Below are 202,486 nucleotides of genomic sequence, written 5' to 3' on the forward strand. Positions count from 1 at the left end.
TATCAGAGATCTCACCGTTAAAGGAGTGGACATCGTCATCGGATTTCAATGGACAACTGAAGAAGAATATTTGAGTAATCTTGTGTATATACTTGATTAAGTGTTCTTGTTTGTTTAAATAATTAATTACAGGTTATGTGTAAAAATATGTTAATTGCATTTGTCATCATGCGACCATAAGACCATAACACATAGGGGCAGAATTAGGCCATCTGGTCCATCGAGTCTGCTCCATCATTCAATCATGGCTGATCCTTTTATCTTCTCCTCCTCAACCCCAGTTCCTGTTCTTCTCCCTGTAACCTTTGATGCCATGTCCAATCAAGAACCTATCAATCTCTGCCTTAAATACACCTAACAATCTGGCCTCCACAGCTGCCTGTGGCAACAAATTCCACAAATTCACCACCCTTTGGCTAAAGAAATTTCTCCATATCTCTGTTTTGAAAGGGCGCCCCTCTATCCTAGGCTGTACCCTCTTGTCCTAGACTCCCCCACCATGGAAAACATCCTTTCCACATCTACTCTGTCTAGACTTTTCAACATTCGAAAGGTTTCAATATACCATGTGATATGTGGCTCTTTGTGTAAAGCAGATGAAGTTATACTCACATCTTGGGCTCCCATGTCTTCATTTGAATTAATTGAAAGTTTTGAAGTTTCAAAACATACATTGGCAACAAGGTATTTTTAAAACGAACCCAAGACAGCTACTGACTGGAGTGCGATGATCAAATGAGAAAAAAGGGTCAAATTTAAAAGAAACAGCCCAGAATGTGCAGAGACATTGAGTTTAAAAAAGGCTGTAAATGGAAGAATTCATACAAAGCCCAGGTAATTGGCTCATGTATACTGAGCTATTGGAATGGTATTTTGAAGTAAGTGAAATCGCCAATGAGAAATAAGTGTCAATTTGTTAAGTGCATTGGGTTAAAAGGCATACAGTTTCTTCAACGTTTGACTCCTCCTATCAAGCCATCAGACGTGAGCTTTGCTGCTATTGTAAAAGTAGTGCAGGATCATTTACAATCAAAGCCATGGGTGAATGCAGAAGGCTTTAAGTTTCACAAGTGGAATCAGAAAGAAGGAGAATTCATTTCAGCGTATGTCTGAGCATTGGCAGTTTGGTAATGGGCTTATTGATGCACCGTGAGATGGTTTAGTTTGTGGGATCTTAAAAGAAAGCATTCAAAAACGGCTTTTACTGAAGCAATGGAAACAGCTGTATCAATGGAAACCGCAGACAGATATGCAACTGAGTTGCGTCAGGAATTAACGTGAGTGTGAAGAAAATTGCACCCTCTAAATGGAAACTGGCCTGGTCAAATAAATTGTGTTACCATTGTGGCAGGGGCCCACTTACCCCAAACAAATATAGATTTAAAGGCAAAACTTGCAGAAAATGCAACAAAGTAGGACACGTACAAAGAGCATGTCAGGCGGACAAAAATAAATCCACTGCACAGAGAAGAGAAAATGCTAAAAAGTCAATTTGCAGTTGCCAAAAGAGCACTAATCTGCGTGCTGTTGAAAAGTCTGATAATGATAAGAGTGACCCACCACTGTGTAGCCTTGAGATTTACAGTGTGAAAATTAACAATAAACAATCAACATGGTTTACATCAAAAGTGAACGGTAATTAAAGTGGAATTGGAGACTGGCTCAGCAGTTTCAGCCATTCCACAAAATTAATTCGAACATCATTTCAAAGATACTAAACTGAAGCCAACAGATATTCAACTAAGAACTTATACTGGATAAAAGATAACTCCTGTGGAAATGACATTAATAACAGTAAAATACAACAACCAACAAGCCACACTGAGCTTGTATGTGGTAAAAACAGGAGGCCCAGCATTGTGGGGATGAGAGTGGCTGAGACAACTACAACTTGATAGGAAATCCATCCACATTTTGCATGCCACATCCCCTGTAATGAAGCAAACGGACAGCGAATTGGGAAAGGTACTAGATGATGTCCAAACTGTCTACATGCTGATAATTTGTCAACATGTTAACCAAACACTTGGTTTTAAGCTGGAAGAGAGGTCAAGGATCTTCAAGAAAGTTGCAACCATTCAGCTTTTGTGAGTATAAAGATCCAGAATTTACTCTGCGTGCATTAAGGTTATTGCATGAACTTCACATGGAAGACAAAAAGTTGCTTGTAAAAGTAGATACAAAGACCAGACCCCAGCTGGATGAATGGAAGGCCAAAAAGAGAGGAGCAGTGGAGATAAGAAAGCAGAGGATTTGTCAGAGGGTGTTGTGAATGAGGAAACTGAGAAGAGAGATCACATCATAAAGGGAGCAATAGAAGGACTAATAAGAGAATACTCTGGCGAACTAAATGGACCTTCTTAAAATCAGGATACACAAGCTTGAAGAAGAAAAAGATGGGAAGAGATGGAGAGAAAGAATGTGAATGAGAAAGAGAATGGTGTGAAAAAAGAGCAAATCAACATGAGAAAGAAAAAGAAAGGGATCCAGGTAGATCTAGAGAGAGAAAAGAAGATAGGTGACAGAACAATTTCCTGCAGTCTCAGAGTCAACTCTTACAACCACCAGAGGCCCCAGAACCTGAGATTGTTTCACAGCCACAAGTCTCACCTGCCAAGTACAGTGACCTCCCTTGTCAGGAAAGAAGTTATCCCACAGGAGTAAGAAATCCTCCACAGTGATTAAATCTTTAGGCCTGAATTGGACAGTTACTAAAAGTTACTATGCTGTGGATGTCTATATACAGTAGTTGTATTATATAATATACTGTGTATATAATTGATGCATCCTCAACTGAGTTGGAGTTTATTGCTAAGCAGAGAGGAGTGTAATGTATTTAATATTTCAATAATTTTTGAGTAATCTCGATTTAGAGATCATCTGGGTGTTTCAGTGCTCTGCAGTCTCCGAGGGGATTTCAGGAGGCAGAGGCAGCGTGGGGAACCTGCGAGCCGATGTTTAACTCCATTTTATACTTTATACTTTATTGTCGCCAAACAATTGGTACTAGAACATACAATCATCACAGCGATATTTGATTCTGCGTTTCCCACTCCCTGGATTACAAATATTAAATATTAAAATATTAAAAATAGTAAAAATTAGTAAATATTAAAAAATTAAATTATAAATCATAAATAGAAAATAGAAAAATGGAAAGTAAGGTAGTGCAAAAAAACCGAGAGGCAGGTCCGGATATTTGGAGGGTACGGCCCAGATACGGGTCAGGATCCGTTCAGCAGTCTTATCACAGTTGGAAAGAAGCTGTTTCCAAATCTGGCTGTACGAGTCTTCAAGCTCCTGAGCCTTCTCCCGGAGGGAAGAGGGATGAAAAGTGTGTTGGCTGGGTGGGTCGTGTCCTTGATTATCCTGGCAGCACAGCACCGACAGCGTGCGGTGTAAAGTGAGTTCAAGGACAGAAGACTGGTTTGTGTGATGTGCTGCGCCGTGTTCACAATCTTCTGCAGCTTCTTTCGGTCTTGGACAGGACAACTTCCATACCAGGCTGTGGTGCACCCTAGAAGAATGTTTTCTACGGTGCATCTATAAAAATTAGTGAGGGTCTTAGGGGGCAGGCCAAATTTCTTTAGTTTTCTCAGGAAGCAGACGCTGGTGGGCCTTCTTGGCAGTGAGCTCTGCTTGGTTGGACCAAGTCAGGTCATTTGTGATATTGACCCCGAGGAACTTAAAGCTTTTGACCTGTTCCACTTGCGCACCACCGATGTAAATGGGGTCGTGTGGTCCGCTACTCCTTCTGAAGTCAACAACCAATTCCTTTGTCTTGCTGACATTCAGGGATAGGTTATTGTCTTTGCAACATGCCACCAGGTTCTTAATATCCTCTCTGTACCCAAACTCGTCATTACCCGAGATACGGCCTACAATTGTTGTGTCATCAGCAAACTTATATATTGAATTTGATGGAAACTTGGCTACACAATCATGGGTGTAGAGTGAGTACAGCAGGGGGCTGAGGACACAGCCTTGTGGGGCACCGGTGCTCAGAGTGATTGTAGAGGAGAGCTTGTCCCCTATTTTTACAGCCTGGGTCCTGTCTGTGAGGAAGTTGAAGATCCAGCTGCAGATCTGAGTGCTAAGGCCTAGGTTCCGGAGTTTAGGAATCAGTTTATTTGGAATGATGGTATTAAAGGCAGAGCTGTAGTCAATGAAAAGGAGCCTTACGTATACGTCTTTATTCTCCAGGATCACTAAGGAAGAATGTAGGGCCAGAGAGATGGCATCTGCCATTGACCTGTTGCTCCGGTAGGTGAATTGCAAAGCGTCGAGGTTGACTGGTAGGCTGTGGTTGATGTGTGTCATAACCAATCTCTCAAAGCACTTCATGGTAATTGATGTCAGAGCCACAGGTCGATAGTCATTCAGGCATGCCATCTTGCTCTTCTTCGGCACTGGGATTATTGTTGCCTTCTTAAAACACGAGGGGATCTTAGACTGAAGCAAGGAGCAGTTGAAGATGTCAGCCAACACTCCAGCTAGCTCGCTTGCACAGGCCAAGAGAATCCGTCTTGGGACACCATCTAGGCCCATCGCCTTCCTGGGATTTATCTTCAGGAAGACCCATCTAACGTCCTCCTCGGTGATGACGAATCTCAATGCCACCAGGTCCGGTTCATCCAGAGAGAGCGGGACGCTCCTCTTCTATTCGAATCTTGCGTAGAGTACGTTAAGTTTGTCAGGAAGAGAAGCACCACAGTTATTGATATTCCCAGCCTTTTTCTTGCACCCAGTGATCTCATTTAGACCCTGCCATAGTCTACTGGCATCCCTTTAGTTAGCCTGGGCTTCCAACTTGGCTTGATATTGCCTCTTGGCACCCTTGATGGCCTGGATTCCGTGTAGTGACTGGTATTCCTGGACCTAAAAGCTGCAGCTCTAGCCTTTAAAAGGGACTTGACCTGATTAAAGCGATGAGGTAGATTGAAATGCCAGCTGCCTGCCCTTTTAAATCACTGCTACGAGAGAGGAGACACCTTTCTATTGCTGGTGAAATCGCTCTGCTATAGACAGGGGAGACTGCCTTTTTAATGCTGGTGAGATCACTCTGCTATGGACGGGGAGACTGCCTTTTTAATGCTGGTGAGATCACTCTGCTATAGACAGGGGAGACTGCCTTTTTAATGCTGGTGAGATCACTCTGCTACAGAGAGGCAGAATGTTGCCCAGGTTTTCTGCATTTTGGATGTGGACTTGGACTGTGGACTTTTTTTTTCAGTGTTACAGCTTTTTTTGCATTCTATGTTTTTCGCCCAATCTTTCTCGTTTTTTGTGTGGAGGGGAGGGAGATTTGGGGGTCAATGTGTCTGTCCGTTATTGTTCGTTTTTTTGTGCGGGGATGAGGGATTCGAGGGTTGATTGTGCTGCCTTTTTTTTCTTTCTTGGTTTCGTGGCTATCTGGAGAAGAACATTTTTAGAGTTGTATACTTTGATTAAAAAAATGAACCTTTGAATCTTGTATATGTAAACCTCTCACCATGCTTATATGCAAAGTCGGATTGATAGCTAACTTAGTTAACAGCCACGATACTCAGTGATAAGAAGGCCATCTTTATAATCAATACAGTATATGTCTACAGTCAGAATGATTTGGGGATCCCTGATTTGAGCAAAAGCTGTGTAAGTACTGACCGTACACAATTATCGATCGGCAAGAAATAACAGATCATATACTGCATAAAATTATAAAGAAAGTATATTTGCCAATTTCAGCTTTATCAAACAGTTAATAGGAAACAAGAAAAGTGCACATTAGTTAAACCAGTCCAATGTGCACAGGACCATTGAGGCTGATACTGGACTATTTGGAGTGTATCTCTTACTCTGGAACAACGGTCTGCATGAAAACAGCTGCCACAGTCTCAAACTCTCCTCCAAGACCATCTTGAGCAACTGGCTCTCTCACTCATGAGTTTCTCTTCCTCTTTGGAGGCATTCATCTGCACAAAGCACTTCTTGCAATGGGGACTCTCCTTCCAACGGCATTCTGTGGCTTCTTTCCTTCTCTCCTGTTCCACAGCTCCTACCAAAAGACCCAAACCAGAGTAGTGTACTTCAGGAAACTCTCTCTAGACACTAGAATACTACAGCACAGTACAGGCCCTTCGGTCCTCGATGTTGTGCCGATCCATAGATTCCTAAAAAAACAGTACTAAACCCACACTACCCCGTAACCCTCTATTTTTCTCTCGTCCATGTGCCTGACCAAGAGGCTGTTAAATATCCCTAATGTTTTAGCCTCCACCACCATCCCTGGCAAGTCATTCCAGGCACCCACAACCCTCTGTGTAGAAAACTTATCCCTGATGTCTCCCCTAAACTTCCCTACCTTAACTTTGTACATATGCCTTCCGGTGTTTGCTATTCATGCCCCGGGAAACAAGTAATGGCTATCCACCCTATCTATACCTCTCATAATCTTGTAGACCTCTATCAAGTTCCCTCTCATCCTTCTACGCTCCAAAGAGAAAAGTCCCAGCTCTGCTAACCTTGCCTCATAAGACTTGTTTTCCAATCCAGGCAACGTCCTGGTAAATCTCCTCTGTACCCTCTCCCCAGCTTCCACATCCTTCCTATAATGCGGTGACCAGAACTGAACACAATACAAGTGTAGTCTCACCAGAGATTAGTAGAGTCGCAACATGACATCTCTACTCTTGAACTGAATCCCCCTATAATTGAAGCCTAGCATCCCATAGGCCTTCTTAACTACCCTATCAACCTGTGCAGCGACCTTGAGGTATGTATGGATTTGAACCCCAAGGTCCCTCTGTTCATCCACGCTCTTAAGTAACCGACCATTAACCCTGTATTCAGCCTTCTGGTTTGTCCTTCCAAAATGCATCACCTCACACCTATCCGGATTGAACTCCATCTGCCACTTTTCTGCCCAACTCTGCATCCTGTCTATATCCTCTTGTAACCTTCGACAACCTACAGCTCCATCCACAACTCCTCCAATCTCCCTGTCATCCGCAAACTCACTCACCCATCCTTCCGCCTCTTCATCCAGGTCATTTATAAAAATCACAAAGAGCAGGGGTCCCAGGACAGATCATTGCAGCACTCCACTCGTCATCGACCTCCAGGCAGAATACTTTCCTTCCACTGCTACCCTCTGCTTTCTTCCTGTAAGCCAATTTTTTATCCAAACAGCCAAGGTTCCACTGATCCCGTGCCTCATGACTTTCTGGATGAGTCTCTCGTGAGGGACCTTGTCAAATGCCTTGCTAAAATCTATGTAGACCACATCTAGCGCCCTACCCGCATCAATTCCTTTTGCTACCTCTTCAAAAAACTCAGTTAGGCTTGTGAGGCACAACCTTACCTTCACAAAGCCATGTTGACTATCCTTGAGTAGAAAGAATCCTTTCCAATAGTTTGCAGACCACCGACGTAAGACTCACCGGTCTATAGTTCCCAGGATTTTTTAAACAAGGGGACTACATTTGCCATTCTCCAATCCTCCGGCACCTCCCCTGCAGCCAAAGAGGATTCAACGACCATAGCTACTGCTCCAGCAATCTCTTCTCTCACTTCCCACAGCAACCTGGGGTATATCACGTCTGGCCCTGGGGATTTATCAATCTTGATGTTTTTAAGAAGATCCAACACTACTTCTTCCTTAATCTCCACATTGTCCAGCACACAGGCCTGTTCTACTTCGACCTCGCCCTGATCAAGGTCCTTTTCACATGTGAATACTGAAGCAAAGTATTCAGTTAGGACCTCCCCAACCTCCTCCGCCTCCAGGCTCATGTTGCCCTCTTTATCCTTTAGTAGCCCCACCTTCATTCTTCTCATCCTTCTGTTCTTCACATATGCATAGAACGCCTTGGGGTTCTCCTTAATCCTACATGCCAAGGCCTTCTCATGCCCCCTTCGAACTCTCCTAAGTCCTTTCTTAAACTTCTTCCTGGCTACCCTACATTTCTCATGAGCCCCTCCTGCTTCCTGCTTCTTATATCTAACATATGCTTCCTTCTTCCTCTTGATGAGTTGCCTCACGTGTTTCATCAGCCACGGTTCACTTTTCCTACTATTTTTTCCTTGTGTCAGTGGGACAAACCTATCCTGAACCCAGCACAAGTGGTCCCTAAACTTCCTCCACATTACTTCTGTGCTTTCACCTTTGAACATCTGTTTCCAGTTTACTCTCGATAGTTCCTGCCTCATCCCTTCATAGTTAGCCTTTCCCCAGTTAAGCACTTTCCCATTTTGTCTGTTTTTATTCTTTTCCATAGCTATGCTGAAGCTAAGGGAGTTGTGGTCACTCTCACCAAAATGCTTCCCCACCAAGAGGTCTGCCACCTGACCAGGTTCATTACCCAGATCTAGATCCAGTATGGCCTCTCCTCTCATTGCCTGGTCCACATACTGTGTCAGGAATCCTTCTTGAACACACCTGACAAATTCAGCCCCATCTATCCCCCTTGCAGTCAGGAGGTGCCAGTCAATATGAGGGAAATTGATATCACCCATAACTACAACCCTGTATTTCCTGCACCATTCTGAAATCTGCCTGCTTACCTGCTCCTCGGTGTCCCGAGGGCTAATTGGGGGCCTATAGACTACTCCCAGCACAGTGATTGATTCCTTCCTATTTCTGACTTCCACCCACACCGACTCAGTGGACACTCCCTCTTCAGCGTCCTCCCTTTCTACAGCCGTGATACTATCCCCGACCAGTAATGCTACTCCCCCACCCCTTTTCTACCTCCCATCCTATTCCTTTTAAAACACCTAAACCCCGGTACCTGCATCAGCCAATCCTGCCCTTCCTCCAGCCAAGTTTCAGTAACGGCCACAAAATTGTAGTTCCACATACTGATCCATGCTCTAAGTTCATCCCCTTTATTCCTCATACTCCTAGCATTGAAATAGACACATTTCAACTCCTCTAACTGGCTACATTGATGTTTTGTCCCCTGCCTGTCCTTCCTCACCAACTCAGAACACATAGCATCATGTCCTTGTCCTTCTACCCTAATCCCTGCACTCACATTCTGATTCCCACCCCCCCACCAAACTAGTTTAAACCTTCCCCAACAGCTCCAGCAAACCTGCCCTCTCTACCTCACTCTCTCCAGAACTTCTCCAGATCCCACCATCCTGATTGGCTGTCACAACACTTCCAAATTGAACAACATAGCTTTAGCCCAACCCAAAACGTTCCACCAGCAGGACACACTGCTTTTGCAGAAAACTGATGTAATGAAATACCTGCAGCATAGCAGTGGAAATATTAACTAGGGTATTACATGAAAAACAGTCACGTCCTCATGACTGTGGAACTTATCAAACCATTATTAATAACACAGTACTGTATTCAAATGAATTTTGTGGTTTCAGGACCATTTGTAAATGGAAGTAGTATATCTCGCATGGGAATGGACATAACACTCTGAGTTTCCTGAATACATCCTCTGCCAATCTAGCTAAGGGTTTCCTGACTCCCTGAGACCCCCTTATCTCATCTTCAGCTTCGGCTACTCCTTGTGATCTTCCCTGTCTACTGGAGGATGCCTCCCCTGTCTATCACTTACAACCTTCAGAGGCCCAGGTCCTCCTGCCCCATAACTGAACTGAGCTTCCTTCAGTTTAAGCAGATGCTGCCAAACATCTTCAACCTCCGCTGGTGCTAATTGCAGAGACCTCTCTCGGAAAGGGATGTCCTCAGTCACTCTATGATGCACCATCAATAACTCCAAAAGACTGGAAGTAGAGCAGATACTGAAAGGCTCTTATTAGCAGTGAAATGTGACCTCCAGCATACTGAGTGTCTGCCCCTGGACTGAGGGAGGAGCAGTGGCATAATCGCCTTTGTTCAGGGGTCTGTGGGAGGAGCCACAGGGGCAGTCAGCAGAGGGGCATGTCCAGACAGGTAACCCAGTTACAACATATAAATATGGTTTACCACACTCTAATAGTGTGACAAGTATTTTTGGAGCAACCAATGTCAGACGTATCAGTAGAAAAGACATCACTCACAACACGCTGGAGGAACTCAGCAGGTCGGGCAGCATCCGTGGAAACGACGTTTCGGGCCGGAACCCTTCGTCAGGACTGTAGAGGGAAGGGGCAGAGGCCCTATAAAGAAGGTGGGGGAGGGTGGGAAGAGGAAAGCTGGTAGGTTCCAGGTGAAAAACCAGTAAAGGGAAAGATAAAGGGGTGGGGAAGGGGAGGCAGGGAGGTGATAGGCAGGAAAGGTGAAGGAGGAATAGGGGAAAACACAATGGGTAGTAGGAGGAGCTGGAACCATGAGGGAAATGATAGGCAGCTGGGGGAGGGGGCAGAGTGAAATAGGGATATGGGAAGGGAAGGGAGGGGGAGGGAATTACCGGAAGCTGGAGAATTCTATGTTCATAGCAAGGGGCTGGAGACTACCTAGATGGTATATGAGGTGTTGCTCCTCCAACTTGAGTTTAGCCTCATCATGGCAGTAGAGGAGGCCATGTATGGACATATCTGAATGGGAATAGGAAGCAGAGTTGAAGTGGGTGGCTACTGGGAGATCCTGTCTGTTGTGGCGGACGGAGCGGAGATGCTCGACAAAGTGTCCCCCAATCTGCGTCGGGTTTCACCAATGTAGAGGAGGCTGCACCTGGAGCACCGGATGCAATAGATGACCCCAACAGACTCACAAGTGAAGTGTTGCCTCACCTGGAAGGACTGTTTGGGGTCCTGAATGGTGGCAAGAGATGAGGTGTAGGGACAGGTGTAGCACTTACGCTTACTCCTTCCCACCCTCCCCCCACCTTCTTTATAGGGCCTCTGCCCCTTCCCCCTACAGTCCTGACGAAGGGTTCCGGCCCGAAACGTCGACTCATCTTTTCCACGGATGCTGCCCGACCTGCTGAGTTCCTCCAGCGTGTTGTGAGTGTAGCTCATCTTCTTCTATCTCTGCCCGCCTCGATGTCGAAGGTCGAGGTTCGTCATCTGCTGTGGCTGATATTGCTTAACTGCTGAGCCTCACGCATTTTTCTATCATACAGTTCTTTGTAAGGACTCCTGCAAATATCCCCTAAACCGACGTACCCTTTCAAAATTAAAGTCGTACTTTATCATTACTCATTAGGTTTTGATTGTTATCTTTTCCTTTTCCAATTGCATCAGCTCTTCATCTATCAGTTCTTGGTCATGGGATGCCAAAACCTCTTCAACATCATCTTCGTCAGCTTCCACAAGCCAAACTCACGTTGTCCTTAACTTCGTTCACCACGGTCAAAACGCTTAATTATGTCTAGTTTTACCGTAAGTGTAACACCCGTGTGAGCTCTTTCAGGCTTTTCTGATACCATAGAACTCATCTTGCTAACGGCTGCTCACAGGCACGCGTTTAAGCAATGCCGGCGAGAGTGCAGTTCCGAATCCGGGGGAGGAGTGGCTGCTCGGGGAGCGCTGCCTTTTATCGCGCGCTGAGTTTTTTATCGCGCGCTGAGTTTTTTATTGCGCTGAGTTTTTTATTGCGCTAAGTTTTTTATCGCGCACTGAGTTTTTTATTGCGCTGAGTTTTTTATCGCGCGCTGAATTTTTTTTTCGTAACAATGAAAACACCTTCTGAAAGCGAAAACAGGGTACTAATGTAGGTCTTTCGTAACAGTGAGATTTTGTAAAGCGAACGTTCGAAAAGCGGGGGACTCCTACTGTAGATAATGGTTAATTCATGGAAATAATTTATCTAGGTTTTCAAAATATGTTGGATATATTAGGGATATTTAAGTAAACGTTAATAGGTGCATTATTTTAAAGAAAAATCAAAGTTCAAAGTAAATTTATTGTCAAAGTACATACATGTCACCATATACAATCCGAAAATTCATTTTCTGCAGGCATTCATAGTAAAAACAAAAATACACAATAGAATCAATGAAAAATTGCACACAAGACTGACAATGTTCAGAAGGCAATGAACTGTACAGATACAAAAAGAATAATAATAATAGTAATAAATAAATAAGAAATAAGTATCGAGAACATGAGATGAAGAGTCCTCGAAAGTGAGTCCATAGGCTGTGGGAACAATTCAGTGATGGGGTGAGTGAAGTTACCCATTCTGGTGATAGAGAGTAAAGGTAGTGGGAGATGGGGGAGGGAAGGGTTAGATTGATCTTAGGGTAGGTTAAGATGTTGGCACAGCATCGTAGGCTGAAGAGCCTGTATTGTGCTATAATATAGAAAACATAGAAACCCTACAGCACAATACAGGCCCTTCGGCCCACAAAGCTGTGCTGAACATGTCCTTACCTTAGAACTACCTAGGCTTACCCATAGCCCTCTATTTTTCTAAGCTCCATGTATCCATCCAGGAGTCTCTTAAAAGACCCTATTGTTTCCGCCTCCACCACCACCACTGGCAGCCCATTCCACGCACTCACCACTCTCTGCGTTTAAAAAAAACTTACCCCTGACATTTCCTCTTTACCTACTTCCAAGCACCTTAAAACTATGCCTCCCATTTTCTTGTACACCTCAATCAGGTCACCTCTCATCCTCCATCGCTCCAAGGAGAAAAGGCCGCATTCACTCACCCTTTCCTCATATGGCATGCTCCCCAATCCAGGCAACATCCTTGTAAATCTCCTCTGCACCCTTTCTATGGTTTTCACATCCTTCCTGTAGTGAGGCGACCAGAACTGAGCACGGTACTCCAAGTGGGGTCTGACCAGGGTCCTATATAGCTGCAACATTACCTCTCGGCTCTTGAACTCAATCTCACGGTTGATGATGGCCAATACACTGTACGTACGCCTTCCTACCACAGAGTCAACCTGCGCAGCTGCTTTGAGTGTCCTATGGACTCGGACCCCAAGATCCCTCTGATCCTCCACACTGCCAAGAGTCTTACCATTAAACTATCCCGATGATAGCGTGCGCGGCCACTTCAGTGATGAATATCTGTATTTGTCGAGTCGGGGGCCGTGCACAACCCTGATTTGATGGAGACAGACGTGAGAGCACAGCTGAACATCTGGGAAACTTCTGAAATTCCTGCTTCGCTACCGCTGCTACTGTGTGGTAACTGGAACCTCCGGAGCTGAAGGCCTCGAAATCCTCGGCTTTGCGTGTTTCAGCGGCCGGGGCTAGGTCGAAGTAGAGGATGGCGCTCGGGAGGCTGTATCGGAGAGGCTGGTCGGAAGCCCAGAGTTTTCGGATGGATGGACTCAGTGTCGGCTGGGGTCAACTACTTCCAAGGTATTGACAAGTTGACGGTGCCTGGAGGTTTATGGCAGGGAGTTTCTCCCTTTTGCCACCTACTATCGGGGACTTGGGAGTCGATCGACTCGGGACTTTGAGAACTTCTTTTTACTGTGCCTATGGTCTGTTCTTTATCAAATTACGGTATTGCTTTGCACTGCTGTAACTATATGTTATAATTATGTGGTTCTGTCAGTGTTAGTCTTTGGTCTGTCCTGTTTTCTGTGATATCACTCCAGAGAAACATTGTATCATTTCTTAATGCATGTATGCATTTCTAAATGACAATAAAAGAGGACTGAGTGTTCTCATAATCTAATACTATATTCTGCCATCATATTTGACTTACCAAAATGAACCACCTCACATTTATCTGGTTTGAGCTCCATCTGTCACTTCTTAGCCCAAGAGATTCTGCAGATGTTGGAAATCTAGAGGTTAAATGTGAGATAATGCATTTCTGTAGGAAAAATTGGGAGCTGTAAGGGCAGGTGATGGAGGAACAAAATGGTCTTGCAGTACAACTCTAATTATGAAAATTTGTACTTCATATTGACAAGGAGACGGGGCATCACAGTGGCATAGTGGTTAGTGTAATGCTATTATAGAGCTAGGGGCCCGGGTTCAATTCCCAGCACTGCCTGTAAGAATCTGTACGCTCTCCATGTGACCACGTGAGGAAATCCATGCATCCACAGGGAGAACGTACAGACAGCGAGTTTCTACTTTCTGTCTTGCTGTCTCATGTAGCACAAACTTGCTGTCAGATCCCATTAATCTTGGAGACTTGAGTCCAAAATCACCCCCATCTGTTGTGGAGAGAAATCATCTGTGTTACATATTCCCATCCCTCAGTCCATGAGGCGATGTGGCCAAATTTATAGTCAACTACAGGGACCCTGTAACTAATGCTCACTCTGGATGCTGAGGGTTAACAATTCTGGAAATGCCTTCTTGTCCCAAGAGCTCCCTCTGTAAAAGTCCAGTTCACAGATCCAGGGAGGTGCGACAGATATTTCACCAAGTAAGTGGCGCGGTGATTGAAATAGGGAATAGGTCCCAATATACTCTTACTTCCCTCTTTGAACCAGTGCTCTTTCATCCCGTTTCCTTGTTCAGCTGGAGTGACTGTACATGAGATAGGTAACATACAATACAGAACACTGCTAAATGGTCTCCCATTGGGCAGAACATACAAAAGCCTGAAAGCGCTCAGCACCAGGCTCAAGGACAACTACTATCCTGCCGTGCAATCAGATGGTCTCTTGGCCTCACAATTTAAGACCTTAAGATATAGGAGCAGAATTAGACCATTTGGGCCAATGAGTCTGCTCTGCCATTTCATCATAGAACCATCGAACATTACAGCACAGAAACAGGCCTTTTGGCCCTTCTTGGCTGTGCTGAACTATTTTTCCCTCTGACCTGCACCTGGACCATATCCCTCCATACACCTCTCATCCACGTACCTGTCCAAGTTTTTCTTAAATGTTAGAAGTGAGCCCGCATTTACCACCTTGTCTAGCAGCTCATTCCATACTCCCACCACTCTCTGTGTGAAGAAGCCCCCCCTAATGTTCCCTTTAAACTTTTCCCCCTTCACCCTTAACCCATGTCCTCTGGTTTTTTTCTCCCCTTGCCTCAGTGGAAAAAGCCTGCTTGCATTCACTCTATCTATACCCATCATAATTTTATATACCTCTATCAAATCTCCCCTCATTCTTCTACGCTCCAGGGAATAAAGTCCTAACCTATTCAACCTTTCTCTGTAACTGAGTTTCTCAAGTCCTGGCAACATCCTTGTAAACCTTCTCTGCACTCTTTCAACCTTATTAATATCCTTCTTGTAATTTGGTGACCAAAACTGCACACAATACTCCAAATTCAGCCTCACCAATGCCTTATACAACCTCACCATAACATTCCAGCTCTTATACTCAATACTTTGATTAATAAAGGCCAATGTATCAAAAGCTCTCTTTACAACCCTATCTACCCATGATGCCACTTTTAGGGAATTTTGTATCTGTATTCCCAGATCCCTCTGTTCTACTGCACTCCTCAGTGCCCTACCATTTACCTTGTATGTTCTACCTTGGTTTGTCCTTCCAAAGTGCAATACCTCACACTTGTCTGTATTAAACTCCATCTGCCATTTTTCAGCCCATTTTTCCAGCTGGTCCAAGTCCCTCTGCAGGCTCTGAAAACCTTCCTCACTGTCCACTACACCTCCAATCTTTCTATCATCAGCAAATTTGCTGATCCAATTTACCACATCATGGCTGATCCCTTTCCCTCTCAGCCCCAATCTGCTGCCTTTTCCCTGTATCGCTTAGTGCCCTAACTAATCAAGAATCTATCAACGCCATCTGCCTTAAATATACCTGAACCCTCGGCCTCCACAGCTGCCTGTGGTAACAAATTCCACAGATTCACCACTCTCTGGCTAAAGAAACTCCTCCTCATTTCCGTTCTATCTCTCTATACTGAGGCAGTGTCCTCTGGTCTTCAGACTCCCCCTCCACCGGAAACATCCTCTCCGCATCCACCCTGTTGAGGCCTTTCAACATTCAATTTGTTTCAGTGAGATACTCCCCCCTCATTCTTCTGAATTCCAGTGAGTCCAGAGCCATCAATCTACCTCGTTATGATCTTGCACTTTTACACAATCTACCTGCACTGCACTTTTTCGTTAACTATTACACATTGTCCTGCATTGTTATTGTTTTAACCTTATTCTTGCTCAGTGCATGGTGCAATGATCTGATCAATATGAAAATGCTTTTCACTGCATCCTGGTATGTGTGACAATAATACTGTAAACCAATTCCAGTTCTGTGCACGTCAGCCCAACAACATCCAAAGCAGCAACGGGGAGTGGTTCTTACTGCTCGACAGAAATCTCCAGCTCCTGGAGATGCTTTCTCAAGACAACTCATTGAAGGAGAGAGCGATGCCCCAGCAGCTAGAGGAACCATAGCAACACTCAGCTGCAGAGGGAAGGCTCTGGTTCATCAGCAAGTGCTGTTGTTGAAAACATGCTCCTTGTTACTCATGTTTCCGTGGTAAGTGTTTCTCATTGTCACAAAACCTGTTCGCACAGTTCTCAAAATAAAAAAATACTCGAGATTCTGCAAATGCTGGAATCCAGAACAGCACACACAGGTCAGGCAACATTTATAGAAATGAATAAAGTCGACATTTTGGGCTGAGAAGTGGGGGATAGGTGAAGCCGGGTGGGTGGGAAAGGTAAAGGGCTGAAGAAGAAGGAATCTGATGGGGGAGGAGAGTGGACTATAGGAGACAGGGAAAATAAAAGTAAAATTCTGTTCACAGTTACCACGGGAACTAAATGAGGTTCCCCTGGGCTCACCTCTCAGGTACAATATCCCCAAGCCTCATTTCGCAACCTCCTTGCCTCTACTGTTACAGCCGTTAGCAGCCGCCACTCAGCACGACCACAACTGATTTACCTTGCGCTTCACCTGTTCTGTACTTTGAGGTTCCAATCTTTCACAGATTTATCTACTTTCTCTTAAAGAGCCCCAGAGACACAGCTGCCAGAACCCACAGTATTAGACAATTCCAGAAGTTTACTATCCTATGTGAGGAAGATTCTGAGACTGTGACCCTTTTTACTCACCAACCCATCCAAGGGAAACATTGTGATAAGCTCTATAAGAATTTGGTATACTTACCATCGTGCTTTATACAGTGCAATCCACTCACCAGAAAAAGTGACCAATCAACTGGAACGAGCACCTCAATAACAACCTCATTCTACAGCAGGGAGGCAGAAGTAAGCTCCTACTGACATTAACCCAAGGGAAGTGTGCTCAGACCAGCTGATCCTCTACCTGTGCAGAGCTCGTCAAGCGCTAACAGGCTAGTTTTCCACTGGGCTCTATACTCAGCATGGGGAGCATTGGGTGACGATTTCTGTGTTCATGTCACAGGCGAACACACACACACACACACACAGTTTGGATGCTTTGAAAACTAGTGCCATGCAACAACAGCACAGAACATTCCAAACACCAGCTAAAATAAACCTATATTTTATAAAGATAGTATATTACTTATACATGTGCAAAATAATCAACAAAATAAACATCATTGCAAGATTGAGAGAGAGAGAGAAAATAATTATGAGTTCCACACCTATAGATCCCTCACAGTTGCCACATGAGTAGATAAGATGGTTGAGAAGATGAATGGTGTGTTGGCCTTTATTAGTCAGGGGATTGAGGTCAAAAGCTGTACTGTTGCAGACCATACTTGGAATATTATATTCACTTTATGTGGGAGCTTTAGAGAGGAAGCAGAGGAGATTTATCAGGAAGCTACCTGAATTAGAGAGCATGTCTTATTGATGCAACACACATAAAAGTTGCTGGTGAACGCAGCAGGCCAGGCAGCATCTCTAGGAAGAGGTACAGTCGACGGTTCGGGCCGAGACCCTTCGTCAGGACTAACTGAAGGAAGAGCTAGTAAGAGATTTGAAAGTGGGAGAGGGAGGGGGAGGGGGAGATCCAAAATGATAGGAGAAGACAGGAGGGGGAGGGATGGAGCCAAGAGCTGGACAGGTGATTGGCAAAGGGGATACGAGAGGATCATGGGACAGGAGGCCCAGGGAGAAGGAAAAGCAGGGGGGGGGGGGAAACCCCAGAGGATGGGCAAGGGGTATAGTGAGAGGGACAGAGGGAGAAAAAGGAGAGAGAGAAAATGAATTTAAATAATGATGGGGTACAAGGGGGAGGTGGGGCATTAGCAGAAGTTAGAGAAGTCAATGTTCATGCCATCAGGCCGGAGGCGACCCAGACGGAATATAAGGTGTTGTTCCTCCAACCTGAGTGTGGCTTCATCTTTACAGTAGAGGAGGCCGTGGATAGACATGTCAGAAAGGGAATGGGATGTGGAATTAAAATGTGTGGTCACTGGGAGATCCTGCTTTCTCTGGCGGACAGAGCGTAGGTGTTCAGCGAAACAATCTCCCAGTCTGCGTCGGGTCTCGCCAATATATAGAAGGCCACATCGGGAGCACCGGACGCGGTATATCACCCCAGCCGACTCACAGGTGAAGTGTCGCCTCACCTGGAAGAACTGTCTGGGGCCCTGAATGGTGGTAAGGGAGGAAGTGTAAGGGCATGTGTAGCACTTGTTCCGCTTACAGGGATAAGTGCCAGGAGGGAGATCAGTGGGGAGGGATGGGGGGGACGAATGGACAAGGGAGTTGCGTAGGGAGCGATCCCTGCGGAAAGCGGGGGGGGGGGGGGGAGGGAAAGATGTGCTTAGTGGTGGGATCCCGTTGGAGGTGGCGGAAGTTACGGAGAATAATATGTTGGACCCGGAGGCTGGTGGTGTGGTAGGTGAGGACCAGGGGAACCCTATTCCTAGTGGGGTGGCGGGAGGATGGAGTGAGAGCAGATGTGCATGAAATGGGGGAGATGCATTTGAGAGCAGAGTTGATGGTGGAGGAAGGGAAGCCCCTTTCTTTAAAAAAGGAGGACATCTCCCTCGTCCTGGAGTGAAAAGCCTCATCCTGAGAGCAGATGCGGCGGAGACAGAGGAATTGCGAGAAGACGATGGCATTTTTGCAAGAGACAGGGTGAGGAGAGGAATAGTCCAGATAGCTGTGAGAGTCAGTAGGCTTATAGTAGACATCAGTGAATAAGCTGTCTCCAGAGACAGAGACAGAAAGATCTAGAAAGGGGAGGAAGGTGTCGGAAATAGACCAGGTAAACTTGAGGGCAGGGTGAAAGTTGGAAGCAAAGTTAATGAAGTCAACGAGCTCAGCATGCGTGCAGGAAGCAGCGTCAATGCAGTCGTCGATGTAGCAAAGGAAAAGTGGGGAAAAGTCTTATTGATGACAGGTTGAGCAAGCTAGAGCTTTTCTTTTTGAAGTAGAGGAGACTGACAGATAATTTGATAGAGGTATATAAAAATGATGAGGCATATATTCAGTGGCCACTTTATTAGGTACACCTGCTTATTAACGCAAATACCTAATCAGCAACTCAATGCAGAAAAGCAGGCAGACATTTGTTGTTCAGACCAAACACCAGAATGGGGAAGAAATGTGATTTAAGTGACTTTGATCATGGAATAACTGTTGGTGCCAGATGGGGTGATTTGAGTATCTCAGAAACTGCTGATCTCCTGGGATTTTCATGCACGTCTCTAGAGTTTACAGAGAATGGAGAAAAAAAATCCAGAGAGTGGCAGATCTGTCGGCAAAAATATCATATTAATGAGAGAAGTCAGAGGAAAATGGCCAGACTGGTTCAAGCTGACAGGAAGGTGACAGTAACTTAAATAACCAAACGTTACGAGAGTAGTGTGCAGAAGAGCATCTGCGAATGCACAACACGTGGAACCTTGATGCAGATGGGCTACAGCAGCAGAAGACCATGAACATACACTCAGTGGCCAGTTTATTAGGGTCATGAGGTATTGGAGATACAAATCTCACTGGCAATGTAAGCATGAGGGGGAGATGGACAGGTAAGTAAATGGGCAAAAACATAGCAGATGGATTATCGTATGGGGAAAATAAGAAAGAATAGAAATGGCGAATACATTTTAGATAATGAGACAGAAAGGTATAGAATGAACATTAATGTACAAAAAGCAAGACGTTAGCAAATAGTACACTGGTCATTATTTGTCAGAGAGATGGCACCAGGACTGTTGTCTACAGGTCTGATTTTCCTGCCCAAAGAAGGAAACACATGATTTGGCCACATGGAATAGATACAGTGTAGAATCAGAATCTGGTTTATTATCATGGACGTTTGCATGACGTACAGTGTAAATTATATATTTATATTAACATATATTTACGCTACATTACGTTTTGGATACTATATTAATCATGAAGACTGTCCGGTTTGGGTTTCTTCAGAAGTTAATTCTGTTAATAAATTTTCTATTATTTCTCCTCTTGGTTGTTTAATTCCTCTACCCTTAAGCAATTTAACTGATAATTATGTAGTTAAACATTCTTTGAGGATTTGGTTACAATTTAGAAAATTCTTTGGGTTATTTGGTTTTTCACTCTCTAGTCCCATTTTTTCTAATTATTTTTTTTAAACCTTCTTTGACTGATGTGGTTTTTAAAAGGGTGGAATAGATTAGGTATTAAAAGTTTTCAGGAGTTGTTTGTTGGAGATAGTCTTTCTTCATTTGATCAACTAAATATTAAATATAATCTTTGTAAAGATCACTTTTTTTAGATACTTACAAATTAAGAGACCTTGTGTTCTCAACTTTATACATTTCCTAAATGTCCAGATAAGAATTTAATTGATACAATTTTTACTTTGAAACCTTTTCATAATAGATCTATTTCTAATATTTATAGTATGCTGTTTGGCATTGAGAAACATTCCATTAGACAAAATTAAAAACCTCCGGGAACAAGACCTACAGACTTCAATTGATGAGGATGCTTGGAATGGAATTTTTAAACTTGCTCACACCTCTCCGTTATGTGCGCGTCACTCTCTTTTACAATTTAAAGTGCTTCATAGAGCCAATATGACTAAAGATAAGCTCTCGTTTTTACTCAGATTTTTCTCCTTACTGTAATAGGTATAATGTCAAAGAGGCCTCTTTAATTCATAAGTTTTGGTCCTGCCCGCGACTTGATAAATTTTGGAAAGAAGTATTTCGAACTTTCTCGGAGCTTTTTAAAATAAACTTTAAACCCAACCCTCTGACTGCCTTGTTTTGCATTGTTGGAGGAAATGATTTTACTCTTAAGCCGAATGATTTGCATATTTTGGCTTTTATTTCTCTTTTAGCCAGAAGGGTTGTGTTGCTTAAATGGAAAGTTGCCGCTCTGCCTACTCGTGCCCATTGGTTGATTGATGTTATGTCATGTTTAAATCTAGAGAAGATTAGGTGTTCTATTTCTATACCTAGACAAGATTTTTTTTCACATTATGGGGACCTTTTTGGAACTGCTTTCACAATTTTCGATTTGTTCAGCAATGATGATGACTATTATATGTTCGAATTTACAACCATATGTCAGAGATTTTTTTTCTTTTCTTTTAACCAAACAGCTGTTTTTTTCCCCTCTTTTTTTCTGTTTTGTTATGGGGTTTTGATTTTGCTTTAGTTTAGAATAAAATATACCTTTTCAATATTATGGTTAATTAACTATACATAGCTATGGGGCATTTCAATCTGGTTTCTGTTGCCATAATATAATGTATTTTGTATTCGTCTATGAGAGTAATTAATAAAAATATTGAAAAAGAAAAGAACATATAAATTAAATAGGTATTGCAGCAACAGCAGCTGAAGGGAGGGTGGCCCTAACCTGTAAACAAGCCCTGTACCTGGAGCCGGGCAACCCGGTGATTTCAACTCCACATCTGTCCCAATTGCTCTGCTTTCCGAAGGTGAAAGGTCTTAGCCCTGTTTCAGTGCCCAACCCCATCGAGCGTCTGTACAACAACCACTAGCGTCTCAACCTCGCCCCTACTCCTCACCTCCTCCCTCACTCATCACGTTTCATGTACTCGGTCTCTCATTCATCCTTCTGCCCTCCCGGGACTCTCACAATCATTGCCTCCTTGTTTAATTGTCCTTCCTTTGTGCATTTTTCACACTCCTTCAAACCATCCCTCACTGATCCTCAATCACCCCTTCAAACCGTCCCTCACTCATCCTCAATCACCCCTTCAAACCGTCCCTCACTCATCCCCACTCACCCCTTCAAACCGTCCCTCACTCATCCTCAATCACCCCTTCAAACTGTCCCTCACTCATCCCCAATCACCCCTTCAAACCGTTCCTCACTAATCCTCAATCACCCCTTCAAACCGTCCCTCACTCATCCTCAATCACCCCTTCAAACTGTCCCTCACTCATCCCCAATCACCCCTTCAAACCGTTCCTCACTAATCCTCAATCACCCCTTCAAACCGTCCCTCACTCATCCTCAATCACCCCTTCAAACTGTCCCTCACTCATCCCCAATCACCCCTTCAAACCGTTCCTCACTAATCCTCAATCACCCCTTCAAACCGTCCCTCACTCACCCCTTCAAACCGTCCCTCACTCACCCCTTCAAACCGTCCCTCACTCATCCTCAATCACCCCTTCAAACCATCCCTCACTCATCCCCACTCACCCCTTCAAACCGTCCCCCACTCACCCCTTCAAACCGTCCCTCACTCATCCTCAATCACCCCTTCAATCCATCCCTCACTCATCCTCAATCACCCCTTCAAACCGTCCCTCACTCACCCCTTCAAACCGTCCCTCAATCATCCTCAATCACCCCTTCAATCCATCCCTCACTCATCCTCAATCACCCCTTCAAACCGTCCCTCACTCATTCCCACTCACCCCTTCAAACCATCCCTCAGTAATCCTGGTTTGGAGAACTGAGGTTACGAAGGTGAGGGATAATGGAGTTGAGCTATGTTTTCACAGAGAGGGAGAGCAGCCCATGGACAGAGAGGCAGATTATTGCTCCCATCTCTAGAAGATAACAGGAGCAGAATTAGACCATTTGCCCCATCAAGTCTGCTCCATCATTTCAATTTTCTTCTCAGCTCCAATCTCCTGCCTCTCCCAATGTCACTTCATGACCTGACCAATCAAGAATCTTATCAACCTCTGCCTTAAATATATAGGAGCACAACTGAGAGCATCCTGACTGGCTGCATCACTGCCTGGTATGGGAACTGTACTTCCCTCAATCGCAGGACACTACAGAGAGTGGTGCAGACAGCCCAGCACATCTGTAGATGTGAACTTCCCCTGATTCAGGACACTTACAAAGACAGGTGTGTAAAAAAAGGCCCAAAGGATCATTGGGGAGCCGAGTCACCCCAACCACAATCTATTCCAGCTGCTGCCATCCGGGAAACAGTACCACAGCATAAAAGCCAGGACCAACAGACTCGGGGACAGCTTCTTCCACCAAGCCACCAGACTGATTAATTCACGCAGATACAATTGTATTTCTATATTATATTGACTGTCCTGTTGTACATACTATTTATTACAAATTGCTATAAATTGCACATTTAGACAGAGATGTAACAAAGATTTTTACTCATGTGAAGGATGCAAGTAATAATGTAAATTCAATAACTACTTGGCCTCCGCAGCTGCCCGTGGCAAAGAATTCCATAGATTCACCACTCTCTGGCTGAAGAAATTCCTCCCCATCTCAGTTCTAGATGGATGCCCTTCCATTCTGAGGCTGTGTCCTCTGGTCTTAGACTCTCCCACCATAGGGAACATCTTCTCCACATCCTCTCTATCAGGACCTTTCACCATTCAATAGGTTTCAATGAGGTCACCCTCATTCTTCTGAATTCGTGAATACAGGCCAGGGCCATCAAACACTCTTCATACGACAAGCAATTCAATCCTGGAAACATTTTTGTGAACCTCCTTTGAACCATCTCCAGTTTCAGCACATCCTTTCTTACATAAGATGCCCAAACCTGCTCACAATACTCCAAGTCAGACCTCAGCAGTGCTTTATAAAGTCTCAACATTACATCCTTGCTTTTATATTCTAGTCCTCTTGAAATGAATGCTAACATCACAGTTGCCTCCCTCATCACAGACTCAACTTGAAAATTAACCTTTAGGGAATCCCGCACAAGGACTCCCAAGTCCCTTTGCACATTTGTGTTTTCTCTCCATTTAGAAAATAGTCAAACCTTTCATTTATTCTACTAAAGTGCCTCATCATACACTTCCTGACACTGTATTCCATCTGCCACTTCTTTGCCCATTCTCCTAATCTGTCCAAGTCCTTCTGCAGTCTCTCTACTTCTTCAAAATTACCTGCCCCTCCACCCATCTTCGTATCATCTACAAACTTTGCAACAAAGCCATTAAATCCATCATAACGCAAAAATAATCTGTCCAAATACAGACCCCCGAGGAAAACCACTAGGCACTGGCAGCCAACCAGAAAAGGCCCCCTATTTCCACTCGCTGCCTCCTGTCTATCAGCCATTCCTCTATCCACGTCTTTATCTTTCCTGTAATGCCAAGCAATTTTATATTGTTAAGCAGTCTCATGTGTGGCACCTTGTCAAAGGCCTTCTGAAAATCCAAGTACACAACATCAACTGATTCTCCTTTGACTATCCTGTTTATTATTTCTTCAAAGAATTCCAACAGACTTGTCAGGCAAGATTTTACCTTGAGGAAACCATGCTGACTATGCCTATTTTATCATGTGCCTTCAAGGACTCTAAAACCATATCCTTAACATTGACTTCAACATATTCTGAACCACTGAGGTTAGACTAACTGGCCTACAGTTAGTCTTTCTTCTGCCTCTCTCTCTTCTTGAAGAGTGGACTGATATTTGTAATTTTCCAGTCTTCTGGAACCATTCCAGAATCAATCTCTTCATATTCTCATTGACAAATTCTAACTCTTAAAAAAAAACTGTATTTTGGAAGTTATTTTTGTAGGAAAAAATGTGGTTTGCTTCCTTTATCCTAGTGGTGCCTTTATTGTTCCCTACCTAGAACTACAGGATGTGGATTACAGTGTGACACATGAATTGATTACTTAGCTCAGTAGGAATCAAATTAAACCATAATGAAATCACAGAGATTGTTGTAAATACACAGACCATCACATCAGTTAACCACTTTGTAAAATATATCTTTACTTGTAACACTGCATGTAAGGTGAACAGGTAGGCTTGCCAAAAATAAATGTAACAAACACTGACATTCTCACATACTCAAGATGAAATATGCAGGTTTAAGCAACAGGGGTTCCACAGATGTAGTAAATTCAAGTAACACTTGTAAGATTTTGAATTACTTTGCCAGAATCAAAAGTTTACCAGGTTTGACAGCTGCATTTTGTGTCAGGTCTGGTGTTTCTGGACCTAGAGTTTCTGCAACTAACAGATTGTTACTAAAGTTGACATTTAAAAACCAATAAGGAAACATTAAACTCAAGGCGGGGCATAATTCCACATTGATTCAATATAAAAGATAACAATATTTTATTCACTAACCAAAAAGCTCAATAATAATTGTAAATTTTCCCCACAGAACCACTTGAAATTCCAAAGTGCCAACACACATTTTCTACATCCAGACTCCTCATGTTAAAAAGGGTGAGATCACAAAGCGGTCATTTTAATTTTTTTTTTACAAAAATACATTGAATTTCATTTACAACAAAAACTAAGAAATGAAATGCATTTCAAATGTACTCAGTTGTCAACATAATCAAAAGTTTAAAAAACACTGAGTTTGGTTATACACTTGCTCATTTTCTGGGCCAGCTGCCCATCAAGTGTTAATTTGTTCTCTGCGATTTAAGCTATACATTTTTGTTTGCATATATGCTCCCTGAAAAAAGTTCTCCTACAACACATTGTTGTGCTGTATCTTTCATTTTCACAGTTTGCCGATATTCCAATTTTTGCAGTGATTATTTGCTGTCCATCAATAGCTTCGGCACAAACACACAGTGGGCTCCCATTTGATCAGTCTGCACACATTAATATGAGTTTCAAGTGCAGTTTCCCACCACACCTTCTCACATTGACAGAAACACAGCCAAGAAAAGCAGTAAACTGACCATTTCCAAATGTCAGACACTTAACAAACAGAACTTGCTCAGCATCAATTGCTAGCCCCAGCACTGTGGGGAAATATAATCCAGTTACAAGTCTAATCATCCTTGAATCAATGCATTGAAGTGGTTTTGTCAAACAGCTGTACACACGGTGTAACATCAAACAGAATCCACCTTAGTTTTAGTGTTGAACAGCTAGTGGTGACTCTTTTGAGTCTCCTAACATTGTCATTTCTCCTTAAAGGCAGTGGCAACTAACAAAGTGCTGTTTTGGTGCTATGAACCAAGGAATGGCAGCATTGACGGACAGGTTTTAGAAGGTTTGCTCAATGCAGGTACTAGCTTTTTACAGGGACATTTGCCATTGAAGACAAATGGAAACCAAATCATTGCCCAAACAGCCCCAAAGCCATACAGAACACCCGGATGTTAAATATAACAAACAAGATACCTATTGAGAGTTTACCTGGTGAAGTATCAGGCTTTATGGCCAATACTTTAGTACCCTTGATAGGACTGGGCGTTTGAGAAAGATGCACTTTGTACCAGATTATATAATCCTGAACTGTTTAACACTCAAGTGTGATGTTAGGCTGTAACCTGCAAACCAGACAAAACCGACACAAGTGTTTAAATGTAATGTTCCCAGTGTAACAGGGATGTAAACAGTAGCCTTAGCACCATTTCCAAAGCGACACCAACAGGGAGGATCAAGTACAAAATAAATGCCATCCCCAAGTTGTATTGTAAATCATTTAGGACAATTCACCACAGTTCATTCCCCTTCAGTTCTGAACTTGCTCAAATCTCACAACATAGTACAGAACCAATACTTCCAGATCAAATTCATTCCAATTGAAAAGCAATTCATTTTCTTTTAGACACTCAACTCCAAGTCTGAATCATCTTTGTCATGTTCTGCACCGTTCTTGCGTTTGATGGGCCTCCTACGAGAGGGCGGCAGCTGTTGCCCAGAGCCTTCAGGTTCTGGTTCATGGCCCAGGTGGAAGCATTGTGTACTACAGGAGGAAGGAGTTGCTTCAATGCGCTCCACTGCAGGAGACAGTCTCGAGATGGATGGTAATGATTGGTGAGGGTCTGACGAGGAGGGGCTTTCGCTGGTCACAGACAAGTACCCTGAGCTGAGCTCCCCCTGCAGATCTTGGGATTCACTCACTTTATGTCTGTGTGACGCTGGCAGTAGCTGGTCATCCATCAGGCTATACTCCGAACTCTCCTCACCTGTTGCTTCATAATTCTCACTGGCTGTAGCTGGGTCCTCCAGTCCAGCAATATCTACAAGAGATTATTAATTGAACATTGTAGACCAGCTGGTTAACTGCTTACAAAGAACATTAAATACAAGGAGAGGAAATATGAAGTGGCAGTGGGTTCTCTCAGCAATAGTGGTGTTAACAGATTTAAATCATGCAGAGTACACACACAGAATCCAAAGTGCCACTGAAACCTTAATTTAGAAACACAGATCAATCAAAAACAGACAGCATGAATTTAACAGAAGGTTCCACTAGGCACAACGACATTCTTTGCAAAGGGCCGAAGATGTCTATGTGTCTGATGTAGTCCATGTGGATTTTAGCAAAGTTTTTGACAAGTCCTCATATGGCGGGCTGGTCTAAGCAAAAGCCCAGTGGAGCCAAAACACTGTGGCAAAGGCAGGATAAAACACATAATGCATGATGACTGCACTGTGGCCTGAACATTTTTACCTGTGGTGTTATTGGGTATCTGCCTGGTCTTTTTCTCTGTAACACAGCAAACAAATTTGACCCAAATCTCAGGGGCTGGGGCACCTTGGAGAACATTGCACACAAACAACATTGTGTGGCTACTGTGACGAAAGAGGGTTACAAAAAGTACACGTAGACTAAGATGTTAACTGTCCTGTGCTGGCACCAGTGGGATCAGCAGTTGATCTGCCACCTGCCTTCAGGAGAGAGAGATAAGTAAGACAACGGAGCAGCATTTGGAAATGTTAATGAAGAGACGGGAGAGCTTAACGGAAGGAGACAGCGGTCTGGGAATTGTCAAGACCGGCTCCACTTTGAACCCTGAACTGTTTGAAGTGATGGACAGGCGATACCCCAACAGGGGGATAAAAAGGGACAGGTTCGCTAAGGCACACACACACACACGACACAACGAGGTAACGAGACCCTGGAAGCGGTGCGCCTCCCACAAGTCGGTGGGAGTTTTGGGAGGGCTGATCGCGAGACCAAGCCATAGACGCACAGGGTGGAAAGGTACGATCGGCGGGAACCTGGCGTGTGTCTGCCCTTGCCTGGGTGCCGGGTTCACTGCAGAGGAACGATCGTATCTGAAACGAAGGGGTCACAGTCGGTGACCTCAGAAGACATTACAAAGGGCTCGCCCGAAAGCTGACTGTGAGGAATATCGAAGGTCTGTTTGGAATCCGACTTGAATATTCATTCGCTTTCGCTCTCTCTCTCTCTCTCTCTCCTTCCCTCCCCGCCCACAGCCACGGCAGTGATTACTGTGAACTGAACTGAGCTGAACTGAACTGAACTGAACTGAACTCCATTGAACTGAACTTTGTGTCACTTTGAAACTGGTCATTTAGCCCTAGACGACGATAGAGCTTGATTGATCCTGTTATCCTAATTCTGTGTACATGTGTGTTTATCATTGCTGAACTGTTGCATTTATTATCCTTTTGGTTAGAGTACTGTGTTGCTTATTTCTTTAATGAAACTTTCTTAATCCAGTAATCCAGACTCCAACTGAGTGATCCATTTCTGCTGGTTTGGCAACCCAGTTATGGGGTACGTAACAGAAGTGGAATTCTCGTCCGCGATTTTGAACGCTAAATTTGGGACGGAGTAAATTGATTGGGTTAAAATTCCTGAAAGAAAGAAAAGACAAACAGAAGAAATGGAGGCTGAGGAATTTATAAAGGTGCCGACCTTGGAGGCAGTAGAGGATGCCAGGAAAGCGGAATTGGCAGCTGTGGCCAAACGGTTGAATCTTGTTAAGGGGAAGTCGACAATGAGGAGAGAGGAGATACACAGAGCTATCGTAGAGCACTATGTATCTAAAGGTGTGTTTCCCCAAGGGGAGCTGGAGGTGGTGTCTATTGAAAAACCTGCTGGAGACGCGGTACAGGTGCAGATTGAAAAACTGAGACTCGAGCACGAGTTCCGGGTACGGCAGCTAGAACACGAAGAGAAACAGTTAGAACGGCGAGAAAGATAGAGGCAATGGGAGCGAGAAGAGAGGCAGAGGGAAAGGGAATTCGAGCTGGAGAGGTTAAAGATAAGGGCCGAGCAGGGGCCCGTGCCGAACCAAGGTGGAGGGTTCAGGGCGACCCAAGAGGTTAGGCTGGTTCCCCCCTTTGACGATACCGATGTGGATTGGTACTTTCTCCATTTCGAAAAAGTTGCTGCAAGTCAGGACTGGCCGAGGGATAAGTGGGCTGCTTTGCTTCAGAGTGTACTTAAAGGAAAAGCCCAAGAAGCTTACTCAGCTTTGTCCGCGGAAGATGCCCAGAGGTATGAGGTGGTGAAAGAGGCCATCCTCAGGATTTATGAGTTGGTCCTGGAGGCATACCGGCAGAGATTCCGGAATGCGAGGAAGCAGTGGGACCGCACGTATTTAGAGTTTGCCCGTGAGATGCAGACATATTGTGAGCGTTGGTGCGCCTCGAAGGGGGTAGATGGGGATTATGACAGACTGCTACAGCTGATTCTGACTGAGCAGTTTGAAGGTTATGTCCCTGAGGGTATGAGACCCTACCCAGATGAGAAAGAGGCAGCCACGTTAGCCGCAACTGCTAAGTTAGCAGATGAGTACGCGTTGACGCATAAAATGAAGTTTGCCCTGAGTAAAGGCTACCAGAAGGGTCGTCAGGACGGCGGGGAGAGTCCGCCAGAAAAGTCAGAAAATAAGCTGGGGTCTAGTGAGAAGGATAAGGTAGACCGGGAGCAGTCTGGTAGGAAGTCTCCTGGGGTCGTCTGTTATAATTGTGGGAAAGTTGGACACTTTGCGTCCAGGTGTTTTGCCCCAAAGAAGGAGACGAGGAAAGGAAAAATGGTGATTTTGACTGGCTGTATCGAGCTGGTAAACGAACCACTAGGAGAGGAAAGGTCTGCCAAAGTTCAGGAAGGGCACGAGAGGTTTATCTTGGCCGGATTGGTGTCAGTGAAGGAGGGGTTAAAACCAGTTCCAGTGCGGATCTGGAGAGACACGGGAGCGTGTCAGTCACTGATACTGAAGAGTGTATTAGAGTTTAGCTCGGAGACCCAGACTGGGGAGGTCAAGGTCAAAGGTATTGGGGAAGGGACAGAGGCAGTCCCTTTGCACCAGATACACCTACAAAGCAACTTGGTCTCTGGACTAGTCACGATCGGGGTGAGGCCCGAATTACCGATGAAAGGCGTGGAAGTCTTGCTCGGTAATGACCTCGCCGGGGGAATTGTGTTCTCGACAGTGAGCTTGACAGGTCAGCCTGCCAGCATTGAGGCCCCGCCCATGGACTCACAGGTTCATACCGGGACTGCCGAAGTAAATTTAGCTGAGACGTTTCTGCCAGCCTTGTACGAGGAGGGGGTAGAAAGTGAAAAGAAGGAACGTAATGAAACAGGAGGAAGTGGGGAAATTAAGGTAGATTTATCGGTAGGAAAGAAGGACTTTATACAGGTACAGGAGCGAGATGAGGAGACAGCTTTCTCTGAAGCAGGATTAAAAAGAGAGCCAGTAGGCTATTGTGTGGAGGAGGAGGTGCTAAGGAAGGAAGGGAGACCAAGTACCGCAGATGAGGAATGGGGGATGGTGCCAAAAATCTCTGGGGATGAGATTTTTAATCTGGCCCACAAGGTACCCCTCGGTGGACATTTTGAGGTGCTGAAGGAAACAGTCAGTGGAACCATGAAAGAGGTTTACTGGCTGCACAGGAGGAAGGATGTTATTGATTATGGCAGACGCGAACTGAGACGGTCACAGGCTTTTGATATGCTAACAAACCTAGTCGGTGTTAGCGCGGAAATCAATGAAACGAGGGTCCCCCTGATAAGGAAAAAAAAAAACCATTTTGAAAAGGTGAGTATGGTATCGACCAGATGGGAGAAGGCTATTGTTTTGGCCAGCTCTGCTGATAAAGTCTCTCCCTTAATCCCCGAACAAAGCGACTCTTTAGGAGAAGTAATTAAACGGCTCACACACGTGTGTTTGATTGTCCCGAGGCGATGCAAACAACTGGGACGTTGGGTGGTGTTTGTCACGCTAGGTCAACCTAGTGAGCAACATCCCTTCAGTGACGAAAGGGCTAACGAACACAGAAGTGTGTATTGGCGATGTGATACGGCTGTCTGAAGCCAGCTTGATAGTGAACCTTGAAAAAAATGAGTTCAGCCACACGAAGGTCACTTATCTGGGAATTGTGGTTACACAGGGGCAGCTGGCAGCGATGCAAGCTGAAGTGCGGGCTATCTCTGACATCCCAACCCCGACAGACAAGAGGGCCCTCAGAAGGCTCTTGGAGATGGTGGGGTACTGTAGGAAGTTTTGCAATAACTCTGCGGTTACTACCCCTCCCCCTCCTACTAAGCCCTTGCGAGAGAAAACTAAGTCGGGATGGGACGACCCTTGTTATCGTGGTCCGGGACGAAACCCAATGAGAGGTTACACTGATCGCAATTCATCAGTGTTTTCGGCCACTATGAAGTTTGCTAAGTTGAAGCCTGGTTTAGGGGATTATTAATAACACATATAAAAGGAACAGAAAATGTAATTGCTGACTGTCCGTCAGGTGGTGACAACTTAAAATTCTCTGTATTAGCCAAATAGCTGATGAAGATGTATATTTGTGTGTATCTAATAATGTATTCATGTTTGTAATTTTTACCCCGATAAAAATCCTTAAAGGGGAGGGGTGTGACGAAAGAGGGTTACAAAAGTACACCTAGACTAAGACGTTAACTGTCCTGTGCTGGCACCAGTGGGATCAGCAGTTGATCTGCCACCTGTCTTCAGGAGAGAGATAAGTAAGACAATGGAGCAGCATTTGGAAATGTTAATGAAGAGACGGGAGAGCTTAACGGAAGGAGACAGTGGTCTGGAATTGTCAAGATCGGCTCCTCTTTGAACCCCGAACTGTTTGAAGTGACGGACAGATGATACCCCAACAGGGGGATAAAAAGGGACAGGTTCACTAAGGCACACACACACGACACAACGAGGTAACGAGACCCTGGAAGCGGTGCGCCTCCCACAAGTCGGTGGAAGTTTTGGAGGGCTGCTCATGGGACCAAGCCATAGACGCACAGAGTGGAAAGGTACGATCGGCAGGAACCTGGCGTGTGTCCGCCCTTGCTTGGGTGCCAGGTTCACTGCAGAGGAACGATCGTATCTGAAACGGAGGGGTCACAGTCGGTTACCTCAGAAGACATTACAAAGGGCTCGCCCGAAAGCTGACTGTGAGGAATATCGAAGGTCTGTTTGGAATCCGACTTGAATATTCATTCGCTTTCGCTCTCTCTCTCCTTCCTCCCCCCGTCCACCGCCACGGCAGTGATTACTGTGAACTGAACTGAACTTTGCATCACTTTGAAACTGGTCATTTACCCCGAGACGATGACAGAGCCTGATTGATCCTGTTATCCAAATTCTGTGTACACGTGTGTTTATCATTGCTGAACTGTTGCATTTATTATCCTTCTGGTTAGAGTACTGTGTTACTTATTTCTTTAATAAAACTTTCTTAGTTCCAGTAATCCAGACTCCAACTGAGTGATCCATTTCTGCTGGTTTGGCAACCCAGTTACGGGGTATGTAACACTACAGAGCAAAAAGGTGACAAATATTGATGATTGGTGAGTTAGGCAAAGAAGAAATTGAAAAGTCGGGAACTGTGTGAGGTGCAACAGGGCAACAAGATGGTCAATAAATGATGTGGAGGCACAGATTGTCTGCAGATTGGTAAAGTTAGCAATAAGGGGTAGGGGTTTACTTTCCCACGCAGAGGAAAAGAATGAAATCAGCTCTCCATACAACACCAACTCCAGCTCAAACACCACCCACAGCTTCCAATACTCCAAATCCAGCTCAAACACCACTCACAGCTCTCCATACAACACCAACTCCAGCTCAAACACCACCCACAGCTCTCCATACAACACCCACTCCAGCTCAAACACCAACCACAGCTCTCCATACAACACCAACTCCAGCTGAAACACCACCCACAGCTCTCCATACAACACCAAATCCAGCTGAAACACCACCCACAGCTCTCCATACACCAACTCCAGCTCAAAGACCACCCACAGCTCTCCATACAACACCAATTCCAGCTCAAACACCACCCACAGCTCTCCATACAACACCAACTCCAGCTCAAACACCACTCACAGCTCTCCATACAACACTAACTCCAGCTCAAACACCACCCACAGCTCTCCATACAACACTAACTCCAGCTCAAACACCACCCACAGCTCTCCAGACACCAACTCCAGCTCAAACACCACCCACAGTTCTCCATACAACAGCAACTCCAGCTCAAACACCACCCACAGCTCTCCATACACCAACTCCAGCTCAAACACCACCCACAGCTCTCCATACAACACCAACTCCAGCTCAAACACCACCCACAGCTCTCAATACAACACCAACTCCAGCTCAAACACCACCCACAGCTCTCCATACAACACCAACTCATGGTCAAACACCACCCACAGTTCGCCATACAACACCAACTACAGCTCAAACACCACCCACAGCTCTCCATACAACACCAACTCCAGCTCAAACACCACCCACAGCTCTCCATCCAACACCAACTCCAGCTCAAACACCACCCACAGTTCGCCATACAACACCAACTCCAGCTCAAACACCACCCACAGCTCTCCATACAACACCAACTCCAGCTCAAAGACCACCCACAGCTCTCCATACAACACCAATTCCAGCTCAAACACCACCCACAGCTCTCCAGACAACACCAACTCCAGCTCAAACACCATCCACAGCTCTCAATACAACACCAACTCCAGCTCAAACACCACGCACAGCTCTCCATACAGCACCAACTCAAACACCACCCACAGCTCTCCATACAACACCAACTCCAGCTCAAACACCACCCACAGCTCTCCATACAACACCAACTCAAACACCACCCACAGCTCTCCAAACAACACCAACTCCAGCTCAAACACCACCCACAGCTCTCCAAACACCAACTCCAACTCAAAGACCACCCACAGCTCTCCATACAACACTAACTCCAGCTCAAACACCACCCACAGCTCTCCATACAACACTAACTACAGCTGAAACACCACCCACAGCTCTCCATACAACACTAACTCCAGCTCAAACACCACCCACAGCTCTCCATACAACACCAGCTCCAGCTGAAACACCACCCACAGCTCTCCATACAACACCAAATCCAGCTCAAACACCACCCACAGCTCTCCATACACCAACTCCAGCTCAAACACCACCCACAGCTCTCCATACAACACCAACTCCAGCTCAAACACCACCCACAGCTCTCCATACAACACCAACTCCAGCTCAAACACCACCCACAGCTCTCCTTACAACACCAACTCCAGCTCAACCACCCACAGCTCTCCATACAACACCAACTCCAGCTCAAACACCACCCACAGCTCTCCATACAACACCAACTCCAGCTCAAACACCACCCACAGCTCTCCATACAACACCAACTCCAGCTCAAACACCACCCACAGCTCTCCATACAACACCAACTCAAACACCACCCACAGCTCTCCATACAACACCAAGTCCAGCTCAAACACCACCCACAGCTCTCCATACAACACCAACTCCAGCTCAAAGACCACCCACAGCTCTCCAGACACCAACTCCAGCTCAAACACCACCCACAGCTCTCCATACAACACCAACTCCAGCTCAAACACCACCCACAGCTCTCCATACAACACCAACTCCAGCTCAAAGACCACCCACAGCTCTCCATACAACACCAACTCCAGCTCAAACACCACCCACACCTCTCCATACAACACCAACTCCAGCTCAAACACCACCCACAGCTCTCCATACAACACCAACTTCAGGTCAAACACCACCCACAGCTCTCCATACACCAACTCAAAGACCACCCACAGTTCTCCATACAACACTAACTACAGCTCAAACACCACCCACAGCTCTCCATACACCAACTCTAGCTGAAACACCACCCACAGCTCTCCATACAACACCAACTCCAGCTCAAACACCACCCACAGCTCTCCATACAACACTAACTCCAGCTCAAACACCACCCACAGCTCTCCAGACAACACCAACTCCAGCTCAAACACCACCCACAGTTCTCCATACAACATCAACTCCAGCTCAAACACCACCCACAGCTCTCCATACACCACCAACTCCAGCTCAAACACCACCCACAGCTCTCCATACAACACCAACTGCAGCTCAAACACCACCCACAGCTCTCCATACAACACCAACTCAAACACCACCCACAGCTCTCCATACAACACCAACTCCAGCTCAAACACAACCCACAGCTCTCCATACACCACCAACTCCAGCTCAAACACCACCCACAGCCCTCCATACACCAACTCCAGCTCAAACACCACCCACAGCACTCCATACAACACCAACTCAAACACCACCCACAGCTCTCCATACAACACCAACTCCAGCTCAAACACCACCCACAGCTCTCCATACAACACCAACTCAAACACCACCCACAGCTCTCCATACACCAACTCCAACTCAAAGACCACCCACAGCTCTCCATACAACACTAACTACAGCTGAAACACCACCCACAGCTCTCCATACAACACTAACTCCAGCTCAAACACCACCCACAGCTCTCCATACAACACCAACTCCAGCTGAAACACCACCCACAGCTCTCCATACACCAACTCCAGCTCAAACACCACCCACAGCTCTCCATACACCAACTCCAGCTCAAACACCACCCACAGCTCTACATACAACACCAACTCCAGCTGAAACACCACCCACAGCTCTCCATACAACACCAACTCCAGCTCAAACACCACCCACAGCTCTCCATACACCAACTCCAGCTCAAACACCACCCACAGCTCTCCATACAACACCAACTCCAGCTCAAACACCACCCACAGCTCTCCATACAACACCAACTCCAGCTCAAACACCACCCACAGCTCTCCATACAACACCAACTCAAACACCACCCACAGCTCTCCATACAACACCAAGTCCAGCTCAAACATCACCCACAGATCTCCATGCAACACCAACTCCAGCTCAAACACCACCCACAGCTCTCCATACACCAACTCCAGCTCAAACACCACCCACAGCTCTCCATACAACACAGACTCAAACACCACCCACAGCTCTCCATACAACACCAACTCCAGCTCAAACACCACCCACAGCTCTCCAAACAACACCAACTCCAGCTCAAATACCACCCACAGCTCTCCAGACACCAACTCCAGCTCAAACACCACCCACAGCTCTCCATACAACACCAACTCCAGCTCAAACACCACCCACAGCTCTCCATACAACACCAACTCCAGCTCAAAGACCACCCACAGCTCTCCATACAACACCAACTCCAGCTCAAACACCATCCACCGCTCTCCATACAACACTAACTCCAGCTCAAACACCACCCACACCTCTCCATACAACGCCAACTCATGGTCAAACACCACCCACAGTTCGCCATACAACACCAACTACAGCTCAAACACCACCCACAGCTCTCCATACAACACCAACTCCAGCTCAAACCCCACCCACAGCTCTCCATACAACAGCAACTCCAGCTCAAACACCATCCACAGCTCTCAATACAACACCAACTCCAGCTCAAACACCACGCACAGCTCTCCATACAACACCAACTCCAGCTCAAACCCCACCCACAGCTCTCCATACAACACCAACTCCAGCTCAAACACCACCCACAGCTCTCCATACAACACCAACTCATGGTCAAACACCACCCACAGTTCGCCATACAACACCAACTACAGCTCAAACACCACCCACAGCTCTCCATACAACACCAACTCCAGCTCAAACACCACCCACAGCTCTCCATCCAACACCAACTCCAGCTCAAACACCACCCACAGCTCTCCATACAACATCAACTCATGGTCAAACACCACCCACAGTTCGCCATACAACACCAACTCCAGCTCAAACACCACCCACAGCTCTCCATACAACACCAACTCCAGCTCAAAGACCACCCACAGCTCTCCATACAACACCAATTCCAGCTCAAACACCACCCACAGCTCTCCATACAACACTAACTCCAGCTCAAACACCACCCACAGCTCTCCATACAACACCAATTCCAGCTCAAACACCACCCACAGCTCTCCATACAACACCAAATCCAGCTGAAACACCACCCACAGCTCTCCATACAACACCAACTCCAGCTCAAACACCACCCACAGCTCTCCATACAACACCAACTCCAGCAGAAACACCACCTGCAGCTCTCCATACAACACCAAATCCAGCTGAAACACCACCCACAGCTCTCCATACACCAACTCCAGCTCAAAGACCACCCACAGTTCTCCATACAACACCAATTCCAGCTCAAACACCACCCACAGCTCTCCATACAACACCAACTCCAGCTCAAACACCACCCACAGCTCTCCATACAACACCAACTCCAGCTCAAACACCACCCACAGCTCTCCATACAACACCAACTCCAGCTCAAACACCACCCACAGCTCTCCATACAACACCAACTCAAACACCACCCACAGCTCTCCATACAACACCAAGTCCAGCTCAAACACCACCCACAGCTCTCCATACAACACCAACTCCAGCTCAAAGACCACCCACAGCTCTCCAGACACCAACTCCAGCTCAAACACCACCCACAGCTCTCCATACAACACCAACTCCAGCTCAAACACCACCCACAGCTCTCCATACAACACCAACTCCAGCTCAAAGACCACCCACAGCTCTCCATACAACACCAACTCCAGCTCAAACACCACCCACACCTCTCCATACAACACCAACTCCAGCTCAAACACCACCCACAGCTCTCCATACAACACCAACTTCAGGTCAAACACCACCCACAGCTCTCCATACACCAACTCAAAGACCACCCACAGTTCTCCATACAACACTAACTACAGCTCAAACACCACCCACAGCTCTCCATACACCAACTCTAGCTGAAACACCACCCACAGCTCTCCATACAACACCAACTCCAGCTCAAACACCACCCACAGCTCTCCATACAACACTAACTCCAGCTCAAACACCACCCACAGCTCTCCAGACAACACCAACTCCAGCTCAAACACCACCCACAGTTCTCCATACAACATCAACTCCAGCTCAAACACCACCCACAGCTCTCCATACACCACCAACTCCAGCTCAAACACCACCCACAGCTCTCCATACAACACCAACTGCAGCTCAAACACCACCCACAGCTCTCCATACAACACCAACTCAAACACCACCCACAGCTCTCCATACAACACCAACTCCAGCTCAAACACAACCCACAGCTCTCCATACACCACCAACTCCAGCTCAAACACCACCCACAGCCCTCCATACACCAACTCCAGCTCAAACACCACCCACAGCACTCCATACAACACCAACTCAAACACCACCCACAGCTCTCCATACAACACCAACTCCAGCTCAAACACCACCCACAGCTCTCCATACAACACCAACTCAAACACCACCCACAGCTCTCCATACACCAACTCCAACTCAAAGACCACCCACAGCTCTCCATACAACACTAACTACAGCTGAAACACCACCCACAGCTCTCCATACAACACTAACTCCAGCTCAAACACCACCCACAGCTCTCCATACAACACCAACTCCAGCTGAAACACCACCCACAGCTCTCCATACACCAACTCCAGCTCAAACACCACCCACAGCTCTCCATACACCAACTCCAGCTCAAACACCACCCACAGCTCTACATACAACACCAACTCCAGCTGAAACACCACCCACAGCTCTCCATACAACACCAACTCCAGCTCAAACACCACCCACAGCTCTCCATACACCAACTCCAGCTCAAACACCACCCACAGCTCTCCATACAACACCAACTCCAGCTCAAACACCACCCACAGCTCTCCATACAACACCAACTCCAGCTCAAACACCACCCACAGCTCTCCATACAACACCAACTCAAACACCACCCACAGCTCTCCATACAACACCAAGTCCAGCTCAAACATCACCCACAGATCTCCATGCAACACCAACTCCAGCTCAAACACCACCCACAGCTCTCCATACACCAACTCCAGCTCAAACACCACCCACAGCTCTCCATACAACACAGACTCAAACACCACCCACAGCTCTCCATACAACACCAACTCCAGCTCAAACACCACCCACAGCTCTCCAAACAACACCAACTCCAGCTCAAATACCACCCACAGCTCTCCAGACACCAACTCCAGCTCAAACACCACCCACAGCTCTCCATACAACACCAACTCCAGCTCAAACACCACCCACAGCTCTCCATACAACACCAACTCCAGCTCAAAGACCACCCACAGCTCTCCATACAACACCAACTCCAGCTCAAACACCATCCACCGCTCTCCATACAACACTAACTCCAGCTCAAACACCACCCACACCTCTCCATACAACGCCAACTCATGGTCAAACACCACCCACAGTTCGCCATACAACACCAACTACAGCTCAAACACCACCCACAGCTCTCCATACAACACCAACTCCAGCTCAAACCCCACCCACAGCTCTCCATACAACAGCAACTCCAGCTCAAACACCATCCACAGCTCTCAATACAACACCAACTCCAGCTCAAACACCACGCACAGCTCTCCATACAACACCAACTCCAGCTCAAACCCCACCCACAGCTCTCCATACAACACCAACTCCAGCTCAAACACCACCCACAGCTCTCCATACAACACCAACTCATGGTCAAACACCACCCACAGTTCGCCATACAACACCAACTACAGCTCAAACACCACCCACAGCTCTCCATACAACACCAACTCCAGCTCAAACACCACCCACAGCTCTCCATCCAACACCAACTCCAGCTCAAACACCACCCACAGCTCTCCATACAACATCAACTCATGGTCAAACACCACCCACAGTTCGCCATACAACACCAACTCCAGCTCAAACACCACCCACAGCTCTCCATACAACACCAACTCCAGCTCAAAGACCACCCACAGCTCTCCATACAACACCAATTCCAGCTCAAACACCACCCACAGCTCTCCATACAACACTAACTCCAGCTCAAACACCACCCACAGCTCTCCATACAACACCAATTCCAGCTCAAACACCACCCACAGCTCTCCATACAACACCAAATCCAGCTGAAACACCACCCACAGCTCTCCATACAACACCAACTCCAGCTCAAACACCACCCACAGCTCTCCATACAACACCAACTCCAGCAGAAACACCACCTGCAGCTCTCCATACAACACCAAATCCAGCTGAAACACCACCCACAGCTCTCCATACACCAACTCCAGCTCAAAGACCACCCACAGTTCTCCATACAACACCAATTCCAGCTCAAACACCACCCACAGCTCTCCATACAACACTAACTCCAGCTCAAACACCACCCACAGCTCTCCATACAACACCAATTCCAGCTCAAACACCACCCACAGCTCTCCATACAACACTAACTCCAGCTCAAACACCACCCACAGCTCTCCATACAACACTAACTGCAGCTCAAACACCACCCACAGCTCTCCATACAACACTAACTCCAGCTCAAACACCACCCACAGCTCTCCATACAACACCAACTCAAACACCACCCACAGCTCTCCATACAACACCAACTCCAGCTCAAACACCACCCACAGCTCTCCATACAACACCAACTCCAGCTCAAACACCACCCACAGCTCTCCATACACCAACTGCAACTCAAAGACCACCCACAGCTCTCCATACAACACTAACTCCAGCTCAAACACCACCCACAGCTCTCCATACAACACCAACTCCAGCTGAAACACCACCCACAGCTCTCCATACAACACCAAATCCAGCTGAAACACCACCCACAGCTCTCCATACAACACCAACTCCAGCTCAAACACCACCCACAGCTCTCCATACAACACTAACTCCAGCTCAAACACCACCCACAGCTCTCCATACAACACTAACTGCAGCTCAAACACCACCCACAGCTCTCCATACAACACTAACTCCAGCTCAAACACCACCCACAGCTCTCCATACAACACCAACTCAAACACCACCCACAGCTCTCCATACAACACCAACTCAAACACCACCCACAGCTCTCCATACAACACCAACTCCAGCTCAAACACCACCCACAGCTCTCCATACAACACCAACTCCAGATCAAACACCACCCACAGCTCTCCATACACCAACTGCAACTCAAAGACCACCCACAGCTCTCCATACAACACTAACTCCAGCTCAAACACCACCCACAGCTCTCCATACAACACCAACTCCAGCTCAAACACCACCCACAGCTCTCCATACAACACCAACTCCAGCTCAAACACCACCCACAGCTCTCCATACACCAACTGCAACTCAAAGACCACCCACAGCTCTCCATACAACACTAACTCCAGCTCAAACACCACCCACAGCTCTCCATACAACACTAACTCCAGCTCAAACACCACCCACAGCTCTCCATACACTAACTCCAGCTCAAACACCACCCACAGCTCTCCATACAACACCAATTCCAGCTCAAACACCACCCACAGCTCTCCATACAACACCAAATCCAGCTGAAACACCACCACAGCTCTCCATACAACACCAACTCCAGCTGAAACACCACCTACAGCTCTCCATACAACACCAAATCCAGCTGAAACACCACCCACAGCTCTCCATACACCAACTCCAGCTCAAAGACCACCCACAGTTCTCCATACAACACCAATTCCAGCTCAAACACCACCCACAGCTCTCCATACAACACTAACTCCAGCTCAAACACCACCCACAGCTCTCCATACAACACCAATTCCAGCTCAAACACCACCCACAGCTCTCCATACAACACTAACTCCAGCTCAAACACCACCCACAGCTCTCCATACAACACTAACTGCAGCTCAAACACCACCCACAGCTCTCCATACAACACTAACTCCAGCTCAAACACCACCCACAGCTCTCCATACAACACCAACTCAAACACCACCCACAGCTCTCCATACAACACCAACTCCAGCTCAAACACCACCCACAGCTCTCCATACAACACCAACTCCAGCTCAAACACCACCCACAGCTCTCCATACACCAACTGCAACTCAAAGACCACCCACAGCTCTCCATACAACACTAACTCCAGCTCAAACACCACCCACAGCTCTCCATACAACACTAACTACAGCTGAAACACCACCCACAGCTCTCCATACAACACTAACTCCAGCTCAAACACCACCCACAGCTCTCCATACAACACCAACTCCAGCTGAAACACCACCCACAGCTCTCCATACAACACCAAATCCAGCTGAAACACCACCCACAGCTCTCCATACAACACCAACTCCAGCTCAAACACCACCCACAGCTCTCCATACAACACTAACTCCAGCTCAAACACCACCCACAGCTCTCCATACAACACTAACTGCAGCTCAAACACCACCCACAGCTCTCCATACAACACTAACTCCAGCTCAAACACCACCCACAGCTCTCCATACAACACCAACTCAAACACCACCCACAGCTCTCCATACAACACCAACTCAAACACCACCCACAGCTCTCCATACAACACCAACTCCAGCTCAAACACCACCCACAGCTCTCCATACAACACCAACTCCAGCTCAAACACCACCCACAGCTCTCCATACACCAACTGCAACTCAAAGACCACCCACAGCTCTCCATACAACACTAACTCCAGCTCAAACACCACCCACAGCTCTCCATACAACACTAACTACAGCTGAAACACCACCCACAGCTCTCCATACAACACTAACTCCAGCTCAAACACCACCCACAGCTCTCCATACAACACCAACTCCAGCTGAAACACCACCCACAGCTCTCCATACAACACCAAATCCAGCTCAAACACCACCCACAGCTCTCCATACAACACCAACTCAAACACCACCCACAGCTCTCCATACAACACCAACTCCAGCTCAAACACCACCCACAGCTCTCCATACAACACCAACTCCAGCTCAAACACCACCCACAGCTCTCCATACACCAACTGCAACTCAAAGACCACCCACAGCTCTCCATACAACACTAACTCCAGCTCAAACACCACCCACAGCTCTCCATACAACACCAACTCCAGCTGAAACACCACCCACAGCTCTCCATACAACACCAAATCCAGCTGAAACACCACCCACAGCTCTCCATACAACACCAACTCCAGCTCAAACACCACCCACAGCTCTCCATACAACACTAACTCCAGCTCAAACACCACCCACAGCTCTCCATACAACACTAACTGCAGCTCAAACACCACCCACAGCTCTCCATACAACACTAACTCCAGCTCAAACACCACCCACAGCTCTCCATACAACACCAACTCAAACACCACCCACAGCTCTCCATACAACACCAACTCAAACACCACCCACAGCTCTCCATACAACACCAACTCCAGCTCAAACACCACCCACAGCTCTCCATACAACACCAACTCCAGATCAAACACCACCCACAGCTCTCCATACACCAACTGCAACTCAAAGACCACCCACAGCTCTCCATACAACACTAACTCCAGCTCAAACACCACCCACAGCTCTCCATACAACACCAACTCCAGCTCAAACACCACCCACAGCTCTCCATACAACACCAACTCCAGCTCAAACACCACCCACAGCTCTCCATACACCAACTGCAACTCAAAGACCACCCACAGCTCTCCATACAACACTAACTCCAGCTCAAACACCACCCACAGCTCTCCATACAACACTAACTCCAGCTCAAACACCACCCACAGCTCTCCATACACTAACTCCAGCTCAAACACCACCCACAGCTCTCCATACAACACCAATTCCAGCTCAAACACCACCCACAGCTCTCCATACAACACCAAATCCAGCTGAAACACCACCACAGCTCTCCATACAACACCAACTCCAGCTGAAACACCACCTACAGCTCTCCATACAACACCAAATCCAGCTGAAACACCACCCACAGCTCTCCATACACCAACTCCAGCTCTAAGACCACCCACAGTTCTCCATACAACACCAATTCCAGCTCAAACACCACCCACAGCTCTCCATACAACACTAACTCCAGCTCAAACACCACCCACAGCTCTCCATACAACACCAATTCCAGCTCAAACACCACCCACAGCTCTCCATACAACACTAACTCCAGCTCAAACACCACCCACAGCTCTCCATACAACACTAACTGCAGCTCAAACACCACCCACAGCTCTCCATACAACACTAACTCCAGCTCAAACACCACCCACAGCTCTCCATACAACACCAACTCAAACACCACCCACAGCTCTCCATACAACACCAACTCCAGCTCAAACACCACCCACAGCTCTCCATACAACACCAACTCCAGCTCAAACACCACCCACAGCTCTCCATACACCAACTGCAACTCAAAGACCACCCACAGCTCTCCATACAACACTAACTCCAGCTCAAACACCACCCACAGCTCTCCATACAACACTAACTACAGCTGAAACACCACCCACAGCTCTCCATACAACACTAACTCCAGCTCAAACACCACCCACAGCTCTCCATACAACACCAACTCCAGCTGAAACACCACCCACAGCTCTCCATACAACACCAAATCCAGCTGAAACACCACCCACAGCTCTCCATACAACACCAACTCCAGCTCAAACACCACCCACAGCTCTCCATACAACACTAACTCCAGCTCAAACACCACCCACAGCTCTCCATACAACACTAACTGCAGCTCAAACACCACCCACAGCTCTCCATACAACACTAACTCCAGCTCAAACACCACCCACAGCTCTCCATACAACACCAACTCAAACACCACCCACAGCTCTCCATACAACACCAACTCAAACACCACCCACAGCTCTCCATACAACACCAACTCCAGCTCAAACACCACCCACAGCTCTCCATACAACACCAACTCCAGCTCAAACACCACCCACAGCTCTCCATACACCAACTGCAACTCAAAGACCACCCACAGCTCTCCATACAACACTAACTCCAGCTCAAACACCACCCACAGCTCTCCATACAACACTAACTACAGCTGAAACACCACCCACAGCTCTCCATACAACACTAACTCCAGCTCAAACACCACCCACAGCTCTCCATACAACACCAACTCCAGCTGAAACACCACCCACAGCTCTCCATACAACACCAAATCCAGCTGAAACACCACCCACAGCTCTCCATACAACACCAACTCCAGCTCAAACACCACCCACAACTCTCCATACCCCAACTCCAGCTCAAACACCACCCACAGCTCTCCATACAACACCAACTCCAGCTGAAACACCACCTACAGCTCTCCATACAACACCAAATCCAGCTGAAACACCACCCACAGCTCTCCATACACCAACTCCAGCTCAAAGACCACCCACAGTTCTCCATACAACACCAATTCCAGCTCAAACACCACCCACAGCTCTCCATACAACACTAACTCCAGCTCAAACACCACCCACAGCTCTCCATACAACACCAATTCCAGCTCAAACACCACCCACAGCTCTCCATACAACACTAACTCCAGCTCAAACACCACCCACAGCTCTCCATACAACACTAACTGCAGCTCAAACACCACCCACAGCTCTCCATACAACACTAACTCCAGCTCAAACACCACCCACAGCTCTCCATACAACACCAACTCAAACACCACCCACAGCTCTCCATACAACACCAACTCCAGCTCAAACACCACCCACAGCTCTCCATACAACACTAACTACAGCTGAAACACCACCCACAGCTCTCCATACAACACTAACTCCAGCTCAAACACCACCCACAGCTCTCCATACAACACCAACTCCAGCTGAACCACCCACAGCTCTCCATACAACACCAAATCCAGCTGAAACACCACCCACAGCTCTCCATACAACACCAACTCCAGCTCAAACACCACCCACAGCTCTCCATACAACACTAACTCCAGCTCAAACACCACCCACAGCTCTCCATACAACACTAACTGCAGCTCAAACACCACCCACAGCTCTCCATACAACACTAACTCCAGCTCAAACACCACCCACAGCTCTCCATACAACACCAACTCAAACACCACCCACAGCTCTCCATACAACACCAACTCAAACACCACCCACAGCTCTCCATACAGCACCAACTCCAGCTCAAACACCACCCACAGCTCTCCATACAACACCAACTCCAGCTCAAACACCACCCACAGCTCTCCATACACCAACTGCAACTCAAAGACCACCCACAGCTCTCCATACAACACTAACTCCAGCTCAAACACCACCCACAGCTCTCCATACAACACTAACTACAGCTGAAACACCACCCACAGCTCTCCATACAACACTAACTCCAGCTCAAACACCACCCACAGCTCTCCATACAACACCAACTCCAGCTGAAACACCACCCACAGCTCTCCATACAACGCCAAATCCAGCTGAAACACCACCCACAGCTCTCCATACAACACCAACTCCAGCTCAAACACCACCCACAGCTCTCCATACAACACCAACTCCAGCTCAAACACCACCCACAGCTCTCCATACAACACCAACTCCAGCTCAAACACCACCCACAGCTCTCCATACAACACCAACTCAAACACCACCCACAGCTCTCCATACAACACCAAGTCCAGCTCAAACACCACCCACAGCTCTCCATACAACACCAACTCCAGCTCAAAGACCACCCACAGCTCTCCAGACACCAACTCCAGCTCAAACACCACCCACAGCTCTCCATACAACACCAACTCCAGCTCAAACACCACCCACAGCTCTCCATACAACACCAACTCCAGCTCAAAGACCACCCACAGCTCTCCATACAACACCAACTCCAGCTCAAACACCATCCACCGCTCTCCATACAACACTAACTCCAGCTCAAACACCACCCACACCTCTCCATACAACGCCAACTCATGGTCAAACACCACCCACAGTTCGCCATACAACACCAACTCCAGCTCAAACACCACCCACAGCTCTCCATACAACACCAACTCCAGCTCAAACACCACCCACAGCTCTCCATACAACAGCAACTCCAGCTCAAACACCATCCACAGCTCTCAATACAACACCAACTCCAGCTCAAACACCACGCACAGCTCTCCATACAACACCAACTCCAGCTCAAACACCACCCACAGCTCTCCATACAACACCAACTCCAGCTCAAACACCACCCACAGCTCTCCATACAACACCAACTCATGGTCAAACACCACCCACAGTTCGCCATACAACACCAACTACAGCTCAAACACCACCCACAGCTCTCCATACAACACCAACTCCAGCTCAAACACCACCCACAGCTCTCCATCCAACACCAACTCCAGCTCAAACACCACCCACAGCTCTCCATACAACATCAACTCATGGTCAAACACCACCCACAGTTCGCCATACAACACCAACTCCAGCTCAAACACCACCCACAGCTCTCCATACAACACCAACTCCAGCTCAAAGACCACCCACAGCTCTCCATACAACACCAATTCCAGCTCAAACACCACCCACAGCTCTCCATACAACACTAACTCCAGCTCAAACACCACCCACAGCTCTCCATACACTAACTCCAGCTCAAACACCACCCACAGCTCTCCATACAACACCAATTCCAGCTCAAACACCACCCACAGCTCTCCATACAACACCAAATCCAGCTGAAACACCACCCACAGCTCTCCATACAACACCAACTCCAGCTCAAACACCACCCACAGCTCTCCATACAACACCAACTCCAGCTGAAACACCACCTGCAGCTCTCCATACAACACCAAATCCAGCTGAAACACCACCCACAGCTCTCCATACACCAACTCCAGCTCAAAGACCACCCACAGTTCTCCATACAACACCAATTCCAGCCCAAACACCACCCACAGCTCTCCATACAACACTAACTCCAGCTCAAACACCACCCACAGCTCTCCATACAACACTAACTGCAGCTCAAACACCACCCACAGCTCTCCATACAACACCAACTCCAGCTGAAACACCACCCACAGCTCTCCATACAACGCCAAATCCAGCTGAAACACCACCCACAGCTCTCCATACAACACCAACTCCAGCTCAAACACCACCCACAGCTCTCCATACAACACCAACTCCAGCTCAAACACCACCCACAGCTCTCCATACAACACCAACTCCAGCTCAAACACCACCCACAGCTCTCCATACAACACCAACTCAAACACCACCCACAGCTCTCCATACAACACCAAGTCCAGCTCAAACACCACCCACAGCTCTCCATACAACACCAACTCCAGCTCAAAGACCACCCACAGCTCTCCAGACACCAACTCCAGCTCAAACACCACCCACAGCTCTCCATACAACACCAACTCCAGCTCAAACACCACCCACAGCTCTCCATACAACACCAACTCCAGCTCAAAGACCACCCACAGCTCTCCATACAACACCAACTCCAGCTCAAACACCATCCACCGCTCTCCATACAACACTAACTCCAGCTCAAACACCACCCACACCTCTCCATACAACGCCAACTCATGGTCAAACACCACCCACAGTTCGCCATACAACACCAACTACAGCTCAAACACCACCCACAGCTCTCCATACAACACCAACTCCAGCTCAAACACCACCCACAGCTCTCCATACAACAGCAACTCCAGCTCAAACACCATCCACAGCTCTCAATACAACACCAACTCCAGCTCAAACACCACGCACAGCTCTCCATACAACACCAACTCCAGCTCAAACACCACCCACAGCTCTCCATACAACACCAACTCCAGCTCAAACACCACCCACAGCTCTCCATACAACACCAACTCATGGTCAAACACCACCCACAGTTCGCCATACAACACCAACTACAGCTCAAACACCACCCACAGCTCTCCATACAACACCAACTCCAGCTCAAACACCACCCACAGCTCTCCATCCAACACCAACTCCAGCTCAAACACCACCCACAGCTCTCCATACAACATCAACTCATGGTCAAACACCACCCACAGTTCGCCATACAACACCAACTCCAGCTCAAACACCACCCACAGCTCTCCATACAACACCAACTCCAGCTCAAAGACCACCCACAGCTCTCCATACAACACCAATTCCAGCTCAAACACCACCCACAGCTCTCCATACAACACTAACTCCAGCTCAAACACCACCCACAGCTCTCCATACACTAACTCCAGCTCAAACACCACCCACAGCTCTCCATACAACACCAATTCCAGCTCAAACACCACCCACAGCTCTCCATACAACACCAAATCCAGCTGAAACACCACCCACAGCTCTCCATACAACACCAACTCCAGCTCAAACACCACCCACAGCTCTCCATACAACACCAACTCCAGCTGAAACACCACCTGCAGCTCTCCATACAACACCAAATCCAGCTGAAACACCACCCACAGCTCTCCATACACCAACTCCAGCTCAAAGACCACCCACAGTTCTCCATACAACACCAATTCCAGCTCAAACACCACCCACAGCTCTCCATACAACACTAACTGCAGCTCAAACACCACCCACAGCTCTCCATACAACACTAACTCCAGCTCAAACACCACCCACAGCTCTCCATACAACACCAACTCAAACACCACCCACAGCTCTCCATACAACACCAACTCCAGCTCAAACACCACCCACAGCTCTCCATACAACACCAACTCCAGCTCAAACACCACCCACAGCTCTCCATACACCAACTGCAACTCAAAGACCACCCACAGCTCTCCATACAACACTAACTCCAGCTCAAACACCACCCACAGCTCTCCATACAACACCAACTCCAGCTGAAACACCACCCACAGCTCTCCATACAACACCAAATCCAGCTGAAACACCACCCACAGCTCTCCATACAACACCAACTCCAGCTCAAACACCACCCACAGCTCTCCATACAACACTAACTCCAGCTCAAACACCACCCACAGCTCTCCATACAACACTAACTGCAGCTCAAACACCACCCACAGCTCTCCATACAACACTAACTCCAGCTCAAACACCACCCACAGCTCTCCATACAACACCAACTCAAACACCACCCACAGCTCTCCATACAACACCAACTCAAACACCACCCACAGCTCTCCATACAACACCAACTCCAGCTCAAACACCACCCACAGCTCTCCATACAACACCAACTCCAGCTCAAACACCACCCACAGCTCTCCATACACCAACTGCAACTCAAAGACCACCCACAGCTCTCCATACAACACTAACTCCAGCTCAAACACCACCCACAGCTCTCCATACAACACCAACTCCAGCTCAAACACCACCCACAGCTCTCCATACAACACCAACTCCAGCTCAAACACCACCCACAGCTCTCCATACACCAACTGCAACTCAAAGACCACCCACAGCTCTCCATACAACACTAACTCCAGCTCAAACACCACCCACAGCTCTCCATACAACACTAACTCCAGCTCAAACACCACCCACAGCTCTCCATACACTAACTCCAGCTCAAACACCACCCACAGCTCTCCATACAACACCAATTCCAGCTCAAACACCACCCACAGCTCTCCATACAACACCAAATCCAGCTGAAACACCACCCACAGCTCTCCATACAACACCAACTCCAGCTCAAACACCACCCACAGCTCTCCATACAACACCAACTCCAGCTGAAACACCACCTACAGCTCTCCATACAACACCAAATCCAGCTGAAACACCACCCACAGCTCTCCATACACCAACTCCAGCTCAAAGACCACCCACAGTTCTCCATACAACACCAATTCCAGCTCAAACACCACCCACAGCTCTCCATACAACACTAACTCCAGCTCAAACACCACCCACAGCTCTCCATACAACACCAATTCCAGCTCAAACACCACCCACAGCTCTCCATACAACACTAACTCCAGCTCAAACACCACCCACAGCTCTCCATACAACACTAACTGCAGCTCAAACACCACCCACAGCTCTCCATACAACACTAACTCCAGCTCAAACACCACCCACAGCTCTCCATACAACACCAACTCAAACACCACCCACAGCTCTCCATACAACACCAACTCCAGCTCAAACACCACCCACAGCTCTCCATACAACACCAACTCCAGCTCAAACACCACCCACAGCTCTCCATACACCAACTGCAACTCAAAGACCACCCACAGCTCTCCATACAACACTAACTCCAGCTCAAACACCACCCACAGCTCTCCATACAACACTAACTACAGCTGAAACACCACCCACAGCTCTCCATACAACACTAACTCCAGCTCAAACACCACCCACAGCTCTCCATACAACACCAACTCCAGCTCAAACACCACCCACAGCTCTCCATACAACACCAAATCCAGCTGAAACACCACCCACAGCTCTCCATACAACACCAACTCCAGCTCAAACACCACCCACAGCTCTCCATACAACACTAACTCCAGCTCAAACACCACCCACAGCTCTCCATACAACACTAACTGCAGCTCAAACACCACCCACAGCTCTCCATACAACACTAACTCCAGCTCAAACACCACCCACAGCTCTCCATACAACACTAACTGCAGCTCAAACACCACCCACAGCTCTCCATACAACACCAACTCAAACACCACCCACAGCTCTCCATACAACACCAACTCCAGCTCAAACACCACCCACAGCTCTCCATACAACACCAACTCCAGCTCAAACACCACCCACAGCTCTCCATACACCAACTGCAACTCAAAGACCACCCACAGCTCTCCATACAACACTAACTCCAGCTCAAACACCACCCACAGCTCTCCATACAACACTAACTACAGCTGAAACACCACCCACAGCTCTCCATACAACACTAACTCCAGCTCAAACACCACCCACAGCTCTCCATACAACACCAATTCCAGCTGAAACACCACCCACAGCTCTCCATACAACACCAAATCCAGCTGAAACACCACCCACAGCTCTCCATACAACACCAACTCCAGCTCAAACACCACCCACAACTCTCCATACCCCAACTCCAGCTCAAACACCACCCACAGCTCTCCATACAACACTAACTCCAGCTCAAACACCACCCACAGCTCTCCATACAACACCAACTCCAGCTGAAACACCACCCACAGCTCTCCATACAACACCAACTCCAGCTCAAACACCACCCACAGCTCTCCATACAACACCAACTCCAGCTCAAACACCACCCACAGCTCTCCATACAACAACTGCAACTCAAAGACCACCCACAGCTCTCCATACAACACTAACTCCAGCTCAAACACCACCCACAGCTCTCCATACAAAACCAACTCCAGCTCAAACACCACCCACAGCTCTCCATACAACACCAACTCCAGCTCAAACACCACCCACAGCTCTCCATACACCAACTGCAACTCAAAGACCACCCACAGCTCTCCATACAACACTAACTCCAGCTCAAACACCACCCACAGCTCTCCATACAACACTAACTCCAGCTCAAACACCACCCACAGCTCTCCATACACTAACTCCAGCTCAAACACCACCAACAGCTCTGCATACAACACCAATTCCAGCTCAAACACCACCCACAGCTCTCCATACAACACCAAATCCAGCTGAAACACCACCCACAGCTCTCCATACAACACCAACTCCAGCTCAAACACCACCCACAGCTCTCCATACAACACCAATTCCAGCTCAAACACCACCCACAGCTCTCCATACAACACCAAATCCAGCTGAAACACCACCCACAGCTCTCCATACAACACCAACTCCAGCTCAAACACCACCCACAGCTCTCCATACAACACCAACTCCAGCTGAAACACCACCTACAGCTCTCCATACAACACCAAATCCAGCTGAAACACCACCCACAGCTCTCCATACACCAACTCCAGCTCAAAGACCACCCACAGTTCTCCATACAACACCAATTCCAGCTCAAACACCACCCACAGCTCTCCATACAACACTAACTCCAGCTCAAACACCACCCACAGCTCTCCATACAACACCAATTCCAGCTCAAACACCACCCACAGCTCTCCATACAACACTAACTCCAGCTCAAACACCACCCACAGCTCTCCATACAACACTAACTGCAGCTCAAACACCACCCACAGCTCTCCATACAACACTAACTCCAGCTCAAACACCACCCACAGCTCTCCATACAACACCAACTCAAACACCACCCACAGCTCTCCATACAACACCAACTCCAGCTCAAACACCACCCACAGCTCTCCATACAACACCAACTCCAGCTCAAACACCACCCACAGCTCTCCATACACCAACTGCAACTCAAAGACCACCCACAGCTCTCCATACAACACTAACTCCAGCTCAAACACCACCCACAGCTCTCCATACAACACTAACTACAGCTGAAACACCACCCACAGCTCTCCATACAACACTAACTCCAGCTCAAACACCACCCACAGCTCTCCATACAACACCAACTCCAGCTGAAACACCACCCACAGCTCTCCATACAACACCAAATCCAGCTGAAACACCACCCACAGCTCTCCATACAACACCAACTCCAGCTCAAACACCACCCACAGCTCTCCATACAACACTAACTCCAGCTCAAACACCACCCACCGCTCTCCATACAACACTAACTGCAGCTCAAACACCACCCACAGCTCTCCATACAACACTAACTCCAGCTCAAACACCACCCACAGCTCTCCATACAACACCAACTCAAACACCACCCACAGCTCTCCATACAACACCAACTCAAACACCACCCACAGCTCTCCATACAACACCAATTCCAGCTCAAACACCACCCACAGCTCTCCATACAACACTAACTCCAGCTCAAACACCACCCACAGCTCTCCATACAACACTAACTGCAGCTCAAACACCACCCACAGCTCTCCATACAACACTAACTCCAGCTCAAACACCACCCACAGCTCTCCATACAACACCAACTCAAACACCACCCACAGCTCTCCATACAACACCAACTCCAGCTCAAACACCACCCACAGCTCTCCATACAACACCAACTCCAGCTCAAACACCACCCACAGCTCTCCATACACCAACTGCAACTCAAAGACCACCCACAGCTCTCCATACAACACTAACTCCAGCTCAAACACCACCCACAGCTCTCCATACAACACTAACTACAGCTGAAACACCACCCACAGCTCTCCATACAACACTAACTCCAGCTCAAACACCACCCACAGCTCTCCATACAACACCAACTCCAGCTGAAACACCACCCACAGCTCTCCATACAACACCAAATCCAGCTGAAACACCACCCACAGCTCTCCATACAACACCAACTCCAGCTCAAACACCACCCACAGCTCTCCATACAACACTAACTCCAGCTCAAACACCACCCACAGCTCTCCATACAACACTAACTGCAGCTCAAACACCACCCACAGCTCTCCATACAACACTAACTCCAGCTCAAACACCACCCACAGCTCTCCATACAACACCAACTCAAACACCACCCACAGCTCTCCATACAACACCAACTCAAACACCACCCACAGCTCTCCATACAACACCAACTCCAGCTCAAACACCACCCACAGCTCTCCATACAACACCAACTCCAGCTCAAACACCACCCACAACTCTCCATACCCCAACTCCAGCTCAAACACCACCCACAGCTCTCCATACAACACTAACTCCAGCTCAAACACCACCCACAGCTCTCCATACAACACCAACTCCAGCTGAAACACCACCCACAGCTCTCCATACAACACCAACTCCAGCTCAAACACCACCCACAGCTCTCCATACAACACCAACTCCAGCTCAAACACCACCCACAGCTCTCCATACAAAACCAACTCCAGCTCAAACACCACCCACAGCTCTCCATACAACACCAACTCCAGCTCAAACACCACCCACAGCTCTCCATACACCAACTGCAACTCAAAGACCACCCACAGCTCTCCATACAACACTAACTCCAGCTCAAACACCACCCACAGCTCTCCATACAACACTAACTCCAGCTCAAACACCACCCACAGCTCTCCATACACTAACTCCAGCTCAAACACCACCCACAGCTCTCCATACAACACCAATTCCAGCTCAAACACCACCCACAGCTCTCCATACAACACCAAATCCAGCTGAAACACCACCCACAGCTCTCCATACAACACCAACTCCAGCTCAAACACCACCCACAGCTCTCCATACAACACCAACTCCAGCTGAAACACCACCTACAGCTCTCCATACAACACCAAATCCAGCTGAAACACCACCCACAGCTCTCCATACACCAACTCCAGCTCAAAGACCACCCACAGTTCTCCATACAACACCAATTCCAGCTCAAACACCACCCACAGCTCTCCATACAACACTAATTCCAGCTCAAACACCACCCACAGCTCTCCATACAACACCAATTCCAGCTCAAACACCACCCACAGCTCTCCATACAACACTAACTCCAGCTCAAACACCACCCACAGCTCTCCATACAACACTAACTGCAGCTCAAACACCACCCACAGCTCTCCATACAACACTAACTCCAGCTCAAACACCACCCACAGCTCTCCATACAACACCAACTCAAACACCACCCACAGCTCTCCATACAACACCAACTCCAGCTCAAACACCACCCACAGCTCTCCATACAACACCAACTCCAGCTCAAACACCACCCACAGCTCTCCATACACCAACTGCAACTCAAAGACCACCCACAGCTCTCCATACAACACTAACTCCAGCTCAAACACCACCCACAGCTCTCCATACAACACTAACTACAGCTGAAACACCACCCACAGCTCTCCATACAACACTAACTCCAGCTCAAACACCACCCACAGCTCTCCATACAACACCAACTCCAGCTGAAACACCACCCACAGCTCTCCATACAACACCAAATCCAGCTGAAACACCACCCACAGCTCTCCATACAACACCAACTCCAGCTCAAACACCACCCACAGCTCTCCATACAACACTAACTCCAGCTCAAACACCACCCACAGCTCTCCATACAACACTAACTGCAGCTCAAACACCACCCACAGCTCTCCATACAACACTAACTCCAGCTCAAACACCACCCACAGCTCTCCATACAACACCAACTCAAACACCACCCACAGCTCTCCATACAACACCAACTCAACCACCCACAGCTCTCCATACAACACCAACTCCAGCTCAAACACCACCCACAGCTCTCCATACACCAACTGCAACTCAAAGACCACCCACAGCTCTCCATACAACACTAACTCCAGCTCAAACACCACCCACAGCTCTCCATACAACACTAACTACAGCTGAAACACCACCCACAGCTCTCCATACAACACTAACTCCAGCTCAAACACCACCCACAGCTCTCCATACAACACCAACTCCAGCTGAAACACCACCCACAGCTCTCCATACAACACCAAATCCAGCTGAAACACCACCCACAGCTCTCCATACAACACCAACTCCAGCTCAAACACCACCCACAACTCTCCATACCCCAACTCCAGCTCAAACACCACCCACAGCTCTCCATACAACACTAACTCCAGCTCAAACACCACCCACAGCTCTCCATACAACACCAACTCCAGCTGAAACACCACCCACAGCTCTCCATACAACACCAACTCCAGCTCAAACACCACCCACAGCTCTCCATACAACACCAACTCCAGCTCAAACACCACCCACAGCTCTCCATACACCAACTGCAACTCAAAGACCACCCACAGCTCTCCATACAACACTAACTCCAGCTCAAACACCACCCACAGCTCTCCATACAAAACCAACTCCAGCTCAAACACCACCCACAGCTCTCCATACAACACCAACTCCAGCTCAAACACCACCCACAGCTCTCCATACACCAACTGCAACTCAAAGACCACCCACAGCTCTCCATACAACACTAACTCCAGCTCAAACACCACCCACAGCTCTCCATACAACACTAACTCCAGCTCAAACACCACCCACAGCTCTCCATACACTAACTCCAGCTCAAACACCACCCACAGCTCTCCATACAACACTAACTCCAGCTCAAACACCACCCACAGCTCTCCATACAACACCAACTCAAACACCACCCACAGCTCTCCATACAACACCAACTCAAACACCACCCACAGCTCTCCATACAACACCAACTCCAGCTCAAACACCACCCACAGCTCTCCATACAACACCAACTCCAGCTCAAACACCACCCACAGCTCTCCATACACCAACTGCAACTCAAAGACCACCCACAGCTCTCCATACAACACTAACTCCAGCTCAAACACCACCCACAGCTCTCCATACAACACTAACTACAGCTGAAACACCACCCACAGCTCTCCATACAACACTAACTCCAGCTCAAACACCACCCACAGCTCTCCATACAACACCAACTCCAGCTGAAACACCACCCACAGCTCTCCATACAACACCAAATCCAGCTGAAACACCACCCACAGCTCTCCATACAACACCAACTCCAGCTCAAACACCACCCACAACTCTCCATACCCCAACTCCAGCTCAAACACCACCCACAGCTCTCCATACAACACCAACTCCAGCTGAAACACCACCTACAGCTCTCCATACAACACCAAATCCAGCTGAAACACCACCCACAGCTCTCCATACACCAACTCCAGCTCAAAGACCACCCACAGTTCTCCATACAACACCAATTCCAGCTCAAACACCACCCACAGCTCTCCATACAACACTAACTCCAGCTCAAACACCACCCACAGCTCTCCATACAACACCAATTCCAGCTCAAACACCACCCACAGCTCTCCATACAACACTAACTCCAGCTCAAACACCACCCACAGCTCTCCATACAACACCAACTCAAACACCACCCACAGCTCTCCATACAACACCAACTCCAGCTCAAACACCACCCACAGCTCTCCATACAACACTAACTACAGCTGAAACACCACCCACAGCTCTCCATACAACACTAACTCCAGCTCAAACACCACCCACAGCTCTCCATACAACACCAACTCCAGCTGAACCACCCACAGCTCTCCATACAACACCAAATCCAGCTGAAACACCACCCACAGCTCTCCATACAACACCAACTCCAGCTCAAACACCACCCACAGCTCTCCATACAACACTAACTCCAGCTCAAACACCACCCACAGCTCTCCATACAACACTAACTGCAGCTCAAACACCACCCACAGCTCTCCATACAACACTAACTCCAGCTCAAACACCACCCACAGCTCTCCATACAACACCAACTCAAACACCACCCACAGCTCTCCATACAACACCAACTCAAACACCACCCACAGCTCTCCATACAGCACCAACTCCAGCTCAAACACCACCCACAGCTCTCCATACAACACCAACTCCAGCTCAAACACCACCCACAGCTCTCCATACACCAACTGCAACTCAAAGACCACCCACAGCTCTCCATACAACACTAACTCCAGCTCAAACACCACCCACAGCTCTCCATACAACACTAACTCCAGCTCAAACACCACCCACAGCTCTCCATACAACACCAACTCCAGCTGAAACACCACCCACAGCTCTCCATACAACGCCAAATCCAGCTGAAACACCACCCACAGCTCTCCATACAACACCAACTCCAGCTCAAACACCACCCACAGCTCTCCATACAACACCAACTCCAGCTCAAACACCACCCACAGCTCTCCATACAACACCAACTCCAGCTCAAACACCACCCACAGCTCTCCATACAACACCAACTCAAACACCACCCACAGCTCTCCATACAACACCAAGTCCAGCTCAAACACCACCCACAGCTCTCCATACAACACCAACTCCAGCTCAAAGACCACCCACAGCTCTCCAGACACCAACTCCAGCTCAAACACCACCCACAGCTCTCCATACAACACCAACTCCAGCTCAAACACCACCCACAGCTCTCCATACAACACCAACTCCAGCTCAAAGACCACCCACAGCTCTCCATACAACACCAACTCCAGCTCAAACACCATCCACCGCTCTCCATACAACACTAACTCCAGCTCAAACACCACCCACACCTCTCCATACAACGCCAACTCATGGTCAAACACCACCCACAGTTCGCCATACAACACCAACTACAGCTCAAACACCACCCACAGCTCTCCATACAACACCAACTCCAGCTCAAACACCACCCACAGCTCTCCATACAACAGCAACTCCAGCTCAAACACCATCCACAGCTCTCAATACAACACCAACTCCAGCTCAAACACCACGCACAGCTCTCCATACAACACCAACTCCAGCTCAAACACCACCCACAGCTCTCCATACAACACCAACTCCAGCTCAAACACCACCCACAGCTCTCCATACAACACCAACTCATGGTCAAACACCACCCACAGTTCGCCATACAACACCAACTACAGCTCAAACACCACCCACAGCTCTCCATACAACACCAACTCCAGCTCAAACACCACCCACAGCTCTCCATCCAACACCAACTCCAGCTCAAACACCACCCACAGCTCTCCATACAACATCAACTCATGGTCAAACACCACCCACAGTTCGCCATACAACACCAACTCCAGCTCAAACACCACCCACAGCTCTCCATACAACACCAACTCCAGCTCAAAGACCACCCACAGCTCTCCATACAACACCAATTCCAGCTCAAACACCACCCACAGCTCTCCATACAACACTAACTCCAGCTCAAACACCACCCACAGCTCTCCATACACTAACTCCAGCTCAAACACCACCCACAGCTCTCCATACAACACCAATTCCAGCTCAAACACCACCCACAGCTCTCCATACAACACCAAATCCAGCTGAAACACCACCCACAGCTCTCCATACAACACCAACTCCAGCTCAAACACCACCCACAGCTCTCCATACAACACCAACTCCAGCTGAAACACCACCTGCAGCTCTCCATACAACACCAAATCCAGCTGAAACACCACCCACAGCTCTCCATACACCAACTCCAGCTCAAAGACCACCCACAGTTCTCCATACAACACCAATTCCAGCCCAAACACCACCCACAGCTCTCCATACAACACTAACTCCAGCTCAAACACCACCCACAGCTCTCCATACAACACTAACTGCAGCTCAAACACCACCCACAGCTCTCCATACAACACCAACTCCAGCTGAAACACCACCCACAGCTCTCCATACAACGCCAAATCCAGCTGAAACACCACCCACAGCTCTCCATACAACACCAACTCCAGCTCAAACACCACCCACAGCTCTCCATACAACACCAACTCCAGCTCAAACACCACCCACAGCTCTCCATACAACACCAACTCCAGCTCAAACACCACCCACAGCTCTCCATACAACACCAACTCAAACACCACCCACAGCTCTCCATACAACACCAAGTCCAGCTCAAACACCACCCACAGCTCTCCATACAACACCAACTCCAGCTCAAAGACCACCCACAGCTCTCCAGACACCAACTCCAGCTCAAACACCACCCACAGCTCTCCATACAACACCAACTCCAGCTCAAACACCACCCACAGCTCTCCATACAACACCAACTCCAGCTCAAAGACCACCCACAGCTCTCCATACAACACCAACTCCAGCTCAAACACCATCCACCGCTCTCCATACAACACTAACTCCAGCTCAAACACCACCCACACCTCTCCATACAACGCCAACTCCAGCTCAAACACCATCCACAGCTCTCAATACAACACCAACTCCAGCTCAAACACCACGCACAGCTCTCCATACAACACCAACTCCAGCTCAAACACCACCCACAGCTCTCCATACAACACCAACTCCAGCTCAAACACCACCCACAGCTCTCCATACAACACCAACTCATGGTCAAACACCACCCACAGTTCGCCATACAACACCAACTACAGCTCAAACACCACCCACAGCTCTCCATACAACACCAACTCCAGCTCAAACACCACCCACAGCTCTCCATCCAACACCAACTCCAGCTCAAACACCACCCACAGCTCTCCATACAACATCAACTCATGGTCAAACACCACCCACAGCTCTCCATACAACACCAATTCCAGCTCAAACACCACCCACAGCTCTCCATACAACACCAAATCCAGCTGAAACACCACCCACAGCTCTCCATACAACACCAACTCCAGCTCAAACACCACCCACAGCTCTCCATACAACACCAACTCCAGCTGAAACACCACCTGCAGCTCTCCATACAACACCAAATCCAGCTGAAACACCACCCACAGCTCTCCATACACCAACTCCAGCTCAAAGACCACCCACAGTTCTCCATACAACACCAATTCCAGCTCAAACACCACCCACAGCTCTCCATACAACACTAACTCCAGCTCAAACACTACCCACAGCTCTCCATACAACACTAACTCCAGCTCAAACACCACCCACAGCTCTCCATACAACACCAACTCAAACACCACCCACAGCTCTCCATACAACACCAACTCCAGCTCAAACACCACCCACAGCTCTCCATACAACACCAACTCCAGCTCAAACACCACCCACAGCTCTCCATACACCAACTGCAACTCAAAGACCACCCACAGCTCTCCATACAACACTAACTCCAGCTCAAACACCACCCACAGCTCTCCATACAACACCAACTCCAGCTGAAACACCACCCGCAGCTCTCCATACAACACCAAATCCAGCTGAAACACCACCCACAGCTCTCCATACAACACCAACTCCAGCTCAAACACCACCCACAGCTCTCCATACAACACTAACTCCAGCTCAAACACCACCCACAGCTCTCCATACAACACTAACTGCAGCTCAAACACCACCCACAGCTCTCCATACAACACTAACTCCAGCTCAAACACCACCCACAGCTCTCCATACAACACCAACTCAAACACCACCCACAGCTCTCCATACAACACCAACTCAAACACCACCCACAGCTCTCCATACAACACCAACTCCAGCTCAAACACCACCCACAGCTCTCCATACAACACCAACTCCAGCTCAAACACCACCCACAGCTCTCCATACACCAACTGCAACTCAAAGACCACCCACAGCTCTCCATACAACACTAACTCCAGCTCAAACACCACCCACAGCTCTCCATACAACACCAACTCCAGCTCAAACACCACCCACAGCTCTCCATACAACACCAACTCCAGCTCAAACACCACCCACAGCTCTCCATACACCAACTGCAACTCAAAGACCACCCACAGCTCTCCATACAACACTAACTCCAGCTCAAACACCACCCACAGCTCTCCATACAACACTAACTCCAGCTCAAACACCACCCACAGCTCTCCATACACTAACTCCAGCTCAAACACCACCCACAGCTCTCCATACAACACCAATTCCAGCTCAAACACCACCCACAGCTCTCCATACAACACCAAATCCAGCTGAAACACCACCCACAGCTCTCCATACAACACCAACTCCAGCTCAAACACCACCCACAGCTCTCCATACAACACCAACTCCAGCTGAAACACCACCTACAGCTCTCCATACAACACCAAATCCAGCTGAAACACCACCCACAGCTCTCCATACACCAACTCCAGCTCAAAGACCACCCACAGTTCTCCATACAACACCAATTCCAGCTCAAACACCACCCACAGCTCTCCATACAACACTAACTCCAGCTCAAACACCACCCACAGCTCTCCATACAACACCAATTCCAGCTCAAACACCACCCACAGCTCTCCATACAACACTAACTCCAGCTCAAACACCACCCACAGCTCTCCATACAACACTAACTGCAGCTCAAACACCACCCACAGCTCTCCATACAACACTAACTCCAGCTCAAACACCACCCACAGCTCTCCATACAACACCAACTCAAACACCACCCACAGCTCTCCATACAACACCAACTCCAGCTCAAACACCACCCACAGCTCTCCATACAACACCAACTCCAGCTCAAACACCACCCACAGCTCTCCATACACCAACTGCAACTCAAAGACCACCCACAGCTCTCCATACAACACTAACTCCAGCTCAAACACCACCCACAGCTCTCCATACAACACTAACTACAGCTGAAACACCACCCACAGCTCTCCATACAACACTAACTCCAGCTCAAACACCACCCACAGCTCTCCATACAACACCAACTCCAGCTCAAACACCACCCACAGCTCTCCATACAACACCAAATCCAGCTGAAACACCACCCACAGCTCTCCATACAACACCAACTCCAGCTCAAACACCACCCACAGCTCTCCATACAACACTAACTCCAGCTCAAACACCACCCACAGCTCTCCATACAACACTAACTGCAGCTCAAACACCACCCACAGCTCTCCATACAACACTAACTCCAGCTCAAACACCACCCACAGCTCTCCATACAACACTAACTGCAGCTCAAACACCACCCACAGCTCTCCATACAACACCAACTCAAACACCACCCACAGCTCTCCATACAACACCAACTCCAGCTCAAACACCACCCACAGCTCTCCATACAACACCAACTCCAGCTCAAACACCACCCACAGCTCTCCATACACCAACTGCAACTCAAAGACCACCCACAGCTCTCCATACAACACTAACTCCAGCTCAAACACCACCCACAGCTCTCCATACAACACTAACTACAGCTGAAACACCACCCACAGCTCTCCATACAACACTAACTCCAGCTCAAACACCACCCACAGCTCTCCATACAACACCAATTCCAGCTGAAACACCACCCACAGCTCTCCATACAACACCAAATCCAGCTGAAACACCACCCACAGCTCTCCATACAACACCAACTCCAGCTCAAACACCACCCACAACTCTCCATACCCCAACTCCAGCTCAAACACCACCCACAGCTCTCCATACAACACTAACTCCAGCTCAAACACCACCCACAGCTCTCCATACAACACCAACTCCAGCTGAAACACCACCCACAGCTCTCCATACAACACCAACTCCAGCTCAAACACCACCCACAGCTCTCCATACAACACCAACTCCAGCTCAAACACCACCCACAGCTCTCCATACAACAACTGCAACTCAAAGACCACCCACAGCTCTCCATACAACACTAACTCCAGCTCAAACACCACCCACAGCTCTCCATACAAAACCAACTCCAGCTCAAACACCACCCACAGCTCTCCATACAACACCAACTCCAGCTCAAACACCACCCACAGCTCTCCATACACCAACTGCAACTCAAAGACCACCCACAGCTCTCCATACAACACCAACTCCAGCTGAAACACCACCTACAGCTCTCCATACAACACCAAATCCAGCTGAAACACCACCCACAGCTCTCCATACACCAACTCCAGCTCAAAGACCACCCACAGTTCTCCATACAACACCAATTCCAGCTCAAACACCACCCACAGCTCTCCATACAACACTAACTCCAGCTCAAACACCACCCACAGCTCTCCATACAACACCAATTCCAGCTCAAACACCACCCACAGCTCTCCATACAACACTAACTCCAGCTCAAACACCACCCACAGCTCTCCATACAACACTAACTGCAGCTCAAACACCACCCACAGCTCTCCATACAACACTAACTCCAGCTCAAACACCACCCACAGCTCTCCATACAACACCAACTCAAACACCACCCACAGCTCTCCATACAACACCAACTCCAGCTCAAACACCACCCACAGCTCTCCATACAACACCAACTCCAGCTCAAACACCACCCACAGCTCTCCATACACCAACTGCAACTCAAAGACCACCCACAGCTCTCCATACAACACTAACTCCAGCTCAAACACCACCCACAGCTCTCCATACAACACTAACCACAGCTGAAACACCACCCACAGCTCTCCATACAACACTAACTCCAGCTCAAACACCACCCACAGCTCTCCATACAACACCAACTCCAGCTGAAACACCACCCACAGCTCTCCATACAACACCAAATCCAGCTGAAACACCACCCACAGCTCTCCATACAACACCAACTCCAGCTCAAACACCACCCACAGCTCTCCATACAACACTAACTCCAGCTCAAACACCACCCACAGCTCTCCATACAACACTAACTGCAGCTCAAACACCACCCACAGCTCTCCATACAACACTAACTCCAGCTCAAACACCACCCACAGCTCTCCATACAACACCAACTCAAACACCACCCACAGCTCTCCATACAACACCAACTCAAACACCACCCACAGCTCTCCATACAACACCAATTCCAGCTCAAACACCACCCACAGCTCTCCATACAACACTAACTCCAGCTCAAACACCACCCACAGCTCTCCATACAACACTAACTGCAGCTCAAACACCACCCACAGCTCTCCATACAACACTAACTCCAGCTCAAACACCACCCACAGCTCTCCATACAACACCAACTCAAACACCACCCACAGCTCTCCATACAACACCAACTCCAGCTCAAACACCACCCACAGCTCTCCATACAACACCAACTCCAGCTCAAACACCACCCACAGCTCTCCATACACCAACTGCAACTCAAAGACCACCCACAGCTCTCCATACAACACTAACTCCAGCTCAAACACCACCCACAGCTCTCCATACAACACTAACTACAGCTGAAACACCACCCACAGCTCTCCATACAACACTAACTCCAGCTCAAACACCACCCACAGCTCTCCATACAACACCAACTCCAGCTGAAACACCACCCACAGCTCTCCATACAACACCAAATCCAGCTGAAACACCACCCACAGCTCTCCATACAACACCAACTCCAGCTCAAACACCACCCACAGCTCTCCATACAACACTAACTCCAGCTCAAACACCACCCACAGCTCTCCATACAACACTAACTGCAGCTCAAACACCACCCACAGCTCTCCATACAACACTAACTCCAGCTCAAACACCACCCACAGCTCTCCATACAACACCAACTCAAACACCACCCACAGCTCTCCATACAACACCAACTCAAACACCACCCACAGCTCTCCATACAACACCAACTCCAGCTCAAACACCACCCACAGCTCTCCATACAACACCAACTCCAGCTCAAACACCACCCACAGCTCTCCATACACCAACTGCAACTCAAAGACCACCCACAGCTCTCCATACAACACTAAATCCAGCTCAAACACCACCCACAGCTCTCCATACAACACTAACTACAGCTGAAACACCACCCACAGCTCTCCATACAACACTAACTCCAGCTCAAACACCACCCACAGCTCTCCATACAACACCAACTCCAGCTGAAACACCACCCACAGCTCTCCATACAACACCAAATCCAGCTGAAACACCACCCACAGCTCTCCATACAACACCAACTCCAGCTCAAACACCACCCACAACTCTCCATACCCCAACTCCAGCTCAAACACCACCCACAGCTCTCCATACAACACTAACTCCAGCTCAAACACCACCCACAGCTCTCCATACAACACCAACTCCAGCTGAAACACCACCCACAGCTCTCCATACAACACCAACTCCAGCTCAAACACCACCCACAGCTCTCCATACAACACCAACTCCAGCTCAAACACCACCCACAGCTCTCCATACAAAACCAACTCCAGCTCAAACACCACCCACAGCTCTCCATACAACACCAACTCCAGCTCAAACACCACCCACAGCTCTCCATACACCAACTGCAACTCAAAGACCACCCACAGCTCTCCATACAACACTAACTCCAGCTCAAACACCACCCACAGCTCTCCATACAACACTAACTCCAGCTCAAACACCACCCACAGCTCTCCATACACTAACTCCAGCTCAAACACCACCCACAGCTCTCCATACAACACCAATTCCAGCTCAAACACCACCCACAGCTCTCCATACAACACCAAATCCAGCTGAAACACCACCCACAGCTCTCCATACAACACCAACTCCAGCTCAAACACCACCCACAGCTCTCCATACAACACCAACTCCAGCTGAAACACCACCTACAGCTCTCCATACAACACCAAATCCAGCTGAAACACCACCCACAGCTCTCCATACACCAACTCCAGCTCAAAGACCACCCACAGTTCTCCATACAACACCAATTCCAGCTCAAACACCACCCACAGCTCTCCATACAACACTAACTCCAGCTCAAACACCACCCACAGCTCTCCATACAACACCAATTCCAGCTCAAACACCACCCACAGCTCTCCATACAACACTAACTCCAGCTCAAACACCACCCACAGCTCTCCATACAACACTAACTGCAGCTCAAACACCACCCACAGCTCTCCATACAACACTAACTCCAGCTCAAACACCACCCACAGCTCTCCATACAACACCAACTCAAACACCACCCACAGCTCTCCATACAACACCAACTCCAGCTCAAACACCACCCACAGCTCTCCATACAACACCAACTCCAGCTCAAACACCACCCACAGCTCTCCATACACCAACTGCAACTCAAAGACCACCCACAGCTCTCCATACAACACTAACTCCAGCTCAAACACCACCCACAGCTCTCCATACAACACTAACTACAGCTGAAACACCACCCACAGCTCTCCATACAACACTAACTCCAGCTCAAACACCACCCACAGCTCTCCATACAACACCAACTCCAGCTGAAACACCACCCACAGCTCTCCATACAACACCAAATCCAGCTGAAACACCACCCACAGCTCTCCATACAACACCAACTCCAGCTCAAACACCACCCACAGCTCTCCATACAACACTAACTCCAGCTCAAACACCACCCACAGCTCTCCATACAACACTAACTGCAGCTCAAACACCACCCACAGCTCTCCATACAACACTAACTCCAGCTCAAACACCACCCACAGCTCTCCATACAACACCAACTCAAACACCACCCACAGCTCTCCATACAACACCAACTCAAACACCACCCACAGCTCTCCATACAACACCAACTCCAGCTCAAACACCACCCACAGCTCTCCATACACCAACTGCAACTCAAAGACCACCCACAGCTCTCCATACAACACTAACTCCAGCTCAAACACCACCCACAGCTCTCCATACAACACTAACTACAGCTGAAACACCACCCACAGCTCTCCATACAACACTAACTCCAGCTCAAACACCACCCACAGCTCTCCATACAACACCAACTCCAGCTGAAACACCACCCACAGCTCTCCATACAACACCAAATCCAGCTGAAACACCACCCACAGCTCTCCATACAACACCAACTCCAGCTCAAACACCACCCACAACTCTCCATACCCCAACTCCAGCTCAAACACCACCCACAGCTCTCCATACAACACTAACTCCAGCTCAAACACCACCCACAGCTCTCCATACAACACCAACTCCAGCTGAAACACCACCCACAGCTCTCCATACAACACCAACTCCAGCTCAAACACCACCCACAGCTCTCCATACAACACCAACTCCAGCTCAAACACCACCCACAGCTCTCCATACACCAACTGCAACTCAAAGACCACCCACAGCTCTCCATACAACACTAACTCCAGCTCAAACACCACCCACAGCTCTCCATACAAAACCAACTCCAGCTCAAACACCACCCACAGCTCTCCATACAACACCAACTCCAGCTCAAACACCACCCACAGCTCTCCATACACCAACTGCAACTCAAAGACCACCCACAGCTCTCCATACAACACTAACTCCAGCTCAAACACCACCCACAGCTCTCCATACAACACTAACTCCAGCTCAAACACCACCCACAGCTCTCCATACACTAACTCCAGCTCAAACACCACCCACAGCTCTCCATACAACACCAATTCCAGCTCAAACACCACCCACAGCTCTCCATACAACACCAAATCCAGCTGAAACACCACCCACAGCTCTCCATACAACACCAACTCCAGCTCAAACACCACCCACAGCTCTCCATACAACACCAACTCCAGCTGAAACACCACCTACAGCTCTCCATACAACACCAAATCCAGCTGAAACACCACCCACAGCTCTCCATACACCAACTCCAGCTCAAAGACCACCCAGTTCTCCATACAACACCAATTCCAGCTCAAACACCACCCACAGCTCTCCATACAACACTAACTCCAGCTCAAACACCACCCACAGCTCTCCATACAACACCAATTCCAGCTCAAACACCACCCACAGCTCTCCATACAACACTAACTCCAGCTCAAACACCACCCACAGCTCTCCATACAACACTAACTGCAGCTCAAACACCACCCACAGCTCTCCATACAACACTAACTCCAGCTCATACACCACCCACAGCTCTCCATACAACACCAACTCAAACACCACCCACAGCTCTCCATACAACACCAACTCCAGCTCAAACACCACCCACAGCTCTCCATACAACACCAACTCCAGCTCAAACACCACCCACAGCTCTCCATACACCAACTGCAACTCAAAGACCACCCACAGCTCTCCATACAACACTAACTCCAGCTCAAACACCACCCACAGCTCTCCATACAACACTAACTACAGCTGAAACACCACCCACAGCTCTCCATACAACACTAACTCCAGCTCAAACACCACCCACAGCTCTCCATACAACACCAACTCCAGCTGAAACACCACCCACAGCTCTCCATACAACACCAAATCCAGCTGAAACACCACCCACAGCTCTCCATACACCAACTCCAGCTCAAAGACCACCCACAGTTCTCCATACAACACCAATTCCAGCTCAAACACCACCCACAGCTCTCCATACAACACTAACTCCAGCTCAAACACTACCCACAGCTCTCCATACAACACTAACTCCAGCTCAAACACCACCCACAGCTCTCCATACAACACCAACTCAAACACCACCCACAGCTCTCCATACAACACCAACTCCAGCTCAAACACCACCCACAGCTCTCCATACAACACCAACTCCAGCTCAAACACCACCCACAGCTCTCCATACACCAACTGCAACTCAAAGACCACCCACAGCTCTCCATACAACACTAACTCCAGCTCAAACACCACCCACAGCTCTCCATACAACACCAACTCCAGCTGAAACACCACCCACAGCTCTCCATACAACACCAAATCCAGCTGAAACACCACCCACAGCTCTCCATACAACACCAACTCCAGCTCAAACACCACCCACAGCTCTCCATACAACACTAACTCCAGCTCAAACACCACCCACAGCTCTCCATACAACACTAACTGCAGCTCAAACACCACCCACAGCTCTCCATACAACACTAACTCCAGCTCAAACACCACCCACAGCTCTCCATACAACACCAACTCAAACACCACCCACAGCTCTCCATACAACACCAACTCAAACACCACCCACAGCTCTCCATACAACACCAACTCCAGCTCAAACACCACCCACAGCTCTCCATACAACACCAACTCCAGCTCAAACACCACCCACAGCTCTCCATACACCAACTGCAACTCAAAGACCACCCACAGCTCTCCATACAACACTAACTCCAGCTCAAACACCACCCACAGCTCTCCATACAACACCAACTCCAGCTCAAACACCACCCACAGCTCTCCATACAACACCAACTCCAGCTCAAACACCACCCACAGCTCTCCATACACCAACTGCAACTCAAAGACCACCCACAGCTCTCCATACAACACTAACTCCAGCTCAAACACCACCCACAGCTCTCCATACAACACTAACTCCAGCTCAAACACCACCCACAGCTCTCCATACACTAACTCCAGCTCAAACACCACCCACAGCTCTCCATACAACACCAATTCCAGCTCAAACACCACCCACAGCTCTCCATACAACACCAAATCCAGCTGAAACACCACCCACAGCTCTCCATACAACACCAACTCCAGCTCAAACACCACCCACAGCTCTCCATACAACACCAACTCCAGCTGAAACACCACCTACAGCTCTCCATACAACACCAAATCCAGCTGAAACACCACCCACAGCTCTCCATACACCAACTCCAGCTCAAAGACCACCCACAGTTCTCCATACAACACCAATTCCAGCTCAAACACCACCCACAGCTCTCCATACAACACTAACTCCAGCTCAAACACCACCCACAGCTCTCCATACAACACCAATTCCAGCTCAAACACCACCCACAGCTCTCCATACAACACTAACTCCAGCTCAAACACCACCCACAGCTCTCCATACAACACTAACTGCAGCTCAAACACCACCCACAGCTCTCCATACAACACTAACTCCAGCTCAAACACCACCCACAGCTCTCCATACAACACCAACTCAAACACCACCCACAGCTCTCCATACAACACCAACTCCAGCTCAAACACCACCCACAGCTCTCCATACAACACCAACTCCAGCTCAAACACCACCCACAGCTCTCCATACACCAACTGCAACTCAAAGACCACCCACAGCTCTCCATACAACACTAACTCCAGCTCAAACACCACCCACAGCTCTCCATACAACACTAACTACAGCTGAAACACCACCCACAGCTCTCCATACAACACTAACTCCAGCTCAAACACCACCCACAGCTCTCCATACAACACCAACTCCAGCTCAAACACCACCCACAGCTCTCCATACAACACCAAATCCAGCTGAAACACCACCCACAGCTCTCCATACAACACCAACTCCAGCTCAAACACCACCCACAGCTCTCCATACAACACTAACTCCAGCTCAAACACCACCCACAGCTCTCCATACAACACTAACTGCAGCTCAAACACCACCCACAGCTCTCCATACAACACTAACTCCAGCTCAAACACCACCCACAGCTCTCCATACAACACTAACTGCAGCTCAAACACCACCCACAGCTCTCCATACAACACCAACTCAAACACCACCCACAGCTCTCCATACAACACCAACTCCAGCTCAAACACCACCCACAGCTCTCCATACAACACCAACTCCAGCTCAAACACCACCCACAGCTCTCCATACACCAACTGCAACTCAAAGACCACCCACAGCTCTCCATACAACACTAACTCCAGCTCAAACACCACCCACAGCTCTCCATACAACACTAACTACAGCTGAAACACCACCCACAGCTCTCCATACAACACTAACTCCAGCTCAAACACCACCCACAGCTCTCCATACAACACCAATTCCAGCTGAAACACCACCCACAGCTCTCCATACAACACCAAATCCAGCTGAAACACCACCCACAGCTCTCCATACAACACCAACTCCAGCTCAAACACCACCCACAACTCTCCATACCCCAACTCCAGCTCAAACACCACCCACAGCTCTCCATACAACACTAACTCCAGCTCAAACACCACCCACAGCTCTCCATACAACACCAACTCCAGCTGAAACACCACCCACAGCTCTCCATACAACACCAACTCCAGCTCAAACACCACCCACAGCTCTCCATACAACACCAACTCCAGCTCAAACACCACCCACAGCTCTCCATACAACAACTGCAACTCAAAGACCACCCACAGCTCTCCATACAACACTAACTCCAGCTCAAACACCACCCACAGCTCTCCATACAAAACCAACTCCAGCTCAAACACCACCCACAGCTCTCCATACAACACCAACTCCAGCTCAAACACCACCCACAGCTCTCCATACACCAACTGCAACTCAAAGACCACCCACAGCTCTCCATACAACACCAACTCCAGCTGAAACACCACCTACAGCTCTCCATACAACACCAAATCCAGCTGAAACACCACCCACAGCTCTCCATACACCAACTCCAGCTCAAAGACCACCCACAGTTCTCCATACAACACCAATTCCAGCTCAAACACCACCCACAGCTCTCCATACAACACTAACTCCAGCTCAAACACCACCCACAGCTCTCCATACAACACCAATTCCAGCTCAAACACCACCCACAGCTCTCCATACAACACTAACTCCAGCTCAAACACCACCCACAGCTCTCCATACAACACTAACTGCAGCTCAAACACCACCCACAGCTCTCCATACAACACTAACTCCAGCTCAAACACCACCCACAGCTCTCCATACAACACCAACTCAAACACCACCCACAGCTCTCCATACAACACCAACTCCAGCTCAAACACCACCCACAGCTCTCCATACAACACCAACTCCAGCTCAAACACCACCCACAGCTCTCCATACACCAACTGCAACTCAAAGACCACCCACAGCTCTCCATACAACACTAACTCCAGCTCAAACACCACCCACAGCTCTCCATACAACACTAACCACAGCTGAAACACCACCCACAGCTCTCCATACAACACTAACTCCAGCTCAAACACCACCCACAGCTCTCCATACAACACCAACTCCAGCTGAAACACCACCCACAGCTCTCCATACAACACCAAATCCAGCTGAAACACCACCCACAGCTCTCCATACAACACCAACTCCAGCTCAAACACCACCCACAGCTCTCCATACAACACTAACTCCAGCTCAAACACCACCCACAGCTCTCCATACAACACTAACTGCAGCTCAAACACCACCCACAGCTCTCCATACAACACTAACTCCAGCTCAAACACCACCCACAGCTCTCCATACAACACCAACTCAAACACCACCCACAGCTCTCCATACAACACCAACTCAAACACCACCCACAGCTCTCCATACAACACCAATTCCAGCTCAAACACCACCCACAGCTCTCCATACAACACTAACTCCAGCTCAAACACCACCCACAGCTCTCCATACAACACTAACTGCAGCTCAAACACCACCCACAGCTCTCCATACAACACTAACTCCAGCTCAAACACCACCCACAGCTCTCCATACAACACCAACTCAAACACCACCCACAGCTCTCCATACAACACCAACTCCAGCTCAAACACCACCCACAGCTCTCCATACAACACCAACTCCAGCTCAAACACCACCCACAGCTCTCCATACACCAACTGCAACTCAAAGACCACCCACAGCTCTCCATACAACACTAACTCCAGCTCAAACACCACCCACAGCTCTCCATACAACACTAACTACAGCTGAAACACCACCCACAGCTCTCCATACAACACTAACTCCAGCTCAAACACCACCCACAGCTCTCCATACAACACCAACTCCAGCTGAAACACCACCCACAGCTCTCCATACAACACCAAATCCAGCTGAAACACCACCCACAGCTCTCCATACAACACCAACTCCAGCTCAAACACCACCCACAGCTCTCCATACAACACTAACTCCAGCTCAAACACCACCCACAGCTCTCCATACAACACTAACTGCAGCTCAAACACCACCCACAGCTCTCCATACAACACTAACTCCAGCTCAAACACCACCCACAGCTCTCCATACAACACCAACTCAAACACCACCCACAGCTCTCCATACAACACCAACTCAAACACCACCCACAGCTCTCCATACAACACCAACTCCAGCTCAAACACCACCCACAGCTCTCCATACAACACCAACTCCAGCTCAAACACCACCCACAGCTCTCCATACACCAACTGCAACTCAAAGACCACCCACAGCTCTCCATACAACACTAAATCCAGCTCAAACACCACCCACAGCTCTCCATACAACACTAACTACAGCTGAAACACCACCCACAGCTCTCCATACAACACTAACTCCAGCTCAAACACCACCCACAGCTCTCCATACAACACCAACTCCAGCTGAAACACCACCCACAGCTCTCCATACAACACCAAATCCAGCTGAAACACCACCCACAGCTCTCCATACAACACCAACTCCAGCTCAAACACCACCCACAACTCTCCATACCCCAACTCCAGCTCAAACACCACCCACAGCTCTCCATACAACACTAACTCCAGCTCAAACACCACCCACAGCTCTCCATACAACACCAACTCCAGCTGAAACACCACCCACAGCTCTCCATACAACACCAACTCCAGCTCAAACACCACCCACAGCTCTCCATACAACACCAACTCCAGCTCAAACACCACCCACAGCTCTCCATACAAAACCAACTCCAGCTCAAACACCACCCACAGCTCTCCATACAACACCAACTCCAGCTCAAACACCACCCACAGCTCTCCATACACCAACTGCAACTCAAAGACCACCCACAGCTCTCCATACAACACTAACTCCAGCTCAAACACCACCCACAGCTCTCCATACAACACTAACTCCAGCTCAAACACCACCCACAGCTCTCCATACACTAACTCCAGCTCAAACACCACCCACAGCTCTCCATACAACACCAATTCCAGCTCAAACACCACCCACAGCTCTCCATACAACACCAAATCCAGCTGAAACACCACCCACAGCTCTCCATACAACACCAACTCCAGCTCAAACACCACCCACAGCTCTCCATACAACACCAACTCCAGCTGAAACACCACCTACAGCTCTCCATACAACACCAAATCCAGCTGAAACACCACCCACAGCTCTCCATACACCAACTCCAGCTCAAAGACCACCCACAGTTCTCCATACAACACCAATTCCAGCTCAAACACCACCCACAGCTCTCCATACAACACTAACTCCAGCTCAAACACCACCCACAGCTCTCCATACAACACCAATTCCAGCTCAAACACCACCCACAGCTCTCCATACAACACTAACTCCAGCTCAAACACCACCCACAGCTCTCCATACAACACTAACTGCAGCTCAAACACCACCCACAGCTCTCCATACAACACTAACTCCAGCTCAAACACCACCCACAGCTCTCCATACAACACCAACTCAAACACCACCCACAGCTCTCCATACAACACCAACTCCAGCTCAAACACCACCCACAGCTCTCCATACAACACCAACTCCAGCTCAAACACCACCCACAGCTCTCCATACACCAACTGCAACTCAAAGACCACCCACAGCTCTCCATACAACACTAACTCCAGCTCAAACACCACCCACAGCTCTCCATACAACACTAACTACAGCTGAAACACCACCCACAGCTCTCCATACAACACTAACTCCAGCTCAAACACCACCCACAGCTCTCCATACAACACCAACTCCAGCTGAAACACCACCCACAGCTCTCCATACAACACCAAATCCAGCTGAAACACCACCCACAGCTCTCCATACAACACCAACTCCAGCTCAAACACCACCCACAGCTCTCCATACAACACTAACTCCAGCTCAAACACCACCCACAGCTCTCCATACAACACTAACTGCAGCTCAAACACCACCCACAGCTCTCCATACAACACTAACTCCAGCTCAAACACCACCCACAGCTCTCCATACAACACCAACTCAAACACCACCCACAGCTCTCCATACAACACCAACTCAAACACCACCCACAGCTCTCCATACAACACCAACTCCAGCTCAAACACCACCCACAGCTCTCCATACACCAACTGCAACTCAAAGACCACCCACAGCTCTCCATACAACACTAACTCCAGCTCAAACACCACCCACAGCTCTCCATACAACACTAACTACAGCTGAAACACCACCCACAGCTCTCCATACAACACTAACTCCAGCTCAAACACCACCCACAGCTCTCCATACAACACCAACTCCAGCTGAAACACCACCCACAGCTCTCCATACAACACCAAATCCAGCTGAAACACCACCCACAGCTCTCCATACAACACCAACTCCAGCTCAAACACCACCCACAACTCTCCATACCCCAACTCCAGCTCAAACACCACCCACAGCTCTCCATACAACACTAACTCCAGCTCAAACACCACCCACAGCTCTCCATACAACACCAACTCCAGCTGAAACACCACCCACAGCTCTCCATACAACACCAACTCCAGCTCAAACACCACCCACAGCTCTCCATACAACACCAACTCCAGCTCAAACACCACCCACAGCTCTCCATACACCAACTGCAACTCAAAGACCACCCACAGCTCTCCATACAACACTAACTCCAGCTCAAACACCACCCACAGCTCTCCATACAAAACCAACTCCAGCTCAAACACCACCCACAGCTCTCCATACAACACCAACTCCAGCTCAAACACCACCCACAGCTCTCCATACACCAACTGCAACTCAAAGACCACCCACAGCTCTCCATACAACACTAACTCCAGCTCAAACACCACCCACAGCTCTCCATACAACACTAACTCCAGCTCAAACACCACCCACAGCTCTCCATACACTAACTCCAGCTCAAACACCACCCACAGCTCTCCATACAACACCAATTCCAGCTCAAACACCACCCACAGCTCTCCATACAACACCAAATCCAGCTGAAACACCACCCACAGCTCTCCATACAACACCAACTCCAGCTCAAACACCACCCACAGCTCTCCATACAACACCAACTCCAGCTGAAACACCACCTACAGCTCTCCATACAACACCAAATCCAGCTGAAACACCACCCACAGCTCTCCATACACCAACTCCAGCTCAAAGACCACCCAGTTCTCCATACAACACCAATTCCAGCTCAAACACCACCCACAGCTCTCCATACAACACTAACTCCAGCTCAAACACCACCCACAGCTCTCCATACAACACCAATTCCAGCTCAAACACCACCCACAGCTCTCCATACAACACTAACTCCAGCTCAAACACCACCCACAGCTCTCCATACAACACTAACTGCAGCTCAAACACCACCCACAGCTCTCCATACAACACTAACTCCAGCTCATACACCACCCACAGCTCTCCATACAACACCAACTCAAACACCACCCACAGCTCTCCATACAACACCAACTCCAGCTCAAACACCACCCACAGCTCTCCATACAACACCAACTCCAGCTCAAACACCACCCACAGCTCTCCATACACCAACTGCAACTCAAAGACCACCCACAGCTCTCCATACAACACTAACTCCAGCTCAAACACCACCCACAGCTCTCCATACAACACTAACTACAGCTGAAACACCACCCACAGCTCTCCATACAACACTAACTCCAGCTCAAACACCACCCACAGCTCTCCATACAACACCAACTCCAGCTGAAACACCACCCACAGCTCTCCATACAACACCAAATCCAGCTGAAACACCACCCACAGCTCTCCATACAACACCAACTCCAGCTCAAACACCACCCACAGCTCTCCATACAACACTAACTCCAGCTCAAACACCACCCACAGCTCTCCATACAACACTAACTGCAGCTCAAACACCACCCACAGCTCTCCATACAACACTAACTCCAGCTCAAACACCACCCACAGCTCTCCATACAACACGAACTCAAACACCACCCACAGCTCTCCATACAACACCAACTCAAACACCACCCACAGCTCTCCATACAACACCAACTCCAGCTCAAACACCACCCACAGCTCTCCATACACCAACTGCAACTCAAAGACCACCCACAGCTCTCCATACAACACTAACTCCAGCTCAAACACCACCCACAGCTCTCCATACAACACTAACTACAGCTGAAACACCACCCACAGCTCTCCATACAACACTAACTCCAGCTCAAACACCACCCACAGCTCTCCATACAACACCAACTCCAGCTGAAACACCACCCACAGCTCTCCATACAACACCAAATCCAGCTGAAACACCACCCACAGCTCTCCATACAACACCAACTCCAGCTCAAACACCACCCACAACTCTCCATACCCCAACTCCAGCTCAAACACCACCCACAGCTCTCCATACAACACTAACTCCAGCTCAAACACCACCCACAGCTCTCCATACAACACCAACTCCAGCTGAAACACCACCCACAGCTCTCCATACAACACCAACTCCAGCTCAAACACCACCCACAGCTCTCCATACACCAACTCCAGCTCAAACACCACCCACAGCTCTCCATACAACACCAACTCCAGCTCAAACACCACCCACAGCTCTCAATACAACACCAACTCCAGCACAAACACCACCCACAGCTCTCCATACAACACCAACTCATGGTCAAACACCACCCACAGTTCGCCATACAACACCAACTACAGCTCAAACACCACCCACAGCTCTCCATACAACACCAACTCCAGCTCAAACACCACCCACAGCTCTCCATCCAACACCAACTCCAGCTCAAACACCACCCACAGCTCTCCATACAACACCAACTCCAGCTCAAACACCACCCACAGCTCTCCATACAACACCAACTCCAGCTCAAAGACCACCCACAGCTCTCCATACAACACCAATTCCAGCTCAAACACCACCCACAGCTCTCCAGACAACACCAACTCCAGCTCAAACACCACCCACAGTTCTCCATACAACAGCAACTCCAGCTCAAACACCATCCACAGCTCTCAATACAACACCAACTCCAGCTCAAACACCACGCACAGCTCTCCATACAACACCAACTCCAGCTCAAACACCTCCCACAGCTCTCCATACAACACCAACTCCAGCTCAAACACCACCCACAGCTCTCCATACAACACCAACTCAAACACCACCCACAGCTCTCCATACAACACCAACTCCAGCTCAAACACCACCCACAGCTCTCCAAACACCAACTCCAACTCAAAGACCACCCACAGCTCTCCATACAACACTAACTCCAGCTCAAACACCACCCACAGCTCTCCATACAACACCAACTCCAGCTCAAACACCACCCACAGCTCTCCATACAACACCAACTCCAGCTCAAACACCACCCACAGCTCTCCATACAACACCAACTCCAGCTCAAACACCACCCACAGCTCTCCTTACAACACCAACTCCAGCTCAACCACCCACAGCTCTCCATACAACACCAACTCCAGCTCAAACACCACCCACAGCTCTCCATACAACACCAACTCCAGCTCAAACACCACCCACAGCTCTCCATACAACACCAACTCAAACACCACCCACAGCTCTCCATACAACACCAACTCCAGCTCAAACACCACCCACAGCTCTCCATACAACACTAACTCCAGCTCAAACACCACCCACAGCTCTCCATACAACACTAACTCCAGCTCAAACACCACCCACAGCTCTCCATACAACACCAACTCCAGATCAAACACCACCCACAGCTCTCCATACAACACCAACTCCAGCTCAAACACCACCCACAGCTCTCCATACAACACTAACTCCAGCTCAAACACCACCCACAGCTCTCCATACACTAACTCCAGATCAAACACCACCCACAGCTCTCCATACAACACCAATTCCAGCTCAAACACCACCCACAGCTCTCCATACAACACCAAATCCAGCTGAAACACCACCCACAGCTCTCCATACAACACCAACTCCAGCTCAAACACCACCCACAGCTCTCCATACAACACCAACTCCAGCTGAAACACCACCAACAGCTCTCCATACAACACCAAATCCAGCTGAAACACCACCCACAGCTCTCCATACACCAACTCCAGCTCAAAGACCACCCACAGCTCTCCATACAACACCAATTCCAGCTCAAACACCACCCACAGCTCTCCATACAACACTAACTCCAGCTCAAACACCACCCACAGCTCTCCATACAACACCAATTCCAGCTCAAACACCACCCACAGCTCTCCATACAACACTAACTCCAGCTCAAACACCACCCACAGCTCTCCATACAACACTAACTGCAGCTCAAACACCACCCACAGCTCTCCATACAACACTAACTCCAGCTCAAACACCACCCACAGCTCTCCATACAACACCAACTCAAACACCACCCACAGCTCTCCATACAACACCAACTCCAGCTCAAACACCACCCACAGCTCTCCATACAACACCAACTCCAGCTCAAACACCACCCACAGCTCTCCATACACCAACTGCAACTCAAAGACCACCCACAGCTCTCCATACAACACTAACTCCAGCTCAAACACCACCCACAGCTCTCCATACAACACTAACTACAGCTGAAACACCACCCACAGCTCTCCATACAACACCAACTCCAGCTGAAACACCACCCACAGCTCTCCATACAACACCAAATCCAGCTGAAACACCACCCACAGCTCTCCATACAACACCAACTCCAGCTCAAACACAACCCACAGCTCTCCATACCCCAACTCCAGCTCAAACACCACCCACAGCTCTCCATACAACACTAACTCCAGCTCAAACACCACCCACAGCTCTCCATACAACACCAACTCCAGCTCAAACACCACCCACAGCTCTCCATACAACACCAAATCCAGCTGAAACACCACCCACAGCTCTCCATACACCAACTCCAGCTCAAACACCACCCACAGCTCTCCATACAACACCAATTTCAGCTCAAACACCACCCACAGCTCTCCATACAACACTAACTCCAGCTCAAACACCACCCACAGCTCTCCATACAACACCAACTCCAGCTGAAACACCACCCACAGCTCTCCATACAACACCAACTCCAGCTGAAACACCACCCACAGCTCTCCATACAACACCAACTCCAGCTCAAACACCACCCACAGCTCACCATACACCAACTCCAGCTCAAACACCACCCACAGCTCTCCATACAACACCAACTCCAGCTCAAACACCACCCACAGCTCTCAATACAACACCAACTACAGCTCAAACACCACCCACAGCTCTCCATACAACACCAACTCCAGCTCAAACACCACCCACAGCTCTCCATCCAACACCAACTCCAGCTCAAACACCACCCACAGCTCTCCATGCAACACCAACTCCAGCTCAAACACCACCCACAGTTCGCCATACAACACCAACTCCAGCTCAAACACCACCCACAGCTCTCCATACACCAACTCCAGCTCAAAGACCACCCACAGCTCTCCATACAACACCAATTCCAGCTCAAACACCACCCACAGTTCTCCATACAACAGCAACTCCAGCTCAAACACCATCCACAGCTCTCAATACAACACCAACTCCAGCTCAAACACCACGCACAGCTCTCCATACAACACCAACTCCAGCTCAAACACCTCCCACAGCTCTCCATGCAACACCAACTCCAGCTCAAACACCACCCACAGCTCTCCATACAACACCAACTCAAACACCACCCACAGCTCTCCATACAACACCAACTCCAGCTCAAACACCACCCACAGCTCTCCATACAACACTAACTACAGCTGAAACACCACCCACAGCTCTCCATACAACACTAACTCCAGCTCAAACACCACCCACAGCTCTCCATACAACACCAGCTCCAGCTGAAACACCACCCACAGCTCTCCATACAACACCAAATCCAGCTCAAACACCACCCACAGCTCTCCATACACCAACTCCAGCTCAAACACCACCCACAGCTCTCCATACAACACCAACTCAAACACCACCCACAGCTCTGCATACAACACTAACTACAGCTCAAACACCACCCACAGCTCTCCATACACCAACTCTAGCTGAAACACCACCCACAGCTCTCCATACACCAACTCCAGCTCAAAGACCACCCACAGCTCTCCATACAACACCAATTCCAGCTCAAACACCACCCACAGTTCTCCATACAACAGCAACTCCAGCTCAAACACCACCCACAGCTCTCCATACACCAACTCCAGCTCAAAGACCACCCACAGCTCTCCATACAACACCAATTCCAGCTCAAACACCACCCACAGTTCTCCATACAACAGCAACTCCAGCTCAAACACCATCCACAGCTCTCAATACAACACCAACTCCAGCTCAAACACCACGCACAGCTCTCCATACAACACCAACTCCAGCTCAAACACCTCCCACAGCTCTCCATGCAACACCAACTCCAGCTCAAACACCACCCACAGCTCTCCATACAACACCAACTCAAACACCACCCACAGCTCTCCATACAACACCAACTCCAGCTCAAACACCACCCACAGCTCTCCATACAACACTAACTACAGCTGAAACACCACCCACAGCTCTCCATACAACACTAACTCCAGCTCAAACACCACCCACAGCTCTCCATACAACACTAACTGCAGCTCAAACACCACCCACAGCTCTCCATACAACACTAACTCCAGCTCAAACACCACCCACAGCTCTCCATACAACACTAACTGCAGCTCAAACACCACCCACAGCTCTCCATACAACACCAACTCAAACACCACCCACAGCTCTCCATACAACACCAACTCCAGCTCAAACACCACCCACAGCTCTCCATACAACACCAACTCCAGCTCAAACACCACCCACAGCTCTCCATACACCAACTGCAACTCAAAGACCACCCACAGCTCTCCATACAACACTAACTCCAGCTCAAACACCACCCACAGCTCTCCATACAACACTAACTACAGCTGAAACACCACCCACAGCTCTCCATACAACACTAACTCCAGCTCAAACACCACCCACAGCTCTCCATACAACACCAATTCCAGCTGAAACACCACCCACAGCTCTCCATACAACACCAAATCCAGCTGAAACACCACCCACAGCTCTCCATACAACACCAACTCCAGCTCAAACACCACCCACAACTCTCCATACCCCAACTCCAGCTCAAACACCACCCACAGCTCTCCATACAACACTAACTCCAGCTCAAACACCACCCACAGCTCTCCATACAACACCAACTCCAGCTGAAACACCACCCACAGCTCTCCATACAACACCAACTCCAGCTCAAACACCACCCACAGCTCTCCATACAACACCAACTCCAGCTCAAACACCACCCACAGCTCTCCATACAACAACTGCAACTCAAAGACCACCCACAGCTCTCCATACAACACTAACTCCAGCTCAAACACCACCCACAGCTCTCCATACAAAACCAACTCCAGCTCAAACACCACCCACAGCTCTCCATACAACACCAACTCCAGCTCAAACACCACCCACAGCTCTCCATACACCAACTGCAACTCAAAGACCACCCACAGCTCTCCATACAACACCAACTCCAGCTGAAACACCACCTACAGCTCTCCATACAACACCAAATCCAGCTGAAACACCACCCACAGCTCTCCATACACCAACTCCAGCTCAAAGACCACCCACAGTTCTCCATACAACACCAATTCCAGCTCAAACACCACCCACAGCTCTCCATACAACACTAACTCCAGCTCAAACACCACCCACAGCTCTCCATACAACACCAATTCCAGCTCAAACACCACCCACAGCTCTCCATACAACACTAACTCCAGCTCAAACACCACCCACAGCTCTCCATACAACACTAACTGCAGCTCAAACACCACCCACAGCTCTCCATACAACACTAACTCCAGCTCAAACACCACCCACAGCTCTCCATACAACACCAACTCAAACACCACCCACAGCTCTCCATACAACACCAACTCCAGCTCAAACACCACCCACAGCTCTCCATACAACACCAACTCCAGCTCAAACACCACCCACAGCTCTCCATACACCAACTGCAACTCAAAGACCACCCACAGCTCTCCATACAACACTAACTCCAGCTCAAACACCACCCACAGCTCTCCATACAACACTAACCACAGCTGAAACACCACCCACAGCTCTCCATACAACACTAACTCCAGCTCAAACACCACCCACAGCTCTCCATACAACACCAACTCCAGCTGAAACACCACCCACAGCTCTCCATACAACACCAAATCCAGCTGAAACACCACCCACAGCTCTCCATACAACACCAACTCCAGCTCAAACACCACCCACAGCTCTCCATACAACACTAACTCCAGCTCAAACACCACCCACAGCTCTCCATACAACACTAACTGCAGCTCAAACACCACCCACAGCTCTCCATACAACACTAACTCCAGCTCAAACACCACCCACAGCTCTCCATACAACACCAACTCAAACACCACCCACAGCTCTCCATACAACACCAACTCAAACACCACCCACAGCTCTCCATACAACACCAATTCCAGCTCAAACACCACCCACAGCTCTCCATACAACACTAACTCCAGCTCAAACACCACCCACAGCTCTCCATACAACACTAACTGCAGCTCAAACACCACCCACAGCTCTCCATACAACACTAACTCCAGCTCAAACACCACCCACAGCTCTCCATACAACACCAACTCAAACACCACCCACAGCTCTCCATACAACACCAACTCCAGCTCAAACACCACCCACAGCTCTCCATACAACACCAACTCCAGCTCAAACACCACCCACAGCTCTCCATACACCAACTGCAACTCAAAGACCACCCACAGCTCTCCATACAACACTAACTCCAGCTCAAACACCACCCACAGCTCTCCATACAACACTAACTACAGCTGAAACACCACCCACAGCTCTCCATACAACACTAACTCCAGCTCAAACACCACCCACAGCTCTCCATACAACACCAACTCCAGCTGAAACACCACCCACAGCTCTCCATACAACACCAAATCCAGCTGAAACACCACCCACAGCTCTCCATACAACACCAACTCCAGCTCAAACACCACCCACAGCTCTCCATACAACACTAACTCCAGCTCAAACACCACCCACAGCTCTCCATACAACACTAACTGCAGCTCAAACACCACCCACAGCTCTCCATACAACACTAACTCCAGCTCAAACACCACCCACAGCTCTCCATACAACACCAACTCAAACACCACCCACAGCTCTCCATACAACACCAACTCAAACACCACCCACAGCTCTCCATACAACACCAACTCCAGCTCAAACACCACCCACAGCTCTCCATACAACACCAACTCCAGCTCAAACACCACCCACAGCTCTCCATACACCAACTGCAACTCAAAGACCACCCACAGCTCTCCATACAACACTAAATCCAGCTCAAACACCACCCACAGCTCTCCATACAACACTAACTACAGCTGAAACACCACCCACAGCTCTCCATACAACACTAACTCCAGCTCAAACACCACCCACAGCTCTCCATACAACACCAACTCCAGCTGAAACACCACCCACAGCTCTCCATACAACACCAAATCCAGCTGAAACACCACCCACAGCTCTCCATACAACACCAACTCCAGCTCAAACACCACCCACAACTCTCCATACCCCAACTCCAGCTCAAACACCACCCACAGCTCTCCATACAACACTAACTCCAGCTCAAACACCACCCACAGCTCTCCATACAACACCAACTCCAGCTCAAACACCACCCACAGCTCTCCATACAACACCAACTCCAGCTCAAACACCACCCACAGCTCTCCATACAACACCAACTCCAGCTCAAACACCACCCACAGCTCTCCATACAAAACCAACTCCAGCTCAAACACCACCCACAGCTCTCCATACAACACCAACTCCAGCTCAAACACCACCCACAGCTCTCCATACACCAACTGCAACTCAAAGACCACCCACAGCTCTCCATACAACACTAACTCCAGCTCAAACACCACCCACAGCTCTCCATACAACACTAACTCCAGCTCAAACACCACCCACAGCTCTCCATACACTAACTCCAGCTCAAACACCACCCACAGCTCTCCATACAACACCAATTCCAGCTCAAACACCACCCACAGCTCTCCATACAACACCAAATCCAGCTGAAACACCACCCACAGCTCTCCATACAACACCAACTCCAGCTCAAACACCACCCACAGCTCTCCATACAACACCAACTCCAGCTGAAACACCACCTACAGCTCTCCATACAACACCAAATCCAGCTGAAACACCACCCACAGCTCTCCATACACCAACTCCAGCTCAAAGACCACCCACAGTTCTCCATACAACACCAATTCCAGCTCAAACACCACCCACAGCTCTCCATACAACACTAACTCCAGCTCAAACACCACCCACAGCTCTCCATACAACACCAATTCCAGCTCAAACACCACCCACAGCTCTCCATACAACACTAACTCCAGCTCAAACACCACCCACAGCTCTCCATACAACACTAACTGCAGCTCAAACACCACCCACAGCTCTCCATACAACACTAACTCCAGCTCAAACACCACCCACAGCTCTCCATACAACACCAACTCAAACACCACCCACAGCTCTCCATACAACACCAACTCCAGCTCAAACACCACCCACAGCTCTCCATACAACACCAACTCCAGCTCAAACACCACCCACAGCTCTCCATACACCAACTGCAACTCAAAGACCACCCACAGCTCTCCATACAACACTAACTCCAGCTCAAACACCACCCACAGCTCTCCATACAACACTAACTACAGCTGAAACACCACCCACAGCTCTCCATACAACACTAACTCCAGCTCAAACACCACCCACAGCTCTCCATACAACACCAACTCCAGCTGAAACACCACCCACAGCTCTCCATACAACACCAAATCCAGCTGAAACACCACCCACAGCTCTCCATACAACACCAACTCCAGCTCAAACACCACCCACAGCTCTCCATACAACACTAACTCCAGCTCAAACACCACCCACAGCTCTCCATACAACACTAACTGCAGCTCAAACACCACCCACAGCTCTCCATACAACACTAACTCCAGCTCAAACACCACCCACAGCTCTCCATACAACACCAACTCAAACACCACCCACAGCTCTCCATACAACACCAACTCAAACACCACCCACAGCTCTCCATACAACACCAACTCCAGCTCAAACACCACCCACAGCTCTCCATACACCAACTGCAACTCAAAGACCACCCACAGCTCTCCATACAACACTAACTCCAGCTCAAACACCACCCACAGCTCTCCATACAACACTAACTACAGCTGAAACACCACCCACAGCTCTCCATACAACACTAACTCCAGCTCAAACACCACCCACAGCTCTCCATACAACACCAACTCCAGCTGAAACACCACCCACAGCTCTCCATACAACACCAAATCCAGCTGAAACACCACCCACAGCTCTCCATACAACACCAACTCCAGCTCAAACACCACCCACAACTCTCCATACCCCAACTCCAGCTCAAACACCACCCACAGCTCTCCATACAACACTAACTCCAGCTCAAACACCACCCACAGCTCTCCATACAACACCAACTCCAGCTGAAACACCACCCACAGCTCTCCATACAACACCAACTCCAGCTCAAACACCACCCACAGCTCTCCATACAACACCAACTCCAGCTCAAACACCACCCACAGCTCTCCATACACCAACTGCAACTCAAAGACCACCCACAGCTCTCCATACAACACTAACTCCAGCTCAAACACCACCCACAGCTCTCCATACAAAACCAACTCCAGCTCAAACACCACCCACAGCTCTCCATACAACACCAACTCCAGCTCAAACACCACCCACAGCTCTCCATACACCAACTGCAACTCAAAGACCACCCACAGCTCTCCATACAACACTAACTCCAGCTCAAACACCACCCACAGCTCTCCATACAACACTAACTCCAGCTCAAACACCACCCACAGCTCTCCATACACTAACTCCAGCTCAAACACCACCCACAGCTCTCCATACAACACCAATTCCAGCTCAAACACCACCCACAGCTCTCCATACAACACCAAATCCAGCTGAAACACCACCCACAGCTCTCCATACAACACCAACTCCAGCTCAAACACCACCCACAGCTCTCCATACAACACCAACTCCAGCTGAAACACCACCTACAGCTCTCCATACAACACCAAATCCAGCTGAAACACCACCCACAGCTCTCCATACACCAACTCCAGCTCAAAGACCACCCAGTTCTCCATACAACACCAATTCCAGCTCAAACACCACCCACAGCTCTCCATACAACACTAACTCCAGCTCAAACACCACCCACAGCTCTCCATACAACACCAATTCCAGCTCAAACACCACCCACAGCTCTCCATACAACACTAACTCCAGCTCAAACACCACCCACAGCTCTCCATACAACACTAACTGCAGCTCAAACACCACCCACAGCTCTCCATACAACACTAACTCCAGCTCATACACCACCCACAGCTCTCCATACAACACCAACTCAAACACCACCCACAGCTCTCCATACAACACCAACTCCAGCTCAAACACCACCCACAGCTCTCCATACAACACCAACTCCAGCTCAAACACCACCCACAGCTCTCCATACACCAACTGCAACTCAAAGACCACCCACAGCTCTCCATACAACACTAACTCCAGCTCAAACACCACCCACAGCTCTCCATACAACACTAACTACAGCTGAAACACCACCCACAGCTCTCCATACAACACTAACTCCAGCTCAAACACCACCCACAGCTCTCCATACAACACCAACTCCAGCTGAAACACCACCCACAGCTCTCCATACAACACCAAATCCAGCTGAAACACCACCCACAGCTCTCCATACAACACCAACTCCAGCTCAAACACCACCCACAGCTCTCCATACAACACTAACTCCAGCTCAAACACCACCCACAGCTCTCCATACAACACTAACTGCAGCTCAAACACCACCCACAGCTCTCCATACAACACTAACTCCAGCTCAAACACCACCCACAGCTCTCCATACAACACGAACTCAAACACCACCCACAGCTCTCCATACAACACCAACTCAAACACCACCCACAGCTCTCCATACAACACCAACTCCAGCTCAAACACCACCCACAGCTCTCCATACACCAACTGCAACTCAAAGACCACCCACAGCTCTCCATACAACACTAACTCCAGCTCAAACACCACCCACAGCTCTCCATACAACACTAACTACAGCTGAAACACCACCCACAGCTCTCCATACAACACTAACTCCAGCTCAAACACCACCCACAGCTCTCCATACAACACCAACTCCAGCTGAAACACCACCCACAGCTCTCCATACAACACCAAATCCAGCTGAAACACCACCCACAGCTCTCCATACAACACCAACTCCAGCTCAAACACCACCCACAACTCTCCATACCCCAACTCCAGCTCAAACACCACCCACAGCTCTCCATACAACACTAACTCCAGCTCAAACACCACCCACAGCTCTCCATACAACACCAACTCCAGCTGAAACACCACCCACAGCTCTCCATACAACACCAACTCCAGCTCAAACACCACCCACAGCTCTCCATACACCAACTCCAGCTCAAACACCACCCACAGCTCTCCATACAACACCAACTCCAGCTCAAACACCACCCACAGCTCTCAATACAACACCAACTCCAGCACAAACACCACCCACAGCTCTCCATACAACACCAACTCATGGTCAAACACCACCCACAGTTCGCCATACAACACCAACTACAGCTCAAACACCACCCACAGCTCTCCATACAACACCAACTCCAGCTCAAACACCACCCACAGCTCTCCATCCAACACCAACTCCAGCTCAAACACCACCCACAGCTCTCCATACAACACCAACTCCAGCTCAAACACCACCCACAGCTCTCCATACAACACCAACTCCAGCTCAAAGACCACCCACAGCTCTCCATACAACACCAATTCCAGCTCAAACACCACCCACAGCTCTCCAGACAACACCAACTCCAGCTCAAACACCACCCACAGTTCTCCATACAACAGCAACTCCAGCTCAAACACCATCCACAGCTCTCAATACAACACCAACTCCAGCTCAAACACCACGCACAGCTCTCCATACAACACCAACTCCAGCTCAAACACCTCCCACAGCTCTCCATACAACACCAACTCCAGCTCAAACACCACCCACAGCTCTCCATACAACACCAACTCAAACACCACCCACAGCTCTCCATACAACACCAACTCCAGCTCAAACACCACCCACAGCTCTCCAAACACCAACTCCAACTCAAAGACCACCCACAGCTCTCCATACAACACTAACTCCAGCTCAAACACCACCCACAGCTCTCCATACAACACCAACTCCAGCTCAAACACCACCCACAGCTCTCCATACAACACCAACTCCAGCTCAAACACCACCCACAGCTCTCCATACAACACCAACTCCAGCTCAAACACCACCCACAGCTCTCCTTACAACACCAACTCCAGCTCAACCACCCACAGCTCTCCATACAACACCAACTCCAGCTCAAACACCACCCACAGCTCTCCATACAACACCAACTCCAGCTCAAACACCACCCACAGCTCTCCATACAACACCAACTCAAACACCACCCACAGCTCTCCATACAACACCAACTCCAGCTCAAACACCACCCACAGCTCTCCATACAACACTAACTCCAGCTCAAACACCACCCACAGCTCTCCATACAACACTAACTCCAGCTCAAACACCACCCACAGCTCTCCATACAACACCAACTCCAGATCAAACACCACCCACAGCTCTCCATACAACACCAACTCCAGCTCAAACACCACCCACAGCTCTCCATACAACACTAACTCCAGCTCAAACACCACCCACAGCTCTCCATACACTAACTCCAGATCAAACACCACCCACAGCTCTCCATACAACACCAATTCCAGCTCAAACACCACCCACAGCTCTCCATACAACACCAAATCCAGCTGAAACACCACCCACAGCTCTCCATACAACACCAACTCCAGCTCAAACACCACCCACAGCTCTCCATACAACACCAACTCCAGCTGAAACACCACCAACAGCTCTCCATACAACACCAAATCCAGCTGAAACACCACCCACAGCTCTCCATACACCAACTCCAGCTCAAAGACCACCCACAGCTCTCCATACAACACCAATTCCAGCTCAAACACCACCCACAGCTCTCCATACAACACTAACTCCAGCTCAAACACCACCCACAGCTCTCCATACAACACCAATTCCAGCTCAAACACCACCCACAGCTCTCCATACAACACTAACTCCAGCTCAAACACCACCCACAGCTCTCCATACAACACTAACTGCAGCTCAAACACCACCCACAGCTCTCCATACAACACTAACTCCAGCTCAAACACCACCCACAGCTCTCCATACAACACCAACTCAAACACCACCCACAGCTCTCCATACAACACCAACTCCAGCTCAAACACCACCCACAGCTCTCCATACAACACCAACTCCAGCTCAAACACCACCCACAGCTCTCCATACACCAACTGCAACTCAAAGACCACCCACAGCTCTCCATACAACACTAACTCCAGCTCAAACACCACCCACAGCTCTCCATACAACACTAACTACAGCTGAAACACCACCCACAGCTCTCCATACAACACCAACTCCAGCTGAAACACCACCCACAGCTCTCCATACAACACCAAATCCAGCTGAAACACCACCCACAGCTCTCCATACAACACCAACTCCAGCTCAAACACAACCCACAGCTCTCCATACCCCAACTCCAGCTCAAACACCACCCACAGCTCTCCATACAACACTAACTCCAGCTCAAACACCACCCACAGCTCTCCATACAACACCAACTCCAGCTCAAACACCACCCACAGCTCTCCATACAACACCAAATCCAGCTGAAACACCACCCACAGCTCTCCATACACCAACTCCAGCTCAAACACCACCCACAGCTCTCCATACAACACCAATTTCAGCTCAAACACCACCCACAGCTCTCCATACAACACTAACTCCAGCTCAAACACCACCCACAGCTCTCCATACAACACCAACTCCAGCTGAAACACCACCCACAGCTCTCCATACAACACCAACTCCAGCTGAAACACCACCCACAGCTCTCCATACAACACCAACTCCAGCTCAAACACCACCCACAGCTCACCATACACCAACTCCAGCTCAAACACCACCCACAGCTCTCCATACAACACCAACTCCAGCTCAAACACCACCCACAGCTCTCAATACAACACCAACTACAGCTCAAACACCACCCACAGCTCTCCATACAACACCAACTCCAGCTCAAACACCACCCACAGCTCTCCATCCAACACCAACTCCAGCTCAAACACCACCCACAGCTCTCCATGCAACACCAACTCCAGCTCAAACACCACCCACAGTTCGCCATACAACACCAACTCCAGCTCAAACACCACCCACAGCTCTCCATACACCAACTCCAGCTCAAAGACCACCCACAGCTCTCCATACAACACCAATTCCAGCTCAAACACCACCCACAGTTCTCCATACAACAGCAACTCCAGCTCAAACACCATCCACAGCTCTCAATACAACACCAACTCCAGCTCAAACACCACGCACAGCTCTCCATACAACACCAACTCCAGCTCAAACACCTCCCACAGCTCTCCATGCAACACCAACTCCAGCTCAAACACCACCCACAGCTCTCCATACAACACCAACTCAAACACCACCCACAGCTCTCCATACAACACCAACTCCAGCTCAAACACCACCCACAGCTCTCCATACAACACTAACTACAGCTGAAACACCACCCACAGCTCTCCATACAACACTAACTCCAGCTCAAACACCACCCACAGCTCTCCATACAACACCAGCTCCAGCTGAAACACCACCCACAGCTCTCCATACAACACCAAATCCAGCTCAAACACCACCCACAGCTCTCCATACACCAACTCCAGCTCAAACACCACCCACAGCTCTCCATACAACACCAACTCAAACACCACCCACAGCTCTGCATACAACACTAACTACAGCTCAAACACCACCCACAGCTCTCCATACACCAACTCCAGCTCAAACACCACCCACAGCTCTCCATACAACACCAACTCCAGCTCAAACACCACCCACAGCTCTCCATACAACACCAACTCAAACACCACCCACAGCTCTCCATACAACACCAACTCCAGCTCAAACACCACCCACAGCTCTCCATACAACACTAACTCCAGCTCAAACACCACCCACAGCTCTCCATACAACACTAACTCCAGCTCAAACACCACCCACAGCTCTCCATACAACACCAACTCCAGATCAAACACCACCCACAGCTCTCCATACAACACCAACTCCAGCTCAAACACCACCCACAGCTCTCCATACAACACTAACTCCAGCTCAAACACCACCCACAGCTCTCCATACACTAACTCCAGATCAAACACCACCCACAGCTCTCCATACAACACCAATTCCAGCTCAAACACCACCCACAGCTCTCCATACAACACCAAATCCAGCTGAAACACCACCCACAGCTCTCCATACAACACCAACTCCAGCTCAAACACCACCCACAGCTCTCCATACAACACCAACTCCAGCTGAAACACCACCAACAGCTCTCCATACAACACCAAATCCAGCTGAAACACCACCCACAGCTCTCCATACACCAACTCCAGCTCAAAGACCACCCACAGCTCTCCATACAACACCAATTCCAGCTCAAACACCACCCACAGCTCTCCATACAACACTAACTCCAGCTCAAACACCACCCACAGCTCTCCATACAACACCAATTCCAGCTCAAACACCACCCACAGCTCTCCATACAACACTAACTCCAGCTCAAACACCACCCACAGCTCTCCATACAACACTAACTGCAGCTCAAACACCACCCACAGCTCTCCATACAACACTAACTCCAGCTCAAACACCACCCACAGCTCTCCATACAACACCAACTCAAACACCACCCACAGCTCTCCATACAACACCAACTCCAGCTCAAACACCACCCACAGCTCTCCATACAACACCAACTCCAGCTCAAACACCACCCACAGCTCTCCATACACCAACTGCAACTCAAAGACCACCCACAGCTCTCCATACAACACTAACTCCAGCTCAAACACCACCCACAGCTCTCCATACAACACTAACTCCAGCTCAAACACCACCCACAGCTCTCCATACAACACTAACTCCAGCTGAAACACCACCCACAGCTCTCCATACAACACCAAATCCAGCTGAAACACCACCCACAGCTCTCCATACAACACCAACTCCAGCTCAAACACAACCCACAGCTCTCCATACCCCAACTCCAGCTCAAACACCACCCACAGCTCTCCATACAACACCAACTCCAGCTCAAACACCACCCACAGCTCTCCATACAACACCAAATCCAGCTGAAACACCACCCACAGCTCTCCATACCCCAACTCCAGCTCAAACACCACCCACAGCTCTCCATACAACACCAATTTCAGCTCAAACACCACCCACAGCTCTCCATACAACACTAACTCCAGCTCAAACACCACCCACAGCTCTCCATACAACACCAACTCCAGCTGAAACACCACCCACAGCTCTCCATACAACACCAACTCCAGCTCAAACACCACCCACAGCTCTCCATACAACACCAACTCCAGCTCAAACACCACCCACAGCTCACCATACACCAACTCCAGCTCAAACACCACCCACAGCTCTCCATACAACACCAACTCCAGCTCAAACACCACCCACAGCTCTCAATACAACACCAACTACAGCTCAAACACCACCCACAGCTCTCCATACAACACCAACTCCAGCTCAAACACCACCCACAGCTCTCCATCCAACACCAACTCCAGCTCAAACACCACCCACAGCTCTCCATGCAACACCAACTCCAGCTCAAACACCACCCACAGTTCGCCATACAACACCAACTCCAGCTCAAACACCACCCACAGCTCTCCATACACCAACTCCAGCTCAAAGACCACCCACAGCTCTCCATACAACACCAATTCCAGCTCAAACACCACCCACAGTTCTCCATACAACAGCAACTCCAGCTCAAACACCATCCACAGCTCTCAATACAACACCAACTCCAGCTCAAACACCACGCACAGCTCTCCATACAACACCAACTCCAGCTCAAACACCTCCCACAGCTCTCCATGCAACACCAACTCCAGCTCAAACACCACCCACAGCTCTCCATACAACACCAACTCAAACACCACCCACAGCTCTCCATACAACACCAACTCCAGCTCAAACACCACCCACAGCTCTCCATACAACACTAACTACAGCTGAAACACCACCCACAGCTCTCCATACAACACTAACTCCAGCTCAAACACCACCCACAGCTCTCCATACAACACCAGCTCCAGCTGAAACACCACCCACAGCTCTCCATACAACACCAAATCCAGCTCAAACACCACCCACAGCTCTCCATACACCAACTCCAGCTCAAACACCACCCACAGCTCTCCATACAACACCAACTCAAACACCACCCACAGCTCTGCATACAACACTAACTACAGCTCAAACACCACCCACAGCTCTCCATACACCAACTCTAGCTGAAACACCACCCACAGCTCTCCATACAACACCAACTCCAGCTCAAACACCACCCACAGCTCTCCATACAACACTAACTCCAGCTCAAACACCACCCACAGCTCTCCAGACAACACCAACTCCAGCTCAAACACCACCCACAGTTCTCCATACAACAGCAACTCCAGCTCAAACACCACCCACAGCTCTCCATACAACACCAACTCAAACACCACCCACAGCTCTCCATACAACACCAACTCCAGCTCAAACACAACCCACAGCTCTCCATACACCAACTCCAGCTCAAACACCACCCACAGCTCTCCATACACCACCAACTCCAGCTCAAACACCACCCACAGCCCTCCATACAACACTAACTCCAGCTCAAACACCACCCACAGCCCTCCATACACCAACTCCAGCTCAAACACCACCCACAGCACTCCATACAACACCAACTCAAACACCACCCACAGCTCTCCATACAACACCAACTCAAACACCACCCACAGCTCTCCATACAACACCAACTCAAACACCACCCACAGCTCTCCATACAACACCAACTCCAGCTCAAACACCACCCACAGCTCTCCATACACCAACTCAAACACCACCCACAGCTCTCCATACACCAACTCCAACTCAAAGACCACCCACAGCTCTCCATACAACACTAACTACAGCTGAAACACCACCCACAGCTCTCCATACACCAACTCCAGCTCAAACACCACCCACAGCTCTCCATACACCAACTCCAGCTCAAACACCACCCACAGCTCTACATACAACACCAACTCCAGCTGAAACACCACCCACAGCTCTCCATACAACACCAACTCCAGCTCAAACACCACCCACAGCTCTCCATACACCAACTCCAGCTCAAACACCACCCACAGCTCCCCATACAACACCAACTCCAGCTCAAACACCACCCACAGCTCTCCATACAACACCAACTCCAGCTCAAACACCACTCACAGCTCTCCATACAACACCAACTCCAGCTCAAACACCACCCACAGCTCTCCATACAACACCAACTCCAGCTCAAACACCACCCACAGCTCTCCATACAACACCAACTCCAGCTCAAACACCACCCACAGCTCTCCATACAACACCAACTCAAACACCACCTACAGCTCTCCATACAACACCAAGTCCAGCTCAAACACCACCCACAGCTCTCCATGCAACACCAACTCCAGCTCAAACACCACCCACAGCTCTCCATACACCAACTCCAGCTCAAACACCACCCACAGCTCTCCATACACCAACTCCAGCTCAAACACCACCCACAGCTCTCCATACAACACAGACTCAAACACCACCCACAGCTCTCCATACAACACCAACTCCAGCTCAAACACCACCCACAGCTCTCCAAACAACACCAACTCATGGTCAAACACCACCCACAGTTCGCCATACAACACCAACTCCAGCTCAAACACCACCCACAGCTCTCCATACAACACCAACTCCAGCTCAAAGACCACCCACAGCTCTCCATACAACACCAACTCCAGCTCAAACACCACCCACAGCTCTCCATACAACGCCAACTCATGGTCAAACACCACCCACAGTTCGCCATACAACACCAACTACAGCTCAAACACCACCCACAGCTCTCCATACAACACCAACTCCAGCTCAAACACCACGCACAGCTCTCCATACAACACCAACTGCAGCTCAAACACCACCCACAGCTCTCCATACAACACCAACTCCAGCTCAAACACCACCCACAGCTCTCCATAGAACAGCAACTCCAGCTCAAACACCATCCACAGCTCTCAATACAACACCAACTCCAGCTCAAACACCACGCACAGCTCTCCATACAACACCAACTCCAGCTCAAACACCACCCACAGCTCTCCATACAACACCAACTCCAGCTCAAACACCACCCACAGCTCTCCATACAACACCAACTCATGGTCAAACACCACCCACAGTTCGCCATACAACACCAACTACAGCTCAAACACCACCCACAGCTCTCCATACAACACCAACTCCAGCTCAAACACCACCCACAGCTCTCCATCCAACACCAACTCCAGCTCAAACACCACCCACAGTTCTCCATACAACAGCAACTCCAGCTCAAACACCACCCACAGCTCTCCATACATCACCAACTCCAGCTCAAACACCACCCACAGCTCTCCATACACCAACTCCAACTCAAAGACCACCCACAGCTCTCCATACAACACTAACTCCAGCTCAAACACCAGCCACAGCTCTCCATACAACACTAACTACAGCTGAAACACCACCCACAGCTCTCCATACAACACTAACTCCAGCTGAAACACCACCCACAGCTCTCCATACAACACCAACTCCAGCTGAAACACCACCCACAGCTCTCCATACAACACCAAATCCAGCTGAAACACCACCCACAGCTCTCCATACAACACCAACTCCAGCTCAAACACCACCCACAGCTCTCCATACCCCAACTCCAGCTCAAACACCACCCACAGCTCTCCATACAACACCAACTCCAGCTCAAACACCACCCACAGCTCTCCATACAACACCAACTCCAGCTCAAACACCACCCACAGCTCTCCATACACCAACTCCAACTCAAAGACCACCCACAGCTCTCCATACAACACTAACTCCAGCTCAAACACTACCCACAGCTCTCCATACAACACTAACTCCAGCTCAAACACCACCCACAGCTCTCCATACAACACCAACTCCAGCTCAAACACCACCCACAGCTCTCCATACAACACCAAATCCAGCTGAAACACCACCCACAGCTCTCCATACACCAACTCCAGCTCAAACACCACCCACAGCTCTCCATACAACACTAACTACAGCTGAAACACCACCCACAGCTCTCCATACAACACCAACTCCAGCTGAAACACCACCCACAGCTCTCCATACAACACCAAATCTAGCTGAAACACCACCCACAGCTCTCCATACACCAACTCCAGCTCAAACACCACCCACAGCTCTCCATACAACACCAACTCAAAGACCACCCACAGCTCTCCATACAACACCAACTCCAGCTCAAACACTACCCACAGCTCTCCATACAACACCAACTCCAGATCAAACACCACCCACAGCTCTCCATACACCAACTCCAGCTCAAACACCAGCCACAGCTCTCCATACAACACCAACTCCAGCTCAAACACCACCCACAGCTCTCCATACAACACCAACTCCAGCTCAAACACCACCCACAGCTCTCCATACACTAACTCCAGCTCAAACACTACCCACAGCTCTCCATACAACACCAACTCCAGATCAAACACCACCCACAGCTCTCCATACACCAACTCCAGCTCAAACACCACCCACAGCTCTCCATACAACACCAACTCCAGCTCAAACACCACCCACAGCTCTCCATACAACACCAACTCCAGCTCAAACACCACCCACAGCTCTCCATACAACACCAACTCCAGATCAAACACCACCCACAGCTCTCCATACAACACCCACTCCAGCTCAAACACCACCCACAGCTCTCCATACAACACCAACTTCAGGTCAAACACCACCCACAGCTCTCCATACAACACCAACTTCAGGTCAAACACCACCCACAGTTCTCCATACACCAACTCAAACACCACCCACAGCTCTCCATAGAACACGAACTCCAGCTCAAACACCATTCACAGCTCTCCATACACCAACTACAGCTCAAGCACCACCCACAGCTCTCCATACACCAACTCCAACTCCAAGACCACCCACAGTTCTCCATACAACACCAACTCAAACACCACCCACAGCTCTGCATACAACACTAACTACAGCTCAAACACCACCCACAGCTCTCCATACACCAACTCCAGCTCAAACACCACCCACAGCTCTCCATACAACACCAACTCCAGCTCAAACACCACCCACAGCTCTCCATACAACACTAACTCCAGCTCAAACACCACCTACAGCTCTCCATACAACACTAACTCCAGCTCAAACACCACCCACAGCTCTCCAGACAACAGGAACTCCAGCTCAAACACCACCCACAGCTCTCCATACACCACCAACTCCAGCTCAAACACCACCCACAGCTCTCCATACAACACCAACTCCAGCTCAAACACCACCCACAGCTCTGCATACAACACCAACTCAAACACCATCCACAGCTCTCCATACAACACCAACTACAGCTCAAACACCACCCACAGTTCTCCATACAACACCAACTCCAGCTCAAGCACCACCCACAGCTCTCCATACAACACCAACTCCAGCTCAAACACCACCCACAGCTCTCCATACAACACGAACTACAGCTCTGGTTGCCACTCCACATGAAGAGAAAACTGGAGTGAGCGTGTAGAGAGATTTAGGGATTTGCTAGTTCTGAGAAAATAAGTATAGAGTAAGACTTGACTTGCTGTGTTGTTTGTGTTCTTTGGAACAGTGGCATCACAGAGGATTGCAGACAAACACCTCACTGGATTCCACTCAGGAAACGTGAGGGATGTCGAGACTGAAGTCATGGAAAAGGAAGCATCGGTCAGTTACAGGCAAAAGACCATAAAGCATAGGAGCAGCATTAGGCTATTTGGTGTATCGAGTCTGCTCCACCATTCCTTCACAATTGATTTATTATCCCTCACAAACTCATTCTCCTACCTTCTCCCTGTAACCTTTAACACAAGAACCTATCAACCTCCACTTTAAATATACCCAATGACTTCGTCTCCACAGCTGTCCATGGCAATAAATTCCAGATTCACCACCATTTAGCTAAAGAAATTCCTCCTCATCTCTGTTCTAAACGGACGTCCCTCTATTCTGAGGCTGTACCCTCTGGACCTTGACTGCCGCACCATTGGAAACTTCCTCTCCATATTCAATCTATCTAGGTCTTGTTTTAAGTGGGATCAAGTGATCCCAAGTGTACAGGGAATGCAGGAGAGTACTCAGGAAGGAAGTTAGGAGAGGAGAAAGGGGCAGAGAAGATCAAGGAAAATCCAAAGTAAGTTAATGTACACAAGAGAAAAAAGTGAATAGTGAAAGAATAGAGCTCTCAAAGACCTTTGTGTGAAGTACAGGAGATGGGTGAGATCCTCAATAAACGATGAAGCTCATGAAGACTTCAGAGCTTAAGATAGTAAATGGGCAAGTCTACATTCCAGCCTCCTCAGGAGTACTGGATGTCTGAAATCACAAGACGACAGATCTAGGGCCTGATCAAGTATATGCAGAAGCACTGAGAAACGGGAAAGAATTTTTATTTTTTATTTAATGATATAGCACAGAGTCGGCCTTCTGTCCCTTCGAGCCACTCTGCACCAGCAACCCGACAAATACAATTAACCCTAGCCTAATCACCGGACAATTTACAATCACCAATTAACCTACCCGGTATATCCTTGGATTGTGGGAGGAAACCGGAGCACTTGGGAAAAGCCAACATGTTCCACAGGGAGGACGTACAGAGACTCCTTACAGAACGGAGTTCAATTGAACTCTGAACTCCAGAACATTCCAAGCTGTAATATTGTTACACTAACCACTATGCTATCATGGCTTCACTTTCTGTGTAAAGGCACTTCTCAGGGCCCTTTAAGTTGAGGGAGTCCTAGCTGGGATAGGTGCATCATCCTAGTTGTGGGAGCGTTAGGGGCTGGGGCGAGGGTGGAGTCCTAGTTGTGGGAGCGTTAGGGGCTGGGGCGAGGGGTGGAAGTCCTAGTTGTGGGAGTGTTAGGGGCTGGGGCGAGGGTGGAGTCCTAGCTGGGATAGGTGCATCATTATTAATGACAGGTAAAGTACTGGAAGACTGCAGTATGGTCAATGCTGTGTCTTTATTTTAGCGTCACCAAGAAAAAACAGGGAACTTTGAATCAGTAAGTCTAACATGTCAGAATCAGGTTTATTATCACTGGCACGTGTCGTGAAATTTAACTTAGCAGCAGCAGTTCATGATAATATTTAGAGAAAAAAAATCAATTATAGTGAGCACATATATCTATATTAAATAGATTAAAAATAGTTCAGAAACAGAAATAATATGTATTAAAAGTGAGGCAGTGTTCATGGGTTCAATGTCCATTTATGAATCATATGACAGAGGGGAAGAAGTTCTGCCTGAATCACTGATTGTATTCCTTCAGGGTTTCCTGACAGTAACAATGAGAAGAGGGCATGCCCTGGGTGACAGGGTCCTTAATAATGGAAGTTGCCTTTCTGAGGCATCGCTCCTTGAAGATGTCTTGTACTATGGAGGCTGGTACCCAAGATGGAGCTGACTAATTTTACGACTTTCTGTAGCTTCTTTTGGTCCTGAGTGGTAGCAACCCCCCCACCCAAGGACCAGACAGTGATGCAGCCTGTCAGAATGCTCTCCACGGTACATCTATAGAAGTTTGAGTGTTTTAGTTAACAAACCAGATCTCTTCAAACTCCTAATGAAATATAGCTGCTGTCTTGCCTTATAGTTGCAATGATATGTTGGGACCAGGTTAGATCCTCAGAGATCCTGACACCCAGGAACTTGAAACTGCTCACTCTTTCCACTTCTGATCCCTCTATGAGGATTGGTTGGTGTTCCCTCATCTTACCCTACCTGAAGTCCACTACTAACTCTTCCGTCTTACTGATGTTGAGTGCCAGGTTGTTGCTGTGACACCACAGAACTAGCTGGTATATCTTGCTCCTGTATGCCCTCTCATCTCCAGCTGAGATTCTACCAACAATGTCAAGTCAAATTTATTTATATAGCACATTCAAAAAACAACCCACATTGACCAAAGTGCTGTACAGATCAGAGCAAGAAACAAAAACATAACCAACAAGGCAAACAGCTTATAGGCACAAAAGAAACAACACAGGGACCTAGGCACAAGCCAAAAATCAGCCACATCAGGAGGATTCAAACGCTGGTGAATAAAAGTAAGTTTTGAGCCTGGATTTAAAAGAGTCGACGGAGGGGGCAGATCTGATAGGGAGGGGAATGCTGTTCCACAGTCTAGGGGCTATAACAGCAAAGGCGCGGTCACCCCTGAACTGAAGTTTAGATTGCTGGACAGCCAGGAGCCCCAAATCAGTCGACCTGAGGGACCTGGAAGTAGAACAAGGGGTTAGAAGGTCTGTGATATAAGGGGGGGCCAGCCCATTTAGGGCTTTAGAAACAAACAGGAGGATCTTAAAATCAATTCTGAACCGTACTGGCAGCCAGTGGAGGGAGGCCAGGATAGGAGTAATATGGTCCCTCTTTCGGGCACCTGTCAGGAGCCTGGCTGCGGCGTTCTGGACCAGTTGCAGGCGGGACAGGAACGACTGACTAATCCCAGTATACGGGGAGTTGGAGTAGTCCAAGCGGGAGGATATAAGAGCGTGGATGACTTTCTCAAGATCTTTGAGAGAGAGAAACTGCTTGATTTTGGCAATAGTGCGAAGCTGGAAAAAACTGGCTTTTACTACTGCATTAACTTGCTTGTCAAACTTAAAGGTGGAATCAAATATCACATCAAGGGATTTAACAATGGTTGTATTATCACTAAATTTATAGATGGCATTTGAGCTTTACTTAGCCATGCAGTCCTGGGTATAGAGGGAGTAGAGCAGTGGGCTAAGCACACACCCCTGAGGTGCGCCAGTGTTGACCATCAGCGAGGAGGAGATATCATCACCAATCGTCACAGACTGTGGTCTTTCAGTTAGGAAGCTGAGGATCCAGTTGCAGAGGGAGGTACAGAGAACCAGGTTCTGTAACTTATCAATCAGGATTATCGGAGTGATGGTATTAAATGCTGAGCTATAGTCAATGAACAGCATCCTGACGTAGGTGTTTGTATTGTCCAGGTGATGCAAGGCCGTGTGAGGAGCCAGTGAGATTGTGTCTGCTGTAGACCTATTATGGCAATAGGCAAATTACAGGGGACCCAGTCCTTGTTGAGGCAGGAATTCATTCTAGCCATGACAAACCTCTCAAAGCATTTCATCACCATAGATGTGAGCACTACTGGTAAGTAAGGCAAGTTACCAGAAAGGTAAGATATACAAGCATTTGGAAAGACAGGTGTCCATTAGGGATAGCCAGCAGGGCTTTGTACGTGGAAGATCACATCCCAAGAATGAGGCTTTTCATTCCAGGACGAGGGAGATGTCCTCCTTTTTTAAAGGGGCTTCCCTTCCTCCACTATCAACTCTGCTCTCAAACGCATCTCCCCCATTTCACGTACATCTGCTCTCACTCCATCCTCTTGTCACCCCACTAGGAATAGGGTTCCCCTGATCCTCACCTACCACCCCACCTGCCTCTGGGTCCAACATATTATTCTCTGTAACTTCTGCCACCTCCAACGGGATCCCACCACTAAGCACATCTTTCCCTCCCCCCCCCCATCTGCTTTCCGCAGGGATCGCTTCCTACGCGACTCCCTTGTCCATTCGTCCCCCCCATTCCTCCCCACTGATCTCCCTCCTGGGACTTATCCTTATAAGTAACAAGTGCTACACATGCCCTTACACTTCCTCCCTCACCACCATTCAGGGCCCCAGACAGTCCTTCCAGGTGAGGCGACACTTCACCTGTGAGTTGGCTGGGGTGATATACTGCGTCCGGTGCTCCCGATGTGGCCTTCTATATATTGGCGAGACCCGACGCAGACTGGGAGATCGATTTGCTGAAAACTTACGCTCTGTCCGCCAGAGAAAGCAGGATCTCCCAATGGCCACACATTTTAAATTCCACATCCCATTCCAATTCTGATATGTCTATCCACGGCCTCTTCTACTGTAAAGATGAAGCCACACTCAGGTTGGAGGAACAACACCTTATATTCTGTCTGGGTAGCCTCCAACCTGATGGCATGAACATTGGCTTCTCTAACTTCTGCTAATGCCCCACCTCCCCCTCGTACCCCATCCGTTATTTATTTATATACACACATTCTTTCTCTCACTCTCCTTTTTCTCCCTCTGGTCCTCTCACTATACCCCTTGCCCATCCTCTGGGCTTTCCCCCTCCCCCTTTTCCTTCTCCCTGGGCCTTCTGTCCCATGATCCTCTCGTATCCCTTTTGCCAATCACCTGTCCAGCTCTTGGCTCCATCCCTCCCCCTCCTGTTTTCTCCTATCATTTTGGATCTCCCCCTCCCCCTTTCAAATCTCTTACTAACTCTTCCTTCAGTTAGTCCTGACGGAGGGTCTCGGCCCGAAACGTCGACTGTACCTTCTTCCTAGAGATGCTGCACCAGCATCTTGTGTGTGTTGCTTGAATTTCCAGCATCTGCAGATTTCCTCGTGTTTGTGGCTTTTGGCATGCTGAACTTCATTAGTCAGTACACCGAGTACAGAAGCTGGGATGTTATGTTACGGTTGCACAAGACATTGGTGAGGCTGCATTGTGTTCAGTTTTGGAAGGAAGATGCCATTGGACATGAAAGATGGCATTAAGCTGGAAGGAGTACAGAGTAGATTGTTGCTGGGACACGAGGGACTGAGTTATTGAGAGAGGTTGGGCAGGTTGGAACATTTGCCATTGAAACAATTTTTTAAAATATATAGTATATTAAATTATGAGGGGCATAGGTCAATGCACAGTCGTTTTCCCAGGGTTGGGGAATCAAGAACCAGAGCCACAAGTTTATGGTGAAAGGAGAGAGATTTAAAAGGAATCCGAGAGGCAACGTTTTCACCTAGAGGGTGGTCAACATATGAGATGAGCTGCCAGAAGAAGTGGCTGAGGCAGGTACATGATCAAATGGGACTTGATTAGATAGGAATCCTGGATGGTGTGGACTAGATGACTGAAGGGGCTCTTTCCATGTTGCATCACTCTGTCATTGTGGGCAACCTCGTGGCTCAGTCAGACTGAATCCCAGATGTACTGTATAGAAACAACCACTCACAGACTAATGGTAAACATTAGGAAAGATTGTGGTTCTAAAAGTAACTTACTAAAGATTTTGAGGTTTCTGTTGTCAAGGATGTAATATTAATGAACTTACTGTCAACACGTTTCTCCCCTTCGCTCTCCTGGTCTCCCTCGTATCCAGTGCTGGACAAGTCTAAACTCAGATCCAGGAAGTCGCCCAGGAACGTGTCCTCATGATTCGATAATTCTACAATAGGAGTTGCCACAAAGTTGCCTCTGTCTTCTCGAAAGCTATCTTCTCTTCGTCTAAACAAAGGGAAGAAAATTCTCAGGCAAGCCAGCAACAGAAACAAGTTCGAGGCAAACTTCACAGTTACTAAAGGGTCTTCTCATCCGAGAGGTTGAATGGACTGCCACAGAATAATGTAGAAATGGCGAGTTCAAGCATTGCTATAGAAAGACGCGGTTAATCACAGGTTGGAATATTACTTGAGCAACACTCACTACTCGCTGGAGGAACTCAGCAGGTCGGGCAGCATCCGTGGAAACGATCAGTCAATGTTTCCATGGATGCTGCCTGACCTGCTGAGTTCCTCCAGCGAGTAGTGAGTGTTGCTTTGACTCCAGCATCTGCAGAGTATTTTGTGTTTGGAATATTGCCTGACCTCTTCCCACCACCACTCTGAGCACAAGTACAAGCTGGCATGAAAAACTGCCATGCCAAGTGGAAGTCTGACTTAGTGCTGATGTGGGTTAAGGAAATGTGATATTTGAGCAGGTTCTGTCATGAATTTAAAACCTACTGCTCCGCAGTTCCCGCTGCACTGCAAAACAAGAGACAACCTTTGCTGAAGGTGGAGACTTGGACAGTGTATTGCAACAGGGTCCTCTACTCATACAACTCTCCCACAAATGATACAAGGACAGATCCTTGGAATGGATGACAGCAGCAGAGTAACTCGAGGATCAAGGTGCCACAGAACATGAATTCAAGCAGCTAATCTGTGTACGAACACATGGAAGTTAGTCCAAGGTAGTACAAATCTGTGGCAGGTGGACAAGGAGGCTGAAGGGAATGGCAGGGATGACAGACATGTATTCATTGAGTAAGCCAGCAAAAGTGAAAATAGTCTCACATTACTATATTTTTGTATTCTATCTCATCATAACGTAGGACATCATCTAGCTGATTAAGTCATTACCAGTTCTCAGAGAAATTGCAATCTTCCACTTATGCATTTCTCTACAACCTATTCTCTCTTTTGGATGTACTCTAACTTCTCTTTAATTCTCCCGTCATTCGTTACTAATGAATCCAACGGCCAATGTATCCTTGGGAAGGGCGAGAAAACCAGAAGTACACAGGTGCCATGCATTTCTTGCTGGGAGGAACTGCTTGTTAAAGACCAAGCTCTCTAAGTTAAGGCTTACAACAGCGGCCCCCAACCTCTGGGTCGTGGATCGACACATTGCCGCGAAGAATGCAATGGTGCAGCGGTAGCCAGAATGCACCCAGCACATCTTTAAGAAAAAAGCTGAAATAAACAAGCTAATTAATTAGGTGCTGCCGGGCACGTATATGTCGGCCCAGATCAGAGGCAATGCGCGAGGCACCTAATTAATTAGCTTGTTTATTTCGGATTTTTTCTTAAAGATGTGCTGGGTGAGTTCCGACTACCGCTGCACTGCTGTGCTCTTTGCGGCAATGTGTCGGTCCGCGGCCCGGAGGTTGGGGACCACTGGCTTACAACAATACTTACCGTTTAGTTTTGTTGCCTGAAGGAGATGTCAAAAAGGTCTGGATCTCAGGATTGGTGTGAACATTCAGAAGCAAAGGTTCACTTTCCTCTTTAATCCCCAGCAGACTGCACAATTCATTGTAATCCATCACCTACATTGACCACAGATGTCGGGTTAATAGAAAGCATTGCAACAGCCACTCTTCCAAAGTTACAGCCACCCTCAATCTTTACCAGGTTCCTTAAGGCTGTTATAGCTGGGGGTGGTAGTGTGGATAAGCTTCCACTGCCGGTTAAATACTCCCAAGGGCGTGCATCTCAAAAAACCTCCGACAACCAAGTCCAGCTTCTGGCCTTCATGTGTGGCTTAGCTACAAAGTCCAGTGGAACTGTTTCCACTAGTAGGAGAGGTGGCAAAGACGGATTACTGGCACCTAAAAACCAGTCACTTTTGGGCAGATATGGGCTTGTCAGATATGGGTGGCAGCTCATCAATGAGAAAGAAAACTCTAATCTCAAACCTTCACCAGCTTCTGAGTAACCTTCAATTCATTGTCGCAGGTGTTCAGAGGACTTCCTCCAATTATTTTCTGTCCAAAGAGGGACACTCTCTTATACAGAACATTAGGCAAAGATATGTGACCAGTGTTTCATCATCTTTCTCTCAGGAATGGAAAAGGGCAGAGCATCAGACCATCAAAGGTGCCATGCAAGTTGATAAGGTGATTAACAAAGTGCTTGGTGTTTTCTTTACAAGGAGGATTGAGTTCAAGAACTATGAGTTAATGATGCAGCTCTATAAAACACTTGGAATATCGTGTTCAGTTCTGTTCGCCTCATTATAGGATGTGAAAACTTGAGGATACAAAGGAAATTTATCAGGGTACTGTCCGGATTAGAGAGCATGTTCAAAGTAAAATTTATTATCAGAGTACATACACGTCACCACATACAACACTGAGATTCTTTGTTTGCAGGCATACTTAGCAAATATATAGAACAGTAACTGTAAACATCAGAAACTCTAAATTGTAAACAAACTCTGCAAATGCAAATAATAAATAACGACCATGAAATAACAAGATAAAAGAGTCCTTAAAAGAGTGTGGTTATCCCATTTTGTAATAACTGTTCTTGAACCTGGTGGTGTGAGTCCTGAGGCATCATCTTTGATGATGGATGCTACTTTTTGATGGCAATGTTTCATGTAGATGAGCTGGTGCAGAGGTGTGGGAAGTGTTAGAGGCATCAGCAGCAGGTGGAGCACCACCAAACACGGTGAGTTCTATCTCCTTGCGCGGGGGGTTTTCTTATTGTTTTAAACATTAAAGAGAGATTGGGTCTAGCGGAGTGGTCTTTGTCGGAGTGGGGATTAGAGTCAGAGTAGGAACTTAGGGGCTTCCGCAAGAAGAGGCTGAGGCCAATGAAACAGGTAAGAAGGGTAGATTTTTCCTTTCATTATTGCTGATTTGGTCTCGGTTGCCCATTGTACAGTGCAGGCAGGATGGCAGATATGACATGAAATGTTCTTCCTGTAGGATGTGGGAATTCATGGAACCCGATGCTCTCCGTGATGACTACACAGGCGGGAAGTGCAGCCAGCTCCAGTTCCAGAAAGACCGCATTGAGGAGCTGGAGCTGGAGGAACTAAGGATCATCCGGGAGACAGAGCGATTGATAGATAAACCTTTGAACAGGTGGTTACACCCAGAGTGCAGAACTCAGGGAGCAGATAGTGAATACCGAGAGAGGTAAAGGCAGAAAGAAGTCAGTGCAGCGTCTCCCTATGGCCATTCCGCTCAGCAACAGGTTTATCCCTTTGGATACTGATTAGGGTGATGACCTATCTGGGCAAGGCAGCAGCAGTCAGACCAATAGCACTGTGGTTGGCTCTGAGCCTCAGAAGAGTAGGGTGAAGTCAGGCGGAGCAAAAGTCATAGGGGACTCAATAGTTAGGGGGAACAGATAGGAGATCCTGCAGCAGCAAAAGAGACACCAGGATAGCCTCCCAGGTGCTAGGGTCCAGGACGTTTCTGAGCGGTGCCTTTTGAGAATAGGTTGAGTCAACTTGGCCTTTTCTCCTTGGAGCGAAGGATGAGAGGTGACCTGATAGGAGGTGTACAAGATGATGAAAGGCATTGATCATGTGGATAGCCAGAGGCCTTTTCCCAGGGCTCAAATGGCTAACACTAGGGAGCACAGTTTTAAGGTGCTTGGCTAATTTTTTAATCTCCCTCTTGTATGCAAATTCATCACCACTTTTGGTTCTGCCCACAACAGTGGTGTCATCAGCAAACTTGTATATGGTGTTGGATCTGTACCTAGCCACAGAGTCACAGATGTAAAGCAAGTAGAGCAGGGGACTAAGTACACGTCCCTGTGGTGCTCCTGTGCTGATGGAGATTGTGGAGGAGATGTTTTTTCCGATCCAAACTGACTGGGGTCTACAAATGAGGAAATCCAGGACCCAATTGCAGCACAAGGGGTATTGAGGCCCAAGTCTCGGAGTTTATTGATTAGTTTTGAGGGGACGATAGTGTTAAATGCTGAGCTCTAATCAATAAACAGCATGCTGATGTATGCATCTTTGCTGTCCAGGTGTTGCAGGGTTGTGTGAAGAGCCAAGAGATAGCATCTGCTGTAGACCTGTTGCTTCGGGAGGCGAATTGGAGCAGATGCAAGACTTAACCCTGCCACAGCTGTCAAGCATGCCTTGTTAATTCCAGTCTAGTCCATAATCTCCACTTCGCCCAAGAGATGATTTCCAGAGATTGTACTTGCACCTCTTGTAGCATTCTTGATCCCTGGTCTTCAATGTCTCTGATCTGGCTCTCAGCAGATTCCAGATTTCATTGTTCATCCAGGGCTTCTTATTGGGCAAAAACCCTGAACAATTCATCCACAGTTGTTTTAATAAAGTCTGTAATGACCATGGTGTAGTTATTTAGGTCCTCAGATGAATTCTTGAACATGGCCCAGTCCACTGATTTCAGGTAACCTTGGAACCATTTCTCTGCCTCCTGCGACCACCTCTTACTTGTCTTGCTTTTTAGGCATGCCTTATGAGGATAGGTTGAACGAGCTGGGGCTTTTCTCCTTCGAGTGAAGGAGAAGAAGAGGTGAATTGAGGTACAAGATGATAAGAGGCATTGATTGAATGGACAGCAGAGACCTTTTCCCAGGCAGCAGTGGCTAACACGAGAGGGTATAATTTTATGGTAACTAGAGAAAAGTATGGGGGCGCGTGAAGGAATGTCTGTGAGAGAATTTTCTTTTATATACAGAGTGGTTGGTGTATGCAATACAGTGCTGAGGATGGTGGTAGAGGTAGATACATTAGAGATAGTCAAAAGACTCTCAGATATGCACATGGATTAAAGTAAAATGGAGGGCTATGTGGGAGGAAGGGTTAGATTGATTTTACAATGGGTTAAAAAGTTAGCATGACATCGTGGACTGAAGAGTTTATACTGTGCTATATTCTATCTCACAATATGGAATTACAAACGATATTCACAGCCATGATTTGGTTCAAAATGGCACTGGTACTATATAGCAAGTTGAAAATGCTGGTGGGGAGTTGGAGAATAAGAATTAATCTGCCTGGTATGGGGACTGAAGGATTAATGACAACAACACTACAACGGCAGGACACTGACTGCCATTTCATCAACAGCTATGCCACGCAACTCCACAGGTCTCATATATAACACATGCATTTATCACCACAGTGTACAGCATCACCAACCTTTTCCCTGCTTATTTGCTGATGACGTTCATCCTCAAATCTTTGCTTTACAGCAGTCAGAGAAACTTGCCGGTAATCCCTGGGCACTTCATGATGGAAGCTAATTTTTTTTTTTTAAAAATCATACAAAAGTAAGTTCAAGTGTTAGATTGGTGCTTGCAACAAATGTACATGATTAACTTTAAGCTGATTTTTTAAAAATTGACTTGGCTCAAAATTTACTCTAAAACTAGTCATTTACATAAAACAGCTCAGTGCACAATTAAATATCAATGTTCATACAGCCATTATCCTCAGGGAAGTAGAGATGAGCTTAGAAGCAAAGCCCCTTTCCAATTACTACATAGCTCCCAAATACATATCTGCAGATTGTGGAGAGGTATTACAGCAAGCCTTTGAAATTGCACACTCTACGAAGGTTGCCCGGTAAAGGTTATAATATCCCAGGGTTGCAGCACTACTGGCCCTGAAGTTGGAGGCCTGTAAATACATAACCCTCAGACATTAAAAGTTGCTTACACAAGGCAGGAATTCTGCCTGAAAGATGTTGGTCAATTCACATGAACATAGGAAAGAAGCATTTGAGAATTTATACGAGATGTAAGTGGGGTTGCATTTGATAGCTCTTACCATTTTTGATGCAGGGTTAATACACATGGAATTAGATTCTCTAATGTAAATCCAGTGGATTCTGCAAGCAGACTGGACCATGGCAGGGCTAGAAGAGAAAAAAACAATTAGTATTACAGCTCGAGAGAGTCCTGCGCTTTCAACTGGAGAAGTTATTGAACACACTACACTAGTTCTTCTTGCCGGTGCTCAACCAGATACAGAGTCCAATTCAGGAATGGCAAGAGTACATGCGATGGCCTGCAAGGAGCAACAAAGATGGGCTCACACTCTGCCATTTCTCCATCCCTGTGAGATGTCACCGATTCCAGCAACTTATTTCAAAGTTGTGCTAAATACCTGCCTTTCCCCAGCTGCACAGAATCGCTGTACTTGCTAATATAGTACCATAAATATTACTGATTTGAATAGCAGCAAACATTGCACATGACGTAACCTACAATGCAGTGCACTGACCTTGTTTGTGGAGTACTCGAGACAACAGCAATGCGGCAGCAGCTGTCATTGCAGGAGAATAAACAGAGATGTCGGTATAGAGCAGCGAAAGTTCACAGATGTAGTTAAAGAGATGGATGGTGTGCCTTTCGAGTGGAGATATTGCCAGCAGCACTTCTGCATAGTCCAGAATGGTAGGCGTCTGTAAAAGCAAATATCAAAATGTACTACACACTGTAGATTTAAGAGATATTCTCATAAATATTGCCATGATAAGCCACAGGAAAAGTCCGCAACTTTTAGTTGAGGACCTACAATTCTAGTCTCCTTAAGTATACAGCTATCATCTGTTTAGACATTCAGAGAAAATGTTTGGAAAGTAAAAGGAGGCATCATGCGATATTCATTTGACAATTTCCTCTTTATAAAACTCCTGGAATGGAGTGTTTCGATCATGAGGAGAGATCAAAGAGATGAGGTGGAGGTGGAGGAGACCCTGGTGGACATTGATGATGTAGAGTACTGCAAGTATGGTTTATTGGCGAGACCGACAGCAGGGTAGCTTCATGGCTTGGTTGTAGCATGGACTAGGCCTCTTGCAGCTGTCCAGGAGAGAAGCCAGAGGTGTGGTACAGCATCCATGCTGGAGTGGGGGCTGGCCTCTCCTGTCAGTGCTGCTCTCCAGTGTTTGCTCAGTGGAAGGCAAGCTGGATTGCGTGTGTGCATTTTTCTGCAGACTACTGAGGGCTTGGTCTTGCTGACAATCATCCATGCACCATCAATCGGAAGGAGAGGTCACTCAGGAACTTGAGATATATTATAATTTTTTTTTGCATGATTGTATGTTTGCTGCCATCTTATATGTGCCTTGTGCTGTGTATGACCGCTGGTACAGGTGCACATTCCTTTATCCAAAATTCTGAGATCCAAAAAGCTCTGAAAACCAAAGTTTTTCCACCAACAGCAGACGTCACTCAGGTGTGATGTGGCAGCACTAGCAGAGGCTGCCAGACGTCAGTTGTGGCTCAGCGCTCGTACTGGTTACACGTGCATTTGCTGTTCGCTGATATTTTGTGTTCATTGTTGACTTTGTGTTTAATTTCACTGTGAAAATGTCAAAGAGAGCTGCAGATATCCCTATGGGTAACAATGAGAAAAAGAGAAGGAAGCATTTATCAATAACAAAGAAAATGGGAGTTATTGCAGAAGCTTGATAGTGGTGTGTCTGTATGGCGTTTTACTGAAGAAAATAGTGTCAGAACTACCACTGTATATGATTTAAATAAACAGAAAGACAAGTTACTGAAGTTTTATAGTGACAATGACAGTAACGTTTTACATTTATTCCAATAGGTCATTTACCATGTGTTTGATTCGGTTCGTCTGAAGCTGTATATTTTTATATTTTTGTTGGAAATAAAATTTCTTCTTGTCATTATTTCCTAAACAATACAGTATAACAATTATTTACATAGCATTTACATTGTATTAGGTATTGTAAGTAATCTAGAGATGATTTAAAGTATACGGGAGGATGTGCGTAGATTTGGTGTGCCGCTGGGTCTTAAAGTCCACCACACTAAAGGGACTTGAGCATACGTGTTTTTTGGTATGGCGGGGGGGGGGGGGGGTCTGAAATCTGAAAAATTCTGAATTCTGAAATGCAACTGGCCCCAAGGATTTCGGATAAAGGATTTTGGACTTCTACTCTGTTTTATACCTTGGCTCTGTGGAATGTTGTTTCATTTGCCTTTATTCATGGTTATTACATGTTCAAAGTAAATTTGTTATTGAAGTACGTATATGTCACCATATACAACCCTGAGATTCATTTCCTTGTGGGCATACTCAATAAATGCATAATAAATAATCATCATAGAATTAATGAAAGACCACTCCAACTGGGCATTCAACCAGCGTGCAAAAGACAAAATAATGTGAATGCAAAATGTAGCAGTAATAATAATAAACAAACAATATTGAGAACATGAGACGAAGTGTCCTTGAGAGCGAGTTCATAGGTTGTGGTAATATTTCAATGATAGGGCAAGTGCAGGTTGAGTGATGTTATCCACTGTAGTTCAAGTGCCTGATGGTTGAGGGTTAATACCTGTTCCTGAACAGGTGTGGGTCCTGATGCTCCCGTACCTTCTTCCTGATAGCAGCAGCGAGAAACAAAAACATGGTCGGGGTGGATAACGGGGGTCCTTGATGAGGGATGCTGCTCTCCTGTGACAGTGCTCCATGTAGATGTGCTCATTGGAGGGGAGAGCATTACCCATGATGAACAGGGCCACATCCACTACATTTTGTACGATTTTCTGTTCAAGGGCATTGCTGTCTAATGATCATTGATGTTGAATGATAATTAAAGTTGAACTTAAGAGGGGACACAAATGATGTATAGAAAATAAGGACACATTTAGAAAGAGTACACTGCAGAAATGATTTAAATTATCAGAGATGATAAGGTGGAGGACCTTTTATAGTAGAGAGTGGCCAGTACCAGGAATACCGAAATGTGGTGAAAACAGTGCTGCTGACAACACTTGAAGAGACACTGAAGCAAGCACTTGAATTGTGTAGGAATAGAAGGCTATGAATGAAGTGCTAGAAGATGGGATTAATATGGTGGAGCCCTGCTTGTGGTGTGGATAACAGGCTGAATGGCCTGCTTCCCTGATGTTTGGTTGGTTGGTGTATGAAGCCTTGTCTAAAGATTTTTATTGCTATGCTGTGGGTATTTCATTCTAGCATTTCTATAAGAGCAGTTTGTTCTGCTTTCAGCATGCTTGGATAAGGGATTGTGATGTTTATACTTTGGATGACACTACATTCCCATCAGGATGGTGGAATTGGGAGAAGGCTCCAGAGAACGTTGGGCGGAGAGGCTTCTCTGAGGGACTCTGTTGAGGATCGAGGTCATTTTGGCGGGAACTGGGAGAAGACAGGAGGGTAGGTGGCTGAGAATTGCAAAAGATACTTTATGCAGATGAATAGCTTGAAGGAAGAAGGACCAGTACTCGTGGGGGGGAGCCCATTTGTTCAAGATGGATTTCGAGTGACATTCGGAAGGTGGTGCATGCTTTCAAGCAGACCGTGGGTCCAGCATGCGAGTTAAAGACAACTTCGAGATGAGCTCCAACTTGTGTGCACATTTGGACTGGGTTAAATGTAATGGGCCCTTTTTCATTTTTTTCTTTTTCCTACTAACTGTTCAATAAAGCTGAAATTTGTAAATATGGTGGTTGTCTCTCGGGGTGCGAGGAAGACTAAACATTGTGCAGTCATCTGTGGATACGCATGTGGCTTCGGAGCCCGAAGGCCAAAGCAGGCATGAAGTTGCAGGTTGGACGTGGAATGGCGGTTGTTAGAACAGGTGCGTACACAGCTTTGTGGCGTTGGTCTCGTGCTGCTGTGAGGCGTTGATTTCGGTCATCCTCAAAGTCAGACGCAGCTTTTCTGGTCAGGGTGCGCCACGCAGCCCTGTCGGCTGCGAACTCCTCAAGTTGTCGAGGCTGGAGGTCTGCCCATTTGATGTACGATTTCAGATTGTCTTTGAATCTTTTTTTGGGGCGGCCCTGATTGCGACTGCCATGCTCAAGCTCACCGTAGAGCAGCTGCCTGGGGATTCTTGATTTACCCATGCAGATTACATGGCCAGTCCAGCGTAGCTGGGCCTGGAGGATCATTGCCTCAATGCTTGTGCTGTTGGCTCTGTCAAGGACTTCCTGGTTGGTGATTCGGTCCTGCCATCGGCCGCAGAGAGCGCATGTGAAACTGCTCCAGCTGTTGATGTGCTGCGGTACAGGGTCCAGGTTTCGCAGCCGTACAGGAGAGAGGTGAGGACCGCAGCCGTGTACACCTTGAGCTTGGTTGAAAGCTGTATGCCCTTGTGCTCCAGAACTTTGACACGGGATTTCCCGAGTGCCTGGCTGGCTTTCTGGATCCTTGCTATGATCTCTTTGTCAAGGGATCCATCACTGGAGATGGTGTTTCCTAGATACTTGAAGATCTCCACATTCTTCAGGATATAAAGAAATATAGTTTCTTTATAATTGTATGCAGTGTATGATCTGTTATTTCTTACCGATGGACGATTGCATGGGGGGTAGTAATGACACAGTATACACACGGATTGAGGTTTGAGCAGTCCACTGCTGTTCACTCTGCTGACCCAGGACTGTACTGCAACACACAGCTCGAACCACATCATCAAGTTCGCCGATGACACCACCGTGGAGGGTCTCGTCAGCAAGAATGATGAGTCAGCATACAGAGAGGAGGTGCAGCGGCTAACGCACTGGTGCAGAGCCAACAGCCTGTCTCTGAATGTGAACAAAACAAAAGAGATGGTTGTTGACTTCAGGAGGACACGGAGCAACCACTCTCCGCTGAACATCAACGACTCCTCTGTACAGATCGTTAAGAGCACAAAATTTTTGGTGTTCACCTGGCAGAGAATCTCACCTGGTCCCTCAACACCAGCTCCATAGCAAAGAAAGCCCCGCAGTGTCTCTACTTTCTGCGAAGGCTGAGAAAAGTCCATCTCCCACCCCCCCATCCCCACCACATTCTACAGAGGATGTATTGAGAGCATCCTGAGCAGCTGCATCACTGCCTGGTTCAGAAATTGCACCATCTCGGATCGCAAGACCCTGCAAGCGGATAGTGAGGTCAGCTGAGAAGATCATCAGGGTCTCTCTTCCTGCCATTACAGACATTTTACACCACATGCTGCATCCGCAAACAGCATTATGAAAGACCCCACACACCCCTCATACAAATTCTTCTCCCTCCTGCCATCAGGCTAAAGGCACCGAAGCATTCAGGCTCTCACGACCAGACTGTGTAACAGTTTCTTCCCCCAAGCCATCAGACTCCTCAATACCCAGAGCCTGGACTGACACCAACCTACTGCCCTCTACTGTGCCTATTGTCTTGTTTATTATTTATTGTAATGCCTGCACTGTTTTGTGCACTTTATGCAGTCCTGAGTAGGTCTGTAGTCTAGTGTAGTTTTTGTGTTGTTTTACGTAGTTCAGTGTAGTTTTTGTACTGTTCATGTAGCACCACGGTCCTGAAAAACGTTGTTTCGTTTTTACTGTGTACTGTACCAGCAGTTATGGTCGAAATGACAATAAAAAGTGACTTGATTTGGGTGGGTGAGAGATCCCAGCCTTCCTAGTTTGGTGGGACTTGGGTCATTTTTGACCCCAGACGTACAGGGATTGAGAAAAGTGGTTTTCTCACTGCTGAGTCCAGTGGCTGTTAGCAAGGGGCTAACGAGTCGATCTCCAGCGATGCCTGGTGAAAAGGGGTTTCAGGTGCAACCATGCTAATATCAGAGAGGGTTTTACCTCATCGCTGATCAGTCTGTTCATTTTGGTGAAATTGGTTTTCTGTATTTTGCTTCTAAGAAAGCAACAGATGTAATTTAATTCCGACAAGTGTGAAGCGATATGTTTTGTGGGAATAAACAGATGTCAATACAGCAATGAAAGTCTGCAGCTGTAGTTAAAGATATCAATATGTGCCTTTCTAGTGGAGACAAAACTGCCATTCACTGTATGTTCTACTCAAACAGGGACCTGAGGAGTGTCAGTAAAGAGAGACTGAAGAGTCATTGAAAACGGGAACACTAGCAGACAGTGGCAAGGGAGGTATATGACATCCTGATCTTCATTAGCCAAGGTATTGAGTACAAGACCTGGCACTCACATTACAGATGTGCCAAGTGATGGTTAGGCTGCAGCTGAAGTATTGTATGTAGTTCTATTCACCCCACCACAGAAAGGATCTTACTGAGCTCGAGAGATTCACAATGATATTGGCTTGAATTATCAGTGGAAATTGGATAGGCAGGGGCTGGAGCAAGGGAGGTTGAGAAGTGACATAAAGAGGTGGTTAACATTATGAGAGGGTAGAGAGCCAGAGAAAGTTAGAGGATACAGGAGGAGGAGGAGGTTGAGAAGTGACATGACAGAGGTGTATAACATTATGAGAGAAGCAATGACTAGGTAGAGAGCTGGAATGTTTTCCTTGGTAGCGGTGTCTAAAGTTAAAGGATATAGGGTTAAGATGAGAGGAAGGAAATTTGAAGTCCTGAGGGATAAATGTTTTACACAAAGACTAGTTGGTCTCTGGAATGAGCTGCCAGGGGCATCTGGACCGGTGCGTGAATGAGCTGAGCAGAGCAGAGAAGGAGATGGAATTAGTACAGGCAGGAAGGAGTGGTGCAGTTGGGCTGAAAGGCTTGTTTCTGTATTGTATAACTCCATACCTCCAGTGTTCTGAACCAACTCTGCCTGGACCACACACTCCCATTGAAAGGAAGCATGATCTGCTTATGAAAGATTCACATATCAAACATAAAGGAATGTACGTGCGACAGACATAAAATTTGTAGGACATTATGATAAGTTTTAAATTTTTTGCCTTGCATAAGCTCATTTTATTCCAGGTACCATTGTAGTTTTGACTGTAAACTAATGCCCCTTTCTACAGTTCTACATGCATTTGTATTCACTCACTTTAATTTTTCCTCGAAGCGCAGAAATGATCTCTCCCATCATCCGCACTAGGTCTTCATACTTGTAAGTGTTGTCCGTAAGCCATACTGCTTCACGAATTGTTAGGATCTCCTTACTAATAAAGCTACAGAGGAAGAAGTTTAAATAAGGAACCTGTACAGATTTTGCTGCAGTTCTATGAAGGTAGAATGGGTGTTTGTCAACGTTACCGTGTGCAGATAACCATACAGGCTATCCCCAACAACTGGAGCCTGCCCCTGGGTACAGAGCGCAGCATCAGGTACCGATCGACATTCGCCACAGTGATGTGCAGACACGAGCTGGAGAAGTCCTTCATGCTGGTCACTTCCACCAGCCAATCAATTAAAATATACCTGCAGGAAAGGAAAGTCGTTGGTTACACCAGATCAATTTCTAGACAGAATCACTTCGTGTACATTTCAAAACAGGATAAAATGGAAAATGTGCAGGTGAGAGAGCACTATAAACAGAAGAGATTCTACAGATGCTGGAAATTTTGAGCAACTCACACATGTAAAAATGCTGGGGGATTTCAGCAGGTCAGGCAGCAACTGTGGAAATGGATAAGCAGTTGGTGTTTCAGGCCGAGATACTTCATCAGGACTGAAAAGGAAGTGGGCAGAAGCCAGAAGTGTCTCAGCCCAAAATGTTGACTGTTTATTCCCCTCCACAGACGCTGCCTGACCTGCTGAGTTCCTCCAGCACTTTGGGAGACTATTTTCCCTCGGTTAATGATTCAAACAGGTCTCCCAAAGTACCCATTCAGGCTGAACCCCTGCATACAATGGGATATGTTTCTCTTTGCTATCCACAGCTTCTCAATGTCAAGGTACTGAGCAAAAATGGAAGAGCCCAAGCAGTTCGATCACTCATTCCAACAATCAGAGAAAGACAACTCATGCGGAAAGATGAACTAGAAAAACTCATACTCTCTGGAAAGATCGAGGGGAGCAAACCTAGAGGAAGACCTTGGCTTACGTACATCAAAAGCCTAGCCGGGTGGCTACACATAGAGGAAATGGAAGTCATCCAAAGGACGAGGGATAGATCTATATGGAAAACCATGGTCACCAACGTCCGCATCGGGTATGGTACCTAGACAGATCCCTGAAAGTTCAGTCAGCTTGTTTTACTGATCATAAAAGCATCCAATGTGATGCATATAATTTATAACCATATAACAATTACAGCACGGAAACAGGCCATCTCGGCCCTTCTAGTCCATGCCGAACCCTTACTCTCACCTAGTCCCACTGACCTGCACTCAGCCCATAACCTTTCCTTTCCTGTCCAAATAGCTGTTCAGTTTAACTTTAAACAACAACATCAAACCTGCCTCAACCACTTCTGCTGGAAGCTCGTTCCACACAGCTACCACTCTGAGTAAAGAAGTTCCCCCTCATGTTACCCCTAAACTTTTGCCCTTTAACTCTCAACTCATGTCCTCTTGTTTGAATTTCCCCAACTCTCAATGGAAAAAGCCAATACATGTCAACTCTATCAATCCCCCTCATAATTTTAAATACCTCTATCAAGTCCCCTCTCAACGTTCTACGCTCCAAAGAATAAAGACCCAACTTGTTCAACCTTTCTCTGTAACTTAGGTGATGAAACCCAGGTAACATTCTAGTAAATCTTCTCTGTACTCTATTTTATTGACATCTTTCCTATAATTCGGTGACCAGAACTGTACACAATACTCGAAATTTGGCCTCACCAATGCCTTGTACAATTTCAACATTACATCCCAACTCCTATACTCAATGCTCTGATTTATAAAGGCCAGCATACCAAAAGCTTTCTTCACCACCCTATCCACATGAGATTCCACCTTCAGGGAACTATGCACCATTAATTTAATCATTACATAAAGTAAGCTATGTTTTCAGCCACAACACAGGACTGAGAACCCTGCTGAATGTTCTAGCACATGTTATTTCTAATCCACTGATTTAATTATTTACTTAAGAGATACAGCACAGAACAGGCCCTTCTAGCCCAACAAGCCACACCGCTCAGCAACTCTCCTATTTAACACTCGTTTAATCACAGGACTTTTATAGTGACTACAAATATAAATTATAGTGACCCTGTAACTGGCACAACTTTGGACAGTGGGAGGAAACAATGGGTGGACACGCAAGCACTCATGGGAAGAACATACAATCTTCTTACAGACAGCGTTGGAATTGAACTCCATACTCCATTGCCCTGAGCTGTATTAGCATCGTGCTACCCACTACACCCCAAATAATACTATGATACAACTGGACATCAAGTTGCTTTAATGACGTAAGTTAAAAAGGCAAGAGAGAAGTGTCCACAAGAAAAGGAGCAAGCTGAGCAGAATAGGACAAGTAAATCCACCTACTATTGATTTATTTTATCTGAGTATCTTCTCTAGAGAGGCTGTTGATCTCATTTCAATTACCTCTGTAACATACCACTGGTGGGAAAGAGTCTCACAAATCTGTTATTGAAGGTCATGAACCCACTCTTACTCATACTCTAGCTCATATTTTAAGAATGGGCCCTTATTAACTGTTTGAACTTTGCATGGTGGAGCATAAACTTTGGCAGAAATTAACTGGGCAAATGATTTGTGCTGTGAATCAACACTAACCATGCAAAACCAAAAGTACAATTAACAGGCAATTCACCCTTAATTTGCCCTTTTAGCCCAATGAAGCTTCAGTAAATCTACAGGCCTTCCCGACATACAGTGAGAGAAACAGACCACATCGATACCAAATGTTCCTGTTCCTTTATTATTCAATTAACAAAAAATTAACGGACTGAAATAATTACACTTACCTCATTGTGTCATTCATGCCTTTTTGTACTTTGAACATTTTTTGCTTGAAGGATGGACGGGAAGACTGAAAAATTTGGGCTACAAGATCTTGAGGGTTAAACTTTAATCCAAACGGATTGCCATTTCCACAGGCTTTGGCTAACATCAACTGAAACAGAATTATAAAGAGGTGTTAATCAATTCAAAAATTACAGTCTGTTGTAAGATAGAATTCTACTATTTTCCCAGAACAGACCAGTGGTACTCTACAGTGTTGACATGGTTGGCTGCGGATCTGACCAAGTAGAAGAAAACAGCTTGCAAGTAGTTACGTGCAATGAGGAATTAATATTTTGCAGTTCTTAAGAACAGTGACAGGCTGTGACATTTTGCTTAACATTTTCATCACAACGTTCAGATATAATCTTCTTATATCAGTTGCCATCTAATGGTTAAGACCTTCTTTAGTTTGAACAGAGTGACCAGTTCTTCCAACCGAATTCCACCTTGAAATCACCTTTGCACAATGCAACAGGCACAGAACCAGGTTTTGAGAGAGAATCATTTCCAGCAGAAATTCCTCAGGTAGCGGGACATTTCTTTATGAACATTACTTGGATATTTTAATAGAATAATAATATTAAAATCTCTTTGCCCATTGACTTTTGTTGCGTGGTAAAAGAAATACATTTTTTGCTCCTGTAACACTTACCTGTGCTTCCCAGCACCCTTTTGTTGCATAATCTCGCAATTTTCTCAGGCTCTGAAGATACCTCCCAGGATCAGTCACCTAACAAAACAAAAATTATCCATAAATACCCAACGGAAAGTTGCAGGCTGGCACAGGGAGATACGGAAGATCTTCCAGTGTCCTTTTTTAAACAAATCTTATCCAAAAGTGAAAAATAAAGGGGCTGAGTTTAAGGTTCAAAGTATTTGAAGAAATTAGAAATGCATCTACCTCAATTTCAAGCCCAAACCTTAGAACCTAAGTGATTGGCTACATCTCCCATTAATCTTTTTTAAATGAGATTTCCTCACAGTATGGAAGCTGTGAACTCATTCGATGCATTTAAAATCATCATCACCTACAGTACTACCTGTTCAACCAAAGGTTTTTCTGCACTTGTATGTTACCCACAGGCTCAGCTGTGACAGGGAATTGAACCACCTCACTCAATTATGGGCTCATGTTTGAAATATGAATCTCTGCAACTCTGGGAAACATTGACTGTCAGTTTGTGATCTAGCTACTTCTCTGTATCTCATTAACTCTTCTCCATTTTCCTACGATCCACCAACACCCAAGTCTAATTGGCTATTGTACACTAGTGTATCAGCACTCGAAAGTCACCGGGAGAATGAGGTCAGGTCACCGGATCTGTGATGTACATTCATGCGCCTGTTCGTGAAGTGAATCTGCGACTCCCTACCCAGTAACCAATGCCCACTTCACGATCCAGCAGGAACAGTCAGTCAGTTCAGGATGCTCGTGCCAAGGTGCTGAAATGATTGATGCGGTAACATTTAGCTTTTCACTGGATACAAGAGTTCTCAGTGACAGCTGCTGACAGGGCTCAGCCTCTTGAAAGATCAAGCTGTACATTAGCACTTTCTGGATGCTGGAATAAGTGAACTTTCATTTCAGAAAGGAGGAGTTAGAAAAGATGGAGCCAGAGGATTTTTGCAGACCCAGATGACTTCTTCCAGTTCATCCGTGAAACAGATTCTTCTATTCTCATGTCTCTTTTCTTTTCAAGGTGGCTGAAGTACTATTGGGAGTACATGATCAGCAGCTGCAGCTCAAACTACAGTGCTCACGGGTGGTGGCTTCGCATTCTTGGACTCGCTGTGTGGCTTCAGGGGTGTGACCCAGTTCCTTACTGAAGTGTGGCGGGAGATTGAAACATCGAGACAGCAGGCTGTGCGCGCTGCTGTTGGGAGCCCCTTTCACTTGACCAGTCTCTCTCTCTGGATGGAGAGTGAGAACCTGTGTCGAGTTCAAAGACTCAGACAAGTGACATAGCAGATTGTAACATCAAAGCTGCTCGTCTTCCACTCTCTGCGATATCTTTCTCCCTTGCCTGTCTGAGATGGCGAAGTGTTGGGACTGACAGTAGTTTTTTGATGGTCTCTTTGTGGGCTTTGCTGCTTTGGTGAGGGCTGGGATTTCGGTTTCGGGGCTTTTGCTGGAGGAAGTGGGTGAAGGTCGATGCTTTTGCTGGTGTGTGTGTGTGTGTGTGTGGAGGGGGGAGAAGGGGAAGGGGGCTTTGGGGTTCTAAAGTTCCTGTCACTCAACCTTTGTGTTTTTTTTTAATGTTTCGCGGATATCTGTGAAGAGTAAGAATTTCAGGCTGTATACATTCTGATATTAAATTGAAGACGAATATGAACTTACTGCTTCTGTCTGATTCCTCTCCCACAGGTGGAATGAACTCGGTAAACAGCCGTGACTGGCAGACTCCTCAAACAATGACACAGCCTCCTTCTGCTTCTCTTCATCCTACAGAGGAAAAGTTCATTTTACAGCATCCTGCTCAAACATTAACGCGTACTTGATGTGCCATGGTACCAATACAAGGGCAGTAACTGAACAGAGAGTGAGCAGTCTGAGATAGACAACTTCAACTCATACAGGAGAATGGAGTGGTGATAGTTAGGAGCTTCAGGGAGGTAGTCACCCCTAGGTTACGGAGACCGGTAGCTGGGTGACTGTCATTAGAAAGAGGGGAAATGCACAGCCAATGCAGAGTACACCTGCGGCTGTTCCCCTCAATAATTTAAGTTTAGATATTATTGAGGGGGACTATCTACCGCGGGAGTCACAGTGACTGGGTCTCTGGCACCGAGTCTGGTGTTGTGGCTCAGAGAGCAGAGAGGGGAAGAGGACTGCAGTGTTGATAGGAGGTTCCTGTCAGAGGAACAGAGATAAGATTCTGTGGGCACGATAGAGACACCTGGGTGGTATGTTGCCCCCCTGATGCCAGGATCCGGGATAACTTGGATTGGGTCCGTGGCATTCTCAAGGGTGAGGGTAAGCAGCCAGGACTCTTGGTACACATTGGCAACGATGACAGAGGTAAACAAGGTGAGGAGGTCCTGAAGGGATTTTAGGGAGCTACATGAGGTAGAAAGCTGAAAAACAAGATCTCCAGGGTGGTAGTCACAGGATTGCTGCATGTGCCACAGAGGGCAAGAACAGAATGATTCGGTAGGTGAATGCATGGCTGAGCAACTGATGCAGGGAGCAGGGGGCAGGGGTTCAGGTTTATGGATCATTGGGATCTCCTCTGGGGAAGGCATGACCTGTACAAAAGGGATGGGTTACACCTGAGCCCAAGGGGGACCAATATCCTTGCAGGCAGGTGGCTCACGTTGCTCAGGTGGGTTTAAACTAATTTGGTAGGTGGGTGGGAACCGGAGTGATAGTACTGAAGATGAAGTAGTTGGTTTAAAAACAGAGGGAATGTATAGTGAGAGTCCTAACAAGGGGAGGCTGACGATGGGACAAAATTGCAGTGAACAGAGTGAGTTGCAACTTAAAAGGTAACAAAATCAAAACGGTGAATACAGGGTGAAAGGCATTATAATTAAATGTGGAATATGGAATCTGTATATGGAATAAGGTAGATGATCTGTAGTACTGTTACAGTCTGGCATGTATGATGTTGTAGGCATCACTGAATCATGGCTGAAAGAAAATTATACCTGAGAGCTTAACATCTAAGGATACATATTGTATTAAAAGGACAGGCAGGCAGACAGATGGTGTGGTGTTGCTCCATTGGTTAAAAGTGAAATCAAATCATTAGAAAGAGGTGACACAGGGTCAGGAGGTGTTGAATCATTGTGGAGAGAGCTAAGGAACTGTAAGGGTAAAAAGACCCTGATGGAAGTTGTATACAGACTCCCAAACAGGAGTAAGGATGTGGTCTACAAATAGCAACGGGAGATAGAAAATACATGCCAAAAGGCTACAGAATGGCTTAGACAGATTAGGAGAATGTTCAAAGAAATGGCAGGCAGAAGACAATGTTGGGAAGTGTGTGGTCATGCACCTTGGTAGAAGAAATGAAAGGGTTGACTATTTTCTAAAAGCAGAAAAGTACAAAAAAACTGAGGTGAAAAGAGACTTGGGAGTCTTTGTGCAGGATTCCTTAAAGGTTAATTTGCAGGTTGAGTCTGTGGTGAGAAAGGCAAATGTGATGTTAGCATTTATTTCAAGAGGACTAGAATATAAAGGCAAGGATGTAATGTTGAGACTTTATAATGCACTGGTGAGGCCTCACTTGCAGTAGTGTGAACAGGTTTGTGTCCCTCATCTTAGAAAGGATGTGCTGAAACTTGAGAGGGTTCAAATGATGTTCACGACAATGATTGCAGGTTTGAACGGCTTGTCATATGAAGAGCGTTTGATGGCTCTGGCCCCGTGTTCACTAGAATTCAGAAGAATGAGGGGTGACCTCATTGAAACTTACTGAATGGTGAAAGGCCTTGATAGAGTGGATGTGGAGAGGATGTTTCCTATAGTGGGAGAGTCTAAGACCAGAGGACACAGCCTCAGAATAGAGGGGCGTCCTTTCAGAACGGAGATGAGGAGGAATTTCTTTAGCCAGAGAGTGATGAATCTGTGGAATTCTTGCCACAGGCAACTGTGGAGGCCGAGTCTTTATGTATATTAAAGCTGAAGTTGACAGATTCTTGATCGATAACGTCATGAAGGGATACAGGGAGAAGGCAGAAAAATGGATCAGCCATGATGAAAAAGCAGCAGAGACTTGATGGGCCAAATAGCCTCATTCTGCTGTCTCTATGCTCTTAACTGTCAGTGGGGTGCAGGTTAATCAGCAACAAGGCAACAGCTAAATAAGCACAAATACAGGTTTTTACGGGCCTAGTGAAGGTTGATAGGGAAGAAAAGGAGGAATTTGAAAGCATGGGATTCTACAGACTGTAGGATAGAGATTCTGTAACAGCTCCAAAGATAGAGGGTGCAAACCAGAAGGGAGATAGGCCAGAACAGTGTTCAAATCATCAAGCCCAGAAGTAACAAGACCCAAACAAAGGGCTGATGCAAGGTCAGAGAATGATGCCATGCAGAGGACAGTGGAGATCAGGTTTAATTACCACTATACCAACCTCGAAGAGACTCAGGACTTTGGCTAAACAGTAGGTTAGTGATGCCATCTTAGCCTAAAAAACAGACAATAACACAGTATGTAAAAACTTGCCGGATACGTTACAACTCTTGGCACGTGTGGCCAATTAGTTCTGCAAATTCCAACATTCCATAAAGTACGCAGCAAGGAAACAAACCCCTTGACCCAACTTGTCCATGCTGTCTGTGTTGCCCAGCGAGCTCGTGCTGCTTGGCCCATAGCCCTCTCATATCCATGTACTTATATAGATGGACTTTAAATGTTGCTAATGTGCCCACCCAACTGCTGTTTCTGGCAGCTCATTCCAGATATGCTCTGCCCTTTTTGAAAAGCTGGCCCTGATGTCCCTTTTAAACCTCTGCGCTCTTGGGGAAAAGATGGTGTGTTTGCAACTAGTCTCTGCTGCTCATGATCGTACCTGTCTCTGTTAGGTCACCGCTCAGTATCAGGGAATGGAGACCTCTCCTTGCAGCTTAGTCTACTTCCTTCTCTTACAGAATAGTCCACTGGCTGTTTCAAATCCTTCCTCTATATGTGAAAGTTAATCTAACAGCAAGTAACTTCTTTTCTTTCTGTTATCTACCCGTAACTGGGTTGCCAAACCAGTAGAAATGGACCACTCAGTTGGAGCCTGGATTACTGGAACTAAGAAAGTTTTATTAAAGTAATAAGCAACACAGTACTCTAATAGTAAGGATATAAATGCAACAGGTTAGCAATGAATAAACACACATGTACACAGAACAAGGATAATAGGGTCAATCAAGCTCTATCGCAGTCTTCGGGTAAGATAATCAATCACAAGTGACAGAGTTCAGTTTAGTTCAGTTCGCAGAAGCCGCCGTCGTGCCGTTGGAGAGAGAGAGAGAAAACGAATGAATATGCAAATCAGATTCCAAACAGACCTTCGCTATTCCTTGCAGTTAGCTTTCGGGCGAGCCCTTTCGAATGTCTTCTGAGGTCACCGACTGTGACCCCTCCGTTCCAGACACGATCGTTCTTCAGCGGTGAACCCGGCACCCAGGCAAGGGTGGACACACACACCAGGTTCCCGCCGACCGTATCTTTCCACCCTGTGCGTCTATGGCTGGTCCCGCGATCAGACCTCCAAAACTCCCACCGACTTGTGGGGGCGCACCGCTTCCAGGGTCTCGTTACCTCGTGGTGTCGTGTGTGGTGTCTCAGCGAACCTGCACCTTTTTATCCCCCTGCTGGGGTATTGCCTGTCCATCACACTTCAAACAGTTCAGGGTTCAAAAGAAGCCGGTCTTGACAATATTCAGACCGGTGTCTCCTTCCGTTAAACTCTCTCGTCTCTTCATTAACATTTCCAAATGCTGATCCATTGTCTTACTTATCTCTCTCTCCTGAAGACAGGTGGCAGATCAACTGTTGATCCCACTGGTGCCAGCACAGGACAGTTAACATCTTAGTCTAAGTGTACTTTTGTAACCCTCTTTCGTCACATTTCACATCCACTAGGATACTGTGCATTGTTCCCAATTCTTGATAATTGAAAATCAATAACAATAACAAAGATAAAGACAACTAGAAAGCTTGCTGAAGAACTGGAAAGCAACCAAAAAGGAGAAATTCGATCAATTTTCCAGAGATGGGAACTACAAGTTACTGTTTTGTTACACAAACCATAAAGAACGAAATAAGTGGATGAAACAATGCTGTTTGGGTGTCACAGCTGCGTAGGGGGTTAATGCGGCACTATTACACTTTAGGCTATTGGAATTCAGAGTGCAATTCTGCTGCTGCCTGCAAGAAGGTTTGCATGTTCTGCCCGTGTGCACCTGGGTTTTCGCTGGGTGCTCCAATATCCTCCCACAGTCCAAAGACATACTAGTTAGTAGGTTAATTGGTCATGGTAAATTGTCCTGTGATTAGGCCAGGGTTAAATAGGCGGGTTGCTGGGTGATGCGACTCCTTGTTCCGCACTATATCTCTCGATAAAGTAGAAGTATTATGTTGATGAATTTATCAAACTTACTGAGTGTAATCGGCACTTGTTCTTTAAACTATCGTAGACAACGGCCTTACAGCAGCTGCCAGTTAGAGACCACGGCGGCCGAATGAACAGCCAAACAAATGGGCTGGCATCAACATTCAGACTCTCGGCCACACTGAAGAAGTGGGAGGCCTTCAGTCCGTTCACTTCAGCACGGCCTTCATCGGCAACTGAAACTGCAAAATACAAGTGCATTTGATTACTTAACAGACAGCAGCACAGTCCCATTCAGCTGGATTTTATCCACAAGCCTGCTACAATTTAAAAGATTGCTCAGAACACCAAGCTATTTCATTCCATCCATCAAGATGACAGTAGGCTCGCATCAACAATCTGGATACATAGAATAGTGTTGCACAGTACCAACACTTCACCCCGTGATGTTGTGCTGACACTTTAACATATTCCAAGATCAATCAAACTCTTCCCTCCCACATACCCTCCATTTATTTAGATAAATCTCAGTTAGAGAAGCTAATTAGAAGTTAGAGAATTATAAAACCTATCAATTTAATTGTTATGTTTGGTGTTTGGTCATTTTCTAACTAGTTCACAGAGCAAACCACAGTATCTCCACTAGCAACTCAGGAAGTGCAGATTACCCCAGATCCGGCAATATAATAGATTGGCCCAAGTTTTAAGTTCTGCACATTTGAAACAGGCAATCAATTCAAATTAATCCTCAATATACATATGCAATTATCAATTATTGCATGCTAAACCTGATTTTTTATACAACTGACATACTTAAACTACTTGGTCAAAGTAAATTCTTTTGTTAAGATAAGACTACGTACACAAAGGCATGTGGAATTTGTAAAGCACTCCTCAAAACTGACAACTCAAGTTTTGCAGTTCCTCATAATGGGCATGTGCAGGGCAGATATTTGAATACACTTGGGAGTTTTACAGAGACCAGCCACCACTGCGCTATTTAACAGAGATGAAAGGTAACTGGTCAGATTGTAAAGTATGTTTCCTCAGCATAAAGTTAACAGGAGTGCTGCTGTTCTCACAAGAGGAGGTAAAAATCTCTGAGAAATACTTTGAACAGGGCAGCTCTGACTGCTGATAACACAGAAACAGATAATCTGGATACCTTCACATCATTACAAGTGTGGGCTTGGTGTGCACAACGTCAAAACACTGAAGCATTTAATATGAGGGTTGCAGACTGTACCACAGAAATACAAAGTTTCTTGAATTGTTTAGTTAAAATAAATTATTACACAAAATGCCATTGAGTCATGAAGGAAATGCAATGAGATTTCCATTTGAAACAAAAACATTTTGTACTTTTATAAACACCAGCTGATCCTCTAGATTATTATTCATAGTTTGTTCAAATAAAGACAAAAATTGGAGTCTACAACCACAAGACAGAGGATGGCAAGTTGGATTGATTCAACAGGTACAGGTCGACCTTCTATAATCCGGCACCATTGGGACCTGAGGAGTGCTGGATTAGTGAAATGCCAAATTACAGAAGGATCACATTAAGCAATAGCTATCCGCCTCATCATACCTTCAAAATATCAAGGAGTTAAATGATTCAAAGGTTCATTTAACATTAGAGAAATGTATACAATATACATCCTGAAATGCTTTTTCTTCGCAAACATCTATGAAAACAGAGGAGTGCCTCAAAGAACGAACGACAGATGTTAGAACCCCTAAGTTCCCTCCCCACCCCCCCGCGCGTAAGCAGCAGCGAGCAACAATCTCCCTCCCCACCAGCAAAAAGTAAAGCGCACCCACTACCAGCACTCAAGCATGAGCTAAGCGACAACAAAGACACAGACTTGCAGTTACTCCAAAGACTACACTGCACTCGCAGTTACTGAGGGAATCCTCGTTAGTTTCTTTTCCTTCACTTAGTAATATGCTTAAATTCAGTGGGTGACCACATCTGATCTGAGGTCATAAGCAGAAGAGAACGGAGCGCCAGCCGGGCGATGCTGGAGGGCAGTGTGCGACTGCCGGCAGGCGGGCGAGAAGGAGGACCAACCCAGCGCACGCCAGCTCCCCCACCGCTGGTGGGTGCCGGGCGGCCGTGCCTCACGCAGATGATATTAATAAATGCAGGAATCCCGTGTCTGTGTTTACAAGATCGTGCCAACACATGAACAGATCTAGCACAACCAAAACAATACGCAGCAGATTGGTAAAGTGGTCCGGAAAATTTGAAATTACAGTTGCGCAGAAAATTTGAAATCAGTGTGGATTATGGAAGGAACCGGGTTACAGGTAGTTGGATTAGTGAATGTCGACCTGTACAACATTTACGAGAATGTCAAGTGGTCAGTTCACTCAGCACAGCAATAGAACACCATTCAGGTCATGATTCAGTCACACCATCAAATTGCCTGTGGTGGGCGATGGAAAGAGCCGAATATCTCGCTATTGCATTTAACCTAATGAGAATGATTTTGGGAACGAGAGGGGTAATGAATGAGAAGTGTTTGTCGGCTCTGGACCTCAACTCATCGAGTTTAAAAGAATGAGTGGTGATCTCATTGAAACCTATTGAATATTGAAAGACCTTGATAGAGTGGATGTGGAGAGGATATTTCAAATAGTTGGGGAGTCAAGGACCAGAGGGCAATGCCACAGAATAGAAGGATGCACATTTAGAACAAATGAGGAGGAATTTCTTTAGTCAGAGGGTGGTGAATCTGTGGTATGTTTAAAGCAAAGGTTGATAGGTTCTTGATTAGCCAGGGTGTCAAAGGTCAGAGAGAGAAGGCAGGAGAATGGGGTTGAGAAGGATAATAAATCAGCCATGATGGAATAGTAGAGCAGACTCAATGGGCTGAGTGGCCTAATTCTGCTCCCTTATCTTATAGTCTTATAATGCAATATCTTTCCATGCATAGAAACAGAAAATGGAGACTGCACCACGAGACAGTGGAAGTGAATTGGGTTGATTCAACAATAATTAAGAATATTGCCCACCCTGTATCCTTAAAGTTGTAGATTGTTTCTGGCCAGAATGTTATAGAACTGAAATCTGCACTGGAGTTTTCACACTGCACTACCCAAGTTCTCATATCATTTACTCTGTCCTAAACTTAATATCAAATTGCCTTCAAAAGAACTTATGAATTCTGCTTCACAATTCTGTGGAGAGATTTCCAAATACAATCATAGTCCAAGAGTTTCTTTAAACCTTCCATTGGATATTTGTGTCTCATCAGTGGAATGTGAAATAAAGTAGGATTAATACTTACGGCCTTCATTGTAAAGGTACGCTATACCTAGCTTTATAGCAGCCTCAAAGTTTCCACTTTCTGCAGCCCTAGAAAAGAGAGAGTCATGAGGGCCGAGGCAGAGATTTCCCCCTGCCCCCAAGCAGGGGAATTGAACACTTTGGCTTCAACAACAGCACAATCAACAATTAGAAATGTGCATCTCGTACTTCCTCCCTCTGAGCAGAAACAGCCAATGCTGCAACAAACATTGATTGGTTTAGGCAGCTTCTCCAGGACTATCCTGAGAAATGCACCTGGTGATTATACAGGAGAGAGTGTGGTCACAGTCAGGAAAGACTGGGGGCGGGTGGGGGGGGGGGGGGGGGGGAAATAATGGCAAACATCTCAAATCTAAAGGCCATGGACCAAGGAGTAGTTTGAACCATGAATTTAAAGTGTGAATCAACATGGCAGATTTGTTGGTGGTTATTCTCCCATAGGGGAGAGTTGAACGGCAAACAATGATAGAACAAAATATACATGAAACAGAAGTGGAACAGAATAACCGTTATCCAAACAAGATATAATAACAGCTAAGAAATTAGGGTAGCATCACATCAACAGTAGACAAAGAATTGGATTCCAAAGTAGTAGTGGTGTATTTGGAAAATAATGATAGAATTGAACAGTAAGCCTGATCAGATGGGCAACTTGAGACTGAAGGAATGAAGCTAAGGTTCTGGGACAGTAGGCTTTGCTGAGAGACGAGGAAATGTCAAGCCGGTTTCACCAACTCACATCTAGGTGAGGGTCTCAAAATATGGAGTTTACCATTCAGGACACAAATGAGAAGAAATATCTTTACTCAAGCATGGAACAGATGGAACTGATGGACATGGGGAGAGGAGATGGTTAATGGGGAACTGATGGACATGGGGAGAGGAGATGGTTAATGGGGAACTGATGGACATGGGGAGAGGAGATGGTTAATGGGGAACTGATGGACATAGGGAGAGGAGATGGTTAATGGGGAACTGATGGACATGGGGAGAGGAGATGGTTAATGGGGAACTGATGGACATGGGGAGAGGAGATGGTTAATGGGGAACTGATGGACATGGGGAGAGGAGATGGTTAATGGAGAACTGATGGACATGGGGGGGAAGGAGATGGTGAATGGGGAACAGATGGACATGGGGGAGAGGAGATGGTGAATGGGGAACAGTTGGACATGGGGGAGAGGAGATGGTGAATGGAGAACAGATGGACATGGGGGGAGGAGCTGGTGAATGAGGAACAAATAGAGGTGGGGATAGGAGATGGTGAACAGGAACTGGCTGGACATGGGCATGGAGAGAAGATGGTGAACAAGTGGGCAGGAGAGGAATGGCAATCAGGTGGAAGATGGTGAATGCCTACTGCTGCTTCTCTATCTCCTTTGAAAATCAGGCACGGAATCAACAGCACATTTTATAACCATACCTTTCAAAGAGCCACCGATTTATTGGAGATGGCCAAATCTCCTGAAAATTGGCATGAGCCCACACACTAGAGTGATTGTCAACAAGGGATTTAAAGAGAGGATGTACCTGAAAGGCAAGAGTAAGAGGAGTCAACATCTTACACAATTTCTATTAAGATAAAGCATTTTGAAAAATAGTAAAGTGGGCAAGCATTTGAAGACAATCAGGGTCACAGTGTGAGAACTCTTTGCAGCTGTGATTGTGATCCATTGGTCTTTGGAACACTTCATTCCAAGGCTATGCTAGCAGAATGAGCAGAGCCAATCAAACCCTACTCAACCCAACCAGCACCATTCTGAACCATATCTGAAGATCTGGACGGGCTGCTGGGAAGTACACAGGAGATCCACAGTACATCCAACCATCTACCCTGGGCACCATGGTAGCGGAGTGGTTAGTGTAACACGATTATAGCTCAAGGTGTCAGTTCGATGTTCAATCCCAATGCCTTCAGGAAGGGGTTTATATGTTCTCCCCATGGAATGCATGGGTTTATCCGTTTCCTCCCACAGTCCAAATACATACCGGTTAGCTGGTTAATTGGTAATTGTAAATTGTCCCATGATTAGGCTAGGGTTAAATCAGTGGGTTAGTAGCATCTGGAAGGGGCTATTCCATGATGATACTGGTTAAAAGGTGCAGACGGTTGTCGACTCAGCCGGCTCCATCATGGAATAGCCTCCCATGTCCTGCACTGAGGACATCTTCAGAAGATGATGCCTCAAAGTCAGCATCTGTCATGAGTGACCCTCATCACCCAGGACATGCCCTCTTCTCATTACTATCATCAGGGAGAGCTACAGCAACCTGAAGACACACACTCAACATTTTAGGAACAGTGTCTCCCCCTCACCCGATTCCTGAATGGACAATGAACCAAAGAACAATACTTCACTATTTCTGCACTGCTTATTTATATATAAGTTCCTATAAGAAATATATATTTTTTTCACATTCTGCACTGTAGTCCTGTTGTAAAACAACCAACTTCGTAACATATTAGTGATAGTAATGTGATGTTGGCTTGGACATACAACAAAAATATAGATTGTTCTTGTGATACAGGAGGGGAATTCAGAGATTGTCACTCCAATACATAGAAAGAGTAACAAAAACGCCCCAGTGAAGCTCTGTAATTGGTAAATGTCAGATGCTCGGGTCGTGGGTGCATTCATGCCCAGCTGCACTTGCATCTCTCTCTGACACATAGTGAGAGAGCTAACAGAATCTCACTGGCTGCTTTCATACAGGAATTTTTTCAGTCTCTTCACACTGGTTACATAGAGTAAATGACAATTAACTTACCGCTCTGAAATGCAAAATATCCTGAGCCGGGAGACATTCCAAAACACAAAGCAAGATATCAGCTGGAAGACCAAGGAGTGTCAGGGCAGGTGCACTTTTCTTAGTTTTCTGTGTTGCAAGTAGCGAGATGCATTTTACACATTTACAGCGAAACACTGAAAGTGAAAGATTGGAACAGTGAAGAAATTGAGTTTTGTATTTGAATGAGAAATCCAAGCTCCTCAGCACAGTTCCATAACAGACACAGCAGCCAGAGATTTTTTTTAGATACCCGTAAGTTTCCCACAACTCTCACAAGACAGAGCAACCTGCAGCAGGTCAGGGAAAACCTAGAGTAACACTTTGGCTGTATTCAAAAGTATTCATGCATGACAATTAAACTTGAACTTGAGCCAGCTGCTAGAAGGGTATCTGGCTGCACACTGGCACATTCACATAGTCTGAGCAAGTATCATGCTGCCCACTGGCTCAATCTCAACAGGTATCCAAGAGGACACCAAAAGTTTCTTCAGATATATAACGTGTAAAAGAGAGGCAAGAGTACATAATGGTCCACTGGAAAACCAATGCTGGAGAGGTAGTAATGGGGGACAAAGAAATAGCAGACAAGCTAAATAAGTACTGTGCACCAGTCTTCACTGTAGAAGACACTTAGCTGTATGCTGGAAGTTCAAGAGTGTCATCAGGCAGCAGTGAGAGAAATTGCCATAACCAGGGAGAATGTGCTTGGGAAACTGAAAGGTTTGAAGGTAGATAAGTCACCTGGACCAGATGGAATACACCCCAGCTTTCTGAAACAGGTGGCTAAAGAGATTGTGGAGGCAATAGTAATGATCTTTCAAGAGTCAATGGAACCTAACATGGTTCTGGAAGATTGGAAAATTGCAAATGTCACTCCACTCTTCAAGAAGGGAGAGAGGCAGAAGAAAGGAAACTATAGGCCAGTTAGTCTGGCCTCAGTGGTTGGGAAGATGTTGGAGTTGATTAAGGATGTGGTTTTGGTGTACTCAGAGGCACATGATAAAATGGGCCAAACTCAGCATGATTTCTTTAAAGGAAAATCTTGTCTGACAAACCTGTTGGAATTCTTTGAAGAAATAACAAGCAGGATAGACAAAGGAGAATTGGTAGATGCTGTGCCAAGTCCTAATCTGTCCAAGTCCTTCTATACCCTCTCTACTTCCTCAAAAATATCTGCCCCTCCACCTATCTTCATATTGCAACAAAGGCGTCAATTCCATCATCCAAATCATTGACATGTAACGTAAAAAGAATCGGTCCCAACATAGACCTCCTGTAGAACACCACTAGTCACTGGCAGCCAGCCCCCTTTATTCCCACTCTTTACCTCCTGCCAATCAGCCACTGCTTTATCCGTGCTAGAATCTTTCCTGTAATACCATGGGCTTGTAGCTTGTTAAGCAGCCTTGTGTGGCACCTTGTCAAAGGCCTTCTGAAAATCCAAATACACAAAAATCTACCGATTCTCCTTTGTCTATCCAGCTTGTTATTCCTTCAAAGAATTCCAGATTTCCCCTTGAGGAACCATGCTGACTACAGCCTATTTTATCACATGCCTCCCAGTACCCCGAGACCTCAACCGTAATAATCAGCTCCAACATTTTCACAACCTCTGAGGTCATACTAACTGGTCTATAGTTTTTTTTTCTGCCTCTCTCCCTTCTTGAAGGGTGGAGTGACATTTGCAATTTTTCAGTCTTCTGGAACCATTTCAGAATCTAGTGATTCTTGAAAGATCATTACCTATGCCTCCACGATCTCTGTCAGAACTCTGGGCTGTACACCATCTGGTCCAGGTGACTTGTCTACCTTCAGATTTTTCAGTTTCCCCAAGAACCTTCTCTCGAGTTATGGTAACCACACACTTCATGATCGATGGCACCTGGAAGTTCCACCACACTGCTAGTGTCTTCCACAGTGAAGACTGATGCAGAATACTTATTCAGTTTGTCTGCCATTTCATTGTCTCTTCCCCCACGCCCCCCACCACTACCTCTCCAGCATTATTTTACCAGTAGTCTGTTATCTACTCTTGCATCTCTTTTGCACTTAATAAATCTGAAGAAACTTTTGGTATCATCTTTAATATTATTGGTTAGCTTACTTTCTTATTCCATCTTTACCTTCTTAATGACTTTTTATTTACCTTCTATTGGTTTTTAAAAGCTTTCCAATTGTCTAACTTCCCACTAATTTTTGCTCTATGATATATCCTCTCTTTGGCATACAGGCACATTCACACGATCTGAACAGGTATCGTGCCATGCATGGGCATGTTCACACGATCTGAACAGGTATCGTGCCATGCATGGCATGTTCACACAACCTGAACAAGTATCGTGTCGTGCATGGGCACATTCACACGATCTGAACAGGTATCGTGCCATGCATGGGCACATTCACATGATCTGAACAGGTATCGTGCCATGCACGGGCACATTCACACGATCTGAACAAGTATCGTGCCGTGCACATTCACACAATCTGCTTTGCTCATTCTTTGAAAAGATTTGCATTAAAATCATTGAGCACGACCTTCACTACTTCCTCCAGCAGATTTAAATTTAAGTTCTTGGATTTCATAGGCACAATAGTCAACCTAACACACCTACCTAATATAATATTAAAAAATATGCTGTTATCCATTTTGCTGTACAAAACAAAAAAAGAATTATTTTAAAAACAGAACACAAAACATTATAGCCCAGTACAAGACCTTCGGTCACGATGTTTTGCGATTTTTTTTAAACCTACGCCAAGATGAATTGGACATTTCCCTCCCATACAATGTTCCATTTTTCTATCAATCTTGTTCTCATCTAAGAATTTTGTAATAAATGTTCCTAATGTACGCATCTGTATCTACAACTCCTAACAGCACGTTCCACATGCTCATCACTGCGTAAATCGGGTGTAAAAAATGTACCTCTGAAATCCACCCCCCCATACTTTCCTCAAATCACTTTAAAGAATGTCCTCTCACATTAGCCATTGACCTGCGGCAGCTGGGGAGGGGGTAGTAAAGGGAGAAGTCTCTGGCTGTCCACTCCATTGATGCCTCTTATCATCTAGTAAAGCTCTATAAAGTCACTTCTCATTATCTTTTGTTCCAAAGAGAAAGGCTCGAGTTCACTCATCCTGGTAAATCACCTCTTCACCCTCTCTAAAGCACATCCTTCCTATAGTGAAGTGACCAGAACTGAACACAATACTCCACATGTGGTCTAACCAGACCTTCTTGAGCTGCAATATTACCCCGCAACTCTTGAACTCCCAACTACTGAAGGCCTACACACCATACACTTTCTCAACAACCCTATCAACTTGCACAGCAACTTTAAGAGGTCTATGGATGTGGACCCTAAGATCCTTCTGTTCCTCCATAAGAATCCTGCAATTAACCTTGTACGACCTTCCAAAGTCAATCACTTCACATTTTTCAGAATTGAATGCCATCTGCCCAGCACTGTATCCTATCAATGTCCCATTGAAACCTAAGATAACCTTTTACACTATCCACACTACTAACCTTCTGTCATCTGTAAACTTATTAACCCACCCTTCCACTTCCTCATCCAAGTCATTGATAGAAATCGCAGAGGCAGAATATGCTCGACCTACTATCTGCCTCTTGTGGACAAACCAATTCTGAATCTGTGCAGCCAAGTTTCCCTGGACCCCATGCCTCTGACTTTCTGAACGTGCCTACCATGGGGAAAATTTTAGAACACCAACATCCACTTCTTACTTTCGTCAATCTGTTCTGTCACTTCCTTGAAGAATCCAATCAGGCACGACATGCCCTCATAAAGAGAAGAAACTTCTTTGCTGGAATTATGTATGTGGGAGGTCTGTAGGACTTCATTCAAAACTGAATGGTTTTTGTATATTCAATGAATCAAGTGAATAGCAGAAAGGATGAAAATGGAAGATCATTCATGACTAGATCCGTGGTAGACCCCGCAGATAAGCTTTCTGCTGCTTATGTGGAGTGACTTTCCATCTCTAAACTGACAATTAGATCTTGGATCTGTATTTGTTAATACAACATGCCATTGTTTTTCACATCGTTCTGGGAACATGGATACTGCTGGCAAACCCCTCCCTGCTAAGGCAGGTCAGATCTTTTAGCACAGCCTCTCCCACAATGTGGATGGGGAAAAGATTCTGCACAGAAACCTTCCCTCTTCTCACAAAACTGTTAGGAGCCATCTTTCAAACACAGTGGAAGGAATGTCTTGCACCCCACACCAGGGTAAAATATCCTCCCGGCCTGGCTCAGACACAAGATCAGGGGACTCCAGAAGGAATATCTCTGTGAGATGTACCCCTTTGGAACAAATCAATTTCATTGATGGATACTTACCAGGGTGTGAATGGAGGTGAACTTTCACCTCCTCCCCTCCTCAACCTTCAATATCCAAACACATAACTCCACCCCACATCCTCTAACACTCATTTCCAACCTCCTGCCACCCCTAAATCTCAGTCATCACCTCTTTGACTCCCATATTTTTAAACGTCACCCCAACACTCAACCCCACAACACACCCTCTAGCCCTGACCCCCACTCTCAAACTCCAGACATCCCACCTCTCCTGGAATTCTCCTGCATATTGATAGCGGCTCTCTGACACCCACAAATTATATACAATATCTCGGAAATCAATTTTTTCGAGAGTGAGCAAGCGAGAGGAGGGGGAGGGAGAGAATTCTGATTGGTCTCTCTTTGTGCTGAGTAGACCTATCAGTTATCTCTGTGGGCGGGCTTTACAGTCGACCTCTCTCTCTCTTTCATTGTCCATCAGTTCAGTTTAGTGTCCTGCAGCACCATGGTAGAGTGTTCCAAAAAAAAACGTACATCACCCCAGACTACGCTAAAGTGTATCCCTGCCTAATAGGGGTCAAAAATAATGACAGTGTTTCTCGCTGCACTGTTTGCAACAGTGACTTTTCTATTGTCCATGATGGGTTAAAGGACTTTAAAAGACATGTTGAGGTGAGTTTAACAGGTGTAATTTGTTCATTAGCATAGCTAATGTTATTTAAACTACGCAAACATGAGGAAATCTGCAGATTCTGGAATTTTAAGCAACACACGTAAAAGTTGCTGGTGAACACAGCAGGCCAGGCAGCATCTCTAGGAAGAGGTACAATCAATGTTTCGGGCTGAGACCCTTCATCAGGACTAACTGAAAGAAGAGCTAGTAAGAGATTTGAAAGTGGGGGGGGGGGGGGCGGGAGATCCATAATGATAGGAGAAGACAGGAGGGGGAGGGATGGAGCCAAGAGCTGGACAGGTGATTGGCAAAAGGAATATGAGAGGGTCATGGGACAGGAGGCCTAAGGAGAAAGAAAAGGGGGAGGAGGGGAAAACCAGAGGATGGGCAAGGGGTATAGTGAGAGGGACAGAGGGAGAAAAAGGAGAGAGAGAAAAAGAATGTGTGTATATAAATAAATAAAGGATGGGGTACGAGGGGGAGGTGGGGTATTAGCGGAAGTTTGAGAAGTCAATGTTCATGCCATCCGGTTGGAGGCTACCCAGATGGAATATAAGGTGTTGTTCCTCCAACCTGAGTGTGGCTTCATCTTTACAGTAGAGGAGGCCGTGGATAGACATATCAGAATGGGAATGGGACGTGGAATTAAAATGTGTGGCCACTGGGAGATCCTGCTTTCTCTGTTTCTCTGGCGGACAGAGCGTAAGTGTTCAGCGAAACGGTCTCCGTCGCCAATATATAGAAGGCCGCATTGGGAGCACAGTATATCACCCCAGCCGACTCACAGGTGAAGTATCGCCTCACCTGGAAGAACTACTCTGCTCTCAAACGCATCTCCCCCATTTCACACACATCTGCTCTCACTCCATCCTTCCGCCACCCCACCAGGAATAGGGTTCCCCTTGTCCTCACCTACCACCCCACCAGCCTCCGGGTCCAACATATAATTCTCCGTCACTTCTGCTACCTCCAACTGGATCCCACCACTAAGCACATCTTCCCCGGCCCCCACCTCTGCTTTCCGCAGGGATCGCTCCCTACGCGACTCCCTTGTCCGTTCGTTTCCCCATCCCTCCTCACTGATCTCCCTCCTGGCACTTATCCTTGTAAGCAGAAAGTGCTACACATGCCCTTACATTTCCTCCCTCACTACCATCCAGGGCCACAGACAGTCTTTCCAGGTGAGGCGACACTTCGCCTGTGAGTCGGCTGGGGTGATATACTGCGTCTGGTGCTCCCGATGTGGCCTTCTATATATTGGCGAGACCCGACACAGACTGGGAGACTGTTTCGCTGAACACCTACGCTCTGTCCGCCAGAGAAAGCAGGATCTCCCAGTGGCCGCACATTTTAATTCCACGTCCCATTCCCATTCTGATTTTTTTTTTTTTATTTCAAAATATACTTTATTCAAAAATAAATATATACAATAAACCATTCAATAACTTTTCATCCTTTACATACGTTTCCATTATACTCAGTAAAATACCCGTGTTTATAGCCACCCACGTGGCACTCCAGTAGTTCAGCTTAGCATCTCATTGTTGAGGGGTATACTCCCCGCCCACCGACCCCTCCCACTCCCACGGGTGGAGAAACCTATACTGTGGTCCTTCCCCACCGGGCCCTTGCGGTGGCTGCACCAAGTTTCAGTGCGTCCCTCAGCACGTACTCCTGCAGCCGAGAGTGTGCCAGTCGGCAGCATTCTCCCACGGACATCTCCATGTGCTGGTAGATCATCAAGTTTCGGGCTGACCAAATAGCGTCTTTCACCGAGTTGATGATCTGCCAGCAGCACCGGATGTTGGTCTCCGTGTGCATCCCCGGGAACAGCCCGTAGATCAGAGAGTCCTTGGCCTCCTCTACTGTCAAGATGAAGCCACACTCAGGTTGGAGGAAGAACACCTTATATTCTATCTGGGTAGCCTTCAAACTGATGACATGAACATTGACTTCTCTGACTTCCACTAATGCCCCACCTCCCCCTCGTACCTCATCCGTTATTTATTTATATACACATATTCTTTTCCTCTCTCTCCTTTTTCTCTCTCCGTCCCTCTCACTATACCTCTTGCCCATCCTCTGGGCTTCCCCCCCTCCTCCTTTCCTTCTCCCTCAGCCTCCTGCCCAATGATCCTCTCATATCCCTTTTGCCAATCACCTGTCCAGCTCTTGGCTCCATCCCTCCCCCTCTTGTCTTCTCCTATCATTTCGGATCTCCCCCTTCCCCTCCCACTTTCAAATCTCTTACTAGCTCTTCCTTCAGTTGGTCCTGACGAAGGGTCTCAGCCTGAAACGTCGACTGTACCTCTTCCTAGAGATGCTGCCTGGCCTGCTGCATTCACCAGCAACTTTGATGTGTGTTGCCTGTTATCTAAACTAGCTGGCTAGCTGCTAAGGAGCTACTGTATTGATGTCCTACGTGATGAGGCCAAACTCCCTGTAGACTTGCTTAAAGTTGTAATAGAATAAAAAAACTCCATGATAATATAATAGTGAATCTTGTAAATCTGATGTCTTGCAAAATTAACAAATTCATTGACACAGACTGCTATGAGGTTGAGACTTCCAGCAAAATGCTCAAATCTGCCAAGCAAGCCACATCACAGTACAAGGAAAGTTTGCAAAAGAAATAGAAAAGCTATTTGCATTGGTATTTAGCTATTAGCATTGAGACGGGCAACAAAATACTCAACAAGGAATATGTATATGTGTGTGTAAATAGTTTCAATATGTGATCAAATAAATTGTGTTTTCGTTCATATCAAATGTCCTGTCTACATACACCCTTGGAGGTCGACCGGGGAGTGGGGGATATGGAGTTGCAGGGGGTGGGGTAGTGGTGCTACCTCCCTGAAATGAGTTTTTGCAGGGTGGGGTGTCTGAAACCCTCACTCTTCACCACCAACTTTCAACGTCCAAATCCTCAGCCCTTGCCACATCCAACCCTCACACTCAAAATCCTCACCCCAACCCTTCACTCCCAATACTTACCCCTCAACCTCCACACCTAGAAAACCTCACCCTCAACCCCCTCACCACATCCAACCCTCACACTCGAAATCCTCACCCCCAATACTTACCCCTCAACACATCTAGAAAACCCCACCCTCAACCCCTCACCACATCCCAACCCTCGCACTCGAAATCCTCACCCCAACCCTTCACTCCTAATACTTACCCCTCAACCTCCACACCTAGAAAACCTCACCCTCAACCCCCTCACCACATCCAACCCTCGCACTCGAAATCCTCACCCCAACCCTTCACCCCCAATACTTACCCCTCAACCCAGAAAACCTCACACTCAACCTCCTCACCACATCCAACCCTTCACTCCTAACCCCTCAACCTCCACACCTAGAAAACCTCACCCTCAACCCCCTCACCACATCCAACCCCGACCCCTGCGACGCCGATTCATTCCATCTCACCCTCGACCCGCATCTTCACCCGCGGCCGATCCTAGTTCCCGTCCCGTGCTCGCCCTCGCTCTCGGTCTCTCACTCCGTCTCCCGGTCACGGTCCCGGTCTCAGTCTTTCTCCGTCCGAACGGCCCCTCCGCGCACCGACCGTTTCAAACCCGCCGCTCGCAAACCTTTTCAAAATGCCCAGCGCTGATTGGCGTACTTTGGCGGAGACGCGCCACGCCCATTGGACTCCGTCGCGGTCAATCACAAGACCCCGATCCCACTTTCCTCATCGTCATTGGTGGCTTCGATACCGCTTCCGGGTTCTTCGCGTTTCCAATTGGTTGCAAGAGATGCACTTTCGAAACGAATGCCGGCCAGCGGAGCGCCCTCCCCCTCCCCCTGTACGAGGGGTGAGGAGCATCATGGAGTAGCCCCGGGGTGGGGGAGAGGGAGCTCCTCGGGCATGGGTGTGTCCCCTGAGGTACGGTGTGTGTATCCGAGGGTAGGAGAGAGAAACAGGGTTAGCCCCCCGGGGGTGCGGGTGCGGATGTGTCTCCGATGTGGAGGGAGGGGCTGTATTCCCAGAGGGAATGGGTTCTTGGTGTGACCCCGGGGGGTTAGGCAGAGGGAGGGGTGTGACCCCAGGGGGGTTAGGCAGAGGGAGGGGTGTGACCCGGAGGGTTAGGCAGAGGGAGGGGTGTGACCCGAGGGGTTAGGCAGAGGGAGAGGAGTGACCCCGGGGGGTTAGGCAGAGGGAGGGGTGTGACCCCAGGGGGGTTAGGCAGAGGGAGGGGTGTGACCCGGGGGGTTAGGCAGAGGGAGGGGTGTGACCCGGGGGGTTAGGCAGAGGGAGAGGAGTGACCCCGGGGGGTTAGGCAGAGGGAGGGGTGTGACCCCAGGGGGGTTAGGCAGAGGGAGGGGTGTGACCCGGGGGGTTAGGCAGAGGGAGGGGTGTGACCCGGGGGGTTAGGCAGAGGGAGAGGAGTGACCCCGGGGGGTTAGGCAGAGGGAGGGGTGTATCCCCAATCCGGGAAGGCGATAGCAGAGAAGCGGATGAGTTGGTGAGAACCCTGGTTTGGGTGGAATGCTGAGGGTTAACCCCATCGGTAAGGGGAAGGGTGTAGCTGATGGATTATAAGGGACATAAGACATAGAGAGATGGTGGGGGTGACCTTGTTGTGGATAGACGGAGCAGCTGCCCCAAAGATGTAAACATCCACCATCAAAGATCCCCGTCATCTGGGCCATGTCACCTTCCCGCACCTACCTTCGGGTAGGAGGAAGCCTTAAGTCCTACATCTCTACAACCAAATGACAAAATTCTACCTCACTGTGACCACTTCGAACTGAAATAGACTTTGGTTTTAGTTCTAATTGTTTTTTTTGTAAAAGTTGTTTATGTTTACTTCACATTTTCTTGTGAATCTTCAAAACAAGCAGCATCATTAAGGCCCCTCACCACCCGGGATATGCCCTCTTCACTTTGCTACCATCAGGAAGGAGATACACGAGCCTGAATACCTGCACTCAATGCTTTTGTAACAGCTTCTTCCCCTCTGCCAAATTTCTGAGTGGTCCATGAATCCATGTACCCAACCTCACACTTTTTGCACAACTGATTTATCTTATCCTGTCTTTACAGATGGTGTCTAACAAGCCTGATAGAGTTCTTTGAGGAGGTGACCAGGCATATAGATGACGGTAGCGCAGTGGATGTGATCTATATGGATTTTAGTAAGGCATTTGACAAGGTTCCACACGGTAGGCTTATTCAGAAAGTCAGAAGGCATGGGATCCAGGTAAGTTTGGCCAGGTGGATTCTGAATTGGCTTGCCTGCAGAATGCAGAGGGTCATGGTGGAGGGAGTACATTTAGATTGGAGGATTGTGACTAGTGGTGTCCCACAAGGATCTGTTCTGGGACCTCTACTTTTCGTGATTTTTATTAACGACCTGGATGTGGGGGTAGAAGGGTGGGTTGGCAAGTTTGCAGACGACACAAAGGTTGGTGGTGTTGTGGATAGTGTAGAGGATTGTTAAAGATTGCAGAGAGACATTGATAGGATGCAGAAGTGGGCTGAGAAGTGGCAGATGGAGTTCAACCCAGAGAAGTGTGAGGTGGTACACTTTGGAAGGACAAACTCCAAGGCAGAGTACAAAGTAAATGGCAGGATACTTGGTAGTGTGGAAGAGCAGAGGGATCTCGGGGTACATGTCCACAGATCCCTGAAAGTTGCCTCACTGGTGGATAGGGTAGTTAAGAAAGCTTATGGGGTGTTAGCTTTCATAAGTCGAGGGATAGAGTTTAAGAGTCGCGATGTAATGATGCAGCTCTATAAAACTCTGGTTAGGCCACACTTGGAGTACTGTGTCCAGTTCTGGTTGCTTCACTATAGGAAGGATGTGGAAGCATTGGAAAGGGTACAGAGGAGATTTACCAGGATGCTGCCTGGTTTAGAGAGTATGGATTATGATCAGAGATTAAGGGAGCTAGGGCTTTACTCTTTGGAAAGGAGGAGGATGAGAGGAGACATGATAGAGGTGTACAATAAGAGGAACAGATAAGAGTGGATAGCCAGCACCTCTTCCCCAAGGCACCACTGCTCAATACAAGAGGACATGGCTTTAAGGTAAGGGGTGGGAAGTTCAAGGGGGATATTAGAGGAAGGTTTTTTACTCAGAGAGTGGTTGGGGTGTGGAATGCACTACCTGATTCAGTGGTGGAGGCAGATACACTCGTGAAGTTTAAGAGACTACTAGACAGGTATATGGAGGAATTTAAGGTAGGGGGTTATATGGGAGGCATGGTTTGAGGTTTGGCACAACATTGTGGGCCGAAGGGCCTACACTGTGCTGTACTGTTCTATGCTTACAACAGTGTATTGAGGGAAACTAATACAGAATGTAGAATAAAGTGTTACAGTTTCAAAGTGCAGTGCAGGCAGACAAGCAGATGCAAGAGACATTAACAGTGGTATATATAAATAATAAATAAATAAAAACCTGTCCCTCAACACCACCTCTTTGGTTAAGAAAACACAGCAGTGTCTTCTTTCCTGAGGAGATTCTGGCAAAATACACTCAAAAACTTCTATAGATGTAGCATGGAGAGCATTCTGACAGGCTGCATCACTGTCTGGTATGGTGCCGGGGGGGGGGGGGTTGCGCACAGGACCAAAAGAAGCTGCAGAAGGTTGTGAATCTAGTCAGCTCCATCTTGGGCACTAGCCTACAAAATACCCAGGAGATCTTAAGGGAATGGTGTCTCAGGAAGGCAGCGTCCATTATTAAAACCTCCAGCACCCAGGGCATGCCCTTTTCTCACTGTTACCATCAGGCTGGAGGTACAGAAGCCTGAAGGCACACACTCAGCGATTCAGGAACAGCTTCTTCCCTCCTGCCATCCGATTCCTAAATGGACATTGAACACTACCTCACTTTTTAAATATAAATATACTGTATTTCTGTTTTTTGCATGTTTTTTAAAAATCTATTCACAATACACACACAGTACTTGATTTACTTATTTTTTTCTCTCTTCTGTGCAGTATATTGTATTGCATTGAACTGCTGCTGCTAAGTTGACGAATTTCACGTCACATGCCAGTGATGATAAACCTGATCCTAATTCTGAAGTGAGGCTCCTTCCCACCCATCAGAGCTATTTATCAGGAGCAGTGATCTCTCCCATTCATTGAACAATTTCTTTGACCCTTCCATCAGGCAGGTGGTACTGTAACATTAGGACAAGAACTGTTAGCGTGGACAACAGCTTCTTCCCCCAGGCTGTGAGACTACTGAACTCCCTGCCTCCAAGTATGAATCTCATCAGTCTCATCATGTATGAAGTGCCAGACGTGTTATACTGTTTATTTTAGAACTTGTACCGAATATGCACATTATTTGTTAATTTATTTGTGGTAATATTCAAAATTCAAAGTAAATTTTATTATCAAAGTCCATACACATCACCACATACAACCCTGAGATTCTTTTCTGCAGGCATACTTAGCAAATCTATAGAACAGTAACTGTAAACATCAGGAACTAAAATTATTATTTTATGTGTTGTGTGTGAGTTACATATAGGGGTTGTGCATCTTGGTCTGGAGGAATGTTGTTTCGTTCGCAGTGTGTACAGTTGAATGACAATGAATTTGAACTTCAGATTTATATTTCTCAGTTTATAGTAAACTTTACATATTGCAATGTATTGCTGTTGCAAAACAATAAATTTCATGACCTGTCACAACCATGGTTGCAGAGACATATACTCACGCGTAGCACAAATGGAACATGGCTGATTATTAATAAAAGTTGACTGTACAAAAGTGAACTCTGTAAACAGAGTCATTGTTGATTCCTCGTACAAATATTGTGCAGTTACAGTAGTGTGTGGAAATGATTGTGATCTCTGCCTCCGCTGTCACAGAGACATAGTATGTTATTGTGCCAGAAAATCATGCACACCCTCTTGTACCCAGGAAAGCGGAGGCTTACAATGCTCTACACACCAGTAGGGGTGATTTGGCAGGGTGGCAGTGGGTAGGGGTAATCCAGCGGTAATCTCTGGGGGGGGGCGGTTGTCTGTGGGAACATCTCTGCACTCCCTGGTGGTGGTGAATGTGTTGAGTGGGGGTTGGGGTGATTCACCTGTCCTGAGAGGCCAATCTGTCAGTCGTCTTTCTCTCCCCTTGACCAGGAAAAGATGTTTTACAGGGTGGACCATGAGTACCTTTTAGAGAGACTGCATGCATCCAACTGTTATATGCTGCTGCGGAGTGCCTTCTTAAAGTCAGTGGGTCCTTGACAGCACCCTTGAGCTTTGGGAGGGTTGTGTCAGAGTGGCCCCGTGTACTCTGTTTGTGTGGAGCCGTTCCTGTGCCTTCTCTGGAAGAGGTTGATGGGTTTGGTTTTATGCGAACCAGCCATGGAGGTTGTCCTTTCAGTTTACGCTGATGACATCCTCCTCTTGGTCACTGACTCCATTGACTTGCAGAAGATGTGAGACTGCCAGATCTTTTTGGCCACATCCTCTGCAAGGGTCAACTGGGAAAAGTGTGCTGGCCTCTTAGTGGGTCACTGGTAGGCGGACTCTCTGCTGGAGGGGTTAAAACCCTTGGCACGGAGCACCATGCACCTCCTCTACCTCGGGGTGCACTTGAGCTCCACTGAGGAGCCCTGGCCGGTGAACTGGTGGAACTTAAGAGACAAAAGTCTCTGCCCATCTGGGATGCTGGTCAGGCCTACTTCACACAAATTCATACCTGGGAAGGACGCTAGTAATGAATCAGCTGGTTGCCTCCCTGATCTGGCACCAGCTGGTCCCTTTGGTCTCACCCACTGATTTTGTCTCCAGGATCCAAAGAAGGCTGGTGGGTTTCTTTGGGGCAATAGGAGGCATTGGGTTTCTGCTGCAGTCCCGAGTCTTCCAATTGTGGAGGGCGGACAGTCACTGGTGTGCTGTTACGTAGCCATCTGAGAGCACCCAGCAGATACCTGTACACAAAGCACCCTCTGAGACGGCATGTGCTGGCGGCACACTTTCTCCAGCTGCTGCGGGTATGGAGTTTAGTCACATCCAGTCAGGGTGCTTCGGGGCCAGCGGGGCATGGTGCTCTGACTGTGAGGGGGACGGGTCCCCATCCTATCATGATGGTGTTGAGGAAGCTCAGGAGTGGGGAGGGGTTCCGGCTGTGTTAGCACCTGGTCAGCCAGAATTGCTCACCTTTGTATGGGCTGGTCCTGCACACCTTTCACTTCTTTGCCTTTGTCTGCCAACCAGACGCGCTGTGCCAGTCTGTTTTACCATCCGGTGGTAGGGGAGGTCCCCATACTGCAGTCTTTCCCCTGTAAATTGGGGTCTGGGGTGGAAGGTGTTGCATTGGACAGTAATTTCCAACAGGTTTTTCAGCAGGTTCATTGAGAACCCCGTCCACCTGTCCATTCTGTGACTGAGAGCAGTCAGTTTACCATGTATATATGGAATGCGAGAGGTTGCTCGGAGGATCTACTGGTAGGCTTGTTCCTGGGCCTGGCCAAGATGGCCATTCACCAGTCCAAGCAGCAGAAGTCAGGAGCTCTGCCAGAACTGGCTGACTGAATGCCCCCTTTCCAGGGATACATTCCGTAAGACTATAAGACACAGAGCAGAATTAGTCCATTTGGCTCATTTAGTCTACTTCACCATTCAATTATGGCTGATCCGTTTTCCCTCTCTCAGTCTCATTCCCCAGCCTTCTCCCTGTAACCTTTGGTACTGTGTCCAATCAAGAACCGATCAAGCTCTGCCTTAAAAACACCCAATGATCTGGCCTACAGAGCTGCCTGTGGTAACAAATTCCATAAATTCAGCACCCTTTCGCTAAAGAAATTTCTCTGCATCTCTGTTTTAAATGAACACCCCTCTATCCTGAGGCTGTGCCTTCCTGTCCTAGACTCCCCCACCATGGGAAACATCCTTTCCACATCTACTCTGTCTAGACCTTTCAACATTTGAAAGGTTTCAGTGAGATCCCCCTCATCCTTCTAAATTCCAACAAGTACAGACCCAGAGCTACAAAATGTTGCTTGTATGGTAATCCTTTCATTCCCGGAATCATAGATGTGAATATCCTCTGAATCCTCTCCAATACCAGCACATCTTTTCTTAAATGAGGAGCCCAAAACTGTTCATAATACTCAAGGTGAGGCCTCACCAGTGCCTGATAAAGCCTCAGCATCACATCCCTGCTCTTGTAGTCTAGACCTCTTGAAATAAATGCTAACATTGCATTTGCCTTCCTCACCACCAACTCTACCTGCAAGTTAACGGTTAGGGTGTTCTGCACAAGGACTCCTAAGTCCCTTTACATTTGAGAATTTTTGGATTTTCTCCGTTTAGAAAACAGTCTGCACATTTATTTCTACTGCTGAAGTGCATGACTATGCATTTTCCAACATTGTATTTCATTTGCCATTTTCTTGCCCATTCCTAATTCTAAGTTGTTCTGCAGCCTACCTGTTTCTTCAAGACCACCTGCCTCTCCACCAATCCTCATATCATCTGCAAACTGATTCCTGCGGAACACCACTAGACACTGGCAGCCATCAGAAAAGGATCCTTTTATTCCCCCTTGCTGCCTCTTCCAATCAGCCAATGCTCTAACTATGCCAGTAACATTCCTGTAATGCCATTGGCTCTTAACTTGGTAAGCAGCCTGTGTGGTACTTTGTCGAAGGCCTTCTGAAAGTCCAAATATACAAAATCCACTACATTCCCTTCATCCATCCTACTTGTAATCTCCTCAAAGAATTCCAACAGGTTTGTCAGGCAAGATTTTCCCTCAAGGAAAGCATGCTGATCTTGCCCTGTGTCACCAAGTGCTCCATAGACTCAACCTTGACAATTGGCTCTAACATCTTCCTAACCACTGAGGTCAGGCTAACTGGTCTACAATTTCCTTTCTGTTGCCTTCCTCCTTTCTTAAAGAGTGGACTGACGTTTGCAATTTTCCAGTCCTCTGGCACCATGCAAGAGTTCAATAATTTTAGAAAGATTATTGCAAATGCCTCCATAATCTCTACCGCTACCTCTTTCAAAATCTTTGGCTGCAGTTCATCTGGCCCTGGTGATTTATATACCCCTAGGTCTTTCAGCTTTTTGAGCACCTTCTCCCTTGTAATAGTAACTGCCTCACTTCTCTTCCCTCACACCCTTCAACATCTGGCACACTGCTACTGTCTTCCATAGTGAAGACTGATGCAAAATACTTAGTTCATCTGCCATCTCCTTGTCCCCCATTATTATTTCTCCGGCCTTATTTTCTAGTGGTCCTATATCCACTCTCATCTCTCTTACTTTTTTACATACTTGAAAAGCTTTTACTATCCACCTTCATATTGTTTGCTAGCTTGATTCCATATTTCATTCTTTCACTCCTAATGATTCTTTTAGTTGCTCTCTGTAGGGTTTTAAAAGCTTTCCAATCCTCTATCTTCCCACTAATTTTTGCTTTGTTGTATGCTCTCTCTTTTGCTTTTACATTAGCTTTGACTTCCCATGTCAGCTGTGATTGTACTATTTTGCCATTTGAGTATTTCTTCATACTTGGATCTATCCTGTACCTTCCTCATTTTTTCCAGGAACTCACACCATTGCTGCCCTGCTGTCATCCCTGCCAGCATCTCCTTCCAATTTACTTTGGCCAACTCACTCTCACACCAATGTATTACCTTTACTCCACTGAAATACTGTTACATTAGAATTTACTTTCGCCCTATCAAATTTCAAATTGAACTCAATCATATTGTGATCACTGCCTCCTAAGGGTTCTTTTACCTTAAGCTCCCTACTCACTTCCGTTTTAAGTATAGCTGATCCCCTAGTGGCTCAACGACAAACTGCTCTAAATAATCATCTCATATGTATTCAACAAACTCACTCTGAGATCCATTTCCTACCTGATTTTCCCAATTGACCTGCATGCTGAAATCTCCTATGACCATCATAACATTACCCCTTTGACATGTCTTTTCTATTTCCTGTTGCAATCTGTGGTGCCTGTATAACAGCCTTTTACCCTTGCACTTTCTTAACTCAACCCACAAGGATTCAACATCTTCTAATCCCAGGTCACATCTTTCTACTGATCTGATGGTATTCTTTACCAGCAAAGCCTGGGTGTCCTTGGAGAGGGTGCATGTGGTCACAACTGGTACCGGGGGGGGGGGGGGGGAGGTTTCGGTGAACAGTGGGCCTCCCCAGGGAACTGGCTGTTTTACGGACAGTAATAATCAGGTTTTAATTTGAATTTGTTCTCCATCGTGTAAACACTTGATGTTTACATTTCATTTATTTTTGTGTGAATAAACTTTTGTTTGTAAAACAAAGCAAGATGATTCTGTGCGGGTGGGGATGGGGCAAGTAGGAAGGAGAAGGGATGACTCTGTGGGGTACATGGAGCAGGCGAATGGGCTACCTGGAGTGGGGATGATCCAGCAGGATGAGAGCGGTCCAGAAGCCGGTGATTCTGTTGGAGCAACACCCCTCTCTGTGGTGCAGGTGAATCCCGCTGATCCAGGTTCAGGTTGCTGAACATATGACCTCTCTGACACAAGTGACAGGCACAAACCCCTGGCTAGAATCCTCCATCTGTCTGTAAAGTTTCCCACTCCCCTCCCCACGGATGTCGCCTGACCTGCTGCTCACGTCTCCCAGGCTCTGTCCTCCATGAGCTGGCCTTGTCTGCAGGTTAGTCCGTTGGTAGGTCTGTGGGTTGGTGGATCGGCCAGTGACATTCGTTAATCTGTTGGTGGGTCAGTGGGTCCATCCACAGGTTTTTTAGTCAGTTGGTGGATCAGAAATGCCAACTCCGCTGGGAACTGACCAGTGTAGGGTGTTAGTCAGACACATTATCCAACACTAATGCAGGGAAATGCTGTCCCCCCTCACACAGTAGGGAGTAGGCTGCTCGATACAGGTGGGGTGGGGGCTGCTGTGCAGAAATGAGGGGAATCAACTCCTCCATCAGGACCTGTGAGGGAAGGAGAAATAAGTCAGACACTTGCTGTTTACACACTGAACCTGGTCCCACACACACATCTGCACATTGACTTAGCAAGACAGTGAAGTAGAAAGGCTCAGCAGCCCATACCTCACACACTCCTAGGCAAGGGGGGAGAGAGAGCGGAGAGGGGAGCGAGAGTAAGGGGGGGGAGAGGGGAGAGAGTGGAGAGGGGAGAGAGTGGAGGGGAGAGGGGGGAGAGAAAGTAAGGGAGAGAGTGGAGAGGGGAGAGGGGGGAGAGCGCAGAGGGGAAGAGAGAGTAAGGGAAGGGGGAGAGTGCGGGGGGGAGATAGAGTGAGGGGAAGAGAGAGAGTGAGGGGGACACGGGGGAGGCTCGCGCTTTCCCCGTGCGGAATCAATATCAAGAGATTTCAGAAGCACAATTTTTGTCCCGAGGGGCTGCTGGTGATCGATTGTCCCGGCGCCCCCATTCATCACTTTGAAAAATAGATCTAGTTCTAACTGATCCTCACAACCCCATTCAACGTTTGTCTCACGTTTCACCAATAACTTGTACTCTTCGGCCTCTCTCCCACCTTCTCATTTTTGTTCTCCAGTTCTGATGAAAGGTCTTGGCCCGACCTGTCACTGTCATCTTGACAGTTGAGGACACTCAGGTTGGAGGAACACCTTATATTTCGTCTCCAACCTGATGGCATGAACATTGACTTCTAAAACTTACGGTAATGCCCCATCTCCCTTTATTTATTTACTATTTTTTATTGTTTCCCTTTTTTTCTCTCTCTTTTCTCTCTCTCTGTCCCTTTCACTATAACTCCTTACCTGATCCCCATCTTCCTCTGGTGCTCCCCTGCCCCTTTCTTTCTCCCCAGGCCGCCCAGCCCATGATCCTCTCCCTTCTCGAGCCTCGTATCCCTTTTGCCAATCAACTGTCCAGCTCTTGGCTGCATCTCTCCCCCTCCTGCCTTCTCCCATCATTTTGGATCTCCCCCTCCCCCTCTCACTTTCAAATCTCTGACTAGCTCTTCCTTCAGTTAGTCCTGACGAAGGGCCTCGGCCCGAAATGTCGACTGTACCTCTTCCTAGAGATGCTGCCTGGCCTGCTGTGTTCACCAGCAACTTTGATGTGTGTTGGAGAATAGTGAAGGAGGGGTGGGGGCCATTACCAGAAGTTTGAGAAATTGATGTTCATGCCATCAGATTGGAGGCTACTCAAATGGAGTTAAGGTGTTGCTCCTCCAACCACAGTGGACCTCATAGTGACAGTACAGGAGGCCATGGACTGACACGTTGGAATGGGAATGTGAAGTGGAATTAAAATGGGTGGCCATTGGGAGATCCTGCTTTTTCTGGTGGACGGAGCATAGGTGCTTGGCGAAGCAGTCTTCACCGATATGCAAGAGGCCACACCGGGAGCACCAGGCACAGTAGATGACCACAACAGACTCACAGGTGAAGTGACTGTTTGGGGCCTTGAATGGTCGTGAGGGAGAAGGTGTATCAAGGGGCCAACGTTGTCCAGGGATGTGCTGGAGTCTCACCGTGCTTCTCATGCCATCATCGCACGCCCACAACTTATTAATCCTTACGTTCGTATGTCTGAAACCGACATGTCTTTGAAATATGGGAGGAAACTGGAGCACCCAGAGGAAACCCATGCAGTCATGAGGGGAATATAGACAGCAGTGAGAAATGAACCCTTATCAGTGATCGCTGGTGACCCACAGTCACGAACTCTTCACAGGAAGCAGTCAGAATTACAGCTGGGGCTGTCAATGGTTAAGCTAATTGCTGTGCAACTGTAGCACATTGGAAGAGTATTTCTGAGATTCTGGGACGCGGCATTCTCTCTCTTCTTGTTGCTCTGTCTCTCCGTATCTTTCTTTTCCCTTGGATAGGAGAGTCCAAATCTAGGGGGAATAGATTTACTCCAATAACAAACCAGAAAATCTGCAAATGCTGGAAATCCTTACAACACAGACAAAATGTTAGAGGAATTCAGCAGGCCAGGCAGCATCTATGGAAAAGAGTACAGTCAACGTTTCAGGACGAGACCCTTCATCAGGACTGGAGAAAAAAAGATGAGACATCAGAGTAAGAAGGTGGGAGGAGGGGAGGAAGAAACACAAAATGATAGGTGAAACTGGGGTGGGGGTGGAAGAAGTCAAGAGCTGGTAAGTTGGTTGGTGAAAGAGATATAGGGCTGGAGAAGGGGTAATCTGATATAAGAGGACAGAAGGCCGTGGAAGTAAGAAAAGGGGGAGGAGCAGAGAGAGGTGATGGGCAGGTGACGAGATAAGCTGAGAGAGAAAAAGGGGAATGGGGAATGGTGAAGGGCAGGGGCCACCACTGGAAGTTCGAGAAATTGATGTTCATGCCATCAGGTTGGAAGCTACCAAGAGAGAATATAAGGTGTTCTCCTTCAGCTTGAGTGTGGCCTCATCGCAACAGTAGAGGAGACCATGGACTGACATATTGGAATGGGAATGTGAAGTGGAATTAAAATGGGTGCCCACCAGCAGATCCTGCTTTTTCTGGTGGATGGAGCGTAGGTGCTTGGCAAGGCGGTCTTCACCAATATGCAGGAGGCCACACCGGGAGCACCAGATACAGTAGATGACCACAACAGACTCACAAGTGAAAAATCGCCTCACCTGGAAGGACTGTTTGGAGTCCTGAATGGTTGTGAGGGAGGAGGTGAGGGGGTAGATGTAGCACTTGTTCCACTTGCAAGGATAAGTACCACAGGAGGACTCAACTACATCTCTTCCACTTTGTGCACGTCTGCCCTAATCCCATCCTCCCGGCACTCCACCAGGGGTAGGGTTCCTCTTGTCCTCACCCACCACCCCACAAGCCTCGAACGTCCAGCACATAATTCTCCATAACTTCTGCCATCTCCAGCAGGTTCCCACCAGCAAGCACATCTTTCCCTCCCTCTACCTTCTGCTTTCCATGGCGATTGCTTCCATTCAGTTCTCCCCACTGATTCTTCTCCTGACACTTATCCTTGTTAGCGCAACAAGTGCTACACCTGCCCCTACACCTCCTCCCTCGCTGCCATTCAGGTCCCTGAACAGTCACTTCACCTGTGAGTCCGTTGGGGTAATCTACGTGCTGCCAGGGCAAGTGAATGAGGTGGGTATAACAGTACCATTTAAGAAGGGGCGGTGACTGGAGGGATGTGGGTTGAACACAGGTAAGGTGGACGAGCTGCGTGGGCCCAATGGTCGGCACGAACTGGTTAGGCTGGGAGGCCTATATCCATGCCGTACCGCTCTGTGACTGACAAAAGCACAGAAAATCTGTCCCCTATCAGCACCTGACTGAGAGCACAATAATTTGATTTTCCACCACCAGGAGCGGGTGCCCCTGCGCGCTACCTGGGTTAAACTGCAGAAAGTAGCCTGGTAATCAATAGCTAAGAGCGATTCTATCCATGTGTCAGCCAAAGTCTCAGAGCTGTTAATAGCTGCTTTAAGAACTGGAACTGCCCTGATTGGCACACACAGCAACACATTCAACAGGCTGTATGGCACAATGTTTGGCTACTTCCTCAGGAAGATGAACTGCCAGAACTATTTGGGATTATGTACTATTTACTTATTGATACAGGTGGCACGGCAGTGGAGCGGATAGCGTAACGCTTTATAGCGTCAGCGATCAGGGTTCAATTCCTGCCACTGTCTGTTAAGGGAGTTTGTATGTTCTCTGCGTGACCGTACAGGTTTCCTCCGGGCGCTCCGCGGTGTCCGCTCACATTCTAAAGACGTACAGGTTAGGGTTAGTAAGTTGTGAACAGCTATGTTGGCTCGGAAGTGTGGTGACACTTGTGGCTGCCCCCAGCACATTCTCGGCCTGTGTTGGTCACAAACACAAATGACGCATTTCACCGTAAATTTTGATGTACATGTGACAAGCAAAGCTTTAATTTATTTCATGATTGCAAGAGCATAAGGTAAGGTATCTGAATGCAGTGGGAAGAGTACCTCACCGTTTGAATGTGGATCTGCTGTTGGAGAGTCTGCACCTGAAACCTGAGGTACTCCAGCTCCTTCAGCTCCTCTAAACTGGAATACAGCAGCAATGGTGCTCTCTCGCCGCTAGCATTTCCACACGCTCTGAACACCGGTCTCCAGCACATCCCAACTTTCATCCAGGCTCCTGCACCTATGGACAGGATAAAACACAAGATGATGGTGACACAAAACAGTAGAGAATAACCATGTAACCATATAACAATTACAGCACGGAAACAGGCCATCTCGGCCCTTCTAGTCCGTGCCGATCGCTACTCTCACCTAGTCCCACCGACCTGCACTCAGTCCATAACCTTCCATTCATTTCCTGTCCATATAGCTGTCCAATTTATCTTTAAATGACAACATCGAACCTGCCTCAGCCACTTCTGCTGGAAGCTCGTTCCACACAGCTACCACACTCTGAGTAAAGAAGTTCCCCCTCATGTTACCCCTAAACTTTTGCCCTTTAACTCTCAACTCATGTCCTCTTGTTTGAATCTCCCCCACTCTCAATGGAAAAAGCCTATCCACGTCAACTCTATCAATCCTCCTCATAATTTTAAATCCCTCTGTCAAGTCCCCCCTCAACCTTCTACACTCCAAAGAATAAAGACCTAACTTGTTCAACCTTTCTCTGTAACTTAGATGAAACCCAGGCAACATTTTAGTAAACCTCCTCTGTACTCTCTCAATCTTATTGACATCTTTCCTATAATTCAGTGACCAGAACTGTACACAATACTCGAAATTTGGCCTCACCAATGCCTTGTACAATTTCAACATTACATCCCAACTCCTATACTCAATGCTCTGATTTATAAAGGCCAGCATACCAAAAGCTTTCTTCACCACCCTATCCACATGAGATTCCACCTTCAGGGAACTATGCACCATTATTCTTAGATCCCTCTGTTCTACTGCATTCTTCAATGCCCTTCCATTTACCATGTAAGTCCTATTTTGATTACTCCTACCAAAATGTAGCACCTCACATTTTTCAGCATTAAACTCCATCTGCCATCTTTCAGCCCACTCTTCTAACTGGCCTAAATTTCTCTGCAAGCTTTAAAAACCTACTTCATTATACGCAACGCCACCTATCTTAGTATCACCTGCATACTTACTAATCCAATTTACCACCCCTTCATCCAGACCATTAATATATATGACACACAACATTGGACCCAGTACAGATCCCTGAGGCACACCATTGGACACCGGCCTCCAATCTGACAAACAGTTATCCACCACTACTCTCTGGCATCTCCCATCCAGCCACTGCTGAATCCATTTTACTACATCGATATTAATGTCTAACGATTGAACCTTCCTAACTAACCTTCCGTGTAGAACCTTGTCAAAGGTCTTACTGAAGTCCATATAGACAACATCCACCGTTTTACCCTCGTCAACTTTCCTAGTAACCTCATCAAAAAATTCAATAAGATTTGTCAAACATGACCTTCCATGCACAAATCCATGTTGACTGTTCCTAATCAGACCCTGTCTATCCAGATAATTATATATACCATCTCTAAGCACATTTTCCATCAATTTACCCACCACTGACGTCAAACTCACAGGCCGATAATTGCTAGGTTTACTCTTAGAACCCTTTTTAAACAATGGAACCACATGAGCAATACGCCAATCCTCCGGCACCATCCCCATTTCTAATGACATTTGAAATATTTCTGTCAGAGCCCCTGCTATTTCCACACTAACTTCCCTCAAGGTGTCCTAGGGAATATCTTGTCCTAGGGAATATCTTGTCCGGACCCGGAGACTTATTCACTTTTATATCCCTTAAAAGCGCCAGTACTTCCTCTTCTTTAATCCTCATATTTTCCATAACTACCCTTCTTGTTTCCTTTACCTTACACAATTCAATATCCTCCTCCTTAGTGAATACCGAAGAAAAGAAATTGTTCAAAATTTCCCTCATCTCTTTTGGCTCCGCACATAGCCGTCCACTCTGATTCTCTAAGGGACCAATTTTACCCCTCACTATCCTTTTGCTATTTATATAACTGTAGAAACCCTTGGATTTATTTTCACCTTACTTGCTAAAGCTGCCTAAAGAATAAACATAGAAACATAGAAAACCTACAGCACAATACAGGCAACACACATCAAAGTTGCTGGTGAACGCAGCAGGCCAGGCAGCATCTCTAGGAAGAGGTGCAGTCGACGTTTCAGGCCGAGACCCTTCGTCAGGACTAACTGAAGGAAGAGTTAGTAAGAGATTTGAAAGTGGGTGGGGGAGGGGTAGATAGGAGAAGACAGGAGGGGGAAGGATGGAGCCAAGAGCTGGACAGGTGATTGGCAAAGGGGATATGAGAGGATCATGGGACAGGAGGCCCAGGGAGAAAGACAAGGGAACCCAGAGGATGGGCAAGGAGTATAGTCAGAGGGAGAAAAAGGAGAGTGAGAGAAAGAATGTGTGTATAAAAATAAATAACGGATGGGGTACGAGAGGGAGGTGGGGCATTAGTGGAAGTTAGAGAAGTCACTGTTCATGCCATCAGGTTGGAGGCTACCCAGACGGAATATAAGGTGTTGTTCCTCCAACCTGAGTGTGGCTTCATCTTTACAGTAGAGGAGGCCGTGGATAGACATGTCAGAATGCGAATGGGATGTGGAATTAAAATGTGTGGCCACTGGGAGATCCTGCTTTCTCTAACAGACAGAGCGTAGGTGTTCAGCAAAGCGGTCTCCCAGACTGCATCGGGTCTCGCCAATATATAGAAGGCCACATCAGGAGCACCAGACGCAGTATATCACCCCAGCCGACTCACAGGTGAAGTGTCGCCTCACCTGGAAGGACTGTCTGGGGCCCTGAATGGTGGTAAGGGAGGAAGTGTAAGGGCATGTGTAGCACTTGTTCCACTTACAAGGATAAGTGCCAGGAGGGAGATCAGTGGGGAGGGATGGGGGGGGGACAAATGGACAAGGGAGTCACGTAGGGAGCGATCCCTGTGGAAAGCGTGGGGGTGGGGGGGAAGGAAAGATGTGCTTAGTGGTGGGATCCGGTTGGAGGTGGCGGAAGTTACGGAAAATAATATGTTGGACCCGGAGGCTGGTGGGGTGGTAGGTGAGGACCAGGGGAACCCTATTCCTAGTGGGGTGGCAGAAGGATGGAGTGAGAGCAGAAATGCGTGAAATGGGGGAGATACGTTTGAGAGCAGAGTTGATGATGGAGGAAAGGAAGTCCCTTTCTTTAAAAAAGGAGGACATCTCCCTCGTCCTGGAATGAAAAGCCTTATCCTGAGAGCAGATGCGGCGAAGACGGAAGAATTGCGAGAAGGGGATGGCATTTTTGCAAAAGACAGGGTGAGAAGAGGAATAGTCCAGATAGCTGTGAGAGTCAGTAGGCTTATAGCAGACATCAGTGGATAAGCTGTCTCCAGAGATAGAGACAGAAAGATCTAGAAAGGGGAGGGAGGCGTCAGAAATGGACCAGGTAAACTTGAGGGCAGGGTGAAAATTGGAGGCAAAGTTAATAAAGTCAACGAGCTCAGAATGCGTGCAGGAAGCAGCGCCAATGCAGTCGTCGATGTAGCGAAGGAAAAGTGGGGGACAGATACCAGAATAGGTTTGGAACATGGATTGTTCCACAAAGCCAACAAAAAGGCAGGCATAGCTAGGACCCATACGGGTGCCCATAGCTACACCTTTAGTTTGGAGGAAGTGGGAGGAGCCAAAGGAGAAATTATTAAGAGTAAGGACTAATTCCGCTAGACGGAGCAGAGTGGTGGTAGAAGGGAACTGATTAGGTCTGGAATCCAAAAAGAAGCGGAGAGCTTTGAGACCTTCCTGATGGGGGATGGAAGTATATAGGGACATCGATGACTGCATTGGCGCTGCTTCCTGCACGCATGCTGAGCTCGTTGACTTTATTAACTTTGCCTCCAACTTTCACCCTGCCCTCAAGTTTACCTGGTCCATTTCCGACACCTCCCTCCCCTTTCTAGATCTTTCTGTCTCTAACCCTGGAGACAGCTTATCCACTGATGTCTACTATAAGCCTACTGACTCTCACAGCTATCTGGACTATTCCTCTTCTCACCCTGTCTCTTGCAAAAATGCCATCCCCATCTCGCAATTCCTCCGTCTCCGCCGCATCTGCTCTCAGGATGAGGCTTTTCACTCCAGGACGAGGGAGATGTCCCCTTTTTTAAAGAAAGGGGCTTCCCTTCCTCCACCATCAACTCTGCTCTCAAATGCATCTCCCCCATTTCATGCACATCTGCTCTCACTCCATCCTCCTGCCACCCCACTAGGAATAGGGTTCCCCTGGTCCCCACCTGCCTCTGGGTCCAACATATTATTATCCGTAACTTCTGCCACCTCCAACGGGATCCCATCAGTAAGCACATCTTTCCCTCCCCCCCCCCGCCGCTTTCCGCAGGGATCACTCCCTACGCGACTCCCTTGTCCATTCGTTTCCCCATCCCTCCCCACTGATCTCCCTCCTGGCACTTATCCTTGTAAGCAGAACAAGTGCTACACATGCCCTTACACTTCCTCCCTTACCACCATTCAGGGCCCCAGACAGTCCTTCCAGGTGAGGTGACACTTCACCTGTGAGTCGGCTGGGGTGATATCCTGCGTCCGGTGCTCCCGATGTGGCCTTCTATATATTGGTGAGACCCAACGCAGACTGGGAGACCGCTTTGCTGAATACCTACGCTCTGTCCGCCAAAGAAAGCAGGATCTCCCAGTGGCCACACATTTTAATTCCACATCCCATTCGCATTCTGACATGTCTATCCACGGCCTCCTCTACTGTAAAGATGAAGCCACACTCAGGTTGGAGGAACAACACCTTATATTCCATCTGGGTAGCCTCCAACCTGATGGTATGAACATTGACTTCTCTAACTTCTGCTAATGCCCCATCTCCCCCTCATACCCCATCCGTTATTTATTTTTATACACACATTCTTTCTCTCACTCTCCTTTTTCTCCCTCTGTCCCTCTGAATATACCCCTTGCCCATCCTCTGGGTTCCCCCCCACCTTGTCTCTCTCCCCGGACCTCCTGTCCCATGATCCTCTCATATCCCCTTTGCCAATCACCTGTCCAGCTCTTGGCTCCATCCCTCCCCCTCCTGTCTTCTCCTATCATTTCAGATCTCCCCCTCCCCCTCTCAAATCTCTTACTAACTCTTCCTTCAGTTAGTCCTGACGAAGGGTCTCGGCCTGAAACAGTGACTGTACCTCTTCCTAGAGATGCTGCCTGGCCTGCTGTGTTCACCAGCAACTTTGATGTGTGTTGCTTGAATTTCCAGCATCTGCAGAATTCCTGTTGTTAGCACAATACAGGCCCTTCGGTCCACAAAGCTGTGCTGAACATGTCCTTACCTTAGAAATTACCTAGGGTTACCCATAGCCCTCTACTTTTCAAAGCTCCATGTACCTGTCCAAGAGTCTCTTAAAAGACCCTATCATATCCGCCTGCATCACTATCGCCGGCAGCCCATTCCACGCACTCACCACTCTCAGCGTAAAAAAAAACCTACCCCTGTATTTTCCTCTGTACCAACTTCCAAGCACCTTAAACCTGTGCCCTCTCATGCTAGCCACTTCAGCCCTGGGAAAAAGCCTCTGACTATCCACACGATCAATGCCTCTCATCATCTTATACACCTCTATCAGGTCACCTCTCATCCTCTGTCGCTCCAAGGAGAAAAGGCCCAGTTCAATCAACCTATTCTCATAAGGCATGCTCCCCAATCCAGGCAACATCCTTGTAAATCTCCTCTGCACCCTTTCTATGGTTTCCACATCCTTCCTATAGAGAGGTGACCAGAACTGAGCACAGTACTCCAAGTGGGGTCTGACCAGGATCCTATATAGCTGCAACATTACCTCTCGGCTCCTAAACTCCCTCGCCTCCCACAGTAGCCTGGGGTACATCTCGTTCGGTCCCGGAGACTTATCCAACTTGATGCTTTCCAAAAGCTCCAGCACATCCTCTTTCTTAATATTTACATGCTCAAGCTTTTCAGTCCACTGTAAGTCATCCCTACAATCGCCAAGATCCTTTTCCGTAGTGAATACTGAAACAAAGTACTCATTAAGTACCTCTGCGATCTCCTCTGGTTCCATACACACTTTTCCACTATCACACTTGATTGGTCCTATTCTCGCACGTCTCATCCTCTTGCTCTTTACGTACTTGTAGAATGCCTTGGGGTTTTCCTTAATCCCGTCTGCCAAGGCCTTCTCATGGCCCCTTCTGGCTCTCCTAATTTCTTTCTTAAGCTCCTTCCTGCTAGCCTGATAATCTTCTAGATCTCTATCATTACCTAGTTTTTTGAAACTTTCATAAGATCTTCTTTTCTTCTTGACTAGATTTGCAACAGCCTTTGTACACCACGGTTCCTGTAACCTACCATCCATTCCGTCTCACTGAAATGTACCTATGCAGAACTCCACGCAAATATCCCCTGAACATTTGCCACATTTCTTCCATACATTTTCCTGAGAACATCTGTGGCCAATTTATGCTTCCAATTTCCTGCCTGATAGTCTCATATTTCCCCTTACTCTAATTAAACACTTTCCTAACTTGTCTGTTCCTTTCCCTCTCCAATGCTATGGTAAAGGAGATAGAATTGTGATCACTATCTCCAAAATGCTCTCCCACTGAGAGATCTGACACCTAACCAGGTTCATTTCCCAATACCAGATCAAGTACAGCTCTCCTCTTGTAGGCTTATCTATGTATTGTGTCAAGAAACCTTCTTGAACACACCCAACAAACTCCACCCCATCTAAACCCCTCACTCTGGGGACATGCCAATCGATATTTGGGAAATTAAAATCTCCCACCATATCAACCCTGTTATTATTACACCTTTCCAGAATCTGTCTCCCTATCTGCTCCTCGATATCCCTGTTACTATTGGGTGGTCTATAAAAGACACCCAGTAGAGTTATTGACCCCTTCCTGTTCCTACCATCCACCCACAGAGACTCCATAGACAATCCCTCCACGTCTTCCTCCTTTTCTGTAGCCATGACACTATCTCTGATCAACAGTGCCACGCCCCCACCTCTTTTGCCTCCCTCCCGGTCCTTTCTGAAACATCTAAAGCCTGGCACTCAAAGTAACCATTCCTGCCCCTGAGCCAACCAAGTCTCTGTAATGGCCACAACATCATAGCTCCAAGTGCTGATCCACGCTCTAAGCTCATCCGCTTTGTTCATAATACTCCTTGCGTTAAAAGAGACACATCTCAAACTATCAGTCTGAACACATCCCTTCTCATTCATCTGCCTATCCTCCTTTTCGCATTGTCTCCAAGCTCTCTCTATATGTGAGCCAACGGCCTCTTCCTCCATCTCTTCAGTTTGGTTCCCACCTTCCAGCAATTCTAGTTTAAACTCTCCCCAATAGCCTTTACAAACCTCCCTGCCAGGATATTGGTCCCCCTGGGATTCAACTGCAACCTGTCCTTTTTGTACAGGTCACCCCTGCACAAAAGAGGTCCCAATGATCCAGAAATCTGAATCCCTGCCCCTGTTCCAATCCCCCAGCCACGCATTTATCCCCCACCTCATTCTATTCCTATACTCACTGTCATATGGCACAGGCAGTAATCCCGAGACGACTACCTTTGTGGTCCTACTTCTCAACTTCCTTCCTATCTCCATGTGGTCTGCTTTCAGGATCTCCTCCCTCTTCCTGCCTATGTCATTGGTACTAATATGTACCAGCTATTCTCCTTCCCACTTCAGGATATTGTGGACGCGATCAGAAACATCTCAGACCCTGGCACCTGGGAGGCAAACTACCATCCATGCTTCTTTTCTGCGTCCACAGAATCGCCTGTCTGACCCCCTAACTATACAGTCGCTATCACTGCTGCCATCCTCTTCCTTTCCCTACCCTTCTGAATCACAGAGCCAGACTCTCTGCCAGAGGCACGGCCACTGTTGCTTCCTCCAGGTAGGCCACCCCCCTCAACAGTACTTAAAAATAGAATAAGGGAGCAAAATAGGGAACTTAGTCAATATGGAAATGTGAGAGTTGAAAGTCAAACCAGGATGGCTTATACTATGAATGGTAGGGCATTAGGGAGTGCAATGGAACAGAGGAGCTGAGGAGAACAAGTGCCTAGTTTGTATTATAGATTAGGGGAAGAAGGCAAGAGCATGGGGTTGAGGGGGGAAATGGATACAGACATGACAAATGGCAAAGCAGACTCGATGGGCTAAATGGCCTAATTCTGCTCTCATGTCTTATGGTTTACAGCATCACAGATAGACAGAGCAGCAGAAAAGGCATTTAGGATGCTGGCCTTCAATTGCCAGGGCATTTGGGACATTATGTTACAGCTGTACAAGTTCTTGGTGAGGTCGCACTTGGGAGTACTGTGTACCGTTTGGGTCACCCTGTTATACAAAAGAGGTGGTTAAACACAAAAAAGTGCAGGCAAGGTTTAAAAGGACGCGCACCTTATTCTGCATTCTGGTATTGTTTTAGCTTGCACTACTTCAGTGTACTGTGTAATGAACTGACCTGTATGGACAGTCTGCCAGTCAACTGGACTCTCCAAGGATAAAGACCTAACCCGGCCAACCTCTCCTTACAACTCAGGCCTTCTGGTCCTGAAATTGAATACAGCACAGTACAAGCCCTTCAGCTCATGTTATGCTGACCTTTCAACCTACTTCTAAGATCAATCTAACCCCTCCCTCGTCAATGGTCCTCCATTTAATACTGTCACTGTACCTTGGTACAATGCAGAATAAAGTGTAACAGTTACAAAGTGCATTTCAGGTAAACAATAAGGTGCAAAATCATAACCAGGCAGATGAAGTCAAGGGCCAATTTTATCATTGTAGGGACCGTTCAGTAGTCTGATAATGTAGATTTTTGCAAATAGAATGAAGTGAGGCGTTTTACGTTTAAGGAAAACTGTAACACATTTTATTGAGCTCCAATACCCGAACACAAAAGTGCACATTATGTAATTACGTCATCACGTAAAACCAGCCTCTTAAAGTGAAACCCAACTCAATGTCAGTGGGTGTGAATTCTGTACATTTCTCCCAATTACATTACCCTACACAGGCCCCCACAGAATTCACTAAAACTGGCACTGTGAGCCTGTCTGAAGCGTGGACGAGCTGCTCGGCTCAGGAACTATGTTGCATAGCTGGAGGAACAGCAGGCGCCTCTGGCTCGTCTGTGGTGTGTAGACACACTCATGGTCATGTTATGACACCAGGGGCATGGCAACGGAATACTCCAAATCTTGGTGCACCGGTTTAAAGCGATCTACTGAAACACGTTCAGGTTGACCCCCCTTATCATTGATAAAAGTCTTTTCTCTCTCTTCCAAAATGCGGAATGGACCATTGTAAGGGGGCCTAAGGGGATGTTGCTGTGCACCATGGCAGACAGAAACAAACGAACCCAAGAGTGCTGTATGCCATGATGGGAGGTAGGAATAAGCAAAAAGGAATTGAATTTACTGGGGAGGGTGGAATGCTGTTGAGGCCGAGCAGGCGTTGATGGTGTCAGGAATGAAATCACCTGGCACTCGTAACGATTGTCCATATTCCAATTCAACCGCAGACTACTGCAGGTCCTCTTTTGGAGCTGTGCTGAGCTCCAGCAGGGCCCATGGGAGACGATCTCATCATCAGTCAGGGAAGCTCTCAGAGCAGCCTTTAAGGAGTGGTGAAACCGCTCACATGGGCCATTGGACTGTGGGTGATATGCCGTAGTGTGATGTAGCCTAACACCAAGGCTCTGGGCCATCGCAGCCTAGACGTCTGATGTGAACTGGGAGCCACCCTCAGAGAAAATATGAAATGGGGTGCCAAATCAAGCTACCCAGGTGCTGATGAATGTACAAGCCACGTCTGCACTGTTGTCGATACTAGGGGGATGACCTCTGGCCATCTGGTGATACTGTCCACCACAGTAAGGAGGTGCGTGAAACACGGACGGGGGAAGAGGACCAACGAGGTTGACAATGACATAGTCAAACAGCCGCTCACAGACCTCAAAGGATGCTGATGGCTCCTGGACACGATGTTCAACTTTTTGCCCACTGGCACAACTCACTGGCTGCAGTCCAATCGCGCAAGTCCTCTCTAAGGCCATGCCACATAAGCTTTAGTGCAACCAGTTTCTGTGAGGCCTTCCGGCCTGGATGTGAGAGGCCATATATAGAGTTAAAAACATTCCACATCCAGCTATGGGGTGAGGATGTCTGGTTGAGACATAGCATAAGAGAGAAACCCAGCTTCCCCAAACTTAATGTCAGCCAATCGCAGGCCCGTGACTTCTGTTCGGTAAATAGCTAAGTCGGCTGCTATGCCAGCTTAGTCAACCCCTATGTGTATGGCCTCAAGGGCTGGCCATGAGAGGAAATTGGTCACAGCATTATTTTTCCCCTTGATATGTTGTATATCAGTTGTGAAATCTGATATGTAGGCCAGGTGGTGGTGTTGCCCTGCAGGCCAAGGGTCTGATATTTTAGCCATCATGTGCACAAGGGGTTTGTGGTCAACAAACGCTGTGAAATGGTGACCCTCTAGAAGAAAATTAAAATGGCGGACAGGTCATGGTCAAACATGCTGTACTTCGTCTCAGGGGACGGAGGTGCCAGCTGAAGAAGATGAGTGGCTGCCACACGCCTCTGACCCACTGCTCGTGCACAGCACCCACGGCATTGTCTGAGGCACCATTAGTAATGACTACAGGTGCTTTGGGGAGCAGGTGTGCCAGGAGGGTCATGTTGGAAAGAGCTCGTTTGGTCATCAAATGTCCTGGTCTTGTCTGCTGACCAGCCTAGCACGTGATAGGGGTTATTTCCTTTAAGCGCACTATACAGGGAAGCACAAGTTCAGCAGCTTGTGGAATGATAGAAGTTCACCATACCTGTAGCTTTCTTTAGTAGTGTGGGGCAGTGGGAAATCCATAATAGCGACTGCTTTAGATGGGAGGGGTTTTGCAACTTCTGCCGAGATGTGATGGTTGAGAAAGTCAAGGGCTGACAACCCAACCTGGCACTTGGCAGGGTTAATGATCAACCCATGTTGGCTTAAGCATTCAAAAAGTGTGCGGAGATGAGACAAGACTTGGATGTACTGGCAACAAGTATGTCATCTAGGGAAACAAAAAGAAAATCTAGTTCTTTTAACACAGGGTCCATCAGCCATTGGAAGGTCTGTGCTGCATTTTTTAGTGCAAACAGCAAGCATAGAAACTCAGAGACCAAATGGGGTTATCACAGCTACTCTGGGAAGGTCCACCCAGCACACAGGCACCTGATGGCAGCCCCAACTAAATCAACTTTGGGAAATATTAACTTTGCAGCCAAACGTGCCGGAAAATCTTGGATGTGTAGGACCAGGAAATGATCGGCTGGGGGGGTGGTGGCCTCACTAAGGCATTGGTAATCACATGGGTGGCAACCATCATCGGACTTGGGGATTATATGGAGAGGTGAGGCCCAGGGGCTATGACCAGCATAAAATGCCAAGTCTTCCATGTTGGCAAACTCAGCCTTCGTGTTTGCCAGCTTTTCTGGGTCCAGTCTACGCACACAGGCATGGATTGGCGTGCCAGTGCAGAAATGTGGTGCTCCACTCCATTTTTTACGACTGTACTGGAGAATATGGGCTTGGTGAGGTTTAGGAAATTGCACAGCAGTTGAGTAAATTCACATACAGTGGTGCATACACTTGATAAGAGTCGTTGTGGGGAACTGACTGGGGAAGCAGGGTAATGACCCAAAGGCCTTGACCTGAACAAGCTGGCAGTTAAAATTGACGAATAGTCCTTGGGCACACAGGAAACCTGCTCCGAACAGAGGTCTAGCCACTTTAGTCAGGATGAAGTCCCACATGTAACGTTGCCCACTGAAACAGAGCATCACCCGCCGTGTCCTGTAAGTCAGAATCCTGCTACTGTTGGCGGCCTCCAGTGAGGTTTTGTCTCTCTTTGCCTCCTCAATAGGTGATGCTGGCAGCACACTCACCTGAGCACCCCTGTCACACAGGAAGCATTGCCCTGAAAGGGTGTCCGTAATGAACAGATGACCCTGGCAGCTGAAACCCATGGCGTTCAGATCTCTGATGTCCCAATGCGCTGGCACTGTCGAAGCTGCAAGGCCGTTGGCACTTCCTAGCGTTCACACCAAAGCAAATATGGTAAAAACACAGGCCCGGGCATCCGCGGCCTATGTTTTTCAGCCGCGGGCATCCTTATGTTGGGGGTCTTGCTGACCGGGCTTACTGAGGCAGTGAAAAGAAGAGGAATTATACACATCTGCCTGGCCAAATGCAGAAGCTCCCTATAGTCCTTCACAGGTACATTAGCAAGAGCTATGATCTTGAACTAAGAACTTGATCAGGCATTTGCCGCATGAAGAGCTATTTAAAAATAAAACAAGGATGGCAATTTCCCAGGAGAGAAAGCACATGGTCTATTAGCTCCGATGGCTTAGCACTGCTGAGGCTGGGCAAGAGAGCAACTGTTTGGCGTGCTCAGACTCCTTTATTCCAAAGGTCTGTAAAAGGTGATCTGGCCTTTCGAGCCTCCTCCACCATTCAATAAGATCATGACTGATCTGGCCATGGACTCATCTCCACCTATCTGCCTTTCCCCCATAACCTTTAATTTCCCTACTATGCAAAAATCTATCCAACCTTGTCTTAAATATATTTACTGAAGTAGCTTCCACTGTTTCATTGGGCAGAGATCAATTCTCCACAGACAGATCCCTGCTCGGGGCTGAGGTGATGAAATTTCCCATTAACGATGCAATGAATCATCAGAAACTTTGACAAGCTTCTACAGATGTGTGGTGGAGAGTATACTGACTGGTTGCATCACAACCTGGCGTGCCCTTGAACAGAAAACCCTACAAAAACTAGTGGATACATCGCAGCACGTCACGGGTAACGCCCTCCCCAACACTGAGCTCATCTACACGAAGCGCTGTTGCAAGAAAGCAGCATCCATCATCCCGGACCCCCACCAGCCTGCTCATTCTCTCTTCTTGCTCTTGCCATCAGGAAGGTGGTACAGGAGCCTCAGAACCCACACCACCAGGTTCAGGAACAGTTATTACCCCTCAACCATCAGTCTCTTGAACCAGTGGGGATAATTTCACTCCACTTCACTCGCCCCATCACTGAACAGTTCCCACTACATATGGACTCACTTTCAAAGACTTCTTCTCATATTCTCCATGTTTGTTATTTATTTATACAGTATATATTATTTTTTCTCTCTCTCTTTTTGTGTTTGCAGTTTGTTGTCTTTTGCACACTGGTCGTACATCTTGTTATGTGTGGATTGTCACTGATTCTATTGTGTTTCTTTATATTTACTGCAAATGCCTACAAGAAACTGAGTCTCATATATGTACATCGAAAATAAATTTACTGTGAATTTGAACTTTGAACTGACTAAGCATTCGGTGTGGTAAACGGGAGCTCATCCCTGGTGCCTGCGGAGATTGAATTCTCCACAGACAGATCAGAGATGATGAAATTTCACATGGCCAATGCAGAGAACACCCTTATCCGTGGCAGATGCACTTTCAGAATCTATACAATCAGTGAGCTTGCTCCACGTAGTCAGATGTGAAGCATCAAAGGCTTGTGGGCTATAAGGAGAAAATGCTGGCACTCACCATCTCTCAGCTGCTGAATGCAGTGAAGGAGGCTAGATAGAGTCTCCTGGCATCTGTCCAGTGCCTGCTCTCGCTCACGTTCCCGCTGACAACTGAGAGCATCTGTGAATAAAAACAATTCTTATTTACCCTGCATACTCACTGAGGAAGCCAGCCATGAGCACAACCTTGGAATGGAAGGTGGACTGAGGTCAGCCCCCACAGTTCCAATATGAGTGATCTTTTGATTTAATTTGCAGAGGTCTGGATTTAACTCCATTTCCTACATGAGAAAAAGTTCCTTCAAATAGCAATGGATGAGAAGGGTGGCATGACCACGCTGGGAGTAAACAACAATCACAACATGACACACAATACCTGTACTGGAGGACTACCATTAAACAATCTGGAAGGGATGAGAGAAACAGCTTGTCATACAGTTCAACCATCTGAACACGAGTGACATCAACTGTTCATTAGATCTCCAGCAGATGGAAGCTTAATACTGGCAGATAATCTCCAATCAAAACTTTCCAAAGACAGATTGTCAAAATAAGGCCTCATGAGCCAGTTGACCTTTCACAAATGGAATAAAATAATGTATAAATCAGACTGTCAACGGGAAGCAGGAACTGTCAGGGGCACTGCAGTAGCGTATTGATCAACACAACACTATTACACCTTGGAGCGTCGGAATTCAGAGTTCAATTCTGATACTGTATGCAAGGAGTTTGTATGCTCCCCCTGTGACTGCGTGGGTTTCCTCCGGGTGCTCTGGTTTCCTCCCAAAAGCGTACCAGTTAGTATGCTTGGTAATTGGTCATTGTAACTTGTCTCATGATTAGGCTAGAAGGGCCAGCCTGTTCTGCACTGTATGTCTAATCCTCTGAATGGTCTGGTCTGCTGGGCAAGTCTCTCAGTGTTGTGATCAGTAAAACATTACACACAGAAATTTGCTCCTCACTGCCACAGTAAGGAATTTGGTGTCACTCTACCAGAGATATTCCCCTTCGTTCCCCCCATTCTTCCCTACCTTCTCTGCTAATGAAAACGAATGTGTTTTTTCTCTGACTTTGTTCTGACGAAGGTGCACAGAGGTATAGAACACTACAACATAGAAACATGCCCTTCAGCCCATCTAGTCGACACCGAACCATTAATCTGCCTACTCCCATCAACCTGCACCCAGACCATACCCCTCCCATGCATGTATCTATCCAAATTTTTCTTACACTTTGAAATTGAACCCACACCCACCACTTGCTCTGGCAGCTCGTTCCACACTTTCACAACCCTCTGAGTGAAAAAATTCCCCCTCATGTTCCCCTTAAACATTTCACCTTTCAACCTTAACCCATATTAATCGATAGTTTGCATTTACCCTATCTATACCCCTCATAATTTTGTATACCTCTATCAAATCTCTCAATCTTCTATGTTCCAAGGAACAAAGTCTTAATCTTTCTCTAAAACTCAGGTTCTCCAGTCCTGGCAATATCTTTGTAAATTTTCTCTGTACTATTTCAATCTTATTTATGGTAGGTGACCAAAACTGCACACAAAATTCCAAGTTAGACGTCACCAACATCTTATACAATTTCAACGTAACATCCCAACTCCTACAATCAGTAAGGAAGGCCAATGTGCCAAAAGTTTTCTTTATGACCCTATCTACCTGTGACACCACTTTCAATGAATTATGGGCCTGTATTCCTGGATCTCTTTGTTCTACCACACTCCTCAGTGCCCTACCATTCACTGTATAAAACCTACCCTGGTTGGTCCTACTGAAGTGCAGCACCTTGCACATGTCTGCATTAAATTCCATCTGCTATTTTTCAGCCCATTTCACCAGCTGGTCCTGATCCTGTTGCAAGCTTCGGTAGTCTTTCTCACTGTCCACCACACATCCAATCTTGGTGTCATCCGCAAAGTTGCTGATCCGGTTTACCACATTACCGTCCAGATCATTAATATGAGCCCAGCATTGATTTCTGCAGTGCACCACTAGTCACAAGAATCCAGTCAGAGGCAAAAATCTATCACTGCTCTCTGGCTTCTCCCATGAAGCCAATGTCGAATCCAATTGACCACCTCATTCTGAATGCCAAATGGCTGAACCTTCTTGACTAACATCCCATGTGGGACTTTGTCAAAGACTTTGCTAAAGTCTTGGACCTGAAACGTCAGTTCTTTTCCTCCTTCTACTGGTGAGCATTTGCAGCATTGTTTGCTTTTAACGACAATCTGTAAAGAACGTACCGATGGAATTGAGCAGAGAGTCTGTGTACATATACTGGTTGATGCAACGGTACAGATCAGAGATGTGGTCTAATCGCTCTTCAATCTCCGCGTTACTCACAGACGGAAGCTGTGAATGGAACTGCACCATAAGCTGAGGGAAATAGCTGAAAAGGTTGAAATTGCTGCACCTTCCACCTTCACTTCAGCACAATCACAATTTTTGAACCAGGATTTACAATGGCAAAAGTAGCAGTGTTGATATGAAATACAATTCACTGAGAAGAGACTTAGAGGCACAGATTGAGTGGTCAGCCAAAGGCTTTTCCCAAGAGGGCATAATTTACAGGCACAGACTCAGTGCACAACCAGATACTTTTCCCAAATGATTCATACGTCGTCGTCGTCTGAACCCTTAGTGCCTAGGTGGCACATGGGGCCTCAAGTGACTCATATAAGAGGGCATAATTTTATAGTGACCGGAGAAGAACATAGGAAGGATGTCAGAAGTAACTGGGTTTTTTTGCACAGAGAGAATGCAACACACTGCCAGGGATGATGGTAGAGGCAGATACATTTTGGACATTGAAGAGACTCAGACAGATAACATGGAAGACAGAAAAGTGGAAGGCTATGTATGAGGGAAGAGTTAGATTGTTCTTGGAGTGAGTTAGAAGGCCAGTACAGCATTGTTGTGGGCCGAAGGGCCTGCACTGTACTCTTCTGTTTTACAGTGTAGCTGTGCCTGCGGATTGTGAAGAATCGATGGATTCAGTCTTCAAGAATTTAAAACGCATTTAAAAGGTTCATCGATAGGAAAGGTTTGAGAGGGATATAGGCTAAACACAGACAAATAGGACTAGACTAGTTAGGCCTCTCGGTCAGCATGGACGGTGAGGCGAAGGGCCTGTTTCTGAGTTGTGATTCTCTGGTGAAAGGATACGGCTGACTGGATCCTTTCCATGAAGTGGGTCCTCCCCTGAGTGGCAACGGCTTTGCTCTTGGATACTTTGTCCCACAAGCTGGAGAAAAAAAGAAATCGAACAACACCTGAAATAAAAGTCTACTCTGTGGTGTCAGATTCTCTTATAAAAGGAATTAGAGGAGGCTGGTGACAGTGACGTGATTGGGATAAAGGGAAGAGCTTCAGCCCAGAGAAGTGATCCTCTCCCTTCCTTTGCTCATCCATCTATTCACTCACTCACTAGCTAATGGCGCGGGTTGCAAAGTGAAATCCAGCTCTCTATAAAGAGACTATTATTACCAGGGAGGCAACACTGAGAGGGGCATACAACAGGGGAAGTATTTAACAGAGGCACACGGGTGGGAGGGTGGTTATATATTTGACATGGGCACACAAAAGGAGAAGTATTTGATAGTGGAATTAACAAACATTCCTGAAGACGCCAGGGGAGTACTGTTGCGGACAATGTGCTCACCGTGTGCTTCGGATGTGTTGCTTTCTCCATGTTGCAGGAAGCTGCAGTGAAGACCTGTGGAAGTTTAGGAATGCGTTACTTTTCCAATGGTTGTAGTGTAATCGTGCCAAAGGGAACAATCTATTAAATTTTCAAACTAGAAATGAAGCAAATGAGTGAAGCTCACCTCCTCAATTCCCATTGGAACAAAATCCCCCTCACGAGTGAAGCCCAACCCCCCAATTCCCATTGGAACAAAATCCCCCTCACGAGTGAAGCTCACCTCCCCAATTCCCATTGGAACAAAATCCCTGTCACGAGTGAAGCTCACCTCCCCAATTCCCATCGGAACAAAATCCCTGTCACGAGTGAAGCTCACCTCCCCAATTCCCATCGGAACAAAATCCCTGTCACGAGTGAAGGTCACCTCCCCAATTCCCATTGGAACAAAATCCCTGTCACGAGTGAAGCTCACCTCCCCAATTCCCATCGGAACAAAATCCCTGTCACGAGTGAAGCTCACCTCCCCAATTCCCATTGGAACAAAATCCCTGTCATGAGTGAAGCTCACCTCCCCAATTTCCATCCGAACAAAATCCCTGTCACGAGTGAAGGTCACCTCAATTCCCATCGGAACAAAATCCCTGTCACGAGTGAAGGTCACCTCAATTCCCATCGGAACAAAATCCCTGTCACGAGTGAAGGTCACCTCCCCAATTCCCATTGGAACAAAATCCCTGTCACGAGTGAAGGTCACCTCCCCAATTCCCATCAGAACAAAATCCCTGTCACGAGTGAAGGTCACCTCAATTCCCATCGGAACAAAATCCCTGTCACGAGTGAAGGTCACCTCCCCAATTCCCATTGGAACAAAATCCCTGTCACGAGTGAAGCTCACCTCCCCAATTCCCATTGGAACAAAATCCCTGTCACGAGTGAAGCTCACCTCCCCAATTCCCATCGGAACAAAATCCCCCTCACGAGTGAAGGTCACCTCAATTCCCATCGGAACAAAATCCCTGTCACGAGTGAAGGTCACCTCCCCAATTCCCATCGGAACAAAATCCCTGTCACGAGTGAAGGTCACCTCCCCAATTCCCATCGGAACAAAATCCCTGTCACGAGTGAAGCTCACCTCCCCAATTCCCATCGGAACAAAATCCCTGTCACGAGTGAAGCTCACCTCCCCAATTCCCATCGGAACAAAATCCCTGTCACGAGTGAAGCTCACCTCCCCAATTCCCATTGGAACAAAATCCCTGTCACGAGTGAAGCTCACCTCCCCAATTCCCATTGGAACAAAATCCCTGTCACGAGTGAAGCTCACCTCCCCAATTCCCATTGGAACAAAATCCCTGTCACGAGTGAAGGTCACCTCCCCAATTCCCATTGGAACAGAATCCCTCTCACGAGTGAAGCTCACCTCCCCAATTCCCATTGGAACAAAATACCCCTCACGAGTGAAGCTCACCTCCCGAATTCGCATTGGAACAAAATCCCTGTCACTTTTCCCTCTGTTCCCTCCATCACCTCCCAATCCTCTACACTCATTCCTATCCCTCGACTTCGACAGCCACTCAGCCCCTTGAGCCTGCTATCCCACATGACTGATCTTTTTGCTCAGCACCACTTTCAACAGTGACCTCACATACATTCATTCTCTTGGTATCTAAAACTACTGAGCTGCAAAGCTTCCCTACCTTCCATATGGAGAAATTTCTTCTCATCTCTGTCCCGAGAGCGTGTGCTCTTGTTCTCAACACCACATATGGGGCAGCCCAAAGTCTGCCTCTTCCCTGACAAGGTCCTGTGGAATTCTATGTTTCACTTGTACTTGTTAAGTGTAATTTAAAACTTCTTACCTGCTTGTGTGAAGTGTGATTAATGTGGGCATCTCCACAATAGAGGTGTCAGTCTGCAGCTTGTCCCCTTTGCAAACACTTGCCTTCGGTGGCTCTTCAGTTCTTTTCTCAGTTTGCTGCTTAACAAGAGGAAGTGGTGCAGTGGAACCGGCGTCTGGGTCTGCAGGGGTCTGTACGTGGCGTCCGAACGTCCTCAGGGTGGGGTTTACAGAAAGGTTTCTCTCTCCTGCCCTTTGAACTGGATGCTGTGTGGCCATGACTCCCTCTGCTCGTGGTCGTCTTTGCAAAGAGCACTGAGCAGCACGTCCTGCAGTGGACCACACCAACCTCCTCCTCCCTACCTGCTCGGTTTTGTATGGAGCTTTCAACGCAACAGCCACTGGTTTCCTGAAGGAGGCAGAATGAGCTGTAGTCCTCTTCCCACTGAGACCACTCCGTGAAGGTACCACCCGAGTACCCGCCTTGCCCTCCTTTACACTGGCAGCGCCGTGAGTAACACCTGGTGAATGGCTCCTGGCCTCCTTTGTTGAGCTTCTGTCCATCACCTGGGTGCTGCCCGCAGGACTGCCCACTCGCATCAGCTCTGCCTCCAGCATCCTACCGTGTGTCTGTCGTATTCGAAAGGCTTTAGCTAGGGCTTTATTCAACACTTCCAGCTCCTGCAGCTCACCACGACCACAGACCTGTCCTGTAACAGAACATGAAGGGAATGTGAGCTGAGTTCCACATCCAGGCTGTAACCCTGCTTAGATTTTACAGATTCAAATTCATCAGGTAGAGTAGACAGACAGTATCTTTTTCCTAGGGTTGAAATGCCTAATACCAGAGGGCATGCATTTAAGGTGAGAGGGGTAACTTCAAAGGAGATGTGATGGGCAAGCTTTCTTTACACAGACAAAGTGGGTATCTGGAATGCGCTGCCTCGGGTGGTGGTAGAGGCAGAAACCGAGTCGTTTAAGAAACGTTTAAACAGGCACATGAATGCGAGGATAAGGACATTGCGTAGGCAGAGGGATTTGATGACTGATTTATTTTGTTCGCAGAACATTGTGGGCCGAGGGGCTTGTTCCTGTGCTGTACCGTTCTACGGTCTATTTTATTTACCACATGTACAACCAAACATGCAGTGAAATGCATTGTTTACGTTAACAACCAACACTATCTGAGAATTTGCCCACGGGTTGGCCTCACATTCTGGCGCCAACATAGCATGCCCACAATCTGCAGTAGAACAACAATAGTGAAATAGGCTAAAATAGGCCTCTTTCCTCGCACCCACCCAGCCACACAGACAGACCACACAGTCCTCCAACCACAAGACATGCCACCTCTAGGCTTTCACTGGACTTGGAAACTCACAGACTTCAGCCTCCAGTTTTTTCAAAAGCATAAACACAAGAGATTTTACAGATGCTGGATATCCAGAGGATCACACACAGAATATGGAAGAACTCGTCAGGTCAGGCAGCATCTATGGAAACGAAGACAGTTGACATTTTGGGCCGAAAGCCAGAACAAGGTGGGGGAAGAAGGGGACAAGTACAGGCTAGAAGGTGACAGGTGAATCCAGACAGGTGGGGGATTGCATGCTGTGTCCTGTACATCCACAATAATATTGAAGGGAACGGAGGCTTGTTGTCCTCTGAAGCAAGTCTCTGCCCTTAAGGTTGATTTATACTTGTGCTTAGTAGCCGACACCGTAGACTACGCAAGTGGCCTATGCCGTTGTGAGCATTTATACTTGTGCGTTGGTGTGTTTGCGCCGCTCTGCAATTCACCGCCAAAACGCTAGTTGGCGGTGGTTTCTATGCCACTGTGTTGAGTTTCTTTGTGTTGAAACTCAACTCGAAGAAACTCAACTTCAAACAATGGCGACTGAAACTGAAGGAGGGTGAATTTTCTCTGCTTGTCCGGCCACTGAGAGACATGGAGGAGGAAATGCATTTTAAGTATTTTCAGATGTCCGCAGGTAGATTTGACGATTTGGTTCATTGTCTCCAACCATTTATTTTGCATCAGTGTACGCACAGTATACTCAGAGACTGGCAATCACATTCGAATTTTAACAGGCTGTAGCAGCTGGCTACAAACTGGCATCAAGCACAGGGTCCTCTATAATTTCGGAGGTCTGTAAAGCTTTATGGAAAGCATTGCAGCCAGAGTTCTTTCCCTGCCCTTCAGTCGCCCAATGGGAAGCTATTGCAGCGTAAGAGGAAATGCGATGCTACCAAGCAGACCAAACCAATCACAGTTGTTGTGGTCTGCGTCGCCGCAACGTATAGTTATATTTTTGGGGAGGCGCGCGTCAGGCTACGGCGTAGGGTATGGTGCAGAGTACGCGGCTACGCCATACCTACAGCGTAGTTTTGACACAGAAGTATAAATTGGCCTTTAGTCTGGAGGTTTGGTCTGGGGGCTTTTCTGTTACTGTGTAGTTTGGGAAATAACTGCAGGCAGACTAATCTATGCTTAAACACTTCCAGTGTGCAGGAGATCGGGGGTGGGGGGGGGGGGCTGAAGGGAGGGGGAGTGGTGATGATGCAGATAAACCCCTGTTCCCCAGAATCGATTTGACATCTGCTGACGTCCCCTAATCCTGACCTTGGGTGCTGTCTGTGTGGAGTTTGTAGATTCTCCCCGATGACTCTGCTTCTCCCACATCACAAAGATGTGCATGTCAGTGGGTTAACTGGCTGCTGTCAGTTAATTTGCGAGAATAAAACGTGGAATTTAATGTAAGATGAGTGTAAATGGGTGTTGACGGTCAGCATGGCTGCAGTGGGCCGAAGGGCCTGTGCCTCTAGCTGTAAATCAACACAACAGACAGCCACGGTGAGAGTGTCGGTGTGGAGAATGTTAACCGTTATCCCTTCCTGTGAGCATGGGGAATGAAGCCAGAGCAGAGGGAACCTCCAGCCTCGGTGAGAGTGTCGGCGTGGAGAATGTTAACCGTTGTCCCTTCCTGTGAGCGTGGGGAATGGACCCAGAGCAGAGGGAACCTCCAGCCTAGGTGAGAGTGTCGGCGTGGAGAATGTTAACCGTTGTCCCTTCCTGTGAGCGTGGGGAATGGACCCAGAGCAGAGGGAACCTCCAGCCTAGGTGAGAGTGTCGGCGTGGAGAATGTTAACCGTTGTCTCTTCCTGTGAGCGTGGGGAATGGACCCAGAGCAGAGGGAACCTCCAGCCACGGTGAGAGTGTCGGTGTGGAGAATGTTAACCGTTGTCTCTTCCTGTGAGCGTGGGGAATGGACCCAGAGCAGAGGGAACCTCCAGCCTCGGTGAGAGTGTCGGTGTGGAGAATGTTAACCGTTGTCCCTTCCTGTGAGCGTGGGGAATGGACCCAGAGCAGAGGGAACCTCCAGCCACGGTGAGAGTGTCGGTGTGGAGAATGTTAACCGTTGTCCCTTCCTGTGAGCGTGGGGAATGGACCCAGAGCAGAGGGAACCTCCAGCCACGGTGAGAGTGTCGGTGTGGAGAATGTTAACCGTTATCCCTTCCTGTGAGCGTGGGGAATATCCAGAGCAGAGGGAACCTCCAGCCACGGTGAGAGTGTCGGTGTGGAGAATGTTAACCGTTATCCCTTCCTGTGAGCGTGGGGAATGGACCCAGAGCAGAGGGAACCTCCAGCCACGGTGAGAGTGTCGGTGTGGAGAATGTTAACCGTTATCCCTTCCTGTGAGCGTGGGGAATGGACCCAGAGCAGAGGGAACCTCCAGCCTCGGTGAGAGATGTCGGTGTGGAGAATGTTAACCGTTGTCCCTTGCTGTGAGCGTGGGGAATGGACCCAGAGCAGAGGGAACCTCCAGCCTCGGTGAGAGTGTCGGTGTGGAGAATGTTAACCGTTGTCCCTTTCTGTGAGCGTGGGGAACAGACCCAGTGAGAGCAGAGGAAACCCTGGAGGCCATCCCACACACCCACCTACTCTGACCCATGACACAGGCATTTGGTCCAAAACAAGAATCAACTCCTTACAGCACAACATCTGTAAAATTATCAAGCTGATAGAAGTGCTTAACAATCAACCACAGATCAGTTTTCCAATGCAACAGGGGAGAGATTTAATAGGAACCCGAGGGGAACTTTTTCACCCAGAAGGTCAAAATCAGAATCAGGTTTACTATCACAGAACATGTTGTGAAATGTGTTGTTTTGCAGCAGCAGTACATTGCAACACACAATTAAAAACTACAAATTACACTGGGCTGGAAGGGCCCGTCACTGTGCCGTCCCTCTAACCACAGGCCCTTTGTGCTACTCTGAGATCACCTCCCAAGTAACGCTCCAGCTTTCTTTCATCCATGTGCCTATCCAAGAGTTTCTTAATGTCCCTTATGTACCTACCTCTGCCACCACCCCTGCAGCACGTTCATGCACCCACCACTCAGTGCCAGCGACCCCAGTTCAGTTGTCTGTTAGGAATTTGTACTTCCTCCCCGTGATCGTGCAGGTTTTCTCTGGGTGTTCCGGTTTCCTCCGACGTTCCAAACACATACTGGTAATGATTAGTAAGTTGTGGGTTTCCCTCCACACAGCCTCGGACTGTGTTGGTCATTGACACAAATGATGCATTTCATCGTTCATTTCAATACACGTGACAAATAAAGATAATCTTATTTTAATTTTATCTAAAAGATTAATCTTAAACACAAACTTCTGCCCCACCAGAGCTCTCTGAATGTTCCTCTGTCTTGTTGGTGGCAACTCCTTCCTCCTGGAGGATGTCTGCAGCATGGCCCTTCCTGGGAATAAACATGAAGAATCGCTCAGTGACAGGATGCCAATGTACTGGAACTCTGACAACACAGTTTGTGCCACAACACTGGCCAGTCCTTCCAGAGGACTACAATGTGTTGTTGAGGTGTTAGAAGACATTGGTCGGACCACACTTGGGAGTACTGTGAGCAGTTCTGTACTCCTTATTGAAGAAAAGATGTGCTGACATTGGAGAGGGTCCAGAGGAAGTTCAGGAGAATGATCCCAGGAATGAAAGGGTTAACATATGAGGATCCAATCACAAACAAGAGAAAATCTGCAGATGCTGGAAATCCGAGCAACACACACAAAATGCTGGAGGAACTCAGCAGGCCAGGCAGCATCTATGGAAAGAGTACAGTCGACGTTTTGGCCCATAACATTGACTGTACTTATTTCTTAAACACAGTGTGGCCTGCTGAGTTCCTCCAGCATTTTGTGCGTGTTGCAACATGAGGAGTGTTTGCTCTGGGCCGGTACTCACTGGAGTTTAGGTGAATGAGGTGAGATCTCATTGAAACCGATCAAACATTAAAAGGCCTCGATAGATGGATGTGGAGAGGATGTTTCCTGTAGTGGGAGAGTCTAGGACCAGAGGTCATCCGTTTAGAACAGAGATGAAGACCAATTTCTTTTGCCACATCATGATCAATCTGTGGAATTCATGCCACAGACAGCTGTGCAGGCCAAGTCAATGAGTATATTTAAACTGGATGTTGACAGGTTCTTGATTAGTCAGGGTGTTGAAGGTTACAGGAGAAGGCAGGAGAATGGGGTTGAGAGGGATAATCTATCAGCCATAATGGAATGGTGGAGCAGACTCGATGGGCTGAATAGCCTAATTCTGCTCCTCTATCTTGTGACTTTGCATTGGGACTTGTCATTGCATCTGGATTTCAGGGAGCAGTAGTCAGCTGTCAGTCACCTTGAGGGGAGGAGAGAGGGAGGGCAGAGTGGTGGAGGAGGGGGAAGGGGGGAGGGGGGAGGGGGGGAGGAGGGAGAGGGGGAGGAGGGAGAGGGGGAGGAGGGAGAGGGGAGAGGGGGGAGGAGGGAGAGGGGAGAGGGGGGAGGAGGGAGGGGAGAGGGGGGAGGAGGGAGGGGAGAGGGGGGAGGAGGGAGGAGGGAGGGGAGAGCGGGGAGGAGGGAGGGGAGAGGGGGGAGGAGGGAGGGGGGGAGGAGGGAGGAGGGAGGGGGGGGAGGAGGGAGGAGGGAGGGGAGAGGGGGGAGGGGGGAGAGGGAGGAGAGGGAGGGGGGAGGGGGGAGAGGGAGGAGAGGGAGGGGGGAGGGGGGAGAGGGAGGGGGGAGAGGGAGGGAGGGGGAGAGGGGAGAGGGGGAGAGGGGGAGAGGGGGAGAGGGGAAGGGGGGGAGGGGAGAGGGGGGAGGAGGGAGAGGGGAGAGGGGGGAGGAGGGAGAGGGGAGAGGGGGGAGGAGGGAGAGGGGGAGGAGGGAGGAGGGAGAGGGGGAGGAGGGAGGAGGGAGAGGGGGAGGAGGGGAGGGGGAGAGGGGGAGGAGGGGAGGGGGGAGAGGGGGAGGAGGGGAGGGGGGAGGGGGAGGGGGGAGGGGGGAGGGGGGGAGGGGGGAGAGGGGGGGAGGGGGGAGGGGGAGAGGGGGAGGGGGGAGGGGAGGGAGAAGGGGGGGAGGGGGAGGGGGGAGGGGAGAAGGGGGGGAGGGGGGAGGGGAGAAGGGGGGGAGGGGGGAGGGGAGAGGGGGGGAGAGGGGGGGAGAGGGGGGAGAGGGGGGAGAGGGGGGAGAGGGGGAGGAGGGGGGAGAGGGGGAGGAGGGAGGGGAGGGGGAGAGGGGGGAGGGGGGGAGAGGGGGGAGAGGGGGAGGGAGGGGGAGAGAGGGGGAGAGAGGGGGAGAGAGGGGGAGAGGGAGGGGGAGAGAGGGGGGGAGGGGGAGAGAGGGGGGGAGGGGGAGAGAGGGGGGGAGGGGGGGAGGGGAGGGGGAGGGGGGGAGGGGGGAGGGGGAGGGGGGGAGAGGGAGGGGAGGGGAGGGGGGAGAGGGAGGGGAGGGAGGGGAGGGAGGGGGAGAGGGAGGGGAGGGAGGGGGAGAGGGAGGGGAGGGAGGGAGGGGAGGGGAGGGGAGGGGGAGAGGGAGGGGAGGGGAGGGGAGGGGAGGGGGAGAGGGAGGGGAGGGGAGGGGAGAGGGAGGGGAGGGGAGAGGGAGGGGAGGGGGAGGGGGAGGGGAGGGGAGGGGAGGGGGGAGGGGGAGAGGGAGGGGAGGGGAGGGGGGAGGGGGGAGGGGGGAGGGGGGGAGGGGAGGGGGAGGGGGGAGGGGGGAGGGGAGGGGGAGGGGGGAGGGGGAGGGGGAGGGGGGAGGGGAGAGGGGGAGGGAAGAGGGAGAGGGGGAGAGGGGGAGAGGGGGAGAGGGGGGGAGGGGGGGAGAGGGGGAGAGGGGGAGAGGGGGGGAGGGGGGGAGGGGGGGGAGGGGGGGAGGGGGTGAGGGGGGAGAGGGGGGGAGAGGGGGGAGAGGGGGGCAGAGTGATGGGGAGAGGTGAGGTGGAGAGATCAGGGACAGAGATGGGGGTTTAGAGGATGTGCAGATGGAGGGAATGGGGAGAGGATGCGGGCTGGAGTGTAGAGGGTGAGGGGAGGGGTGAAGAGAGAGGGAAAGGAGCGAGGGGGTGAGGGAGAGGACGGGAGGAGTGGAGGGTGTTGACGGGGGTGCAGAAGATGGTTCGCCGTTCGGAGGGGAAGCGGAGGACAGAGAGGTGGGAGGAGGGTGTGTGTGGGGAGGAAGCTCCTGTGGTTACCGAACGACACGGGGGTTGGGTGCTCAGTAACGGACAGGGGGTGTGTTTGTACCGGAGACACTGACCCGGCTTGGACGGTCCCGCTCCGCCGTCCCCGGTCCTCCCGGAGCTGCCGCTCCTCGTCGCCGCATCGCTCCGACGCCTCGGTCAGCGCCCGGCTCAGCCTGTCAACCAGAGAGAGCGTCAGTGCGGGAGGCCGATGAGGGAGCTCGGACAGCGTTCCGGTGATTAATGAGGGAGCGCCGACAGGGAGAGTACAAGGGAGCGCTGGAGCGTTCGGGCGGGTGGGGGGATTAATGAGGGAGCGCCGACGGGGAGAGTACAGGGGAGCGCTGGAGCGTTCGGGCGGGTGGGGGGATTAATGAGGGAGCGCCGACGGGGAGAGTACAGGGGAGCGCTGGAGCGTTCGGGCGGGTGGGGGGATTAATGAGGGAGCGCCCCGTTACCTCAACGCGCTGCCAGCAGGCAACATGGCGGCACCGTATCCCGACGTGCAGCGCGACCGCTGTGGCCCCCGCGCGGTCATTTCTGGTATTGCAGCGAACCCCCGGGGGCCGTGGATCAGCCGGGGGTTCAGTTCGGGATCAGCTCTTCTCAATGATCCAGGTTCCCTGGCCCTCATCATCTTACTTTCACTGTGGATGTCCAGTCCCGTCCCCCAGCAGAAGCCCTCAAAGCTCTCCGTTTCTTTCTGGTCACCAGACCCAACCAGTTCCCCTTCAGAACCACTCTCCTCCGCCTGGCAGAACTTATCCTCACCCTTAATATTTCCTCCATTCGCTCCTCTTTACCTCCTTCAAACTAAAGGTGTAGCCAAGGGCACTCGCATGGGCCCGAGCTATGCCTGCCCTTTTGTCAGCTACGTGGAACAGTCTATGTTCCAAGCCTACGCTGCTCAGCCTTTTGGCGAGGATCAAGTGTAGTATCTGTTCTTATAGAAACATAGAAACATAGAAAATAGGTGCAGGAGTAGGCCAATTGGCCCTTTGAGTCTGCACCGCCATTCAGTATGAAGGTGGAGGAGACGATTTCTCTCTGGCGCAGGGGTGGATCCTAATGCTGATTGGCTCCCAATCTAACACCCCATACCAGCGACGACAGCGGTGAGGAAGATGGCGGCAGAGACCAGCACATCAGCTCGAGGTCCGGGAATCAGGAACACTGTCAGGTCGACAGCGCGAGACTGGAACGGGGGCACCGGCTTCACCCGAGAGACCTTCATCCGGAAGGTCTTGATGGAATGTTGTGGATTTACGCCCGAGGACGTGTACTGCATGCAGGATTTTGCCGGCTTCTTTAATATCACTTTCTGGCAGGCTGCAGGGTGGCAGAGGCTGCACCGGAACTTCCAGCTGAAGAGGAGCGAGGTGCTGCTGTCGCTGCTGAGAGCACAGCCCTTCTTTGCCACCGCCACCCAGCAGGAACGGACTGTCACGGTTCAGATGTTCAATCCATACGTGCCGGTGGTGGACGTCCTCACATTCCTCGCCCAGTATGTGGAGAGCGTAGGAACTTGTGAGGACGTAAAGAACGGCCTGCGGATCTGGACCAGCAAGCGGCAGGCCAAGGTGAAGCTGAGGCTGGACTCCAACGGCTGTGTCATCCACCCCCCTCGGTCTTCGCCATCAGAGGGAACTGAGGCTTCATGGTCTACGCGGGGCAACCCAGGGTGTGCCGAAACTGCAGCAAGGCGGGGCACATCGCAGCCCAGTGCAGGGCGGTGATGTGCAAGAACTGTAAAACAGAGGGCCACCTGACTAAAGAATGCACGCAGGCCAAGTCCCGCAACCTCTGCGGACTGGCTGGCCACCTGTTCAGGGCCTGCCTGAGACGTGGAGGCACCTACGCACAGGCGACCAGGGGAGGTGCTGGCACCGAAGGAGCCCCGGCAGGGTCGGACGTACCCACCACCTCTGCAGAGGAGGCACCCGACACAATGGAAGAGGACACCAGGGAGGAAGGTGCAAGCACCCCGAGGCCCAGCACCCCCTTATAGACCCTCCAGGACCCGCCACAAGACAAGGAGGAGTCCATGGAAGAGGGGAGAGCCGAGGGGGAAGGTGGCTGGAGCATCGTGGGCAAACGCAAAATGGCCCAAAAGGCTATGGCCAAACGACAGAGGGCAGAGAAACTAAAGGAAAGGGCAGTGAACCACACAGCCTCCGGTACCCTGTCCTCTTCAGAGGAGGAAGCAGCTGGGAGAGGCCAGCAGCCCCGGCGGAGGAGGCGGCTGGCAGAACACACGGAGAGGGGGAGAGAGAGTCGAGAAAGTCTGCTGGCCACCCCCCAAGTACAGGAGGTGGAGAGCAGCAGAGACCCCCAGCTCCGGGAATCTGGGAGCAGAGCCATGGCTGGCGCCCAGCAGCCCCGGAAGTCATAGTCATAGTCATACTTTATTGATCCCAGGGGAAATTGGTTTTCGTTACAGTTGCACCATAAATAATTAAGTAGTAATAAAACCATAAATAGTTAAACAGTAATATGTAAATTATGCCAGGAAATAAATCCAGGACCAGCCTATTGGCTCAGGGTGTCTGACCCTCTAGGGGAGGAGTTGTAAAGTTTGATGGCCACAAGCAGGAATGTCTTCCTATGATGCTCTGTGTTGCATCTCGGTGGAATGAGTCTCTGGCTGAATGTACTCCTGTGCCCAACCAGTACATTATGTAGTGGATAGGAGATATTGTCCAAGATGGCATGCAATTTGGACAGCATCCTCTTTTCAGACACCACCGTGAGTGAGTCCAGTTCCATCCCCACAACATCACTGGCCTTATGAATGAGTTTGTTGATCCTGTTGGTGTCTGCTACCCTCAGCCTGCTGCCCCAGCAGACAACAGCAAACATGATAGCACTGGCCACCACAGACTCGTAGACCATCCTCAGCATCGTCCGGCAGATGTAAAGGATCTCCATCTCCTCAGGAAATAGAGACGGCTCTGACCCTTCTTGTAGACAGCCTCAGTGTTCTTTGACCAGTCCAGTTTATTGTCAATTCGTATCCCCAGGTATTTGTAATCCTCCACCATGTCCACACTGACCCCCTGGATGGAAACAGGGGTCACCGGTACCTTAGCTCTCCTCAGGTCTACCACCAGCTCCTTAGTCTTTTTCACATTAAGCTGCAGATAATTCTGCTCACAGCATGTGACAAAGTTTCCTACCGTAGCCCTGTACTCAGCTTCATCTCCCTTGCTGATGCATCCAACTATGGCAGAGTCATCAGAAAGCTTCTGAAGATGACTAGACTCTGTGCGGTAGTTGAAGTCTGAGGTGTAAATGGTGAAGAGAAAGGGAGACAAGACAGTCCCCTGTGGAGCCCCAGTGCTGCTGATCACTCTGTCGGACACACAGTGTTGCAAGCACACGTACTGTGGTCTGCCAGTCAGGTAATCAAGTCAACAACCCCCCAGGCTCAGAACCAGAACTGCCACACCCAGAGGAGGATTACCTGCAGTCCCTGAGCCCACAGAAGGTGAAAGACTTCACAAAGGCGGTGGGCATGAAGGCTCAGGACTGCGAAGGTGAGGACAGCGAGCAGCTGAAATAAGGAACTTTAAAGGATGACAGACCTTAAACTGGCGAGCTTGAACGTGCGCAGTTTGAAGAGTACTGGCCGATGCGTCAGCGCGCTCCAGCACTTGGACACTGTAAAGGCCGATGTGACCTTCCTCCAGGAGTGCGGACTACCACACCTCCGTAACTACCAGAGGTGGTCATGGTGGTGGACCCAGGGTTTGTCTATGTGGTCGGGGGGCAACGATTGTCGCGCTTCTGACCTGGGGATTCTGCTGCGGGGAGGCAACTTCTCAATCACCCAAGTTAAAGAGGTGGTTGCGGGGCGCCTCCTGGTAGCAGCTGTCAAATACCGGGGCACTCCGCTCCGGCTGATCAACATGTACGCCTCCCCCGTGCGGAGCGAGCGGCTGGCCGTCTTCGAGCAGCTCCCACAGCTGCTGGTGACGTCCCAGCCGGTCGTTCTGGCCGGAGACTTCAACTGCACCATTGATGCGGCTGGAGGACCCGGCAGTGCCGACGGCAGGCTGGACAGTACCTCCAGACTCCTGAGGGAAACGGTGAAGACAGCCAAGCTGCGCGACGCCTTCGGCACCCCCACAGGTGGAGCACAGCCACAAGCCACCTGGACACGATCAGACGGCTCAGCCCGCTCCCGTATCGACTTCCTCTTCCTGTCTGAGTCCCTCACGGTCAGGTCCACCGACGTCACGCCGGTGTTCTTCTCTGACCACTGCCTTCTGCGAGCCACCTGTCTCTTGCGGGAGGACCAGAAGGCAGGCAGGGGGACTTGGAAGCTGAACGTAAAGCTGCTGACCCCAGAGAACATCGAGGAACTAGAGAGGGAGTACACAGGTTGGAGAACCTTGAAAGCCTTCTTTGATTCCCCGGTTCACTGATGGGAAGCCACCAAGGAGAACATCAAGAGGTTCTTCATCCGCAAGGGTATCCAGAAAGCAAGGCAGGAGCAGAGGGAACTGTGTTATCTCCAGACAGAGTTGCAGCAACTTCTCCTTCTGCAGTCGAAGGGGGTGGATGTCAGGGAGGAATTGCCAGAGGTGAAGGGCCAGCAAGCCCAGCACCTCGCCGCCGAATCCTCCAAGATCATCTTCTGATCAAGGGTCCAAACCGTGGAGCAGGACGAGACGTGCTCACGCTTCTTCTTCCAAAAGGTGCACAGGGGGAGCTCTGTGATCCACAACCTTAAGGAAGAGGACAGCTCAGTCGCGTGCTCGCAGACTGACATACTGAGGATCTGCAAGTTCTTTTATGCCGGTCTGTATGATGAAAAGGCTACAGAATTCACAGCCTTCCGCAACTTCCTGACGTCTATCACGCAGGTCTTAGACGACGGCAAGCCGGAGAGTCTGGATCAGCCACTGATCCTGGACGAGCTGATAGGCTCCATCCGTTCCTCTGAGTTGAGTAAGACTCCCGGAAGCGACGGCTTACCGGCTGAGTTGTACTCGGCTCTGAGGAACTGGACGGGCCCAGACCTGCTGAAAGTGTACAACGCTATGCTTCTGGCCGGCAGTATGTCTGAGTCCATGAGGAAGGGCATCATCACCCTCATCTACAAGCAGAAGGGGGAAAGGAAGACCATTAGAAATTGGAGGTCCATCTCTCTCCTGAATGTAGATTACAAGATCCTGTCCAAGGCTATCGCCAACAGGGTCAAGTCTGCTCTAGGACAGGTATTGGGGATCTGGTTCGGAGGGGCTGAGGCGTGCAACAAGAACTGGCAGGAGCGGACTGCCAAGGTGAAACAGAAACTGGGACTGTGGGGAGAGCGTTCCCTGTCGATAACGGGCAAGAACCTGGTCATCAGGTGTGAGGTGCTCTCAGGGCTGCTGTACTTGGCGCAGGTCTGGCCCGTTCCCCGTTCCTACAGCTCGGAAATCACCCAAGCCGTCTTCAGATTCGACTGGGGATCCAAGATGGAGCGGGTGAGACGGACCGTCATGCACAAGTCCCTGGACAACGGGGGCAAGAACGTCCCCAATGTCTCCCTGACCCTGATGGCCAGCTTCGTATGTGGCTGCATCAGGTTGTGTGTAGAGCCCAGGTATGTGGGCACCAAGTACCACTATGTGCCCAGGTTCTACCTGTCGCCCTGGCTACGAAGGATGGGTCTGGCCCCACTCCCGCGCAACGCCCCAGTCAGCTGGTCGTTGCCGGCATACCTGTCCTACGTAGCAAAGTTCTTCCAGGAGAACGCCTTTGACCACAGGGCCATCAGGCAGTGGTCGGCACGTAGTGTCCTGCAGGCACTGCAGGAGAAGGACGTGATGGACACAGTGGGGTGGTTCCCTGAGCAGACTGTCCAGTTCATCTGGCAAAATGCCTCATCGCCAGATCTCACCAACAGGCACCAAGACCTCGCCTGGCTGGCGGTGAGAGGGGCCCTCCCAGTCAGAGCCCTCCTGTACGCCCGGAATGTCGTCTCCGCACCCCACTGCCCACGGGAGGACTGCAGTGAGAAGGAGTCTGTGACCCACCTCTTTGCACACTGCCAGTTCGCAAAGAGGGTGTGGAGGAGGATGGACGGGCTAGTGTCACGTTTCATCCCCAGCAGCTGCGTAACAGAGGACTCTCTAATCTACGGGCTGTTCCCGGGGACGCACACGGAGACCAACATCCGGTGCTGCTGGCAGATCATCAACTCGGTGAAAGACGCTCTTTGGTCGGCCCGAAACTTGATGATCTATCAGCACATGGAGACGTCCGTGGGAGAATGCTGCCGACTGGCACATTCTTGGCTGCAGGAGTACGTGCTGAGGGACGCACTGAAACTTGGTGCAGCCACCGCAAGGGCCCGGTGGGGAAGGACCACAGTATAGGTTTTCTCCACCCGTGGGAGTGGGAGGGGTCGGTGGGCGGGGAGTAGACCCCTCAACAATGATATGCTAAGCTGAACTACTGGAGTGCCACGTGGGTGGCCAAAAGTATGGATATGTAGAGACGATAAGGGATACATATGTAAAAGATTGAGAGTCATTGAATGGTTTATTGTATATAATTTTATTTTTGAATAAAGTATATTTTGAAATAAAAAAAACACTTGTCCATCACCCACTTTCCCCCCACCACACCAACGACTGCATTGGTGCTGCTTCCTGCACCTATCAACTTCACCAACTTTGCCTCCAATTTCCACCCTGTCCTCAAAAGCCCCTGGTCCATTTCTGACACCTCCCTCCCCTTTCTCAACTTCACCGTCTCTATCTCTGGAGACAGCTTATCTCGTGATGTCTATTATAAACCCACGGACTCCCACAGCTACCTGGAGTACACCTCATCCCACCATGTTATTTGTAAAAACACCATCCCCTTCTCTCAATTCCTCTGTCTCCTCCGCATTTGCTTTCAGGATGAGGCTTTTCATTCTAGAATGAAGGAGATGTCCTCCTTTTTCAAAGAAAGGGGCTTCCCTTCCTTCACCATCAATGCTGTCCTCAACCTCATCTCTTCCATTTCACGCACGTCTGCTCTTACCCCCATCCTCCCACTACCCTACCAGGGATAGAGTTCCTCTTGTCCTCATCCGCCACCCACCAGCCTCCTTGTCCATCACGTAACTCTCTGCAACTTCCACCATCTCCAACTGGATCCCACCACCAAGCACATCTTTCCCTACTCCCTCCCCACTTTTTCTTTCCACAGGGATTGCTCCCTATACGACCCCCTTGTCCATTTATCCCTCCCCACTGATCTCCTTCCTGGCACTTATCCTTGCAAGCGGAACAAGTGCTACACCTGCCCCTATGCCTCCTCTCACTACCATTAAGGGCCCTAAACAGTCCTTCCAGGTGAGGCGACTTTACCTGTGAGTCTGTAGGGGTCATTTACTGTGTCCAGTATTCCCGGTGTGGCCTCCTCTTTATCAGTGAGACCTGACGTAGATTGGGAGACAGCTTCACCGAGCACCTATGCTCTGTCCACCAGAAGAAGTGGGACCTCCCAGTGGCCACCCATTTTAATTCCATCTCCCATTCCTAATGTCAATCCATGGCCCTTTTCCTTTCTGCCATGGCCTTCTGTCCTCCCCTATTAGCCAACCCCCTTCTCCAGCCCTGTATCTCTTTCACCAATCCACTTCCCAGCTCTTTACTTCATCCCTCCCTCTCCCGGTTTGACTTATCACCTGTGTTTCTCTCTGCCCTCCCCCCAGCTTTTAAATCTACTCCTCATCTTCTTTTCTCCAGTCCTGCTGAGAGGTCTCGGCCCGAAACGCCAACTGGACTCTTTTCCATAGATGCTGCCTGGCCTGCTGAGTTTCTCCAGCATTGTGCGTGTCGCTTCTGCAGACCCTCTCTTGTTTTGGACCGGGGGTGACTAGGGGCAGCCCAGGATAGTCAGTGGGGGGGGATCCTTCCCCCGGGAACAGGTGTTTCACCTGCTCTGGGTGGGGACCGATGATCACACCAGGTTGCAATCCCTACGGAAAGCAGACAGAGAGGGAGAGGAGGGGTGGGGGTCACGCTGCCTCTGTAGAAATAGAAAAGGTCAATACTCCGGATGCATTCTCAGACCCTTGCACCGGGGAGGCAACTCACTGACAGCTACAGTATCACCTGACTGTGCTCCATGACCCTTCAAAAAGTGACGCAGAAGCACTTCAGTCTAAGTGTTTGAGCATTGTTCTGGCTGACGCTGTGTAGCTGTGAGCAGAGACGGGTCCCCACCCCTCGGTAAAGCAGACTGTGTCTTTCCCATGAGTTGGCTGCAGAAGTGAGAGGTGTCAGTTAGCATGGTGGGCACAGTAAACCAGAGGTTTACAGGGACAGAGTAACCCGAAGGTGAGCGTTGTCATAAACAGGGCAGAGTCAGTCAGGTAATGGAAGCAGGCCAAGTCCCTCACCTCCTCCCTCGCCACCATTCAGGGCCCCAAATAATCCTTCCAGGTGAGGCAACACTTGAACTGTGAGTCTGTCGGGGTCATCTACTGTATCCGGTGCTCCTGGTGTGGCCTCCTCTGCATTGGCATGGCCAAACATAGATTGGGGGATCACTTTGTTGAGCGCTTTCACTCTATCGGCCACGAAAGGGGGAATTTCCTGGTGGCCGCCCATTTTAATGTCCTTCCCCATTCCCATTCTGACACGTTGGTCCATGGCCTCCTCTCCTGCCACTCTCAGGTTTGAGGAGCAACACCTCATGTTCCATCAAGGTAGCCCCCAAACTAATGGCAAGGACGTTGATTTCTCCATTGTCTGGTAATTTCTCATTACCTTTTTGCTTTTCCCATTTCCAATTCTGGTTCCCCTCTTACACCTTCACCTGCCCATTTCTTCCCTCTGGTGGCCTCCTCCTCTCTTTCTCCCATCATCCAATCTCCTCTCCTATCAGATTGTCTCTTTCTCAACCCTTTTCCTTTTCCACCCATCACCTCCCAGCTTCCTGTTTCATTTTCAAAAGGCAATACCTCAGAGAGACAGCATCCATCATTAAGGATCCCCATCACCCAGGACCTGCCCCCTTCTCATGACAACCATTACGCAGGAGGCACTGGAGCCTGAGAAAACACACTCACTGGTTCATTCCCTCCACCATCAGAAACAGGTTTGTTATCACCGGCATGAGTCGTGAAATTTGTTAACTTAGCAGCAGCAGTTCAATGCAATACATAATATAGAAGAAAAAAAAAATTAAACCAATTACAGTATAGGTATCACACATCAAAGTTGCTGGTGAACGCAGCAGGCCAGGCAGCATCTGTAGGAAGAGGTGCAGTCGACGTTTCAGGCCGAGACCCTTCGTCAGGACTAACTGAAGGAAGAGTGAGTAAGGGATTTGAAAGTTGGAGGGGGAGGGGGAGATCCAAAATGATAGGAGAAGACAGGAGGGGGAGGGATGGAGCCAAGAGCTGGACAGGTGATTGGCAAAAGGGATACGAGAGGATCATGGGACAGGAGGTCCGGGAAGAAAGACAAGGGGGGGGGGGACCCAGAGGATGGGCAAGAGGTACATTCAGAGGGACAGAGGGAGAAAAAGGAGAATGAGAGAAAGAATGTGTGTATAAAAATAAGTAACAGATGGGGTACGAGGGGGAGGTGGGGCCTTAGCGGAAGTTAGAGAAGTCGATGTTCATGCCATCAGGTTGGAGGCTACCCAGACGGAATATAAGGTGTTGTTCCTCCAACCTGAGTGTGGCTTCATCTTTACAGTAGAGGAGGCCGTGGATAGACATGTCAGAATGGGAATGGGATGTGGAATTAAAATGTGTGGCCACTGGGAGATCCTGCTTTCTCTGGCGGACAGAGCGTAGGTGTTCAGCAAAGCGGTCTCCCAGTCTGCGTCGGGTCTCGCCAATATATAAAAGGCCACATCGGGAGCACCAGACGCAGTATATCACCCCAGTCGACTCACAGGTGAAGTGTTACCTCACCTGGAAGGACTGTTTGGGGCCCTGAATGGTGGTAAGAGAGGAAGTGTAAGGGCATGTGTAGCACTTGTTCTGCTTACACGGATAAGTGCCAGGAGGGAGATCAGTGGGGAGGGATTGGGGGGGACGAATGGACAAGGGAGTTGCGTAGGGAGCGATCCCTGCGGAATGCAGAGAGAGGGGGGGAGGGAAAGATGTGCTTAGTGGTGGGATCCCGTTGGAGGTGGCGGAAGTTACGGAGAATATGTTGGACCCAGAGGCTGGTGGGGTGGTAGGTGAGGACCAGGGGAACCCTATTCCTAGTGGGGTGGTGGGAGGATGGAGTGAGAGCAGATGTACATGAAATAGGGGAGATGCGTTTAAGAGCAGAGTTGATAGTGGAGGAAGGGAAGCCCCTTTCTTTAAAAAAGGAAGACATCTCCCTCGTCCTAGAATGAAAAGCCTCATCCTGAGAGCAGATGCGGCGGAGATGGAGGAATTGCGAGAAGGGGATGGCGTTTTTGCAAGAGACAGGGTGAGAAGAGGAATAGTCCAGATAGCTGTGAGAGTCAGTAGGCTTATAGTAGGCATCAGTGGATAAGCTGTCTCCAGAGATAGAGACAGAAAGATCTAGAAAGGGGAGTGAGGTGTCGGAAATGGACCAGGTAAACTTGAGGGCAGGGTCTCTTCCTACAGATGCTGCCCGGCCTGCTGCGTTCACTAGCAACTTTGATGTGTGTTGCTTGAATTTCCAGCATCTGCAGAATTCCTGCTGTTTACAGTATAGGTATATTGAGTAGTTTAAAAATTGTGCAAAAACAGAAATAATATATATTTAAAAAGTGAGGTAGTGTCCAAGTGTTCAATGTCCATTTAGGAATCGGATGGCAGAGGGGAAGAAGCTGTTCCTGAATCGCTGAGTGTGTGTCTTCAGGCTTCTGTACCTCCTACTGATGGTAACAGTGAGGAAAGGGCGTGCCCTGGGTGCTGGAGGTCCTTAATAATGGACACTGCCTTTCTGAGACACCGCTCCCCGAAGATGTCCTGGGTACTTTGTAGGCTAGTGCCCAAGATGGAACTGACTAGATTTACAACCCTCTGCAGCTTCTTTCGGTCCTGTGCAGTAGCCCCCACCCCCCCCACACCAGACGGTGACACAGCCTGTCAGAATGCTCTCCACAGTATCTGTAGCAGTTTTTGAGCGTATTGTTGACATACTAAGTCTCTTCAAACTCCTAATGAAGTATAGCTGATGTCTTGCCTTCTTTATAACTCCATCGATATGTTGGGACCAGGTTAGATCCTCAGAGATCTTGACATCCAGGAACTTGAATCTGCTCACCCTCTCTACTTCTGATCCCTCTATGAGGATTGGTATGAGTTCCTTCATCTTACCCTTCCTGAAGTCCACAATCAGCTCTTTCGTCTTACTGGCACTGAGTGCCAGGTTGTTGCTGCGGCACCAATCCACTAGTTGGCATATCTCACTCCCGTACGCCCTCTCATCTCCATCTGAGATTCTACCAACAATAACTGTATCATCAGCAAATTTATAGATGGTAATTGAACGATGCCTAGCCACACAGTCATGGGTATATAGACAGTAGAGCAGTGGGCTAAGCACACAACCCTGAGGTGCACCAGCGTCGATCATCAGCGAGAAGTAGATATTATTACCAATCCGCACATATTGTAGTCTTCCGGTTAGGAAGTCGAGGGTCCATTTGAAGAGGGAGGTACAGAGGCCCAGGTTCTGCAACTTCTCAATCAGGATTGTGGGAATGATGGTATTAAATGCTGAGCTATAGACGATGAACAGCATCCTGACGTAGGTGTTTGTGTTGTCCAGGTGGTCTAAAGCTGTGTGGAGAGCCATTGCCATTGACCTATTGTGGTGATAGGCAAATTGAACTGACAAGAACCCATGAACACTACATCACCTTTTTTTACTTCTCGTTTTGCACTAATTATTTTTTAAATGTAATTGTATTTATATATACTTACTGTAATTTATAGTTGTTTCTGTTAGTAAGTATTGCAGTGTACTGCCACAAAACAACACATTTCACGACATATGCCAGTGATCTTAAACCTGATTCTGATTTGAATTCTGAACACGTGTTTCATCAATGAGTGAGCTGGGATAGGGTGTTAAAATCTTAACACATGATGTGGGGCACTGGTAATGCTCTATAACTGCTCACTGAAGTCATGGTAGAGGCATTTCAAAGCTTGATGCAGAGATCAGTTCTCACCGAGACAAGCTTACTCAACACTAAAGAGCTGGTCGCAAATGGTGTGGGTTGGGGTGAATCTCAGTCAGTAAGAGTCAGTGAGGTTCCTGGAACCATTGGTTACACCAGATATTCACTCTGCCAGATCTTGTCCCAACACCAGGAAGCGGCAACTGAAACGTCCTGGTGCTTGGGAGAACAGGAGCCCTGAAGAGTGAATGGTCAAACATGGCAAGTGGTTGTCTTTGTCCTTTGTCGTGAGGAATGTTCCTGCTGGGAAGCTGAATCTGGAGTTAGCTGCAGGTAGCAGCCGAACAACTCCGAATTTAAGGAGATCACCTGATGTAAAACTCCATAACTTCATGGTTTAAGCGGTAAGTTTAAAACCAACGGGAAACGAAAGGAGAGGAACTGCTTCCAAATATTTAAGAAGATGGAAGAAGTAAAATTCACAGGACTAAATCAAAGTTTGCTAAAATATAAAGATAAATATTTTCAGAAGTGTTAACTGAGTGAAGTATTGAAGGAAATGGAGGGAATTTATTTTTAGATGTGTTCACAGTTGGTTAAATCAATTCTAGTAATTTATTTAATTGTGGTTCCTGCTCTGAGAGGTTTATTAATCCGATTTAATTTGTTTGAACGTTCTGTTGTGTTAGTTTTCCTACAATTTTATTGATTGTCATCCCTGCCTTTTGCAAAAAGACCACTTAGGAATCCTGCATTAACAATACATTTCATCTTTTGAGCTAACACTGATTGATTGATTGATATACAGTGCGGAAGGGATCCTACTGGCCATTTGAGCCGTGCTGCCCAGCAACCCCCTGCCCCCCAAGTTTAATCCTAGCCTAATCATGGGACAACTTACAACGATGAATTAACATACCAATTGGTACATCTTTGTTTCCACGGGCAGCAGTGGAGGCCAAGTCATTGGGTGTATTTAAGGCAGAGATTGATAGGTGTCTGAGTAGCCAGGGCATCAAAGGTTATGGTGAGAAGGCGGGGGAGTGGGACTAAATGGGAGAATGGATCAGCTCATGATAGAATGGCGGAGCAGACTGGATGGGCTGAATGGCCGACTTCTGCTCCTTTGTCTTATGGTCTTATGGACTACGGGAGGAAACCAGAGCACCCAGAGAAAACAGGGAAAATGGACTAACTCCTTACAGGCAGTGATGGGTCACTGTAAAGCATTGTCTAACCACCACACTCCCATGCTGCAATGAGTGGGTTAGTCAGGAAGACCAGCCAGAGTACAAATGGGGAAAGCACACCTCTCTTTGTTCAGCTGAGCAGGAGCAGCAGGAAACCATGGTGATCAGGAAATACAGAGAAACACACACAAAGGGTCTCTGCGCAAAACATCGACTGTACTCTTTCCCATAGATGCTGAGTTCCTCCGGCATCTTGTGTGTGCTGCTTGGAGTTCAGCATCTGCAGGTTTTCTCTTGTAGGTACAGTAATGCAGAGATCCTTGTCTGAATGAGGCGGCTGGTGGAATGGACAGGGAGATTGTCTCTGCATTGGAAGCTGCTATTATATTGTGTGTCTTCATGGTTCAGATCATCAACATTGAACATAGAATATAAAAGGTAGAACATAGAACATTATGGCACAGTATGGGCCCTCCAGCTCACAATAAAGTGCTGAAATTTATAAACTTGCTCTGAAAAATCTAACCCTTCCCTCCTACACAGCCCAGAACCCTCCAGTTTTCTAACATCCATGCGCCTATCTAAGATTCCCTTAGATGTCCCGAATGAATCTGCCTCTACCACCGCCCCTGGCAGGATGTTCGACACACCCACCACCCTCTGTCTAAAAATGCTACTTCTGAAACCTCCCCTATACTTTCCTCCAATCGCCTTAAAATGATGCCCCCTGCTGTTAGCCATTCCCACCCTGGGCAAGAGTCTCTGGCTATCCACTCAGTCTATGCCTCCTATCATTGTCTACTCCTCTAACAACTCACCTCTCATTGTCCTTTGCTCCAAAAACAAAATCCCTAGCTCGCTCAACCTTTACCTTGTGGTCCACACTTTCCACCAGTCACTGTGTCTGTTGTCCACCTTGTGGACCAAAACTACAGTAGTGGTCAGACACAGTGCTACAAGGGGCAGCTCACGTGCAAGGCGCCTCATTGTGCAAATCTGCACCGAAGCACCATGTTCTATTGGTTTGGTCTGAATGTTGAGTGTGTGTGAAAAACCCTTGGTCATAGCTAGAGTTCGAAAGCTCAAAGTTCAAAGTAAATGTATGATCAAAGTACACATACGTCACCAGATACTACCCTGGATTCATTTTCTTGCGGGCATACACAGCAAATACAAAGAAACAAAGTAATAATAATGATCAAGCAGTAAATACTGAAACAATGAGTTAAAGACTCCTTGAAAGTGAGTTATCCTATCGGGTTCAAGAGCCTGATGGTTGAGGGGTAATAACTGTTCTTATAAGACCATAAGATATGGAAGCAGAATTAGGTCGTTCAGCTAATCGAGTTTGTTCTACAATCGTATCATGGCTAATTTATTATTCCCCCTCAAACCCATTCTTCTGCCTTCTCCCTGTAACTTTTGACACCCTGACTAACCAAGAGCTAAGCTGACTAACCTTAAATATACACAATGAAATGGCTTTCACAACTGTCTGTGACAATGAATTCCACAGTCTCCTCCCTCAAGCTAAAGACTTTTTTCCCCTCAACTTTGTTCCAAATGTACATCCCTCTGTTCTGAGGCTGTGCCCTCTGGTCCTAGACTCCCCCACTATAGAAAACATCTTCTCCCGAAACGTTGACTGTACCTCTTCCTAAAGATGCTGCCTGGCCTGCTGCGTTCACCAGCAACTTTGATGTGTGTTGCTCTCTACGTCTACTCTATCAAGGCCTTTCAATACTCAATAGGTTTCGATAGATCCTCCCCTCATTCTTCTAAACTCCAGCGAGTACGGGCCCAGAGCCATCAAACACTCCTCATATGTTAACCCTTTCATTCCTGGGATCACTCTCGTGAACTTCCTCTGGACCGTCTCCAATGTCAGAACATCTTTTCTTAGATAATGGGCCCAAAAATGCTCACAAGACTCCAAGTGTGGTCTGACCAGTGCTTTATAAAGCTTCAACATTACATCCTTGCTTCTATATTTTAGTCCTCTCGAAATAAATGCCAACATCACATTTGCATTCCTCACCACCGACTCAACCTGCAAATTAACATTTAGGGAATCCTATACAAGGACTCCTATGCACCTCTGATTTTTGAAAATTTTCCCCATTTCCCCAATTAGAAAATAGTCAATTCTTTATCCCTTGTACCAAAGTGCACGGCCATACACTTCCCTACACGATTTTCCATTTGCCACTTCTTTGCCCATTCCCCAATCTATTTAAGGCCTTCGGCAGACACCTTGCATCTTCAACTCTACTTGCCTCTCCACTTATTTTTGTATCACCTGCAACCTCAGTCACAAAGCCATCAATTCCTTCATCCAAATCATTGATACAGAACGAAGAAAGAAGCAGTCCAAATAGTGACACCTGCGGCCAACCAGAAAACAAACCCTTTTTTCCCCCACTTTTTGCCACCTGCCAGTCAGGAAAGATACTAACCAGGCTAGTATCTTTTTTGCAATATCTTTTTTGTCTTTCCTGCCTGTTATTTCTTCAAAGAATTCCAATAGATTTCCCCTTAAGGAAACTATGATGACTTTGGCTTATATTGTTATGTGCCTCCAAGTACCCCGAAATATCAATCTTCATAATAAACACCAACATCTTCCCAACCACTGAGGTCAGCCTAACTGGCCTAACTGGCCTATAATCTCCTTTCTTCTGCTTCCCTCCCTTCTTAAAGAGTGGAGTGACATTTGCAATTTTCCAGTCCTCCAGAACCATTCCAGAACATAGTGATTCTTGAAAGATAATGCCTCCACAATCTCTTCAGCCAGCTCTTTCACATACTGGGATGTAGACCATCTGGTCCAGACCTTTCAGTTTCCTAAGCACCTTCTCCTTCTACTCATTTCTGTCTGTTGACAATCCAATTTCTGACGTTCTGCTAATGTCTTCCACAGTGAAGACTGTCACAAGATACTCTGCCTGCCATTTCTTCACCTCCCATTACTACCTTTCCAGCGTCATCTTCCAGCTGTCCGATATTCACTCTCATCTCTCTTCTACGCTTTATATATCTGAAAAAAAATTTTTGTGTTCTCTTTTATATTATTGGCTAGTTTACCAGCATATTTCATCTTTTCTCTCTTTATGGCTTTTACAGCCATCTGTTGATTTTTAAAAACTTAGCAGTCCTTTACCTTTGCACTAATTTTTGCTCTATATTATGCTGTCTCTTTTGCCTTTATGCTGTCTCTGACTTCCCTTGTCAGCCACAGTTGCCCCATCCTCCCTTTAGAATATTTCTTCATATTTGGGATGTATCTATCCTGCACCTTCTGAACTTCCCCCAGGAACTCCAGCCATTGACGTTCTGCTCTCATCCCTGCTTGTGTTCCATTCTAATCAAATTTGGACAGCTCTTCTCTCATGTGTTGGCAGCTCCCTTCACTCCACTGTAATACTGATACACTGACTTCATTTTCTCCCTCTCAAGATGCAGGGTGAATTCTATCATATGCCTCCTCAGTGTTCCTATAACTTAAGCTTCCTAATCAAATCTGGTTCATCACACAACACCCAATCTAGAATTGCCTTTCCCCTAGTGGGCTCAACCACAAGCTGCTCTAAAAAGTCATCTCTTAGGCATTTTACAAATTTCCTCTCTTTGGATCCAGCACCAACCTGAATTTCACTTCAAATTCAAGTTTAATTGGCATTCAGCTATACATGAATACAGCCAAACGAAAGTGTTCCTCTGGGACCAAGGTGAAAAACATATACAGCTCATTCAAGATAGCAAACAAACATAGTCGTGCAAAAAACAGACATATATCCCAAGTCTCAGAGTGATATGTCCTACAAGTTCATAGGCTGCAGAAGTGGGTTGAGAAGTGGCAGATGGAGTTCAACCCGGAGAAGTGTGAGGTGGTACACTTTGGAAGGACAAACTCCAAGGCAGAGTACAAAGTAAATGGCAGGATACTTGGTAGTGTGGAGGAGCAGAGGGATCTGGGGGTACATGTCCACAGATCCCTGAAAGTTGCCTCACAGGTGGATAGGGTAGTTAAGAAAGCTTATGGGGTGTTAGCTTTCATAAGTCGAGGGATAGGGTTTAAGAGTCGCGATGTAATGATGCAGCTCTATAAAACTCTGGTTAGGCCACACTTCGAGTACTGTGTCCAGTTCTGGTCGCCTCACTATAGGAAGGATGTGGAAGCATTGGAAAGGGTACAGAGGAGATTTACCAGGATGCTGCCTGGTTTAGAGAGTATGAATTATGATCAGAGATTAAGGGAGCTCGGGCTTTACTCTTTGGAGAGGAGGAGGATGAGAGGAGACATGATAGAGGTGTACAAGATAATAAGAGGAATAGATAGAGTGGATAGCCAGCGCCTCTTCCCCAGGGCACCACTGCTCAATACAAGAGGACATGGCTTTAAGGTAAGGGGTGGGAAGTTCAAGGGGGATATTAGAGGAAGGTTTTTTACTCAGAGAGTGGTTGGTGCGTGGAATGCACTGCCTGAGTCAGTGGTGGAGGCAGACACACGAGTGAAATTTAAAAGACTACTAGACAGGTATATGGAGGAGTTTAAGGTGGGGGCTTATATGGGAGGCAGGGTTTGAGGGTCGGCACAACATTGTGGACCGAAGGGCCTGTACTGTGCTGTACTATTCTACGTTCTATGTTCTATGTTTAAGTTGATGGTGCACGGGTGCCATTGGCAAGAAAAAGCAGTTCCTAGCAGTCTGCAGATAAACACACGCACGCGCTCTAGTTCATCGCTGATTGACTACTGGAAGGCAGCACCAACCGGAAGGGGCAGCCCCCAACACAGTGTGGATGCCGTGCTACACCGTCTCCAACATCTTCTCTCGTAGACTGCAGAAACAGGCAAGCCCACAGTTTGAGGCCGACACCTGAGGCCATGCAGCTCCCTTGTCGTATCGCACCGATAAACAAGGGAAGCGGACTTGCAGTACCCTGCATTATCAATGTCTACCAGGGTCTTGTGATTGCAAGAGAAATGTCTAAGACGTCACACGTCATGCCGCCTTCACTCACCAACTCCGCTGCTTTCAATGCTTTCCCGTAGCAGGCAGCAACATAGTTCGCACCAAATCCAGTTTCTCC

The 202,486-nt window shown here is 48.1% G+C and overlaps 2 protein-coding genes, 1 long non-coding RNA gene and 1 other non-coding gene across 6 annotated transcripts; 2 read left to right on the forward strand and 2 right to left on the reverse strand.

Moving 5' to 3' along the window:
* Positions 1–24,865: 24,865 nt before the first annotated feature.
* Positions 24,866–144,086, reverse strand: ccnf (cyclin F). Its single transcript, XM_072269590.1, has 17 exons — positions 143,938–144,086; positions 135,483–135,637; positions 134,137–134,243; positions 132,694–132,761; positions 129,446–129,639; positions 127,427–127,480; positions 124,686–124,790; positions 123,000–123,077; positions 122,308–122,456; positions 119,682–119,846; positions 119,473–119,596; positions 112,961–113,141; positions 112,505–112,592; positions 111,875–111,974; positions 108,148–108,278; positions 106,521–106,693; positions 24,866–27,102 (listed from the first exon to the last, which is right to left on the reverse strand). The coding sequence occupies exons 1-17, from the start codon at positions 143,948–143,950 to the stop codon at positions 26,684–26,686; spliced, it is 2,304 nt and encodes a 767-aa protein (XP_072125691.1). The 5' UTR covers positions 143,951–144,086; the 3' UTR covers positions 24,866–26,683.
* Positions 144,087–144,271: 185 nt separating this feature from the next.
* LOC140203252 (uncharacterized) lies at positions 144,272–148,246 on the forward strand. Its single transcript, XR_011887334.1, has 3 exons — positions 144,272–144,397; positions 145,559–145,715; positions 147,464–148,246. It is a non-coding gene; the product is annotated as an uncharacterized lncRNA (long non-coding RNA).
* LOC140203251 (uncharacterized) lies at positions 147,791–185,080 on the reverse strand. 3 transcript variants are annotated; one of them, XR_011887332.1, is made up of 11 exons: positions 184,565–185,080; positions 184,184–184,282; positions 181,277–181,353; positions 176,616–177,303; positions 174,775–174,828; positions 174,279–174,357; positions 173,357–173,477; positions 171,116–171,217; positions 169,454–169,709; positions 165,976–166,064; positions 157,507–157,591 (listed from the first exon to the last, which is right to left on the reverse strand). XR_011887332.1 is itself a non-coding variant. In XM_072269267.1 (10 exons), exons 1-10 carry the CDS (start codon positions 184,741–184,743, stop codon positions 153,296–153,298), a joined length of 1,710 nt encoding a protein of 569 aa, XP_072125368.1. In that variant the 5' UTR covers positions 184,744–185,078; the 3' UTR covers positions 147,791–153,295. The 3 variants fall into 3 exon arrangements, 1 of the variants encoding a protein (XP_072125368.1); XM_072269267.1 differs by lacking the exons at positions 165,976–166,064; positions 169,454–169,709 and adding an exon at positions 147,791–153,430 and having other exon boundaries at positions 157,416–157,591; positions 184,565–185,078; XR_011887333.1 differs by lacking the exon at positions 165,976–166,064 and having other exon boundaries at positions 157,502–157,591.
* LOC140203515 (U11 spliceosomal RNA) lies at positions 153,766–153,889 on the forward strand. Its single transcript, XR_011887386.1, has one exon. It is a non-coding gene; the product is annotated as a U11 spliceosomal RNA (small nuclear RNA).
* Positions 185,081–202,486: the final 17,406 nt, after the last annotated feature.

Source organism: Mobula birostris, chromosome 9 (genome assembly GCF_030028105.1).
Source record: "Mobula birostris isolate sMobBir1 chromosome 9, sMobBir1.hap1, whole genome shotgun sequence".
NCBI lineage: Eukaryota > Metazoa > Chordata > Chondrichthyes > Myliobatiformes > Myliobatidae > Mobula > Mobula birostris.

What these genes read in the sequence shown, in the direction of transcription:
- ccnf (XM_072269590.1), bottom strand. An exon ending in GTACCTTTACAATGAAGGCC is followed by an intron (nt 129,640 to 132,693) that starts GTAAGTATTAAT and finishes TGTATTTTGCAG; the next exon opens with TTTCAGTTGCCGATGAAGGC. An exon ending in TTAACCCTGCATCAAAAATG is followed by an intron (nt 111,975 to 112,504) that starts GTAAGAGCTATC and finishes AAAAAAAATTAG; the next exon opens with CTTCCATCATGAAGTGCCCA.
- LOC140203251 (XM_072269267.1), bottom strand. Translation starts at nt 184,743, where the DNA reads ATGATGAGGGCCAGGGAACCTGGATCATTGAGAAGAGCTGATCCCGAA. An exon ending in AGCGGGACCGTCCAAGCCGG is followed by an intron (nt 181,354 to 184,183) that starts GTCAGTGTCTCC and finishes GTTTATTCCCAG; the next exon opens with GAAGGGCCATGCTGCAGACA. An exon ending in CTCTCTGCTCAATTCCATCG is followed by an intron (nt 171,218 to 173,356) that starts GTACGTTCTTTA and finishes TTTTATTCACAG; the next exon opens with ATGCTCTCAGTTGTCAGCGG.